At 41.5% G+C, this 288,358-nt stretch overlaps 2 long non-coding RNA genes across 2 annotated transcripts; one reads left to right on the forward strand and one right to left on the reverse strand.

Moving 5' to 3' along the window:
* Positions 1-95,380: 95,380 nt before the first annotated feature.
* On the reverse strand, positions 95,381-230,069 carry LOC143844239 (uncharacterized). The gene is made up of 4 exons (XR_013233883.1): positions 229,957-230,069; positions 134,641-134,726; positions 130,782-130,985; positions 95,381-95,416 (listed from the first exon to the last, which is right to left on the reverse strand). It is a non-coding gene; the product is annotated as an uncharacterized LOC143844239 (long non-coding RNA).
* Positions 166,930-184,444, forward strand: LOC143844238 (uncharacterized). Its single transcript, XR_013233882.1, has 5 exons — positions 166,930-167,131; positions 176,120-176,190; positions 179,043-179,132; positions 183,118-183,190; positions 184,261-184,444. It is a non-coding gene; the product is annotated as an uncharacterized LOC143844238 (long non-coding RNA).
* Positions 230,070-288,358: the final 58,289 nt, after the last annotated feature.

Here is a 288,358-nt window from a genome sequence, read left to right on the forward strand (position 1 = left end):
ATTGCCTTCTTGCTTACATGTAGCCAATGGGTTTCCTGCTACGTGGTGGGCAATCTATGCAATCTAGGAGTGATTTTTTTACAATTTAAATCTTCTATTCACCATTCCCTGCAGCCATTCTGATACCTTTTGAGATCAGAAAATCGTTGTCTTATATTTGTCTTCTTTCTAACCACACAGAAATAGACAAGGAAGACATTGAGTTGGTGACTGTTGTGCACCTCATTGTATTGTGCCTGAAATTGTCCTTGAATGCTTGCTATGCTTATTTAGAGAGCTTTTCAAAAAGAAAAAGGCACTGGTATGCTTTGCATTCTGCTGGGGCTGCAAAATGTGCAGCTGGCCATACTATTGAACTGAGGAGCTCCTGCCTAGCCAGATTGTGGTAGCATAGTCTGATGGGCTTGCATTTTCCCTCATCAGTATTGGGTCTACCCAAGGAACACAGACTGGTGGGGGAACTTCATGGTCAGGACATGAAATAATGAACAGTGGTTGTACAATTTCTTTATGATCTGACAGTTTTTATGGAAATTATTTTTGGTCCTCAGAAGAAAAAAGGAAGGGTAAGAAGAATGCTGATTGCATAACAATAATAAATCACATAAAGACATACAGCAACTCTTGTACAGCAACTCTACCAATGCAGTACCCAAACAGCACAGCATAATCCACAGCATAACCTGCTATCGTCTTCCAGAGATATAATGATTCTACCATTGCATTAAAAAAAATCTTTACCTTTCGGCAATATAATGCTAAAATGTTACATTTAAATGGTTGAGAACAGGGAAGGGGGAGGGAAGATGGTGAAGAGAGAGTGGGTATGCTTTTGTGAAAAATGGTGGTGGCAAAAAAAAGACCAAATTAGGAATTCTACAGAAGCAATAAAGTGGCTCCCAATTAGGCATGGGTGGTTTGGCTTGGTTAAACGTAAAAGTATAATAATCAATGCTAATTCGGGGATTTTTTCAGCTCATCTGAGCTAAGTCATTCACTCACTGCATTAGAATTATGTGAATCAGGGTGATTGAAGATTCATAATTGGGCCATGAGAAATCAGGAAGGAGAGTATGTGCCTGAGAAAGCAGGGAGAAAAGTATGCACCTAACAGCAGATAATAGGAGCCTTGCTCACTCCTTTTAAAACCCTTACCAACTGGGAAGGGATTTAAAGAGAACAGATGGGGCACCTGTCATCACCAGCTGATCAGTTCACTGGCTGCTCCCCTTAAATGGTTGCCCCATCTTCACAGGTAGCTCCCTTCAAGGGAGTAGGCAGGTCCCCTGTCATCATCTTTAAACCGCTCAGGGAGCGGTATAAATAATTGATTAAGGGCTAAATCTCAACATGGATTAACAATTGCTTCTTCAGCAGAATGTTGCAAAAGATAGTCATAATTCTTTTCACTAACACAATGGAAAACTAGATAATTAAGATACATTATATTCAAGATTACAAGAAACCAGATGCATGATGGGTAGAGGAGCAGTACACACTCCTTCCCTTTTTGCAAGGGTGTGTTGCACAGGACATGCATGGCAATGACATAAAACCAACAACAGATTTGAAGCATGAGGAACATCATGATTCTTGTTTATATGCTGTGTACACAGTTGCATTATTTCTTCTATTTACATACCCAAGCTTTCTCAGAGATTATTTAGTATAATAGCTAGAAATAGCACTGAAGTGCACAAAAACATATTTAGCACTTTTAAGCAGAAGTATCTGAGATAAACGACGGGCTTTTCTTGATGGTTATTTATAGGCCAATGGCCTATTGAAGAGAGAATGTGTGGAAGAAAACACAACCAAACATTTTTGTGGAAGAAAAATGTCCACAGCTTTATTGAGAAGAAACCAAGGAGCATTGGCACTGCAGAGGGAAGGGTCCAGCACTGAACAACTGTTGTTCAATGAAACCCATCCCCCCCAGCATACTCGCTTGTGGGGGGGACGACCGAGAAGTGAATATGTTGTGGGGAAATGGGTGCTGGTCACTGAGAGATTACCTTGTCACCAGGTGGTGAAGCTGGAAGACCGCCATCCTTAGCTGGGCAAGCTGCTCATGGTTCCAACTGCAAAACTCATTAAGGGAGTTCCCAAATGGAGGTACTGGGTATACAGGGCCCCCACAGAGGGTGTGACCTGATGCCCAAACTGCTGAAGCTGTGTCATATCTGAGCGCAAACAATAATACAAAACATACCATGACCAGAAGAAGGAGGGAGGTGGATGGGAGAGACGAAGATTCACAAAACAGGAAGAGGTACCCAGCTGCACCAGTTTAAATACCCACAAATAACCCACCCAAACACCCACATCAGCCAGCACCCATCCCTGCAGCATCCCTGCACCATCCCTTCCTTGACTCTCTCCCAGCCCACACCACAAAACTGGCACCCAGTTTAATGCACTTGTGCTTTAACTTTGATGCACATGGTGGAGCTGTTTGCGATAACACATCTATTGTCAAAATGTACTTCAGAGCATGGCTGAGTGAATTCAGAATTGTGTAATAGTCTCCCCTACTCTTGCCCGAGCAGGAGGTATTCTGCACAGAGCCAAATAAAACAGTTTAAAAAACAACCAGTTTAGACCGCTTTATTATATTACAATTGTTGTTCTGCATTGAATATAGTCTGTTGAAAAACTACATTGCAATGCTCTCTGCATGAAACAATTCATAGCCCTGACCCCTGTAGTTTTGCCAACTCCGCTTTGTTCTCTAATGCAGTCACTAATCTGCATAACTAAGGAGCTTCTCTGCATGACTAATAGACCATCTCAGGCAAGCAGGAGAGAAATGAATCGGTGAATATCATCTTTCAGAAACAATGCTTAAAAGAATCTTAAAGCATCAAAGAGGCAGTTCACCATACAGAGCAAAATCAGTTTTGCGGAGTAAATTCAATCTTCTGTGTAGAGATCAGAAAACAACGATGTATTTAGCGATTTTTCATCAGCTTATCCATCATGCAGAAGAGGCCCAGGATGGGAAAAAATAAGCAACAGGTTTCTTTATTTCCACTGCAGCTATTAAACAGAAAGTTTGCTTTGCAGTAGAAGAGTAGAATGATTAAGGGTCAAATTGCTTTTTATCGTTCCCCAAACATGCAACTTTGGTATTTTTTTTCCTAAGCAGGCTTCAGTTTTAAAAGTCATGACAGGAAGTGTTAGCTGGAACGATAAAAAGCTTAGAGTTACTGGCTCCATCTGTTACCCAGGAAGATCTAATGCTAAAGACAGAGTGAGCACACAAGCTTGACAGGCATAACTCAGAATGGTAAATCCCAGAGCTCTTGCAGAACATTTGGGAAGCTGTTTATGAGCTGGGCAAAAGCTGGGTGATTTTGGATCTCTTTTTCCTTCACTGGTGTGCAAGAGGATTGACTATGAACCATTAACCATATTAGTTCTGAGCCCAAGGGGCATTAGCTCACATGAAGGCTCAGCAGCCAAATGCTGCAGGATTGGAAAAAGGATCCTGTTTTTAGAGAAACATGTCAAACAGGCCCTTGCAAATGAATGGTGGGTGTTCTGCTCCAAAATGCTACCATGAAAAGCATATTTTAAACTGGTGGAGTGAAAACCAGCAGGTTGTATGAACATCCATGCCAACAGATTGCATTCAATCAGTTTGCCATTTCCTAAGCCATGAAGCTGGAGAGGGAACTAAAAGGGTGGAAGCTGATAAGGAGAACTGCCTCAGCTCCCCACCTAAAGCTGCCAAAGACAGTATTTGTCTGTACATGTTGCTCTAGAAGGACACACAGACTGTCAGGAAAACGTCAACTCATGCCAGCAAAGGTGGACTGAAATACGATAGCCAAAGCAATAGTCTCTGATGTCTCAGAAGTTGTTTTTAAACGCAAAGGCATTAGATAGATTGATGCTATAAACCAAATTAGTAGCCAGGAAAAATGTTATAGAACTGTTTCACATATTAAGTATTATGCAGAAGTTCTGGAAAGTATGTGTAGGTCTAGGGCAGAAGTTTGCAGACTTACCATTAACAGGAAATCTGTGTTCTGATTGCACTTGTAACTTGTACAGAGTGTTTTTATTTCATTTTCTTTTTCCTCATGCCAATTTCTTTCCATTCAAGGTAGACAACCTGTCCTCACTCTGCTACTGTGGCTCCAGATTGAAGACCTGATCAGATTCAAGGACTTAGTTCTTACTTTCAAAGCCCTGAACAGTATGGGACCTTCATACCTACGGGACTGCCACTAGGTCTCCCAGAGAGCATTAAGATCCAGCCAGCAGAATCTGCTGAGGATCTCTGGCCCCAAAGAGAACAAACTGGCCTCAATCAGAGCCAGGAACTTCTTGGCCCTGGCTCTGGCCTAGTGGAATGCTCTACCAACTGAGATCAGAGCCCTATGGATCTCACACAATTCTACAGGGCTTGTAAGACAGCTATTCTGCCAGGCCAATGGTTGAGACCTAAAATCATCAGATCTATTGGCCTCCCTGTCAAAACCCACTGATTAAGCAGTAGTAGAGCGTCTTTGTAAGTTCCCTTTCTCTTCCATAATAGGAAAGTGGGCAAATGTTATATTATTTTAAATGCTATAATTTAATATATTTGTTATGTTTTCCTTATTATGAGATATATAATAGACTTGCCTTTGCACTTTGATGTTATGTATTATTACACATTTTTTTTTACAAAGGACGTGAGACTGGTCTTTTTGTCCTTGGCCTCAGCCTGCTAGAACTCTGTGGAGAGAGATCAGGGCCCTTTAGGACCTTAACCAGTTCTACAGGGTATACAAGACAGAGCTCTTCCATCAGGCCCATGATTGAGGCAAAGAAGTGCTGGCCTCACACTACTGCAAACAGAGATCTTCCCTCTAAAGATTTGCTCCCCAACCTAATTACTTGGGGGCTGCTGGTACAGAATATTTTATTGAATTTATATGTGATTTAATATTTTTATTGACCATTAATCCATGTTGTCACCCATGCTGAACATGTAGGAAGGACAGGCTATAAAAATGAAGATTTATTTATTTTATTTAGATTGGTAGAGAAAGAAAAAAAAGAGAGAAAATAACAAAAGTTGTTGTTGGTGGAGGGGTTACTTTTAAGGCAGAATCCACCTTATATCCCCTGCCCTTGCTGGAATCAGAACTCATTGGAGCTAGACAAATCACTCCTGCTCCCCCCCCCCCCCCAGTTCATCTATCAGTTGGTTCTGGGGATTCATACTCCCCTTTCCTGCCATGTTACATCCAATATCCAACAGGTAGATTGGTCTGGAGCCTTTAAAAAGTGCTCCCTTCAAGTTGTCACATTATGAAATGACAAAAGTAACTAAAACCAAGAGTGGTATCCTATAAATATAATGAGTGAGTGATTGAAACCCACACAGTATGAACAAGGCTCTTAACAGAGGGATGTTTTAGAGGTCATTCATTCATAGAGTTGCCATGTCAGAAGTGACTTGATTGCATCTGACACACACACACACACATACACAAATCACTTCTGCTGTTCTATCATGTTTTCCTCCCTCTGCTGAGAGCATAATGTGATATGCATGTGTGAAAAAACAATAATACTTAATGAACAAACTACTGAAAAGTATATTAACCAGTATATGCTATAACATTTAAATGAACAGTTGTTACCTTTTCTGTCTTTGAGATTTTATATTGTTGACATTAATTTTATTTATCTTCAAAGAGTAAATAATTCAATCAGACATTTAGAAGTGGATGGATTTCTGACAGACAGCTCTTCTGCTGCTTCACTGTCTGTTTTCATTTTCCCAGGCAGGAAAGGTAGAAAGGAAAAAGAGAATGATTCAGCAGAAGCAGGGAAGTTCAGACAAAACACTTTATGTAAGAATGTGTATACCTTGAACTTCCAGTGGCTCAGGGCAATTTACAATAAATCTAAAACACAGTCTATACAATAAAGAATAAGTATATCTAATTTTCGGCTTGGTCCCTTCTGTGCATACTTGAATTCAGAGATGGTGACCATAGACAGAAAAGACAGATTTTCTATAAAATTGAGAAAAGCACCAGGTTTGCCAAAAATCTGAAATCTTAAAGCAACAACAAAAAATAATGGTTAAAACCTCTATCTCTAAGGGAAAAAATGTTCTGAGAAGCAGTTTCTAGGCAAACTCAGCAGTATTATTAGCCTTAGTTCCTGTCAGGAAAAGACACAGGGAGGTGTTAAGACCCTTCGTAGTATTGCATTGGCCTTTGAGGGAGGATTTACTGGAGTCAGACAGCAGGAGCCACCTGGTATTATCACATGACATCCACAAGTCATCCAGGCCCAGCTGCTTGCTAATTTTCAACAACAGCCACACACATACGCAAGACAGTATGGTGTAGGGGTTAGAGCTTCTGAAAAAAACATGGTTTGAATCATCACTCTGTTGTAGAAACACACAGGGACCTTTTCCACACGAGGAATTTGCCCAGACTCACTGGTGGTGAGGCAAATTCCCAGTTCTGCATGACATCAGTGCCATCTTGGGGCTGTCCCAGGCCAGGCCTGACTCAGGCCCTCATTTGCCCAGTGGATGTGGAATGTGGATAAAGTAACATTATCTTTTTTTGCTCTGGATGCCAATGGGGCCTATGTCAGGCTGTAGCCATCTGGAAGGGAAGAGTCGGGCTGTCCTGTCCTGGCTTCTCCCCGCCCCAGGTGGCTCTCTTGTTTAAGAATGCATACCAATGCAATACCATACTCTTAAACAAAATACCCAGACCAGCCCATAGCATAGTGGAACCTCACACCCTGGGTGCTGTGTGGGAGCACAAATCCAGGGCGGACGAGGTGCAGCGGGCCAAATGCTCCCCCATGCTATGGAAGAGCTGGGGCAACATGCTTCCCTCACAAAGGTTATGTACTTTGCCAAAAACATAATGATTAAACAAACTAAAACCCCTCCCTATCTTCTCCTTAATGATCCAAGGAAAGGAGTGCATACAAAATTATTCCATCTTACGCCATTCCTCAATTGAGAATTCGGTTATCTATAGAATAAGAATATTTTATCTGCCTAAAATTTGAAAGGTAGGATCGCTTGGATGAAGGAAGAATACTATCCCTGAGAAGTTCATCCTATTTGAATGCAGGAAATAGTTATGGCAGGAATGAGTTCCCTATTTAAACTGATTACAATGTAGAATCAATACAGTGAAGAAAACAAGCACTTATCACAAAATAAAGTCAAACAATACAGTTTTTAAAAAATGAAAATGTGATTGTTCTCTTCCCTAATGGTGGATACATTCAGCATTTTACATGAATATATCATGCAATCTACTTGCAACAATGCAGGAAGAAGAAAAGTTGTTTTTTGTATCCTGTTTTTCTCTACCTTAAAAAGGTAAAGGTATCCCTCCTATGCAAGCACTGGGTCATGTCTGACCCTTGGGGTGATGCCCTCTGGTGTTTTCATAGCATGCTCAATACGGGGTGGTTTGCCAGTGCCTTCCCCAGTCATTACTGTTTACCCCCTAGCAAGCTGGGTACTCTTTTAAGGAGTCTCAAATTGGCTTACAATTGCCTTCCCTTCCTCTCCCCACGACAGGCACCATGTGAGCTAGGTGAGGCTGAGAGAGTTCTGACTAGCCCATGATCACCCCAGAGGAGAATCAAACCTGGTTCTCTAGAAAAGTCTGCCACTCTTATACCACTACACCACGGTGTCCCCTCAGCTCATATATCTGGCTACTGAGAAATAAAGCTCCAAGGTAGTAATCAATGTTGAGTGCATGATTAATCTAAATGAGATATTTTAAAGATGATATATGTAAATGGTTTGGCACCACTCGGATACCTCCTCATTTCCATCCAGGTATCATAAAGCGAGGAAATCTTGTCTGGCATGTGTTGTACCTGCACTGAGAATCCAACAGAGTTCTTCAAAGTCTCTAGGGCTGTTGAGCAAGCACCATTCATGACTGTAAAATCTACTCAAACAAATACAAGGATTATTTGATGATGTGGCTATGTGGGACACAGCCTTCCCAGGCCTCTAAATGATTGCCATAAATGCCAGGCAATTGTCAATACACTAAAAAGAAAACTAATGAGATTCTGTGAAGAGGACTAAGGCACTCAACAGGGATTCACCATCTTCACATGCATCAAAATGAAACACAATGTGATAGAAGGTAAAAATGGTCTTATAGCGATTTTCTCCCTTCATCTTCATCACAAAAGGAAGTGTGTGCCTGGAGGAAAAATAAAGATAACAGAATTACAGCTGAGGCTCTATCGAAAGGTAATTTTTAGCTGTGAAAATTGCTTTTCATTTCTTCAACTGAAAAAAAAAAGATGACGACAGTACAAAGAAACAAACTATAGATCATCTGCTTTTAATAAACACTGTAGACTTTTCACGTGTTTTTCCTGAATTGGCACATGTGCAGTTTCTACCAGCTTGATGTAAATTTTTAAGTTGAGCTCTATTTGTGAGAAAGAGAGCAAAGTACTTCTTTTTCTGCTTTCTCTATCCCATGCATATTCTGTAAATCTCTTAATCAATCAATATTTATTTACGGTCATTCAGACCAAAATTCAAATAAAGGTAAAGGTAAAGGTATCCCCTGTGCAAGCACCGAGTCATGTCTGACCCTTGGGGTGACACCCTCTAGCGTTTTCATGGCAGACTCAATACGGGGTGGTTTGCCAGTGCCTTCCCCAGTCATTACCATTTACCCCCCAGCAAGCTGGGTACTCATTTTACCGACCTCGGAAGGATGGAAGGCTGAGTCAACCTTGAGCCGGCTGCTGGGATCGAACTCCCAGCCTCATGGGCAAAGCTTTCAGACGGCTGCCTTACCACTCTGCGCCACAAGAGGCTCATATTCATATTCAAAAATTCAAATACATGCAATTAAAAACTAAGAATTAAAAAGAGAAAAAAACGTAATAATAGTTCTGTAAGCCTCTACCTTATCTCCCCCTCCATCATTATTTCTCTAAACTAAAGAGCTCTAACCTCTTTAATTTTTCTTCATAGGTGTTCCATTCCCTCAAGTCATTTTATTTGCCCCTTTTTGTATCTTTTCCACTGCTATAGTACTTTTTTGATGTGTGGTAACCAGAATGGTACACAATATTCCAAATGAGGTAGCATCATTATGATGCTGGCTGATTTGTTTTCAATCCCCTTCTTAATGACCCTCAGCAAAGCATTTGCCTTTTTAAAAATTGCAACTGTGCATTGAGTTAACATTTTCAGTGAATTATCTACCACAACTCCAAAATCTCTCCTGGGCCTATTATGCATGTATCAGTTTTCACCACAGTCAGTTCAACAACCGTTTTAAATGGTCCTTTTGTAAAATGTTTTTAAAACATTCCCATTTATGCATGTGTTCTGATACTACATTGCTGTGATTATGCGTTTGCAAATGTTCTGAGGGGGAACTTCCTCCATTATATGCTGCAGTGTCACCTGACTGCCACTCTGGTACATGCTGCTGGCAGGACCTCATTGAAATTGTAGTTCATCAATATGGAGACCAAATTAGAAATTTCTGTGGGGATACACATGCTTTTGCCTTTCAGACAGCTGCTGAGCTAGCACAAGGCAGCATAGGGAAGACCCCTCCACTTTGCCAGCATGATAAACTATCAAACAACAACCCACCTGCCATGGTCACTGATGAGAGGTAGACTGCTGTTGCAAGTAGTTACTTGTGTGATAGAGTTCAACAGAGAAGCTAGTTTTATAGTCTTAGGAACATTTGAGGAGGGAATTCAGTTGCTAGTCAATGCCATTCAAATTCCAACTAGTTTTGTTCTTCATTAGTACTTCAATTGCAGCTTTGTCCGGAGCTACAGCCAGTATCCAGAGATCCTGGGTCTGCATAAATCAAGCTATGAAGTACTGATTTCTGGGGAAAATCACTCTAAACTACCTGGCTGCCAGAGAGTTAAGGCAAAGTCTCTTCCTTCCTAAGAAAAAGCTCTGCAAAACATCCAGACAGTCCTTGAGCTATTATGGGCAATGGGAGACTGAATGAAATTGCATGTTCATGTGATTGCTGACACTGAGGAGGCAGATGCCTTAAACTCCTATTGGTAGATGAGGGACTGTGAGCAGAAAAGGGGAGGAGACCAAAAACATGCTAACATTTATACGTAAATAAAGACGATCCTAAGTGCCATCACACAAGAAAAGTTGCCATAAAACTAGTTTCAGAAGCCTTGCTGAAAAAATAATGCCAGAATGGTGGGCAATGATTACAATACAAAAATGAAAATAATATGATGGGTTTCACACTGACAAAATGGTGCCATGTTAAGAATTAAAAAATAAGACGCCGTTTTTGGCAGTCTTTGTGTGAGTTTTCCATGCTGCATAAAACTCCCTGGTTAGTTACCATTAACATATATTTATAGTTAGGATTTTTGTCTCCAATGTGCATTACTTTGCACTTTGCCCATGTTGAATCTCATTTGCCATGTTGAGTCCCACTCGTCCAGCCTCAACATCTGTTGGAGTGTCTCACAGTCCTTCCTGGTTCTATCAGCCCTGAACAACTTAGCCACTCCACTGCTTACTTTCAAATCCAAATAATAATTGAACAAGTTTTAAAATACTGAGCCAATATTGAATCCTGTGGTACTCCACTGCTTATTACCTTCTACTCAGAAAGCTACCCATTTATAATAACTATAATCATATGCCTATTAATTTTATTTTTAATAATGAATTTCACCTATTTACTATGTATTGACATTAGACTGACCAACCTGTAATTCTCCAGTTCTCTTCTACAACTCTCCAGATGTAACCTCCATCTTTTATTGAAGATGGGGGTTACACTGGCTACCCTATAGTCTTTGGGATTTTAGTGATAGATGTTGGGATGGAAATAGCAGGGATGGGAAAGTCAAAATCATTTCTAGTTAAGAAATTGACAGCTGAACTTGTGCTGCCTGTTATGTGCAAGCATGTTGTACCAATACTTGAGGAACATGACTTGTTATTACCAAATTGTTTCCAGACTAAAATCAAGGGCATATTTTTAACTTTAAAGCCCTCTAGGCTCTGGATCTGGAATACCTGAAGAAGTTCTGTCTCCTATGTATTTGTCTTCTGTATTAACATTTTGTTGTAAAACCCACCTCCAGAAATTGTCTTCAAGGGTGAATATGGTGTTCTCTTTTGCCATATCACATTTATGCAATATGTTACCACTTGAGATATCATATTCTACAGCTTCTGTTTAGACATGTTATAAAGACATTGCTTTTTCAGCAAACATTTAACCTGGAAGAGTAATAGAGTCTTGTTTCCTTGATACTATTGTCTCTACTGTTAGATGAAACAACTGATTTGTTATGTTTCTATGGATCCTTTCATATATTGTTTAATTTCTTTAAAAATGTTGTCCCCCACTTGATTTAAATGTGATGAAATAATTCATCCATGCAATCTTGCATTTGTATAGTGTTTCCTTTAAACTCTCGTGCTGTGCATGCACAACAGCTATGTGAGTACAGTATTATATTTATAGAAGATAATAGCCTAATGTAAATTAGATGCTAAATGCATGCAAAATTGCATAGGTAAGACTCACAGGTGTCATGTTTCAATCAGGTCTTATCTGGTTATAATTCTTCCAGCATGTATGCACTAAAACATACACACACATACACACCCCGATACCTGTGGGATTCTTGTATCTTAACGGTTCTTGTATTCAGTTTCATGCACTAGTTGCTGTTCCAGAGTTTATAAAATATAGGGAGCATTGTGTAGTTTCCACAGGGGCTTCTGTGTCTTCTCTTTTGCTGATGCAGCTGTTGATACAGTGCACCAGCTTTCAATTTTAAAAAAGGAACTCTTTCACCTGTTCATATATTTCTTTTAGGCATGTGTGATTCAGCTTGGATAACCCCGAAAACACTCAATGCTGACTTGGGTATTTTTTAGGCAACTCTGAGCAGAATCAAACATCCCATTAGTTTAAATGAACTGTATCAGAGAACCCTGAATTGATTCAGGCTTGATTCAGCAGATTCATGATTCAACTGATTGACAAAGACACCAGCAAACCGTTGATCCTGAGGATCAGCTGTTTGGCAGGGTCCCTAAATGTCTCTCCAACAGACCCCTTTAAAGCTACAGAGAGTGTGTTCTCTGCAGTGTCAAAGGAATCTGCTAGGGAAACATTTAAAGTTTCTTGCAAATAATTGATTCTCAGATCAGACCCAGGTTCAAATACCTCCCCCCCAGCCTGCCTCCCCCACCAGTGCAAAATTTGACAAACAGCTCAGCTGATTGTTGGGGTCTGTGCTGGGGCAGTAGACATTTAAACAGACCTATATCCATTTACCGTCTGAAAGCTTTGCCCATGAGGCTGGGAGTTCGATCCCAGTAGCCGGCTCAAGGTTGACTCAGCCTTCCATCCTTCCGAGGTCTGTAGAATGAGTACCCAGCTTGCTGCTGGGGGGTAAACGGTAATGACTGGGGAAGGCACTGGCAAACCACCCCGTATTGAGTCTGCCATGAAAACGCTGGAGGGCGTCACCCCAAGGGTCAGACATGACTCGGTGCTTGCACAGGGGATACCTTTACCTTTACCTTTATATCCATTTAAGTGCCTTCCCCCTGCCCTCAGCATGTTTCCCCTCTTGCAGTGCAGAACCCAACAAACAGCTAATCTGTGGAGGGAGGCTTATCTCAGCAGATTAGCTATTTCTTGGGTTGTGGAGTGATTTGGGTACACCTGAATCAATTTCATTTGAATACATTTTTTCCCTTGCTGCACCTCTCTAATTCCTTTCCCTCTTACATCTCCTTTATCCACATTTGGCTTCTGCTTTTTATGATGAATTGTCTTTAAAAAAATGAACTTCTGTTCCTCTTTGTTCTTTATCTGACTGTGATATTACTTGTTTAACTGTAAACGGCAAATTTAAATGGAGGACCAAAGTAAGTGCTTCGATATGGAAGTGAACAGAATGTGCATGAACAAAAGTTTCTTGAAAACAAATTCCAATTGTTAATTAAGATAATTCTGAGGCTCAGACTAAATGTGCTACGTGAGATCCATTATCATCATTTTTTTTACTTCAGTTGTAAGAAAGAGTGGCCTTGAATTGGGCCACAGACATGACACACATTTTTTTCTTATATTTCTTCCCAGTCTAATACATTTCTACAGAGTTGCTATCAATGTTAGGGAAAAGATATGACTACATGTTTTCACCATTGAAGCAATTTCAGGGCTTAGCCTTCCCTCCTATTGCCATTTTACCCATAGTGATTCATTTTACCACAGTGATTCTAAAATCACTGCTGTAAGGAAAAGTCAGATGTACTACAAACAGTTTTTTTCTCCTTTGACAAGCAGCTAGGATTACCAATATCGGGCCGGGCCCTAGAGGTCCAAAATTGCAGCCTACAATGATCAGTCCCCCTGGAGGAAATACCAGCTTCGGAAGTCAGACTTTGGCCTGTCTACCCCCAGTGGCCAGAAATTTCCCAAGTTGGAGTTGGCAGACTGATTAGCAGCTCAGATGGAGGATGTTAAGGCAAATGATGTAGGGGTAGAGTTGCAGAGCCATTCAAAACTCTAAACTGTCTGGGACCAGCATATCTATGGGACCACCATTATACTCTCCAATGAGCACTACTGTCAATGGATCAATATCTGTTCAGGGTCCCTGGCCCCAAATACGTGAAATTGGTTTTCATCAGGCCCTGGCCCCAGCCTGGGGAATGTTCTGCCAACCGAGATTATGGTCCTGTGGGACTTTAACAGTTCCGCAGAGCCTGCAAAGAAGAGCTATTCTGCCAGGCCTGTAACAGCTAATTGGCTGCCCTTCCTGGAAAACATCCCTGGAAGAGAAGTCACTAGAACAAAAAGGCAAGTACTCCACCAAAATAAGAATACGCTCCTTAACATTTAATATTTAATTAGTTGAAAGATGAATTAGACTTTGAATTGTTTTTAAGTAAAATGTTATTTAAAAATCATTCTAGTCTATCCCTTAATGGTACCCGTCCTGAGCCTTACAGGAAGGGTGGAATAGAAAAATACATTTATTTATTATTTCCATGATGCCATGGTCCCAATGCAAATTGTTCTACAGAGTTGTTAAATAATCATAGACCTCCCATCTAACATGCAGCTTTTTCCCTTAGCAAATGGTTATTTAGCATCTGACAGTTTTCAAGTCTGCTAAAAGCACCAATTAAAATCAATGCCTAAACTGATTATAGCAGCCTCGTCCTAAAATTTGTTGGTCCTCCATTGTAAGATGGATCACTCAGAAAAAGAGTCCTTTCACTCACTTTCTGTCAAGTTATGGCAGCAAAAATAGGCAAGAGAGGCATCCCCTGTAGTTTTCTCTCCTCTATTCAACCACAAATTGAAATATATCACTATAAATATTCGCAGCATGGCTCACTGGCATCCGCATTTTGATTAACTCACTTGCAATGATTTCTGATTAAATTATGATCTTTGTTGGCTCCTGTTTTCTGAAGTCAGTTTGACAAGATAAAGGGGCTCTTGACTCTAGGGATGGCTCTGCTTTCAATCACTTTCAGGAAAAGCAGATAAGACAAGGGCCAAAGGAAGCCATGTTTATCTACTCTGGAGACTTTAAATACGTCATCCTTGGGTCTTAATATCCATGCTTTAAGGAGACAAAACAAATTGTAGCCCTTCTGACCATTAGTCTCTTGTCAGCTGAAACTGCAATTCTGAAGCCTCACTCATCTGCTGGACTGCTTAGTACTGAGGTGAGAAAAAAATGTAAAACAACCAACCTGAAAACGTTCCTATTCAAATCATTGCCTAAAGGAAGGAAAGGAGACATTCCAGAATTGCCCATGTAATATTGTAGTATACCCTTACCAAGACAGCTTTGTCCCTGGGATTCTATTCTGGCTGGGTATTTTTGTCTATTCAGTGAAAATTGCAAGATATTCTTAAATTTTATTTCTGTTCCCTTTTAGAACCAAGTGACAGACTAAACTTTTTAAAAAACCAGAAGTGCAGCACATACAAAGTAAAGGACTATGATTCACAGAATCACTGTAATCACTGTAAGGATTGTAATTCACAGAAACAGAGAGCCTTGAGTGACAGGCTGCTCCAAGCAATCCAATCGGCTAACATCAGCTGAGCGTAAAAAGTCTTCAGGGTGTTGTACACTGAGGAAAGAGTCAGTCAGATTTTTGCCTTGATTGAACTAAGGTTTCATTTCTAACTGAGAAGAATTGAGTACTGACAGTTTCAGAATTCAGTCCTGACTGAGAGCAGTTTAATACAAGCAGGAGAACTGGGGGAAAGTTGTAAAGGAAGTTTGGGAAGTAGACAAAGAATTCCATTCAGATTAAAGACAGTGGATAGTTCTAGTGGAAGAAGAACATTCCCTACCTAGCCTGACAGGGAGTTAGCTCTGAAGAATGCAGAGATCCATGGACTGGCATGGTCAGAAACTGCCTTTAGAGACCTCAAGAGTCAGTTAAAAGCTCAAGATGAGTACTGGTGTTTCAAGATAAGTGGTTTGGGTACTGAGAAGAGTGTACCAGAATTTTGGAAAACAAAAGACAGAATACTGAAAGAAAGTGTACTAGAGTATTTTGCAAAAACACTATAAACTGTTTTGGGACTTCTTCAAATAGTGAAAAATGGAATATAAAAACAAACAGCTCTTCTTTTTCTTCAGTATCAGCCAATATCATGGATTTCCTGCAAGTTCATTGGCATGCATTGCATTTCCTCTTAACCACATACCCACATTTCACCCCTAAAGCATTGCCTAAACTAATCCCTGGCTGTCGGCAAAAGCACTTTAAAATTCTCACTTTCAGATTGGGATATGAGGGAAAGCTGAGCATAGGGGCGATTATTTCCTCCTCTCAGTTGTGTCTGTCTCTCTCTCTCTCTCTCTAGATTTTAAAGCCAGACCTAAAGATTCATAAATAATTGGGTTCGTTCCTGCCTTTATTCTATCACTATCCTGAGGATTCAAGGAAGTGATTTGCATGATCCTTCAATCTGGCTATCATCCAATAGTCAGAACACCTCTGGCAAGGAGCATAGTTATTGATATATAGGAAGATGCCCTCTTCAAGGTGATGACTATGAGTGCAATTGGGAAAAGCACTTTGCACAGAAATACCAGGGGTGATGCTTTTAATCATGACTGTTGGCTAAGTGTTCTGATTTAATGGTATTCCCATTAGGCATCTGCTGTCTGGTCTCTGCCTCTTTATTATTTATTTTATTTATAATTTCATTTCTTTACCACTTCCTCCCCATAAGTGGGCTCAGAGCAGTTTACAACAAAATGTATCATTTAAAATCAGTTCTCCAGAAAATGTAATAAAATATAGTAAAAGGTCCAAAATTTATACATTTGGTGTTTTCAGGAATTGGAAAGCTATAGACAGCAGGGAGGAATGGAAACTGCAGGTAGAACACAACTGAAGTCATTGTGGCATCACCAGAAAAACAACATGGTCTATTCCATTTGGATGCAAAAGCTGGAAGAAATTTCGTTTGGATTAGATGCTCTTCTAAGGTTAACAGGATGTGCTAGAAGAAGAGTTAGTTTTTATACCCTGCTTTTAACTACTCAAAGGAATCACAAAATGGCTTACCTTTTCTTCTTCTCCCCACAACAGACAACCTAAGTGGTAGGTGAGGCTGAGAGAGCCCTGATATTACTGCTCTGTGAAAACAGCTCTAACAGGGCTGTGTCTAGCCCAAGGTCACCCAATTGGCTTCATGTGGAGGACCGGAGAATCAAACCTGGCTCTCCAGGGCAGAGTCTGCACTTACTTTGTTTATTCCATTGTCAATCCTGTTGAATTCAGATCGATTTGAACTCGAGTCTCCCTCTCCCCCCCCCCATTGAAACAGGAAAGTCTTCTGCACATGGTTAGGGAGGCTCAGAAGGGGGGGGGAGGCAAATGGAGACTCTTTCTTTGTTTTCTTGAAGGGGGGAGAAGATCAAAGAAGTCAGAGGAGGAAGGAAAAAACCTTTCTTTTTTTGAAGGGGGGGGGGGAGGATCGAAGAAGGCACAAAAAAAAATCCCAGACAGACAGAAGTTGAGAGAAATTAGGGGCTTCTCCTTTAAGGCAAGTTTGTCACATGACCACCTGTGGCCAATCATGGGTCCTCTACAATGGAGGAGAGCCCAGATTCAGAACAGCTTTTAAATATTGAGGGTTAAAAGCACTCTAATATCGCACAATAAAGGTAGGGTCACTCCGGATCAATCCTTCTTGCTGCAGAAGGAAAATTTAAATCGGCCAAAATCAAAACGGAAATCGCATTCTGTGTAGAGGGCAGGGACTGAATTGACCTGGGATTGGAATAAAAGCTCCGTGCAGTTTACGCCCAGATTAGAAGCTACCATAGTTAACCAGTACACCAAGCTGGCTCTGAGTCAGCGTTTGAATAGATGTACCATGAAAATGCATATGTAGATTTCAGAATTTCTTCTGTTAGATAACTCATTGGTCTATGCTGTGGTAGCAGGCTCTTGATTTGCCCTGTACACTACATTCAAGAGTCCCAGGGATACTTTCATACCTTTTGTATATTCTGTCCCTGCTCCAAGCTAGTAATTACTCATAGTTGTTACTCATGTGATCATCTTTTTTGAAATTATAGGAATAAACCATAGTGGAAGGGATCTTACGTTACATTTATACTATTTCTTTAAGTGGGTATCAGTGTTCGTTTGAAGCAGCAGAAGTTTGAGTCCAGTGGCACCTTTAAGACAACACAGGTATAAGCTTTCATGTGCATGCACACTTTCTCAGATATTGTATTTCTGTATAATTTCCTCCAAAATGTTATTTCTTCCTTTTGGTTAAAAATGCTACTACTTACCCCAAGCATTAAGCAATGGGGTTATAACTTGCAATCAAATAAATTATGTCAAGGAACCCAGAACTGCGCTTGCAAAGGAAAACTAGTCTCAAGTTCTGCTTTTCCAGACTTCAATTACTATTACAGCACAGGTGACAAGGGATGTTTGAGGGAATGTGGGATCCCCTGAACCATCTGTTTGCACACATTTATAGAAGATGTACTGCACTGTGAAATAATCTTTATATCTTTTGCTCTGCCTCTTAGGAAACATTTCCATCAAATATAGCATATGTTTTTCATCAAAGACATACGCAGCAGCCATGTACTGTGATCACGTTACTTCATGCCTGATTATCCATTTCTGATGGTGAGACTCAGGACTCATTATACCATATAGAATGTCAGATCTTATTGTTCAGATGTGGCTACAGAATGCACTCCTTAATGGGAAAAATTCATAGCAACATTTTGTGCTTGAAGCTGTGCCATGATTTTTTTTAGACACTACCTTGGCCTTTCGTATTTTTAAATGAAGCAACATAAGATGGGTTCTACTTTGCATAATTGGTTTGATGCCAGGAATAGCCTTTTTTGCTTTCAACATTTTCTCTCTTACAGCAATGTACATTTTCTTTCTTACAATAAGGAAAAAGTCACATTCAAATATGTAGAAAGACTTTTGGCTCTGAGGAAGATAAAGGAAAGAAATGGGTGTTATCAGCATACTGATGGCAACCCAGGCCAAATCCCCAACCAGCTGGGTGAAGGGGTGCATAAATATGTTAAAGTGTGTTGAATGCTGCTGTCAGAGCTAATAGAAAAACAGTGTGACTCACCTACTTCCAACTGCTCCTGGATATCATCCATGAGGGCAACCAGAACCATATCTACATCCTAAAATGCTTTCTAAAGTAAACGAAGTCACCATACCAACATATTAGACCAGTTGAATAAAGAAGAATAAAGAAGTGTGAAGACTCAGGACTTGCAAAATCCTGGGAGGAAATACAGGTGGAAGGTGATAAAAGAAAAATGCAGAAAAGTTTAAAATGCAGATGCTGGAATTAGGAAGTGGCAAACCTCAGTAAGAAAGAAAATATCTCACAGATTATTTCTCAAAGAAATGGTAATCCATCTGCTAATGTAATTTGCCTGAGTGTTTAAAATTAAAACTTTTTTAATCATCAAAGATATTTTAGAACATGTATTTTCAAAAGCCGTAATTGGAATGAAGAAAACATTAGATGCAAGGGTATTTTTTTTAAAACAACAACAACATAGGAACTTACTCTTTTATTTTTCTAGATAATTTAAACACAATGCAATTATCAAGGAAAAGAAAGGAGGAAAAATCATTCATCAGGTTAGAGCAACTCTTGAAACCAGTTGCTTGCATTATAGAATACAGCCTTCCAATACAATATGGTTTTCAGTACAATAGTGTAGGCACATATGAAGTCAAGGTTAGTCTGCTTGTTTATAACAATCTCTGTCTCCATCTTGGTCTATGAACAATTAAGTGATATACTTTTGGGTTACCCAATATTTCCAGCAGCTATTTTGGGAGGAAGAGGAAGTGGAGGAACTGAATCTGATGGATAAAAATCTACTCTTTCATTTGTCGACATTACTACTGGCGCCTGTGGAGACAACTCATTTTTTGTACTCAGAAGTTTTTGTCTTAGGTGATCCAGTATATCAATGATCTCAGTTTGTTCAGCAGGTGGGAGGGCTAAGAAGGAGTTGATTAAGTTCTCTTCTATGGAATAATTGGGAATAAAATGTTCACATTTCTTATTAATGGAATCAATAGAGTCAGTCCAGTTTATCAAATCTACATGAACAGTATCCTTCTGATCTTCAAAATGTTTTTTTAATCTATCGTTGAGGATTTAAGTAGCGGAGACTTTGATATCAATGAAGTTAATATTAGGTTATCGAATACTCGGACTGGAAATATTCCTTTTGTACGCAAAAAGGGCTTCTGGTGCAAAAAAGCTGTAGGAACCTTAGGAGTTGCGAACACAAGCATGGTTCTTTGTACCTGATTTAAGTTGTTGAGAGGCTCAACTGAAATCAAATCAATAGGCGATATAGACTTGCCAAGGAGATCTTTTAGGTGTTGAAATACCTGGTGCTTGGTTTTCCAAAGAGGCATTTGGCCTTTGTATCTGCAGATAAAAGGTAAAGGTATCCCCTGTGCAAGCACCGAGTCATGTCTGACCCTTGGGGTGACACCCTCTAGTGTTTTCATGGCAGACTCAATACGGGGTGGTTTGCCAGTGCCTTCCCCAGTCATTACCGTTTACCCCCCAGCAAGCTGGGTACTCATTTTACCGACCTCGGAAGGATGGAAGGCTGAGTCAACCTTGAGCCGGCTGCTGGGATTGAACTCCCAACCTCATGGGCAAAGCTTTCAGGCGACTGCCTTACCACTCTGCGCCACAAGAGGCTCTGTATCTGCAGATAGTCACACAGATTTTGCAAGGCTGTAATTTTAGCTGGTATTTTAGGGTCTTGCCATCTTGTTTTTTTGGCATATTATCTGCTGGTACAGTTTCGTTAAAAATAGAGTGAGTAGCTTCCCTCTTTATATGACATGAGATAAGCTGTGAAAGATGGTCAATTTTAGCATCAGTTTCATTTAGCCTTTCAAAAATAAACTTCACTGTTTTAGCAGTGAGACGTAGAGGGTCACTTGCTGTGTTATCTGGGTCTCTGAGAGATTCTCCTTGCAATGAATTAGCTAAATCATCCTTCTCTTCTTCACAACAATTATCAGTTGTAGGGTTGATCACAGGAGAGAATTTATTGGCAGCTGGCAGAGTGCATAATACATTGTTTGTGGCAAAATAATAATCTATTTTTAACTGCTTGGCTCCTGGAGGTGAGCATGATTCTTCTTGTGGCCTTTTGTTAATGCCCATCATTAAAAGCACAAGCACAAACACAAGCGTCTAAAACAGATTTTTCCAGGCAAAGAATATGAAATAAACACAAAACAGTGTTTTCCCAACCTGCAATCCAACAAACATCAAATTCTCCAGCTGTCCATCACAGCCCCTCCTCAGAATTCAGACAGCCGACTGCCATTAGCTAACTAGAGGATTTACTACTTTCTTTCAATACAGTTCTCCAGTAAAAAATAAAATTCTAATAAAAGTTGAGCCAGGTGTATTTATAATACTACTGCCCTCCAAAATAACTTTTCCTGGCTTGAAGAGAACAAGGTCCTTAGCGTTCTTCAACTCAGCTCAAGTCTGTGGGCATTGAGGCTACTCTTGATAAATTAAGACAAACAAAGATAAAGTCCTACCAGGAGCTGTAATGTTGGCAGGTTGAAAAGTTCTTAAAAACTTCCAAAGCAGTTCACACAGCTCCAAAGGGGGAAATTCTATAAAACAAAGGAGAGTCTGTAGCCAGTGTTGCTCCCTCCACCGCCAGCCGAGCTTCTGCTTGTCACAATGAACCAACTGAATTTGTCATATTAAATGTATGCTAGTGTGTTATATACAGAAGTACATATCATTGATGTCTATATGAGGTTTAATGTATTTAGCTCTGAGATCATCTTTCCCTTACTAACACAGAGATTAATACAGTGTGCTTTGACCACTAAAGGTGCATTGTATACAAGTTTGCAGGAATGTCAACACAGAGTTGTGTCACCATAATGAACACTTGTGTACCCTCGTGTGTGATGCCATTGTCCAATTTGGCAGCGTGTTTCTGAGCTACTTCAAGAGCGCTTTGAATTGCAGGATTCTCAAGTCTGTAGTTAAAAGAGATTTAATGTGTGCTACTGCAAATAAGTCCAGTCCTTTCAACTCCTGCCTTATCCTTTTTCCACATTCAGGTAGATTTACAGGTTGCCTTTTGCCACCCTACCAATTTAGCATTAATTTGGAATATGAAACTCCATCAGAGACTCTCATTCATTTCCTTTCGGAATCTTGGCAATTGTGGCCCATGGCTTTCACTTGCATAGCCATCACTCTCGATTTCCTCCTCCCATGCCATTACTTCTTTCATATCTCACCCTTTTTAACCTTCCTTTTTATTCATTTCAGCTTATCATTTCTGTCATTACTATACTTAGTAGAACTTCCTCACAATGAATAGTCACTTTAGTCTATAGAATTACTGACAATGCTTTTAAATCTCTACCCAATTTTCCTTTTTTCCCTATTCATTCCGTCTCTCCTTCATGGACTATGTCAAAGACACTCTGCTCACCTCTACAAATCACTTGCTTTTATTTTGCCACTCTCTGGAATGCATTTTGCTGTATTACTTTCAAAGGACTCCACAGGTGAAAAAAGCAAATTGCATTGTATCTCCCCAAATGTCTCAAAAGAGTGAATGAGCTATGTTGAAAGAGCTATTTTTCTTTCTTTCAATAGATTGATGATATAATGTACATACACAAAACTGCCACAAATCTGACATTTCAAGTTAAAATGTCTCCTGGATGCAAGTAGTGGTCCAGTCATGGCTCTCCCGACATACCTTTTCCTGCTGAACTAGCAGATGTGACTTATTTGGTACAGACAAAATTGCTTTTTCCGTGGGAAATGTCAGAGTTTCATAAATTGTTGAGATACAAATAATTAATGCCAGAGGGGTGCTCATGTTACTCTGCTATAGTAAAATTGCATACATGTCCAGTAGCATGAGCTTCCATGAATGAATGCCTATGTCCTCCAATGCTTAGGCCTGTGTAAATACTCAGTAAAATGGGTATCACATATAAACTATGTGTTATGGCAGTAAATTGTAATATTTCATGAAGACCAGGCTCAGTCTTCTCTCTGAACTCCCTTATCCTATACATTTTGCATATGCATGGCGCAGAAAGTGATTTTTTACCCCCTAAAGCTACAAGCAACCGGCTCACTTGGTAGGACAAATGGCTCTATTGCAGAATATACTCCTTAAATATACAAATCTTCATTACACCTGTTGTACCCGAATGCCCCTCCATATGAACAATTGAATCTAGCTACCATTTTATTTGTCTTTGTCCCATATCCCTTTCGATAAACTTCAAGCTTTATTTCAAAGTTATCAGCTCCAGTTTGCATTACAGGCAAAAATCACTCACCTCCTCCTTCTGTCAGAAAAATTGAAGATGAAAATGAAATTATTTAAAATCATGTTGCCTCTTCTATGTTATCTTGATAATTCTGTTACTGAAATACAGATATATAGGGGACAATTATAGATCCTGAAAATGCACTGAAGTTGTTTTGACCTCTGTCCTTATTTTCAAGTACACTATTCAGATTCATTCTACTTTGCTTATTCATGAACCATTACAAGTGGTCAATATCCAAAACGGAACAGCTTGTTTACACTTTTGACTGGGTTTTGTTTTCTCCTCTACTCTGCAATTTAAATAAAGTTGCCAGCTACTGGGAACTTTGGGGAAGGGGATAGTACTCTTTCATTTGATACCAGACATCACTTTGGTTGTACAACCTGAAGTGATATTACATGTTGTTGTGATGCTCTAGCAATTCCTCTAAACTATTTATTCATTAAATTTATATACCACCCCCTACTGTGAAGGTACATTATAACATATAACGATATAACAGATATACTGTATACTGTATAACAGTTATATACTGTACTATATAATGATATAACAGTTATATATTATAACATAACAATATAACATAATATAGCATATAACAGATATATAACAGTGAACAATATAACAGTTAAAACAGTGGTAACAACTGAGTAGGATAGATTCAAATGGGTAGCCGTGTTGGTCTGAAGTAGCACAATAAAATCAGAGTCCAGTAGCACCTTTAAGACCGACAAAGATTTATTCAAGGTGTGAGCTTTCGAGTGCAAGCAAGGAAGAATGCTTGCACATGAAAGCTCACGCCTTGAATAAATCTTTGTTGGTCTTAAAGCAGCTACTAGACTCTGATTTAATTGAGTAGGAACAACAAGGGACATTATTGGATGTCCAGAATTGCGTGGTAAGGGACCAGGTTGTAAGCAGCCCCTCGTTTCTGGCCTTTATTTCAAAACCACAGAATTTGGAAGGATTCTTTATACCACAATTTTTCCTACTGCTATACCCAACAGCAATGAACAGTAGTGGTGGGATTGCTGATCCCTCTAAATACCATGTTATACAACTATGTCCTAGGAAACTGGACCTTCTGGATTCTTTTTGCCACAATTCCCACCTGCAAAACCTTCTGGTGTTATAGCTTTACATGTGCACATGTATAGATGCTTACCCAGTGTAACACTTCAGATATCTGGCAAAGTGATCCCTGGCTTATGAAAACTATACCATTCATTAATTACTTCATTCATGAACACATCAAACTGTCTTCTACAGAGTCAGACCATTAGTCCACCAAAGTCAACACTGTCTGCTCAGACTGACAGCGACTCTCCTATTACCAGATCATTTTAACTGGAGCTGTCGGGACTTTCTGCATACAAAGCAGATGCTCTAGCACTGAGCGATGGCTCCAGTCCATTCATCTTTGAAGTGTCACAACACCTTCATATCCTTCATATCATCAGAATAATACACTCCACTGTCCTTCATATCATCAGAATAATACACTCCACTGTGTTCCCTCCCCATCCTGGATATTGAATTCATGCCTACAATACCACATTTTTATAGAACGTGCCAGTAGAGATCGCACAGAATCCTACACAAAGAAGTTCATTGCCATTTTAGGCAAGTCTATATTTTAGTCTACACCAAAGATAAATGGACACAAATCTAATCTCAGGAGGTCCAAAACTGAGAAACCGGTAGGAGAACATTTCAACCTTCCAGGACACTCAGTGGGAGACCTCAAAGGAGATTCAAATTTTGCTCTCTTGCTTCATACCAACATGGCTACCCCTTATGACTCTACATTCATTGTTTTGTCTTCCCAGACCCATTATACATTGTTCTAATCTTGTACTGAATGATTGGAAAAATACAACAACATTTTATTTACAATGAACTTATTTCAAATAACTTTCCATTCAAACTAAAAGCAAAACTTCAGTAGGGCATAGACTGTGCAATTCACAACATTTTGGCACAGTCTTGCACAACTGATGCACCACAAAATAAAATATATGACACCCTCTATTGAGCAGGGATTAATAGTCTGGTATCCTAGGCCACCAAATAGGCACAGTTGAATTTCCCATGTTGACTTCATTTTAATTATTCTCTGTTGTTCTAATGTCAAATTATTCTAAATATTTTTCAAATTCACTTCATTTGGGGAGAAATTAATGATCAGTATGACATTCCTATACATTGTATTTCTGCGAACAGGAATGTATTACTGTAGGTCAGCAAGAAGGACATTCACCATTTTTATGATCACTTGAAATAAATTGGCTAACATTTTCTTGATATACTTAAAATCCATCTGGTTCAATTTACTGTTTCTATAAAACTGTCTTTAAGTTGCTGACTACCTGGAACCAGTTTTTGATGACCTAATGAGGAGTGAACTGATGCAGTTGCTAGATAAACAAAATGATTTACATTAATACTACTTGGAAAGAATTACTATAGTACCAAGTCAAACATGCAGTGGAATTGAAGCATCTTTAGAGGGTATCATTTGATACTAGCAGCAGCATGACTCGGTGATTAAAAAGGCAATTGGGATTTTGGACTATATCAAATGGAGTATCGTGTCCAGATGATGGGAGGTGATGGTACCACTTTACTCTGCTCTGGTTCAGTCTCACTTGGAGAACTGTGTTCAGTTTTGGGCACCCCAGTTGAAGAGGGATGTAGACAAACTGGAACATGTCCAGAGGAGGGCAACAAAGAAGGTGAGGGGTTTAGAGACCAAGATGTATGAGGAAAGGTTGGGGAAGCTTGGTCTGTTTAGCTTGGAGAGGAGACGACTGAGAGAGGATCTGATTTCCATCTTCAAGTATTTAAAATGCTGCCATATAGAGGATGGAGCAGGTTCTCTCTTGCCGCAGAGGGATGGACCAGAACAAATGAGATGAAATTAATTCAAGAGAAATTCCGTCTAAACATCTGGAAAAAGTTCTGACAGGCATTCTTAGGAGGTGGTGGGTTCTCCATCTTTGGAAATTTCTAAACAGATGCTGGATAGCCATCTGACAGATATGCTGATTCTGTGAAGGTTCAAGGGGGTGGCTGGTTACAGTGGATCATCAATAGGGTTGTGAGTGTCCTGCATAGTGCAGGGGGTTGGACTAGATGACCCAGGAAGTACCTTCCAACTCTATTATTCTATTCTATGATTCTATGTAATTTTCTGACAGAATCTTTAATTTATCTTTTAGCACTTTTAAAAATACATAATTATGTCCTTGATAACATAAAATTTTCCAAAAAGACCCAACGATGAATCAGAGATGTGGTACTACTTTAAAGTTTACTTTTGTCTTTCAGTTTTACCTGTTCACAAAAAATCAATCCTGGTGGCAAAATGTTAGGTTAAAGATCCTAACCATCATTACAAGTTGAATCATAAAAAATTGCAAATGTAAAGTTTTTTCGTTTTACAGATATTTAGGAATACAAAATTCAATTAGATTAGTAATAATAATTTACTCCACTAAAAGGCCTGTGATAATGAATATTTTCAGCAGAAAAGAAACTATTATTATTATTATTATTATTATTTTGATTTATTTCCCGCCACTCCCAAATGGCTCGCGGCGGGTTACAATATCTTAAAAAACCCATTAAAACTCCCATTAAAAGACTTTAAAATGTCACAACATGGCAGCACAATAATAAGATCCCCTTCCTACCCCCATTCCTAAAAAGGGGGGGGTGGAGGAGAAGGAGGTCAACGATGTTCAAGAAGCCCGGGGGAGAGCAGTCGATGTACCCCGGCAGCCCCAGCCTCAACCATAGACCTGGCGGAAGAGCTCCGTCTTGCAGGCCCTGCGGAATGTTAAAGGGTCCCGCAGGGCCCGCAGCTCACCCGGGAGCTCATTCCACCAGGTGGGGGCCAGGACCGAAAAGGCCCTGGCCCTGGTCGAGGCTAGGCGTGCTTCCCTAGGGCCGGGAACGACCAGAAGATTCTCACTCGCAGAGCGCAGAGCCCTGCGGGGGGCATAGGGCACTAGGCGGTCCCTCAGGTATGTGGGTCCCAGCCCGCGTAAAGCCTTAAAGGTTAGAACCAGAACCTTGAACCGGATCCGGACAGCAATTGGTAACCAGTGCAGCTGCCTCAGCACAGGCTGGATGTGGGCCCTCCAAGGTGTGCCGGTGAGGACCCTAGCGGCTGCATTTTGTACCAGCTGGAGTTTCCGGATCAGAGACAGGGATAGGCCCGCGTAGAGCGAGTTACAGAAATCTAATCTGGAGGTGACCGTTGCATGGATCACAGTGGCCAGGTGTTCGGGGGACAGGTAGGGCGCTAGTAGCCGGGCATGGCGAAGATGGAAAAATGCCTGGCCGGCTACTTTCCTGACCTGCGCCTCCATAGTCAGGGAGGCATCAATGGTCACACCCAAGTTTCTGGCCTGGGACGCGATGGTAAGATGCGCCCCTGCCAGGGTGGGTAAATGCGCTTCCTGTTCCCGCCCCCTACTTCCCAGCCACAGGACCTCCGTCTTGGAGGGGTTGAGTTTCAGGCGACTCTGCTCAAACCATTCTGTCACTGCTTCCAAACATCTGGCGAATGGTTCCGGGGGGGAGTCTGGGTGGCCGTCCATGAGGAGATAGATCTGGGTGTCATCAGCGTACTGATGGCAGCCCAACCCAAAACTCCGTACCAGCTGGGCCAGAGGGCGCATGAAGATGTTAAATAGTGTGGGGGAGAGAACCGCGCCCTGTGGGACCCCACAAGGGAGTCCATAAGGGCGCGAGAGCTCATCCCCCACTGCAACCCTCTGGGTCCGGTTCTGGAGGAAGGAGCGTATCCAGCGCAAGGCTGTACCCCGTATCCCCGTACCGGCGAGGCGGTGGCCCAATATCTCATGGTCCACTGTGTCGAAAGCAGCCGACAGATCCAGAAGGACCAGCACGGCTGACCCGCCTCTATCCAGCTGGCGACGGAGATCATCCAGCAAAGCGACCAACACCGTCTCCACCCCGTGGCCAGGGCGGAAGCCAGACTGATATGGATCGAGTGCCGAAGTTTCATCCAAGAAAGCTAGGAGCTGGTCCGCCGCAGCCCTTTCCACCACCTTGCCCAGGAACGCTAGGTGCGACACCGGGCGGTAGTTGGCAGGGTCCTGCGGGTCCAGCGTTGATTTTTTCAGGAGAGGGCGAACCACTGCCTCCTTCAGCCGCTCGGAGAATTCCCCAGAACTCAGGGAAAGGTTGATAATATCCCTGAGTTGGCCTCCTATCCCCTCTCCGCTCCCCTTGAGAAGCCAAGAGGGACAGGGATCAAGGGGGCAGGTGGTCGCCCTGACCGACCCCAGCAACTTGTCCACTTCGGAAGAAGAGAGCCGTCTAAACTAATGAAGAATGCTATACAAAATAGGTTACAGATTCTTTCCTCATTGGTACTAGAAGATACTTTTCTATGGCTTCTAAAATGTTACTAAATTCTAAAGTTATAATAAATATATCTAATTCTCAACATGGCCAGATCTGGATATTTAAATCTGGGGTCTGGATCCATGAACAGACAAGACAGATTTCTCTATAAATCTGAAAAATGGCACAGGTCTGCAGAAATATCTAAAATTTTAAAAAGAATTTACTTTGGGGGTTAATCCCACCAAATAATTGATTCAGCATTTGTAGCTTTAATAGATTTGATTACTGGACAATTACACATTATTGCCAGCCTGCAAACCTTGACTTCTGTCAGTAAAAGGCTCTTATGGTCTTTGAGGGTAGACTCATCAGGGTCAGGTCTAAGCAGCAATCACTTGGTGACTTGCTCTCATGTGACTTGCATGAATCAACTAGGTTTGTCAGCTTGCCACTGTTCCACAGCAGCCTTCCTACAAAAGCCCCAGTGATATACATGTTAGAGTTTCAGATTAAGACGTGGGAGACCCATACACAAGTTACCACTCTTCTGGGGACCTTCACTGGGTGACCTTGAGCCAGTTACACATTCTCACAATTACTTTACAGTATTGTTGTGAGGGTAAAATGGAGGAAAGGAAAATGATATGTGCTGCTATTAGCCCCCATTGTGATAGGTATGGGTAAAAGCTGGCTGACAAATTAAAATTTGTTATGAATTTTGTCTAGTTTGTAGTTTGTGAAGCAATAATCTGTGATAGTTTATTGATAAGATCTGGGGTTACAGGCAATATTTCAATACAGGCAATCATTACAGACAATATTTCAATACAACATTTCCATGCAAAATAGCACACAGCTCTTCAATACTAGTACCCAATTCTGATACCCATTCTGTAGTTACCATCATGGAGCATTATGGGTCTCAGAAAATAAGATGAGACAGAACAAGAAGTAAACTGAGAAGTGAAAGAATGGGGGGGGGGTGGATATTACATGGACAGTCTTCTTCAATTGGTCTTCAGACTGGCATACCAGCTATGTCTTGGAGAGAAGTCCTTGGAAAGCTGCCTAGCAAGGTATTATGCAGCAGCAGATCCAGACAATAAATCTGACGAGGAGTGATGCAGGGACTAAATAGCATGCCAGCATGCTAGAACCCTGGGACACACTAGTAGGATGCAAACAGCTGAGCATGCACTTATGCAGAGTGGCATGTAATAGCTGATCATGTGCAGGGCAATGTGTGTGCTGACCATGAGCTGGCAGTGTGCAATTAGATATTTGAAGAGGAGCTTAATTCTATGAAATGAAAAGCATTTGAAGACTTGCAAAAAGGAGGGAGAAAGTCTGGGAAAATTTGAAGTAACCTGATTGGCAGAAGAGCAGAGGGCAAGATGGTGTGGCAGTTTGCTGTTCTTCCAATCAGAAAAGGAGTGGAGGAAGTGGAGGTGTGAAAAGAGCTTGATTGTTCCATTTTAATGAAAGCTAGCTGAGAAGAGTCTGATTGGCCTGTCTGAATAAGAGCAGGTGTGAAGAAATCATTAGGATAAAAGGAACAAAGGCAGCTGTTGCCTAGAGGATATAGCCTTGATTACTTGATTGTGTCAGAATAGACAATATAATAGCCATCCTGCAGCGTTGCTTGTGCTGGGTTGGATCTGCTTCAGATGACCCTTCTAAGGTCCTGCATAACTTAGTTCCTTCCTTGATGAACCACCCATTATTTGAGGGAGGTCAAATCCAATCATATTATTGTTGTTGTTGTTGTTGTTGTTGTTTACTTTTTAGACCGGCTAGTTTAGACCGGCTATATTGAGGGGCTAGTTCTTCCAGCACACATCCAGCTTTACCAAGAGATTCTATAAAATCTAGTAGACCATTCTATGTCTGGCACAAGCAGTCTGGCAAATTACTAACCAAAATGTTATGGAGCGATGCCAACAAAATGGAGGCACACTGATTTTGAAAAGGCAGGATATCTTTGCTCTCTGCATATGTGCTCTAGCAGCAGGGCCTTCTAAAGGGCAGCAAAAACTGCAGTTCCACAGGGGCTTCTAACCCTGTAGGTAGGGCTCTGTGACCCCACCTGAGGGTAGTGGACTTGAAAGCGACTGTTGGATTGTACAACACCACATGTGGTTCATTTGCCATAGACACATGGTCAGAGCCTTATTGCACATCAACACTGCAGTTTGTTGGTGATGAGAAAAAAATACCCACCTAGCTTTCATGCATTAAAACATATACATAATTTCCTACTGTGGTTCATAAAGTTTAGTTGAGGAATTCTAAAAAAAAAATACTTCTAGCCATGGCCTGACACACAGTGCCTTCACTATTGGACAGAGCCAGTTGTGAGAAACTGACTGTATCAACAAGGCATCACTCTCCTGGGACAACATCAAAAGCTACTGCAGTCTCAAAGCAGTCAAACCTAGCCCTGATCTCGAACAATGTCTCACCAAGTTATACCTGTGCAAAATGATCAAGTGGTCATAGGTTAGAGTAGCCTTTTCTCAACCTTGTTTACTATTGAGAAATCCCTGAAACATTCTTCAGACTTCAAGAAACCCCAGAAGTGGCATGTTCATGCAGAATATGGCTAGGCTCCATCAAAATACTGTGGAACGGTATTGAAAAAATGCTAAGCACAAAAATGCCGTCTACCTGGCACCCAATTAAAACAAATTAAATCAGTGCACTAGATGCCTCACATTTCACATTCACAGGCTCTAATTATATCTCCAAGTCCCAAAATATTTTTAAAGTGCCCAGTGCAATCAAAAGCTTGAAGAATATACATGCAAAGTCATTTGGAAAAAGCCCAAAAGGCACTGTCTCTTCATGTTCAATTCTCATAAATGTTTTCAAAAAAATGTAAATAATGTAGATTTTCCTTCTTTATAGCATCATGCTTCACATGCACCCGGTGCATTCTTGTTTCACTGAAACTTCATCCAATGGCCTTATTTCTTATGATATTTCAAATGCCTCAACAGGGGAAGCGAAAAGATATGTGTTTTATAAAGTTTCAACAATGTTCCAAAGAACAAACATACAGTATTTTACAACATACTCACATCCAAGCTGAGAAATTCATCAGAGCCAATTTCTTCTGTGTCTGCTGATACTCTCAGCTGCATACAAAACATGAGTTTCTATGCTCTATTTTCAAAGCCCCCAGAGACATCCAATTAGCAGTGAATTTAAAGGCAGCCATTAGAAATAACTGCTTAGTTCTAACTCAGTATTTAAACCCGGTTCACCTGTTATTTTAAATGTATAGGTAAAGAATGCCTCTAACTTTAACAAACTTTTCTTGATTTGTGAGAATTGAATTGATAAAGTTATATTGTTAGGATATAGCTGGGAAGCACAGCTCTGTACATGTCCCCCTGGGGCTCCTCCCCTTCTCACCCCCTCCAGGCCCATCACTGGCCATTCTGGGAGGGGGGTAGGTCAACTATACCCAATACATGTTTAACAAATTTAAAATATTGGTTAATTTTAAACACTATATTGTTCCCTTATATTTGGGAAACAGCCTCCTGGGGGGAGACTGTCTGGGGCCCTGTCTGTCCAAGTCCACCCTGATTGGTCCTCCCCCTGAAGCTCCCACCCTCCCTCCTTGCCTGCTAGAAACCTGGTGGCTGCAGCCTCCATTGTTGCCCATGAGGAGAGAGGCAGCGACAGGCCTTTGCAGCACGCATGTATGCTCCTGCTGGGAGGGAGCCGGAGGGGGGATTGTAGCCTCTCTATGGGCTGCAAAGCCCTATTCCCACTGCTCGGGGGGTAGCTTCCCACTCCCTTTACCCAGGAAGTGCTCTCGCCATGGCGAGAGTGCTTGCTGGGCCAAAGGGAGCCTCCTTCGGCAGCGCCGCCAGCTGGGGGGGGCTTTCCACGCCCTTTAGCCCGCTTCGCAGGCCAAAGGGATCCACAGCCACCCTCTCACGACCTCCTGCCTGCCGCCCCTTTCAAAGCCCATTTTAAAATGATACTAGTATACATATAAATTAATTTACACCCACTCATTCAGGTAACCCTTCCAGGACCATCAAATAACGCCAGGATTTCACAAAACCCTGATTGAGAAAATCCTGGGTTAGAGATTCCCTTGGTTCCTGAATCCACCCTGTTCTCACTGTGCACAAATGAGAAAATGTGAACTAATGATGTAATCTGAAGTAGAGTGACATTATTCTAAATCCACTGTCATTAGTACAATACTGTAAATCTCAGGAAAGTTTGGGAATGGTTTTGAATGCATAGGACTATAGGCTAAATTCTCAATTGAAAGACATAAGTCTTTTATGATGGTGGTGGTGGTTTAACTTCTTCCAAGTTTCACTTGAGCAGGACTGAAAGAGGCTCAATCTAACTATCATCAAATTAGTTCGGTGTGATATAGAAAAGATAATTAATAGCAAAAACCAATTCTTTAATTTGCAACTTTTTGATTGACATTTCTCACCCAAATGAAAGTTCCCCAGTTTGATCTGAAATGTTTAAAGATGTCTTCACAAGTGCAATAAAAATATTCAAGGTGATGAAAGACCAGAAATATGATGATGTTCTTGTAATTATTGCAGAGCTTGCAGGTACAAACCATCTGGCAGAACTGTTAATTTCCTAGCTGCCTCTTCTCTGTGTGTGTTAACTTTGTGAAAAGCTTTCAAAGTCGGGACCCATTTATATTCCAAGCCACTATTTGCAAAGGTCATTCTCTCAATTCATTACACAAAGGCAAAAGGGACCAAGAGAAACCTGCATGTTTATTCACACGTTGGTTGCATAAGATGAGCAGTTTTAAAATATGCAGGCAAGTAACAAAGCATCTACTCACTGATATTCTAAACTCTCATTCTGATTATTTAAAAAATGAAACACATCTGAATGTCTAATTATGTTTTATCTCAGAACATTACCTTCCTGAATCATTTTGCATCTACTAATCCTTTAGTGGTGGACCTGTAGTTCCAACCAAGTGGAGAATGCACCATGTAAGACAGCATGATCATGTTGCTTTCTGGTGGCATTTGTGTCACTATGATAGCCTCAGACCCCAGGCCCCAATGGATGTGATACATTGTTCTACAGGAGAAAACCTGTTCATACATTACCTCCTCAATTAATTCTTCATACATTACCTCCTGGACTCACTGACTTGTTTTTGTTGGAATATGCAAGATCACTAATATGCATGATTTAACAGCTTATGAAGAACATCCTATAGGGGGCATTGGAAGAGATGTGCAATTAGCATATGTAGGCTGCAAAATATGAGACATTTTGACTGCCAAAAAGAAGGAAAATAGCAGTTTCCTGCAAGATTTGGCATAATTACCTATTGGACAGGCTTACAGAACACAACTACCTAATTTGGAGGGAGAGAATGAAAAGTCACCTGCTAGCAACAAGACTGTAGTGCACCATTAGAGACCCCCCAACCAGGAGATGACCAGCAGGCAAGACAAAAGACATAGGATTCTGATAATGAGAAGGCAAGAGAAGCCTTGATTGAAGGTTTGACTAGCAGGGAGGTTTTCAGGGTCATTCAAATGCAGAGAGGCTTTATGTTAATTCCTCCCCTTCAAGGATCGCTGCCTTGTCATGGCAAATGAGTTTCCATAGCACAGTGAAGCTATGAGCTATGCCGTGCAGGGCCACCCAAGATGGACAGGTTATAGCAGAGAGCTCTGACAAAAGGTGATCCACTGGAGAAGGGAATGGCAAACCACTCCAGCATTTTTACCATGAAAATTCTATGGACAGTTCCAAAAGGCAAAATGATATGACAGGAAGACCTGGAGGATCATTGTCCATGGGGTCACGATGGGTTGGACATGACCCATCGCACCTAACAACATGTTAATTCCTCTGCAAAGCCAGTTGTATTTACAAGAGTTGATTTAGCATTAGAATGCCAGAGGAAGGCAATTTGCATGATCTTCTACATCAGATATCTCATATAACTGAACAGCTCAGAAGTACTGGCAAGGAAATCTCAGAACAGAATTTGTGTTAATTTTAATAAATTTGCTGAAACTTATGAAAATACTATATTACAAATTGAAGCAAAAGGCAAACTGTCTCTCACTGAAGCAAGAGCCCAGATTGATGAGACTTTACATAGCCTATGTGTATGTTTCCAAGGAGAAATAAAGCAAAATGAACATGAAAACTGAACAAGGTATATTTGTAGAATATGATTTAGGATGAGAAGTATATAGGATGCTTAATATGAGAATAGAAATTATAAAGATCTGCAACACAGTCTGCATTGAGGGGAAAAAACCCTACAAACATAGAAAATGTGAACATCAAAGAATTCACATTGATGGAAGAAAACAGAATGCAGCATCCAGAACCAGAGACATTGGATACTTTATACCAGATTATTATATCATTGAATGTTTTGTATAGTGGGTGTGATATCATGAGAAGAAATCCATGGCTTGCTTTATAAACTTTTACTAGATCACGAGCAGCAGGAACTCATACCTACCCAGCTTCAAGTCTGCTCACCAGCATTCTTTGGCATCACTATGCAGAGAAATATTATGTCTACATATTTGCATCTTCTTGATCTCCCACCCCTGAGAAGAGCTTTTCTCCTGGCACGAATGAATGCTTTCCCCTCAAAGGGAAGATTCCACCATATCCCATAGCATGCGAGACTCTGTCCGTGTGGTTCTGGCTGCCATGACTCTGTCTCACACATTTTGCTAGATTGCCCCTTATATGAGCAGTGTCGGGATGACAGCTTTGTTGCTTTGCTGGGAAACAAGCCTTCTGTAAGTAAATCTATGACCTTGCAATTTCTGTTCTCTGACAAAGACCCAGAGGTTACCATTTTAGTTGCCAGAGTTTTAAGTAAGATGATTTTATAATATGCTGCCTACCTTGTATTTTATCTTTTATAGTTTATTTAATCATTTTAAGATCTATTTGGTTATGTAACCCCATGGTCTATTTTATTATTTTGTTGAAATTTTAAACCCTATGTTTATATGTCTTATGCATATTTTATGCCAATAAAAGGTTACTGACTGACTGACTATAAACTTTTAGCAACCACACAACATATAAGAAAGTAACTTTTGGTCTGGATTTATACATGAATTTCTGAACATTTTTGGTGGAAATATTATATTGAGTGCTAAGGAAGGCCTTATAGCTGAAATGAATAAAGTCTTTTTGGCCATTGGATACATTCACCCGTTGTGCTATCATCAATTCTGTGTGTGAAATTGCTACAATTTATGCAAAGCTCAAGTTGATGTTCTGTGAAGTCTGATATTCAGACCTTGTTTTTAATTTTAGCCATTGTGTGCACCATATAATCAATACATTTTCATAATAGTTTAGCTCTGACAACACTGAAGTCAAAGTAATCAGATGAACAGGCTTCAATTGTTTGTGAACAGCTGAACAGCTCAACAACGAAATCCACTCTCTGCTTCCAACAAGCAAGCAGAATTGAAAGCAAAATCTGCCATATAGCTAGGGTGACCTTGAGCTAGTCACATAGGGTACGCCTAACCTGCCACACAGGTTTAGTGTGAGGATAAAATGAAGGAGAGTAGAATTATGCAAGCCACCTTGGCATCCATTGGGGAGTAAGGTGAGATATAAGGAAACAAATGAATGAATAAAATAAGCAAGTGTAATTGTCAGCTTCCTTTACGTATCTATTAAAGGTACAGTTTTAATGAACTGAAATAATTTTTAATAACTGTTTAATCTTTTCTATACCTGATTTGTCCGCTTGACAGTAAGAAATTGAGATTTTATGTGCATTGGTGAATACCAATGTCTATCTTATCAGAGCGATCCAGATGGCAGAGTGATGAACTGCATCTGCATAGAATCTAAGAGCCGGATGATTATATTTGAAGGGCTAAAGTTACAGCTAATTCTCCACTAATATGGGGCAGTCTCACAGAAATCATATACTGTCACCACTGAAAGTAATGCATGGATTTTTCTCATTTTTTATATCAGTGATGGTGTTTTTTTCTCTGGGGATATCAGTCTGTTGTGCTTCACTTATTCCATACTGTAACTGTTCTTTGGAAACAAATCTATCATGCACCCTTCTAATGCAATGATGCTAAAAAAAATCAATAAGACAAAGAAATGCATTTATGTTGAGTTTATCTCCCCCAGTTTTCCTCTATGTTGCACTGCTACACTGACCAAGTTTCAGTGCACTGATAAGGGTTGTTCAACTTAACCAGCACAGTTCAGGGCAGAGGGGCTGATAGACATCTTGTGATTTTTGCAAATAATAGTCTCAAAACTTAAATTCAACCTACTCCCAGTGCTCATTTTTTCTTCAGATCAGTCATTCCATGCCCTGATCATGCTAGAATTGTGACCACCACCGCTATATGTTATATGTAACGTTTGCTGATGTTAATTGGGGTTTTTATGGGGATTTTATTGTGTTTTAACTATTTATGTTGTAAACCACCCTGAGACCTATTTGGAGAAGGGCGGTCTACAAATTAAATAATAATAATAATAAAAAATAATAATATTTCGTTTACAGTTTACAGTGAGCAGTATTTTGAGTATATTCATAATTACACTACAGGCACTACTCTTGAGGCCCCACCTCCAAACCTCAAGGAATATTCCTGACCTAGGATTCACCAACATCTGGACTATAGAGATCAGCTCCCCAGGGGAAATGGCTGTTTTGGAGGGGGAACTCTACAACAATAACTCATCTCCAGGCTCCAGGAGATGAAAGGGCTTGCCTGAGAGGGGGGAACTCTGTTGCAGCAGAGAGGTTGCAGGACGGAAGGGGTTGGGACCTGGGGATTTGCTGGAATTACAGGTCATTTACAGGCTACAGTGATCAATCCCCCTGGAGAGAAGCCCTGGCTTTGGATCCCATGGAGGGAAAGGGATGCCAGGCTCCAGGTGGGAAACAAAGATAAATGCTGGATGGCACTAATTGCTAATAACAATAAATATCAAATAATTCATAAACTTGTCAATTTCTTTCTTTCTTTAATGAAAATATTTACTTGATAGCATAATTTGCCTAAAGAACTGAAAACCTTTCAGCAAGTCTTTCAATTTAGTTCAATATTAGAGTAAATAAAAAATTGTCATATGTTGCAATCAAACATGAAAACATTGGTTGGCAAAGAACATACAGAGGATTTTTCAATTACCGCATCTATGTCAGCTTTACTCAACTTTTGTACCATTGAGAAACCCCAGGAATACTCTTCAGGCTTTGAGAAACCCCAGAAGTAGGATTTCCAGGTCCCAGCTGGAGGCCAGCATCCCTGCCACGAGTCAGGCTTTCAGGTGGAACCTGGAGAACCAACAGAATAAAGGCTCCTCTCCAGACTGCAGAGATCATTTCCCCTGGGGGAAAGAGCTGTTTGGGACTGGGGGGAGAGGGAGGCTGTGCAGCACACGCACAGAATACAGAAGACAAAAGCATTCTTTCCTTGTCAAACAGCAAACATTATTAACCACACATTCACCACTGCATGCAGAAAATATCTCCCTACTTAGATTGCTCTGAGAAGCCATTGGCCAGAAGGTTGAAATGTATAGGAAAAAATCCCCTAACGGTCAGTGAGCAAGTAAAAAAAGACTTAAACCATCCTCCTGCAACAGCTTCATATGCCTGTGCTCTAGCTATATCTGTTGAAGGCAATGGTAATTTGTACAGCTTGGTGTAGTGATTAAAAGTAGTGGCTTCTACTGTACGATCTGGATTTGATTCTCTGCTCCTCCACATGTTGGGTGACCTTGGGCTAGTCACAGTCTTATTATAAACTCACAGAGGATTTTCTCAGAGTTTTTTCAGCCTCACTTACCTCACAGGGTGTCTCTTGTGGGGAGAGGAAGGGAAGGCTATTATAAGCCACTCCGAGACTCCTTTGGGCAGTGAAAAGCAGGGTATAAACACAAACTTTTTTTTCTACTGGGAAGGTGCTACTGGAAAACAGTGTCTCCCCCTTCCACATGCCCCCAAGCTTCATGATACTTCTGTATCCTGTCTATACTTTCCCCATCTTTATTGGGAAAATTTGCTTTGTTGTGATGGTCTTTGAAAGATTGCAACAATACCAAGGTGATATCCATATGGAAAGGGAAAGTCTATATTTTCCCAGTCCCACTTACATTGGCATTACTTTCCCTGCTGCAATTGCCGGTGATGGCTACCCTCAAAGCATTCCTCCCTTTTCAGATTGCAAACCTCACATTACTTACTCACGAGTAAACATTCCCAGGATAGAGGCTTTTCCTGGGCATCCTGGGTCCTAGAGGGTCAAGCAAGGAGCCTCTGGCCTCCTACCTCCAGAAGGCATGCAGAGGCAGCCACAGCTTCCCCCATGTTCTCTGAGTTGAAGGAGGCTACGGCAATTTACTGGCAGCAGGGCACAGTCTGAAGTCAACTTCTCTTCTAGGCAGCAAAACTCAGAAATTGGCAGGAAGTTGATGGAGAGCTGACCCCTTGTTAAGCCTTTGCTTGCTGAGGACTGACTCCAGATTGGGGCTAAACTACCAGGGTCAGCCATTCTTGGATGAGGGCCATCACTTAACCATGAATAAAGATTCCTAGGGCAGAAGCCTTTCCTTGGCATCTGGGATCCCAGCAGGCCTAAAGGGGGCTGTTTCTGGGCCTCCTGCAACCCCCCATCTCCAGAAGGTTCACAGAGCTGGCCGAGCTGGCACCCCATGTCCTCCAATTTGAAAAAGTCCCATTACCTCAGGGCATTTGAGACTAGAAAACCCCCCTAGCTGTCCCTGGTCTCTACTTGGTAATGATACCCCTTTCTCTTAGTCCTGAGAGTTACTCAACTTTTCTTTAGGTAGTAAACACTGCTATCAATAATTCTGAGAGTATTTCTTAGTCCCTGGATTTATACATCTATTATTCTCTCTTAGTTGCCATTTAATGGTGCTGCCTAATTGCTACCTGCTTTTTGCTCAAACTAATTACTGTGGGAATGATCTATTGCATTTTTGAGCTACTGTGCTCAAAGGGTGGTCTTCCACTTTACTGCTCTTTGGAATGCCAAAATGAATGGGCATGTTTTGTTTACAGATATCAGTTTTTGTATATTGCAAATATAAGAAAATTTAAGAAACAAAACTAAAATGAGCATGCATGGTCTGTTCAAGCATCAAGATGAAAAAGGATATAAAGAAAGGCTGACAATCTTTAAAACCTGAACTTTGTAAAAATAGGCTAGTAATTATTGACTTTGACCTGGATAGCCCAGGCTAGCCAGATCTCATCAGGTCTCAGTCACTAAGCATGGCTGGCCCTGACTACTATTTGTATGGGCAACCACTAAATATCATATGTCTTGTAACAGGCCAGGTTCAAAAGCCTTAGGGTAGAAAGGGTGAACTTCTTTGGAGACCAGATTAGTGTATCCTGCTTAATGGACACATTACTGAGGTATCTCCAAGTGCAATCTTATGAAGAGGCACTATTGCCTAAATATATTGATTGTAATGGGTTTGGACGAGAGTAATTCTGAACAGAACCATGCCACTTGTTTATTTTGGGGTTTTTCCCATGAACCTTGCTAAACTTGTGATCCATTCTTGAAATGGCTTTAGAACAGATATTGTGGATTGTTCAAGTACAAAAGATAGGAAATATATCTTCTGTTGGTTTATTTAAAGGGTGTATCTGACTGTGCAGGAACAAAGAGGGAATGTGCTTGACAAGTTAACTGCTATGGCCCAAATAAATATGGGCTTTTTGTTTGTTTGTTTAATCCCCCCAGAGAATCATACCTGAGAAAAAGTGGAACAAGAAATCAGTTGAATCATATTCTTCAATTCAAGAGCCATCAAAAAGTACGTTTACTTACCCCATCCATACCTTGGAAAAGCTGTGGAAAGGAGAACTTGTGCATTTTTGTCCACTGAGAATTTAAAAATAGCTGGCATTCATTACTAATATTGATAGGATTAAGAGCATAAGGAACCAGAACATAATTCCAGAAATAGAGAAATGGATTGTCCAAGTGCATCAAGGCGCATATACCCACAAAGAAGGAAAGTTTTGGGAGCCTTGGAGTACTCTGTGTGAAACAATTATGATGACTTTTAGAACTGCTCATTTGCCCTTAACACTAAGAGAATATACAGATAACCTATTTAAGCTCAACAATTTATATGAAGCATATTGAACCCTGATATTTGACTTTAATTCCATTGCAGTGAACAAATGACAGGAGGTCTAAACTAGGGTTATCTTATCTTGTACAATCAGCTCATTTCTAAAGCCCAGTATTCATAAATGACTTTTTAACCAGAAAACACATATGACCATGCTCTGTAGTAATAAGAAAGTTGAGAAGTACTAAAATGTCTCTCTCAGAGTCATTCGGTGAGTTCTTAAGACATTTTCCCATTATATGAGAGACATTTATCCATGAAGAATTCATGCTTTGCTGAGACAAGATTTAAATAAGTAAATAACCGTTTAAATGACTGTTTAAATAATATAGGTCAGGCTAACAGAACTGTCACCATTGTGAGAAGACAACTCTAAGCATTTTCTTTCCATTACATTATACCAGACTTGAACAGTTTGTGATCCACCATTGGGATTGGGAATCTATGGAATCCACCATTGGGTTTGGGAATCTATGGAACCACTTGACAGCCACTGGCTCTAAAGGCAGTCACATGCCGAAAACACAATCTAGGAGTCCACTGAGTTCCAACTTATTTGAACTAACAGGAACAAATCACTGAGATGAGACTACCGCAACACGCTTCTTTGTAGGACTCCCCTCAGTATCAACTTGAAGACTTCAGTTGGTGGTGATTTATTATTATTATTAAATTTATTCCCCACCACTTCTAGAGCTGGCTCATGGTGGGTTTCAGATGTCCAATAAAACCCCATTAAAAGGACACAAAACCCAAGACATAAAATAACAATAAAAGAGAACATGGCAGAGTATTACCTCACTCAACCCTACCACTAGAGGGGTGGGGAGGAGGGTTAAGATTACTCAAATTGTTGCTTGACACCAGAGGGTATAATGGTATAGATAATTATTACGGGGTCTTTCTGTCTGTGTAGCTCCTGTTGCCTTTACTTTCATGTATGGGGTTCTGCATTCTCCCTTGAGTGGGGGGAAGAGTGACAAATTGAGACAAATTTTCCTCTATAACGTGACTGAGATGAAAAATTCCATTGGAATTCAGGTAGTTGAGATATCCAGTGAAGCTAGAGAGCTCCTGATAAACACCAAACCTGAAAATGAAACTGGACATGACAAACTATCAGATGTGACATTGATAGAGATGAAGTTAAGTTAGATAAGAACAGGGATGAGGTACATGAGGAAATTGTGGAGGTAAGTATAGATAAGGATGTTAAGCTGGGAAAGGCTGTTAGGATACAAAGGGAGATTGAATCAACTGAGGTGGTTGAGATGAAAAAAGAGCAAGGATGTGGAGAAAATTTTATTGAAGAAGAGTTGTGATGATGGATGGAGGCATCTACAGCATGCCCAATATGTAAAGGACATTTTTGCAAACGCAGACCCTATAGCAGTGGTCCCCAACCTGCGGTCCAGGGACCAGTACCAGTCTGTGGATCAGTTGGTACCGGGTCACAGCTCTTCCTCGTCCTCCTCCCCGGCTGCTACCTCGGGGGCTGCCCTGCCACTCTGCCACTTGCTCACCTTTGGTGCTCTCCAGCAGCCACCATGGCTGGGGCTCCTCCTCAGTGTGGCACTGTGCAGCTGCTGCTGGCAGCACCCCCAGCGGGTGGCAGAAAGTCAGGGGCGCCAGCGGGAAAGCAAGTGGAGCAGAGGCTCAGGCGGCAGCAATGTCCCTTGGCAAAAGACTACCCCCCTCCGGGCCTCGGTAAAATTGTCAAGCATTGACAATTCCCTGGTGATAAAAAGGTTGGGGACCACTGCCCTTCAATATCACTATGGATCCATTAATTAACAAACTTGAAAAATTAGAAACTGAATATAAATTGGAATCCACGAGTTTTTAGGTATTAGCTTTAGCTAATGTCCTAGTGTTATTGAGCAAGGATTGGGAATCTATGGAACAAAATATGCTTTCTGGATGTTCACTGGATTAAGGATGCAAGCTGAAAAATGTCATGATTTTATATGAGCTTGAGTAGTAAAAAATTGTGGTTAATGACTGTGAAGAGGAAAACCTTCACATGGTTCATCCAGGAGAGACTGAAAAGTACCTTGGGATTGATTGATCCATGGAAAGGATAATTTAGAGGAAGTGTTATTGATCACGTGGATGACTGGTTGAACAAATTTGAAAGGGCTTCTTTAAAGCCTAGGCAGAAGGTAGAATGTGTGAAGGATTTTGTTATTACTTGTTACTAGAATGCTATATGTCTCAAATCATGTTGAGACTAGTAATCAAGCCTACTGCAGGGGAATGCAGCGGGCGCTAGGTCCTACCTCAGTCGTCGTCGGCGGACTGGTCGGCGGCGGGCTGGTCATCGTCGATGAGCTCGTTTAGTTGGCGGCACGCTGACGCGGCGAGAGGCGCAAAGCGCCTCTCGCCGCGTCAGCGCGCCAGGCAGGGAACCCCCGGCAGCCGCGGTTCGCGCGACTGCCGGGGGCTCCCTGGGTCGGCGCCCTGATGCGGCGAGAGGCGCGAAGCGCCTCTCGCCGCGTCAGGCCAGGAGGAACTGCGAGCCGCGCTGCACGCGGCTCACAGTTCCTGGAGCTGGGAATCGGAGGGGCCAATCGGCAGGCGCTTTGCGCCTGCCGATTGGTCTCTCCGATTGTCTGTCGTGAGGAAGGGTCCAATCCGGACCCTTCCTCATCACGGACTAATCCCACCTCTACCCCCCTTACTGAATTATATAGTCCGTGGCGCCCGTGGCACCACGGGCGGTTTAAAGATTATCAATACAACCTTGATGATAGAATTAGTCTGCTTAAAGAGATGATTTTCTAGAGTCAGCAACCAATTGTTTATTATATTGTCACTTGCAAGATGGAGTCTTGGATTAGCTTGTTTGGAAAAGGTTGTTCCTACGATTAGATTGACTAGACAGCATAGAACAGCTCAAGTGGATGAAGATGTGATGCAGGGCATTTCTAGAATTGGGAAAGTATAGGATAAATATCAGAAGGTATAGATAGAATTAGGAGGAATTCCAAAAGAGGTATCGGATTTATGGAAGAGGACAAAGGTAAGGAGATTGATGAAGATAGTAAGTGGTATAAAGAATGAGTTAAAGAGATATTACCAAGGCCCTGGGATTATAGGGATTTGGAATTTGAAAGGTGGATGTCATTAGTCTGTCAGGGTAGCGGAATGAAGAAGTGCTCTCTCCCTATGAGTGGCACTCCCCCAGGCAGGGCCAATCAGGTAAGGAGTGATTTGTCTGCATGCAAGTTGAATTGATTGGTCTCCTTTGGCAGAGTGCCTCTCTATTGGCAGCACACTCCCAGGGAGGGCTGATCATGTAATAATAGCTTGTATTTCAGCAGTTTCCCTTTCCATTCTGTTCTTGAAGTTCCTTGACTAGACAGTAATAACTAGAAGTAATAAAATGACTAGAAGTAATAAAACTGCTACTTTGATATTATCTATTGAGTGTTTTGGAAGGTTAAAGTGTTCTCCTACAGGTTTATCAGTCTTGTAGTTCCTGATGTCAGATTTGTGTCCATTTATTCTTTGGTGTAGGTTTTGCCCTATTTGTCTTAGGTAGAGGATGGAAGAGCATTGTTTGCATTTAATGGCATATACAATGCCAGAAGACAAGCATGTAAATAAGCTAATCATGTGAATGGTGTAGTTGATGTTGTTGAGTTCAGTGATTGTGTTGTCTGGATGGATGTCATAGGAAAGTTGATATCTGGGTTTGTTGCAAGCTCTGGTACTAGTGTCCATGTTCAAATTAGATATTGATTTATTGTGGGTGAGGAGTTGTTTGAGTTTGGGGGGGGGTTGACAGTTTGCCCCCCAGAAGTTATGAAAGAGAACTGTCATTTTCCACTAGACTCTAGAGGTTTTAAGTAGCTGCCGCTCTCTAGAATTGATTCTGGTTTTAGATGTAAGAGGTTTTATGTTTTTATGATGAATTTTAATATGGTGTCGCATACATTGTTAGCCACCACGAACCAGTTCATGGGAGTGGTAGGATCGAAGCTGAATAATAAATAGATAAATAAATAAATTAAATTAAATGATGTACTGAATAGTTTTGAGTTGAGAGCTGCATGTGACCACCAGTGGTGTTTATTTTCTCCTTGGGACCTGTCTTGTAACAGGTTTTCTCTGGCTATCATTCTGGCTTTGTTAATTTGTTTCTTGACTTCTGAAGAAATTGTGGGTTGTTGTGGGTTATAATCATTAGGAGACACCCTAGGAACTTAAACTGAAGTGCAAGTTGATAAAAAATATTGTTATCAAGTTTTAAAATATTTTTACAGTAAATCAATAATTATTGTAGAATACATAAGTATAAAAATAAAATTTGGAGATTTACCTTTTGGAGTTTTCTCTTTAGGAGAAAACAAGTAATTCTGGAGAAAAGCCCCTTCTAACTAAATGTCCCCCACCTAAGAAAACAGAATGTGTCAGCATCTTCCTCTTTGACTTGAAGCCACCATTAAATTACCTCATGTCAGCAAGAAGCTAGAACATTTATTTTGTTTTGGCTGGCAATAGACAGGCACATTTTGTAACTTGGTGCCAGAACATATAACCACCTACAAGCTGTTTATTTTTTTTATGTCAAAAGCAAGAGGAATGAGAGTGAACAAGAAATTTGCAAAGAATTGTTGAATTATCCATTGTTTTCTCTCATCCAATTTTCTGATTGGCTGGTAATCCCTCCTTCGGTTAATTTAAGAACTTCTTTCTTTATCCATATAAATGGTGAATAAAATATAAATATTTTATTTCCCCCCTAACACTTTCTTGGGAGGGTAACTAGAAACCAGCACTATCAAAACAAAATCTCGTGACCTGCATTACAGCTCATGGGGCAGACTAAGATTTCTGCTTATGTAACATCATATATGACATCCTGTACAGAGGTTTCATGCTGATTCCTGCAACAACCTTTCCATGATGGAAATGTATAATATATGAAGCTGAAAGAAGCAGACAGATTTAAGCAGGGACTGCGTTAATCGGATTGCCCTCTCTCCCAGACAAAGCAATGAAGAAGGCTCAGCAAGAAACTATTTTTTTAAAGCTAGACTGCAGGGCATACTTCTGTCTCAAGTGTCAAACAACCTCATGGGCTCCTTGTTATCTGTAATTTTTATGTTAGGTGCACTTACTCCTATTGTAAGTGCTAGAATCTATCTGTAGCATAGGTTCTTTTTTCATCTCTTTCATGTTTCTGCTTGCCTTCCCTTAAACTCCCTCATGTTCCATTGAAAACATAAAGTCACTATTATATAATCATATTTTTGGTTTGTTTTTCTTGTCTTATCAGTAAAGTAGGAAAAAAGCTGTCTTGGCTGGGCTGCCTTCAGGAATAATGACTTTCTCAGAGGAAAAGCTTCCCAATTCTGACACTACAGAGATCGGTAAAATATTTGGGATTGCAGTTGAAGCATCAAAGATGAAACAGCCTTTCCAAGATGGGAACTACACCTTTCAATTTGGTAAAGTGAGTGAGTACAGTAATAGTGCATTTGGATTTAAAAAGTACACTCAGAAATGCTGGAGTTATCAGCTTTCTGCAGGGCCTGCAAACAGGAGCTCTTCCGCTAGGTGTATGGTTGAGGCTGGGCTGTCCTGGACTTACCATGAGGGGATCCCCTAGAACTAGTGAGATCAGATGGATAAATTAAAGGACTACAATCTGGATTTTCAGATAGTTAGGTGGATAGGGAATTGGTTAGAGAACCACACTCAAAGAGTTGTTGTCAATGGTGTTTCATCAGACTGGAGGGAGGTGAGTAGCGGGGTACCTCAGGGCTCGGTGCTCGGTCCGGTACTTTTTAACATATTTATTAATGATCTATATGAGGGAGTAAAGGGACTACTCATCAAGTTTGCAGATGACACCAAATTGGGAGGACTGGCAGAAGATAGAGACAGAGTTTAACGAGACCTGAACACAATGGAAAAATGGGCAAATGAGAACAAGATGCAATTTAATAAAGATAAGTGTAAAGTTCTGCATCTGGGTCAGAAAAATGAAAAGCATGCCTACTGTATGGGGGATACGCTTCTAGGTAACAGTGTGTGTGAACGAGACCTTGGGGTACTTGTGGATTATAAGCTAAACATGAGCAGGCAGTGTGATGCAGCGGTAAAAAAGGCAAATGCCATTTTGGGCTGTATCAACAGGGGCATCACATCAAAATCACAAGATGTCATAGTCCCATTGTATATGGCACTGGTCAGACCACACCTGGAGTACTGTGTGCAGTTCTGGAGGCCTCACTTCAAGAAGGACGTAGATAAAATTGAAAGGGTACAGAGGAGAGAGACAAGGATGATCTGGGGCCAAGGGACCAAGCCCTATGAAGATAGGTTGAAGGACTTGGGAGTGTTCAGCCTGGAGAAAAGGAGGTTGAGAGGGGTCATGAAAGCCCTCTTTAAGTATTTGAAAGGTTGTCATTTGGAGGAAGGCAGGATGTTGTTCCCATTTTCTGCAGAGGAAAGGACATGCAGTAATGGGTTTAAACTACAAGTACAACAATATAGGCTAGATATCAGGAATTTTTTTTTCACAGAGTAGTTCAGCAGTGGAATAGGCTGCCTAAGGAGGTGGTGAGCTCCCCCTCACTGGCAGTCTTCAAGCAAAGGTTGGATACACACTTTTCTTGGATGCTTTAGGATGCTTTGGCCTGATCCTCCATTGAGCAGGGGGTTGGACTAGATGGCCTGTATGGCCCCTTCCATTTCTATGATTCTATGATTCTAGAGCCTCTTGTGGTGCAGAGTGGTAAGGCAGCCATCTGAAAGCTTTGCCCATAAGGCTGGGAGTTCAATCCCAGCAGCCGGCTCAAGGTTGACTCAGCCTTCCATCCTTCTGAGGTTGGTAAAATGAGTACCCAGCTTGCTGGGGGGTAAACGGTAATGACTGGGGAAGGCACTGGCAAACCACCCCGTATTGAGTCTGCCATGAAAACGCTAGAGGGCGTCACCCCAAGGGTCAGACATGACTCGGTGCTTGCACAGGGGATACCTTTACCTTTACCTTTTATGATTCTAGAACCCTCACTCCTAAGGAAAGAGCTCCTGACCGCAGCTGGATTGGGGGGGGGGGGAGATGGGGAGTTAATTCTAATGAATACCCATATTTAATGTTAGAGGATTTTTGAGGATTATGCTGTTTTTATTCTTTTATTGTAAACCACTGCGAGTCTTTGAGAGCGGTGGTATATAAGTTAAAATATAAATAAATACATACATGAACATGTTTTCTACTCCCTCTGTAATTGAGACATGATTGGTTGCACTTTGCAGATTACTTCATCAAGAATTTGTACATAATCTTTCCTTTATGGGTAGGTACTTCAAAACTTTTCATTTTAAATAAAATTTCATTATCTAAGACTGTTACGTTTATAGTTATTTTGACATTTAAGATTTATTGATACTATTTTCAAAATCCATTTGGGTAAACTTGTTGATTTAGGGAATATCAGGTATGGTAAACCTGGCCTCCATATAAAGGTGGCTCCATATAAATAAAGATGGTTTCTGTAACCTGTAAGCCAAGGCTACTTCTACTATTTTCAGACAGTGATAGACTTGGTATCTGAAACAGGATTCAACATCTACTTCCACTGTTTGGCCTACCACCCACTGAAAACAGCAGAAGTAGTACTGAAGTCAGAGGAAGTAGCCCTGATGTACAGAGTTCAGAAGTCAGGTATACTTCCATTTTCAAGTGACAATACCCTTGGCATTTAAGTCTGGACACATGTCTATTTTCACTGTTTGGTCTAATATTCACTGAAACAGTGGAAGTAGACCTGGCCTCTGGAGTCTGAACACTATATCTGATTCCACTAGACTTATGGCCTAAGCCCTGATGTTACATCTATTTCCATTCTTTTCATTGGTTGGTAGCCCTGGCATCCACACTCAGGTGCCTTGTCTATGACCCACCAAAAACAGTGTCCAAAATAACCCACAAAGAATCCCAAGTTTTGGGGAATCTTAAAGTTTTGTTTCATTTCAGAATTTCACAAAGTAACTGTTGCCGAAAATTTTCCCCTCCCAAGCTTGAAATCTTTAAAAATATTTCATTAAAAAATTGAGCAAACTAATCTAAATACCCCCTAATTTTCAAGTGGACTGAGTGGGAGATTTTACGTTCTTCCAGAGTAGGTACCTCTTGGTGCAAGCAGGTAAATTTGCCTAAACCACACATTCTGTTCCTCCCTAATTGCAAGTGTGTCAGTCTTACAAACTAGCCAGACTGTGGAAGCAAAGAAGTGTTCTCTTGACACTTAGCTTAATTACCCCAGATTGGTTGCAATTCTGGGTGAGTTTCCTAGACCCAAGCTATAATGTCCAAATGTGTCTAAGGATTCCTGAGAAAGGGAGCACACGTAACAGTTCATGAAAGTAACTGTATTGGACCATCATCATGATTTTCCAGTAAAGTAATACAAATCTAGTATTATGAAAACATCTCCTCCTTAAAAAAAATCTGAGGGTTGTGTGAGTGTGGTCAGGTGCTTATTTGATTCTCCTGGTTTCTCAGGCAATGACATTTCTCCCTTTCAATCAGATCCTTGCAGGGGATCAGAAGGTTAGTGCTTCCAATCAGTCCTCTTTGGAGACAAGTTGCAGAGATATTTTTGTAGAAGAGTCTGTGTCAAGCTGTGAATACTCAGGCTACACCATGTGTGACTCAGTATTTATGCAGAGGACTGCCTTCTTCTTTAAAACCATGAAAAAACCCAAAGGGAAGCAAGAACTCTGCCCGGCACCAACACCACTCTTAATCAATAAAATCAGTTTCAGCAGCTTTTAAAGTGACATTCATGGAGCTGACCTGTAACTCTGATCAAAGTGGTAAACATGGAAACTAGTCCTAAACAAATATATCATGCACCTTAGTACTCACATTCTCATGCCCCAGCTATTAACTGATAATGTCTCTTGCATCTCCTCTTGTTCTGGGCCAGCCTGCCAACATTCCCTTGGATGAGAAAGAGAGGAGGAAGCTGCCCCCACTTTTCAGATGTTGCAGAAAGACCCACCAGACAAGGGCCGATTCCACACACATAGGATAATGCACTTTCAATGTGCTTTGGCAGCTGGATTTTCCTGTGCATTATCTATTGTGTGCAGAATAGGCCAAGGTGGAGACTCCATCAGATGCAGATGGGGAGTCTAAGCCTGCAGTCAGCATGCCTTGCCCTCAGTAATGCAGCCCAGGATCTGAACCCAAAGCAGAGGCCCTGAAGTTGCCAGCCTCATCCTTGAGATTGCCAGAGCCCTTGGAACTCTTGACAAAGCAAGCCCAGAGGAAGGAACAGAAGCAGAACCATAGGGTGCACTTGGCATCCCAGCACTGGGCAATCTCTCCCAGTGAGTTGGCATAATTGCAGGTTCATGACCGACAGCCCTGAAGACTGTTCAGCTACTGAGGATCTTCACCTATCCCTGGGTGATTTAGCAGCTTGAATTAGCACCTGGCCTTGACTGACTCATTATAAAAACAGCCAGAAAAAGGAAAATCAGAAAAAGGAAACTTGTTCACAATCCTTGTGTGCTACTCTTTTGTCTTCTGTGTGCTTTGACCTTCTGTGCTATGACCTGGCTTGTACTCTTTGTTTTGTTGTTCTGATATGATGCTTAGACTTTTGACTAGCTGTGTGTGTGTATGTGTGTGTTTTGTTTTTTGTTTTTTTACCCTGGATTGGTTTTGGTCTATTCCTATTGCATTTTGCATCCAGTGTCTGATTGAGTCAAAACTCCTCCTCCAAGAATTTCTAAAATAGCAGAAATAGTAGTACTACCGTCCTGTCAGAAACTAAGGAAGACCTAGAGCAGCTGATTACAAAGTTCAATGAAGTAAGAAAGAAATTTGGCCTTGTCTTAAACACTAAAAAGACAAAAAAAAGACCACTGCAAAAAAAAAAAACCCAGACATGTCACAATAACAATTGATGGTGAAGAGATTGAATGTATTCAAGAATTTACGTTTCTTGGATCACAAATTGATGTGAGTGGCAATTGCAATATGGAAATAAAATATAAAATTGCTGTGGGTCGCTCAGCAGTGACCATCTTGAACCGAAAATGGAAAAGCAATGATATAAGCCTGACTTCCAAATGTAGATTAGTTAGATCTATCATATTTCCAATAGCAACTTATGGCTGTGAAAGCTGGATATGGAAAAATCAGATGAGAAGAATCATTTCATTTGAACTCTGGTGTTGGAGAAGGCTTCTGTGGATTCCATGGACAGCAAAAGTCATAAACAAGGAAATACTACAGTGCATAAAGTCTGATCTATCATTGGTAGGCAAAATCACAAAATTCTGGTTTACTTACTTTGGCCATATCATGTGATCCAACTCAATGGAGAAAGTAATTATGGAGTGGTCAGTGGAGAAAGGAAACCAGGCCGACAAAGAGCACGATGGTTGGACAGGTTTGGAATTGACACTGGCCAGAACATTGCATGGCTGAGGGATGCGGTGTGGGATGGGGGATCATGACGGTGGCTGTGCCATGGGATCACCAAGAGTCAGACACAACTGAATGGTGGACAACAACAGTAGTAGTAGTAGTAGTAGTAGTAGTAGTAGTAGTAGTAGTAGTAGTAGTAGTAGTAGTAGTAGTAATGGATAAAGGTACCTCTACAGTCAATGCCCAGTGTGAAGACATGTTCTCATAGCAATTGGTTGATTGATTATCATATAGAGGATGGAGCAGAGTTGTTCTCTCTTGCCCTGGAGGGATGGACCAGAATCAATGGGATGAAATTAATTCAAAAGAAATTCCATCTAAATTGAAATATGAATAAATATAAAGATCAACTTTTTGCAAATGTACTTTGAAAGTTTTGAAGTAGATCACCTGATTATGAAAGAATCTCCCACAGACACCAACATGTACATGTTCATGAATCCAGAAAAAAATGTTCAGAAATCCAGTACATGGTTTCATTAAAAATGAAGCAGCTCTATCATACAAAACTGATCAGGAGCATCCAACTACATGCATAATACATAAATAAATTTCCATTTATTTCTGTTCCATGTATATACCTAAATGCCTTCTTTGTAGTAGGAAGTGAACAGATTCTATTTTCCAGTTCTCCTTGATTTATTCCTGGCACCAAAATTAAATCTCATTTGCTAACATTTCTGTGGCCTAGATTAGAAGAAAGGGAGAAAAAACTCTTTTCCCATTAGCAGTGCCAATTATGAAAAGCAATCTGATAAAATGAGGCATGAAGCACTACAGGTTATACCTCATGATTATTGATTCATCTGTTGCCAGCCTCCCTAAAGACACACACACAAACACACAGAATGTCTCCTGAATACATGCGGAAAAGCACTGACAGACTGTTTCTTGAGGGATGTCAAAGGTCAGTAGCCAATTCATTTAGTAGTACTCAGTTTCCTGTACTCAGTTTCCTGTATCCATATTTTGGTGTCATCTATACCCACTCCCTATGCATTGAAAATATTGTCTTGCATATGTATTTGGCTTTTATGTAAATCTATTGAAGAACAAAAGAATGTAAGAAGTACATGAAAAGCTGTATATATATCTTAACACAGCCCGCGGCGCCGTAAGGGCTTAGGGGGAGGAGTTAGGGCAGGCTCTGTCCGGGATGAGGAAGGGTGCCGATTGGCCCCTTCCTCTGGACAGACAATCGGCTGGGCCAATCGGCAGGCCCAAAGCGTCTGCCGATTGGCCTTGCCGATTCCCGCCCTGGCGAAAAGGGAGCATAGCGCGGCTCGCAGTTGCTCCCTTGCCGGCGGCCTGATGCGTCAGGAGGCACGAAGTTCCGATGCGTCAGGCTGCCGGCCAGGGAGCCCCCCACAGCCACGCTGCGCGCGACTGCCGGGGGCTCCCTTGCCTAGTGCCCGCAGTATTTTGATTACAGTGGGCTTGATTACTAGTATATATATATATATACATTTGTTATTCAGATGTATAACATAAAAAGTCCAATTTTCACTAGCGTCCAAGTGTCTAATCTTTTAGAATACATTAAGACATTAATGCTAAATCCCAAATCCTTCTGAGAAACTGAAAATATATTTCAATGTGAAGTTGACTGTTATTTTATTAATATGAGTACCTATTAGTAATATTTAGCACCAATTAATGGTTTCTTCTGCAAATCCACAGATTGATTACATTTTTTCCTCTGATGGATGTCCACTTAGCCCTGTGCAAAAAACCAAACCAGCATTAAACCTTGTGAAATTATAATTATAATCCAGACTTGGATGGCATTGTAAGGTAAACACAGTACGATTCATACATTGTTAAAAAATTAAGGTGCTTGAAATCTAACTTGGGTTCTTAAGAGAGAATGAGGAATCCTATTGTTTTGATTTTACTAAGTTTTTTGCTTGTTATGATAAGTACATTTATTCTGCATTATTAGTAACTATCAATGTCATGCTTTGAGCAGAAGACAAATACAGCAGGTGGGTATGGACAGAAACACAAAACAAGTTATTGCCTAGAACTGTTAATCTAGTTATGAATAAATGTAAGTTAAATTAATATATGTGTATTGCTTTTGCTGAAGGTGAACATTGGGCAAAAAAGAAAATAAATTGATCGGTTGCTGATACAAAATGATTTGTCAGATCTGAAATGTTTAAACCTCTTATAATCTGCTAATTGTTTTTATCCAACATCTGTAAACATGACCGATGAAACACTGAGTGATTGCATTGATTATGCCTCAGGACAAAAGCTATTACTTCTCTGGTTTGCAGCTAGATTCCTTGAGCCACAAAATCACTAATCGCTATCACTATCATCACTAAACATAATAAAGCTCAAGCTGACAACTCATTCCCTACCTGATTGCTACTGAGAGAGAGAGTGCGCACTGACAAGGACGGACAATCAGTTCAAATTGAACTCTGCCAAGGAGAGCCAATTAGCTCAAATGGCATGCAGACAACTCACTCCCTACCTGATTGCCCCCCCCCCCAAATATTCCCCCAATAGGAGATAGGAGATAGCCCACAGCCTGGAATGGTCTGCCCTGTTTAGCTCCAATCAGGAGGGATCCCTCAGCCAGTAAGGGCTCATAAGGGGCCAGCTCTCTGCTTCCTCCCAGTCTCAAAAGTATGCTGGGTGGAAGAAAAGGCAACCTCAGAGCATGCCCTGCTACCAGTAAGTGCACCTGGCCTCTTGGCCTCTTTCAACTCAGAGGACATGGGGGAATGAGCTGCTTCCTGGGGTAGCCTGTGCATGCCTTCCTGGGGGGGGGGGAGCTGCAGGAGGCCCAGAAATGGCTCTCTGAGACCCAGGGGGGCCAGGAAAAGCTACTACCCAGGGAATGTTTATTCATCAATAAGTCATGGACCCTATCCTGGGAATGTTCACTCATGAGTAAGTCATGACCCTCAGCCAGGAATGGCATGCCCTGGTAGTTTAGCATGCCCTGATAGTTTAGCCCCAACCAGGAAAGGCTAGTGCCAGTTTCAGAAGTTTGCTGGTTGGGAAAGGAGCTGACCTCAGAGTATCCCCTGCTGCCAGTAAGTCGCCCTGGGCTCTTTCAACTCAGAGGACATGGGGGGGACTTACTCATGAATAAGTCATATGAGGTTTGAAATTTGCATTCTGAGAAGGGAGGAATGCTTGGTGGTGGTGGTGGTAGTGGGGTAATCCACCACAGGCAATTGCAACAGGGAAAATAATGCTGATTTTGGTGAGACCGGGAAGATGTAGCCTTTCCCATTCCATATGGATTCCACCTTGGTCTTGCTGCAGTCTTTCCAAGACTTATCACAAAAAAGCAAATTTGAGTCCAGTGGTATGAAAAATGAGGAAACTGTAGGCAAGATACAGAAGCACCATGAGGCCCTGGGGCCACGTAGGGGGAGATACTGTTTCCCAGTAGCACCTTCCCAGTAGTTCATTTTCATACCCTGCTTTTCACTGTCCAAAGGAGTCCCAGAGTGACTTATAATGCCCTTTCCTTCCTCTCTCCATAACAGACACCCTTTGAGGTAGGTGAAACTGAAAGAGCTCCGAAAAACCCTGCTCTGTGAGAACAGTTTCTAACAGGACTGTGACTAGCCAAAAATCACCCAGCTAGCCCAAAGTCACCCAGCATATGCAGGAACTGGGAAAGAGAGGCAGAAGCAATTGTTGCAGGAGGATGTTTTAAGTTTTTTTTACTTATTGATTGTGATGGGATTCTTTTCCTTTAAATTTGGACCTTCTGGCCAATGGAAACTGTCAACGGGAGGTTGGTGACCACTGGGTCAGGAATGTTCCTTGAGATTTGGAGGTGGGTCTTCAAGAGTACAGGGGTGAGCAGGAGCTTTTGCCATGTAGCCAGCCCTCAGGAAGGCCACAGTGCAGGTGTGCATCCTAGACTCATTGTTTCCTTGGGTGTAACAGGGTTTGCCTCTAGTAATAAATAACAATAAATAAATGCATAGGGCACCCTCACCTGCTCTTATCTAAGAAGCAACAAAGCAGAAAATAGATTTCCATTTATGTATTCCCCAGCTCCATTGAATCCTCCCGGCACAATATTGCTCAAGAAGTTAGTCACTATTATCTAGTTGCTTCAGTCCTCCTTCTGTGGAAAAAAAAGCCTGTTTGGATTCTACAGCCCTACCATCCTTGCTGCATAACTGCTTAACTCAGCAAGCAATTGTTTAAATAGATAATTAGGTCTCTCACAAAGCACATACATCATCTGTACACAGCCCGTGGCGCCACGGGCGCCACGGACTGTATAAAGGAGTAAGGGGTGGTGGGGAGGAGTTAGGGCGGGACCGGTCCGGGATAAAAACTCGGAGGGGTCCAATCAGGAGCCGCGAAGCGGCTCCTGATTGGCCCCTCCAAATGTCCATCCCGGCCCAAGCAGGCAATGGGGAGCCGCGCAAAGCGCGGCTCCCCATTCCCTGCTTCACTGGCAAGGGAGCACCCGCCAGCCGCACATAGCGCGGCTGGCGGGTGCTCCCTGCCTGGCGGACTGACGCGGCTGCCGGGGACTCCCGTCCGTTCTTCTGACGGACCTCTCAAAATGGCCGCCGCCCCCGACAGCCAGCAGCCGCCTCCGCTGCCGCCAGCTGGCCGCCGCCGAAAATGGCCGCCGCAGCCGCAGCTCCAAGCCGGCACGCCCACGAGAGCCAGCAGAAAAAAAAACCCTGTAGGAGCCTTTCGCAGCTCCAAGCCGAGAGCCAGCAGAAAGAAAAACCCTGTAGGAGCCTTTCGCAGCTCCAAGCCGAGATCCAGCAGAAAGAAAAACCCTGTAGGAGCCTTTCGCAGCTCCAAGCCGAGAGGCAGCAGAAAGAAAAACCCTGTAGGAGCCTTTCGCAGCTCCAAGCCGAGAGCCAGCAGAAAGAAAAACCCTGTAGGAGCCTTTCCCAGCTCCAAGCCGGCACGCCCACGAGAGCCATCAGAAAAACATTAACCCTGTAGGAGCCTTTCGCAGCTCCAAGCCGAGAGCCAGCAGAAAAAAAACCCTGTAGGAGCCTTTCGCAGCTCCAAGCCGAGAGCCAGCAGAAAGAAAAACCCTGTAGGAGCCTTTCGCATCTCCAAGCCGAGAGCCAGCAGAAAGAAAAACCCTGTAGGAGCCTTTCGCAGCTCCAAGCCGGCACGCCCACGAGAGCCATCAGAAAAACATTAACCCTGTAGGAGCCTTTCGCAGCTCCAAGCCGAGAGCCAGCAGAAAAAAAACCCTGTAGGAGCCTTTCGCAGCTCCAAGCCGAGAGCCAGCAGAAAGAAAAACCCTGTAGGAGCCTTTCGCAGCTCCAAGCCGAGAGCCAGCAGAAAGAAAAACCCTGTAGGAGCCTTTCGCAGCTCCAAGCCGGCACGCCCACGAGAGCCATCAGAAAAACATTAACCCTGTAGGAGCCTTTCGCAGCTCCAAGCCGAGAGCCAGCAGAAAAAAAACCCTGTAGGAGCCTTTCGCAGCTCCAAGCCGAGAGCCAGCAGAAAGAAAAACCCTGTAGGAGCCTTTCGCAGCTCCAAGCCGAGAGCCAGCAGAAAGAAAAACCCTGTAGGAGCCTTTCGCAGCTCCAAGCCGAGAGCAAGCAGAAAGAAAAACCCTGTAGGAGCCTTTCGCAGCTCCAAGCCGGCAAGCCCACGAGAGCCATCAGAAAAACCTTAACCCTGTAGGAGCCTTTCGCAGCTCCAAGCCGAGAGCCAGCAGAAAGAAAAACCCTGTAGGAGCCTTTCGCAGCTCCAAGCCGAGAGCCAGCAGAAAGAAAAACCCTGTAGGAGCCTTTCGCAGCTCCAAGCCGGCACGCCCACGAGAGCCATCAGAAAAACATTAACCCTGTAGGAGCCTTTCGCAGCTCCAAGCCGAGAGCCAGCAGAAAGAAAAACCCTGTAGGAGCCTTTCGCAGCTCCAAGCCGAGAGCCAGCAGAAAGAAAAACCCTGTAGGAGCCTTTCCCAGCTCCAAGCCGAGAGCCAGCAGAAAAAAAAACCTGTAGGAGCCTTTCGCAGCTCCAAGCCGAGAGCCAGCAGAAAGAAAAACCCTGTAGGAGCCTTTCGCAGCTCCAAGCCGAGAGCCAGCAGAAAAAAAACCCTGTAGGAGCCTTTCGCAGCTCCAAGCCGAGAGCCAGCAGAAAGAAAAACCCTGTAGGAGCCTTTCGCAGCTCCAAGCCGAGAGCCAGCAGAAAAAAAAACCCTGTAGGAGCCTTTCGCAGCTCCAAGCCGAGAGCCAGCAGAAAGAAAAACCCTGTAAGAGCCTTTCGCAGCTCCAAGCCGAGAGCCAGCAGAAAAAAAACCCTGTAGGAGCCTTTCGCAGCTCCAAGCCGAGAGCCAGCAGAAAGAAAAACCCTGTAGGAGCCTTTCGCAGCTCCAAGCCGAGAGCCAGCAGAAAAAAAACCCTGTAGGAGCCTTTCGCAGCTCCAAGCCGAGAGCCAGCAGAAAAAAAACCCTGTAGGAGCCTTTCGCAGCTCCAAGCCGAGAGCCAGCAGAAAAAAAACCCTGTAGGAGCCATTCGCAGCTCCAAGCCGAGAGCCAGCAGAAAGAAAAACCCTGTAGGAGCCTTTCCCAGCTCCAAGCCGAGAGCCAGCAGAAAAAAAACCCCTGTAGGAGCCTTTCGCAGCTCCAAGCCGAGAGCCAGCAGAAAGAAAAACCCTGTAGGAGCCTTTCGCAGCTCCAAGCCGAGAGCCAGCAGAAAAAAAACCCTGTAGGAGCCTTTCGCAGCTCCAAGCCGAGAGCCAGCAGAAAGAAAAACCCTGTAGGAGCCTTTCCCAGCTCCAAGCCGAGAGCCAGCAGAAAAAAAAACCCTGTAGGAGCCTTTCGCAGCTCCAAGCCGAGAGCCAGCAGAAAAAAAACCCTGTAGGAGCCTTTCGCAGCTCCAAGCCGAGAGCCAGCAGAAAGAAAAACCCTGTAGGAGCCTTTCGCAGCTCCAAGCCGAGAGCCAGCAGAAAAAAAACCCTGTAGGAGCCTTTCGCAGCTCCAAGCCGAGAGCCAGCAGAAAAAAAACCCTGTAGGAGCCTTTCGCAGCTCCAAGCCGAGAGCCAGCAGAAAGAAAAACCCTGTAGGAGCCTTTCGCAGCTCCAAGCCGAGAGCCAGCAGGAAAAAAACCCTGTAGGAGCCTTTCGCAGCTCCAAGCCGAGAGCCAGCAGAAAAAAAAACCCTGTAGGAGCCTTTCGCAGCTCCAAGCCGAGAGCCAGCAGAAAGAAAAACCCTGTAGGAGCCTTTCGCAGCTCCAAGCCGGCACGCCCACGAGAGCCATCAGAAAAACATTAACCCTGTAGGAGCCTTTCGCAGCTCCAAGCCGAGAGCCAGCAGAAAAAAAACCCTGTAGGAGCCTTTCGCAGCTCCAAGCCGAGAGCCAGCAGAAAAAAAACCCTGTAGGAGCCTTTCGCAGCTCCAAGCCGAGAGCCAGCAGAAAGAAAAACCCTGTAGGAGCCTTTCGCAGCTCCAACCCGAGAGCCAGCAGGAAAAAAACCCTGTAGGAGCCTTTCGCAGCTCCAAGCCGAGAGCCAGCAGAAAAAAAAACCCTGTAGGAGCCTTTCGCAGCTCCAAGCCGAGAGCCAGCAGAAAGAAAAACCCTGTAGGAGCCTTTCGCAGCTCCAAGCCGGCACGCCCACGAGAGCCATCAGAAAAACATTAACCCTGTAGGAGCCTTTCGCAGCTCCAAGCCGAGAGCCAGCAGAAAAAAAAACCCTGTAGGAGCCTTTCGCAGCTCCAAGCCGAGAGGCAGCAGAAAAAAAAACCCTGTAGGAGTCTTTCGCAGCTCCAAGCCGAGAGGCAGCAGAAAGAAAAACCCTGTAGGAGCCTTTCGCAGCTCCAAGCCGAGAGCCAGCAGAAAAAAAAAACCCCTGGAGGAGCCTTTCGCCGCTTCAAGCCGGCGCCCTGGGAGCCCCGGCAGCCGCCCACAGCGCAGCTGCTGGGTGCTCCCTGCCCTCATGGCCCCAGAACACAATGGAGCCGCCGGGAAAGCCGCAGAAGAACAAAAAAATGCAGAGGAGCCGCCACAGCCCAGCGCACCACACCTGGTGCTCCTCGGCAAAAACTGCGAGCCGCCGAGGAGCCGCCGCCCGCCTCCTCTTTCAGGTAGCCTGTCCCTCGCTCTGTCCCTCGCCTGCCGCTCGCTCTGGTCCCCACCTGCTAGCGCCCATTGTCTTCTTCATACAATGGGCTTTTTTACTAGTCAAATATAAATAAAATCCTACCCTTTGGTATTAGACTAAGTAGTCTTAGTGATGCTCATAGACACCAGATTGAATTAGATGCCTCTTTGTACATGCTCAGTTTTATGAAAATCCAGGGTACCAGATAGGCTGGATTAGCTGTGCAGCATAAAACTAATAGATTGGGTGATTAACTTGCATTCGAGTGACCATCTATGAGCATGCTAGATTTGACTGTTCAACACATTTTTGGCAAAATTCACAGGATTCCTAGCAATCAAATCTACATATTTCCACCTAACACCCAAAGCCCAGCAGAGGCGAGAAGTTCACAGTCATGAATGCTCTGGGCTAGACTGCAAGTTCCCTACCTCTCTGTGTAACTATGTTGCAAACAGCTGACAGACAAAAGGGTGTGGAGCTGAGCATATATTTAGATTTCTGATCCCAAAGAACAGTATGGGAAATCTATTATTGGCAGCCAGCCATGCCTGTTATGCTTTGGAGGGCTTTTATTGGAGTTTCCAAAGCCGAAGAATTGCTCCCACTATTGCCTTAAGGCTTTGTAAACCATTTAATTGAATTGAATAAGTCTGTCTGTAAACATATCCGTTCACAAACTGCCACAAACTTTCCCTAATAGTACTACAGATTGTGGAATGCTCCTGCTGGGTGCCTTTCCACAAACACCACTCTGTGATCCATGAGCCAACCAAAATGTGTGACAAACTTTAATTTGTGCTCATCACTTATGGTTTTCCAAGTCAACTATAATTACACTCCTTACAGAATACCTTTCATATGAGGAAAGCCAATAGAATCTTGACATTTTAGTTGAAAATAAAGATGGGAAAAGGTTGTTTTTTTTTAATTATGCATGAGGCAGAGAAAGTGGATAGAGGGAGATTATCCCCCCCCCTTTCATAATAGTAGCACTATGGGGCATCCAGTGAAATTGATGGGCAATAAGTGTAGGATAGACACTAGGAAACTTTTTCACTCAACAAGTAATTAAATTCTGAACTCCCCTGTGGAGGTAGTGATAGGTGAATTACCACAAATCAGCATGTTACATTTTCTTTGTTGGAAACTGGTATGGAGATATTCAAGACAGAATATGATGGTGTGAAATCATGATCTATATGCTAAAATTTATGATGTACCAAGAAGATAAGATATTGTCATCCAGAGTCAGAGAGAAGACAAATGATCTTTTTATTGCTTTAGATCACCAAACCACTAACATATATAAAAAAAAGACTTGGAGCTGTCCAATGAATCTTACACTTGCCAATATTTTAATATGGATTGGTGTATGGTTGGGGAAAGTTAAGGTATTTTTCCTCTCTTATAAACTAGAATTAAAGTAAAAAATCTCAAAAGGCAAAATCCTGTTAATGTCTATTAATTTATGTCAGTATCCTACAAATAATCTACCACAAAATTTTTATATCCTCTTGCTCGAGTGCATTATCTAATGGATTTTTGTTTCACCAAAATGAAACCTCCTGATGCTTTCCCCCTAGTTTTATCTAACCTTTAGGGGTTTTTTTGCTTTCTGACTTAAAATATGAGTTTTAATTTTCCCTGTTATGAAACTATTTCATGCATTTCAGGCTCTGATAAAACTTGTTTTAAAATCTGTCTTGTCTGAATAGTGACACCATCAATGTTTCAGCTCATTTACTATTTAGATCTGATCTTAAAAATATATTCTCAGAGTACAAAAGTGATTCTTTGATATCAGACTTGGTGACTCATCCCCTTGGTCATTTCATTTCATTAATGATGCTAGAGAACTTTCTTCCTTGAATGCTTTTTGAAAGCAAAACACATTTTTCTCAACTTCATTCCTCAGGGATGTACACATTGGCAGGTCTCACCTACATTTATACAGAAGCTCAAAATGTTTTACTTGTGTGGATTTTAAGGTTTATTTAGTATTATCATGGCTTTATTTTTACTTTTTGATTCTTAAATCAGCTGGTTGTCCTGGGTTTAAAATGTCTAATAATTAGTGTGCTGAATGGAGCAGACTTTGAAACATATCGCAGCTTTAAATGGATATCCTCAACATGGACTCTAGTATCTGTATCCAAACACAGATTGCAATCCAGCACAGAGTTATATTAATTTAAGCCCCATGGATTGCAGGGAGACTGAAGTATGCTCATCTGTGCATGGAAATGTGATCAATAAAAAAATGGGTTAAGGAGTAGTAATAAGGCAAAATAAGGCTATAAACTAAGAGCACAATCTAGAAAAAATTAGTCATTAAAAGCAATTGGATGGCGCTCACAGCCTTAGTCAGAAGCAGAGTGCACTTTATTCAGTGACATTTTCTCCAGCATAGGGGTAGGCACAGGAATGCAACTAACAAACCTAATGTCTTTCGATGGGATTTAACTGCAGTTAGTAATTGAAGAAAACATCTATGCTTAACTCAGAATGGCTTTCATTTTTAGTTTCCCTGTTGAGCACCCAAAAATATTTGGTAGCATTAGCAGCTGTTTGGTGGAATATTTGCAGAATGAGCAATGTAAACACGTGGGAGTACCTGTCTGTATGCTTGCTTTTGTACTTTTGAATTTTTCTTTCTCTGTTTTCCAAGCCACAAACCTTGTTTTTCTGAATGGGAGGGGAGTAACCCATGACAGGAATGGAGCTGAATTGGAAAGCAGATAGCTACAATTTTCACAGATCTCACTTGCCCAGTAAGTTCTAAGCATGTACCACAGCACATGCTACCTGGCTGCTTGTGCAATAGTGAATGATGTCTGGTAGATTTGTTAAATCACTGGTCACCCACTAATTTTTGCTAGAGAGCACAACAGGAGATTCAAAGGGATGTTCAGTCCACAGTAACGATTCAGTGAATTCTGACCATAATATAAGTGCCAGCTTGTCTGCCTTTACATGGTGTTGCCCAGATACCCTGTAGCCACAGTGACTGCATCCCATATATACTGTTGTATATCCCATATTCCATTTATTTTTGTCAGTTTCCTAACTTTTGCTGAAAGGACAGTTTGATGACAAGAACCATGTGATATCACTGCATAGCAGTCAAATAAAAAGCATCAGGAGACAACAGTGAAGGCAGGGGTGGAACAATCAAAGCATGGATGAAGGTATCCTCCATTACCTTCTTCAGGCTGTATTTTTTTACAAAACAGGCAACATTACATTTGCACAATTCTGACTGATCTATCATCTGCATCCATGTTTTTCTTAGCACTGCAGGAACAAGGTGACTCCCAATAGCAAACTACCTGTGCTGCCCTAGCCTGGCAAACGCAGGGTTAGTGCAAGGGCAAACACGGTTACAAAGTCAAGCAAGTTCAAAGTGCGTACCCGAGAGTAGTCAAAAGTCCAGTCCGGGTCTTATCAGGAATTGCTAGTGGAGAACCGAAAGAGTTGTCATTTATCTTTACCAAGGTCAAGCCGGGAATCTGTGGAGCATTCAATCAAAGCGTAGTCTAGTCGGGTGAAGCAGGGTCAAGCCAGGAATCAGTCAAGCAGAGCTTCACCGAAGCGTCAAGGCAACGGGTGGACATATGCACAAAGTTGCAGCCACACTGGGAAGCACCTTGGCTGTGCTTAAGAACAAGCTGAGCTGTCACACCAAGTGGCTGCACCTGGCACTCAGCCTTCCTCTGATGAATGAGCCCCACCTGAGCCCAACCTAGCCTGTTGCTGTAGTCTAAGCCGAACACTTTGCCTGCGTGTTGCCAATGTTATCCTCCTGCATTCCCTCCTGCGCTCTAGAGTTGAGTCTGGGCTGTTCAGGGGTGTTGCTGCAGGCTGAGGTAATGCTGGTGCAGAGGGCATGGTGCTTGTCTGGCTGGGACCTGGTTGTGGCTGCCTATCGGGACTTGCCTCTCTAAGCAGCACCCTGCTGCTTTGCTCCAGCTCCTCCACTTCTTCCTCAGAGGGAGCTGGCAGAATGAGCTCAGGCTGTGGTGCAGAGGCACCCTCTGGAGATGGGGCCATGACACTACCCTTATTAGCACTAGCTGCATTATTGCAACAGTGTAGTCTTAGATAAATGTGAAACATAACAGGGAAGTGTGTATATATATGTGTGAAGGTAGAGGGGTTAAGTGAAATACCTTTCCTTCTTGAGGATTTTATACTTCATACATACAATGGGGTTTTGATGGTAGTTGGCAATTAATAATGTCTCAGAGAAAATGTACTTGATAGAGTTGGTACTTCTGTATATTAAGTGCTTTCAGGCTGAAATGGAATCTCTTGTCATTGAGAAATTCTGCTTTTTCTAGTTTCATTTCAAAAAAATACAAGCAGTTGTCTGATCCCTGGATGGAAGCTGTCTAATATATAACCTTGACAGTAGTAAATGTAGATTATTTTATTAAAATACAGCCATTTATAATCAAGTCTGGTGGAAAAGATTGGATGATTAGTTTTCAAAGCGGAGTGCTAAAATTGAAAAGGGCCCAAAATTTAGCAGCAGAATAACACCCACAATAATGAAAAAGAAAAGAAATCTTTACGCATGCACAAAATGAATAAATGAGCCATGTTGATTAAGTGCCTGATTTAATGGTCATAGGAAATTAAGCGAGATAAACTTCATCATCTACTTGTTATATCATAGATATGTAAATGCACTAAAACGTTTTTCTACACTGATGGCAAAAAAACAGACTCCAAAAAGCATGCAGGCTGAGTATATGGCATACAAAATAAAGCCAAAAATGTACTCTTAATTTTCCATTATGGGAACAAGAGTTCAGCAATCAGAAGTCATTATGAAAATTAAATAACTACAAATGGCATTAATTGACTTTAAATAGTTTATTCTGCCCCTCACTTTTTGTGAACAAACAACATGAAGAAATAGATGGGGTGAAATCAATAGGGGACCAGGGGATCTCTAGTTGTGGTGGCTTCTTTCAGACGGCTTTCTGGTTAGGTGGTTTTGCTGATGTTGTTGTTACCTGGTACTTTTTGTATGTATGTTTTGAATATGGCACAGCATCATAATAAACTCTGATGTGGCAAGGTAGTACTGGATTTGACATGTATTAAAACTGCTGGTGCACTCAAAGACCGTTTATGCACTGGGAATTTCACTGCCTCAGCTCCCATGCAGGGGCACAAATAGGAGGCGGATGAGGTGCACTACACCAAATGCTCCCCCATGTGGGTGGAGGAAGAGGTGGGGCAACCTGCCACAACTAAAACTCCAGCCTGCAGCACAGCATGAAACCTCCAGTGCATAAACGGTCAAAGGTGGCCAGTCACCTGGGTGAGGAAGGGCATTCAGTAGGATCTGACCTTTTTGGAATTAAACCCCATCCTCATGGCAGGAATTCTCTTTTGGCATGCACTTTCAAAACAGCAGCTTGGTATTTTAACCAAGCTGTGGTAAAAACAATGAATAAGAAAACTTCACGATCTAAATGGATTTATGTGGCTGGTCTACAGGCTTTTGTTCTCTTGTGTTTTCTGCTAACATAACAGTTTTAGCTCATCACATGACAGGCACTAATAACAGCATCACGGATGCCTTGTCTCATCTTCAGGAGGAGAGATTTTGTAGAATGGCAGCAACAAGCAACTACTACCCAAACCCATTTCCTGAGGAACTACGGGAACTTGCATAATTCAGGAAGTGTTCCACCCAGTTGCTTCTTCAACTTTGTGGCTCTACAGGCTGGGTCCTCTCCTCATTCATAGGGATAGCTCTCCGCTTCTGTGATATCAATCTGCAGGTATCATGTAATCAGGCATAGCAGCTCTGTGTCTCCCTCCTAGTGGGTTTGGGCTCCATTCCTTTCATATTGGGGTGGCAACCACAGCCCCCAATTTGGGGCTAGGACCACCCAGCATCCAGGCCATAAGGTGATGATGCTCAAGTCTAAGGCATACAGGAGATATATCCAACTGCACTTGGCAGTCAATTTTAACCAGCACTCATTTGGTTTCAGGGATGTAAAGCAAGCTAGTCTGAATCTGTAGTCACAGCCATGTACACTGGATGGGAATCTGTACAGCTTCAGCATGATGGGGCAAGGATCTCAGCCTGGAGGAGGTGCTGTAAATCACCTGGATAGGCAACTGGGGAATGAGATGGGACATGCTACCACCTTTGCTGCCCTCTCCCCTCCCTTGGGTGCTGGGATTGCAAATAAAAGTGATATATTAAATTTCGGGGAAAGGCAATATGAAATTATTGGAGAAGATCCAAACTAAGTTCATTTACACCCTCAACCTCTTTACATTAGAATCCATATTAAAATCTAATTTAGAAGGAGTCCAAATTTAAAAAGCTCACTTAATTCTTTCAATTTGCAGAACAATTCCATTCCATTAGGCAACTAATTTCTACCTGTCAGATATAGAATGAAAGTGGTTCCTCTCAGGAGGGAACTTTTTTACTCATAGTAATTAGATATTGGGGAGCCCTAGATGATGCCAAAGCTTTGATAGTTGGCTACGTCTCAGCCCTCATCAGTCCAGGAGCAAATGCAATTGAAGTGTCAGTTTCAGTGGCTTTCTTCTGCAGAAAGTTCAAAGGAGGTCGTGTGTTTCATAATTAAGTAACAAAATGTCTTTAATTTTTATTAGAGAATCACAAAAGATTACCTGTGTGATACTCAAGAGCATAAATCCTCTTTGTTGATCTATTATTCTAATAAGCTCTTAGAGACAATATGAAGAGGTCTTGATTACATTTCAAAGAGAAGAGCCAGGAGAGTGCAAGTAATGAAGCACATCATGGCCATAATAAACGTGGAGATGGAGAAACGGTACAGCAAAATCAAATTGCTTTTTTTGCAATTCCCCTTAGATTGCGCTTCCATTTATCTATTTACTTCTTCCCTAAGAGCATGTACTGTTCTAGAAGGGGGACACGCCAATATACAATTTGCCAAAGAAAATGAAATGCTACACTTGTCACTTAAAATCACTCTTTCAACTTTCGAAAACACTTTAGAAATGCACTCTAACAATTCATGTGCATTATTAAACATTTCTTTTGAAAAACTTCGCTCTTTGTATCCTTTTCCCTCAGTTAGAGAATCAAAATAACCATTGCTTGACGTGGAAATGAGAATAATGCCTTCCATTATCTTATATATGATCTGCCACAGGGGGCATGGATGGGGGGGTAGTTGCACAGTGCAATCCTAAACAGAGTTCGGCATTCTAAATCAATGGAAGTAAATTGACTTAGAAGTGTGTCACTGTGTTCAGGATCACACTGACATTTTCTGAACTCCTTTTTACATTAAATTAACTGAATTTCTCCATTTCTCTTTAATGCTCTCATTTGATGACACTATTTCTTCTTATACTCTAGAGGTTTCTGAGACTATTGGAGGAAAATTACATTCTTCAGGGAAAGGAAAATATGCATTAGAAAGGCTGATTTTAATTTTGGAGGCATGTATATTAAACATATACAATTGGGGACCTGCAAGAAGCTTTGCAGGAGTGGTCATAAAATAATTCCTCTGCCTTTGATTCCTTCCCATCTTCATCCACACACTCACAAACCTTTTCATTCTGTTTCTAAATGCCTTGTTGCATTCTATCTCTTTTTCTGTACAAGGACCAGCCACGCCCTGTTACCGCCCCTTCCTACCACGCCCCGTGGTGTCCGGCCCAGACTCCCATGAGGGGCACCGGGACCGCCCCCCACGTTCCCAGAGAAGCCGGCAGCCCCCAGATGCCTCGCTTCCTCTTGGCTCTGCATTGACACCTCGATACTCGCCGCTCCAGGTTTTGCCACCGCCGCGCCCCATCCCGTGCATAACCGGTTTGCTTTGCGTCTTCCCCCTCCACGTTTTCCATGTGACCCAAAATCGCCATTTTGGCAGCCATGCGTAATGGGCCTTAGTGGGGAAGTAGAGAGAACTCCAGCACCCCCCCCACCCAGCTCCTTCATGTCTGGCTTAATGGGAGGGGTAAAGACTCTTGCACCTACCTGCATGACACCCTCATTGCCTGAAGCAAGAGAAGTGTTGCTGCAGACAATTATATTTTCTTTGGGTGAATTATGACCTCCCTCTCAATTTTTAAAAAGTTTTCAGATTTTTTTTTTTACAAACCTGGGGGGTGGTCTTCCAAGCTCACAGAAAAATCACTTTTTCTGTCTCAGTAGTCCTAATCTGCAAATGTAGGTATCATGCCACTATTAACTGTTTGAATATGCTATTTATTTCTGGGAAATATTTTCTTTGGGAGAAAGCATGGATTCATTAAAATTCTGAAATTAACTTCATGATCTGGAAGCAGCTCAGATTCTTTGGCCTTTGGCTCCCCACTTGTCTTCCTTAGAGAACAATAAACAGAGACAAGCCTTTCCACAGGCTAGATGTTCAGCCCTGCCCACAGGTGTCCTGGAGGACCTCTATAAGAAAATTCCTCTGTCACAGAGGAATTCCTATGTCCATATGCTAGTAGCCAGACAGAAACAATAGAATATGTTACACTGTCCTATTTATAACACCATCAGAGGCAATTTAATACAGCCAATTCTAGACAGTCCCCAAAGTCTTTCCTCAGTGTACATAGGACAGAAAGTATCTTCTCCGATCTAATTGACTTACTATTTTGCATACGGTGTTTTAAGAATGATTTTTAATTATGTTTAGGTTTTATACTGTTGGTTTCAATATGTTTCTGTAAACACATTTTCCAGCATTTACTCATATTTTAAATGTATATTTACAGCTTGGTCTGAAAGACCGTAAATAAATTTGTTGTTGATTCTTTGGCCAAAAAGGAAGTTTTGAAGGTTGCATGTTGAAAGTCCAGCTCCTTTTTTTCCCTAGGGAAAGCTTTTTCAATAGTGATCTAGCTACAACTGCCTTTGGTGATGCCTCTAACAATGGCATATTAATCATTGCAGATGTTCTTACCTGTTCCTAGCATGATTTCAGGAGCCATAAAGGATATTATTTTATATAGTGGCCTTCATAACCCAAATATCTTGCCCACAGTTGGCATTGTCAGAAGGAATAGGAAGAATGGCATTTACAATGATCTTTGCTCAGTCCTTATCAAAATTGAGAAACAGTGTTGGACCCAAAGGTCCATACTCATATAACAACTTTTCACCAAAGGAATTTTGTGTCCATGGAAGTGGATGCTTCCTCTGTGAATGGAGGAGTACACCACTCTAACCCTAATTGCTTAAGTGTATGCATTTTCAAGACAAATAAGCCATTCAAATAAAAACAGCCAACAATCCTAAACCATTCTAAAGTTTGATTAGCAATATATCTCTGCTTCTCAGAATGTCTCTATGGTAATACTGTACAAGTGGGAAAAGATGAAGCTGGCAGAAGAAATCCACATAGTTGAAATGATAAAATTCTCATTTAAAAGTTGGTTAAAGAGGAGTAATACATCTGGTTCTAAATCTCAATGAAGATGCCTACTTCTCATTGGCTACAATTAATTACAAGAAAATAAAATGTAAGACATTTTAAACATTATGTTGAAGAGGATCATGTATAAGAGCAGAATACATTTGATTATGACAACAGTACATGCAAAGGATCAACGGGGAAAATTAGACAATGTTATGCAAAATCACAACAGCTATCTTTTTGAGGTATTCCTCAGGAAGAAATGAACAATAGTCATAAGTAGAGCCAGATGCGGTAGACTCAAATAATAATCTGATGAGCAGAATTTAAAGTATGTATGCAAGCTTGTTCTCAGATTTTCTATTCAGTAGTAATTTACAGATTTATATGTATTTGATACTGGGGATCTTGATCTATCAGTGTGTTTCTCTATATATGTTGCCCCTTACACCAATGGTTGAGTAGATCATCTAAATTAAGAAAGAATATTTCTATTTTCATGTATTATTAGATATTTATTATATTCCTCCCCCATACCTTTCAATAATTTGATCCTTACCATTCAAGACCCTGGGTAGAATCAATCTATATGCATATGCTAAGGCAAGGCAAATAAATAAATGAAACTCGTATAACAGGAAGGAAATGAAACTCCACCACTGCAGCTACTCCGCCAGGAACCTGGGTGTGATCCTGGATGCTTCCCTTACAATGGAAGCCCAAGTCACAAAGGTAGCGTGGCTGGCATTCTACCACCTCCGCCAAGCCAAGCTACTAGCGCCCTACCTGGACCCAGAACACCTAGCCACAGTGATCCATGCAATGGTCACCTCTAGGCTGGACTTCTGCAACTCACTCTAAACAGGCCTACCCTCATCCTTGATCCGGAAACTACAACTGGTACAGAACGCTGTGGCCAGGATTCTCACTAAAACATCATGGAGATTCCACATCCAGCCGGCACTCCAACAACTTGGCTGGCTCCCAGTTGAATTCCGGATTGAGCTTAAGGTTCTGGTAATCACCTTTAAGGCCATACGCGGTTTGGGCCCAGTGTATCTGAGAGACCGCCTTCCTGCCTATATCCCCAAAAGAGTCTTACACTCCGCCACCTCCAACTGGCTGCGGATCCCTGGCCCCAGAGAAGCGTGTCGGACCTCAACAGGGGCCAGAGCCTTCTCGGTCCTGGCCCCCACCTGGTGGAATGAGCTCCTTGAGGAGATCAGAGCCCTACCCGAACTTCCACAGTTCCGCAGGGCCTGAAAGAGGGAGCTCTTCCACCAGGCATTTGCTTGAGGCCGACCGACTCAGAACACCTGCTGGTCCCCCCAGGCGCCTGCCCATGACTCTCCCAAAGTTACTGTTAATTGTTATATTATAATTGTGGTTTTGTAATCTTTTGATGTTTTTGAAAGTTGTTTTGATGTTATAGTCTGCATAATGTTTCATGTAAGTTATAATGTTCTGTATAAACCACCCAGAGCTGCAAAGAAATGGGCGGTATAGAAATCTAAATAAATAAATAAAAATACTGTGCAGGTGTGAAACTGTCTGACGGTCACTCAGAGTGTTTGAGTGACTGGCAAACTGTTTATAACCAAAAAGAGAAACAAAAATCCAACCTAACAAGACAGATTAGGAACCTAAAGGTTGAAATCCCCAAAAAGTTTTTAATTATAATTAACTACACAATAAAAGTTTTAAAACATTGATAAAACATTGGTTACCTGTGTGTCTTGCCTCATGAAGGGACACTTTGGTCATGGGGACCCCACAGAAAAAGCCTTTTGTACAAGGGAAATACAAACAGAAAAGGGAGAGAACAAACATTGTTGCAACGTATGTGTCTGGTCAGGACCCTTACAGGTACTCTATATCTAAACAAGGACACTGTTTGGGATTGCAACGACACATGTTGCAGACCTCCTTAACAGACCCCACTGCTGCCCACCCTTGGTAAAGGCAACTCTCCACAGGCTTTCTGACTGAGCAGAAGGAATGGAGCATCAATGAGGGAGAACCACTAATGAACTGTTAGTTTTTTTCTCTTTAACTTGCTTGAGGATTGACATTCCCACACAGCAAATTAGCAAAGTATTTTTTAGGGGAAGGAGAAAAGGGGAGGGGGGGGGGAGAGAACATAACATTCATTTTTTAACATAATCTCATGTATTAGAATCTCGTCAAAATGACAGAAGGGGTCATACAATCAAGAATAAAAATGCTGATGGACAACACTGCTTCTTAAAAAGTCACATAAATGCAGCTACTGATCAGTGTTTCTTGCTCTGTATTTTATGTTGAGTTTGTATAATGGAAAATTCTTCACAGAAGTGGAATTCCTAGCATTAAGGCTAGGGATTGCTTTGCCTCAGCTTCTCAAGTTCAAATGCTTAGGGGTTCTAGCCAATAGGGAAAGTGTGACTTGCAAGCCTATATTTCAATCATACCTTCCCCTAACAAGGTCTTTATTGTTGGCTGCTTATCCACCCACCATCATGGAATTAATTGGTCACCACTGGGACCAAGCAAGAATCTGGGGCGGGGGTTAGTTTCAAATGCTTTGTCATAATGGAAGCTGGTTTAAATAAGCTGGTCTTTTTATTATTTAAGCCATAACTGGTTGTGTAGAGATAGGTCAGGCTCTCATGATCTATAGGAATGATGAGCAAGCATCCTGAGGTGTCAGGAGTGATGGAGAGCAGATTAGGAACAGTCAGCACTGGCTGTGTGGTGAGGTGTGACTGGGAGGGAGTATCCTTGGTGCTGAGCAACATCTTTATTAACCTAGTAGTGGCTGCTCCTCACCACACATTGTGTCCAGGCACTGATAAGGCTGGTGGAAGATGCTGGTTGAATTTGGAGTCAGGGTCAGTGTGCCCAATGAAGACAGCCAAACCTAGCTTATTTAATAGTATGACAAATTAGTTTATTTTAATGAACTCATTAACCATGTAGCGTCTTCTTCCACAGGGTGTCCCAGGGCAAATGCTGCCACACTGGAATATGTTTCCATTGCAAGCAACTTCCTTATGAGCAATACCATTTGCCATTCTTGGAATTTGCTCAAAACCCTGTATTTCTAATCCAGTGACACCTTGTTGGCACAGATACTCTGGGGTGCACAAAGTCCTCAATCTACTTGGAACACCTTTTCCAAACATTTCAGTTAAGGAACATTTGTATGTTGATTCCTTTGTGTGTGTGGACCTACTCCCCCTACTGAAATAAACAAGGTAGCCATGACGTATTTTGACTGAATATCTAGATTAGAGCAAGTGTAATAGTGGTAGATAAATAGAATGTGAAACAAACTTGTGAAACAAATACCCAACTGCCTTTCAATAATTCATCTGGTCAGGCTCGTGCTCCCTAACTATGAAAAGCTTGCATACATTTGCCAGCAATGAGTCAATTCAACAACAACAACAAATTTACCATTCCTGTTTTGTGCCTTTGCAAAAAAAGAACAGAATTGAACTCTCAGATCTTGACAAAGTTTGTGAGTCTGGAAGTTATAAAACATTATAAAAATTACATGTAGAGTACATCTGGAAAAAAGAAAATCACTAAGAATCAACAGGCAGGCAAACAATCCAGAGTCTGACTCCTTCACTCAATAACTGCAATTCAAGAGAATCTGAGGACAAAAAAGACGAGCTAGAGAACTTTCTCATTCTTTTTAGCAGTTGATTCCATTACAGTTTTCTTAGTCAATGCCAAAAAATGGCTTAATGGTTGTGTGAATTCATTAGTTTGGATTTGCATATATATATATATGTATATATATGGACGTGGTCAAACAAGAAATGACAAGACTGAACATCGACATTTTAGGAATCAGTGAACTAAAATGGACAGGAATGGGTGAATTTAATTCAGATGACCATCAGGTATACTACTGTGGACAAGAATCTCGCAGAAGAAATGGAGTAGCCTTCATAATCAATAAGAGAGTAGGAAAAGCAGTCTTGGGATACAATCCCCAAAATGACAGAATGATCTCAGTTCGAATCCAAGGCAAACCATTCAACATCACAGTGATCCAGGCCTATGCCCCAACCACTGCTGCGGAAGAGGATGAAGTTGATCAGTTCTATTAAGCCCTACAACACCTTCTAGAAGCAACGCCAAAAAATGATGTGCTTATCATCATGGGGGATTGGAATGCTAAAGTAGGAAGCCAAAAGATAACCGGGATAACAGGCAACTTTGGCCTTGGAGTACAAAATGAAGCAGGGCACAGGCTGGTAGAATTTTGTCAAGAGAATACAATGGTCATAGCAAACACTCTTTTCCAACAACCCAAGAGACGACTCTACACATGGACATCACCAGACGGTCAACACAGAAATCAGATTGACTATGTGCTCTGCAGCCAAAGATGGAAAAGTTCTATCCAGTCAATAAAAACAAGACCAGGAGCTGATTGTGGTTCAGATCATGAGCTTCTTGTTGCAAAATTTAGGCTTAAATTGAAGAAAGTAGGGAAAAGCACTAGGCCACTCAGGTATGAACTAAATCATATCCCCGAAGAATACACAGTAGAGGTGACAAATAGATTTAAGGAATTAGATCTGATAGAGTGCCTGAAGAACTATGGACGGAGGTTCGCAATATTGTACAAGAGGTAGCAACTAAAACCATCCCAAAGAAAAAGAAATGCAAGAAATCAAAATGGCTGTCTGAGGAAGCTTTACAAATAGCTAAGGAGAGAAGGGAAGTGAAAGGCAAGGGAGAAAGAGAAAGATACACCCAATTGAATGCAGAATTCCAGAGAAAAGCTAGAAGAGATAAGAATGCCTTCTTAAATGAACAGTGCAAACAAATAGAAGAAAACAATAGAATGGGGAGGACCAGAGATCTTTTCAAGAAAATTGGAGATATGAAGAGAATGTTTCATGCAAAGTTGGGTATGATAAGGGACCAAAATGGTAGGGACCTCACAGAAGCAGAAGAGATTAAACAAAGGTGGCAAAATTATACAGAACAACTATACAAGAGTGAGCTTAACATCCCTGATAACCACAATGGGGTAGTTACTGACCTGGAGCCAGACATCCTGGAATGTGAAGTCAAATGTGCCTTAGGAAGTCTGAGCAACAATAAAGCTAGTGGTGGTGACAGCATTCCAGTTGAACTATTCAGAATCTTAAAGGACGATGCAGTAAAAGTACTACACTCAATATGCCAGCAAATTTGGAAAACTCAACAATGGCCACATGATTGGAAAAGGTCAGTTTACATTCCAATCCCAAAGAAGGGCAATGCCAAAGAATGTTCAAACTACCGCACCATTGCTCTCATTTCTCATGCTAGCAAAGTTATGCTCAAAATCCTACAAGCTAGGCTCCAGCAATATGTGGACTGAGAACTTCCAGAAGTACAGGCAGGATTTCGAAGAGGCAGAGGAACTAGAGATCAAATTGCCAACATACGCTGGATCATGGAGAAAGCTAGGGAGTACCAGAAGAATGTATACTTCTGCTTCATTGACTATGCTAAAGCCTTTGATTGTGTGGAGCACAACAAATTGTGGCAAGTTCTTAAAGAGATGGGAATACCAGAGCATCTTATTTGTCTCTTGAGAAATTTATATGCAGGTCAAGAAGCAACAGTGAGAACTGAACATGGAATCACTGACTGGTTCAAAATTGAGAAAGGAGTTCGGCAAGGCTGTATACTGTCGCCTTGCCTATTTAACTTGTATGCGGAACACATCATGAGAAATGCGGGATTAGAGGAGTCACAAATTGGGATCAAGATTGCAGGGAGAAATATCAACAACCTCAGATATGCAGATGATACCACTCTAATGGCAGAAAGTGAAGAGGAACTAAAGAGCCTGTTGATGCGGGTGAAGGAGGAGAGTGCAAAAGTTGGCTTGAAACTCAACATCAAGAAAACAAAGATCATGGCATCCGGCCCTCTCAATTCCTGGCAAATAGATGGGGAAGAAATGGAGATAGTGACAGATTTTATTTTCCTGGGCTCCAAGATCACTGCAGATGGGGACTGCAGCAAAGAAATTAAAAGACGCTTGCTCCTGGGGAGGAAAGCTATGGCAAATCTAGACAGCATCCTAAAAAGCAGAGACATCACCTTGCCAACAAAAGTGCGTTTAGTCAAGGCTATGGTATTCCCAGTCGCAATGTATGGCTGCGAAAGTTGGACCATAAGGAAGGCCGAGCGTCAAAGAATTGAGGCTTTTGAACTCTGGTGCTGGAGAAGACTCTTGCGAGTCCCTTGGACTGCAAGGCGAACAAACCGGTCAGTCCTAGAGGAGATCAGCCCTGACTGCTCTTTAGAAGGCCAGATCCTGAAGATGAAACTCAAATACTTTGGCCACCTCATGAGAAGGAAGGACTCCCTGGAGACGAGCCTAATGCTGGGAGCTATTGAGGGCAAAAGAAGAAGGGGACGACAGAGAATGAGGTGGCTGGATGGAGTCACTGAAGCAGTAGGTGCAAGCTTAAATGGACTCCGGGGAATGGTAGAGGACAGGAAGGCCTGGAGGATCATTGTCCATGGGGTCGCGATGGGTCGGACACGACTTCGCACATAACAAAATATATATATATATATATATATATATATATATATATATATATATATATATATATATATATATATATATATATATATATATATATATATATATATATATGCACACTTGATAAGTATTGCTACAAAATCATAGAAACCTGTCCTTCATCTAGTAGACTCTATATACTTTTGAAGGAAGTGTTTCCATCTCTCTAACCCTTCCCTGAAGAATTCTATGCTCTTCCATTTATACCACATGTTCCTTTTAAAAGTTGTTTGAATTTGGGGGACCAAAAGAGGAATGAAAGGGCAAAATTGGGGCTATAGGGTGGATGAGGTAAGATTCCACAGTGAAATTATCATAGCACAGCCCTTGCTACTCCTGAAGAATGAGCAGGTGCATTGTAGTGATGGGAAAAATTCCTCAGCACAACTTCCCTGGTATTTTCTTCCCCAATGCAATTTTCAGATTTTTTAAGACACTGTAATAAGACTAAGACAAGTGTATTACTGAGATAACTAGTGATTACTGAGAACATCTCGTGATTGCAGAGACATATATAAATATAAACATGTGCATGTATGAACTGGAACCCTAGCTGCAATACTTTTTTTACTTACCCTAGTGTGTGTGTATACACCCTGAAAATATTTTTGTAAAAAGCATTGGTGTATTTAAATAGCCTTAAAAAAAAACATGCTTAGAAAGCCAAGGTTTGGGACTCTTTACTGTAAGCATAACAAGGTACCCTTCATTTATTTTGTGTCAATGTCTCTATAGTAAAAACTAAATTCGCATAAAACTTCATGGAGAGAGTTTACAGAGCATGCAAAGGAAATTTCTAAGGCATCTATCTGTGCTAATTGTACATTTATTTTTAAATAAGTGATGATTTGCTTAGATATATTACACCTGTACCATCGAAACATTTTAATAGTGAATGTCTTTTAAACTCTTAAGTAATTCTGATGCATTTTCACCAAGAGCCAGACAATTTTGTTCTCTTATTGGTTTTATTTGCCTAGAATTAGATTATGCAGAATTCTCTCCTCACAAGAGCTGTTTATGATCCATCCTATTGTAATTTTGTCCACAAGAACTCCGTACGTGTACATAAGGGAGTGCACTATATAATAAAATCCTTGTATCATTATGACCAAACCCAGATAATCAGTTAAGTATAGTATGTGCTGATGGAGTAAAGTCACATCGTTTCTACTCATTTATCAGGGACACTGATAATTTTGCAGTGAATATGTTCAGTAGATAAACAAAAATATGTTTTGTTACCCTTCAGACCAGTCTATCTTGCCTTCTCTATATGGCACCCAACTTGAGCACCATCTGGGCTTTGATACAGTCTAGTAGCACCAGTGGTGGAATTTTACTTCCTAATGCTGTATGAAGTGCTGCAGATACAGGCAGATCAGCAGCCATTAATACAGGCTTTCTCAACCAGGTTTCATGAAAGCCTAGGAGGAAGAAGAAGAGTTGGTTCTTATGCCGCTTTTCTCTACCTGAAGGAGGCTCAAAGTGGCTTACAGTCGCCTTCTCTTTCCTCTCTCCACAACAGACACCCTGTGAGGTGGGTGAGGCTGAGAGATCCCTGATATTCCTGCTCGGTCAGAACAGTTTTATCAGTGCCGTGGTGAGCCCAAGGTCACCCAGTTGGCTGCATGTGGGGGAGTGCAGAATCGAACCCAGCATGCCAGATCAGAAGTCCGCACTCCCAACCACTACACCAAACTGGCTCTCTAGGGTTCCTTGATGGCTTTCTATGGGTTTCCTGAATGGGTGGGAGTTAATTCATTGTTAGTAAATGGTGAAAGATCTGAAGAGAAACCAGAGTACAGAGTTAATTCATTTTTAATATATATTTTAATGTGTTAAATATTTATTGGGTGGTATGACCATATATGTTCATGTTGACATCCCCCCCACTCCCAAATTGGCCAATGATGGGCCTGGAGGGCGTGAGAAGAGGAAGGACCACAAGTGGGTATGTACATAGAAATGCTTCTCAACCATATTCTACACAATTGCACTATTTCTTGATTTTCTAGAGGCCTGAAGAATATGTCCAGAGTTTCTCAGCAGTAAAAAACTCAGAAAGGCTTAATATATATAAATAAATAGCAAAGGATAAGGGTTTTTTTTTAAAAAGTATGTTACTGTATGAACAACTGATGTTCTTTCTTGACTTGAGCAATTGGCAGTGGAGCACATTGAGGTGGAAGCAGTGGGCAGTGGGCAGGGGTGAAGGTTTACTCTGTGCAATAGTTTGCATGTGTGAGAGCAACCCAGAGAAAACGTTTTAACTGCCTGCAAGCAACCTGAACTTCCTCCTGCTTTTGACAGACAAGCACGACCTGAGCCAAACCTAAGCTCACTTGAGGACCCTAACTAGCTAGTCATTTAAATGTAGTTAAAGATATATCCTTAAACTCTGAGGGGGAAAAACTATTAACATGGACATAAGTTTCATGGGAATCAGTTGAATAACTGGAAGCCAAGGTTAAATCGAAGTAATTGATGTCAGTCAAAATGAGCTACAACTAGCTAAGAAAAGCTGTCAGGGTGTTCTGGAGGGCAAAAAGAGTCAAATAAGAAAAAAAAGTAATGAGAACTTTTATATGAAATGCTACCACATTTCCTCTATGAATCCATTGTTGTGGAATCAATAAATACAGACTACCAGAAAACAAGCATTTACAGATAGATAACTAAAATAATGAGTGAAAATACAAATAATAGCTTTTCTGTTATTTGTCTGTTCTGTGACTTGCCTTTTTGTATCCAGGTGTATATTTTATTAAGAGATATAAGAGAAATTGCAAACATTGTTTATGAATGGTTTATAACTATCTTAGGAAGCATATCTATGGCACAGGTACAACAGACAACATAGGCAGTATGAACTAGACCAGCGGTCCGCAACCTTCCCGCTGCCGCGGACCACTGTGATGGAGTGTGGGGAGAGGACGGCCTGGGGCCCTGCTCATGCATGGCAGTCCCAGTGCAAACGCGCATGTGCGTTTGTGTCCGGCGGGGGCACAAACGTGCACACGCAAAACTGCCATGTGTGCGAGTTGGCGGTCCCACCAGATGCAAACGCGCATGCACGGCAGTCCGCACATGCGCATTTGTGCTGCCGCAGCTCCCTTCTCCCTGCCCCTCTAGGCCACCAGCAAATCGGCCCGACAAGCTTCTCTCCCCCCCTCCCAAAGCAAGAAGCTTGCCGGGCCGCAAGCTAATCAGCTGCTTCGGCGGCCGATTTGTTCGCGGCCTGGTGAGTTTCTCGTTGTGGGGGAGGGCGGGAAGAGGGAGCCGCGGCCCAGCACCAAGGTCTTTGCGGCCTGGCACCAGGCTGCAGCCCGGGGGTTGGGGACCACTGAACTAGACCACTCCTGAGCATAAACAAGAAAGGCAAGTGAAGATCCCTGTGGCCTTCATTCTTGTGTCTTCTTTACTCTTCCTGCTTCCTGACTATAAGCGGCCTTTCCCCCACCCATGAAGAGGCCTGCCTTGGTACCACCTTCCACCACTCTAACCTCTGGTCATAGTAGTGCAATAAAGAGCGCTTGAAAGAATCTCTTTATTGAGGCAGCTGCTGGGGTGCCCCCTTCAGAGGTGCAGGCAGGGGCAGGTTCTGACACTGCTGATCAGACAGCACCTCTGGTAGCTGTTGTTGCCACAGAGGCACGGTGCCCGCAGGAGGAACTGTCTGATCTGTCCCTTGGAGTGAGCTTTGGGGGGTGTGAGTGACATGTCCCCAAACTATGGTAATATGTTGGGGAATCTTTTTGAACATTTCAGCAGTGCTTCATCAGCTAAACAGCAAATGCTTGGAAATACACTAAGCACCCAATGTGCCAAGATGTCCAATGAATAAAATTTCACCAGCTATATCTCTAATGTCCCACTGATTATGTTCTAGCCCCCAAGCAAACTTAAATTGTGAAATTAAACATCTGAAAAGGAGGATGTATAAACAACAGCATTATTAGCACCTGCACTCTAGTTGTGCACAGGGCTCTGCTAGAAGGCATTTTATGGCTGTTAAATAAAACAGGTTCTGAGGCCTGCCCTAGCACTTTTAACAGAAATCTATTTTGTAGCAGTATTTAAAGCATTCTATAATAAGGCAAACCACTTCCCATCTTTATATTTGTGTTTGTTCTGGAAAATACAAAACTGCATTCTTCTCACAGAGATGAAATCTAATTCAGACCAAAATTCTTTCATAATTATTCTAAAGGCAGCCCAGGCATACACCAAGTGATATGGGAGCCAGGGATTAAGCTGTGCATAAATTCACTTGTATGGGAAAAGGTCACAGGCTGATATTGCTGAAATTTGATTAGACTTAGGAGTTGTATGCTTGAAATCAATGTTTTCTTGGCTTTGGCATTTGTGCTCTGGAGTCAGCCAATCTCTAGGGCCCCGGGTCTAATCGCAGGATGTAGCAATGTTACATCCTTTCTGGAGCACAAAGACAGCAAGAAATTAGAAAGGATTTACAGGTCAAAACAGACAGACTTCTGCAATTCCTACAGTCGAGTAGCTTGCAAAGCTGAAAGGGAAAATCTACAGCTGCAGCTGGAAAGCTGAAGCAACTGTCATGTTGGTCAAAGCCCACAGGAAAGATAAAGCGAAGGCTGGTGATTTTACAACTCTCTGATAGCTTCCAAGAGCAATCTAGTCAAACTAGGACGAGTCCACAAAGGGCTGTGCACAGAAACATGGCTGCAAAGTGACTACAAAAATGGAACTGTTGACAATAATTTAATTCCACCAAATAGAAAGGCTCCCAAAGCAGGATTTAGACATACAGCATTTCCAGAATGTGAAACCCAACAGATAAGGGGAAATAATGAACGTTTCTTAACTCTTACTTGATCCCTCTGTTGGCCTAAGCTTAACTGTTCAGCAGATAACACCTGCTGTAGGATTTGGGCTGGCTTGATGCATTCCCCATATAGGTTAAGTTCACAGCAAAATGTACAATACTGTAAGCATGTTTTTCTTTACCTCAAGAGCGAGACAAAAATGATGTTGTGAAGGAAAGAAAGGAATATAACATCTGCTTTGCTGAAAATAATTTGTCAAATGAAAATGGGCCTAAAATCAGTCTCCTTCGTCCATTTTAAAGTAAATGAAATATGATTAATCACATGTTTTTGATTGATTAATTGAATGGGCTAATCAATCAACATCATAGTCCTCCTAATCTGATCTCCACTCCAAATGTGGAGAGGTAGGGGATTTATTGTCTAACCATTTTTGCTTATTTCATGCAAGTCCCAACTATCTTTTGTCTTCCTGACCCTGCAGGAAAAACTAATTAACTTCCCAAAGCTTTCCCCATGGAAGAGAGAAATCATTTTACATTTCTGGATGAGGTATCTTGTGACCAGCCTTTTCTCCTAGCAACTGAGGGGATTCACACACCCTCCTATGATTTTGGGGGACAAGGCTTCTGTTAAACTGTAAAGTTTCCCCTCAGTTACCAGGTGTTCTTAAGGTAGCAAGTGCATAGGAATGGGATCACTACACCCAAAGCAAATTTTGTGGTACATAAGAAGAATATGGAGATCACTGAGGCAGAGTTTGTAATATAAACAGCAAGAAAAATGTATTTATTTATGGGTTAGTTTCAAAGAACAGATCTCCAACACAACAAAGCAAAAACTTGATTGAGGAACATAACTTGAAGCTAGTTATGGATGAGGAAGTGGTTTGAATTTTCTTTGATGCTTTCAGGTACAAACAGGGTATATTCTCTCTCACACACAGGATACCACCCATACCAGCCTGCACTTTCCCAAGAGTCAGACTAAATGGCACCAGGTCTGCTCCTTACCACAGACAGGCCTAACAACTGTTCTCTTCCAGAGGTAGACCTAAACCACTCTGTCATACTGCCATACAGAGCTACCCTTCAAATGGCCTGTTTTCCCCTTCAGGGGCTGGACAGTCTCCTGACTTGCATAGTTTTTTTATATCAAAATGTTGGACAGTTTTTTTTCTTGCTGGAAATAAAGACTGGGTAATGCCTCTTTGTTCATTGGCAGAAGGAACAACTTTGATTCAGAAGATAAAATTACCACAAAGGAATAAATAAGATTGGCCATAGCTAAAAGGACCTCCCTACAATGAAGGACTTCATTGATGTGAGCAGTTTGCACTTTTCTACAGGAAAGCCACTCTCAAACAAGGAGCTGTGCTGTCCTTCGGTGCTGTCATTCCATGAACTCAAATACCTGTATGGCAATATCAGTACCAAAGATATATCCTGTCAGAAATGAAGAAGCACACAAAGGAGCAGTGCCAGTACTGAATAGGAGACGCCATATAGAGAAGAGCCAAATCACTTTCTGACAGGACAGATTTTACAATTACTGGATAACCACTTGGAAATCTCCTAGGAAAAGTAACAACTTTTCTCTGAGTCAGACTGATCTTGCAGAACTGAACACTGAAATTATGTTGTTAGCACAGGTCTAGAAAATAAGGCAACATCAAGTAGGGCAGCAGTTTGAGAATAATTTTGGTAAAAAACTTGTAAAGATGTGATTCACTTAAGAAGCAGGAAATTGAAAGACTACGGCAGGAACAAAAGAAATCCACTTTTCAACTAGTGTCTGATCCTAATTAGGGCAGGCTACAATGTGACATGATTACATTACCAGAGGCAGTTCCATGATCTGGCATGACTGCCAACTAGGTTGACCTCCAGACAGCAAACAGTGGGCTGGGGCTTCTGCTCCCCACCACTGCTTAAGAGGCTGGCAGGGAAAAAATTAAGAGGGCTCCTCCGCACCACACTAATGGTGAAAAAACAGAAGTGTGACAATGTAAGCTAGCCATGGAATTTTAATGTTCATCCCAGGGGTAGTCAACAGTGTTTGCTGGCAGGGGCTCATGGGAATTGTAGTCCATGAACATCTGGAGGACCACAGGTTGACTACCCCTGAAGTAGTTGGTCCCCTCAATGTAATAATATCACTTTGAGTTTTTTCATGGAACGATATCATCGGTGGAGTAATGTTGAGAAGATTGTCTCAGCTTCCCAACCCTCCCAGTGCTGGCAACCCTACTGCCAATACACTTTCCCCACAGCATCCTGGCTGTATCTCCCTCAGCCAGAAAAACAAGAGATAGAGCTCACATTAGAAATTTGAAAGTGTTTCTATACTATATAATAATTGATAGCAGAGTAAAAAAAAAATTCCAATAAGGATTCTCACCCCTTATATGGAACACATTCCATGTAAAGGGGGATGATGGCTGGTGCAGCCTGGAGCTGAGCAATGCTTGTTGTGCCACTGCCTGTCTTGTGAGGCCACACACATGGAAACACAGGCTGGCTGCTGTGGGGCTCCCTCCTTGGGCACCACCTCCATGGCTTGGCTTTCGTAGCATCAGCCATAGGTGGGACCGCTCTGTTTAGCAGGCCTTCCAAAACTGTTGATGGTACAGATCATGTCCTGAGTTCAGGTAAATGTATAGATTGACCGGAACATTCTTAAGGGCACTGACTGCTACCTAGCAACATAGAATCATAGAATCATAAAGTTGGAAGGGGCCATACAGGCCATCTAGTCCAACCCCCTGCTCAATGCAGGATCAGTCCAAAGCATCCTAAAGCAAGTATCCCAACATAGTATCCCAACAATTAAGAAAGAGAAGAACCTGATGGTTTTTAGGGGGAAATTAATCAGTTTAGTCATTCATGAGTAATTTATATTTTTATAGCAGAAAATGGCCCCTATCCTTAATTGACCTGAAGGTGCCATGGCGCAAACAAGTAAGATCAGCAATACATTCTTTGTGAAGGCTCTCACATTATGAACTGCCTGGATGAGGGTAACAGGAGCCACCCCCCATGCTGCTATAATTTCATAGAATGGGCAAAAAAAGAAATGATCAGCAGGGCATTCTGGTAAAGAGACCAGAATTAAAGCACTGCAATTCAATGCCTTCTACTTTTGTAAACCTGTCTTCCATCTGGTATTCAAACCATATACTGTTTTGTTGCCTTAGATCGTTTTTCTTTTACTGCATCGACAGTTCATTCATTTCAAGCCTGAGTGGAGTCAACCAGACAGCACATAGGCCAAACAGATAACTTACTAATTATTTATTTGCAGTAATACATAATCAAATCAAATAATTTTCTTACAAGTCATTCATGTAAGAACCTCCTCCTTTTAAAATATGCCAATGCCTCACTGAAAGTAACGCCTGGCCAGGACTCACCGGATACACCAGTTGACGCCACAGAGAGTGGGGCTGGAGGAGACACAATGAGTCCTGGCATGGTGTAAGTACACCAGTGTGCATTGGCATCAGTGGCAGGGAGGTGGGCCAGGCCACATGCTAGCAGCCTGCCCCTCTGTCCTAATGGCCACATTAACAGCGGCCCTCCCACCCACTCTGTATCTAAAACATGTTTGGTTATTATGTATGTGGTTATAAAGTTTTTTGAAGTTAGGTGTTTGCAAAGTTATGGTCTAATGTCACAGTGGCGGTTTAGGGCACAAGGGAGAGCCTGTTGGCAGGAGCCTGGGGGCCTCATTAAAGAGGCTTGCAAAGAACAAGTGAAGCTGACCCAGCTGGGAAGCCGTGGGCTTGTCCGCCATGAGTCTGGGGGGATAGCCAAATGAGGTGAGCGCCCATTGGCTTCCTCTCCCTCAGGCTGCTTGCTGGAAGAAAGGATTCACATGAGGCAAGGGACTCCCTCTCCCGGCTGGGAATGTTGCAGGGCCCAGGGTGCCCCAGGGAACCGGGTTTGAGCAGCCGGACGGCTGAGGATCAGGTTTATCCCTTGTGCCAGGCCAACCCTTCAGTGGCAGGTGGTTCTGAAAATAAAGCTGTAACAAAGTTTTAATGCCATTTGTGGAATCACGTCGGGCCCTGAATGTTATCCTGCCCGTCCACTGGCTAAGCCTCTTGAAGGACAGAACTTGAAACTGCCCTGTTAAACTTAGGTGATTCCATATATTCTGCTCAAAGAAGGTGTGCAGAAAGCAGAGCACATTCAGTGCAGTGCTTTTTAACAAATGTGGCTAAATCCTGGTGATGTCAAAGCGTTATCACTGCCTTAGACCTATGGTTTTTGAGCACAGATAAGAATGTTAAATGGAAATAAAATCTTGAATTTAATTTTTTCCCTAACAGTGTTTTAATATTGGAACAACTATTATTCAATAGAAACTTATCCCTAGGAGAAAGCAGTTAACATTCCTTGTAAAGTTTACCGTATGAGCTTTTTTGAAGCCATTTGTTGTGACTTGGTATCAGCAGAGTTCATAATGTTGCATAAATCCACAACCAAAACCAGAGGGAGGAACTCTGCCAATCTCCTTTGTATATTTCTACACACACATATACCCACATACTCTCCCTCACACATTCCTTTTGGCCTCACAAAAGCATTTTGAAAGATAAAATTTTCTTGAGCAAAGTGAATTTATTTCTCAGTAGCAATAGGTTTAACATCTCAGAAAAACAGCCTAAGCTTGGCTGTTTCAGGCTTAGATGCATTTTCTACATGGTTTTATTATTCAGAACAGGTATTAGAAAACTCCAGGAATGACGTTCTAATTTTTTAAATTAGTGATTCCCCCCTCCCAAGTGCCACAGACAAAAACTTTTAGTTCATGCCTCACAAGCACTCAGTGCTTTCTTGATCTGTCCTAATTGCTTTTTGGCTACTCTCAAATTTTCTAAACAATACATTAAAAGAAATCTTGCCTTAATGAACTGCAAAGGCCATACTAACTTGGTATTATAATGCCATTTGTACAGACCCGGCATGTGCAACACAGAGAAAATGGAAGAAGACAGATTAGTGCTAATAAAGAAAACTGCTGCTTAACAGAAACAATGTTCTACAGGGTTAATTAGAAATAATAGGAGCCAGGTAATAGATATTGCTATTAAAAGATTAGAAAAATCTTCCAATAACTATTCTAACCATTTGTGGTTCTAATATTTCAAAAAAGCCATCCTGGGCGGAACGCGCTTGCACAGACCAAGTTGGGCACCCCCAGATTGGGCCAGCCCCTGGAGTGGCCACCTCCAGAAGTTGGCAATGAGGCACTCAGACAGCCTCATGGCCAGACACTGCGTGGCTGACAAGGAGGGCACTCCCGTGGTAACATGCCTTCGCCGCCGATTGGCCTGCCCACCAACAGCCATGGCGGGCCAACTGGCAGCGTGGCCGTTGCACCACCCACCACCGTGGCTACCGCCTCGGCTACCTCATGTCAGAGGTACTTCTCCTCATTGATCTAGCCAGCAAACTGACATGGTTATCTGAGCTTTGTGATAGCGCACTAACAGATTCATAGTTTGGAGTGACAGAGAAAGTCATGGAAATTAAAAGAAGAAGCAGAAGAGTTGGTTCTTATATGCCACTTTTCTCTACTGAGTCACAAAGCAGCTTACAACTGCCTTTCCTTTCCTCTCCCCACAACAGACACACTGTCAGGTAGGTGAGGCTGAGAGAGCCCTGATATTACTGCTCGGTCAGAACAGCTTTATCAGTGCTGTGGCGAGCCCAAGGTCACCCAGCATGTGGGGGAGCAGGGAATCAAACCCGGCTCGCCAGATTAGAAACTGATGCTCCTAATCACTACTCCAAGTTTTAATCACATACCTGGTAGATTTCCTTTCAGTGCTGGCACCCTTATTTTTATTTTAGTTTTGGAACATGTCTCTAAGCAATGTATTGCATTTAATGGAAACGTGTGCAGGGAAAAGCAGAGTATGAATAGCTCCCTTAAGTTGGAGCACCACTGAAAGGCCTGGCTTCTCTTCATTCTAGCAAGTATGGCTGCTGCTTCCACTACATGACTGTCTTCAGCATACAAAATCTGGATTATCCCCTTCTTCCTTAGTAGCTCAGATCAGTGGAGCTCTGTGATATAGATATGCAGCAATTTATACTTATAGATCATGATTGCAGGTCCTCCATGGGGATCTCTGATAAAGATCAGAACATATCATTCCTACCCAGCTGTAAAGAAGAGTGTGGGAATACTTCTGATAAAATATAGACATCATAACTTAGAGTCCACAGCTAAAAGACTGTTCTGCATTGTGAATATACTTCCTTATCAAAAGTGCTGTGTATTTCCAAAACAAGCTACATTCAAAGAGTTAATTTTCTTTTAACAATATATTAGCCGGTTTCCAAGCATAGGACAGGAGGGAACATTTTCCAAATTACCATTTTCTTTACCATTACACTGAAACAGAAAGTTCAAAATTTTGTCACAGCAAGCTTCCTGCAGCCAGCTAGGTTGCCAAATTCCAGGTGAGGGCCTGGAAACTTTCAGGAAGATGAGAGAAACACTGGATAAAAAAGAGAAAGAGACAAAGAAAGAGAGGGAGGGAAGAAAGGCATCAATTCTCCTGAAGAAGATAGCTGATTTGAAGGGGCACCAGCCCTCCTACCCATACAATAGTGCCTATGTAGGTCACCACTGTCCCCAACTTCCCATCCAATTCCACATCTTCCAAAAACCAGCTGGGCAGGCCATGGAGTGGTCAGCTGCCCCCCACCCCCCAAATCTTCCAAAGGCTGGGTCAGAAAGGCTGGGGGGGGTTTGCTGCCTTCCTCCCCTTCCCAAAGGCTGGCCAGGCAAAGAAGGCTGCAGGGGGGATGCCTCCTACCTGCCCCTTCCTCCACATCACTTGGAAGACCATAGGGGATGGGCTGCCTCCTTCCCACCCAGATAAGCCCCACTATTGACCCTCATTGGCAGAGTGTTCTCTTCCTATTGGTTGCATTCTCCCAGGGAGGGCTAATCAGGTAGGGATTGTGTCATCTGCATGCAATTTGAACTGATTGGCCATCACTGGCAGATTGCAATTTGAACTGATTGTTCCTCATTGACAGAGTGCAATTTACACTGCCTGGCCCTGACTGGCAGAGTGCAATTTGAACTGATTAGCCCTCACCTGCAAAGTGGTATCTCTGTATCGGCAGCAGACACCCAGGACCAAATCAGGTAGGAAGTGAGATGGCTGCATGCAACTTCAACTTTATAAGGTTTAGTGATAGTGATGTCAGCCTTTCTAAAATTTTCAACAATGAGAAAGCCCTGAAACATTCTTCAGGCTTCAAGAAACCCGAGAAGTGGGATCTCCAACTGATTTCTCAACTGATTTCCCAGACTCCTTCCACTTTTCTTACTTCAGCTGCTTTCAGTATCCTGTGTCTCTGAGAAAGCAAAGGATATATTTGGTCCTCACCAGGGGCTGGTGTTGCATTGGGAGGAAGAGAATTAACTGTGAACTGGAGTGGCTACAAACTTATTTCAACCATTAGCTCCCTAGGTGGCCTTGGCCAAGCCACTCTCCTACACTCCCTTATCTGTAATATAGATTCAGTGGGTGGCCTATTTGGTCTGAAGCAGCAGAACAAAGTTTGAGTCCAGTGGTGCTTATAAGACCAATGAAGATTTATTCACGGTACAAGCTTTCTTGCAACTTAGTTGGTCTTAAAGATGCCACTGGACTCAAGCTTTGTTATCTATAACATGTGCATAGTAATTACAGAAATCTTGTACCAATCACTGTGATAATAAATAAAGAGCTCTGAAAAAAATATACAAATGCTGAGTCATCAGTACATTATTTTTCTTTAAAATTAAGGGGAAAACATTGTTTCTGCTGATATGGAGAAGCCTCGGAGAATGCTTGTTTACACCAGAGAACAGTTGGAAAAGAGTTTTTTAATCAGTAAATTTTATAAAACCCAAACTGATGAGTTGCTAAATACCTGATTGGCCCTTATCCAGGAATGGCCCACCGAGGTAGTTTAGACCCAGTCAGGAGGCAGCCCTCAGCCAGGAAGGGCTTAATAAGGAATCACCTCTCCACCTCCAATTTCCTACCGGTTTCAGAAGTTTGCTGGGTGGAAGAGGAGCCAGCCTCAGAACATACCTTGCTGCCAATAAGTTGCCCTTTCCTCCTGGTCTCTTTCAACTCAGAGGACATGGGTGGGAGAGCTCCGTGAGCCTTCTGGAGGTAGAGGGCTGCTGAAGGCCCAGAAACAGCTCCTTGCCATCCCTCTGAGATCTAGGGTGCCAAGGAAATGCCTCTGCCTTGGGACTGTCTACTCATATGTAAGTGATGGCCTGTATCTAGGGCAGAATCTGCACTGACTTTGTTTATTCCATTGTCAATCCTGTTGAATTCAGATCGATTTGAACTTGAGTCTTCCTCTCCCCCCCTCCCCAATGAAACAGGAAAGTGTTCTGCATGTGGTTCGGGAGGCTCAGAAGAGGGGGGGGAAGCAAATGGAGACTCTTTTTTGTTTTCTTGAAGTGGCGGAGAGGATCCAAGAAGTCAGAGGAGGGAGGAAAAATCATTTCTTTTCTTGAAGGGGGGGGGGGAGGATTGAAGAAGGCAGAAAAAAATCCAAGGCCGACATAAATTGAGAGAAATTAGGGGCTTCTCCTTTAAGGCAAGTTTGTCACATGACTACCTGTGGCCAATCATGGGTTCTCTACCACGGAAGAGAGCCCAGATTCAAAACAATGAAAATTTAAAATATATTGAGCATTAGAAGCACTCTAACATATCGCATAATAAAGGTAGGGTCACTCTGGATCAATCCTTCTTGCTGCAGAAGGAAAATTTAAATCGCCCCAAATCAAAATGGAAATCTCATTCTGTGTAGACGGCAGGGACTGAATCGACCTGGGGTTGGAATAAAAGCTCCGTGCAGTTTACACCTAGGAATGGCCCATCCCTGAAGGTTTAACACCAATCAGGAGTCAGCCAGGAAGGGCTTAACAATGGGTGACCTGTTCACCTCCAACTTCCTGCAAGTCAGAAAAGACTTATACCATCCTGTAACAGCTTCTTTTGCCTGTTGTCTAGCTACATATTTTTCAGGCAATGACAATTTGTATAGCTAGTGGTTAAGAGCAGCAGCTTCTAATGTGTTGAGCTGGATTTGATTCCCTGCTCATCCACATGCTGGGTGACCTTGTGCTACTCACAGTCCTATTATAAACTGTTCTCACAGAGCATTTTCTCTCAGAGCACTCTCAGTCTCACATACCTCACAGGTTGTCTGTTGTGAAGAGAAGAAAGGAAGGTGATTATAAGCCAATCTGGGACTCCTTTGGGCAGTGAAAAGCAGGGTGTATAAACCAACTATTTTACTGGAAAGGCGCCCTGGGAAAAAATTGTCTCACCACCTCCACATGTCCCCATGGCCTCACGGTGCTTCTGTGCCCTGTCTACACATTCCCCATCTTCCATGTCATTGATCTCAATTTAGCTTTATTGTGATGATCTTGGAAAGTGGTATCCATATGGAAAGGAGAAGTATATATCTTCCCAGTCCCACCCACATCAGCATTATTTTCGCTGATGCAATAGCTTGGGATAGCTTCCAACAAAGCATTCATCCCTTTTCAGATGGCAATTGCAAACCCCACATGATTTACTCATAAGTAAATATTCCCATGGCAGAGGCTTTTCCTGGACACCCTGGGTCCCAGGGGGCCAAAAGGAGGCTGTCTCTGGGGCTACTGCAGCCTCCCAACCTCCATAAAGTATGCAGAGGCTGCCCCAGCTCCCCCCCCCCATGTTCTCTGAGTTGGAAGAGAGCATGGCAACTTACTGGCAGCTGGACATGCTCTGAGCCCGGCTCCTCTTCCAGCCAGCAACCTTCTGAAATTGGGAAGGAAGTTGGAGATGGAGAGCCCTTCCTGGCTGAAGGCTGCCTCCTGATTGGGGCTAAAGTTCAGTTTTGGGCACCACAGTTGAAGAGCGAAGTTGACAAAATGCAACAAAGATGATGAGAAGTTTGGAGACCAAGACATATGAGGAAAGGTTGGGGGAGCTTGTTTAGCCTGGAGAGGAGACAACTGAGACGGGATCTGCTAACCATCTTCAAGTCTTTAAAAGGCTGCCATGTAGAGGATGCAGCAGAGTTGTTATCTCTTGCCCCAGTGGGACAGCCCAGAACCAATGGAATGAAATTAATTCAAAAGAAATTCGGCTTAAACATTCAGAAGAAGTTCCTGACAGAGTTGTTTCTCAATGGAACAGGCTTCCTCGGGAGGTGGCAGGTTCTCCATCTTTCGACATTTTTAAGCAGAGGCTGGATAGCCATCTGACAGAGAGGCTGATTCTGTGAAGGTTGAAGGGGGTGGCAGGTTATAGTGGATGAGCAATAGGGTTGTGAGTGTCCTGCATAGTGCAGGGGGTTGGACTAGAGGACCCAAAATGTCCCTTCCAACTCTATGATTCTGATTCATCAGTTTGGGTTTTATAAGGTTTACTGATTCTTCAAATTAGCTTTGTTGTTGTTGTTAGGTGCAAAGTCGTGTCCGACCCATCGTGTCCCCATGGACAATGATCCTCCAGGCCTTTCCTGTCCTCTACCCTTCCCCGGAGTCCATTTAAATTTGCACCAACTGCTTCAGTGACTCCATCCAGCCACCTCATTCCCTGTCGTCCCCTTCTTCTTTTGCCCTCAATCGCTCCCAGCATTAGGCTCTTCTCCAGGTGGCCCAAGTATTTGAGTTTCTTCTCATGAGGTGGCCCAAGTATTTGAGTTTCATCTTCAGGATCTGGCCTTCTAAGGAGAATCAGGGCTGATCTCCTCTAGGACTGACCGGTTTCTTCGCCTTGCAGTCCAAGGGACTCGCAAGAGTCTTCTCCAGCACCAGAGTTCAAAAGCCTCAATTCTTTGACACTCGACCTTCCTTATGGTTCAACTTTCACAGCCATACATTGCAACTGGGAAGACCATAGCCTGGACTAAACACACTTTTGTTGGCAGGGTGATGTCTCTGCTTTTTAGGATGCTGTCTAGATTTGCCATAGCTTTCCTCCCCAGGAGCAAGCGTCTTCTAATTTCTTTGCTGCAGTCCTCATCTGCAGTGATCTTGGAGCTCAGGAAAATAAAATCTGTCACTACATTTCTTCCCCATCTATTTGCCAGGAATTGAGAGGGCCGGATGCCATGATCTTCCTTTTCTTGATGTTGAGTTTCAAGCCAACTTTTGCACTCTCCTCCTTCACCCGCATCAAAAGGCTCTTTAGTTCCTCTTGGCTGTCTGCCATTAGAGTGGTATCATCTGCATACCTGAGGTTGTTGATATTTCTCCCTGCAATCTTGGTCCCAATTTGTGACTCATCTAACCCCACCTTTCTCTCCACATACAAGTTAAATAGGCAAGGTGACAGTATACAGCCTTGCTGAACACCTTTCTCGATTTTGAACCAATCAGTAATTCCATGTTCAGTTCTCACTGTTGCTTCTTGACCTGCATATAAGTTTCTCAAGAGACAGATAAGATGCTCTGGTATTCCCATCTCTTTAAGAACGTGCCACAATTTGTTGTGTTCCACACAATCAAAGGCTGTAGCATAGTTAATGAAGCAGAAGTAGATGTTTTTTCTGGAACTCCCTAGCTTTCTCCATGATCCAGCATATGTTGGCAATTTGATCTCTAGTTCCTCTGCCTCTTCGAAATCCTGCCTGTACTTCTGGAAGTTCTCGGTCCACATATTGCTGGAGCCTAGCGTGTAGGATTTTGAGCATAACTTTGCTAGCATGAGAAATGAGTGCAATGGTGCGGTAGTTTGAACATTCTTTGGCATTGCCCTTCTTTGGGATAGGAATGTAAACTGACCTTTTCCAATCCTGTGGCCACTGTTGAGTTTTCCCCTTCAAGGATCGCTGCCTTGTCATGGCAAAGGGATTTGCGTAGCTCAGTGAAGCTATGAGCCATGCAAGGCCATCCAACATGGATAGGTCATAGCAGAGAGCTCTGACAAAAGGTGATCCACTGGAGAAGGAAATGGCAAACCACTCCAGTATCTTTGCCATGACAACCCAATGGACAGTACCAACTTAGCTTAGGCCATGTAAATGATTCTTTTTCTATTTCATTTTCACAAATAACCTTTGAGGTGGGCAGCAGTGACTGGCCATCCAGAAAAAAATCATGGATGAACTGGATTCAGAACCATGCTTCATTGTAATTCCAAACTCTCACCATTATATAACCATGTCAGTGTGAGTCATTCATTAATACATTTAAGAATTCCATATGTACCAGGGAAAACAACAGTTTTTTTATTACAAAAGACAGAAGCAAAGGTCAGCCATAATAATGAATTCTGTGGACTCAAGAGAGCTTCTAAAATACTAATTAAGGTGTTATAATTAGCAATAACATTAGGAATATTGAATTAATTTATAGTTGCTGCACTTTTTGCCTTTCTTTCTTTCTCGTTCCTGAATATGAATTTTATAACAATAACAGTTTAAAGCTAGTGTAATGGCTTTAATGTCTTATTATGGGGTACTTTCTCTTAACCTTTTGCCCTTTTCCCTTTTGTCCCCTGTGCACCATCACTTTAGCTCAATCCAGAGGGAGTACAAGAAAGAACAATGGTTTCCAGGAACACCAAGTCCTCATATATGCATGAAATGAGGGCAGTGTCATCTCTGAATGATGATGAATAAAAAACAGGAAAGATTGTTTTCTTTTTCAGGTAAATTCTATATAAAATATCAGTATTTCAAAGCACGTTCACACTTTGGCAGAATAGTTTCAGAAAAGTTGGATATAAATTTAGCAAATAAATAAATATTAGTTCCTACATTGGCTAGAAACCATTTTGATGCTCCCACTTTGAAAAGGAAAGGCATCTGTCTACCTAACCGGTGGAGGGGGGGGGGGGGAGGGCATTTGCATCTGGCTATTTAAAGCCAACATTCTGCCACTTTCCTGACCTCTTGTGGCAAAGACTGTCCTTTTCCTGAGTACTTCACAATATACAATGATGAGGAGCATTAAATACATTTGGTCAGAGTAGATTGGTAAGACGCTAACTAAGGTGGTTGGTTTAGTATAGGATTATGGGCCTAGTCATTAGATTTGCAAGTAGCCTGTTGTTATTTCAGGAAAGGGAGAAGTAACCAAACTGGGCACATTGAGTTGCCCAGTCCAAGTACCTGGAGAGGGGACTCTTTCAGTACGGCTGGTTAACACCTGTGGAGCAAAAGGGGAATATCCTTGATAGGAAGCATCTCTTTGTATAGTTTTGATGTATAGGCAAGCTATGTAGAGTTCTGGGCTTGGAGCTAGGGTGGGATGGCCCAAATATTGGGTAGCTTTTTAGGATCCCCACATTAATAACTAGTTCACTCACTGCAGTTCAGCTTTTTACATAATTAGTAAATGCACACAATTTTTATGCACTCTTGTTCCATTTTATTTGGGGTGGGGGAAGGTAGTCCTCTCCATCACCAAAAATGACAGCTGTCTTTGAATGTGTTCAGGAAACCTATTCTCTCAGTAGGTGGCAATGAGGCCTCCTGCCAAAAACACCAATAATAGTTTTCATATTGGATGCTTGCACATTTCACCACCTGTAGAGATATTAATGTTCCATTTCAAATATGATGGAGAGCTTCTTATTTCCCTAGCATCTTCTTCATTATGCTTTCATGACTTCTCTAAATAGGTCAGAGTCTTGCTCATTTGGGCATATGGATCATGTCATTATTTGACCAATTGATGTTATCCCTGCTCCCTTCATGGATTCATATTGACACCCCATCAACTCCGTATTTCAGCATAACAAAAAACCCTTGAAATAGGATGCCAGGAAAAACTAGTTTGTTTAGTAAGGTTGTTATTTATTGTTGTGCTTGTCTAAAGCCAATATGATAAATGACCTTGATTCTGAACTCTTTGCTTAAAAGATAAATCTTATTGATTTAAAGTGAGCACATGTCTAACTCATGTGTTCATTGTTTGGTTTTTTTAAACTGAAAAGTAGGTTAAAATACCAATCTGAATGCAATAAGGGCTATGATCTTTGAGTAATGTAAGCTAGGAAATCTACCTGCAAAACAATGCATTTGCACATTTATAAAACCAGTTCATAGTTAACTATGCATCAATTATTTAAAGATATTCAGCATTTCTATGGTAACTGCATACGTTATCATGATGTATTATTCCCTAATGAAACACTACAGGATTAAGAAGAGGCTTTGCTGGGTGATATGAATTAACTAATCCTGTGACTACTTAAGTGTGTCACTAGTCTTAAAATACAAAATTCATATTATTAACATATGGAATTGTTCTCAGCTGCTACCACACTGGTTGTGGCAGAGCTGAGTCTCTAAATACAGGTCTGGTTCCATAACATCCAATGTAGGACTTGTGGGTCAACTGGGTATGTTTTTGGAAAGATGCTGAATCCTTTGTCCATCAACTCCCCACCCTATTGCCCTCATGTGCACTTTTCTGTTTGGGGATTGTTAGAAACTGGTTTCCAATCTTTATGCGGTGTCTTAGGAATTTGCAAATGAAAATGCATTATCTTTCCAGGATTAAAATATTAATCATGACTATTCAATTAGCAGTTGATGTTTATATTCCACAGTTAAAATATTTATGCAAATATGCCAATTGTTATGTAGATAAAGGGATTGTTGCAAAACTGTTTTAAATTGATAGAATTTATTTATTGAAGCAAATGACACTAGAAGGATTGCACCAAATATTTTGTATGGTTCACACCACATAAAGAGATGGCTAAATTACATATGGACAGGACAAAGAGACATGCTCCTAACTGAAGTGTATGTGCACAACTGTGAACCATTTTATTCCTGCCCCATTCATACTTAGAGTTCATACTGTTAAGCCACTCACTGTGACTTCATCTATACTTTGTTGGATATTGCATTACCATTTGTCTTAGCAATAGGGTTGACAGTCCCCAGGTGGCACCTGGGAATACCCCAGTTTTACAGCTAATCTCCAGGTTACAGGAGAAAATGGCTGCTTTGGATGGTGGACTCCATAGCATTACAGTCCACTGAGGTCCCTCCCCATTCCAAATCTTACCCACTTCTGGCTCCACCAGAGATAGAATTTTAGTAAATATTCCATAATCATTCAGCCTTTCATATTTAAGAGTGTTCTCCAGAGATAGGTGCTAAATTGCTTGTGTAATTTACAAACAGATTGCAGGAAATACACTATAAGGAAAATAGTGCTAAAAGAAACATGTAAAAAGATTGCTCCAGACCTCTTCCTGTACACATTGAATGTGGAATCCAGCATTTTCTCAACTCCCTGGCACAGAACTTTAAGGTCAAAATAGCTTATGAACCTCTAATTTTGACTTCCACTGATAGCAGTTGAGATAATAATGATTTAACGTTGGTGTGGTTTTGAGAACAACAAACCATCCCAAGAAACACCAGGAGAAATTTCATTACTTCTAGACTTCTCTGGAAGGATTCAAGATTGTTATCAACAATACTCACTTATCTTCAGGTGGTGATTTGAAACATTCTTGTTCAGACACCTATGTCCGTAACTCTGTTCATAGCTCAGCCTTCTGGAACTCTAGGAAAAGATGATCAGAAACAAGGCTCAGCAGCTATAAATAGTCTATGTCGAAGAAAGACTTCTACTTCAGCCCTGAAGTTTGAAGCACAACAAAGACTACAATCTAGCTTTGTATATGTGTTATGTGTAAGAAAATCTTTTAAAGAAATTAAGAAAAGCCAAGCAGGTGATTGTCAAGTCTCCAGGTGCACAGGAAGAGATGTGCAGTCAGTTAGATAATTTAGGGGACTGACAAAGATGTGGTTGCAAAACAGAAGTCGAGGTCAATAGCCAGAAATCAGCCACTCATACATCAAGTCCAATAAGACCAAGAAGGAAGTCTGTAATCAAGATCAGGATCTGGAGGTACAGTTCCAGAAGGAACAACGTTGCCAGCACAAATGGACTTTTGAACTCACCACTTTTCAACATGACATGCAGCTAATCATCCAAAGCTGACTCTGGGAGGCCAGATCTTCTTTGAACAATTACCCGTGTGCTCCACTGTCTTGACTACAAAGTGAAGCATTGCTTTTTAGGTTCAGGAGACAAGGGGGGGGAACCAGCTGCTGCCACAGCCTCAGCAACTGAGTTGGTGTCTGAAGGCTGGAGATACTGGGTGTTTGGAGTTGGCTATGCTTCTGGCTCTGGGCTGGATTTCAAAGGCACCTCTGGTGCTTCTGAGCCTGTGGGGAGTGGCTGAAGCTCAGGGGATGATATTGCCAAGTCTTGTAGATCTACCTCTTCTTCAGAATCAGATAGGGTCGCAGCTGGCAGACTCCTGACAGTGATCTGCAAGGACGTGCGGAGGCATCTCACTTTTCCCTCTCCCATTATTTCTTATTTCACTTTCCTAAAAGCCCCTATAGCTTCTTTCCTTTGCTACTTCCTTCTATGCTTCCCATCCACCAGTCAACCTATACGTATCTGCCCAGTCTTCAGCTTCTCCTTCCCTATGTCTGGCAACCTCTATTGTCCATTTGTGAGGTACTAGCTCCTGGGTTTAGCCCTCCCAACAGGAGGAGGAAAAACAAACTCTGATTAATATTTAGGCCTTAATGGAATTGATTTGGTTGCAGAACTAACCATGTGATAGTAGTCTTGTTATTCATAGATTGTGTGCATGAATCACTCACCTGGCAAGATGGCCAGGCCTGCTGTGGCTATGCATTCAACAGAAAATTCAGTGTGCCCAACATACATTCAACATTGTTATTGTTGTTATGTGCGTAGTCATGTCTGACCCATCACGACCCCATGGACAATGATCCTCCAGGCCTTCCTGTCTTCTACCATTCCCTGAAGTCCATTTAAGTTTGAACCAACTGCTTCAGTGACTCCATCCAGCCACCTCATTCTCTGTCATCCCCTTCTTCTTTTGCCCTTAATCGCTCCCAGCATTAGGCTCTTCTCCAGGGAGTCCTTTCTTCTCATGATGTGGCCAAAGTATTTGAGTTTCATCTTCAGGATCTGGCCTTCTAAAGAGCAGGCAGGGCTGATCTCCTCTAGGACTGACCGGTTTGTTTGCCTTGCAGTCCAAGGGGCTCACAAGAGTCTTCTCCAGCACCAGAGTTCAAAAGCCTCAATTCTTTGACGCTCAGTCTTCCTTATGGTCCAACTTTCACAGCCATACATCCAACATTACTTTCTGACTATGGGGTATTAGTTAGAATGGTGGTTGATGGCTCACCTTAGGAATCACTGTCAAATTAGCTAGAAATCTATTATGGACTTAGACACCCAGATTGGAACAGAAGATAAGGCACATTTTTGCTGCAACAGACTAACGCAAATTAGTCTACCTTGTCATGAAATCAAGTATATTGAAAGTAGCATGTATAATCTGAGCAGCTATCCTGCTAAAGTCTTCTTGCAAATGGGAATATAGTCTATTGATCCTCTTTCTTGTTCTTGAGGTATATTAGGATGAATGAAATAAAGGTAAATTACTCCAAAGAATTTAGGTCATTTATAACTGTGTGCATTAAGATAATGATCTCTTGAGATTTGGGCAAGAAGGAAATATGAAGAAATACAGGTAAAAATGAAATAGTGAGTAGGACATTTCTCTTTTGCAATGCAACATGACTTTCAAATGGTATTTACAGTATAGAATGGAGATAAATATGTGGCACTACCTCCATTTTAAGAAGGTCATTTAGTAATAAGGTTGTTATTCAATGGTACTTTTATTTAAATCATTTACAAAAACAGTAGTTTTGACCAAGCCCCGTTTAAAGATTTACAGGGCTTGTAGCACCAGTGCTAGGGCGGGGCTCTTGATAGATGTTGTTGTTGGGTTCTATCGAGTCATTTCTGATATATGGCAAGTTTATGAATGAAGGCCTGCGATCCAGCTCTGTCTGCAGTCATTTTTTGAAGTTTTTGTAAGGTCAATCCACTTATGTCTAAGACCAACAAACCTACCCTTACTACCTTGGCTGTAGGAATCACTGAATCTACAGGACAATATGTTTAGGATCATACTGCATCCTTCAACACAGATATTCTAATTGTCTTTTTGACTACTATTCAAAGCCTTGTGTTGAATTTGCATTTAAAATGGAATAGCGGCTCGGTTTAAGCCGAGGCCGCTATTGACGTGGCGGGTGGGGCGGGCGGGAGAAATGCGGGGGGGGGGAGAAGCTGAGAGCATTGCGCTGCTTGCAGTGGTGCGGCATTCTGTGATTGGTCAAAGAGGGGAGCGCAGGCGCAGGAGAGCGCCTCATTTTGGGGCTCTCCCTCTTTGGCTCGGACACAATGGGATCCCCTCCCACCCCCCTTTTCTTCGTGGCTCCAATTGGGTTGGCCTGTGATTTGGTCAGGCTTTTTGGAATGTTGGCTTGGGGTCACATTGTTTCACAGTTTGGAGGTTACTTTTGTCACAACTGTGAGTTGGCAGAGGACAGAGCCAGTTTTTTGGGGGGAGTACACCCTGCGTGGCCTACTCCCCAGGAATGGGACCTCTTTAAAGAGGTGGCAGATTGTGAGTGAGTGCTACGCCCAGCTGGGCTTGGCACGGGATTTCACAGAGCCAGGTGGCCCTGGACGGGTTCAGAAGAGGTTTGCGCCTCCTCTGGCATCCAAGGCGGGACACTCTCTGGATAGTTAAGAGCAATGGCTGGGGAACCTGCATTCCCAGATGGAAATTAAGTGGGAGGGGTTCAAGTCATTGCCAGGAAAATAAGGCAGTCGTCTGACTGCTCCTGCTCCCAATCCCCTGCCATGCCAACCCTCACTGGGGTTGCAGTTAATAAAGTTGTGGCCTTTTCATGCCAACAAGTTTGAGTGTATTTATTCAGCCTGGAACTCCCACCCTGCAAGGCAATTAGAAAGAACAGAACATTGAAGGGTCATCTGACTTCCAGGTTGTCGGTATTTTTATTTTCATGTTAAGAAGAGAAAATAGGACATTCTATTCTCACTAAAATGTTTCTAGTTCTGTTCTCTTTCAGAAACTATCTGTTTTAATCAGAGCTGTGGGGAAATTCCAGTGGACTGAATATTTCTCATAGGATTGATATGGGGAGTATTGATATGAGTGGGCTGGTTTATTTTAATAATGGTTGGATAGGATATTTACATACAAGAAGCATATTATATCGAAGGCAGTAAATAATGGCTTGTGCTTACCTTTGCAACCAGATTTTTAAACCAGAATTAAACCTGAGTTTGGAATCTTGGATGGCATGAAGACTGCAAGCTATAATTTGCCAGTGAAGACATAATGCAAACTGCTTTGTTGTGAACCAAGACATTTTTATTTCCACTCTACTTCTCTCCCCATTAGGATTACATGATAGTTGTCTGCTCCTCCATTTTATTTTCACAACAACAGCCCTGTGAGCTAGTTAAGGAAGGTAGGTAGGGGGAAGGGCAGGGGGAGAGAGGGAATGAATGAATGGCTCAAGGTCACCTAGCAAGCTACCATGACAGAGTGGAGGTTTCAACCGGGGTCTTCCACATCCTAGTCTGACACTCCAACCACTATACCATGCTAGGTAATAGCTAATAGTTTGATTGCACATAGGAAGACAAAGGGAACTAAAATATGATAATCTGAGAATCCCGCAGGCTTGTCTAGTTTGCTATTAGGTTTGAATTAAGCCTCTAATATTTATAAAAGTTCAAACCAAGCCTCTGTCATGGAAGCTTATCCTCAGGGTAGTTGTGCTTTATGGAGAATTAATGTGAAACTATTGGAAGTATTTGGAAGGATTGGTTGTATTATATAATTTTTTTAATTTATTTTTTTTTAATTTTAAAACTCTCTCCATTATGTTTTCCAATGCGATGTTTTTGTTGACTTCTCTGGCAGTTGTTAAAAGGTATACTGTTTTTAGAGTATGACTAGTGTACCTCAAGTGACTTCTGCATGCAGAGAATCTATTTTCAAAATATAGATTTGCTTTCTTTGAGAAGGAATATGGATGTTATCTTGAACACTGTCCTTTGCACTTAACATTTGGCAGATGCTTGGTACAACATATTTTAATTTGCTGAAGTGCATTAATAAAGACTGACACCAGCTTTACCATGTAAATATTGATTTTAATGTTTGCTATGATATATGGGTTATAGCCTGTACTGCAAACTTCAGAGCTTTTTTATTGCTTACCCAGTGCTATTGCAAGTAAATATAGTACCAACAACTCAGCATTCTTTTCATTATTTTGTAAAAACACACTGTGTTCAGAACACAGTCTGGGTATTATAATAACTTCATTAGAAAGCTTCTCCTATATTGTATTTGCTGGAGAAATTCCACAAAGGAAAGTCCTATTCAGTCGAAAGTAATTTAACCACTAAGAAGTATGTTGAGGGTCTTAGTATAAGGTCTTATACTGTAATGATCAATGTTGAACTGAAGTTTTCAATAGCAACAGGTGACCTGCATAGGTTCTGCCAGAAACTCTGTTTGCTCAGGTTACATACAACCACAGAAGATAAACACAAATGGAATGGGTAAAATACAAGCATGTATGAATAGTGATTGAAGTGAAATCTCAACAGCCATTAATAGTAGCTGTGTCATTATTGGCCAGGTTGTTCTGTTCCTTGTGTTTTCCCAACCTGTTTTTTTTTTAAATCCTATTCTATTGAAAGCAAAAGTTTTTTTTGGGTAGAAGTTAATAAATTTCCATGTGAATTTCAGATTCAGATTTCAAACATTAATGACATAATAACATTAACAATCATCCATGTACATAATAGTCAAATATTTCCAAGTTATTTAAAATAAAACAGATATTTGGAATGAAAATAAAGGGACCTAGACATAAAACATTAAGTCTAACAAATTAAAATTTGGGTATAAATTAAGTAAACATTTAAAACAATTAATTACTAGTAAGAGATCATAATACAAAAAGTCACCTTGAGGAAGTATAAGAGATATGTTATTCCTTACAGTTATGTGTTTTGATTTGAAGAACTATGGCCAGAAATTCAACGACCTTCCCTGTTACAGTAGGAAGCTTATCTGCTAATAAAAATGGGATAGCCCTTCTGGAGACATGAATGGAGCCAACCAGAATCAGGCCAGTCAGTTGGTAACAGAGCTGAAAGAGAAACAGGCAGTGCAGTAAAATGTAAGATATAGAATCAGGCTCAGATCAATAGAGTCTGCACGATCTGTCCTCTAAGGCAGTGAATCCCAACCCCCAGGCTGTGGCCTGATATCGGGCCATCGAGGTCTCGGTAGCGGGTCACGGCAGGGGAGGGAGGCGCCAGTGTCAGCTCACCAGTGTGCGTGCATCTCTCTCCCCATGGCGTGGCACTTGCTGCGCCAGCACCGATTGGCCGCTTAGGTGGCCATATCACTCAAGCCCATTGGTGGCCATATCACTCAAGGGTGCAAACGAGCAGGTGTGGCAGCTCTGTGCCTGCGCGCTTGCACCTGCCAGCGAGCACCACACTGCGGGGGGAATTGTGGCCGCAAACGCGCAGGCGCAGCAGCTCTGCACCTGTGCCCGCCACTCTCCCTCCCCTTCGGTCCCTGGACTGAAAAAGGTTGGGGACCACCGCTCTAAGGGAACACCTTTATATCTCTCTAATAAAGCCTTTGATGGAAACATGTTTAGTCTGGCAAGCATAAATGCCTGTAGAAGGGATTGGGTTAGTATGGCTTGAGAAATAGTGGGCCTGATAACATGAGGTAGGTGATAAACTGAGATGTATTTGCAAAGATTATATAGTTGGCAATTAACAGGTCATGGAGAAGATGCCTAGTTTGGGAATGAAAGTGGAGTTTTAACCAATACCTAATAGTCAAGGTCTCAGCTCTGGTTGTCAGCAAATGAAGACTGAGTTCATTGCAAACTTGTGAATTTCATGTAGTGGCTGCATTTCCATGACAGTGTAAAAAGAGGGAGAGAAAGAGAATGTAGGTAGTTATATACTGGAATGGTACAAAATATTGCAAGTTCCAAGTCCCAGGATTAATACAGTTGGCTTGAACTGGAGTTATCATGACTGACTCAAGCTAATTAAAGAAAAATAAGAAGGTGATCCAGGTTATACCATCTTTAACCGCTCCTGTGGAGTGGAATAAATAAAAGAGTAAGCTCTAAGGGGGAGGAGAAAGGGCGGGCTCTGTCCAGGATAAAAACTCAGAGGGCCCAATCAGGAGCCGTGAAGCAGCTCCTAATTGGGCCCTCCGTGTGTCACTCCAGGGCCAAGTGGTCAATGGGGAGCCGCGCAAAGCCCAGTTCGCCATTGGCCGCTTGGCCCAGCCTCGCCTTGCCTGGCCGGGGACTCACCGCACACAAAGAGAAGCAGTCTTCCCCGATGGTGAGTCCCCCCTCCACTGGCTTCCCCTCGCCCAGACACACACACACACACACACACACAACCCCCCCTGGCTGCCCCCCCATCATGCCGCGCCACTTCCTCGCCTGCACAGGCACACACGCACGCACGCACACACACGCAGCCACTAACCGCGCTCTCCCACCCCTTCCCCCACCCCACACATCCACACACACATTCCTCTCTACCCCCTCTTTCCTCGCCACCTCCCCCTCCCGATTCCCCCCCCCCGTGATTCCCCCCACCCTTCACACACACCCTGTCGCTTCCCATTTCACCTACCTCTCTGCCTGCCTGCCTTTCTTCCTTCTTACTTCCTGACTTCCTCTATTTCTCCTTCTCCTTCCTGTCTCTCTGTCTCTCCCTCTCACTTGCTTCCTGTCTTTCTCCTTTACTTCCTTTCTTTCTCCCTTCTACCCATCCCTTCAACCACCCCTTGCCCTTCTTTCTCCCTCCCATACCTCCTTTCCTCTTCTTCCTTCTTTGCCTACACTCTGCCTCCCCATTCTCTAGCGCCCGCTGTCTTCCTTCTACAGCGGGCTTAATTTCTAGTCTTTCATAATACAACAAGAAAACTGATTCAGCCCAACCACCCATTCCGTCTAATTTGGCTTTCTGTGGAATTGACGATTTAGCTTGGAGCTTCTTTTATTGGAATATCTTCAAAGACGGAGGTCCTGTGGCTGGGTCTGAAGGGGCCATACGAGGAAGCGCGCCTGCCCACCCTGGATGGCGTAGAGCTCACTACAGCTCACTCCGCCAGGAACCTGGGTGTGATTCTGGATCCTTTTCTCACAATGGAAGCCCAGGTCACAAAGGTAGCACAGCTGGCCAAGCTACTAGTCTCCGCCAAGCTACTAGTGTCCTACCTGGCTCTGGAACACCTTGCCACAGTGATACATGCAACGGTCACCTCTAGACTGGACTTTTGTAACTTGTTCTACGCAGGCCTGCCTTTAGTCTTGACTCGGAAACTACAGCTGGTCCAAAATGCAGCAGCCAGGATCCTCACAGCAAAACTGTGGAGGTCCCACATCCGGCCCATTCTCCACCAACTGCAGTGGTTGCCAGTTGAATTCCGTATCAGACTAAAGGTTCTGGTAATTACCTTCAAGGCCATAAGCAGTCAGGGCCTAGTGTATCTGAGGGACCGCCTCCCTGCCTATGCCCCCAAAAGAGCCCTACTCTCCACCATCACCAACTGGCTAATGGTCCCTGGCCCGAAAGAAGTCCGCCTGGCCTCGACCAGGGCCAGAACATTCTCTGTTGTGGCCCCCACCTGGTGGAATGAGCTCCCTGAGGAGATCAGGGACCTGACGGAGCTTAAACAGTTCCACGGGGCCTGCAAAAGGGAGCTCTTCCGCCAGGCATTTGGTTGAGACCAGGCACAACCAACAGCGAACGAAGGGCCCCTGCTCCCCTCCCTCTTAGAACTCCACCAGTGTGCTCTGGACTTGTTTGTACCATTTACTGTATCATTGTTTACACTGTTTATTGTTACAACTAGCTGTTATTAATATTATTGTATGGTTATTCATGTATTATTGCTAGTTTTATGTATCATTCATATGTTCCATGTAAACCATCCTGAGCCTCCGGGGATGTAAATTAATTTAAAAAAATAAATAAATGTTAAGATGTGGGGCAAAAATAAGGAAAACCAAACCTACAAGAGGGACAGCAGAAACTCATCACATTGTGTGTAACTGGAATTATGTTCTTATATATATTGGTATAATTAAAATACCATTTAAAATTTGTCCCCAGTTTTATATAAAGCAACATCACTGAAAAATATAGCTCACAAAGAGTGTGGAGGAGAGGATGAAAAAACAATTCAAATCTGCCTTTGTGGAAGAAGAAATCTCTAATGCTTGCTTGTCCCCATGGCTACCATCAGGAGTCCTGTCATACACAAACAGAGCCTGATGGCATCTTTAGCTCTTGGGAACTGATTATCTGGCAGGAAATCCAACAAAATATACTAATACACATTGATTCAGGAACTTTTTCACAGCCAGCACTCACTGAATTAACTGGGCTTTTGTGAATTTCATATAGCAAAGGAAGGAAAATTTAGGATATAACATCACAACGAAGTGGCAACAGTTTATATCTATGGGTGCACATCCTTGAGCACATCCTTGAGCTTTTGATGTCTTCCCAAAAGAATATCCAAAAATAGTAGATTGCAGGTGCTGGGGGCATCTTCTCTGATTTATGGGTTTCTTAAAGTACAATTTGTTCATCAGCCATTTCACTACGGGGCTCCTACATTTCTTTCTCAGAAGGTGCTAAAGGGCATTTTAATAACGTGTTTATCTATGGCTAACAACCATAATTAGCTTAAGTTATGGAATGCCCCAATCAAATGAAGAGCAGTTTAGAGTTGTTTTGTGGAACATTTTGTACCACTGCTGTTTTGTTAAATATTTGCAGAAAACATGATTTGCATCATTTGCTAGTTACATAAACCTTTAGTAATTATGGCCCAAGGTATTATCCCTAAGTAATTTAAGTAATTCCCCAAGTGTGCTTCTTGGTGTACCATGCATTAATCATCTGTTGTGTCTATTATGAATGCAAAAGCAATTAAGCAGATCTGTCGTGAGAATAGGTTATTGCTAGGCTTGCGGAAAAGCATTTTTCCACTGGTATTATTACCAATGAAGGACATTCTTAACTATGCTTGGTAATTTATTGGAGAATAAAAAAACATTGCAGTATGACACAATTTGTTGGGCCTTTTGTGTGTGTTAAATGAACACATGACAAAATAATATAGCTAAGTTAAACAATAAACACCAGCAAATATTTTATGAACATTTATCATCTTCAGCATAAAGCACTGTGCATTACTCTCGTTTACAGTGGTAGAAACAGAGATTTATTTCCAGTTTGCAAGAGGTGCAAGAGGTTAGACTGATGGCATAGACAGGATTGCAGCATGTCAGCTATTCCCAGTAAGACAAGTTTCATTATTACAGTGATTCCTAAATTTAATATCAATGAATAAATCAACAGGCTTTTCTCCCTTATTTAAATCTGATCTGGAAGCCTTTCCAATTTATTTAAAATTGCTTAATTATCTCAATGGGAGCTAAAAGCAGCTTACATCCTCAATTTTATCCCCACAACAGTCCTGTGTGGTAGGTTATGCTGACAGTGTGTAACTGGCCCCAAATCACAGTTGTGGAGTGGAGGGTGAAACCTGGGTCAAAGGCAGAGTGATCTGCACCAGGTGCAACTTATTAGAAGGTTTGGCTCTAGGAACGCCTGGAGCCAGTGAAGGCAGTGTGCCCTGCCCATGCTCAGGAGTGCTCCTATTGCAGAGTTTCCCCTGGTGCCTATAGTGCACCCAAGCCTCCTTCCATCCCTCCCTGGTAGAATCCATCCCCATGGCCTCAGGACACCCACCACATACTGCCAGTGGGCTGCCAGCAGGAGCTACAGCACCTGGTTGATGGTGCACCCAGCAGCTGCTAAGAACTGGTTGTTAGCCAGCTGCTGCTTCAGTTCCTCACCCACTGTCCCTGAGTCCCTGGCCACACCATAGCCCCACTAACACATTGTCCACCTTGGCCAGTCAGCACATTGGGAACTGTAGTCCTTCTTCTATGCCTTTGCCAGAAACCAATGTGCAGATTGTATCCTGGGGGAGCTGCATGGATAACTTGGCTTGTTTGTGGCTGGGGGAGGAAATCAGAGCCCTGGCATACATGTAAGCACCCCCACCTGCAGAGCCCACCCCCACCCCCACATCAGCAAGCCCCACCGCACCCACCCCCACCCCCTGTAACCAAGCCTTGTTCACCCACTTCCCCAGGCACAAAACACTCTAGGTACACCATTAGAGTTGCAAACAAATAGATTGCAGCATGATGTTTAGGCATTTATGGGCACTATGGCTTTAAACTTATTCCCATGCCACCTACTGATTTCTTCAGATCAGGCTGGTGATTGGTATGTATGAATGCAGTTAGCTAGTTAGTTTTTAAACTGCCCTCCCAATAGGTCAGCTCAGGGTGGGGCACAACATCAATAAAACAATAATTAAAATAATGCATATCAAAACCTTTTAAAACCATTCTGAACTGCAGCAACAACAATTACAGCTAGTATGTATAGTGCCATCTCTTTGAACAGGTCTGTTACCAAGTTGAAATGTTGACATGAGAGTGTTTTTTAAAGGCAAGCCAGTGAGATTTTAAACCTCTTTGAATCTGCTTAGGGTAGAGAAAAGCAGGGTATGAAAATGCAGCTCTTCTCCTCTTCTATGTAGGTGCACTGTAGGGTTACCTGGTCCATTGGATCAGATGGCAAGAGATATGGATAAATTTACTGGGAGTAGGGAAGAAGGTGGAAATAAATAAAGCACGCCTACATCACCTGGAAATGATGTAGGCATGTTGGAGATATCAGGGGTGACACTCTGGTTTGTGAGCAAACCCTTTAATGGTAGAATTAGCTCATCCCCTAGAGCTCATCCCACAAGCCAGAGTGTTGCCCTGCCTATGCCACTGACATGCCTGCATCACTTTCAGGTGATGTACACATGTCACATTTATTTCTAGCTTCTTTCCAATTTTAGAAGGGTAATTTGGGTCGAGAGGAGCACCCAGCCACCCTGAGCCCCAAGGGAGGGCAGTATATAAATGTAAAATAAATAAATAAAATAAAACAAAACTGGGAGCTTGCAACCATTATGGCAACAGGTATCAAAATGACACCAAATCCATCAAGATACCAACTACAGAGAATCTTCTATCCTGGAATCTTTATTTATGGCATACCCTGCCCTAGGGTTGACAGCTACAAGTTGGGGAATTCCTGGTGATATGTGGATGGAGTCTTGGGAAGGCAGGATATAACACCACTCTCTAAAGCAGCCATGTTCTCCAGGGGAACTGATCTCTGTAGTCTGGAGATCAGTTGTGATTCTGGGAGATCTTTAGGCCCAACTTGAAAGCAGCAATGTTAAGTAATACATGGTCTGTGGCTTATCTGGGATCATGCAAGTCTCCTCTATGTAGGCAGTATCTTTGGTTCCACTGATCCCTTTGGAGACGGCATCACTAATCTGTGCCTCTGCTTTCAAAGGACCAGGGTGACTGCAACACAATATATATGACCACTGGATTTAAGAAGGCTTCAGTCCCTGTAGCCCTGGGTGTTCTTGTAAGTGAACACGTAAGAGCCATCTCAAGTGTTACTCCACTAAAGTTTAGCACACTGTATGTTTTGTGTCTCCAGAGCTAGCCAGAATTCAGGGTATTCTATATGCTTCTGTGTTACTGCATTACACCCATAGAAGGCAAGCTAAGACTAGGAAAACTCCACAGTCATCTTGAAGATGATGCATTGGAGGATTTTTTAAAATATAAGAATAAATCCTGTAGGACATCAAATTCTCACCTTGAACTTTTAAACAATTTTATCTTGATTTTTAAAAATTTTCCTGTTTATCAGAGCACTGTCTCATAAATTATTCTTGTCCTTTTTTGCTTACAGGAAAATCTGCTGTTTAAAAAGTAAAGTTTTTTTTTTTTAAGTAGACGCGAAAGATGTCTGAAGCTTTTAATGGAAAACAACATGGCATTAATGAGTTTAAATGCAGGGATCACAGAACAAGAGCTCAAGCTTGTATCTTGGAACAGGAGGTCTGACGAGTTTGCGGCAAGGGCTTCAGCAGAAACAGACTGGTATATTCTTTGTCTGTTTAGCTTCAGGGCCTATATTTCTGAATTTAGGGTTGCCATATTTAAGTTCCTTAAATCCTGGCATACCATTTTACATATTATGCAAATCATTTGGTAATTATATATGGGACCCTTTACTCAGGCCCACTTTTTGCTCAGAATCTCTTCTGAACCAACAGCCAAGCTTGTCTGGGAAAGAGAAAGATGGACTATGGGTCTGTGTCCTCAGGTTTCTGGTTTTGTGGCTTTAGGAGCTTGCGGCGCTGGTCAGTTAACGTGCAAATGTGCAGACAGAAGTTCCCATGTTTTTCTCCCAGGTCTTGAAACCTCAACAGTTAAATACTAAATATACACATGTATTTCAAACAAAATTATGCCTGATTTTAAAAGATAAATAATATTGTAACAGTTTAGGTTTTATGCATAAATCTTTGTCATGCTACATAGTAATTCTCCCAGCAAGATAAACCAGGGCAGAGTCTGCACTTACTTTGTTTATTTCATTGTCAATTATGTTGAATTTAGATCGCTTTGAACTCGGATCTTCCTCTCCCCCTCCCCCCCCCTCCCCATTGAAACAGGAAAGTGTTCTGCACGTGGTTAGGGTAGTTCAGATGGGGGGGGGGAGAGCCAAGCCTCTTTCTTTCTTTTCTTGAAAGGTGGGGGGAGAGGAGCCAAGCAGGGGAGCCTCTTTCTTTTCTTGGAGGGGAGGGGGAGAAGATCGAAAAAGGCAAAGGGAGAAAAAATCCAGGACCGACAGAAGTTGAGAAAAATTAGGGGCTTCTCCTTTAAGGCAAATTTGTCACATGACCACCTGTGGCCAATCATGGGTCCTTTAGCATGGAGGGGAGCCCCAATTCAAAACAATGCGTTTTTATAATATATTCAGGATTAAAAGCACTCTAAGATATCGCACAATAAAGGTAGGGTCCCTCCGGATCAATCCTTCTTGCTGCAGAAGGAAATTTTAAATCGCCCCAAATCCAAACGGAAATCGCATTCTGTGTAGAGAGCAGGGACTGAATCGATCTGGGGTTGGAATAAAAGCTCCGTGCAGTTTACACCTTGGAGTCCTGGTTAGAAACTCAGTAGGTAATTAAAGAGACTAAAAATGGCTGCATGGGATACTTTGTTGTGGATGGTAGAGACATACAAAAGATTGGAACAGATATATAGCCAGCCCCCCACCTGTGCCCTTTGTGCCCACAGCCCATCTTATATGATGCACCACCTTATCGTCAAAGGTATGCAGTTTTCAGCTTGGCACCTAGAGGCAGAAAAGGGCAGCCAAATCATTTAGAGTAAGACAGGAGGCCAGATAGCCCTAAAAGTCTGAGAAATGGGGAGGAAGGACATGAAGGAAGAACCTCTCTGACTGCCCCAAGAGGATTCAGAGACTCTGGTCAGGGCAAACCATGGCATCAGTCAGAGGTGAACATGGCAGTCTTTCATTGCATGGCACGATCAAATCATTATTTTTCTTCTGTATAAAATTGTATAGTACTATTTTTTCTTGTTACAGGACTTGCTATTGTTGTTTTGTAAGTGGCTTTTGATGTTGCTTTTGAGACTACTACACAGAGAACGTGGGGTATAAATATCTCAACCAAATAAATCATATAAACACTGAACAGTCTACAGCAGATTGTATTGTAATAAACATTAGTCTTGCTTGGTTTTATATCAGTGAAACACATTTCTTTTCCTTTTAGAGAGATCCCAGCAGTTCTCTGCTGTTCTTGTTGGGATTCAGACAGGTACCAAAACAATATTTATGAGCACACGCTGGTGCCCTTATGCTGCCAACAGCTGGAATGTCAAAGGAGGTCAGCAGTATCTGAACTAAAGGAGGTTTCATCTATTTCTCTATTCAGTTTCATAATGATTTTTTTTAGAAAATGAAAATATCTTTGAACACAGGTTATTTTCTTTGTCCAGTTAAACTGACCATATCTGCACAGAGGTGTAAAACGCACACCGCCTCCTGCTTGCAAACATACAATAGGAAACATGTTTGCAGGCATCTTGACGGGAGACCCCACCCGTGTTAGCCTGCTGCCTTGTCGCAGCTTTTCCCTTCTCAATGAGGTGGTGGAGAAGCCTAAAGCATGGACAACCCGCACTTCTCCCCCCCAACTCTTCAGGTTGTCAATCAATGCAAGTCACCAATCCCTTCATAGTGGTTGTTTTGGGGACTCAAACAATAAAACATTTCCTTAGATCCCTTTTCTTTATGTTTATGTAGATTTTTGATAGGCTGGCCATGGTAACTGGACCCCAAAGATTGTGTGTTCACAATAAAGACTTAAAACACAGAGCACGGAGGTGGGACACCTCCCTGGTTAGGAAACCCAGTGGCTAGGAGACCTGTGTTCCTGATTGGAACCAGCACAGGCTCCGTGAGGCCACTGGAGATGGGTGTAGACATAGTTGGCTTACCACCACTGGCTCCTATTCCCTGCCATGCCAAAACTGTTAAGATTTGTTGAAATAAAGCTGTGGCCTTAAATTGCCAACTAGAGTTTGTGTGTGCATTGTATATAACCCAGACTGCCCACCTGTGAGTCAAATTAGATCAAGCAGATATTTTGGAATGTTTCTAAGGTCTTTAATTTAACCTCCCCCAGCCCTTTGAGCTAATGTGGTGGACACTATAAATACATAACAAAATCCTAATTAGATCTCCTTTCAGTCTTTTACATATTCAAATACCTCCTGATTAGAATGGAACAAAAGCACAGTTCTTAAGAATGCTTTAATTGGCTTGAAGACCTGTAAGATAAACAACCAATGACACAATGGTGAGCCATGGAGTTCACATACCAGCCAAAGGAACATAACCGAATTCCTGTCTGCTTTCTCAAAGTTGTGATCAAGGTGCTGACACCAGAATGAATGGCTGGTGCCTCAAGGACAGTAACATAACATTCCAATCTACTCAAGGTGCCCCCAGAATAATGAAAAGACCTGCCTGGTAAACCATTTAAGCAGTTTCTATTAGACAAGAAACCTTGTTCACACAACTGGGAGAAATTGCAATTGCTCTATTTACCGTATATACCCGCATATAAGCCGAGGAGGACTTTTTCAATGTGAATACTGTGCTGAAAAACTCGGCTTATACATGAGTATATACGGTAGTCATTTTTTTGTCCAACAATAAACAAACAAGACTCTCTTCTACCACTAGAACTCTGAGGTGTAGACTCTCATATTCATTGTAATGCTTGTCCTGCAAGAGTGGGCAATCTTTCTTTCTTTCATTTTCGAATTCTCCTGCTGGCTGTTTGATCTCTATTCTCTCCTCCCCATGGGTAGACACCTGTGTATATAGATGGAGAGTTTTAAAACTAGAGTCAAGAAAGTGAACATGGAGAGATACCCACAGCTATAGAACCAGCCCAGGGTGGTTACAAGGAAAAATAAGAAACATGAGTTATGCTTATGCACTTGGCCAATGCGAAACTGACTTTGCATGCCAAGACTTTCTCATCCTTTCCATAATTGCCCTGCCATCTCTTTCACATTTGTTTTTTATTTCTTCTTATAAACCATTACTTAGTCCTTGCTGATGTGCTTCTTCAGCTCACTGCAGGACTATATGCATAAATTGTAAAAACCAAGGTACAGAAATTAGACATGCTGAACAAAAGATATTGCATGCCACTCATATAAACAATATAGTTAAGCCCTTGCTAGACTGTGTCTGGGTTGGTGACAGTAGTTTTCCTCCATCCACATCAGATGTCAGAGATACATTTCAACAAGCTGAGCTTTCAGCCTTGGCAACAGATTGCTAGGGCTAGAAGCCCAACTTATATCTGAAACGTCTGACATGGAAGGAGGAGAACTTCTGTCACCACCCCAGACACAGTCAAATAAGGACTTAACTATTTGTTACAAAGTCCTCATGCCTCAACTTCCCACGGTCTACCCAGTGCTGTCAACCAGATGTGCTCTAGGAGCTCTGTGCTCAGTCTTAAGTATAAGAAAAAGAACAGGGAACCTTGTGGCAAATTCAACAAGAAATAAATAAACTCACCACAAGGAAATGTCAAATATCAAAATAATTATACAAATAGTACAGATAATCTTATAATAAGAAAAGGTATACAAAAGGTGCACAATTAACAATCTTCTATATTCTTTATACAAACTCAATGATAATGTGTAATACAAACGAACAGTAACTCCCACTTTGTGGATACTCCCAACAGGACCCAGGAGCTCAGCCTGTTTCGCAATAGCTTCTGCCGGGGAGCAAACAGCTGACTAAAGTTTTTCTTTTAATAGGAAGTGGATTATAATTTGTGTAGAAGAAGGAACTTGAGAGACATGATGTCTTATTTGGTAGCCCATGTAGAAACCTTTTTTGGCTGGAGAGTAAAGCCTTCTCATGACCTGTTTTTGGCTCTGACAACCAGCAAAGGACTTGTGTTCCTTCTTCTACACAAATAGCAGTATTTTGGTTTCTCTTTGTAAAGTACACTGAATTCTAGGGGCTTGATTGGCTGTTTTGACAAAGGATTATCATTTGGCTGTATTTGGTTGTGACACAGTCTACTGTTGTAACAGAATTGATTTTTGCTATATATTCCCTGTCATGTAAGAAGATCACAGTCTGACGAAGAGTGCTTGCACTTGAAAGCTCACGCCTTGAATAAATCTTTGTTGGTCTTAAAGGTGCTACTGGACTCTGATTTTATTGTGCTACTTCAGACCAACATGGCTACCTATTCTATTTGTATGCTATTTGAACCTGTTCTATTTGTATAATTATTTTGATATTTGACATTTCCTTGTGGTGAGTTTATTTATTTCTGTGCTCAGTCTTGGCTGTTATTTGCCACTATATTGTTCTTCTAAAAACCAAATAGGCTCCATGGTAAATTTTAACAGCTGTTTAAAGATCATAACAAGAAGTCTTCAGAAAAATAGTTAAATAGTTTTTATTGCCTTTTTTGCTGATTTCTTCATGATCACCTCAAAGTTAGATTAATATGAAAAATCATCCAAATTATTTTATACTTTAGTTTTATTGTGTATAGTTATTATTTATGTATTTATGTATTAATGTTTGACAATAATCTGGATTCAACTTTTATTTAATTATTTTGAAATTCTAGCATTTTCAGCTTTGTGTAGGGACTAAAAGGAGCACTCCCTCCAGGAACCCTAAATTTACATATCCGTTTCACATGATTTGCAGTTGGAAGACCCTCCCCCACCTCCACAATTATTTTGACAGATATCTTTGAATGAAAACATAAAATTGAAGGATAAATATATGGTCACCCATGAACCAGTTAATGCTTGTAACTCTCCTATAGCAATATTCCTGGAAGCAGATGGACATTCTATTTGGGATAAAAAGGTAACAATAGCTAATTGCAGTATGAGCTCTGGAAAAATGAAGCTTCCTGTAAAGGACAAGACCCTAATTACACTTTATACATTCCCCCGGTCTGTCCACAGATCAGGTTGTCATATGAAGTTTGGAAGGTGAAATATAAATGACATTGTACCCATTTTCCATTCCAAATCTTGCTCTGGTTTCTTCAATCACTTGATGGCACAATTACAAAACCATGCCAGGAAACATGGGAATGCTAGCACATGTGATTGCAGCAGTGTGTGTTCTGCAGAGGGGGGAAGAAGCATGTGGAATCCCTAGTATTCAATCAGTTTCATGTTCAATGTCACTCATAGTTTTGCTCTGGGAGTTTTGTGCTTGGAACTCAACTCCCAGGCACATGGAGACCCAATTTGGATTGGGATTGCATCTGCACCATAATACCAACCTGACATGACTTTGGGGAAGCTGAACATGTATTGATGGGCCGCATATCATTTCTCTGGAACTATGTCTCTTAGAGGAGCTAAGGAAATAAATGCAGAGAGTTTTACTGCAACAACAGATTTCAGGAAATATAAACTAACTACAGGCCTTCTAACAGCAAAGAGAGATTCAGGGTATATCTAGCAGGCAGTAGTGAATCACAGCTATGGGCAGGGAAAACAGCAGAAGCAGTCAGAAACAGTAGACAGTAGAAAACATGCATTACAGCTCTCCCTAATAGCACATGGAGAAAACATAACTTATGTCAATATTTATATCGATCAGATTGGCCATATGCCATCATTTCTCCAACAATGTCATGTCAAAAAAAAATGGTTTTGGAGATAGGCTACCTAGCTTCACCACAAAATGGTCCCAATCCAAATCACACTGAAAACTCAGTTCCTAGCACAGAACTCATCTTTCAACTGGACCTTGGGACAGACTTGGGGAAAATATAGTAAGAATGTGATTAGGCCCTCTTAGATGGGGTGAGGGGAAGATTTTTAATTGCCAACAACACCATCTAGAACACAACACAATCTCTACACAATAAGGTAAGTCTCTGAAAAGGCAAAACCACTGCCATTCTATCAGAGGTCATATTCTCCTTTCTGACTTCTCATTCCCAGCTCTGGTTTTGTTTGGGTTTTTTGGTTCTTATTTCAGTGATCTCCAAACTGGTTGAACTTTTACTTCTGTCAATGACTAAATCTCAAGAGGAAAGTAAAGTAAACAAAACAATTCCAATATTACTTAGAGAAGTATGGAATTGTTTCTTTGTTTCTTTGTTTGGAAAGTTGGTGATTGACTGGAAAATTCAAGTTCCAGTGGGCTTAATAAATCATCTTGTGATCACTTTGATACTTGTCAGAAATGGAGCTGTAACCCCTCCCTTTAATAAAATAAATTAAATAAAATAATGCTGTATTGAAGATCTAGAGTATAAATTTGTCACAGTTGTGTACATTTCCATCTGAATTCCTCTAAATCCAAGATGTTAGAAAAGGAAGTGTTATTTACACAACATATCTAAGCATAAATGTACATAGCAAACTGTCAAATGTACAGCTAGGCCATTATGTGTTCAACAGCTTTAATTACTGAGTACTTCAAATGTTTCTTATATTATGCCATCTGGTACCAAGGAGCTTTAATGAATTTATAAACTTAATGGAATATGTCCTGCACATTCTGATTGCCTGAAAATTGGTTTTTATTCACCTGGAGATGGCAGATTTATCAATACAAAAACAACAACAGTACACTATCTTTTGCTTTGGGCTATTAAAGAGTCAACCACTAGTTTTTTTTTGTAATTATTGTCTAAATAATTGTATATTGGAAAGTAATAAAGTTTATAAATACAATACAACTTTTCCATGCCGTTTCAAGTAGTAGAGATTAGTTCTCATACAAGGTTTAATTGTTCTAACAAATCCATTTGAAGGGAAAAATCTGTTGCATTTCTTTTCTTTTGTCAGTCTGGAGAGGCTACATTTTTAAAAGATCATGTTTGACAGTAATTAAACTCACCAGATCGGTGCAATGTTTAGCAGTTGATAGAAGTTAACATGAAATGTTGCTAAAAATGGAAAACTTCTGCAGTTAAAAGAAAAATAAGCAAACTGTGCCTGTGAGATAAGGCATGTATCTTTCAAGTGTTTCTTACTTAAATGTAGAAGAAGCGTTGGTTCTTATATGCCGCTTTTCTCTACCCGAAGGAGGCTCAAAGTGGCTTACAGTCACCTTCCCTTTCCTCTCCCCACAACAGACACCCTGTGAGGTGGGTGAGGCTGAGAGAGCCCTGATATTCCTGCTCGGTCAGAACAGTTTTATCAGTGCCGTGGTGAGCCCAAGGTCACCCAGCTGCATGCAGGGGAGTGCAGAATCAAACCCAGCATGCCAGATTAGAAGTCCGCACTCCTAAACACTACACCAAGCTGGCTCTGTATTGGAGGACCAAGTAGTTTACAACATTAAAATTATAAAAAATAAAGCATTAAAGTATTAATTAAAATCCAGCATTAAAAACTGACTTAAATGAGACAGCTCTTCGCTCTGCGGGTATGAATCTACTGCTTGTCCCGGGCCTCCAGGAAATTTGCCTGGCCTCAACGCAGGCCAGGGCCTTTTTGGCCCTGGCCCTAACCTGGTGGAACAAGTTCCCAGAAGAGCTGAGGGCCCTGCAGGATTTGTCAGCTTTCTGCAGGGCCTGTAAGACAGAACTCTTCTGCCAAGCGTATGGTTGAGGCCAGGACAGAGTCCCAGCACTTCGATCAAGGATCCCCCCAAAGCTTACTAAGTCTGCTCCCACTCTCACAGAAAGACAACTTACCCACTAGGCTGAACAAGATGGGATGGGACAAGATGTATAACCACTGCTGCCTTGTTTTATTTTTGTTCTGTTTCTGATAAATTGGGAAGGTTTTTATTGGGGTTATATGTTTTTACTGTTTTATGATGTAAACCACCATGAGCCCTTTTGGAGAGCGGTGGTCTATAAATCGAAGAATAAATTAAAAAATAAATAAAACATGAGATTTAATTCTTCATTTAATTCTTCATTTCTTCACACAGGAAAGCACTTGCCCGCTGACTCAAGCACACTATAACTAAAACCTGTACATAGACTGACGCCACCCTGAGGAATGCTGGTGGGTAAAAAAAATGTATTGAGGTTGCTATGACCCTATGTTCATGCTAACTTTTCTTCTGAAAGATTCATCCTAACTTGAACTGATTCATCATTATGACATCTTTAAGCATGACAAGATATCATTATGTGGTGTTCCAGTTCACCTAATCAAGATTATTAATTTAATTGTTTTGTTCTATCATTTCTCCCACTAATATTCTCATCCATGTAAAGCTGTATTATGTAGGTTACAGATATATGAAAAGAAATGGAAGCTGTGGCTAAAATTTCATTCAGTTATTGCTCAGTGCATTTAGCTATATTTCTGCAACCTCACAAAATCTTTTCCCCTGCATGGAATATCTATCTTCACTTGAAGGAAGGAACACAGTACCAAAAAGAAGACAACAATTGTAGCTGGGATAAGGATGACTCCATCTTTTGATGCCCTGCCCTCAATACAAGTTGCTTGTCAATAATATATAATAATAATCTCTGATTCAAGTGGATAGCCATGTTGGCATGGAGTAGCATAACAAATGTTGAGTTCAATGGCACCATTCAGACCAACAAATATTTATTCAAGATGCTTTTGTATGCATGCACACTTCTTCAGACAATGGAACAGGGATCATAGGGAGTACAGATAAGAGGAGGAAACATATTAGTAGCAAATATTCAACAAGGATATTGGTTTCTTATCTCACTATGTATGCTAACCTCATTCAACTCTTATAGCCACATTCCTTATAATCCCCTTTTATTTTATTTGGGACAATGAGATGTAAGTAAGTATGTAATGCTATTTGGAATCTAACTCTCTCCCCTCAGAATAACAAACTCAGCAGGGCTTGTGGGTTTGCCTCCAGGTTTGGGTGAAGAAGAAGAAGAAGAAGAGTTGGTTCTTATATGCTGCTTTTCTCTACCCGAAGGAGGCTCAAAGTGGCTTACAGTCGCCTTCCCTTTCCTCTCCCCACAACAGACACCCTGTGAGGTGGGTGAGGCTGAGAGAGCCCTGATATCACTGCTCGGTTAGAACAGTTTTATCAATGCCATGGCAAGCCCAAGATCACCCAGTTGGCTGCATGTGGGGGAATGCAGAATCGAACCCGGCATGCCAGATTAGAAGTCCGCACTCCTAACCACAACACCAAACTGGGTGGAGATGGATGGGGCTAAGAACAAGTCACTTTTAAATTACTTCATTTCACAACTGGGAAAGTATCTGCCATTAATCACTAATTTTGGATTTTTATTGCCCCAATGTTTTTGTGAATGACAATTGAACCTAAAGGACTGCTTTTCTAGCAAAGAATTATTATATTACATATTTGGACTTATGATGCTATTTACTAATTTGCTACTAATATACTTTCTGCTTACATCTTTACTCTTATGATCCCTGTTCCATTGTCTGAGGAAGTGTGCATGCACATGAAAGCTCACACTTTGAATAAATCTTTGTCAGTGCCATTGGATGCAAATTTTGTAATAATTTGTGTGATATACCTTTCTTATTTATTTATTTTAAACATGGTATGTTGCCTTTTTTACACAGCTTAGAGCACAAGGCGTCTGTCAAGACCCAAGGCTACTCTCTCATAGGAGACAAGACAACTGAGACATTCTTCATAGAAAGGAGTTCAGAGTTGTTTGTTATATCCAAGAGGAAACATCTGGAAGTATCATGATACTATTGCTAAGAATGACTGGCTTGACTAGTCTTAGGATACATATAGACACTCCTCTGCCCCCACCAATGCATCACCATTTGCTGTTCCCATGGATGAAAAGCTTTCATTTTCAAAGGACAATCAGAACAAAGCAAACTCTACATTTTTACATCTAGTGTCCAAAAGGTGGCCAGAACTATTTGCTATAGTCATAACACGCAAAATAAGAGAAGGCATTGTGGAGGACACTCTCTACTCCCTGGCAACAGACTATGGAGTGTGAGACCAATTTTTTGGATAGGGATGGTTTAGAAACATCAAAATAAACTAACAAAATAGATAAAATGTGTGCTGAGAACCATATGAGGAGAAGGGGGAGGGAAAACAAGAGTTGAGCCCAATAACTCCTAGTACTTTGGTTCACTTCTTCCTTGGATTCATGGCATATAGTAGTGGAGAACATGACAGCTATGAGCCTTAAGCAGTTACATTAAAACAAGGTTCCAAAACTGCATAGTATAAAACAATTAGAAGCAACTGTCAAACAAAACACAAACAATTAAATAAAATAATTTATTTATAGAAAATAGTTTCTAGAAAATATTTATTTATGTAGAAAAAGTTTATGCCACCTCTCCAGGAACCTGTCTCAGGCAGTTTACAACATAAAAATTATAAAAATAAAGCATTAAAATATTAATTAAAACCCAGCATGAAAAACATAGCCCAAAATAAATATTTTCTTCTTATTTGAAGCTCTATGGCTATCCCACTCTGCCACATTACACTTTGATGCTGGCTCAATCATGGGACTTGAGGAAAGAGCAAGATCAGATCACTTCCTTAAATTATACTACTGAACAAAAGAACCTTTTGAGGGTTCAAAAATAAACAAAATATTTCATTAAACATTGAAGGGAAAAGGTAAGGTAGAATCAGCATATAATGTTTATGATTAATCAAGAATATTAAGCCAAAGACTCCTTAGCTGAGTACGCACATCCATTACATCCTACTTGCTGTTATAAGGGTACTTTGGGGAGTCCTCATCAAGGGATACCTGGTCTGCTGTCTTTTACAAATTGAACTGTATTTTCCTGGTTTTTGCCTATCTTTATGCAAAATTTAGACATATGTTCTCTTTTGGTTAATGGGTTTGTACTACAAATATGTGAGAGGGGCTGATGGGATGGAAGCAGTTTTGATCAATGAGTATCACAAGACAAGTTTAGTTTTGTAGGATTTTGCATATAGATGGATGTATATGATCTAAGCTTGGGGTAGTGAAGCAGTTGCTTTGTACATTTGATGTTGTTGATATAGGAATTGTGCTGATGTGTGAATGGCACAGAATGAGCATGAGGGCATAGTGAGCTGGAAATGTAGGATACATTTGCACATTTCTTCAAACAGCATTGATTTCCTTATGGAAATAATGTGATTCAATCTGTATGAGAGAGAAATCCCTTTGATATCCAGGGTAATGAAGTCAGCACACTATATATGATCTCTCCCATTATAAGCACCAAATTATGGCAACAATTTCCTTGGCAACTAATAGACTGGTAAATAAACATTGATGTTGTGATGAATGGTTGACATATTATTCATCCTGGACAAATGACCTCTTTTTTAAAAATGAGATGCTCTAAAGCTAGCACATTACAAAAAGCTTTTATGCGCAATTACCTGAGATGTGGCTGGTAATGCTTTAAAATAATTAATTTGACTCTCTGTGTAGTGTCCACTCTTCACCTAATAATATTAGCTAACCCATTTTTGTACAGTGTTATCTTTGCTCTCTCACATGCATTATGTTTGTATCTAAAGAAATGAATACAAGAAGCCAGTTTTGGGCAAAAATAATTCAGCCAGCAAGAATAAAAAAAGATTTTCAGTGCAGCTTCACATTTCTTTTTTTGATCCAACTACCTAACCAGATATCTAAATTATATTGACCTACTGTAGTAACAAAAGGAACAGAGCCTGGGTTTCGATAATTTCTAGTACAACCACTTGTTTTATATGCAGTACAAACTATTCCTGACATGACAATGAATTAAGACCAGCTTGATTTCCAGAGCCTGCTTTCAGTTTTGTACATGTAGAATTTAGACACAATAGACTTCTTTGTATGATGGGGGAGGTATTATTTAGCAACATTAAAGACATCTGTTTGTTTACATTTATAGACATTTTAACCATTTTGCTGTTCTCTTTTCTCAATTACAGAGGTTACAGAATCTGGGGTATTTTTTGTTTGATTTGTTTTTTCTCTCCTTTTTCTTTGGTTTACTGACTAATACAGAGTTTTGTAACTTAGTAATAATATGAGAAATGAATTAACATAACAATGAAATGCTCTGTTGTAACCTTAACTAAGAAGTCTAGAAAACACATATTTGTTTAAATGGGATTTTGGGTGGAGGGAATCCAAAAGTTAATTTGTTTCTGTCACAGCAATCAATGAGGATATAGTTTCTTATTCCTTTGATCACAGAACACACGAGGGTCTATCCAGGGTCAGCAAACTCTAGCAAGAAGGTATTTTCCCAATTACTTCAAAGTTAATTACAATTCTCTGTAATTTCCTCTGTATGATCTTGAATGCATTTTAAGTATGTTTAGTGATTTCAAGAGACTTAGTATTTTTGGTGTATTGTTTGTTCAAAAGAGTTTATAAAACCAGCATTTTTGATACTTTCTGCCTTCCATACTCATTTATCTGCTGATCAAGGGCATTGAGAACTATAAGAAGACTCTGGTCAATGATCTCCTCCTACCCCATCTGAACAGTATTTGAAGGTGGCTTGTTTGTGATTATTGTTGAGTGGGCTGAGCTTCCTCAGTGAAAGAATCCCGTGTATCTTAGACCACAGCTTGAAAAACACTGTTATAAACTACAGATATGTTTCTTTTTGGATTACTTCTGACATGCTGGTAAAATATCATCCTATCTTCCTGTTTTGGTTGTGTGAATCCTTTCTTGAGATCATAGTGAACCATGTTTCTATGCTTTTATCTTATAGAATCTTGCAAAGAGAGTCATGAAAAGAAAAGATTGGGAAAACTGCATGCATTGCTGGGAAGTCTTTGCAACAGCATGTCTGGTAGCTGATGAGATTGCCACATTTCAAACTGATCTGCAATTTGATATGTCCATTGTGGGGGTTTGGGTGTCAAAGCTTGAGTGATGTTTGCACAGAAGTTCTAGGGCTTCATGTTGATATTTTTGTTTCAGGTATATTCTTCAATATTATATATTTACAAGGGGGGGCATGAGAAACTCCTTGGCAGAATGGGGATGCCTGCCAACAGTGGTGACCTGCTGATACCCCATTTGTTCAGCCCCCCTTCCTACTGCTGCCACCACCACTGCTCTGCCCTCCTGACTCATCTCATTTGCTCCTCCTCCCTAGCCCATCTTTCTCTATTACTGCCACCAGGGGAGTAAGGGGCAGTGATAGCTTTTGCTTCTCCCCAGTTCTCCTCCCCTGCCTTCTTGCAGAATCACTTGCCTTGTCAGTGGGAGGAAGTGTCTGCTTCCTCAACCTCTTTTTCTGCCCACCTTTAGTGTTATAGCTTTGGTGGTGGAGGGAGTAAGCCCCCCCACCCTTAGATGCCTGTTATGATGGTGGTTTGCACTTGCAAAGACAACTATTGTAAATGTGGGGGTTTTGTAATCCCCTCACCTTTTAAAAAAGTATAATATTTTCATGCAAACTTGGATTTCCCCTCTAGGTTTGTTGAAACATTTCCCTCCCTTGTAAATGGCCATATCCACATGCTGAGAATTAGATATATTGATTTATTAAAACATTTAAATCTCATATTTCCTCATGGTTTAAGGCAGGCTACAAACCACAATTTAAAACATACAGAATGCAGTTTAAAAAATCCAAATACTTCCCTCCCCAATAAAGATCCTTGCAGAGGGAAGAGCCCATGTGAAACATTTCTAGAGATGGGAGCCCTCAGGGAGGCCATTCCACAGACAGAAATGGCATGGGCTCTTGTGGATGCCAGATATACTGCCTTAAGCCACAGAACAGCTAATTGGGGACAGCTTGAGGTTCATAGATTGTGAATGGGAACATATGAGAAGAGATAGTCCTGTGTCATGAAGGGCCTTAAAGTTCATAACTGGAACACTGAACTGAACTTACAAACAAACCAGCAGCCAATGCAGCTGTTTTAAACTTAGTGAGATACTGGTTAGCCTCTGACCATAACCTGGCTGTTATATTATGAACCAATAGTAGTTATCTTCAAGGGCATCCCAATATAGATTCAAACACAAAGGGCAAGCTATGAGCATATTGTAATCCATATGTGAAATTACAAAACCGTGGGGTAGAATGACCAAATTGGTTGAGTCTTAGAAAGGAGATTGTTGGTGTACCAAGTACAGGTGATAGAAGGCTCTCCTGCTTTTAAACAACAAGGCTGGATTCATTAATATCCCTGATGCTCCTCTGTCACTACAGGCTCTGTCACTTTCCTTAGAAAAGGTAGTTTGGAAACTAGCCTATAATTGGCCAGCTCATTCATATCCAATGAGGGTTCTAGGAGGAGCCCCCTCAGCCCGCAAGATGTTAAGAATTTTAACCAGAGGTTCTAATATCTTTTCCTGGCATGATTTTAAAAAGCTTAATAGGCATTAATAAAAAAAAATGTGGTAGCTCAGACATTCCCAGGGATTCTGTCGACATCCATCTGTAAGATCATTCTGATTAGCTTTTAACTGTTAGCTGTTAACTGTTCCCATTGATCTAAGTAGGCTACACATTTCTGATGATAACTTTTTCCCTACTCAACTGGAATGAAATTCTCAGAGACTGTATCCATCACCTAGGGGATTCTCTTGCCTGCCAAATTCCAGGCAGATAAGAGAAAGCAACCACATTTTATAAACAATTAAAATTCTCACTTGTAGATGAGGCACTAAGAAGCATAAATCGATGTGTGAATTAGTTTCCAGGCATCCTTAAGTAGGGAAAATAAATGCCTTTCGTGGGGGGTCTATTTCTAAACAGAGCCAGAATATGTGGATAAGGCAGCCAAAACCATCCCATCTCCTTATTTCACTGTGATTGGTTGATTTCAGCATTTTTATTCTAGCCCAGCTGACTTCCAATTTTGAAGTCTCTATAGGAGTAAAATACTTTAAGCATGAGAGGAGGCCAAGATTTATCTCCCTTCACCCATCATATCCATTATTTGCTTAAACCTGGACAGCCCACTTTGTTGACATGTAAATAGAAGGTTATCTGTCTTTTTTTCCTCTACTATGGCAAATAGCATCTGGAGCAGGGTATTTCTATCAGGACAGAGCAGGTATGGCTATTTTTATGTAAAACTGTAGACATTGATCCTGAACCGGTAGTTCTCTCTCAGGCAGAGACTTACTTTTTTACTCATGACTGATCACTCATTTCTAATCTGATTTGGTGTGTTTCTACTGATTTATTGGAAGGGTAAACTTGCATTTCTATCTTCCCAATCTGTATAACCCTGCCAGCCAGAAAGCAATGTTTCTGTGCCCTTTATAATAGGTGGAAGTAGAACTTCACATAGCAAAGTCACTCACACAAATAGGAGAGAATCAGAAAGCAATCCTTAAGTAAATACACTAACTGGTGATAAATGCAAATGTTATGCACAGAAATATCAGTTGAGATGGTCTTTTAAAGACTGGACAATGAGTTGGAAGAAGGCCTAGGTTTAAACCCCGTTCATGCATGAAGCTTACTGAGTGAGCTACTCTTGCAGCTGCTTAACCCATCTCATAGACTTCTTGTCAGAATGAAGTAGATACTTCCTTAAACCTTTTAGAGGATAGACGGGATAAAAATGGGATAGATGAATATCTGCCGAGTCACTCTCTGCTTGCCTTGCTTCTTCTGTTGTGCAGAAGAATTAAAATTAGTGAGATGCCAAAACAATGGTTGGAACATTTCCTGTTGTTAAGAATGCTGGATATTATTGCAGCACAGTCAGATTATATTAATTATGATAAAGAATAGGCATGATATCAATCCAATGTTAATTAGTTATTTTGTGAACATAGATCCCCACTATATATGTGCCTTTATTTTTGCTCAGAAAAAAGGCTTATTTGGATACCAGCCAACATCTTTGTCCTAACCTATCAGAGACCAAACATAGCTATTGCATTCCCACTCATATGTCAGTCTCCATGTTCTTTCTTTAATTTTGTTTTTTCTTCATACTTTTCTTCAGTCCTAGTTTACTACCTTCACATGTGGATCTACTTGTATCTGCATGAAATCATGACCCTCCCACACTTTACACTTATGAAACAACAAATGTGACAGTGCTGTGTTGCATAGTACCCAGGAGTGGTTTAAAGATTTGTGGGGCCTGTGGCACCAGAAACAGTTTAACAATCCATAGGATCCTAGCAGAGCACAATTGTGGTAGGGGCAACCAGATTGGGGTGGAGGAAACCCCCACAGTGGAAAGAGATATCACTCCAAGTGTCCTTACAGCAGGAAAGGGAGGGGGGAGGAGAAGTGGCATGGCCCTGATCCATAGATGGATGGAAGGCTCTGTGCAGGGCCCCTGGAAGCATGGGGCCTATAACATGCGCTACATGGATAAACTGGCTCTGTTTAATACCCACGTCCACAGGTCATTGTGAGGACTAGGCTTTTCTTCATTATTTGAAGAAATGAAAGGCTTTTCTTCATTATTTAATGAACTGGAGTGCTATGAATGTGCCCTTCGTTAATATTTAATGAATTAACAAAGGTCCTTCAGAATGTATAAAATGTGGAACTCAATCCTTATTTATTAAACAACCACTCTCCACTACTGTAGTGTCATCCAAAAAGAGGTACTTTTCCAAGCAAATGAAAACAAAGCAATGGGTTTAGACAGGTATAATTCTGTTTAGCTTGACACTATTAAGAGCCACCTAGATGGTATATGTGATCGGGGCATGAAGCCTATTTACCTTGCTGTACAGCACCACATGCTGCTGTTAGTAGTCCCAAAGTGGAGTAAAAATGCCATTTTGTTTCAGGAAAACAGTATGGGAAGGAAGTCTAAAGTCCCTTCTCCTCCCATGCCATGAAACAATGAGACATAAGAACTTGTAGGAGCAATGCATCATACTTTAGTAATACTAATTAGAAACTCCTGTTGTCCATATCATTTTCCTGTTGTACTTTCTGTTGCAGTCCCAACCTGCCTGAAATGAGAGAAAAATACACTCTAAAGCTGCTATGTTAAGCAACTGGTGGCACATACATCTCTTCATACTGTCTTTCTAAAGCATATATTGTTTATTAACTATGAGAAAATATCTGTAAGATAACACCCTTGAAAAATGCAACTTATATAGAGCTGGTATAACAAAACGGTGGGTTGGAGAAAATTTAATAGCTTTTTCACTTAAAATGGGGGGCATCAAAAATATTAACTCGCAGCGTTATCTATTACTGTACCTATTTTTTGCTTGGTCAGTTTTGGCAAAATTCACTTTTTCTCTGCAATTCTGCTCTGAGTGAATTCTCATAAACCAATTCCAGGGACACACATTGCTTGTTTATGCTGCTACATTCAGGGCATGTCAATGGAAGAGTAACTTGAAGGGGGACTGATTCTTCCCATTCTGCATGCTAGAGTATTTGAACACCTAGTAAAAACTGATATGGTATACTAGAATTAGTGTAGTCTTTTTGAACATCAGAATAACATACCACAGGTGAACCTGAAACACATTATTGATCCATGCACCAGATAATGGCTTATGTACACTGAGATATGCAATGATGTGCACTGCTCAGTGTAAGTTTCTTTCTTACAGCAGCTTACACGTTTGGTTGAATGTCATTCTCTTGCAGCTGAGGATATTTTATTGCTAAGCAGAGCAATCTTATGCCAGATTTTTAAACAGATAGAACTAGCTGGAATTCTATCTTTCCTGAGCAGCAACGTCAAAGTCACAACAAAAATCACGGATAATTATAGATCACAGCAAAACCAACAACCACCTCAATAGCATCTTTAACCATTCCATTACCACGCACAAATTACATGGCTTTTCACCCCACATCATCAATGAATGAAATGCCCACAATGACATCAGGTATACTGTGATGATGCCACAGAAACCATTCAACACTGAATGTACAAATACTCAGCCAGGCAGAGCTCACAGAATCCCCACCAACACCTTCTCCAACCAATTGCTTACAGTGTAGCACAAAACAGCAACAAGAAACTGGACGCCTTCATATAGGTTCAAATCCCCTGACAAGTAGCAAGCAAACCTATTGATAGGGAAAATGGCAATACCTCGGCTCAGGTAGCCAAGACAGATCTACTAGCTTATGAAACAGATCTACTAGCTTAATATGAGGTGTGAATCTTATATGTTACAACATGTTGAAGGAATGAAATCAGCCCTGAAATGGCTTTTTGCTATTTTTACAGTAAATGTAGATAAATGATGTTATTAAGAACTTGTTAATTTCCTATAGATACAACAAACTGATTTGCAAAACAACAACAACAACAATAACAACAACAACAAAAACCCAGTAATGTTAGAAAGACTATGGTGAATTTAAATCACCCATGTTTTGTGTTAATGATTATGCTTGCATACCAAAAAAAGAAAAGAAAAATAAAATTGTTGTTAAAAAATTGCAACAGACAAATTAGTATATAATGCCACCTACACTATATATTTGTAAACATAAATATGTCCATAGATCTGCCTGGTTTTGATGCAGAAATATACAATTACATACAACACATGTGTTGCTACCCAAATTAGAATGATTCCTGAATTTAGATGGTGGAATTATTGAATTCGAGAAGACTTGGCAAGAGGGATCTCCACCTATGTATACCAAGGTTATTCCCCAGAAATCTCCCAGAGACCAGTATGAAATAACAGAAAATTACTTTTATTGGAAAACAAATCAAAATAAACTAGCACACTTGCACACAAATTAAGCTAATCATACACACGAGAGAAAAAACAAAACTGAGATGGAATGATAGATGAGTATAAGGGGAAAGAAAGCTATAGATACCTGCATGACACGCAAAAGTCCAAGGTAAAGTGGCCAGCATTTCTAGATGAAAATCCTACAAGCATGCAGGGATTTGTTTACTGGATTCAAGAATACACACATAGTTGAAGGAAAAGCAGGCCAAATGGAAGTTGAGCCTTCACTAAGATATTGTGTTTGCCCATCCTATAAGCTAGAAAATTAGAGAGGAATATAGATAATGTAGATAACCTCCAGTGGCTTATGATAAAATGTTACTTTGTTGACTGGCAGGTGGCGACTATCCCAGCAACGACACAACTCCAGCTTTTTGGCAAATAACTTGGCCACAGCCATTTATTAACAAACAACCCCAATGTAGGGTTGGCCCTATGCAGGTATGGGAGCCTGACCCCATCAGACGTCCAACTGCCTCCTATGAACCGTAGTGCTCTGGCTCCACGCTTCACTCCCAGCCGGGAGGATGGGACGCCTTCCACCGCGGAATCCAGGGAAGCGGCTGCAAGGGACCCAATGGGTGTTCGCCTCCATTGGTGTCCCCCTGCCACTTGGCCCCTGGGCCCCTGGCCTCCCAGCCGGGTAGGCCGCACCCGGGTAACTGCCGGTCTCCTTACTGAGACCCCCACCTCAGGGAGTCCCAGACAGGCTCCCTGCCAACAGGCTCCCTACCTAGCATCTGCAGTTGTGACAATGAAGTTCCCATAACCAAAAACAGGGAGGGTGGGAGGTTGTCTGTTCCAGGCAGCGGCTGGCACGAAGAGGGTGGGTGCGCATGCACCCGACCTATTTAAGGCCAGGCGCCCCGCCCCTCTTCAGCCGCATATCAGTGCAGCCTGATGACACCACTGGGAGCCGTGTCACTGCTGGGTGCCCCCGCGGCGTCAACAGCGGCCGCACCGAGCCGTGGTCGCTATTTATGATTAGTGCTTCTGTGGCATACTAATAAAGTGCAGATGCAGAATTCATTAGGATTCATGTAGGTTTCATGCATGTTTGACCTCTTGGCATTATTTTTAGGGGAATGATGACAAGAACATAAATCATAGTCATAGAATATTCCCACCCAGACTAGAAATAGGCATAGCCAATAGTCTGAACAAGTGATGTCACTTTGTTCCACTGAACGCTCCAAATATGGATTGAACCACTCCTTGTTCTTGATGAAGACTTAACAGAAGATGCTGAATGGGTCACTGGAAGAATATCATTCCTTGATTTATATCATAGTAGACATCTATGAGGATTTATTTTACATTGTTCTACACCAGCCTTTTTCAACCTTTTGATCATGGAGGAGCCCCTGAGATAATTTTTCAGACTTCAAGGAGCCCTGGAAGTGATGTCATCTGGCCTTGCCCACTGCTACACGCCCAGAAGTGACATGACTAACTGTACCCTTAGACCTCCTTTTGCTCACTCCCCCCACCTTTACCTTATGTAGGTCAGAAAGAAGAGTAGGAGCTGAGAAGACAGTCCAGACCCCACCATACCATGCTACTTCAGAACTGCTACACACCCCTTTCAGAGCTCCCAAGGACCCCCAGGGGTCCATGGACCCCTGGTTGGGAATCCCTGTTCTACACTAATGCACTAATAGTATGGTATCATTTTTTCTTGTCCTCAGGGAGCACTGGTGACTGAGAGTTATCTAGGCATAACTTAGAGGTAAAACTATGCAGAAGGGAGGAATAAATGTACAAGTAAGAACAGCAAATGAGCCTAGGCATGCATTGTGGTCCTGCTCAAGAAGAAAGAACCTTCCTTTCCCATGCACTTTAGAAAGAGAGAGAGAGAGAGAGAGAGAGAGAGAGAGAGAGAGAGAGAGCACTAGGCTATGGTTTATGAGTCACATGGAGCTTCTAGGCAATTCAAATATGGCAACAAGCAGCAAAAGAAAATTAAAATTCTAAAGCAATTGTTACTGAACATTTACTGCACATAAGATAATAATAATCATTATTTGTTCTGATTTAGATTATAATGTAATCCAGTCATTGACATTATCTTGATTGACTAGCAGGAGGGCAGTCTTTTGGCTGGAAGATGTAACACTCATGGCCACAACTTTTACTAACCTTAACAATGGATGGTTGGTACAGCATGAGAAATGGAGCCTAACCTAACTGTCCACCAATTGTAAAAAACCCATGAACTCTAGAGGCACCCTGAGAGTCTACTGCAGTTCCCTGGGGAAGCTACCTGTGGAGGGACCAAAGGGAGCAAACCTCCTTGGCTGACCCCTCAGGTCACTTGGCCAAAATGAGCACATGTGCCTTGCCCACCGGGTTGGCTTTGCTCATTATTTGCCACCTCTTAGGGAGGCCCCGCATCTCCAGGAGTCCAGTCACACATCAAGCTCTCTGCTAACAGGCTCCTTCTCATGTGAAAACCCGCTGCTGTAATGAACTTCAACATGCAATATAACTAAGCAATTAACACTCAATATCATAACCAACTTTTAATATAGGGTGGATGCGAAGGAAGCTGTTCCCACGGCAAGTCAGGTGAAGAGGCTGGGTCCCACACACGTGGTGCCTTATATAGGCACCATACGACCCACCTCCATCCCCTACCGATGCATGTGCTATGGACTTGCAGTGTGCCCAGTCTGAAGGGGCTGCTGGGTTGTTCATGTCCCATTCCCAGCTGACCCTTCATCTCATCAACAGGCAACTGCTTGTTAAATGGCTGCACATTGAAAATGTACAGAAATTTAAAAACGAACTGGAGTAAAAGAATGCTTTTATGGCACAGAAGGAAGGCCTGGAGGATCATTGTTCATGAGGTCGCGATGGGTTGGACATGACTTTGCACCTAACAACAACATACTAATGCCACTGGGAAAGTTGCCAACAATGCTTAGGTTTATAAGAATACACGTTTAATCCTTTGGATTATAAATGTCATCAATATGAACTAATGTGAACTAATATTTACTAATAGCCTCAAGCCAATGTTTCTTTGTTTTGATCTTTCCTCCATCAATGCTTGTGCTTGTGGCCCTCTAGAAGAATCAAAATAGTTTCAAAAATAAACTTGAAGAATGAGTTAAATATTTCAAAAGATTATTCTCCTTCAATGATGTTCATTTTATAAGTAAGTGAAAGTGCTAAATCCCTATTGACTGTCTCTGCAACAGGTCCTCAATTGCAAAAACAATGATTTAGTAAGTGACCCCATGTGAAATTGTCTTTACCTAAATATCATTTAGGTAAAACACCTTTTTTTGGAAAGCAAGACTGATTTCAGATCTCAGAAAATTGGAAGAAATGTATGGGAACTTAAGTCACCCTATTCCTGATCTGGCAATTTGTATCTACTACCCACACACACAAAAGACTTTTCTTATTAAGAAAATATGGAAGAAAGAGTTTCTGCAGAAAATCTGTAACCATGAAGCCTATTGAAAAGTAAAAAGATTATTACATGCTTCCATCTCAAGGGAGGGACTATCTGGCAGAAGCATAGATTAGGTATTTTTTGAATGACTTTAAAATGATGTAGGTTCCAGTACAATGATTTTAGCTGTAATATAGAGAAATTTAGATAAATTATATTTAAATCAGAGAGAGACAAGTGTTTACTTTTGCAAAATATACGGGTTCTTAACTTTTTCTACATTGTGGTTGGTCATTATTGAAGAGCAACTACTCATTACTGAAGAAAAAGTCTACCTGGAATGAAGGAAGAGGAAGCAAACTCTTGTCTGTGTTTACTGAGATGGGAAAGCTGCACAAAAGTGTGTGATAATAAGGTATGCCGACACATTTGTGTCACCATAGAAACATATGACCATTCACAACTGCCCTCGTCTCTGACAGAAATGGTGTATGCTCATCCTTCTTCAGTGATAGGCAAAGGTGTGTGTCCATGGAAACCTGAAAAAGAAAACATGAAATGACAAAGTGACTAAAATTCCTCTTAGCAACACTAGCAGCAAACAGACACATTTCTTATCAACTTCTTTCTCTGTGTGTGAATAGCCCAGCATTGTGTCAAGAAATTCAATATATAAAATTTCTGCTTTTCCTGACATACTTTTTCTTTGTGACAAGCTCCTCAGTAGGAAGGGATTCCAAAAATATATTTCTGATCTGGTAACTTTTGACATTATTTCTTTGAATCTGTTGATAAATGTAGTGTCTCATCATTCTAGAGGGCAAGACACCAAACATCCAATAATCAATTGCTTAAATTTGAAGGCAATAGTAGGTTCATGTCTACTAATACCATGCTCTAGACACAAATGCATGGAGTGACTCATTGGTGAGGGAGAAGATAGAAAAACTCTGCATTAGCATATTTCCCAAAATGTATTTGCTTAACCATGACACTAAAAATTGAGGTTCTATGCATCACATTCCCACAAGGATAATTCCTGTTAAAAATAACTCTTTGTGTGATGCATCCTGTGACAGGAACTATCTTTACCATAGAGTTAGTGAGATAGATAGGAACACTGACCACTCACCTTTCTTATCTCATTGACCTGTCCCTACAGTGTTAAGTTCCTGTTTCCTGCTTCTTCTTTCTCTTCTTCTCCATCCTTCAGACCTGCACCATGTTGGGTACAGAGATGCCTCCTGAATTTCTCCCCATCCAGATGTTTAGACTAGAATAGGAATCTACTGTTTACCTTTTTATGTGTAGTATTAAGTATACTAATAAATAGTCCTTATATTTGTTAAGTACAACCTTGGAGAACATGTTTTATTTGTTTGTTTGTTGTTTTCTGACCATATGCACACAGTTGCAGGCTGTGCTTATCAGCCAAGCCAGACATTCTGCTAACTTTCAGGATATTAAGACTTTACCACAAAATCTACCTATTAATATCCTTCAATTTCACTCATATTCCTAGAATATATTCTTTAAACCAGCTGAAATACAATCTGATTCAGTAAATATATTATCCGTCCATGTTTTACTCTCTCTCTGTCATAAACCCCGATTCATGCCTGTTTAGTTTCATTTCCTGAAGCCTGGCAAGGCCACGGGTTGTAAAACGGTAAATCTGTCCTTAGGCTCCAAGACTCCCTTACTTTCTCAGCGGGATGTCTCCTTCCTTTCGCTTTATCACTCCCTTCCCGCGACCTTGCATAGACAGGATAGACTCAACAGAAATATAGCTGTAGAGATTAGACTCTGGCCATCTGGCAGCTTGTGAACCTATGCACCTTTAGTGCCCTTAGCTCTCCCACCTAATTGTACCCCTCCCTTATTGAGAGAACCCTATATCTGTTCTGAAGGGTCTATTGTTCCTTGTTACTGTCACGATCTTTGCTTAGGAGATCTTGGCTTGCTTTAGCTATTATGTAGACTCTGTTCAATAAAGAATGAGGTGGCTGGATGGAGTCACTGAAGCAATAGGTGCAAACTTAAATGGACTCCGGGGAATGGTAGAGGACAGAAAGGCCTGGAGGATCATTGTCCATGGGGTCGCGATGGGCCGGACACGACTTCGCACCTAATGACAACAACAATTCACTCTCTGGGGCTCCACCCATCTCCTTAGACCTCCACTTTTCATGGTCTCCTGTTCTATCTACCAGTTAGAACAGAATCTTTGTTCTATCTCTCCAGAATCTGTAGCCTTGTCAAAGAGAGAATATGAATCACATTTAGCTCTTTCCTGCCATCCAGGGATGAACTGATACATGTCAGTATGATTACATTATATTATATTCTGCATTTTTTTAAAGTATGTATTATTGAAGAAGGCCCTTGAGGCCAAAATGTGTATTGTCTTGTGTTGGTAATTTGACATGTTCATCAGCTTTGTATAGGAAGTTTTTATAGCTTATGTAAAGCTTGTTACCTTTCAAGAGCCTTTTGTGGCGCAGGGTGGTAAGTCAGCCAACATGCTGTCTGAAGCTCTGGCCATGAGGCTGGGAGTTTGATCCCAGCATCCGGCTCAAGGTTGACTCAGCCTTCCATCCTTCCAAGGTCAGTAAAATGAGTACCTAGCTTGCTGGGGGTAAATGGTAATGACTGGGGAAGGGAATGGCAAACCACCCCGTATTGAGTCTGCCATGAAAACGCTAGAGGACATCACCTCAAGGGTCAGACATGACTCGGTCATACCTTTACCTTTATCTTTATCTCATCCCAATAAATATGTCCCCAGAAGACCCTTGCACTCAGCCAGAATGAACAAGCTAGTGGTCTTTAGTCCCAAAGAAATTAGGCTGTCTTTGGCTAGACTTTTCAGCCCTGGCTTCTGCCTGGTAGAAGGAGCTCCCAGGAAATGTCAGGGCCCTGTTGGAGCTCACTAAGTTCCACAGTGCCTATAAAATGGAGCTCTTCCCCCAGGCCTATGGTTGAGGCCAGTAAAATAGCTAACATCTAATTTGACCTCCCTCCTATATCGCACCCTGTCCAGGGTTCTAAGATTCTGGCTTCAGACTTCAGGTTTAAGATTTTATAATTTTTAGCATGATTTTAATGTAATGGATCTGTATTTCTATGTATATGTTGGTTGAGGCTGGGCTAGTTAAGATCTGGGCTCCCCCACCCTTGAGCAAATAAGATTGGTGTGGCTTCCTTAACCCTCCATATGGTGTCATCTGTCTGTTGAGCTTGGGGGGGGGGAGGGGTTGGCCACTGCTGTCTGGAATTGGTTGTTTTAGATGTTATGGTTTTATTAAGGGTTTAAATGTGAGGTTTTTACACTGTTAGCTGCCACAAGCCAGGTCCTAGGAGTGGCGGGATAGAAGTTGAATCATCAAATAAATAAATAAATCTGTCTTCTACATCATTTATAAACCATATTTGCTTACCAGTGTTTCACAAATGCTGGGTAACTTTACCAAGCCGCTCATACATAAAGTGCAGCTTTTATGCAATAAAAAACAAACAAACAAATGAGTGAATAAACAAAAAAAATGAACAAATGAATGAATGAATATGTTGTCTGTTGCCCTGAGTCTGCCTTTAGTGGAGAAGGTAGGTCATAAGTTCAAAGAAATAATTTTTTTAATGGATCAGCTGTTTGGTGGCTTTTTAAATGCCTCTTGTCTTCACAGGAATGCCTCCAGAGCTGCCAGAAAGCTGATCCTCATAGATCAGTTGTCTGGTATTTCATCCAAATCAGTGCAAGATTCCTGAACTGACCAAACTTGATTAACTATAATGAATTAGTGATTTGGTTGACTCGAGTTGTACCAAATCAGAAACCCCCAAATCTGAAAGTACCAATTTCTCCCCTCCACAACCCTAGTGTTACCAATCTGTTCTACTTATCATGAGCAATGTTCTGTTTTCCTTCAATCCATAATTCTAGCCTAACTAGGTTAAGGATTAGCCTTTCTTATAGTGTAATAACACAAAGTCAAAAAAAGAAAAAGAAATAGTCCACTACATTGTCAATAATGGATGACCCAAAGTGACAAGCTAATCCCATATTGCCTTTAGAGAGTCAATTTACTTCAAATAGCCACAGGAAAGGCAGGAAGATTTTTTAAAAAGGCTTGCCCATACCCATTCTTCCACAGGCTGGGCAATTGATAACCTCAAACCAATCAGTTTCTGTACCTTATATGAATTTGAAGAAGAGACTTGGGCACTAGCATCTCTTGCTCCAATGGCCACAAGTGAATTTAAAGTAAAACTGGATGACCCTGAAACAAACAAACAAAAAAAAAAATCAGGCCTCAGGGAAACAGTGACTTCAAGAGATACAAATATATAACAAACTGGAAGATTTTAATGGATCACTTAAATATATCAAAATGACAATTTTTTCATCTGATTTTTTAAAAAATTGTAATGTTATATGCACATTATACATAGACCATCACAGAAGTCCTGATGCCACAGCCTCTCTGCTTGATGTATACAAAGAGAGACAAGAAAAGGTCAGCTTACATGTCAAGCTCAAGCAAACCTTCCTACCACTTGTCAGCCCAGGTGTGAGAAGACTGACATGTTCATCTTTACCACATTAACATCCATTGCAGCCTTCCTCAAGACAATCCAAGAAGCTTTGTGAGTGTATGTGACAACTTAGAAAATATTTATCAACTTCAGTTGTCATCCTGAACATGATATATATTTTATAGACGAAAAGTGATGTACTCCAGTAACTGGCACAGCAAACCATGCAGACAGCAGGGGGGGGGGGGCACTTCCTCCATACAAGAACTGGGACTCTAGCTTATCAATCAAATGTATCATTTTAGTTGCTTCCATGTCTACAAAGCCTTTGTACCCAAAGGGTTTGGAAGGTAACTCCTGAAGTTAAAAAAAGTCATCATTTCTGATCTTCCAAGTTACTTACTAATCTCACTCCCCTGCCCCCACAACTTTGAGCTGTTTTCTTTTAAAGTAAGCTTTTCTGGGGATATGATTCATGTTTTTTCTGCTCTTTAGATAAAGTGCATGTATTCAATAACACGCAGAGATAACATAAACTTTCAAAATGAGAGAAATGGAAGAAAAGTCAATTTTACAGGAATAGATACAGTGAAGACTTGGTTCTAAAAACCTTGCCCTGAAGGTCAGATGTTCTCTGTCAAAAGGGATTAAAAGAGAATGACAAAAAAGAAATAATGAGAGCACTGCTTTAGACTGAACTGGACCCATAAACATTGGTTTACTGAAGTAATGTTCAAATCATTTTATTTCATCACACATTTATTATCTCCTATACCCAACTGTACACAACTGGGTTAAAATCATGTCCAGAGATTGCCACACAAATGTAAACTACAGCTGGGCTGTCTGCAAACAAAAGGAGAACATGTATATCTTTTTATATGCTTTAAGATCATTTGTGATAATGATGCATAACAAGAAGACTTACTTTCTTCATAGCCAGCAGCCCTTAATCTTGTGATGGGATGAGAATTTCACACCCTGCAACATTTTTAAAAATGGCATGCTATCTGTTTTTCAGAGAATCAAAGTGACAGATAAAACTGTTCTCAGTGTGCATTTAGGACTCCCACACTGTACTCCTCAGATGCAATTTACCATTGACTTAAACATGAGATGTGATTTATCTTACCAGCCAAATATTTCATGCTAGTCAGTAGGGTGACTGTTTGTTCTACTTAGCTTTTAAAAATGTCATTATAACGATGCCAGGACAGGCATGTGTACTGTGCTTAAGAGGTTTGCTCCTTGGCTTTGATATATGCCTGTAATTCTTAATAATTACAAAATCAAATTCAATGCAGAAGCAAGCTTGCAGTAGTCAGTGAAGTCACCTGGTTAACAACACTACAATGTTGGTTTTGAGTGCAAATATTAGCAGTAAAGAGCTTTGCAAAGCTACACCTGTCATACAAGATCATATAAACTCGCCCTAAACTTTCCTATAGACAGAAGGAATGACTACTGAAGCTTATCTAAATACAACAAACTAGGACACACTTTTAGCCAAGTGGTTCAGACTTGTTTTGGCCCTAAAGATCAAACCCTACATTCCCATGGTACACTCCATTCAAACTTTTATTATCACCACACATCATCTAAAATAGATACAATCGTGAGAGGAAAAGAGCTCATAAAACAGAACTTGGCCATTTTTCTGCCAATGTAGCATGCTGAGTCCCTCCCCAGTGTAATCCACCAGTGTTTAGGCTACCAAGAACAAGCACTGACTCCGATTTACCAATGGCTTTTTTTGCAACCCAGGCCAGAATGGCACCCAAGTAGATGGCTGTTGCTGTTCCATCCACATGGCAATTCAGCTTGTTCATCCCAGAAACTTCTAGCAGGTGCTCCTGGGCTGACTAGTCACATCATCCAGAGCCAGCCCTGGGGGAAAGAGGCAGCACAGGGCAGGCTTGGGATGCAGGAACCATGCCCACCCATCCTATGGCTATTTAATGTGCCACCATAGTGTAATCTTCCTCACCGTTTTCTCTTTAGCTCTGGGGGCTGAATTTTTTCCTCTTTGTTTCCATGTGGGATTTATGGGAGTTACATGGAGAATAAGCATTGGGAAGTTGTGGAGGTTTTGCTAACGCACAGCAGCCCCTTGTCATGAGGCTCCATCTCCAGCCACATGATCCCACCAGCAGCTGATTAGACACAGAACAGCTGATCAGCAGAGACTTTTCTGCAGCAGTACCGGTCTCCATTTTATCTCAGAGCTGAAGGATTACAGAGGTTGCTTGGTGCTGGCTAGTACATCCATCCCATATCAGCTTGAGAGGCATGGAATCCAGACGTAAGAGGCAGATGGTACCGGACAGCAACACCATTTTTTCTGTGGAGTGTGTGGGTCTTTAGTCTTGTATATTTGGTATGCTTGTGTGGTTCGGTCAGCATCAGCAGCCAACATTGGCCCTCATGAACCCTCATGTCTAGGGTTTGGTGGAATTTGTGTACATTTGCCACTCCCATTCCATTGGCAGCAGCCTGACAAGCAGACATCAGACAGATAGTCCCTTTCACCAAACCACTAAAATGGTACCTGTATAAGTCATTTAATGGTGAGACTCATAGGACTTGTTTATACCATACAGCAGAATAAGATGGGAAAGAGGGTAAAATTCTGAAGAAACCAGAGTCCCTAACCATTCTGAACTAGCAGGCACCTCTGAAATTCTCACACAAGGTAATGGATGCAACCACAAAGTGGCTGCCACAGAAGACAGAATCAATAACAAAATATTAGGGAATCAAGTCATGCAAAATTCTAAAAATAACTCTTTAACATTTCAGGCAAAAACTGTTTAAGAGGGTACCTGTTAAAATGAATATATTCTTTAATAATATTTTCTTGTACACACAGAACTTATTTATTTATATAATTTATATACTGCCGCTCCCAGCAAGCTGGCTTACCTTGAATCACAATAAAAATCACTGTGCTTTGGTGACACCTACTACCAAAACCATTCTTCAAATATATGCACAGCAAATCGGATCTCCAATGACAAGTCAGATGCCTTGCTGTGCAATGTTTCATCTGGCCCTTACCACTTTCTAAAGCCCAGGAAAGGAGACTGACTGTAATAGTTTAGACCATCTTTTCTCAATTTTTTTACTGTTGAGAAAACCCTGGAACATTCTTCAGCCTTTGAGAATCTCCAGAAGTGGTGCAATCATGCTGAATATGGTTGGGAAGCATAGCTGTGTACATGCCCACCTGGGGCCCCTCCCCTTCCCACCCCCTCCAGGCCCATCCTTAGCCAGTTTAGAGGGGAGGATCAACACAACCATATATGGTCATATGACCCAATAAATATTTAACAAACTTAAATAATATATTCAAAATTAATTAACTACCACCCATTCAGGAAACCCTTCTAGGACCATTAAGAAACCCCAGGGTTTCAAGAAATCCTGGTTGAGAAAGCCTGGTTTAGATTGTAGGGAGGGGCTCATATATTTAGTGTCCTCCTGCTTAAAAGATTTAGTGCTAGTACAAAACCAGCGTAGCATGGATAAAGTTGGCCCAGGGCTTTTCTCCTTGAAGCTTATTTTGTTTATTTGTAGGCAGCTTTATTTTAAAAAGAACTTGAAGTTGTCCGACCTACCCTTCTACCATGGAATTATAATACCTGATTATGTAGGAAAATGAGGGGCTAAAAATGTGGTGGAATGTTGAGGGAATGGAATGAGTTGGACCAATTTAGAGTGCAGTTGAGAAATCATGATCTCATTTTGGAATGCTTCCCTGAGTTAAAAACTCCAAGAAAACATATTAAGCAAATACTAGAGGATAATGCTTAATTTCTGAATTATTAGTATTCTACTTACATGCATGTCTTGTATGCAAAGGAACAGTTAGAGCTGGAATTCATTACCTGAAATCTGAAAATTCAGTGTCCTGTTTTACTGTTCTTTGTCCTCATTCTTTAGCATGTATAGATCAGGCCTAAAGCCCTGTTTCAGCATGTCACTGGCACAGAAAAGGAATATTTATACAATATTGTCTACTGAAGTATTTGAGCTTTTTTTACAAGCACCAGGAGCTCTCTCTAATTTTCCATCTTACTTTTACAAAGTCGTCTAAATTATCCTCAAGTAATGGCTCAGTCTACACTGTAACACAGCCTTCACCCTCTTATGTCTTTTTTGATCTCTCATGCGCAGTGACAATTTACATTATTCAGTTAAGGCAATAAATTGAATAGATTGCTTTAATAAATGTTTCAGTTTTGACCATGACTTCAGCACACTTGTGACATTCAAAAAAGATCAAAAGGTTCCACAGCAGCCTAGTTCTAGTCATTTGTTTAATCATTACTGCTGCCCTATCTCCCTTTATTGTCTGTTATGGTTTACTTTCCAAAAATTTTCTCTGGTGTCTAGGAAAAGGATGAAAAACAATGCTCAGATAGTCATGGATTTCCTGATGACCTGAACAACATAAGCAGTTTGTAATACCAGTGTTAGAGAAATAAAGGGCCCAATTTACCAGGGCCACAAGTTGATGGGCAGCAGGGCGGGCAGCAAGAGGACACACCTTGATGACATGTAAAGGGTGGCATGTGCAGGGCAACATGATGCGGGGGCAGTGTGCTACAAAGGGGATGGAGTGGCCGGGCCTATATAAAGCACCAGGTGCTATGACTGGACAGCTTCCCTCCCACTCACCCTTTGACAGGATCATGGTTCTCTGTGTTTTGTTTGTTCTGTTGATTTATTGATACAGCTGGTTGGTTGGCATAGGGAGGAGCCTGCCTTTGGGGGAAGCACAGCCTGGGGCCCAGGCTCCCCAGGTCAGGGGCCTCTGTAAAAGGCAGCAGGGTGCAAGCGGGGCTGACCTCAAGGGGAAGGCACCAGGGGCTCCCACTACCAGGTGGCCTGAAGAGAAAAGGAGTTGTGTGCCCCCTGTGGTATTTCAGGTGGCACTTCCCTTGCTCGAGATCCTTGCACCAAGGGAACCCCAATTTCTGGTAGGGAAATTGATGGGATTCCTTAAGGGCTGTCAGGAGAATAAGGGGTGTGTGGTTGGCTGACCATGGCAGTCGGTTTCCTCACATGCCATGTCAACACTCAAAGTTATGTGTGTTAATAAATGCTGTGGCCATATTAAGCCAAACCAAGTGTCCATGTCCTTCTTGGTGCTGGGGATGCCCTCCTGCCAGTCGACAAGTTTCTAAGATATTTTAAAACAGCTATATGAAACTTATGATACAAAACTGTGTATACTTATGAAATGTGATTGTACCCTAAAAACTAGTAGGCTTACATAACATCTGATTTAAGTATAATGGAGACATATCTGAGATTTTGACTTAGATTTACTTGAAAGTAAGGTAAAGTTCCTATTTATAAGCCAGGATCTTTTGTTTTCCCTTCTTGTGTCCCTCCTTCATACCCTAGATATGGTATCACATACAGAAATATAATATTGGAAAAGAGACAAGGAAGTCATCTTCAGACATAGATGGACACAAAATAAAGGTTAGCTAAGCAGGAGGAATAAAGGGGCTTGGCAGGGTTTTGATTACTTTGTGGGCAAATGGGAATTCAACAAGCTAGATTCAAATAACTGGAGATGATGTTAGTAGAACTACAAAAAGAAAGCAACATGAGTAGGAGCTGAGTTGGGGCAAGGCTTTGGTGCCTTTCAGGAAAATACTACCAAACAACTTCACCATAAAGGAAGCAAGGGTTGCTAGAGGTCATCGAAAGTTTTTCCTGCACTTGACAAAAAGTGATTTCAATGAAACAAAAATGGTAGTGGACCAAATTAACACATACTTTTGATCCTCTGTCCAATATCTGCTGTGGTTTTGGCTGCTAACCAGAGACATTCTGAGACTTATTTTGTGAGCACAAAGAACTTGCCTTCTCCCACACATTGGCCAGCTGAGATAAGCAGATGGAAATGGAATTTATACTAAGTATAAGTACGGGTCAGAGTTAAAGGAGGACAAAAAAAAACCAGGAGTCATATCTGAGCTGGTATATTATTCAAAACTGTATTTCCAACTATACAAGAACATATAAACAGAAAGTAAAGGACAATCAAAATTAATGAAACATATAAAAGGTTGATTCAAAATTTTTTGACATTGGTTATTTTCTTACTATTTATTTAATTCATTTCTAGTCTACCTTTCTCCTCTATGTGGACCCGGAGTATTCTCTTCTCCATTTTATCCCTTATATCACCTCTGCAAGGTAGGTTAGGCTGAGATAGTAGGGCTGGTCCAAGCTCACCATCTTAAAGCAGAGTTGGGATTTGGACATGGATCTTCCAGATCTTAGTCTCATATTTTAACCAAAACAAAACAATCACCTGTGTTTTAGAAAGACCAATAAAACTAAAAATATAAACATTCCAAATGTTGATATTAGTTTCAGAGACTAAATCTATACTTTACAGAGGCGTTTTTAATCTCCTGTTTTTAAATAAACATGACTAAAATATGACTAAAAACTGTACACTATAACTTCAAATGTTTTTCTGAGCAGACAGCAGCTGCACAGTAGTTCAACATTTCTGCTCTTTCTTATTTCCCTCTTTAACAGATCATAACAAGGACTATTAAAACACATACTGATCACCCAAGCTTGACAGGGTTGTCAGAATATCTTCCTCGCCTTGCCAAGTACCTTGATACGAAAAGAACACACCTAATTTAAGCCTGCAGACACATTAAAAAGATTTAAGCTACACACAGCTCATTTGTTCTTTTGTATTGGTAGGATTCATGCTTGAGTGAGCATAGGTTGAGGTGTCTCCCTCAGTTCCATTAAATGCTAAATGAAAGCCAAAGATCAGGCAAAGTTGAACTAAATCTTCCTTGTGTAGAAAAGACTGCATTCTATACTTCAAAAGAAAGGAATTAACTAGGGATGCTCCAGAATTCTTCATGTCTGAAATTCTCCCTGAATTTTTAAAAATGACTATATTCTGTGCTAAGTTATGTGCATGCATGGCTTGATGCCATTTTAAGATCCTTCACCATTTGTTTCTTTTCCATTTCTCTGTATTACAAATGCCCTTGTGTGCATTGCAGGGCAGCTAAAATGATTAAGAGGCTGGAGCACCTTTCCAATGAAGAAAAGTTAAAGAGTTAGGACTTTTTAGCTTGGAGAAATCAAGTGATAGGATAGGGGTTTACAAAAATGAAATGCTTTTCTCCCTTTCTCACAATACAACAACTCATGAGCAATCAATGAAATTAATGAGTAGTAGGCTTAGAACAGATAAAAGGGAGAACTTCTTCACCCAAAGAGTAATTAGTACTTCGAATTAATTGCTGAAGGGGTTGATAGACAGCTTCAAGAGGGGATTGGATAAACATATGGAGCAGAAATCCATCAGTGGCTATTAGTCACAACTTATTGATGGAACAGTATGTCTGGGGCAGGGAAGCTCTGTATTCGTTGTGCTCGGGGGGGGGACATTGGCCCTGCTAATGGATTTCCTGATGGCACCTGGGTTTTGGCCCCTGTGTGACAGAGTGTAGAAGAAGTATTAGGAGTATTAGGAGAAAAAAGCCTGATTCTAAAATAGACCAAAGTGAGATGAATCATGGAGGATGACCCTGTGGAGCTGATTGTAACAGAAGCCATCCTCCAGGCTCCTTGCAGGCATCCTTGACCCCGTCTCCCCAGACAGACATGTCCTGGCAAGCCAAGGCACACCCACAATGGTCCTGACATGAAGTTGCAAGTTACTCATAGCAAAGAACACCAGAAAAAAAGATGTTCAGAAAAATGGGAACATAATGAGTCTCCCAGCAGCCTCATGAGAGCTGATATTGGCCCCCCTCAACCACATATGGTATATACTAGGTCTTTGGAGAACAAATATTTGTTGCTACTGGTGTTTTTAAAAAACAGTTTTTAAAGGGAAAGGGGCTTTTCAGAAGCATGAACACAACAGTTCATTGGCTGTTCTGTTTGATTGACGGCCAGGGGCGGGAAGAAGCACAGAAAAATATTGCTTCCTTTGTTGCAATTCTGGTGAGACCTGAAACCTGTGTGGAATGAGTACACCACTACTGGGACTTCAATATTCCACTAGAATTGATAGTGTGCGAAATGATGGAATTCCACTATTAAATATAGCGTTTCTGCATACTGAAAACTTTTAGCAACATTGGTAATTGTGCGGAATGGCCCCAAGTTTTGAATAGAAATGCATAAGAAAGTTGATTTTGAACAAAAATATCTTTTATAATGAGATACAATAGACTTCCTTTAAGCTTTGTTGTATTAAAAGCTAAAGTCAGTAAGCAGAAATAACAAAACATGAAATTAATGGTGAAATTACTAATACAGTTTCAAAAGTGAATGGTTATGAAATTTAAAATGTTTGAAGTAAACATTATTGTATTTTATAGAAAATATCTTAAATGATATAATAGATGGCTTGATGGAGACCAGTATTTTCTATAATGATATATGTAATTTGTTATATAATCCCTCTTCCTTTTTTATCCTTTTTATATTATTATCTTGGTTTCCAAAAAAAAAAAAAGTATGTTGGGGTGATTTTAATGATTTCATGATGTAATCTCATCATGAATGTTTTAAATTATTAACCTCCTTGATGGCTCTTGTAATGGCAGAAAGGAAAGATAACATATTTTGTAAATACATAAGCAAATATATTGTTCTACGTGCCCAGGAGTCTTCCAAGTAAGTAGAGACTTAGCTGTGTCTGTGGAGATGTTGTTGTGTTTCATCATCTATACAGGAACCAGTTTATTACTCTATACAATTATAGTTATATTGAATGAATTGTGAAAAAAGAGGGAAAACATAGCAACACTTAATATAGTCTCCCAAAGTTTAGATATGTTTGGCCATTTTCAATGGTGCAACATTCCCTTTGCTAATTTTGAATATTTGAAATTGACTGCTGTAAGGTACGCACTATAGGATGTATTTTAGAGTATGTTTTTGTTTTTCACTTAATAAAGACATATAAGTATACAAGCTCTTGAGTTTTGCTCTCCGTGGGTAAAAATGTTAATGAGTTTTTTCATTAATCTAATATTAAAGTGATAATTTTTAATGAGAGCCATTCCTTCTATATGACTGTTCCATGTTGATAACATTGTTTTATGTAAACAGGATGCATTTGTTGACTTGGGTACAATGCAATTACATATCCCTGTAGTCTTATTCAAGATTTATTTCTAGCACAATTCTGTGTTGCACTGTGTAATAGATTTTTTTGGATCAATTTAAGGGTTCAATGGTAGTGACAGTTAACGTTAATTCATGCACTACATGTTGCCGATTAGTTAAATTATTGACTCTTCAATTAAAAGGAAACAATTAACTGGGAAACCCTAAATCAGGTAAATGGTTCTTTTCTTCATCATTTTATTATATGCCAAAATATCTGACACAATTTCCCTGATTTCTGAACTGAATATAGATCCAGGCAGCAGAAGGCAGAGTACTTACACAGGAAAACAATAAACATTGGCATTTCTTAAACATTTATAAATTTGATTGGTAATGAAGGATAACTATCCTAATTTGAGAAAGGATACCTAGAAAAACACAGACTGAAAAAGCCACTGAGCTGTAGTAAATAGAATATTCACTTGAACCCGGGTTCAAAATACCAGAGACCTGTCAAACTATATAACAACTGTTGAACAAAAATTTCCTATAGCACTTATAATAATTGGTGGAGATTTCAATGCAAGAATGGGTGCAAATGATGTGGAACTATGTAACTATATTGATTTAAACCCATATGAAGTCTGCTCAGATACCCTCTCTTTCACCTGGGCTTCCAAAAACAAAGAGCTAAATAGAGCAGCACATCATCTGATTGATCTTTGTCTCCCCGCAAACAAAATTCTATTAAATGGACTCAGTATAGGAGACATGCCGGGTGAGTTCACGTTCAAGTCAAGATGTGGAGCAAGTGTCATTGATTATATTATCATCCCGTCTATCCTGAAATGAAACATCATCAACTTCCAAGTTGGTGTACGCTCGGAGAGTACACTAACTTCCACTAACCCTAACCTTAACAAGCCCAAACAGCCCTGAACCTCTGTCCACTTGTGACACAGCCGAACAAATTATCTCTCACATACGGTCTACCAAATCTGTGGTGTGAGCCCATGACTTTTTTTTGACAAAAATGGCTCACTTGCACTCTGCCACTGCGCGGTAGTGGCTAGTACCATCAACTATGCCCTTCAAAACTATTCGATCCTTGCTACCCAATCAGCTGAACTGTGCCTGAACAGGTCTCCCTGCCAAAAAGCACATCCCTCTGACTCTGTACACTGCTGGTTTGATAAACACTGTAGGGCAAGTCATAAATTGTTTATTTATAGTAAACATATAAACACATCTCAAGGGTTCAAAGAATATTTTGAAGCCAGAAATAAATTCTAAAGCCTGACTAAGTCCAAAAAACAACTAGCCTTTTATGACAGGAAAGTCCATGCTCGATCATGCCCTGACCCTCTACCATCTAGCGGCTAAATACACCTGTGCCAAAATCTATGCCGCCTTTCTTGATCTGCAAGCTGACTTCGATTCCATCCCAAGAACTTAACTTTGGAAAAAACTATCAGACATGGGAATGGATTCCAGACTTCTGTACCTCATTCGTAACCTCCACACAAATACTGGCTGCCGAATCCGCAGTGCCAGGGATGGGAAACTTTCCGACAGAATCCCTGCCAACAAAGGTGTTAAACAGGGCTGTGTTTTAACCCCATATCTATTCAACCTTTATGTATCCAATCTGGCTGAAAATTTTACGGGAATCCGTTGCCACACCCCAACGCTGGGAAGCTCTCCGGTCCCTCTCCTTTTGTATGTTGACGATGCAGTCCTCCTCTCTTGTACTAATGTTGGCCTAAAAACCCTTCTTCAAGCTTTCTCAGGCTATTGTAATCAAAATCAACTCCGGATCAATTTCACCAAATCTAAAATAGTTATATTTTCTAAATCCAAAAAGCTCACCAAGTGGAAAATAAATGAACATTTCATCGAGCAAGTGCACCATTTTAAATAGGAGTCTATTTCCACCACTCTTTGAAATGGACCCTACATTGGAACTAAACATCAACCTGCACAAATCTCAAGGCAAATGCAATATTAAGATTTTACTTCTCTAAAAGGGTAAAGGTATCCCCTGTGCAAGCATCGAGTCATGTCTGACCCTTGGGGTGATGCCCTCCAGCGTTTTCATGGCAGACTCAATACGGGGCGGTTTGCCAGTGCCTTCCCCAGTCATTACCGTTTACCCCCCAGCAAGCTGGGTACTCATTTTACCGACCTCGGAAGGATGGACGGCTGAGTCAACCTTGAGCCGGCTGCTGGGATTGAACTCCCAGGCTCATGGGCAGAGCTTCAGACTGCATGTCTGCTGCATTACCACTCTGCGCCACAACTCCCAGGCTCATGGGCAGAGCTTCAGACTGCATGTCTGCTGCCTTACCACTCTGCGCCACAAGAGGCTCTTTACTTCTCTAAGGGAAGCCAAAACCTCCCTGCCACTATTAAAATTTTTCAAATCATGCTGATCCCAAAACTTTTCTATGGCATACAAGTATGGGGTATAGACCTCCCTGTAGGAGGCAAGAGGCTGCAATCTTCCTTTCTTTATTGATTATTGGGTCTATTGAACTTTTGGAAAACCTTGAAGAGAACCAAGCTTACAACACCATCAGGCAACGAATCTTGGATATTGACTATCAGAACACTATTGCCAGAGCATGCAGAGCATGCTTTCCTATCTTTTTTGATATCTATCCCTCAGCAAGAAGGATCCTAGAGTACTTTACATCTTTAAAATCATCTTCCCTGAAGCGATTTTTAATGCTAGCAAGGCTAAACCTTCTACCAATGGCAGTGATGAGAGGTCAATATGCTAAAATCCGATATGCTAACAGACTCTGCTCATGTCCCACCAAGAAATTTGAGTCAGTGGAGCATGTTCTCCTCCTCTGTGAGCAACACAACCCTCTTAGAGAACGTTACATATATCCTCTCATGTGGGTGAGCAAGATCCATGGTCCCTCAATAGTAGTGCATTCTCTTTTACTGGATCACAATCCTCAAGTAACCGAAGGCATTGCAAAATTCCTCCATGGGATTTTCTGCAAGTGATCTGGGATCTGAATTGCTTTGTCTTTTATATACATGTTCTGTTATGTTATTATGCCAATAAAGGTATTTGACGTTGACTTTGAAAATACTAGAGGCACTGGGGCAAGTCATTATTTTTCATGGTGGCAGTTATGCCGTTCTTGACCATCCCATGTGATCTAAAGAGATCTGATATTAGCTGCTGAGATATTGCTTGGCATTGGAATGGCCTTTGGCTAGAAACAATGAGGTGTATTCATTCATTATTTTTCAACCTGTTTCTGAAGCTTCTTTTTAGCTCTTTATGTGTGTCATAGCACATAGTCCTAGTGGGAAGAGCTTCTGCTGATTTAACAGAAGTGCCTACAGAGGAAGTTATATGTGGGAGTTTAGTGGGGGAGTTTGAGGGAGAACAAGACACATCCTGTCAGTTTTGCCCTTGGAGTTAATGTTAAAGCTTCTCTGCCACCATTTTGATATGTTTATTTTTTATAGACTGCCCCTTTCTGCAAATGGGCTTGGGGGGAGGTTAAATCAATAAACATCTATAAATAGATTAAAAACATCCTAAACATTAAAAACTCCCAAACAAATACCCTCACTCCCCTCCATCAACCCCAGCTAACTTCAGTCTGGCCTGCATAAATTTGCTGTAGGTCAGGTGTAAATGCCCAGCCCAAAAGAAGGGGCAGCAACCTAATTTCCTTTTGGCTCAAAGTTAGTTATGACTATGAAGTGAGTTAGCTGTCTAACTTAAATCCAATTGCTTTCAGTGAGTTACACTCATGGAATGGAACCATCTACATTCCACCAGGAAAATTGACATGTGCATCTGCGAGGGGAGGGGTATGCACCAATGCCCTTGTATGAATTAAAGGTGATTTAGGATTTAACCTAATAATTGAATAGAGAAGGTTTATGTGAATTGTACAATTGTAGGTACTGATTAAAGGCCAGGTTTCTTCAGGGCATGAGTTGCATTGACCTGTAGAAATAGATGCATTTTAATTAAATAAAATATGACACAGTTTTTTTGCACAAAGGTGGGTTGGGTTATAGCTGATTTTGAGTAGCTATTTATGTAGGCATGAGTGCATGATTTCATCATTAAGGTACCTGCTAGTCTTCAGTCTTGATTTCAGCTCTTAGTAATGTATGTATTTCAAGTGGTTTAAACAATAACTTACATGATATCTTCATCTTCCTTCCCTCACATGCAGAATCGTCATTCTGTTTTGACTTCCTTTCTGACTGAGCAGCTTCTTTTATCTATTTTCTTCTTATCTGAAGGTTTATGATTGTCCTACCCTGTACCATTATTATATTTTGATTCTGACTCAGCCCAAGAACTTGAGGAAGAAACAAAACCACCTCTGAAAATGGCACACAAGAGTCTTTTGAAAGTTCAAAATTAATGAAAATATTTTATTTGACATGGGGGGGGGGGAACTTCAGGTGAAATCAGGAGTAAAATGTCTGAAGTGAAACAAGAATAACTTTGAGGTAAATTAATACACAAACTCCAGTTCATATGTTTCCAGTAAGCGAGAGCTTTAAAGCTTTTCACAAAGAGGGTAGATTATTTGAGATGAAAGGCTTTAGATACTGCAGTACTATTGAGTTCAACTATCCCTTCAAGTTTCAGGATATACTACCAAGAATCCAAATTCCTTCTCTAAATAAACAAGGGATCACTCCACTCTTTGGAGCTATCTCCCTTTTCAATTGGGCATCTCTAAACTAGAAGCTCTGTTCCTTTTTCTGGTCTGAATGGGGTCTTCAGTGATTCTCCCACTCCTCCATGCCAATCTTCCCAGTTTTCAGTCAGCGTTAAACTGAATTACCTTCAATACTCAGTTCCCAACTCCTTATTCTCAGCTGATGCTATCCAATGAAATTTGTGAGCAGCCTGTCACTCAGAGGCTCTCTGGCTTTATGAAGCATTAACCATTCATAGTCCATCACATGTTTGTACAACATTTATGAGCTTTTAAAGCACAGTCTATTACATATTTATGCAGTGCTTATGAGTTTTTAAAGCACAGTCCATCACACTGAGTAAAAAATCAGGGGAAAATATCAAAAACAACTTGAGAGTTCAAATACTTATGCCTATTTAAATATATCTTTGATTATTGTATGAGTTTATATCAATTAATCAATTTATTATATCTGCAAATCTTTCAAAAAAATCTTCCTTTAAATCAAGGAGGAGCACAGGAGTACCATCTTTTGAAAGTCTAGCCCTTCTCTATGAGACCAGTAGGAGGAGTGTCTTTTTTTAAATGGTACCCGCTGTTTTTATAAGTTCCAGGAATTAAATATTTTTTTAAAAAGAAAACTGTTATTTTATTAACCAAGCCCTCTTAAAATCAATCTTTTAAAAATCTAATTGTGAATGGCTAAACATTGCAACCCCATATGAGTGCAATACATTTTATAAGAGACAGGTGTCAGAACCTATACTACGGAATAATTCATTCAGTGTATTCTAATTTCAATGGCACTAGGCCAGAATAAAGGTTCCAAGTGATTGTACTGAGATGAGATATTGCAGTGACCGCCTCTTAGCACAACTATTTGACATAAAAGTGAATTTCCAATTGGTACCATTTACTGTATTCATTATAATTTGTCATCAGTCTGAGGTATAATTTTTTTCTGCCTCATCTGTTCTGTGAAAGGTAAAATAAATGGTACTGCTTTGACCTTTTTTAGTATTCTGTAATTTGATTTGCTTGCCATTCCCATCCTCCCCTGTTTACAGTCTCCACAACTTGTGACTAGAATGGACAGTCAGTCAAAACAGAATACTGAAAAGGTCAGTGCAGTACTATTCACTGAATATTCTTCTTAGAACTCATAGAGTATTTAAGCTTTGATTTTGGTGACAGAGTGCCATGAGATCAGAAAAACAGACATGATAATTTCCTTTTGAAGCAACAGTTGTGGTAGGAAAATAAACAGTATAACTTCTAAAATCCTGGCAGGAATGGTATATGCTGCTCTTGGTTCTCCTTTTATCTTTGAAGACCTAGTTTGAGCCCTAGTGAAACATTATGGGCCAGAATGGGCCACAACCAGAATGAAGAACAAAGCACAGCATGAATTTTACTCCCTTGAACTTCTGCAGTAGCAGGGATGCCAGCCTCCAGCTGGGACCAGGAGATCACACTTCTGGTGCTTCTTGAAATATTGAGAAAAGCTGACATAGAGGCAGAAATAGAGAAACCCTCTAAATCAGCGGTCCGCAACCTTTTTTGGGTTGCGAACCGGTGGGGGGGAGGGCCATCCAGGGCCCCACGCATGCACGGCAGCCCCCATGCAAATGTGCGTACGTGGACCTGCCGCACATGCGTGTTTGTGCCCAGGGTGCGCAGTTGCGCTCCTGGTGGGCCCGCAAACGCGCACGTGTGGCAGTTTTGCTGCCGCTCAGGTGCGTTATCGGCCCTATCAGGAGTGCAAATGCACGTGCAAAACTGCCGTGCATATATGTTTGCGGCCCCACTGGGCGCACACGTGCATGCACGGTCCTGCCGCATATGCGTGTTTGCACTGCCGGTGTGCCGGCAGCTGCGCCTCCCTCTCACCCCCTCCTGCAGAAAGAAGCTTGCTGGGCCACAAGCTAATCGGGTGCTTTGGCGGTCGTTTTGCTCGCGGCCTGGTGAATTTCTCCTTTTGTGGTCTGGCACCGGGCTGCAGTCCTGTGGTTGGGGACCACTGTTCTATATGTTCTTTGCCTACAAATGTTTTCATGGTTTATTGTAATGTATAGCTGTTCTTGATTTACTTTGATATTCAACAGAATTGAAGAATGTACAGATTGAAAGGTTTTCAGTTCTTCAAGAAAATTTTGCTATAAATTAAATATTTTCATTGAAGGAAGAAACACTAACACGTTTATGGGTTATTTGATATTTATTGCTATTAGCAATTACTGCCACACTGCATTTCTCTTTGTTTCCCACCTGGAGTCTGGAATCCCTGCGCCTCCATGGGATCCAAAGCCAGAGAGTTCCCCCCTCCCAAGTAGCCCTTTTCTCCAGGTTGACTGAACTCTGCCTGGCTTGCCCTTTGGGAGATGGGGATGGGTGGAAAGGAGGCAACCAACTACCCCATGGCCTTCCCTGCCTGCCCTTTGGGAAATGGGGGTGAGTGGGAAAATTGAATACCAGAGGGATTTTTTTCCAGTTGTTTGTCAGGTTTTTAGAGGATAAATATAATAAATGTTTTTTATAACCTGCCCTCATAGATGCTCAGGGTGAGTGACAACATGAAATAAACAACTGGTTTAAAACAGAATGTCATAGCTGCTCTTAATATTTGAGCAGTGGCCTCCTGGGCAGAGCCAGTCTGGCCTCCGTCCACGGCCAATGGCAGGACGGTTGTTGGGGGGGAGAGATTGGAGTTCCCAGCAGCTCTCCCCCCTATCCAGAAAATGCCTGCTGTGGCCTCTCCAAGTCTTGCTGGGCCTTTTGGGGGCCGGGGGGAGTTCTGATGGAAACTCCATGACTCCCCCCCACCCCGAAAAGGCCTGGTGAGGCTGTGGCAGGCCTTTTTGAGGGCAGGGCTGGAGGAAGGGCTGCCAGTTAGTGGGAGGAATGGGGTTCCCACCAGCACTCCCCCATGCCCCGAAAAGGCCTGCCACAGCCTGTCCAAGCCTCAGTGAACCTTTTCAGGGTTGGAGGGAGTCCTGGAGGAAACCCCATGCTCAGGGTGGCTTACAACATTTCATATGATAAAATGAGTCTACATCAGGATTTAACTTTGATTTCTCAGAAGTAAACCCCATTGTTTCAATCCAACTTATATTTAAATAAAAATACATCTAGCAATAAGTGCTATGCCTTTGAAATGCCTTACTTTAGAGATTCACAATGTTTGCTTGCAAGTTCTATGAAGCAAGAAGCTAAAACTGTCTTTTTCAGGGTGTATGTTAGTTTATATTGTCATTCATCATGGGAGTGATATGTGGAAATAGGGCCATATTTCATGTTATTGTATCAGTGCAGTTGTAATGGGAACATCTTTGACTCAATTCCCCACTTTAATGGAATTGTAGTTACCCTCTATCTTGAGGTTTCAAAACTCACAATAACTCTCAGACTTGATGATGCTAGCTACTTTTTATTACGCTATTCAGTATAAAATATTACCACAAAAGCTATGCTATTAATATTGCACATATCACCTACAGCCTAGGTAATGTGAGCATCAAATCCCTTTGTCATCTTTATACATTTCCAGTGCTCAAGTGCTGAAACACCAAAGAAAATTTGGTTTTGAAACTAAATAGCTATATAAAGCCTACTGATTGCACACAAGTATTTTTGCAGTACATTAAGGGGTAGGGGAGTCTAACCTCACAAAAAATAATAAGTTTGAAAATTCTGTACAAACAGGTATTTTAGGTGACTTAAGACCAGCTGCTTCCTGCTTGTATTATATGCTTAACAGTTCAGAATAACCTCCTGCAAAACTTCTAACTAAATTCAGAAACAGATAAGATTCAGGAAAAAAAACCTACTGTGACAGTCTCTATGGTTTAGCCTCAGAAATGCAGCTTGTCGTGTTGGGCTGACACAACTGACTTCTTATCTTTATAGCTATACTGGAATAAGAATCCTATCATCATCCCTCCCCTCAATGAAAATGCTGATAAGTACAATTATTAATACCACCTTGACTGCAGATTACCATATTCAATGGGCTACCCAAGGCCTGGCAGCATTATAAGCAATATCAACTTGGCTCAAATCTCTGCCTGGCAATTTTGCTGCACTTTTCTTTTCATTGCCAGTGCACCAAATTGTGTGCCAAAAAGAGCTGAGCTCCTTTCCCTATTCTTGGCAGGATTAGATTTCCACTGAGCCCTAGCATTGAAGGGGCGCCTTCTTTGAATGTAAGCTTTCCCTTTCTCCTTCTATCCAGCCATCCTTGCTATGTATATATTTTTCTCCAGTTCATACCTCTGGTTTCTGCTAAGGGGGATGAAAACATGTATTGTGATGAGATTGAACTAAACAGAGAAGGAACACATTTCACCATTGGCATTTGGAACAGATGATCCTTACTTTCTTATACAGATCTTCAAAAACATAAACAGACTTTAAACTAGTCTTTCCTTTAGATTGAGTAGGGAAACAACTTTACAGGCACCTAATGTGTTTGAATGCAATACAATATTTTAAAACAGTACGTTTAAAAAAAAAAAAACCTTGATGCTGACAGTGAAATGGGAAACAACAAAATTAAACCCTATAATATCTAAAACTGCTTTTTTATCCTTCAGGATAGCAGAGGATGACTCACTTGTGGCCTGTGACTAATCTTGACAGTGTGACTTTCTCTCAAGGCTCCTCTCTACTCAGACTTGAGCTTCATTTTCCAGAACTGTTGGCTGTTTCATTGCTCCCCCCCACCATTTTAAATGAGTAAAACCTAAGACAATACATGAACTCTAATTAGCACTTCACTAGTTTATTGGTTTTTTATTATTTTGTTAGTTCATTTGTTCAATTACATGATTTACTAATATACTGCAGTTATAATTTGCTTGAAGTGATAATTTCCTTGATAACTCAACAGCACAGCAAAATGCAAGAAGACAATTCAGACTCATGGTCCTAAGGGGCATTGTTGGGAATTTTGCATTCAAATTGATCTTTCATTCAGTTCAGTATGCAGAGAGAGAGAGAGAGAGAGAGAGAGAGAGAGAGAGAGAGAGAGAGAGATTTGTAGGCACTGTTTTGTATCTAGAAATCACACTTGATTCATTGGAATATATGTATGCCAAATTATGTGTATGATTTTGGCCAAATATACTTACCTAGTAGGGGTACTAAATTCTTGCTGGGGTAGAAAATTCCTGCTGGGGCAGAAAATGGCATAATTTCAAAGGAGGCTCCAAAAAGGAAGTCAGTCTTCTCTAGGAATTGCTGAGAACTATAATTTTATCAAGGAGTTTGGGGTGATTCCCATAAAGGCATGATGGCATTAATTCTGGGTTTTCCCCTGGAACTGAAATCACAGCAGAGACACCCCCTTTTTCAGCTGGGAGGCCAGTATCTTGATGTTTATAGGTGGCCTCAACCATAGCCCTAGGGGATTAGCTCAGTCTTGCAGGTCCTGTGGAACTGTGTTGCTACCACTCCTGAATCTCTACTTGTGCAAGCAGAATGTATGATATATATTTTCCTTTCTTCTCACACATCTCTGGATCCAAACCTTGGGATTTAGGTTAGAAGAAAACAAGGGTTTGTGGCCAGATCCTGATTTACCATTTACATACTTTATATTCCATGCAGCGTCTTGATGCATAGCAATCATTCTGCTTCTATAAACAAACACTAGGCTACACTGGAATAAAAACTTCTGAGGTAGGTTTTGCTATTATTAATGGTTGAGGCTGAGATCATAGAGACAATATTTAAGGGAGGTATTTATTAAAACATTTATGTCATCTCTCTTCAGGGCTTAGGGTAGCTTACTTACTAAACAATGAAAACACAAGTTAAAATCATAATAAAATGCCAAACCATAAATACCTGCTGTTCCTAGCCCATCAATATTCCTGACAAACAAAATAAGACTTTCAGTGCTTCCTAAATATCTCCAACAAGAGGATTCTGCTTACCTCCTGTTTAAGCTCATTCTATAGAGCCACAATAGAAAAGGCCTAGTCTCTGGTTGATGTGGGAGAATAGCCATCAAGTGTCAATCTGAACACTGTAGCTGATACACAGGAATATATGGGTAGAAATAGACTTCGGATATGTGGGCACTCTATGAATGGCTTTAAACGTACTAACCAGAACCTTGAATTGGACTAAAAAACAAACTGACAGCCAATACACCTGTTTTAGAATCATAGAATCATAGAGCTGGAAGGGACCTCCAGGATCATCTAGTCCAGTGATCCCCAACCTTTTTTTGGCTGGGGACCGGCAGGGCGACGGCCACGTCCGCGCAATGCGCACGCGCGGCCGGGCCGCACGTGCGCGCTGCACGGCCGAAATAGCGCGTGTGCAGCACTTACACGCGGAGGGGAAGAAGAGAAGCAAACCACTTATACATGAAACGGGACGCAATGGCGGCAAAACCCAGAGTAACCGATTATGCACACGGAGACCCCAGCGCCGCTTCTGCTTGCACCCCGGTCATCCGGAAGCTGCGCTTTCTTCCGCGTTTCGCTAACGCGGCTTTTTCAGCGGCATGCACCAAATCTGCAGCCGGTTGTAGCCGGCACCATGCGTTATCGGTGATTTTAGTCTCCGCCATTCCACCCTGAATGTGCGCTATTCCCCCCGTGCATAATGGGCCTCAGTCATCTTCTCTCCAAGCTAAAACATGTTTCCCTTACAATAATTGGGCTGCCACATTCTGGATCAGCAGCAGTTTCCAGGTTGTATTCAACCTTAGCCTAATATAGAGCACTAGTGAATAAGCCCGCTGCAGTCTTAATGCAGCGAGCGCTAGCGGGTCCTCAGAGGCGACGGGGCTGGCATGGGCGTGGGGCGGGGCAGCTCTTCCGGGGCACGGGAGTCTGCGAGGGCAATGGGGCCGTGGCTCGGCGTGGGTTGGACGGGCCGCATGGAGTTGGGGAGTGGCCGAGTCGGGGGAGCGGCAAGTGTGTTTGGCCGTGGCGCGGTGCGTTGCGGCTTGGCAGGCCCCCGCGGCCTGCAAGGTTACAGAAGTATGGATTAGAATGGTCAGATTGATAGAATGTACTCTTGGAGGTGGAGCAGACAGAAGGTGCTCCTGGCTACTGTGACAATCTGCTTTTCTTACAGTAAAGCTGGGGCTATGTGTACCTCCAAAAATTAACCTGCTCTGTAAAAGCCAGCTCACTCCACCTAGGATAAGTGGTTCTAGCCTCCTAGGGCATCAGCCATTGCAAGTAGCAATGCAAGCAGCCTTTGTCAACTTCATCTGTTTCTGCCTTAGAATGAAAATTTTGTGAAATAACTTGTCATATGCATAGCAGGTAATGAGGATGAAGCATTTAAGCTTGGTGACAGAATTTCTTTTAGTCAGAATTATTGAGAAGCAAACTTGAAATGTTGAACCTGATATAACATTAAATGTTTAGGTGATTTGTTCACTTGTGTCCTTCTTTCAAGGGCTCTGATGTACTGGATTTGATTGTATCCTTGCACATGTCTGGAAAAGTAGGTGAGGTGATGTGCCTTGTGGCAAAGCTAGATTACACTATGTGTACTGCCTATATACAGAGGACTTGTGCTGAAAACCAGATGTCTGAGTAGAAGTCAGAGTGGGACCAGAGAGTGCAATAAAGAATCCAGTTTGTGAGTTCATTTACCAGAGACAGATAATTTGCTCCTGACATCAACATTAGATGGATTGTGCATGGAGTTTGGAAATTAGTCACTTCTGCTTTCTATAGCATATCATCAACATTCACAAGCAACAGATTCCAAACCTTAAAACACTTTTATTGGCATGAGTGAACATAATAAAAATAAATAAATAAGAAAATCAATCTTTTACCCATTTTAATTCTCATATTCCAAAGTAATATAGAGATAGACATATTAATGAATATACTACTGTCCATCAATGAACAGATTTACTATTTTCAAAGACAAATGAATGACAGGCTCAACAGCAACAAAAAAGTGGAAAAGTCTGCTTTGTTTAAACTTATTCTTCTTTTTAAATAGCATAGTGTTGCTGCCCCTTTATCCATCAATCCATCAGGGACATTAAGAATGGAGAGAGTCCTGTGTGCTAGTACTATGCCTACAATTAATCAAAGTTTGGCACTTGTGATTTTACTTAATCCTGTTTTGCTACATTATTGATTTTCTTCCCCAGGCTTGGGAGCATGTGGTTCTCAAAACATGTATTTTATGTCAGCAGTCGTCTTTTTAATTGGTCAAGTGAAGCGAGACCATGCATTGAGCTCAGTGATAGCCCTGTTTGTAATTCAATAACTTGTAAAAACTCATCCAGCCAATCATAATGGCTCAAGAAATGCCCTGGGTTGCCAGGAGTTAAAAACTATTATTCACATTTTTGAAAGGGAAAAAAATGCCAACATACTTCTCTAAACATAAGAGTTCGCCAGAAGAAGAAAAATCCTGTGTTAAGACACGTCACATAATTTTTCAAAAAAAGTGCCTGATATTCCCTGACTGTCTGACCCAGCTTTGTAGATGAGCTTTGCGGGGATGAATAGCCCAGTTACACCCTTCTAAGTGCACTGAAGGATCTGAGTCTGCTTAGGAGTGCATAGAAAAGTCCATCCTCTCTTTTCAATAGTACAGTAGATCTTGCTGGTATCAAAACTGAGTCTCCATGTCCACAAAATGTTCCTGGCTTCCCAGAGCTTTGCCCATTTCATTTTAGAAATCATTTCCCCTCTCTCTGTTTGCTGATTCCCACTGCCCAAGTGATGTGAAGTCATACCCCAGGGTGCTTTATTTTAAGGAAGAAATGACATTTGTACACAGCTTGTGTTCAGTCTTGTCTTTCATTCCACAAAAATAGAATGAATAACTTTCCCCTTAGGGCTCTTTTGCTCAGCAGCTTTCATGCCATCAGTTTAGATTGTGATGTTGTGAAGAAATGCTTTTTGGGGGTGGGTGGGAGTCGAAAGCTGACCTGAGTAAAACCTTTATCAGGAAGTGTTTAAAAGTTTTTTCCCCTCTCTGGGCAGAGGACAGGTAGGGAGAAGGAAATCAGTCAATAGCTTTTCAGGCTCACCTCAGCTACCTCTTAAGAAATGTGAATAGATAGCTAGAGATAGAAGAATGATCCAGTTTCCTCCCCTCCTGTGAGGAACAGAGAGTTGGAGGTGTTAAAATATCAGAGACACTTCAGAAAAGAATTCCTGGAAATCTCCAGGAAAAGCCACTTTGACCTGGCCTGACCTGATCACTGGGAGGGGAAAGAGAGGTGATAAAATGCAGGGGAGCAAGGAGGAAGAGGTCCATCAGAGTAGACAGAACTCTTAACTGAGGTCTGGAGGATGCAGCCATTAACCATTTGGTGGCTAGAACAGTTCTAGGAAGCTTCAAGGTAATGGAAATTCTGTAGAACTTCTTAAGCTAAATCACCTGTTCTATATTTTAACATCTGATAGGATATGCATAGAAAGAGACAGAGGAATTAAGTTTTACCCATGGCTTTAAAATCCATCTTCCATCTAGTGCTGTGCTAAAAATATGCTTGTGAAAGTTTTGATATTGTATTATTTTTATGCTGGTAATGGTTCTCTCTACCAAAGTCCTAGACATAGTATTTTAAAAGGAGTGTCGGGGGGAAGACATGGCATTTGGCAAGCAGCATTTACTCCAGGGTTGCACAAAGCAGTCAACTGTCTCCATGGTGGACAGGCACAAGGCATCAAGAGACACAGAGTCAAGGCCTCAGATATGAGAAGGAAAGCTGGGAGTCTTGATCCTCCCAGTAGGCAGTTCCTTACAAAATCAGGTGATGGCAGGAAGTTACCCAATAAAATAAGAATATCCCATTAAGGTGTTTGTAAGAAAAACCTGTCCAGGCCTTTTTGGCCCTGGCTCCCACTGGTAGAATGAGCTTCTGGGAGAGATCAGGGCACTGACAGAGCTTCCCAAGTCCTGCAGGGCATCTTGCCACACATTGTAAAAATAGCATTACGCCAGCTGAATGGCACAGCCATTCCTCAACGTCTTGCCATCTTGCTATAGTCTGCTGCCTTTTCACACTTACACTCTGCAAGCACTGCTGGAAATGGCAGAAGAGAGCAACATGGTTTATACGCGACTCTCTTTCGCCTGTCAATCAAGTCAGGCAGCCAATCCCCTTTTTCCGTTTTTTAAAGGTCCCACTATGTCTGCTGATTTTTTAAAATTAATAGTTCTCTGTTGAAATGCATATGCATCTAGTCATGGATGCATAGTGCTTTATATAACTCCACTCCTTATGGAATCATGTGTGTTGAATCATTTAAAAATTAAACTTGTTTCTGATTTTTTGGGAGGTAGAACTGTGGAGAGGCATGCTTTGTGTAACAACTTTGGGGGAAAATTATTTTTGGCTTTGCCTGCATGCTTGTATGCCTATTTGTCACTCCAGGCCATTTGCTTAAAAAGAACACCTGTCTCCAGGAGAAGGGAGAGGGAGGTGGGTGTGAGGGCAGGACATTGGAGGCAGCGATAGCATTTCTTTGCCTCCATACATTTCTTTAGCATGTAGTGGGCTGGTTGTCTACTGGGGGAAAGCACTTTTAGTTTGGGGAATCCACTTTATGCAAATCTCAACTAGTGCTTTAAAATGGTGGATGTAGTGAGATGTTGGCCAGATGCAGAAGGTTGGTGACACTATGTGGAGCAGCCAGAACCTAGCATCTTCACAAGGTAAGTATTTCACTATATTTATTGTGTGCAGAAAAAGACTTAAAGAAAAGTAACTTAAATTTCATGGTCTGCCACTATCCAGTTCACCTGAATTCTGTGGGTTGGCATAATGTCCTCAAGAGAAAATAGGTACTTGTTGGGTCCTTGGGCATTTCCACAGAAGTCACAGCTCAGACTGTCCCTTTTAGCCTCTCACACAATTTGCTCAGATGCCTTGATGTCTCACCCCCCCCCACTCTCTCTCACTCTCACTCACTCTCACTCTCTCTCTCTCTCTCTCTCTGCATTCTAGCAACAGCAGTCTGGTCGGCTATCAAGACCTCTACTCTTATCCTCCTCCCCCCTTCCTGCTCTGCCTCCCCACCCCAGGGCTTAAAGGTTGTAATCAGCTTTCTTCCCTCTTCTGGCTGGATAGGGCATGATGCTCACTCAGAATCTCAGGCTGGACTGGTCCTCTCCAAATGACTTGGTTTTTTCTCTTCCTCAGCTTTAGCTTGGTTTTCTACCTCCCTCCCCCTTAGTGCATACTGTTGCCATGTTTTCACTCTCTACCCATGGAGGGGGCTTGGGGATGGGTTGCTCTGTGTCTAAGGACTCTGCATGTCAGAGGAAGGGAACCCTGACAGCAATCTTTTATCTGTCCATTGACATGCCAACTGTGTTTGACACAGGAAAACACCAATAAACAAAGGGAAAGGGATAACAAACTCAACCTGAAATATACTCAAAATGCTACAAGTGTCAAGCTATAGCAAATACAATAATATCAAAATAAATATTAATTATATGATGTACACAATAGTAAAATTAAATACATGAAGTAAACTTGTATAATATGTAAAATTATGCCTGCTATCCTCCAATGGGAAGTGCTGATCCTTTGGTTTCCCCCCCCCTTCTCTTTCCCCTCCCCCTCCTGCCCTTTCCCTCCTTCCTTTGGGAGCAAAATTACATGCCATGTAGGAGATATTGCATCATCCTTTCATTCTATTATATAGTTGACCTTAATGTGACAAATGCAACATTTGATTTCAATTGCTGGTTGATGACACACACATCCAGAAATAATGGAAACTTTGTTTGCAAGTTTAAATGTTTATTTGTATATTTATAAAACTTAACACATAGATAATTTTCACTTTATAGAATAGCAATGTGTGTTTGAGAGAGAAAGAATTTTTCAAAAGTAATTTAATACAGCATTAAAATGCTAATTTCTATTATAAGAATTTTTCTTTTCTCTTTCCTTTTGTATTTCCAGTCAGGATTCATGTATATTATATTCTGCATTTTTTAAAAAAAGTATATATTATGACCATTGAAAAAGGCCCTTGAGGCCAAAGTCGTGTTGGTAATTTTACATGTTCATCAGCTTTGTATAGGAAGTTTTTATAGCTTATGTAAAGCTTGTTATCTTTCAAGAGCCTTTTGTGATGCAGGGTAGTAAGGCAGCCAACATGCTGTCTGAAGACCATGAGGCTGGGAGTTTGATCCCAGCAGCCGGCTCAAGGTTGACTCAGCTTTCCATCCTTCTGAGGTCAGTAAAATGAGCACCCAGCTTGCTGGGGGGTAAAACGGGAATGACTGGGGAAGGGAATGGCAAAACCACCCTGTATTGAGTCTGCCAAGAAAGCACTAGAGGGCATCACCCCAAGAGTCAGACATGACTCGGTGCTTGCACAGGGGATACCTTTACCTTTTTAAAGCTTGTTATAACTCTCAATGCAGCCTGATATTCAGGTCCTATGTTTTCAATTTTACTATTATGCATACCATATAATATTTATTTTGATATTTTATGTACTTAGGTTGGCCCTTGTAGAATTTACAGGGAAAAAAATCTAACACCCAATGGCTCCTTAATGCTGGTATTATGAGTAAATAAGTCAACATCAAGCAAAAGCAACCTTCATGACTCTGCTCTATTACTAATATTAATTCATTTATTTCTTCAGGACCTTTTAAGGTCTAAGTTGTATAGGTAGTGGACCTTTACCTGAAAGAGCATTCCATGCATGCTCTTCGACATTCAGTGCAGTTGATGCATGAACTGGCCCATTTGTGTGCAGATTTGGCATGCCTTCCCTGGCTCTTGATCATGAGTACTCAAATGATCTAGGGCAAGTGATCAATGCATCTACATGGGATGCGAGTGGGCTTATATAAATAAGCACTTTACCAGTAGCTTAGAAATTAGGTTTCTCCAGCACACCCCTTCTATACAGAATCACAATCCTTAAATATGTTAGGTTTGATAATTTATTTATTTGCATCATTTGCTAGTAATATCATATTTGCTAACTTCCTGCTTTCAATTTTTTCATATGCTGCTTCTATGAAGAAGTAGGAATACAAGCCCATGATCTGCACACAATGGACAGCAACACCTATTGCCCAAATATATTATAATTTTATGAATGTACATGTGGCAATAATAATGAAGAGAATGTGCAAGTGGCCAAAGGAAGATCATAATGAAATAATTACTCTCAAAAGAAATTAAATACGTATTTTCACTATATCTGTCAATATTAGGCTATTAGAGGCTGATTTTTTATAAAATGGTATATGCCAATGGTATTGTATACTGAACTATGAGAACAGACCTATAAAAGAAAAATCTGCAATATTTCTGTGAAAGAAGATGACCCTGAATATAAAATAACCTCCTTAAAAATGTTAGACATGCACAGATGGGTGGGGCACTTGCTGGGTGGAAGAAATGAGAATTATATTTGAATAAATACTGCATTTTTAACTGTTAATTATAGATTTTACAACAAAAATATCTTTAAAGAGAGATGCATATTTATTCTAAGCTAGCTTGTTATTAACAAATCTCAGAGGTTGAGCAGGTTTGGCCCTAGGTTTACTACGCAGAGTAGCTAACCATCTCTTAAAATATCTTACCTTGGAAATCCTATGTGTTATAAGTCTGCTGTGACTTGATGTCATTTTCCACCACCACCATGTATTTATTCACATCTTGTTGGGGCCTCATTCATCCAAAGTCCTGGTTTAAGTATTGAGGCTCTATATCATTTTTGTATAATCATATTGGACTTGTAGCCCCTCCCCAATTAATTGCCTGCCCATCTATTCATGAGCCTGGTCTAGAACTGATTTCATATTTAGATGCAAAAGTTCTGCCAAGCACAAGGCAATGAGATAACACCACCACATCTAATGTCCAGCTGCAAAACTGCTCAGCAGTTGCTCAGGTTGGACAATATTGGGATGAGGCATTCCAAACCTCAGTTTACAAGTGACTGCTGCTTTTGAAAACTGCATTATTTTGTAGCACCTCTGCTTTCATGCAGAAAACTAATCTTTCAGAGAGCCAAGTCTTTTCATGTCATATTATTTTTCTGTCTTCTGGGAATGGAGCCACCACTGAGCCATGTTAACTCCTCATCTACAGCCAGAAGTAGTGCAGTCTAAGAAAAGTATTAGTGTATCTGTTCCTGGCAGAAATTGATTTACACATACAGAAGAGAATAAGTCAATGAATGTTTTAAAAAGTAGAATGGACTACATACAGAGAATCATATGGGATGCTATTTTGGAATAGTCCTCATGTAAAAAAAACCTGGCTAATTTAAAAAAAAACAACAGCACAGCACATCAAGAATTGAGATAAAAATGTCTTGCTATTGTGGTATTTTTCTGCTTATATGTAGGGATGGGTATGATCTGGAAAAATGCCATTTGTGTCCATTCATGGCTGAACCATGAACTGAACCATGAGCCAAACAGAAGTGGGGAGTTCATTCATTAACTGAACTGGTTTGTGGCCATAGAAAATATCAGAGCAGTGGGGAACAGGGAGTACACAAAAAAGCCTGAAACACCTGAGTGGCAAGTAGCCTGCTCCTCTTTGCTCAGCTGTTTTTGCACTTTTGCAAGCAACAGAAAGCAGAAGTTTTAAGGGACTTGGAGTCCTTTTAAATTCATAATATATGTTCTATCAACAAACTGCCATGAACTTTGGTTTGTGAGCCACTAACATGACAACATTTGTGATTTTCTGTGGTTCAGTTTGTGCCCATCTTTACTTTTAAAAAATATTAAGAAAGAAGATGGTACTTTAGTGAGATATACTACCGAACGCCTGTAGCGTTGGAAAGAATTCTTTAACCAGCTTTACAACCATGATGCACCTCAGGGACCACCACCAGAACCACCACTTATTGACTTGCCAGAAAATATATTCATCAGCAGTGAGCCAACTATCAGTGAACTAAAAAGTGCAATACAATCACTGAAGAATGGAAAGGCACCTGAAGCAGACCAAGTTATTGCTGAAATGATTAAAGCTGAGGGAGACATTCAAAACATCAGCTCCACACCCTCTTAACACTCATATAGTGCTCAAAATGCATTCCATCTAGTACTAATCCTGAAGAAATGTGACAACCAAGAATGTAAGAATTACCTCAGCCTCTTATCAGTTATTAGCAAATTATTTATGATCATACAATCAAGGCTATGGGAACATAGCAAACAAACTGCTTGAGAAAAGCAAGCAGGTTTTAGGTCACAGTGGGGCTGTATTGTCCACTATCTATCAACTAGCAGAGGAATGAGGTGCAGAATGAGAATTGTAATTGTCTTTATTGACTTCAAATCCGCTTTTGACTGTGTCCACTGGGCTTCTCTATGGTGCTAGAAACTGAAAATGTGCCCCCCCAAAATAATCACACTTCTCCAAACAGCATATGGTGGTTCAACAAGCCAAGTCCGAATTTGGAATGAGCTGTCAGATGAATTCACCATCCAGACTGTAGTTTTCCAAGGAGATGTGGCCTCTCCCCTAATTTATAACATTGTTGTTGATGCCATTATGAGAAAAGCATTCAAAAACAGACATGGAGTTCAAAATGGCCAAAACAACTTCCTGAGATATCTAATGTTTGCAGATGATAGTGCCATATTTGCCGATACAGAAGCTACTAACATTCTCTATGACATTGCCATCATAGCCCAATCTTATGGCTTAAACATAAATGTGGACAAAACCAAAGTCATAACTGCAGATGGATCACCAACAAATGTATTTTCAATGGAACCCAAATTGAGCAAGTCATAGAATTTAAATACTTAGGCTCATTGGTGCAAAAATTATGAGAGAAGAACAATGTGCAAGACTGGATGCCCCCACTAGCCAGCCATCAGTGTGGGCAAGGGGTCAGTGCTCAGGGCTCCCCCTGTGACCAGTTTTAAAGTTTTAGTTAGCACCATGGGATTGATTTGTCACTGCCATAGGGATTTTGTAATGGGTGTTTTAATGGGTTAATACTGTATTTTATTGGGATTTTAGTTGACCCACCATGAGCCAGTTTATTGAGAGTGATGGGATATAATTCACAACATAAATAAATGAATAAATTAAAGGAAGTGTCATCTACCACTGAAACCCATAATAGGATTGGCCAAGCAACATCAGCATTTGCCATACTCAAATAATGCCTCTGGAAGAAGACAAACATCTCTCTCAAGACCAAAGTTCATCTCTTCCAGACACTAATCCTGTCAATCCACCTATATGGATGAGAAACATGGACTTTACTAAAACCTGACATAAACTCGAGACCTTCCAAATGGGATGCCTACAGCAGATTCTGGGTGTCTCTCGATGTGATCATAATAGAAATGAGACAATTCATACAAAATGTGACAACCAGCCACAAATTAAAGAACAAATCCAAAAGCGCAGACTGCAATGGTTTGGCCATGTCTGTAGAATGAACACCAGCAGACTGCCTCATAAACTCCTCTGGCAAGAATGACAAACTGAATGGAAGATCCAATGACTGGTGCCAAAGAAAACATGGCTTAAGCAGATAGAGGAAGATCTTAGAAACCAGCAATTGACTATCCATGTGGTCCAAACTACTGCCACCAAGAGTGGAAACACTTGAGAGGACAACATGCTCCACCAATCACCAGCTAAAGGATACAAATAAGAAAAATAAATAATCTATAAAATATAAAACAGTTAAAAATCTATCCCACTGAAATCCATCTACCATCAAGCAGGGTTAGGGAGAGTTCCCTTCTGCTGCCCTCTTTTTTTGTGCTTTTAGAGAACAGTGAAGTTTCCAACAGTTCTGGAATGAAACTAGAGGCCCAGGGATCCACATGTAGCATTCACACTCCAATAGAATATCATGATCCCACAGGAATTTCTGGTGCTATCAGCAGCAATGTTTGTAGGGTTTATGTAGTCATTGCTGGATTGAATATTTAGCTAACTGATAATTTACTGCATTTCTCCTTTCCTCCAAAGTGCTGCAGAAACTGGAGCCTTGCATCTAACTTAAATAAATTTAATCTTACATGCAGCCTTTCCTGGGTTCACCCAATCATTCAAGAGCAATTTTTTCATCTTGAACCACATATTTTTGTTCTCTCAAGTTGTTCTCCATAGGCAAATGATGTAACTCAATTTTTCTATATCTATCAATGCATGGGCAGTTCAGATTTTATTTATGTACTATCAATCAATGGATAACCGTGTCTAGCCGCATTGTGTCTACCATCAATCAATGGATAGCTGTGTCTTCCTGCTAGTGCAGGGAGCTGGACTAGATCAAGGGTAGTCAACGTGTGGTCATCCAGATGTCCATGGACTACAATTCCCATGAGCCCCTGCAAGTGTTTGCTGGCAGGGGCTCATGGGAATTGTAGTCCATAAACATCTGGAGGACCACAGGTTGACTACCCCTGGACTAGATGACCTTGGAAGTTCATTCCAACTCTATGATTCTATAAAAATATGGACACATAATATTCTTAGAAAGTATTTGGTTTAATGATTGAGCTGTAGCATGGGTTAAACATTATATTTACTTTTGTGCAAAGTTTACTTTTCTGGGGAAATATAACAGGTTTTTTGAACATTTTTACAAATGGACAATCTGTAGCAAGCCATTCATTGTGATGACAGACTGAACTTCACAGCTATACAGTATGTTGGTCCTCCACAACAGCTGGTCATGTTCTTGAAATAATTTCACAACATATTCATTCTGATGCACATTCAGAACCCAATGCAGGATGCCTATTTGGGCAGAAGGAGAGGATTTGGATTTGCTCCTTCCATTAAAATAACCAGAGAATGTGTCATGGGCCAGAGAACAGAATGCTAATTCATGACAATTTTACTCATAATGACCCAGCTGCCCACCAAGATACACCTAAGCAATTATTTACTCTTGGCTAGGACGATTAGAACTGAAACACATCACTTGCTTTGCTTCTATACTTTGATTTGTGAAGATAAAGGTTGCTTGTAGGTCCTTCACAATGTCTTGGAACCTTACTAGGTTAGAGTCTCAAATGGAACCTTAAGTCATTTGGACAAAAGAGAACAGCCACTGGTCGATGTGGTTGTCATGGCAAAGAGAACCTGGGATTTGTTAAGGATTCCTATTTTACAGTTTCAGAGAAATGGTGTTGTATTCAAGAACAGCATTGCCACAATTTAGCAGCACTTACTGAAGTCTTTGAACAAGAGCATTCAGAGGATGTGGCAGCATGAACACTGTACAGATCACTTTGGCACATATCCTACTTTATAGAAAGTAAACGTTGGGAAAGGAGTGCTTATCTACAAACAGTTGTCTCCAGCTCACAAGAGAGAAAACAACTGCTGTTGAGAGGTAGTTTCAGGGAGGGAAAGATGGGAGTGGATTAAGCACCCTCTGTCCATATTGTTCCATGTGTTTGCATGTTATTTTAAAATTACATTTGGAAACATACAAGGACATGCCATCCCATTTCCCCCTTTCCCACTGACAGCCTAGCCCTGTAGGCCTCTAACAGGGTCCTTTGTCTGGCATGACCACACTCCTAGACACACCAGACTAGAAAACCATTTTATGTTTTTATTTTAGCTGCAGCAAAAATAAGACAGTCACAGGGGACTCATGACCACAAAAACCTGTGGAAAGAGCAAAGAGTTACACAGAATTTTAAATGTCTACCTGATAGAACTAGCTTAGAGGCCTGGAGCAATGCAATAATGCCAAGAATGCAATAATGTCCTCTGCAGGTTCATTTTAATCCTTCCCCAAAGTCTCTAGGCTAGCCCAGGAGTCCTGATCTCATCCTTCTGATGTGGCAGGATCACCAGGTCAACTCTTGTCCTCCAAGCTTATACTAAACAGAGCATATTACTAAACAACCCTCTACCTCTGTCATCAGCCTATGCTAAGCTATTAGAAATAAGCCAATGACCCTTAATGTTAGTCAAAATGTAACTTCTTTATCACTAACCCATCACCAGTATTTCCTCTTTCCTTTTCCTTTTTCATCATAGCCTTTCCCCCTTTTCTGCTTCCTTCTCTCCTTTTAGGGTTGCAAACCTCCAGGTGGAGCCTGACGATATCCTGGAATCACAACAATTCCCAACAACTGAAGTCAGTTTTCTCTTAGGATTGCTAGCTCCAGGTTGGGAAATTCCAAGAGATTTAGGTGTGGAACCTTGGGTGGGCAAGGTTTGGGGAAGGAAACAACTCCAGCAAGATATAATGCCATAGACCTTCCATTATCACTCGTGCACTAAGTAAAGAAAATTAGGAAAAGTATAATTTAATAACCCCTCTTCTTGCCCCTCCCCACTACCAGTGTATTCAGCCTTAAACACAGCACCTTGGATGGTCTTCTAGCAACCCTCTCAGTCTCTGCTGCATTTGTGCCTACCTTTTTCTGTCTCTGTCTTTCTCACATACAGCTCAGCATCTCCTTTCTCTTGCTTTCTACAACAGCCAAACATACACACAACCACCCCCCTTGGTTGGGGCACCCTAAGAAGGGAACCAGAAGAGATAGGGACACTACTGTAAAATAAAAGAATAATCACACTAGGACTGTAATTGTCAGCATTGCATGTATGAACTGGCATTGATTAAATCTTCATTTACCTTCTTTGACCCCCAATATATTTTTTTAATCAGTAAAATTTACTATTGCTTATTCGAGGTAGAGATGTAAAAAAATGGGTCAAGGTCAAACCTGATTCTTCATAACCCAAGTCACCTGAATCTCCATTTTGGTAATGGGATAAGGAGTTCAGTTTGATTCAGGAATCACTGCCATCAGCTGATCTGCAGAGTGATTTCTATCTAGGCATAGTAATGGGTATGGAAGTTTAGGAGCTTTGGTGAGAAGGGAGCATGGAACTCTCCCACTCTTTGGTAGTTTGGGCTTTGGGATGGATCCTAAGGGACAAGGCCATGCCTGTGAACCTGCCTCTCTCATGCGGTGGGGGCGCTAATAAGAGGGATGGAGCCACTCAGCTGCATGCCTAGGTGAGAACTGCCAGCTGGCTTCCTCTGCCACATGGCAAAGGGATCATGGGGAGGCTAGTGCCCATATGTATTCTGGGGTCTTGTCAGTCCATAACTTAGCCCAGATGGGCTGTGGGGGAGATTCATTGGGTGGCAGGTGAGGCATCTAATGCTTTGACCCATTCAGAATCATAGAATTGGAAGGGGCCATAGAGGCCATCTAGTCCAACCCCCTGCTCAACGCAGGATCAGCCCAAAGCATCCTAAAGCATCCAAGAAAAGTGTGTTTCCAACCTTTGCTTTAAGACTGCCAGTGAGGGGGAGCTCACCACCTCCTTAGGCAGCCTATTCCACTGCTGAACTACTCTGACTGTGAAAATTGTTTTCCTGATATCTAGCCTATATCGTTGTACTTGTAGTTTAAACCCATTACTGGGCGTCCTTTCGGTAACGCAGCCAACGGTAACAGCATCCTGACCTCCTCCAAGTGACAACCTTTCAAATACTTAAAGAGGGCTATCATGTCCCCTCTCAACCTCCTTTTCTCCAGGCTGAACATTCCCAAGTCCCTCAACCTATCTACATAGGGCTTGGTCCCTTGGCCCCAGATCATCCTCCTTGCTCTCCTCTGTACCCTTTTAATTTTATCTACGTCCTTCTTGAAGTGAGGCCTCCAGAACTGCACACAGTACTCCAGGTGTGGTCTGACCAGTGCCATATACAATGGGACTATGACATCTTGTGATGTGATGATGTGATGCCCCTGTTGATACAGCCCAAAATGGCATTTGCCTTTTTTACTGCTGCATCTCACTGCCTGCTCATGTTTAGTTTACAATCCACAAGTACCCCAAGGTCTCGTTCGCACACAGTGTTACCTAGAAGTGTATCCCCCATCCAGTAGGCATGCTTTTCATTTTTCTAACCCAGATGTAGAACTCTACAACTTATCTTTATTAAATTGCATCTTGTTCTCATTTGCTCATTTTTCCATTGTGTTCAGATCTCGTTGAACTCTGTCTCTATCTTCGGGAGTATTTCCCAGTCCTTCCAATTTGGTGTCATCTGCAAACTTGATGAGTAGTCCCTCCACCCCCTCATCTAGATCATTAATACATATGTTAAAAAGTACCGGACCGAACCCTGTGGTACCCCATGCTGTACCAGTACTCTCTGGGTCTGTACTTAATACGATAAAATAAGCTGTGACCATGATTTTACCACCAATGGTTTTTGTGTGTTTATTCCATTGGCTCAACCTTTATCCCTCCTTGAAACCTGCAATTATTGTGATAGAAAGGTTATTTGGTTGGGATATATTTTCATTCTTGTTTGAGCTTCCTCAATTACCTGCATGCAAAGTTCCTGACAAAATACAATAACATTTACTGGCAAAGTTCAGGGGAGGGCAGTATATAAATATAATATCTGGTGTCATTTCTCTTTAGTTCATTAAACTGAATGACTTGTATAGAGCATGGTAAACTTTTCTGTACATTCCTTCCTTTGCACCCATATACCGAGAGTGTCCTTTATAGCAGGGGTAGTCAACCTGTGGTCCTCCAGATGCTCATGGACTACAGTTCCCATGAGCCCCTGCCAGCAAATGCTGGCAAATGCTGGCAGGGGCTCATGGGAATTGTAGTCCATGAACATCTGGAGGACCACAGGTTGACTACCCCTGCTTTATAGAATACATGGCCTAGTTTTCGTGCCTGTGTGACACTCCATAAGTTGTATCTGCAGTGAAATGTTTATTCAACCCCAGGTATCGGTGTAAAAAAGAAATTACTAGTAGCAAGGTAAAGAAATTACTACTTATACTCTGCTAATGCTTTGACGTTAAGATATACCACTTTTACAATTAGGCAAATGGCTGAAAATTAAGAAGAAGAAGAGTTGGTTCTTATATGCCGCTTTTCTCTACCCGAAGGAAGCTCAAAGCGGCTTACAGTCGCCTTCCCATTCCTCTCCTCACAACAGACACCCTGTGGGGTGGGTGAGGCTGAGAGAGCCCTGATATCACTGCCCGGTCAGAACAGCTTTATCAGTGCTGTGGCGAGCCCAAGGTCACCCAGCTGGTTGCATGTGGGGGAGCGCAGAATCGAACCTGGCATGCCAGGTTAGAAGTCTGCACTCCTAACCACTAGACCAAACTGGCCAAACTTAGTGTTTTGTACCTAAATTTGAGTCTATATTTGAATTACACTAATAAGATAGAATTTCAAATCTTTCCCTACATTCCTATTAATTTGAGAAGGTGTCTAACTCTTAATGCAGATAAGAAACTTTATTAATATTAAGAAAAAAATACAGGGACTAGATCCAAATGATTACACAAACATATTGGCCATTCTACATCTGCTGGTGACAATGAAAAGGAATTGAATTGGTGATGGAGATGGTGAAATAAAACTGCAAAAGTGAACGCACTGGAGTCTAGTGGCAAGAGGACTTGAGCTGGCCGAACAAATTCCACAGCACATGGTACAATGTCAGGCCTCAGTAGAGCTCTTTGCACCGCAGCAACTATTTGAGCTGTGTCCACAACAACTGAATGAAAAATGTCCTGGGTTCATGAAAAGCCTCTGCAGGCACATTGGCCTAGTGCCCTTTTAAGCAGAGTTATGTTTTTCTAAGCCCATTGGCTTATTTTATTATACAATGATTAATTTATTATATAAATATTATAAATTGTCAGTCTCATTTCAAGGCAAAAGCTGATTTTTTTTATTATTTGTCTTTTAAAATCGGAGGCAAGAACAATAAGAAACTGAGGGGAGGGCATGTGATGGCCAGAAAGTCATCTAATTTTGTGAGAGAACAGTGTGATTATGCAAATTGGATGCATCTGAATTTGCTCAGAGGGAGTGAGTGGCCCCCTGCTCGTGACCAGAGAGAACTCTGTGAAGTCCAAGCAATGACTGAAAATAACAAATACTTTTAGAAAGCGAACAATAAAAAGAACACATCACGCCCTCAGAAAAACTAAGCCACTCAAGGCTGGTGTTCTTATTTCCATTTGAGAAACTGCTAGAGGGAATTGGAAGAAAGATTTCCTAGATCTAGTCCTGAATACAAAGAATTATGCACTGGACTGATGTTTTCCCAACTGCAATCTTCCGTGTGCCTAGTCAACGCACTCTGGTTACAGAGGAGCTTCTTAAATTGAAACAGCACCCCCAAATAAGGACTTGAGACACTGACATATAGGTTATTAAGGGTTGACTGTCAATTAAACATCTCCCAGTGACAGTGAATTGCTGCTAACAAGCAACCTAATGCAGCTGCCAGTGTTTGGGACAAGCCTACTATGACCAGATTTACCTGTGACTTCATTTATCCTCATCTGTCCATAAAACCACACTATATCAAGCCTCATCCTCATCCTCCATATTAAGCCTTATCTTAGTAACCACTAGCCTGAAATGCCACTAGACTCTAATGAGTGCATATCTGCAACTCTACTTTGGGTAATACTGCTCAGCTCACCAGGTCTTTGAAGCTGATGATGGAGACAGAAATGCTAAAATTTTACTTATGGCAAGAAACCTGGGAGTTTAGTTTGAATGACCCATTCATTTCCATTCCACGTTGGACCATCTTGCCAGAGTTAATCTCTTTTGAACAAAGGACAATCTGGTTTGAGTCAGACCACCCATTTGTCATGGAAATTCAGAGACATTATCAGATGCTTGACGGGGGTGGGACTATATTTTATAATCCTCCAAATAGTAACAGAAGCCTCTGACATCAGTCATGAAAATATGCATGAGGCAGGAGAAAGCAGTTTATTCCTCTTTGAGAAGAGGCTGACTTAAGTTCAGTTCCATTGACCATAAACATCTGGAGATTTGGGAGTTGCCCTTGTATTTTGTTTTCAGTGGAAACTGGGTCTTCAGAAGGTAGGATAGGGATTGAGGACTTCTCTGGTATTTTGTTACTGCAAGGAACCCTCAACACACTCTGAGAAACATGCTACAGCCCAGGTAATGTGTTTGGCTGAGATAGTATAACTGGAAAGCTGTTTGTTTGAACATCTCTGTGCTGTGTTGTTGTGTGCCTTCTCTGTATTTCTTTTTTGTTTGGCCCCTTTTCTAATCCTTAAAAAACAAACTCAGCCACCCTTTCCCTTTTTAAAACTCTTTTAAGCCTTTTTATAAAATAAGCCTTTTTATAAAGACAGTTTTTGGCTTCCCTTAGTATAATTTATTCTTCCGAGATATTTTTCTGAATCTCCTCCCTATGAGCTACCTAACTGGCTATAGGGTATGTTGTAGGGCAGGTTTTCTCAACCAAGGTTTCTTTATGGCCCTGGAAGGGTTTCCAGGATGGAAGGGAGTTAATTAATTTAAAATATATATATATTTTAAAATGTTAAACATTTATCATGTGATAAAACCATATATGGTCATATAGACCTCTCTATAGCCAATAATGGGCTTGGAGAAGGTGGGAAGAAGGGGGCAGATATGGGTGTACACAGCTATGCTTCCCGACCATATTCTGCATGATCACGCAACTTCTGGGATTTCTCAAAACCTGAAGACTGTTTCAGGGGTTTCTCAACAGTAAAAACATTGATAAAGGCTGTTCTACGGCTTCTATCCTGTCTCTTTATTATTGTTCTAGTCCTGTACTAGAGAATATTTTCTCAATGGGTCAGTCTGGATGTCCTCAGGAGATCCTGAGTGGTGGTGTCTGGTTACCAGGCTGTTTTTCAAGGAACTCTTGGTCTAAGGGACTTTCCCAGCAAGGAAAGTGACAATTCCCTCCTTCTTCTATAACAAAGTTAGTTTATCGTGCCAAAGTAGTTATGACCTAACCTGTCAACTGACCAGGCCTAATGAGAGAATACCATTACTCTCAGGAACATGGTCAAAAAGGTCCCTTCGTACCTTTTGAATGAGGTCCAAAGCATGCTTGGTTTGTTCCTCAAAGACCAACAAGCTATTCTTATAAAATCTCCAGGGAGGATGACCAGGCCAGCTCACAACTTGCTGCAGAGTTAAGGGCAGGACAGAATAACTTCTCCAGCACCCTTCCAATTAATTGCCCTACGCAAAGCCATTGAACGGATCATCAAGAACAAATTGTGTTCTAATCTAAAATTGGGCTGACCCAATGCAATTGCACAGCCCTATATACTGAGAATCAAATAGTTTGTAGTATGAAATTGTGATTCAAAGAAAACATCAAAAATCATCATGGGATATGTGGAAACCGTAAGTGCTTCCAAAAAGCTTTTTGAATCCCAGCTGGATTTGAACTAATTCATTGTAATGTCTGTCACCGTACACCCAAGCTTTGACCTGCTTTCCTCATCACTTTTCTCTTCTTCGATGGCATTCAAGGTTGTGTGATATCCTTAGATTCTAGAATACATAACTATAGAAATAATTTATTCATTTGCAGCTGCTCACATTTTCTTTTGAGCATCTGTACAATATCATGCTGTCAGAGTCCTTCAAACTACAATGAGAAAATTGGCTTTAAAGCAGGTTAAAATTTGTTCAGGTTGAATCTTGAAAGATGAACGAACAGTGTATTGTTTCCCATTTCATTTCATTTTTTAAAATTCACATATGCAAAAAAGAGTTTGATAATCTGCTCTTTTTGTATCAGTCATGCTGAGAAACTAAATAATACAATATGGAAGCTAGAAACACAATACTAAAGGTACTAGAATATAACAGAGGGTTAATTTGTATTATATTGTTCCTCAAAGACCAACCAGCTATTCCTATTTTGTTGCTTTATTTGAATATGGGGCAAATCCTCATAGGCAGAAACAATTACCCAAATTGTTCTTGATGTTGAATCAAATGTATCATTTTAGGGTTTAGCAATATATTTTGACCCGAGAATGGTGAAGCTTTTGCAGATGCTGTTTGCTGTATTTGATTTTCCTCTACATCTAGAGATATTACCGTGGTGTTAGCGTTTTGAAAAGGAAACACTATTTCTAAGACACTCCATACTGGCTCATGCTTACATTTGCAACTCTCCCCTAGTGATGGAACTTCCTGAAGATAGACTTTTATTATATACATCCAATTGCAATAGATTTTTGTTGTTATTTGCCCAGTATTCTCCAATGCAATTAGAACTATTAGAATTGAAATGAAAGATAGAGGGGGACAGAGAGAGATCATTTTAAATAAGCACAACATGAATTTCAAGTATGGTACATATCTAGCTCTCTCTCTAGAGACGATTGAATAAAATTCTTATATACTATTTCCCATGTCTGTGTATTACTGTAAAATATAGTTGAAAGGTGAGATAATGAGAAAAAAAACATTCAGGGAATGGAGAAGTCAGAAAGAAAAATACCAAAGATTTGATTCACTGCTTATTTGATTCACTGCCTTCTATTTCAGTAGAGCATTCAATGATGCTTCCAGAGTAAACTGAGAGAGAATTAAGGGGAGTTGACCTTCAGGTATAATCAGAGTTCATAACTGAAACTTGACTATCAAGAGTATTGGAGAAGAATTGATGTTTGTAAAAGAACTAGGAAGTGAACCACAGGAATAGATTTCAGGCCTGTTAACCATATATGACAAATGTCAAGACTACATGATGCTATCAGGTCATCAAATAGATTTCACAGTAATGAGCCCAGAAAAGCCACTGCTCCAGTTAACATTTCTCATTGTAACATCAACATTCCACCTCTGTTAATAGGGAAAGTCCATAGATCACTGGCAGAGACTGCAGAAACCCCCAGATCCATTCTCTAAGCATTGTCACTGGGAAGGACCTCATCATGGGGCCTTCAAAAGCTGCCAGAAGTCAGAGTAGATAATACGGAGCTAGAGTGGCCAATAATAAGTTTCTCAAGAGCACTGCTCAAAATAAACAATATCTTGGTCTAATAAAGTGCTTTAAGCTCTGATCAGAGTATGTTATTAGTTTTTGCTTAATGGATACCAGGTTGACACTAAGACTGTTTCTGCACTAGCAATATAATTTGCACCTGCATTTTTAAAGGGCTAAGTTTTCTGTCTGTTCCCGCATTTAAATATGCCTTTCCACATGCAGTCCCAAATTGTCCTCTGATTTATTGTTCATTTTGGAAATCCCCTATTACAGTGATTTCATCTTTCAAGGCAGAATCTCATCCTCAGCTGCCAAGTTGGAAAAGGCAAGCATTCAGGTTTTATCACACACTTGTGATTTTGAGTCATTGCACACCTCTTTCCTTTTCGCCATCCTCCCTTCTCCCTCCTCTCCAAAAAGTCTGCCTTTATTAAAATAAAGGGATGATCACATTACAATGTTGTTTCTAAGTATATATTTAAAAGTACCATAACAAAGGAATGGTCAGATACTAACTGAATACATGTTTTATAGCTCCCAGAATCCTCCAGGATGGCTTGGCCTTTCTAGAGAAGCTGCTTCAAAGTGGACATACCTATCATCAAGTAATATTTTAGTTAGAGAATTTTGTCTCCTACCAGATTCTGTTTTGCTGTTTTTTCTGACCAAACTCATGTGGTAAAAAAATATATCAAAACACACAGTTCATATTTCATAAAACTGGACTGCTGTGTAAATGTCAGTAGCCAGGGAGGAATGAGTCATACTTTTAATACATTATGCCAGCTGAATGGTCAAACACTTCAGAAGGATGCTGAAGCTTTAGGGATGATAATTGCACAGTTGCAGAGCTATCAACTGCACTACCACTTTATTATTTCTCTATTTAAATTCGTGCAAAAATGTTGTTCTCAAACACCTAGGAATGTTACATTAAGGTTGCTTTTTTCTTTATGGCCAGTGCACACAATTTTCCCCACATAATGTTTCTCAAGTATTGACCCAAATATGTGCTACTACAATTTTAAAATTATTTATTGTATCAGTTTGTGGTAGTGGTAATTTATGTAGAACCAGTGGCATGCCTAATCTATTTGGTGCTCAGGGTGGATAATTTTTTAACATCCCTTCCTCTATTTTCCCCTCTTTTTTCCCATTAAGGCACAGGTGACTCATGGTAACTTTGTAGGGTTTTCAAGGCAAGGGGTGGTTGTGGCTTGGGCATTGTAGTATCTCAGGATCCTTGTCCTGGGGAACTCAAATGCCCACATGGACGAACTTGCCCCCAGTCAGAACCATGTCATCCATTAGCAGTTTCATAATTTGTTACAAGCCCCCCACATAAAGTAGGACATACACTTGGATTTGATCTTTTGTTCAGGGGTGGATATGGATCTGTACCCCGGTCATACCATTGTGCCCTGAAGGCCCAGCTTGGTACCCCACCCCCTCCCTATTGTTAGATCTTACCGTGATAGTAGATCATGAGCCGTTAGCTCATCAGCTTACCAATGCAGGGGTACAGATGTCAGTGGGAATACAGAAGTCAGCCTGGTCTCCAAGACTGCAGACAGAGGATCACTATTGGGGAGAATTTGTTGCATCGCTAAAAACTCCACTGCAGGGTTCCACAATTCTTTCCCCTATCCTATTTAACATCTTCATGTGCCCTCTAGGCCAGCTAGTCTGGAGGTATGGGCAGGGTTGTCATCAATACACAGATGACACTCAGCTCTATCTGTTAATGAGTGGCTGGCTGAATACCCCTCCCCCCAAAAAAATCTTTGGGTGAATGCTTTGAAGCTATGGTGGAGTGACTCCAGCAAAGCCATCTCAATCTCAGCCCCCTGAAGATGGAGGTCCTGTGGCTGGTAAGAAAGGTTCCAAAGGAGGAAAATTACCTTCCCTGCCTTGACAGGGTACAACTTCAGGCTACACAGACCATCAAGAATTTGGGGATGACTTTTGACATCGCTCTTATTATGGAGGTGCAGGTCACTAAAGTAGCATGCCAGGCATTTTTCCATCTATTCCAGTTGAAGCTACTAGCGTGCAGGACTCCAGAACACCTAGCCACCGTGATCCACATGATGATCACCTCTAGGCTAGATTACTACAACTCACTCTATGTGGTCCTCCCTTTATCCCTGATTCCAAAATTACAGCTGGTCCAGAATGTGGCTGCCTAGGTCCTTACAAGGACCCCATAGAGAGTGCATATATAACCAATTCTCCTGCAGTTTCTTTGGCTGCCAGTTGAGTTCCAGATCAAGTTTAAGGTTGTTTGCCATTGTCTGCCTCCACATTGGCCCTGCTTAGCTTCTGAGATCAGACTAGATGGGGGCTATCCACATCAAGGCCCCTCCTCAATACAATAAAATTATTTTCAGTAATAATCATGGATTAAAATAAACAATAATAATGGCCAGAAAATAGATTCAAGTGGGTATATGTGTTGGTCTGAACTTAGCAACAGAGCAGAGTTCCAACACACTATTCTATCATAAAAACAGCATGCTATAATGGTTAAAGTATTTGACCACAATCTGGGAAATCCAAGTTCAATTCCTCACTTGTGCCATGGAAACTTGCTGGGTGACCGTGAGCCAATCACTTTACTCTCACATTCCAGGGTAGCCCAATGTTATCAGTTCTCAGAAGCTAAACAGGGCGACATGCAAGCAGGCAATGACAAACCTCCCAACATCTCTTGCCTTGAGAACTCTACAGGGTTATCATGAATCTGCTGTGACTTGATGGCAAAAAAATTTCATCACCCCACTTGAGTTGTGAGCAGAAACTTGGGAGGAGTTCTGTTCTCCATTTTGAATCCCACGACCTAACTATCAGCCATAACATTCTTCCCTGTCCTCCCTTTCACTCTCCCCCTCTCTTTTAGTGCCCCTGTTTTGGTGCTGATACTGCTTGCTTCCTTAAAGATGGCTCTGGTTTACATTTCTAGAGCAGATTCTTCAAGGCAGTATTTTTTTCAAAGATAGTAAAACTTTGGAATTAATACATAGTCTGTAAAAACAAAAGATAGAGTCCAGAAAATCAGTGCTTATGATCTGTGTTAAGAAGGGAGAAACTGAAGTGCCATGAAGCAGCTGGTATACAACTGAAAAGATATTTGGCATTTTTTATTTGATCTAGCAAACTTCCATCAAAATTATGGATTATTTTATTAAAATATATTGTTACAATGATTTTCATTGAAATAATAGTAATTTTTCACTGGTTTGGGTTTATTTTTGCATTAAAATCAGGATGGATTTCAAAATTATTCTGCATATTCCATTGTATAAACAATTACTAAAATGTATTCAAAGCTTTTTCATATACAAAATATCAAACAGATAATTTAGGTCTTTACAACAAACTTCTCCCCTTTTTGCTTTGTGCTTTTATAAATCAAGGCTGAATGAGAGGATTATCTTTACTTTGTGTCTATTTTTAGATCAAATGCAGCTCTGAAGCAGACACTAAGAAGGCTGGCTGTAGACATCTGGAACGTATTTCCTCCCAAATAATGGCTACAATGAGACAGGTGGGAAGGGGATATTGATGGGTCTGAAAAGCAAGTCTGAAAAGCTACCACAATCTAGCCAAACTCCATTGTTTGCTAACAAATCTCTCAAGCTTCTACCAGCATAAATGTGCTAAGTACAGGTTCTATAACATGCCAGGGTTCTTGTTGGCAATGAGTCTCCAGCACCTTACATCTATACATCACAGATTTTAAGGATGGGAGCTTTGTCCCATCACTTTCTTTTTAATCTGAACCTGACTATTCATAAGAGAATACCCAGGTTGCTGGCCTATATGCCTAGTACTAGCTGATGTTTTGGTAATGGGCCTTGCCTGTCTTAGATCATGTATATCCCAAATATGCTCTGATTTGGACACTGACTATAATCCAGCTGAGACCCTAGAAACCCCCAATGTAGCATCTGTCCCCTTTACGTATCACTTTGATCTGGTTACTGTAATGTATTCCACTAGGATCTTGAGATCAGTGAAAGCCAACACTTTTCTGTTAGACCTTTGCTTGCCTTGGATACTTAATGCATGTAAAGATCACTAGGGATGTATATTACGAAATTCTTAAACTGAAGATATATACGGAAATCACTGGATCAAGTTGTGATTTCTTGTAATAGGAATAAAAATCAAGGATACTTGGGAATTACAACCCTCTCCTCGGTCAAACAATCCATATCCCCCACCCCTAGTTTGCATTATTACCAGCAATAGTATTTCTTCAAGTAGGTAATTGCAAAGGAGAAACACAGAGCTCACCCAGCTTTTGGAAACAAGCTGCAGAGAGCTGCCATTCTCCTTTGCTCCCTCCTTTGTATGGGCAGAGTCCTTTTAATCTTTACAAGTATAATGGCTGGAGGTATCTTGTTCAGGGGCTCATAGAATTGTCTCCCATAGCCCAATTCACTTGCAATTTGTCTCCCATAGCCCCATTCACTTGCAACTTGGAGGTTCTTTAGTGGACAGGCAGAAATATTTCCCCAGCAATTTTGGTGACATTCTGTTATAAAGCCACTCCAGTCTCTCCAAAGAATTCCTAGATAGATAATAGTGGCAAAGCTAGGGTTCTTGCTCACTTCTTTGTTCCCACATTCATATAGATGGATCCCTTTCCTGTTCTCCAAGTAGGGCCTATTATGGACAAGAGTTTTCCCTCACTTTTACCATGCATATCCATCAGTGTTTTTGTTGTTGTTGATGTTGTTTTGCATAGATATCCCTCCATTCAGCACTCAGTTTGCTTTCTGGTTGCTGTTCACCAGGTTTTCTGAGAGTGATTTTGTGGCAGTTTTCCCCCTGTTTCTCTTTTAAACCAAAGGTAATTCAAAGTCATACAGATTCCCTCAGATTTCTCTGTTGACCTTTTCCCACTCCTCAGAGTTCACCCCACTGCCCACTTTGAAGCACTTTGCACTTTCTGCCATCCTCCCTTCCTCATTGATATAAAAGCTCCACTACTGCTTTTTCCATCATGTAAATGTTTGTCTTTTTTACATGTAGGATGATTCCAGTAATATGAGTATATCACTAAACTTAGACCACTGGGAGGAAATTTATTGACAGGTCAGTCTGAGGTTCACATGGATGTCTTTTTGAAATTAAAGAGAACATGGTTCAGATGTAGTGGGTTGTATGTGTGCACGCTCACATGAAGAAAAGTCTAGCAAGCACTGTCCCACAAAATGTGGCAATATTCTACGCACCTATCAGCAACCTCATGAAAAAAAAATCACTGTGAAACTGACAAAACAAGTTTCAAGTCTGATGACAAGTGCCATCTTCATAAAGAGTAGAATCTTTACTTACGGAAGTTTGCTCTCTTCAAAATGAAAAAGAAAAAGAAATAGAACTTGAACTGGCCATTCTTGTGGAGGAAGTTGAACAGGCCTTAAGTCAATTGCCAAACAAGGCCCTTGGGCATTGACATCATACCTGTGGAACTGCTGAGAAGTGTACCAATCAAAATCACTACAACTTTGTGCCAGATAATCTGAGAAACTAATAACCAGTCAGAGGTGTAGAAATGATGTGTTTATTCCCCTACCAAAAAAGGGTGACTTGAAAAACTGTTCCAATTACTGTACAATAGCCCTCATTTCTCATGATAGTAAGATCCTGCTTAAAATCTTACAACAAAGAATAGCAACAGTGATTGAAGTGTAATTGCCAGATGTTCAAACTGACTTTCGACAGGGGCATGGTACTCATGATCACATAGCAATTCTGCACTGGATTTTGGAAAAGTCACAGGAATATCAGAAGGTTGTCTACATCTGCTTTATTGACTTTAAGAAATCTTTTGATTGTATGGATCACAACAAATTGTGGGAAGCCCTGCCAAATTTCGGTGTGCCAGTGCATTTGATCAAACTGATGCAGTTGCTCTATGCAAACCAAGAAGCCATTGTACAGACTCCATTTGGTGACACTGACTGGTTCAAAATAGAGAAAGGAGTGCACCAAGTTTGTATTCTTCCCCCTTCCTGTTTAACTTGTTTACTGAGATCGTTATGAGACAAATTGAACTCAAAAATCAAATACTGGAATTAAGATTGGAGGAAGGAATATAAATAATCTGATGACACTACCCTCCTATCAGAAACTAAGGAAGGCCTAGAACAGCTTATTACAAAGGTCAATGAAGTAAGTTTTAGACAAAAGACAAAAATAATGACCACTGCAAAAAAAACCCCAGACATGTCACAATAACAATTGATTGTGAAGATACATTCAAATACGTTCAAGAATTCACTTTTCTTGGATCACAAATTGATGTGAGTGGCGATTGCAGTATGGAAATAAAACAACAAATTACTTTGGGTTACTCCGTAATGATGAGCTTGAAGCGAACATGGAAAAGCAAGGACTTAAGCCTGACTACCAAATGTAGATTAGTTCAATTTCTCCTATTTCCAATAGCCACATGGCTGTGAAAGTCAGGCAAAAAATCAGACAAGGTGGGAATCAATTGTTTGAACTCTGGTGTTGGAGAAAGCTTCTGTGGGTTCCACAGATGGCAAAAGTCACAAACAAGGAAATACTACAGCACAAAAAGCCTGATCTATCACTGGTTGGTGAAATCACGAAACGTGGGCTTACTTACTTTGGCCATATCATATGATCCAACTCAATGGGGTAAGGATTATGCTAGGATTGGTCAGTGAGAAAAGGAAACCAGGCTGACAAAGAGCATTATGGTTAGACACGATCAAAATGGACACTGACCAGAACATTATATAACTAAAAAAAAGCCATGCAAGATTGGAAATCATGGCAACAGTTGAGCCATAGGATCGCCAAGAATCAGACTCAACTGAATGGCTAACATCATCATCACATCACATCTACCTTCACAACATGTAGACATCCAGAAGAAACAACACAAGCAACCAGCACTCCAGGTGTATGTGGGATACCCAGGAGGCACACACACCTGAAGAAAAGCAGACCTACATGTAGTGGGGCTGTGAGAAGAATCCCAGAGAACACACATGCAGAAAGGTTCTGGCATGTGCCTTAAATAACCAGATTTGTGTCTGGCGGCTAAGGTTGGGCTCTGCAGAGTCTAAAACAATGGACGTGGTGAGATTCCCAGCATAACATACAGAAATCTGGGAAGCAAGTGATATTCTTGTTTGGGGTGAACAAAGCATGGGGTGAAGTCCCAGACATTTCACAGGACAGAGATAATGCCTGAGTTTGCTCTGGGTGAACTCTTGATGAGTTTCCCAGGCAAAAGGCCAAAAACTTAGTTACGTTGACTGAATTAGGCAAATAATGCCTTGATAAATCTGGGATTAGAGGATGGGAAAAGGGTTTAGGTATGGTAGGTATGTTAATCATAGTTAATGGAGTTCCATAGATGAGACAGGGAAAGGATGAGCACTTAAATGGTGATAAGATTAGTACATCTTTAGCTGCACCATTGATGTGAAAATAGGTGTAGTTTTCAGGTGAAGAGTGAAAAGCTAGTGGCTGATTTTCCCCTGTAGGCTGATGATGATGTCACCTGAGGAATTCTGGCAGTTCCTGGAAAGCATGATATCCGGCTGAAGAGTACCCTGTGTGAGTGCAGATATTACTGATCAGTTTGGTAAAATTGACATACATTTGTTCATTTTCAGCACTGGGATGCAATGGTAGAGCAAGATAATAGCAGAATTAAAGCAATGTTGATGAAGGATTTCTTTGAGCAAACTTCCCCTCAAAGAGAGGAGGGATCTCATTGCTAACAAGGTGGCTCCCACACTATGAAGTAGCCTGCCTCAGGCTGTTAGTATTGGCAGAGTTTAAATATGAATAGAGGTGTTCAGCACCAGCTTTATTATGTTCTACTATGAATCATTGCTGTTAGACTCAAATGTTGTTATATTTGGTAATCAGCTTGCCGATTGACTGTTCTGTACTACTTGTAATCTGCCTTGAGTCCCAGTGAGAAAGGCAGACTATAAATGAAAGCAAATAAATATATAAATAACTTGCCTCTGGCTTTCACTAAGCTGATAGTGTGCTCAATCAAAACATTAGGGACACAAATCCTGTTAGAATTCAGGACAGTCACACCCAGTGAATCATAGGCAGATGTTTGAACGAGCTATTGTTTGACAAGCCTAAAAGCCTTTGTATTAACATAATATTTGAAAACTGAAAAAGGAATATTGATTAATTTCAAATGCGTGCAAGATTTAATTCCAGTTGATCAACGATCTTGGCGAGCAGTATTCCTGTGACTAATGCCCAGTGCCAACAATGTAACACTGAAGTACTCCAGAAGGGCGGTACTAGCTAGCATATCAAAGATGTACCCAATATGTCACTCACTAAGATGTGAAAAATTTGAAATAACTAAAAATGGCAGAGTCTTGCATTTATCCTGATATATGCTAGATGGATTTTGCAAAGTAATCACTATACACCGTAGATGTCACAATTCCACCCTGCTAACTAACATTTGAAATGTAATTACTCTGAATCCATTATAATGGGCACATGAAAGAGTTATTCTTCATTCTCTTGTTTTCTTGTTAAAGTAGTAAATTATCAGTGCCTCAGCTGCTACTAGTGAATAAAACAATAAGACTGTGAATGTACATCAGCTAAAGATATGACCCCATCATTGCATATGCTTCTTGCAGATGCATGGCAGCAAATTCACACATCTGAAAATCAGCTGTAATTTTCAAGCATACATGATATGAAAATTTGCTAAGAAGAACTTTTCAAACTGGAATTCTTTGGTAGTTATATGAAACTGCTTAACACAGCACTATCGGATAATATATTGCATGCTTAGACATAAAACAATGGAAATGCTTTGCTTGTGTCTAGCCTAATGATGAGCAAACTCCCCTGGGTTCAATTTAGAGCTCTTCTTTGTAAACCAAGCTATTTTCATGAAATAAAACTGGAAAGTCCCTTGTCTACTCTGAGCCCTGTGCTGGACTGAAGACTCCCATGTCACTCCCAATGACATCATCAGGGTTAACAGAGAACTTCTGCCATCTGTTCCTTCCTCACACCCCTGTCACAATTCCAAATACACTTAACTGGCAGTGGGTGCACTCTCTATCTTTGTGGGAGTCAAGAACCTTAGAACCAACATGGGATTCCTGACAGGTGGGCAACTATCAGAGAGCTGGACAGAGTGACACAGAAATATACCCATAGCACACCATCCCACCTTCATTGCTCCACTACTGTAGTGACTACCAAAGCAGTAAAAGCAACAGGTATGTAAGTGGCTGGTGTGATAAAGGAAGGAGTTATTTTCTGATTCACATGACTGTTTGAACCAATCTCGGGCCATAATCTTCACTTCATATTGGAGACAAGATTATGACCTGCCAAAATTGTACTCTAAGCCATGTATTAATTCCAGTGGCACTGCTAGTTTTACTCATGAAACATTATTAAAGCTGGCTCAACAGACATTATTTCAAAGATTAAGCCACTGGATTATACCTTTTGATACAGGCAATCAATGTACAAATGGCAGTGGTTGCCAATTCTGGTTTGGGAGATTTGAGCATGGTGCCTGTGGAGGGTGTGGGGTGGGGAGGGAAGATGTGTGTGTGGGGGGGGGAGAATCTCAGCAAGCCGTGATGGCATCTATATTATTCAGCTTCCAAAACAGCCATTTACTCCAGGAGAACCAATCTTAGTTTGGAGATCATTAGGAATTCTGGGAGATTTACAGGTCTAATCCGGAGGTTGGCAACCCTTAACAGGGCACACACAAAGGGCAAAATGTCCAGCAAAGACTGCAGAATGCCACAGATGCAAGAAGATTTTACAGCAGTCTGTTGCACCTGAGGGGTGAGAGAGGTGATAAAATAAGATATTGCAAATGACCAGTTCTACCTAGGACCAATTAGATGTTCTGACAATTCTCTGACCCCTGGGAGATCTCACTACAGATTAATGGCCTCCCAGTAAGTTTCAAAATTGACATTGAGGCTGACATAAAAGTAATCCCAGAGTCTGGCTATAGATGTTTCAATAACTCATCTTGCCTTTAGCAGACAACCACAATTCTCACTAGCCACTGAAGGTGCATTTTAAATGCACAGGGTGTGTGTGTGTGTGTGTGTGGGGGGGGGGGGTTAGGCTCAAATGCAATACCAAGGAAAATGTCACCATTTTAGACTTTTTATCCAGACTAATAGCTTTCTGAGCTGTGATACCATCATTGTGATAGGTTTGGTGCAACGCCTAGATGATACTTTCTTACATAACTTAAGAAGAAAAGAGCTTTTTTTTGTATGCCACTTTTCACTACCTGAAGAAGTATCAAAGTGGTTTACAATCACCTCCCTTCCTCTCCTCACAACAGACACCCTTACCCTCATGGCTGAGAGGGCTCTGAGAGAACTGTGTTTGGCTCAAGAGCACTCTGCTGGCTGCACATGGAGGACTGGGGGATCAAGCTCAGTTCTCCAGATAGAGGTTGTGGCTCTTAACTACTATACAAAATTCTTAACCATTATATCAAGCATACTTTAACAACTGTTTTAGCCCATATGAACCTACTCTGGTTATCTTCTGCCCAAATAGTGTACCTTAGCCTCAAACTTTTTAAATTCTGTGGTGGATCATGGGGGATCAATTTTTGAGATGGCCTCAACCATTGCCCTAACTTGGCAGAAATATTGCATCCATTGAATAGACAGTTAAAATCATTACTTGGTCAACTGCAAGGACTTTGTCTGGGTACCAGTAAGGTGTTAAAACCCTTCACTTGATGCAATATAACCATCAAGCAGAGTATAAACCAGGTAAAAGGCTTGGTGTTCCAGACATTGACAAGGTATCTCTTAAATCAGTACATTAATTTTTTTTTTATAATTCTGTGTAACTCCTTGCCCCACTTCCCTCACCCTACCCCTCGGTTTCCATAGGGCAACCAGAGACCTTTGCTTCTAGTCCTGCCTCTGGCCCTAACCTTAGGCTGGCAAAACTCCCCCATCTCTGTGTTCAGCAGCTGATTTGTGGAGGTAGATCCTCCTGAAAATGGCTCACCAATTACTTCTCCTGGAGCCATTGTGCTGCCGCTACAATCCTGGGAAATGCCCTACCTTGTCCTGGAGTAGCTGCTGCCTTCAGTCCAGTAGCTTGGACCGCCTTTGATCACTACAGTCACCTTTGTGCCACACATAAACATTCATGCTATTATTCAAATCATTCCACAAATTCTGAACAAATTTCATATTTCACATTTGTTTCTTGTCTAGTAAAGGCAAGTCTTTTTTTTTTGACTGCAACGTATAATGGTCCATGTGTTTAAAAGTCACTTTGTATTCCAAATGTATAATGTGAACACATTCTTTAGCTATAGATTTCAGATGTGTTGGTACTCTCCTCTGCATGGACACAATGTATATGAACTTCACCTTTCCATCTCTTTATGTAGCTCCAGTATGACCACATAATAGACTCAGAAAGAATCTATAGAGAGAAAAGGGAAGAGAGGGATTTCTTTGATCACACTCTATGTCCTTTGCATTTGACCTAACTATTGTCAAACTCTCCGTGTCATAGCATACTCTTTGATTATGCTCATATATCTTTTTTCCTCCCTTTCAAACAAAAGAAGAAACTCCTGATGATGAAGCTGTGTTTGATCATGTGCACTCATGGAACTGTTCAACTCTAAAATGCAGCAGCAACACTAAAGTTAGGCTAAGGCTCTGACAAATCCACAAAAGTAAAAGGATTGACAGTTGAGACTGAAATTCTAGGCTGACACCTTGTCCTTCACTCTGATGAACAAAGGCACAGAGGAGAGAAAGGGATGGAAAGAGTCAGCATGGATCCCATTGCCTTATGGATGAACTTTGACTTCCAGTTGTCAATGCCAGGCATGTCTTCAGAAGCTGGGATTTTGCTGCAAAATTTAAGCTCTTAATAGTATCCAGATAGTCTACCCATCCAGGGCTTGAGCGTCTAATCCATGCTATTTTAAAATTATGGTATTAATTATTTTAATAATGGAAGTTATGAATGTGATAAGGGCTACAGATCAAACATGTGTCTCTGCCAGCCCCTGAAATGGGGCGATTTCAGGCAAACAAAAGCAGCAGGTAGGCAAGTACCAAATACTTATATCCTTGGTTCTTCTCTCCTGTGGTTTCTTCCCTTCTATTTTCTAAGACTGAAAAAAAAACCTTGGCCAAAATAAAGCAGTTTTGATATGTTTCTAACATCCTTTCTTCTACTTCCCCCTCCCCCGGACATTTAAAGGAAGGACCTCAAATTGCCTCTGAATCTCCAGTTGTTCTGGTGCTCTGTTGCTTATTTATTTATCTATTTATTTATTGGTTGTATTTATTAAAATGTGTTCATGCAGAAGTGTGATTTTTTATGAGGAAGGGGAAAAGAAAATGGAAATTTTAAATGTATGAACTTTTAAATGCTATCTTTTGAAAAGCTAGTGGTCTCCCTCTCTCAGACTTTGTTGAACTTAATGAGGCCCACAGGTTTGACAGATTCTCTCCTGGCTCATATAGCAGGTAGAAAATGCAATTGTTACTGGAACCCGCCTATCCTTACTTTCCATCTCAAACTCCACAGCTCTGCCAGCCCATCTAATAATGTTTTTAAAATGTTGAATTATTCCTGTTTTCCTCTTGAAAACAAGATACTGATTTCTGGGAGGGTTACCTAAAAGCCCAGTGGCTTTTACAGTGTGAAAGCTATTTGCTCATCCTGTGCAAATCCCAGGTCAAATCATACTCTTTATTAAACTTGGTACAGAAAAGAAAAATGCCTCTTCAGCAAAGGCTCGCAAGCTTTCCTTTTTTTATTAAAACTACAAAGTTAAATCCTCCAAGCTCATTGGCCACTTTACTGAGAGTAAAACCAATGTAAATGAGAATCAGCTGTGATGGTGGAAAATGCCATCAAGTCACAACTGATTTATGGTGACCCCATAGGGCTTCTAGGCAAGAGACTTTCAGAGGTGGCTTGCCATTGCCTTCCTCTGTGTCTTGACCCTGGTATTCCTTGGAGGTCTCCCACCCAAATACTAGCAAGCTAAGCTTTTGAGATCTGATGAGATTGGGCTATCCTGTGCAGAATCAACATTAGCATTTTAAATTTAGTTGGATAGTCTGTTAAAGAATTTTCTGGGAGAGCATAAAAAATGGACCAAAATGCAAAAGAAGATCCTAATAGCAGTCAGTGGGTTTAGCAGGATATAACTCTGCTTAGGACTCTACTTAGAGGGTCTTCTGTGCATGTGTGAAGCAGAATGATGTGGTTGTTTGAAAGATAAAAGCATGGTCACTGGGAACAGTGGTTTTAATTATTTCCCAGTGCCTTTTCCATGGTTTCAATAGTCCGTCTGAAGTTGAAGCCAGTTGTGTAGATGGGAAAATACCTAGTTCAGACCCCTGTAACTGCCTTTTTCACAAGTTCATTTTTACATAAATTGTATGTACATAATTACGTGCATGTACTTAAATTTTCATACATTGAACACAGCTTAACATCTATATAACTGTCTAGCCTGATTTGAGAATGGCACCTACATTGACTATGACATCAGAAGTATATCTGAGATACCTTCATCTCACAAACCATGACACATTGTTTTTTTTAAACATTTATTGCTTACATTATACTTGATAAATTACTCTGTAAACAATTTTGAAAGTAAATTTTCTTAACAGCGTGGTACTTCCATCTGGGTTTTAAAGATTGGGATGTTATCTATTTCCTTCTCTATCCCAACAACAGGCATAGTATTCACAGAAGAAACATAATATTTATGTTCCATAGCAGCAAAAGATCAACATGGTGAGCCCCATATCTGCAGAGAATTATGGAATTCTTAAAGGTTAAGCTTCTCCAAAGTATGTGTTGTGATGTGTGTGGTCACTGGTACCTTATATCACACCAGGGACCTATGGGTAAGACATAACACAACCTGGGAATATCATCAGGCTGATTAAGATGTTGCCTCAAATGCCAAAAGTCTTTAAGAAACCAGAGAGGATTGATGTTATTGTCAGTGGAAACCCCAGTGTACATAAGGCCTAGTGTGGCCTAAAGATGTCACATGCCCCCTGTTATGCATGCAGTTGTTACCACATTTATCATTAAGGATCACACATTGTTGTCATTTGCTTAAAGACTGACCACTGGTACTAACTTCTAAAGCAGTAATACAATAACAAGAAAAGGGACATGGAGGCTTAATGTTGAAAAATAAACACTGTATAGCAGTTGAAGCTTTATTTCTTAGCAAAACTGGGGGAGATTTGCATGGTTTTGACTTACCCAGACGCAACTCTTCAATTCTAAGCCTTTGGGACAGAGCTTAGGGTTGCAATGCGATTTTATCATTTCAGCATGGGCAACATAGTCTCTGATGGCATGGTGATCATTGTCCCCTAACTTTAACAGTACTTTTTCAATGGGACAGCAAGCTTTCAAACAGCAATTGTTGACATATTGTAATAAATCTTCAATCAAGCTTCCAGATCTTATCAGATCTCAGTCTCAACAAAACCTTTCTTGATCAATCTGTATTTGCCTTGCAGGGGGATATTGACCGCCTAATGAGGACACTGACAACCATAATTTTGGCATAAAATATTTGGCCACAGCCTTTATTCAACATTGAGCGTGGCAAGCATGGGAAGAGAATCATGCCATCTTGTGGTTACCCTACCACAAGGAAGCCCACCACAGCCTGCCCCTCAACGGGTTGCCTTGGCTATCCAGCCCCAAAACCCGGACATAATGGCAGGCTGAAACAGGGGGAGAGGTACTATGGAGTGACCCCTCTGGGCACCAGCCTCTGTTGGGTTCTCCTGCCCCCCGGAAATGCTAGCCTTCAATCAGGCTCTGCATCCACACAGCCCTTTAAAGGGCCCCCCAAATCTAGGGGAGGACAGCGCGCAAGCTTGGCCTCCCCAAAATTGATTCTTCCCATGCTCCACTTCCGCCACTGAGCCCGAATAGGTACATACCTCTTCGAGCTCCCGCCACCGCTCAATTTTGCAGCCAATTCAAAATAACATGTTGGATCCCATGGAGCCAGATGTCCATGCCCCACCCCAACAAGTGCACCCCAAGTGCACCCCATCACTCTTATAAAGGGCCCAGAACTGCAAATGCCATACCATGGGGCCCCCAATGAGTAATACACATCCCAATACAGCTAGATACCCAGGCTTTAGCTCCACCTGAGATCACATAACTCTGGGCAACAGGTGAAAGGGTCACTCGCCACCAGGGACCATTCCTTGGTGATTGTCCACTGTGCCCAGTGGGGCTTCTTGTGAGACATAACTTTTAGCAACATGGCATCCTAGCCACTCAGCCCAGACCATAACTGTCCAGGTTACCGGGGCCCAACACCATTGCCCCTGCCAATGCTGGCAAAGTGCCATATGGCAATTACTGCAACAATGTTTCCTGGTGCTCAGCTCAACGTTCACAACTATAGCTAAGCCAACGTCCCATGATGGTCAGCCAATGCTTTGAGGAATACAGACTCCCACTGTCACGCTTGAACAGGAAGTCATCGCAGCAATGTCCAGGAAGGCACAATGGCCCCCTTAGATAAGTCTTGTGGGCTTTTTGCCTTGCAGGGGGATATTGACCACCTAATGAGGACACTGACAACCATAATTTTGGCATAAAATATTTGGCCACAGCCTTTATTCAACATTGAGCGTGGCAAGCATGGGAAGAGAATCATGCCATCTTGTGGTTACCCTACCACAAGGAAGCCCACCACAGCCTGCCCCTCAACGGGTTGCCTTGGCTATCCAGCCCCAAAACCCGGACATAATGACAGGGAAAGAGGCCAAAGAATATCAGGCCATCCGTTTAACTGACGCCCAGTTCAGCCACACCCCCTGTTGCCATGCCAACACACATACTGCTCAGAGAATGCCAGGGCTGGGCAATCTCTCCAACCAGCCAGGTCCCTGTCGGCGTTCCTCCCCCGCAGCAGCAATGGCCCCCTTAGATAAGTCTTGGGGGCTTTTTCTTAACAGTTGATACAGAAGAAGACTAACAAAGTATAGCACAGGTCTTTTCTGTCAATTTTCACTAGCCTACCCAATGTCTTTTCATGTTAAATTGTACTTTGTGGGATATAACTTGACATGACTTTACACAATTCAAGAGAATGTGACATTAAATGATGTGACATGGTGGAAATTTGCAAATGATAACCAGAAAATTCACTTTGCCTGGAGGACACAGGTAATCTTATTTTGTTTTGGTTTTTTTTCTGAACCATTTACTATATCTTTATCTCTCAGAACCAGTGATGCATTTTCTGAATGTCAGTTGACATGTTATATGTTGACCTTCAGACAACCATCATGCAAAGTGAACAGATAGTTCATCACTTGCCCTCTACTTCTCTATAAATAAAAAATAGAGCTAGTGAATATGGTTATGTGTATGAAATATTTGAAGAGAACAAAAAATGTGGTTTGTATAACACATTTGTATAACATGTATACTAATACATGTTAAGGAAAGTCATGAGATACCTAAATTAAACCTCTCCCCTGTGGAAAATATTCACTTATAATGATTCAAACTCCACTTCTTTTGCAAAGCATTGGTTGGCCAGATAATCAATGTCATCTTTCCTTTCCAGTCTCTATAATCTGTCACCCCCTAGGCACTCTCTTCTTCCCCAAAATGTACCTGAGAGAAGTAAAATTCCACCCCTCCTTCTTTTATCTTCTAAATGATGCAACAAGACTGTGCTAGGTACAAGAAGTCTCTCAGAAATTACCTGAACCAAATGACTCAAAGGGAGTCATTGGGGGCTGTTCTCATCTACTTATCACCTAAGGAAACGGATGAAAGGTGAGCACATTATTGATGTTTTTGAAGGCTAGTGAGATTATGGAGAGAGAGTCTATTCTTGTTTTTTATTAGGATGCTAAGCAGCTGCCAGAATTGGGGCCCTCTCCAGTTGTTCCTGGATGACCATCACCATGTATGCTATATGCAATGGACAAATTATTTCAGATTCTATTAGTGTCTTTTTTCCTGATTATTTCCTGTCCTTTCTTCTCTTTATTGTTCTCTTTCTCCACTTAGCAGTGAAAACAAGTCCCAATTCTCCCCCTGCCAACTATTCACCTTAATGGCAAGTAAGAAACACCTAAAGCCCCTAAGAACGGCAGTGCTCACCATATGCAGAATGCTTCAAAGGGATGGACTAGGAATGGGCATAAACCAGGAAAATATGGTTCCATTTGTGATTTATGTCATGCCCAGTTTACAAACTGCAAACCATCACAAACTTTTAAAAGACAAATGAACCAGTTCAGTTCATGAGGTCTGTGGTTTGGTAGAATGGTTCTCTGGTGTGCTAGAGACGGCAAACAGGATCTGAGTTATAGGGGCTGGAGTTATTGTCCCCCAAAGAAGTTTCCAATGGAGGGAGAAAAAAAACTGTAAAAACTCCCAAGGGCACTAGAAGCCCAGCAGAACAGAACAGAATCACAGTCCCAGAGAATCTCTGCAGTAGAAACTGAAGGAGTGGGAAGTTCCACTCTGGCAGTGCTAACCCAAGAGAAATAAGTTCAAGCAAGGGAATCTCTTGCAGTAAAAGCTAAAGGTGGGGGCATTTTTATAAACACAGCATAACCAGTGCAATATACTAGTGGCCATCAGAACCCAGTGCCAATGTGACAATGCCTGCTCAATCACAATCCAAGCTAGAAGAGCATTTTTGCAAGCCCAGTAGAACCACTACAATGTACAGAGTGTCTAGCAGTACTATTGGAACCAGTTGGAGAACAAGAAAAATGCAAATTGAACTGGTTTCGCTTTATGTAACAATGAAGATCTAATTGAAGAGCATTTGATGCAAAATGTGCATCAATGCAGAACTGTACATGTCAGACAAATTACTTTTGCTACATTCTGCATTCTGGTTATAAAAGACGGGTTATCTGTTCAACTATTAACCATTGTTTTATATGTTTTGTGTTACACATTAAGAAAGGTAAGAACAGCAGCTCATGGCCAAGTGACCTCGGGGTGCCAAAGTGAGGTGGACGCCTGTTGGGCCCCATGATGGCCACTTCCCTCGTGAGGGTTTCCTGATGCAGAGGACCTGCTCTCTTGGCTAGGATGAAGCAGGTCTCACGGCATCCTAGGAACCTTGGGTTAAGCAGCTGAAACAGCTGAGGGGCAGGTTTCCTATCATGCTGGCACAACCCCTGTCGATGGTGGTGCAAATAAATGGCTGCTGCCCTATTAATGCAAATAACGAGTCACATCATCATTGGCATAAACTGCCACACTGCTAATCAAGTGCTGTCCTTCAAGGACACATGAAATTTTTTTGGGGGAGTGGTTTCTTAGATTACTGTGAGAAGGGTTTTTATTATTATTCCCCTTCTTTATATTTAGTATATCATTAATAAATAAGTTTGTTCCTTGGGGTTGGTGAGAGAGAAAAGCAAAAAGCATAACCTCTCTGTTATTAGACTACTCAACAACATTGTGCTCTTTTGTTTTTCCTTCTGTGATACAAATATACAATCCACTCAGACTCTTCAATCAAGAACAATTTTTTCTTTTCTCCAAGAATTAGTATGTTGAAAGTGTATATAGATATGAGAATATTAAATATTCCAACAGAAGAGGAAGCACCACTTGGCAACATGTCTATTGAAAGACACTAGGTGGAAATGTTTTGACAGTATTCCTGTACAAAAAAAATCACACTCCCAATTAAAATTAATGGGGAGGAGAACGGTATAAAAATGAAAATGACATTGAAGAGAGACAGGCAGGAAGGAAATAGATTAATCATTGCATACCTGATGAGTTCCTACTGTGCCTTTGGTAAACTCTACAAGTGCAATCCGTGTTATCCTGGCAGACCAAGCAAGCTGGGTAGGTATTACCTTAGTCCTCATGAATCTACAGAACTGTTAGAAGCTTAAACAATACCAACAACAACAATCTTGATAATACTTGTTCTAACCTCAACAGTAGCTACTATTGCGCTACCTTTCCACCAACCAAAATTTTATCTAAGAGATCAACAGTATTACTGCAAGGATAAAGTGCAGGGATTTAAGTCTGTTTGTGACCTATTTAAAAGAAAGGGTAGATTGTCATTGATTCAGACTCCAGAAGAATGATAATATTTGTGGGTGTGCAAAAAAAAAAAAGAAATGAAAAGAAAAGAAAAAGAAAAAAAAAGAAAAAAAGAAGAGCTTCTTCTGAAGTCGAATAGCTAAACAGGGAAGTGACTTGAAAATGATATGGTTATTTAAATAATGGAATAATTAAATTTAAGTATGAAGTCTGCTTTAAAAAAAAAACTATCAGAAATTATGCATTTTATATTTGCACTCAGTCTTTCTCACATCACAGAAACAGGAGCCAGGAAAGGCAACTTTTGATAGGTCCTTGTAAGGTAAAAATGAAGGACAATAAATGAATGACCCAATCAAAATGTGATGCTACAGTTGCAAACTCTTCTTTGGTCCCAATGGCCAAATTACATGTGGAGATTTGTTACTTTTTCTTTGCTTGGTTTTGTAGTATTTTAATCCTATTATTGAACCTAACAGGGGGGAAAGACAAGTACAACAGGGCCTTCTACCTACATAACTACCCGGTCAAACAGTAGTTTGGTAGGAAGGCAGTTTGTTTCAAGAAAATAACACAAGAGATAAAAATTCAAGCCATCCTTCCCAGCACTGTACTTGCAATTCAAACTCATCCTGCAACAATGATTTTTTTAAAACCTTAAATTATACATTGGGAGAGCTAATCCAGGATGCTCACACCACGTATAATTCAGCCTGCTGCTGAATGATAAGTCTGGAAAGCATGTTAGAAAATTTTGGCCCCTCAGATCATAGAAATATGGGACTTGAAGATCCAGATTGAAATGCTGAATGAACACTAATGAAGTTCAGTGGGTGGCCTTTAGTTTGACACTCTCACAGCCCAGCTTGCCTACTGTTGTGTTTGTGGTTCTGTCAGTGATTCTGCCAAGGACCAAACTTGAGGTTTGAGGCAGGATTGAAGTGAGCAATGCAATTGACCAATACACTGCTGTATCCTATCTGTAGAATCCAGTCAGTTTAAATTGAAACTGGCCAATAGTGTGTGCGCTGGTGGTAAGATCCATAGTTTGCAACTATACATATGTTGGGGTTTTCAGAGGTTTCTCAGTTCGGTTTTACCACTTGTACCACCATGCTGAGATTCTAATAAAGAGCGGATTGAACTCCTAGTGGTCCTGGTTTCCTCCAAACACATGGATTTAAACTATGGTTTTTGTAGAGATAAAATATGTGTGTCAAATATTATCATGTTTCTTTTGACTCTTGGTGATACTATGGGGCTTTTTGCACGCCTTCAAAATAGCACAATGGTTGCCAATTGAAAACGCTACTGATTTGCTGTTATGCACAACGTCGTCGACAATCTGCCACACACCTGAAACCAATCTGCAAAAAGCGCTTCCTTGTAGCGCTTTCAGGGAAATCCCCAAAAGTGGATTCACCCTCCGGAAAGCGATACACTCCTGCAACCAATCTGCAACACTAGCGAAAAAGACCTGTGCGTTAACATTGTTGCGGTTTCTACAAAGTCCCTCCCCCTGGCTCTCTTCTCTGATCTTCCGGCGAAGCGATCGCCATTTTTTTTTTCTCCGAGCGAGCGGGGATAAACGCACCAGCGAGCCTCTTTCAGTTTAGAGGCTTCCCTGGCTTCAGTCCCTCCCCTTCAGTCACTAAGCACAAAGAACAGAGAAGCCCGTTTGCTGATGTATTGTCCCTTTATTTTTTACACATTCATTCAGCCGAAAATCGGGCCCGTGAGAGGGGGGGGAGGGGAGGATTTTTTTTTTTCACTTGGAGGGAGCGTGGCAACGATCAAACGACAGCTCAAACACACCAGGCAGCTGGATGGGTCTCTCCGTTGCAACGAATTAACACAGATTCGTTGCAATGGGTCTGTTTTTTTTAAAAAAAACCTTTCTTAAAGGGAAAGGGGCTGTTTGGGAGCATGCTAACGGCTGCCCATTGGCTGCTTGATGGCCAGGGGCGGGACGAGCTCGGCAATAGCGCTTCCTTTCTAGCGATTTCTGCCGATACCGGAAGCCTGTGGGAAACGCTACAAAACGCAACTGGATTCCACTACAAAGGCAGGTATGCATAACGACGAATTCCACTATTTTAAATGGCGATTTTTCATTCAGTGACCAATTTGCTACAAAGATCCCGGTGCGTAAAGCCCCTATGAATTAATGACTTCCAAAAAGTCCCCTCATTGGCAGTCTTTATCAAGTTTTGCAAACTGAGCTATGTGGCTTCATTGACTGAGTCAATCTTTTTCACATTGGGTCTTCCTGTTTTGCTGCTACCTTAACTTTTCCTAGTATTGTCTTTTCCACATAATCTTGTCTTCTTATAATGTGATCAAAGTATGATAGCCTCAGTTTGGTCTTTTTAGCTTCTAAGGTGTGTGCAATCTAGATTTGATCGGTAGCCCGCTTATTGGTCTTTTGCATGGTCTTATTGGTCTTTTGCATAAAACTCTTCCCCAGCACTATATTGCAAATGAATCAGCTTTGTTCCTGTCAGATTTCCCCATTGTCTAGCTTCCACAACCATAAATAGTAATGATGAATGCTATGAAATTAATTACCTTGATTATGGTCACCAGTGGCACATCTTTATACTAAAGAATCTTTTGTAGTTTCTTCAAATATAAGTACATATATGATGCAAACAATTAATTCTATTATTCTCAAAAATCTTCTGAATAAATATGTCTGTCTTCAAAGAAATCACCAAAACATATTTGGCATTTTAATTTAGAGATTCAATTGAAAATAGAAAGAATATTGTGTCTCTTAAGCAAAGGAAATAGGCAGATTACTTTTGATCTTTGGAGTATGTAATTGTGAGTTCCACAGGGAAAGAAATGCTAAATTACTTTTTTTCAACTGGTGAGTAATCACTTTATTTTTTGAATCAATATCTGGTGACAGCTGTAAGTACCATGTGCCAAAAAGTTTGTATTCAGTGCTTTAGATATAAATGGGATTTTTGACTTCAGAGGTTGGTTTAGAACCAAACTGGAAAACCTTATCCATCTATAAATATATATGGAATGTGGTTATTTTGTAACAAGAAATGGTAGCATCATAAAGAGACTTTCACATTTAGTTGTCACTGCACTAACTTTTCATCCAATTTTCTGGCAGGCCTCTTATACCTTCAAAAACAGTGCAACAGCCAAAATTTATCATGTGTGGAATTCACCATCACTGCATTGCTAGTGTAAAAAAAAAAGACACTTCTAAAATGTCTTCCTTCCATATTATTATTAAAGGCATTTTAAAATAATCAAAAAGAAAAGAAAAGCTATGCAAGTGGATTTGAGTTGTACAATTATATTGAAGAATTAGAGAAACTATTTGCATGAGATAAATTAGTATTAAAGCAATGACAGATAAAACTGCACTCAATCTGCATCAGCTAGAGTGTTGATTGCCACAAGATGGAGTTCACAGCATATGGATTGTTGGGGTTCTGGGATGCAATCTGAATACTCCCACCATCATTCATGACACTTGGTGTATTCTCTTCTATTCCCATGTGTACTGTTTCTGCTCTAGGCTAAATGTTGTCATGCATACAGATCTTTAGCCTTTTTGATTGAAGAAGAAGAAGAGTTGGTTCTTATATGCTGCTTTTTTCTACCTGAAGGACGCTCAAAGCATTTTACATTTGCCTTTCCTTTCCTCTCCCCACAACAGACACCCTGTGAGGTGGGTGAGGCTGAAAGAGCCCTGATATTACTGCTCGGTCAGAACAGCTTTACCAGTGCTGTGGCAAGCCCAGGGTCACCCAGCTGGTTGCATGTGGGGGAGTGTGGAATCAAGCCTGGCTTGCCACATTAGAAGTCTGTATTCCTAACAACTACATCAAGCTGCACTGTTATCTTAACAGAAATGATCTGCAAGGGATTACTTAGACCTGTGCAAGAGTCTGTAACAGATACTCCTAGATGACTGAATGGTTCACTTAGTTGGTCCCACTCATGTAGTTCATCCATTCAATTAATACAATTAATATAATTAATTAATATAATTCAATGGCAGCTAATTCCCATACTCTTAGGATTGAATCTGAGATCTTTTAAACTGAGATGCCAGAGATTAAATCTGAAACAATTCTCTAATATTGGTCATAAAGGTAAGACATTAAAATCAGATATTAATTCCAGTTGGTTTCAACTAGAGACAGTTTTGAGTCTAACCTGTCATGTGAGTGATGCTTCACTGGGAATTTAGTGGCTGATGAAAGGGACTGTAGATGATAAAAAGATAGATAAAACTGGCACAGCTGTAATCTCTGCCTATATACCTTCCATCTGCCCCATCTGTCTGCTGGCAGATATGGGTAAAACATTTGCCACTTGTGTCTAGCTCACACAAAGCTCCAGATATTAAAACAGCTCAGAAAACCATGACTTGTGGTTAACAAAATCAGAAATCTCAGGATCATAATGCAAGGTTTGACCAAAAGTTGAAATGCTGAGCAGAGATAATACAATCTGGACTATTTTGCTTGGTAAGGTATCTTGCCACACATATATCTGCTGATGCTAAATAACTGATCCTTTGAAACCCCAGCAAAAAGAGCTTAAGTCTGGCCAAGCACACTGCTAAAGCCAATAGAAGTGTTTCTAAAGAACTTGTGTAGATTCTCAAGGATAACTATATACTACCAGCATAAACACTACTGATGTCCACGTCTTCTTTCAGATACGCTATATAAAATGAAGGGCTTTTGCCTTATTAATAGCATGTGCAGAGTTTAGATCAATCCTTTTAAATACTGAAAAACTTTATGGTTAAATGAAATCTGGGCATCAAATTTCCATTTTCAGATTTCAGGATCATTACCATAAAGTGTTATGGAAATGAAAAAGTACAAAGTAAATTCTTTTTTAGAAAATTCTAAAAGCATGAACATTTTGTATTCCCTTAGTCTCAATAAAATAAATGAAGCATACTAGTCCTCCTAATAAAATGATAGTAACTTCAACATGGACATGATTGCCCAGCAAACCTGCCTTGCTTGGACTGTTTCGATAAAAGCCAAGGTAAAATCCTAGCCAGGTGGGTCATCATGTTCCCAGACAAAATTCAACTTGAGTATAGTTCTGTGACAGCTTTGTATCTCTATGGTAGCTACTTGTGCTACAGAGCTAGGTAGTTTCAGTTTGTAGTTACTTTTGATAATTCAAAGAGTAAAGTTATCTCACTTCTAGTGGTCATGATCAGAGCTTTAAAATAATGGACTTGTACTGCAACACACAGATAGCTTGCAGTTTATAGAGTCACATGCATTCTTCAAATTATGTGATGCATTATTTGCTTTTTGTACTTATGCAATCAGTATATTTTATTCAAGAAGTAATTTCAGTAACTGATAGCAAGATCACCAGGGTTTGTGAGCAGACACCAAAACACATACTCAACTAAGTAGTAAGTCTCAACTAAACATCATAACATTTTTTGTGAGCCTTTTTAAAGGAGTCGCCGGGGCCAGACAGCTGGTGGACAGAAGGATGACTGATGTAAGAATGCAGTCTAATTGTGTGAGAAAGGAAATCTAGATTTTCTCAAATGAATCCAAACAGCTAATTGAATAACTGGCCCCTGGTTTGTGACTTGGACAAGCAGAATTTTTGCTGAATCCTTTGGTGATGAAGCATGACTAATAGCCATAGACAGAAGCAGCAAAACTGCATCTCGGGTACTAACCAGAAAAGCATAGTAAATATTTGTTCTATTTTCCTTTAAGACTTAAAAAAGCAGACTATTTCCCATTCCATGTGTTTGAATGTAAAATGAAAGCCTTTTCAGCAAGTCACTAGTATCTCAATGGCAATGGCACCAAAAGAGTTCAAGTAGTTTCTCTCATATACCATAAAGAAAGATGCCAGACAACAATTATGGGCTTTTGCAGGAAATAAGGCATTGGATAAAGTCTCAGTGAAACACGAATGCACCAGGTTCTGGTCAGCCTGTGGAACACAATGTTATGAAGAAGGAACAGCTACATGATTTACATCATTTTGAAAACATAAGAGTTGAAGTAGAAGAGATAGTACCTTTTCATTTTCATCCTAATGACTCTGCAGATTTTTCAAGCTATTAGGTGCATTGTGCACTGTGCACTGTGCAAAAATACAATTAGAGAGCCCATTAATGTGAAATATGAGGTATTCGGTACACTGATAAGTTTATATTGTGAATTTGTGCCAAATAGAGCCACTTTGATATTTGATGGTGCTTGTTTGTTTTTTGGTGCTCGGACACCAATTATGGGCTAAGCCAGGGCCATTCCACACAAGGACCAATGTTGCCAATTGCTTTCACAAAGAGGAAATGCTATTTTAAATAGTGGAATCTCGGTGTTCTGCATACCTTCATTTGTAGTGGAATCCAGTAGCGTTTCATTAGTTCCCCACAGGTTTCCGGTCTTGCAGGAATCACTAGAAAGGAAGCAATTTTTTTCTGTGCTTGTTCCTGCCCCTGGCCATCAATCAAATGGAACAGCCAATGGGTGGTTGTTATCATGCTTCCAAAAAGGCCCTTTCCCTTTAAGCACAGGTTTAAAAAAACACACACACACACGTTGCAACGAATATGCATTGATTCGTTGCAACGGAGAGACCCATCTAGCTGGCATGTGAGCTGGCGATTCATCATTACCACGCTTCCCTGAGTGGAAACCCCCCCCTGCACGGGTGCGATTTTTGGCCGAAATTAAAGGGAACTGGCAAACAGGGGGCTGTGTTGTGCTTGGGGACTTAGGGGAGCTTTAAAGCAATTCTGTGGAGGGACTGTAGCTGGAGAAGCCTCGCTGGGTGAATGTAGCCTTGCTGGTTTGTTGCTTTCCCCACTCTGAGGGAAAAAAATGGCGATCGCTTTGCCGGAGGTTTGGAGGAAAGAGCCAGGGGGAGGGACTTTGTTGCAACCGCTACACTGAGAACGCACATGTCTTTTTCGCAAGTATTGCAGGCTGTTGGCAAGAGTGTAATGATTTTATGAGGGTGAATCCACTTTTCCCGATTCCCCAGAAATTGCTACAACGAAGCGATTTTGGCACTAGTGTTGCAGGAGTGTTGCAGATTGCTCACAACATCATGCGGAACGTAATTTTAGTGGCGAAAACAAAATGTAAGACTAGTGCTATATTACAGTCGTGCGGAATGTCCCCCAGAGTTTATTAAATGTTTTAAACTTCAATTAATTAATTAATTTGTCCCCTCCCCCTTAGAGTGGGTTTCCTAAGAGGTTACCAAAACGGTTCACCAGCATTTAGGTAGCCTCACCTTGGCTTCAAGTTCCAAGCTGTAAATTGGTCACATCACTCTTATTAAAGTCTGTAAAGCAAAATGAATTGAGAGGTACTGACCATCAGCACATGCCTTGAAGCCCACAGATTCTGTGGATAGTTCTTGGTGCTTGCAAATCTCATCAGCAAATCACCAAGCCCACAGTCATCCTGCTAACTAGTCTCCCCCCTGGACCAGGTCTATTTAATTACCTACCATACATCTACAATGTGAAGCACATTTAAAAATAGTTCTTTTCCTGGCCAATTTGAGAAAGGTTAGGGGAAAAAAGGGAAAGAAAAACCCTGCCCTTGTCTAGAATAACCAGCTAATACCTGCACTATCACATGGGATGACCACTGGGTGAGAATGCTTTCCCAGCAAAAGGGTGAGCTGAACAAATAAGAAGGTTAAAGCCCTCTTTTCAACCCTCCCTATTGTCCAGGATGCTAGACTAATGGCTAAAAGTTGGGAGTCACTCAGGGCCTTTTCGCACGGGGATCTTTGTTGCAAATTGTTTGCGGAATGAAAAATCGCCATTTAAAATAGTGGAATTCGTCGTTATGCATACCTGCCTTTGTAGTGGAATCAGTTGCGTTTTTTAGCGTTTCCCACAGGCTTCCGGGCTCGGCAGAAATCGCTAGAAAGGAAGCGCTATTGCCAAGCTCGTCCCGCCCCTGGCCGTCAAGCAGCCAATGGGCAGCCGTTAGCATGCTCCCAAACAGCCCCTTTCCCTTTAAGAAAGGTTTTTAAAAAAAAAAAAACAGACCCATAGCAACGAATCTAGGTAGATTCGTTGCAACGGAGAGACCCATCCAGCTGCCTAATGTGAGCTGTCGTTTGATTGTATGATCGTTGGCACGCTGCCTCGAGTGATAAAAAAAAAATCCCCCCCCCTCTCACGGGCCCGATTTTCGGCTGAATTAATGTGTAAAAAATAAAGGGATTTTATTTCAGCAAACGGGCTTTTATGTGGTTTGTGCTTAGTGACTAAAGGTGAAGGACTGAAGCCAGGGAAGCCTCTAAACAGAAAGAGGCTCGCTGGTGCGTTTATCCCCGCTCGCTCGGAGAAAAAAAAATGGCGATCGCTTCGCCGGAAGTTTGGAGGACAGGCTCAGGAGGAGGGACTTTGAAGAACCCGCAACAATGGTAACGCACAGGTCTTTAGCGCTAGTGTTGCAGATTGGTTGCAGGAGTGTATCGCTATCTGGAGGGTGAATCCACTTTTCTGGATTCCCCTGAAAGCGCTACAACGAAGCGCTTTTTGCTGATTGGTTTCAGGAGTGTCGCAGATTGTCTGCGATGTCGTGCGTTAAGGCAAATTAGTAGCGTTTTCAATTAGCAACCATTGTGCTATTTTGAAGCCGTGCGAAATGGCCCTCATATTTGAATGGTTGTACATGTGTAATCAAGAGCCTCTTGTGGCGCAGAGTGGTAAGGCAGCGATATGCTGTCTGAATCTGTCTGCCCATGAGGTTGGGAGTTCAATCCCAGCAGCCGGCTCAAGGTTGACTCAGCCTTCCATCCTTCCGAGGTCGGTAAAATGAGTACCCAGCTTGCTGGGGGGTAAACGGTGATGACTGGGGAAGGCACTGGCAAACCACCCCGTATTGAGTCTGCCAAGAAAACGCTAGAGGGCGTCACCCCAAGGGTCAGACATGACTCGGTGCTTGCACAGGGGATACCTTTACCTTTACCTTTACATGTGCCTAGTAACCAAATACAGTGGTAAAAAAGGCAAATGCCATTTTGGGCTGTATCAACAGGGGCATCACATCAAAATCACAAGATGTCATAGTCCCATTGTATACGGCACTGGTCAGACCACACCTGGAGTACTGTGTGCAGTTCTGGAGACCTCACTTCAAGAAGGACGTAGATAAAATTGAACGGTACAGAGGAGAGCGACAAGGATGATCTGGGGCCAAGGGACCAAGTCCTAGGAAGATAGGTTGAGGGACTTGGGAATGTTCAGCTTGGAGAAAAGGAGGTTGAGAGGGCACATGATAGCCCTCTTTAAGTATTTGAAAGGTTATCACTTGGAGGAGGGCAGGATGCTGTTTCCATTGGCTGCAGAGGAAAGGATGCGCAGTAATGGGTTTGGACTAGATGGCCTGTATGGCCCTTCCAACTCTATGATTCTATGATTCTAAAAACAATTTGACTTGATTAAGTAGCTGTATGAATATAAAGTAATGATATCTATGACAGCTCTTTTCTATCTTTGGAATATGTGAAGTCAAATGTACTTCATCTTAACCCTTCATCATGAATTCATACTAAGCCTGAGTAGTGTTTCTACAATTGCTTAAATTAATTCCTTGTTATCCTTGTATCATTCTTTTCTTCCTGTGGTTCCCTCACCCCTTTGTTATCCGCCCTCCCTGCCAATATTTAGATTGTAAGCTCCTTAGGACATGGATTTGTCTTTTGGGTTTAGTTTTTTGCACACAAAAAGGCTGCTTGTTCCGGATGAATCAACTATGGAAGGGAAGAAATATTTTCCTCTTGATGAAACTCATGCTGGAATCAGAAGTGAAATGGTATCCAATTATCATACTCTTTTATCAAATGCAGGAAATGATCATTGTAGCTGTAACTTGTTAAAGAGTTTTTTTGATGTGCTGTATCACAGCATTAGTTACGTGGCCAAAAATAGCAGAGTGAGATGCCAAGCTGACAAGAGGTGATTGTGTATGGTTGCCTAAGTAACACTTCATGCATGTGCTTTGATTTTCCATCTGTTTAGTTGGGTGGGAATTTAGATTCTTGCTGTCAATAAACTCTAGATCCCCAAATCAATTTTAAAAATAAGAAGAGAAAACAATTTGAATGTTAAAATGACAACATTCTTAATGGATTTATTTTGGTTGGATGGCAGAAAAGAGCAAATTAACAGCACAGAGACACAATCTTTCACCATGGAATGTATTGCAATGGCAAACAGCAACAACAACAACATGGTACTGGAAATGAATTCAGTCACAAAGCAGTTTAAATTTTGAAGGGCCAGAACTATATATTTTCACATTCTTCTACAATAAATGGAATACTCTTCATACATAGACAGTTGTTCAGATGTCTTTCTTTGCTTCCATGACACATAACATATAGCAATAATATTTAGCTCTATCCCTACAGCATGCTACTCTTTTAATCACCTCCAGTCCACTAGCTAAAAGCTTAGTTTTCTATTTTTTGAAACAATCTATCTAAAATTTGGTTCAGGGATTTACTTTAGCAGAACTAAGAAAAAGGCATAGAATAGTGAGATCCCAAACTTGTTCTATGCTACAACTGCTGTATCTTTTATCTTGATCAAAGAATGTAACACACAACCAAGGAATGGGGATATACGTACAGATTAATTCTCCCCCCCCCCTGCATTTTTGTTTATTTCTTTTTCAGAGGATAATATGCCTCTGTGTTTACTGTGTTTCTATAAGCATATCCCCTAAGTAAGACCATATCATTCCATGGTCTGGCTCATCCCTCCCTGCAAGGTATGGGCCCAGCAAGACCAGAGCCCTCCACCTGCACTGGGCTCTCTGGCCCCCACAGCTGCAATGAAGCGGTGAGGTCATGGCGAGGCTGTCTTTCTTGGTGCGGGAAGGCCCCAATTATTAATATGAATGTCTTAAGGAAAGTGAATGGTCATAATTGTGATCTTAATCACACCATAACATAACCTGTGAGTCACAGGTTCTATAGTGGCTGTTGGAACGCATTGCATTGCCAAGAAATTACAAACACCTAACTTCTAGGACTTCATAAAAAAAAAAAAACACTGACAAAGTGACAAAAAAAAGCACATGGCTGGCAAAGTGTCTTGGGAAGGAAATATAATAATGCTTAACTAAAATGCAGCCAACCACTGTTGTGTGAGACTTGGAGACTTGGTTGGCTGATTGCCCTGGACTAGGCTGAGTTCTTGCAAGCCACTTCAGCTAGTGAATGCCACACCACCATTTTTATTGGTAGAATTCTTCAACATTTTCAGGAAAGGAATATGTACATGTTCAAGTTGTCATCAGTACGATTAAGATCAGGACTGCTCATGAATAGAATTTAAAACTTTCATTCCAGAGAACCCATAAGGATGTTTAGACTATTAAACCATTCCCTCCAGCTTATACTTGATGTGTTTCATTTTGATACTGGAAAGAACATGATAATGATGTAAATGAGCAAGCACAACAGATGATACTCCATTATCCACATTTGCCAAATATCCAAATTAGTCTAAATACAGTACAGCTCCAATATGATACTTCCTTAATGATCTGTGTTACATTCCTAATTTTCACTCTGTTAGATTCTTAATTACCAATTGCTCCAGTTAACTTTGTGATAGCAGTAAAATAATTAGGAAAGAATGACAAAAAGACAACAATTCTGGGTGGCTCATGAAAAATATTGAAATATAACTAAGTTCCTTCTGCTTGTGTATTATTGTACAGTTGGGAAAGTAATGAACCTCAAGATATCTCTGCTCTTTGAACAATACCTTACTATAAAATGGTAATTTTGTATACTTGCTCCCTCCCTCTTTAAAATTTCACTTCTCATCTGATTATAACTGAATTATAATTGAACAAGTAGCTTAATCTCAGAAATTGGCAAGAATCCTTTGTGTGGGAAAATCACAATGAATGGCCACCAATTTCTAGGCACTTATTAAATATTTAGGATAGATTAGAGCTGTAGAATTTCTGGAAATTTTGAGACCTTGGGGGGGGGAATGAAAATATATGGCATACTTACTTACCTATCCAAACTACTTCTACTATTATCAAATGCATTATATAAATTGCTGCCAAAATTATTTAAAATTAAATAAAGATTATTGAAAATATGATGGTTTTTAAAACTAACAGTCCCTCAAATTTCCCAGTTTTTCCACTGAAAAAGGCCTCGGACTTGTTATATTCTTTGTTGCCTTTCATTTTAAATATGGTTATTGAAAACCATATTTTATGCTTAGAGGTCTGTCAGTTTGGGGGTGCAGTAATTAAGGACTGACTATATTGAGTAGATACATATCAAATGAAAAACAAACAAACCAGACAGACGTCAATACAGTGAGATAACTGCCATTATCATGAGTGTTGTCCTGAGGGAGAAGTTGCTTATAATACAACAATATGATCAATGACCAGGCAGTAGCATCCACAGGAGAATGTGTTTACTTTGCTGAGATGTTGAAGTACATTATAAAATTCAGGTTCTGCAACTTTACAGTTTGCGAAACTGAAGGAATCATAATTAGGAATGTGCACAAAGATTTTATTAGGACTTGGACATGGGCCATTTTATAAAATATATTTGGATTCTTTAAAAACTTGTAGCAATATTTGGGTTAATTAGCTTTATATATGCCCCAGTGTTATCACAGGCGGAGCATGCACCTGTTCAAATCAACGACATTGTAGGTGATAGTTTTGCACCTGCATAATCATCCGTAGGTGGCATTCATTATATCGGTGCACGGTCAATATTTATTGAAACCAACTAAGAGGTAGAGCAGAAAAATAGGATTCTTAATTTAAAAGTTACAGGCATTCCCAAAGGTTCCCAATACCTTGAAGTCTTTGTTCAAGACTATTGCCCTCCACATGGCAATGACTGCCTTCAGGTGAAAGCTCCATCTATCTGTCTGTAATCCAGCAAAAAAAGAACCTATTTTCTTTTGGCCCCTAAACTGAGCACCAAAGAAGTCTCCAGGAAGTTACTTTCTAGCACTTAGGTTGGATGAGGCTGGAGAGGAACTGAATACCTCCTCCTTCCAGTTCACTGCCCAGAAAGAGGGTAGGTTTTGTACAGTCCAAACCTTCAATGAAAAAGAAATTTCTCAACATATACAGTATCCAAATGAGGCCTTTATATCTTTTCACAAAGAAGCCAGGCAGAATTCATTAAACCAGCCCTTTGTCTCACACTCTGCCTCCAGACATGTCATCCAATGGAAAAACAAATCACAACAGGCAGACAAGGAAGGAGGGTTGATCAAGGAAAAAAATCAGTTAAAATAAATGAGGTATAATAAGATGTTTCTTGCATAAAATGTACGTGAAAACATCTTATGCAGCAGCCCCAGATTGCCTGGCAGTCTCTAGGGAAGGGCACTTACTGCACTCCTTCCTGGGATGCTGTGATAAGAAAAGATGGCATAGATTTTCATACAGATATCTACAAGAAAGCTACTGATGTTAACTCCTTCTTGGCTGCAGATAGTTTTCACTCTAACCGTCTTAAAAAGAAACCTGCCATTTTTGCAACTTCTTAGGATCAGAAGGAATTGTAGCTTGAAATCTGACTTTCACAGACAGGCATAAATAGTACTGAAACAGCTGTCAGGTACAAGTTATTCAGCCAGAGTTATTCAGCCAAAAGTTACAAGCTATTCAGCCAAAAACAGGCTTTTTATAGGGTTGAGAAAATGGCCAGAACATCTCTTTTGACTCCAAAAAGAACTTTGTGGCTGTGCCCTTACTACTCGGTCACAAATTGCTGAAACAGATGGGTGGGGTCGGCAGGGAGGAAGTGCAGGAGGCCAGGTGGCTCATGTGCTGGGTGATCCCATGCGTTCCGCCCGTGCGTCTCGCCTATTTATAGGTGGCCCCTAACGTTAACCAGCCGTGTCCGGCCAGCGAGAAACATTGGCTTCTCCTCCTGTCGGATATCCTCAAATGCAGGACTTCCCTCTTTTTGCCTATAAATGCTCTAAAAATCTCCAGGATATGTTGGTTAGGAGCAAAGTATGTGAGCGGACAGAGGATATCAAAGTAGATCACAGAGGGAACCCTCATAGTGGGTATGTTGGACTCATACCTGCTCTGGGGCTTCTTAGCCCGGGCCCCTTCTCTCCCTTGCAAACACACCTACACCTACACACATACAAAGATTACCTTCCCTTTCCTATGGGTTGGTTTGTGATGAACAGCCTGAATTACTAAAAAAAATAGCACAGAGGAAGGATCTTGGGAGAATGGTACATGGATCCAGGAGTCTTTGCTTGAGGTCCTCATCTTTAGATGAGCCAGTTCCAGCATGACCACAGAGCTTTTGTGCCCCCTATTGTTGAGCAATGGGATGTTTTCCTACTGTGTAGCAGCATCATAGTCCAAATGTAAAAGATACATTGCCACACGGCCAACAAAAGCACTTAGTGGCAGGACTAATGCAATGAATCCATGTTCCTTGTATCCTTTGAGCACTTCATTTATCTTTATATTGTTACATTTCAGCAAATAACATCCCCTGGCCACTACACTGATATTTTCTTCCTTTTCAATAGCAATTTTAATGAATTTATCCTTTCTGACATTTGCATTTGTTTTTAAATGCCACCAGATAACAGGGTTTTAATCATTCTAAATTGCTTTTTAATTATAGACCTAATTACTTTTGCAGAAGGTTAAGCTGCACAAACAAGAATAAAACTGTTTGCTTGAGCTGTGTGTTAAGAATGATGTAGTAGTTTCACATTAGGTATTCTGTAAATTTCCATGGTCAGTTTTATGTGACATTTCAAAAAATCCCTCTGCACATCAGAAGGAAAGAATTAGATGTCAGGACAGTTTTAACATTCAGTTGTGTATAATACCTGTTCATCTTTTAATTAGTTATGAAATCAAAGGCAACCTTTCCTTTCAGTTGAAGTCATGGGTTGGGTGAATGTACATGCACATGAAGAAATGTTTTCTTTTAAAACATTTTTTCCTTCCACTTGTTTAACACTCTATATTAATGGGAATATTGATGAAATTGTAATAGAATTACTGGATTCTCTGTCTAATCATGTGAAATACACTGTTAATTTATTCTGTTTTATAATATACTGTATGTGGCCGGTTTGAGAGCAGAATAGGCCCATGTGGGTTGGTTCATTCCTTCCTGTTGAAAAACATGCCAGGTAAATTTATATTTTATAGTGGTATTATTACCCTGGAACAGATGTCTAACAGCATGGCTTACTCATATTCATCTTTACAAATAGTGTTTTCTAAAAAATACATTACTAATTTTAGTTCAAAATTGACTAAAATTCAGATAATTGACAGCAGCCCACATCCAAATATGCCTGTCAAAATAGTAAAATTAAATATATTTTAAGCTTATAAATGAAGATGTGCCAAGGTAGAGGGAATATTTCAGCATTTTCTCCTCTGACAAAGAAGGTATCCAATTATTCCTTGTTGTTGTCTCCATTTTTACAAAAAATTATCGAGGGTGTATTCTGCATATTTACATGTAATGCATGCAGAACAAAATTCAAGTCCAGGACTTGACCTGGACCTGGTGTTGGCCATAGCAACACTGGGTTCTCACAATTTGTTGTCGGTTCCACCCATCAGGCTGGCCATAACCTCGATTTCATCTTCAGTACAGGGGTACAGCTGGATCTGATGGCATCAATACACGGTCAGATGACTAATGTCATCCCATGGTACTACTACTAAGCCCTGAAGAAACAGTTTCGGGTGCCACCACTGCCATGTTTGGACAGTGGGTATATTTTTGCCCAGCCACAGGGACTTATAGATCCTGAAAGATTCTGGAATGCTTTGCAGGATTCAATTACTTGTTGACAATCTTGCCATCAACAAGATCACTATTACTAGGAAATATTATTCAATAAATGGATATGAAAGGGTTTTAAAAAATCTTTAAAATCATTTTAGCATTCAAGATTTTTTAAATATTGTGGAAAATAATCATAACATTATAGTTACTGTAGATGCTTTTTCTTCTCCATTTAGTTATATATGATTTTTGTGCAAAGACAAATTGAGGATTAGTAATGAGCTACAGTTTTGTGGCTCAGTGAATGGATGAAAGAGTCAATGCTCCATTTAAACAGTGTTTTTCATCTTGTGTTCCCCACGTAATCTACAAAAAGTGTTTATTGCTTTCCTTTTCTCTAGGCAGATAACAGTATTTTACCTGGCTCCAATTTCAGTTTCTTGAAACTTTGAATTATTCAAACAGACATAAGCACTATAAGAAAAGAAAGCATAGAGGGCTTGATGACTGTGCTTTATTTTGTATATGTAAATGATGGAAATTCATTATATAATACAGCCAGATTTCATTCACTTGAGCAGGATTTAGATGACTAGTAGTATAATCTGATAAATTATATTTTTATAGGAAAGAGTAGTAACGAAGCATTGTGGTTCAGAAGCAGAACTAGGGATGCAGAAATGCCAACTGTGCTGTCTCTTGGTCCCCATAACCGTTTCCTGGTCCCTGGGTCATTAATCCTGCAGTATTTGGCACACATGAATGAAAATGAGCACACTTCCAAAACTATGAACATTGATTTGTCTGCATTCTCATCTTATAGTAAGGCACTGAAGTTAGTTAACCTTGCCACTCCTTTTTAGGCTGCCGGGCAATCACGGAAGGTGACGATACCAGGCTTTGCCCCCAAATTGCATCATCACTGCTCTTGGTTGTATATAATAAACAAGCTGTGACCACCTTGTGACCACAAAATGGTTTTATGTGTGCTTATTCCTCATTGCCTCTCCCTCTATCCCTCTTTGGTGCCACAAATGTCCATGCTTTTCTCATGGGAGTATTCCCATGAGGGGTATTCACATTTGGACACAGGACAGATGTTCGACTCTGAATTTCAAATATTACATAGGAAAGAAAGACAAGAAAGCATACATCACTTTGGATTTCATCCATAATGGGAGTGATGAAAAGCCAAATGATTAACACTTTCTGCACCCCAACACTGTTTTTTAAAAGGCTATTTATCTGCTGCTAAATTGGTTTGTTTGATTTATATATTTTTTGTGTCTGATTGGTATAAACTATGCCCTCTAGCAAGAAAGAATGGCAGGTGGCTTTAGACTGTACATTCTGAGGGCCAAAATATTCAATGTCCCTGATCCATCTAAATTAAAAAAAGAAAATAAATTAGTGACAGCCCAAGGTATTCTCACAAGGTTTGTGGAACACATACTTTGGTCCCTCCTCCCTCCCCTTGTCTCTCTCACACACACACTCCTTCTCCCCATTCTGCCCTGGCCCCACACCCCTTGCCACTCACTTCCCTGACCAATTCCCTGGTCCCTCTCCCCTCCCTCAGAAACATACCCTGACTCTCTCCCCTCCCCCTTTCCTTACCTCTTCCGGCAGTGCTGGCTGGGCCTGCTGCCACACCTCCCCACCCACAGAGACTTCATGGCTGCTGCCTCTGCCCACAGAGGCTTCACAGCTGCTACTTTGGCTGCTGCCTTGGCCTCCTCCTCCAGCCACCCCCTGCCTTTTCTAGCGCAATCCCTGGAGCAGGGTTATGAATGTCACATATGATGTCACATCCATTTCAGGGGGCATGCTAGAAGACATGTTCCATATCAACAAGTACCCCACAGACTTGAACTGAAGTAGCAGGGATCTTATTAATGCTACAGCTTTGCCATGAACTCCAACTCCTTTTGGTTATAGTACTATACAGAAACACAAGATTATATTTCTGTATGTCGCAAAAGGCTTTGAGTCAAGATCAATTCTAGATCTGTTTACTAGTGATGGATAAGGAAGAATCATAGAATCATAGAGATGGAAGGGGCCACACAGGCCATCTAGTCCAACCCCCCTGCTCAACGCAGGTTCAACCCAAAGCATCCTAAAGCATCCAAGAAAACTGTGTATCCAACCTTTGCTTGAAGACTGCCAGTGAGGGGGAGCTCACCACCTCCTTAAGCAGCCTATTCCACTGCTGAACTACTCTGACTAAAATATTTTTTCCTGATATCTAGTCTATATTGTTGTACTTGTAGTTTAAATACATGGGTGTATTATTTTTTTTAAATCACCAAGAGAGCAGGATGCTTTTTGTTATTTCTACATTTGCTATAACATTTCTTCTGAAACAACATTAGAACTAGAAGTAAGTGGATTATTTTGGCAAAATATCTAAGACATTTTGAAATAAAGTAATACTTCTTGAGGTAGACTGAGGAGGAATTACCGGAACTATTTCACTGTGATGGGAGATCAGGGAGAGCTGCTGTAGACTTAAATTTACTTGAACAAACTATAAAGGAATGCTGACATTTTAGGGAGAAGAAAAAATCCCATCAGACTTCATTAAAGACATAGCATAAATGATTATATGAATACATGGCATGGTCTGTGTGGTGCCATAACATATGAAGTTATTTGTAGAGGATCACTTGACCTTGTGGAGGATCACGTGTGGCTTCTTGCCATCATGCTCTGAGTTTCTTTCCTGCTTCTGTCAGAAGTTGCCATTAAAATGGGGTGGGTGAGAACTCATAATATGAAGAAGAGTTGGTTATTATATGCCGCTTTTCTCTACCTGAAGTAGGCTCAAAGCGGCTTACAGTCGCATTCCCTTTCCTCTCCTCACAACAGACACCCTGTGAGGTGGGTGAGGCTGATAGAGCCCTGATATTCCTGCTCGACCAGAACAGTTTTATCAGTGCTGTGGCGAGCCCAAGGTCACCCAGCTGCATGCAGGGGAGTGCAGAATCAAACCCAGCATGCCAGATTAGAAGTCCGCACTCCTAAACACTACACCAAACTGTTCATCTGACATCCATGTGAGTAACTAGCCTTAACTCACTGAAAATCAAATGTGCTTAGAAATAGCTGATTTGATATGCTTTGTTCCTACTCCTTGGATTGCTGAAATGCTATGTGTTCTCAGAATCTGAATGGTTGCTTGAATAAACAGATTCTGAACAGTAACATATGGCATGTTTTACCTTGCTAAACTTTTTTAGTAGCTCTTTCCCCATTACTTGGGATGGGCTCTGATAGTATTTTTGCAGTTTGGTTCATGGGCAAAACACAAATCAAACCATGAATAAATATGAACTGGAAGGTTGGTTTGTGATTTAAGTTTATGACCAGTGCTTCCTGCTCCCTGCTGCTTTTCAAGGGAAGCAGAAAGCAGGGATTTCCCATGAAAGGCACTGGTGAGAGAGAAAGTAGGGGTTTAAATGGCTCTGCGTTTAACCTCCTGCTTTTTATTTCCCAGTGCTTTTTGTGAAGAGCAGAAAGGGGTTTAAATGTTTTAGAGGCATTTAAACCCCTGCTTTCTGCTCTGTGCTGCTCAGCTGTTTTTCATGAAGAGCAGAAAGTGGAGGATTAAATGGCTCATGAGCCATCATGAACTGCCTTACATCACTTTGCAATCTATGAACTGGCCAAATTCTAAAACAAACTTTTGGTTTATGAGCCAGTTTTTGCCAATCTCTACTCATCACTACTTCTTTATTATTCATGACAATATTTCTGATTAGTAATAGAACCAACACCAGTCCTCTCAAGCACTCAAAAATGTTCAGAAGCTTTATGCATGTGTGCTGCTTTCTCAGTGTTTTAACTGCCCTGTTTGACCTATCAGCCATCTAACAAACCCACCCAACAGATATTACTAACAAAAGAAGTCTTTTCCTTGATTGATTAAAGCTGAGTGGAATAGTAATAATAATGGTGGTGGAGAACCCGTGGGACTTGTCTCTCTCACAGTCCACTCTTGCCCACTTTTCCTGTCTCAGTTTCATTGTCATGCATATTTATATGACTTGACCATTCCAATTTGAATTGCAAATACTTTGTACTTCTTGAAGTGTTGCATGGGAATAACAATGCAGTTTGTAAAGCCTACATATGCACAAATATGAACAATGTTGCTCACTGATTAATGCTGTGCAAAGCACAGGCACTAAAGCAGAATATACAATCAAGATATATCTAAGTGTGTTCAGGAAACCCAGGTTAAGCTTGTACCATCAGTGTGTGGTTTTGACAGAACTCATTGTTTATTGGATAGCTCAGGCCAGGTATGACCACTATTAAGCCTATTTACTATTTAAAGAACCATTCCTCATGGTTAATTCTTCTTTCTTGAATACAAAACCATATGGTTTTGTTCTTAAGGGGGGAGGTGGAGAACTGGTTTGTAGAAATGGGCATCAGGTTGGTACATTTGTGAGCATGTGCACGTGTGTGCATTTTATGTATTTCCTCCTGAAGATTCACAATGCAAATTCTCTTTTTGAGTTTTTGACCAGATAAAATGCAGATAATTAGGACTAAGCAGAGGATATTCCTCTACCATTACTCCACAGTTAATGAAAGCCTTAACACCACAAATCTGCTCCAGATGATTAATGCTTCTCAACCATGTAATGAGCCTATGTCTTTCACAATAACAGAAAAAAGGGGAAATGGATATTAACTCCTCCAGAAAAGTTAAAACTTAGATCTGAAGACAAAAATGTAAGAACAATGTTGCAAAGAAAACATAACCAGTTATTTTGGTTTGGATATGGATGATTTTAAAAAAGAGATATCAGGAAATACAGTTCCATATATAAGACCAGTGTTCATTGTGATCAGAGAAGGATTTTAAATGCAGCTCTTTTTCTAATAAGGCCACAGCTGACTTTTGTGACAAAGTGCTTTGTACTCTCCCTAGCTGTAACTGAGTGGATTGAGAACTTCAATATTAGTATTTAGTGGATTGTCCAATCTGCCTGCATAACCATTGTTCCTACTTGGCTTAATATTTTATATTTTTATATGCTGCTTGTGTGTAACTTTGCCATATGATAAACAAGCCACGACATCAATAATAACAACTTATGGTGACTCCATGGGGTTTTCAAGATAAGACATATTCAGAGGTGGTTTGCCATTGCCTGCTTCCATCTCCCTTCCAAATACTAGCCAAGGCAACTCTGCTTAGCTTTCAAGATCTAACAAGATTGGGATAGCCTGGGCTATCCAGGTCCAAGCAACTTTACTTTTAGAATAACATAACAAAATGGTGCTGGGAAGTGTATGCATCTGGCTTGCTTTAAAGAACGTAGAAGGCAAATCTCCTATTTGAGGCACCATTTTGATTCCATATAGGCTAGAGGATCACCAGCTTAGTAAATCATGTCAATGCTTCTTTTGTCTCAAAGGCCTATTATGCATGGCCGCTGAAACGGTGGCATGGAGAACGAGGAGGAGGAAGAAGCGAAGCAAACCGATTATGCACGGGATGGAACACAACGGCGGCAAAACCCAGAGTATCCGATTATGCACGCAGATACTCCAGAGCCGCTTCTGGTTGCGCCCTGGTCCCAGGAAGCTCCACTTTCTTCCGCATCTCGCTAATGAGGCTTTTTCGGCGGCATAAGTTGACTCTGCACCCGGTTGCCGCCTGCAGCGTGCATAATTGGTGATTTTAGCCGCCGCCATTCCACCCCGAATGCAGACTTTCCACTCCGTGCATAATGGGCCAAAGAGATCAGCATAACAGAAGCCATGGCTGCCATGGCTGCTGTCATGGCTATTAAAAGGCTTCCAACTTACCCAGTACCGGGTTGGATAGGCTATATCTGAGCAAGTCAAAGCCCTCCTGGAACAAGTCCTGGATGTTTTAACATTGTTAATTAATTATCAGAAATTTAATGCAGCCTGTCCATAATCTCCTTTTTTAAATGTTTCTTCCCATTCCCCAAGAAACAGCATTTCTCCCGGCTAATCTTAGCCCTGGAACTAATCAGAAGAGTTTCCTTGAATAATCACAAAGTCTTTCTTGAGGGGAAAGGAAACTTTAAACTGCAGTTATTATGCTGGCCATTTTGTGCTGTATGTGTAGCTTGCTGCTTTTTGATAGTGGAAGAGACACCATGTTTGCATTGACTTGCAGGAGGGCATTATGTGCTGGAATAAGACGTGACACCAATGCTGGGATGAACAAGGCCACAGCTTTATTACCTCCCCACGGGAGGGTTGGCACAGCATGGGAGAGGGAGCCTGACCTAGCAGTCAGCAGACTGCACCAACAACCCACGGAGTCCAGAGGCGCTCTGGGGACCTGCACCATTCCCAGCCGGGAGAGCAGGTCCCCTTGCCTACTGAAGTCCGCCACTAAGGGAAGCGACCTCTGCGGGGGAGCCACCAGGCGTCAACCTGCTTTGACTGCCCCCAGGCCACCTGGCAAACGAGCCCCTGGCCTCCCAGCTGGGTAAGCTGCGCTCGTATACGCGCCGCCTCAGGAGAGGCCCCAAACCCCAGGGAGTCCGATCGCACACCGGACTCCCTGCCAACAGGCTCCATCCCATGCAAACCCACAGCTGTGACAATTATTGACAAAACATCCACCTCAAAACTATGAACAATTTTGTATACAACATAGGGTGGGTGGGAGGGAAGCAGCTCCCGCGGCGTTCCCTGGCAAAGAGGGCGAGACCCGCGCACGTGGCGCCTTAAATAGCTGCCACGGGTCCTGCCCTGCCTTTTGACACTGTGCATGCTGCGTTCTGGCAGCACGCACACTAGAGGGCCTCTGGGTGGTCGCCTCTTCCTCTCAGCAAGCCCTCCGCTGCGTCAATGTTTGGCCGAGGTAAGTCTTGGCCGGGTTTTTATGCTAGACTCTGGCCTGTGGATGGTGCTACTTGACACTTTGGTTTGATTTGTCCCAGCCCTTTGTCCCAACAAAGAGTTAATAAGAGTGAATATGGTTTCTAGGGGGAGTTTTGGAGAGGTATTTATGTTGATGTTTTGGGTTCTCCATAGTTTAGTATTTGGATTGTTTTGTCTTCCTTCCTTCCTTCCTTCCTTCCTTCCTTCAACTGATTCCACATGGAGGTGTAAAGCTCGCGCCACTTCCTGCTTGCAGATGTGTGGTTGGAAGCTGTGTGTTTGCAAGATTCCTAATGGGAGACCGCTCCTGTGTTTTCCGACCACCTTGTTATGGCTTTTTGCCTCCTAACAAGGCAGCAAGCAAGAACAACTTGAATTTCTCCCCACCCCCACCCTGCTCCCTGGCTTGTCAATCACCACAAGCCACCAATCCCTGCACATCAGTTGTTTCGGGGACTCAAACTTCCATCCCCCCAAGCTCTGAAATTATTATTATTATTTTAAAAACTTAACTTCTGTGCTTCTATGGGGAAATGCCACAACACCAGAACAATTTTTTAAAAAAATCTTACACTTCCGTGTTGTTACGGGATCATGCCACAACAGTGGAAGAAGAAGAAGAGTTCTTATTTCTCCACCAGGAGTCTCAAAGTGGCTTACATTCACCTTCCCTTTCCTCTCCCCACAACAGACACCCTGTGAGGTAGGTGGGGCTGAGAGAGCCCTGGTATTACTGCTCAGTCAGAACAGCTTTGGCAGGCAGGAGGCCAGTTAGGTGGAAAGATGATGTGACTCAAGTTTGTGGCTTTTAATTGGCCACAGCTTTAATAATCAACCCCCCATGGAGGCTTGGCACAACACAGGAATGATCCTGACCTTGGCAGTCTGCTGAATGCTGCACCTGCATGAAAACCCACAAGGAGTCAATCATTATTCACTGCTGGGAATATGGATCTCCTATTTGGATTTGCCTAAGAATGGGAGACAACCCTGATGGAGGCCAAAGGGTGCATACCACCGTGGCTACCTCCAGAGCCATCTGGTCATGAATAAGCTGCCGGGTCAGCTAGCTGCTTGCTACCACCACCCCCTTAAGGAGGCCCCAATCCCCGCAAAGAGGCCAACCACACACCGGCTCCCCTCAAAACAGGCTCATTCTCATGAGCAAAATATGCTGTGACAAAATACAACAATTAACTGCAAACAATGATACAAAACAAGGTGGGTGGGTGGGTTCGCTTGCCTGCACTCCCGCGAAGAGCAGGAAGGAGCCAAACAGCATCCTAAGAGTATGCTCCTAGCCCTGCCTCTCATACTGTGTGCACTGCCACTGCAGCGCACAGCCTCAACACTTTGCATGGCTGCCTGAGCCACCACTCTTCCTGCTCGTCCACCACCCGCCAAACAGCATCACAGGTAAGTTCACATAGCCCATTATCAGTGCTGTGGTGAGCCCAAGGTCACCCAGCTGGCTGCATGTGGAGGAGTACAGAATCAAACCCATCTTGCCAGATCAGAAGTCCATGCTCTTAACCACTACACTAAACATTCCCTCCTTAGATCTCTTTTTGAAATTCTTGGTGTAATGTTCTCTCTTTATATTCAGGTAGATTTGTGAAAGGCTGGCCATGGTAACTCCCTGACTTCCCACTGGAATCTTTAGTCAGATGCTTGGAAGCAGTGACAAAATGCATCAAGCTGAGTTATCTGAAGCTCAACCCTGAAAAAGACGGAGCCCTGTGATTGGGTAGGAAGGGACCATGGGAGGAAGTGTCCCTGCCCACTCTGGATGTTGTGCAGCTCCTAGCAACTCACTCTGCCAGGAACCTTGGCATGATCCTAGATGCTTCCTTTACAATGGAAGCCCAGGTCACAAAGATGGCATTTTACCACCTCTGCCAAGCCAAACTACTAGCGCTCTATCTGGACCCAGAGCACCTAGCCACAGTGATCTATTCAATGGTCACCTCTAGACTGGACTTCTGCTACTCGCTCTACACAGGCCTACCCTTATCCTTGATCTGGAAACTACAACTGGTACAGAACGCCGCAACCAGGATTCTCACTAAGACAACATGGAGATCTCACATCCGGCTGGTACTCCAAGAATTTGGCTGGCTGGCTCCTATTTTAAAGTTAATTTCCCATTCTTTTAGTCAAGTTTGGGTAACAGCATAAGAAGGATGACACTTATAGGCAAGAAGATGGGTTTCTAAGGTAATTGTTTTCTAACTACTACAGCAGCAGTTCACATTCCCTAAAAATTTGCACCAATTATTTGCTGGTAACAGAATTCTGAAGCACCTTGTGATCCAGAAGCAATGTGTAGCCTAATGAATATAAAGTTTTTAGAACATTAATATAATTTGATATATTTCTCATGCGGAAGAATAGAAGTGACATATTTTATGTTAAGAGGTAAAGCTATTCAATGCTGATGTCACAAGGAGAGGAGAGCAATCTATGCTTCATTAAATATTCTTGCAATTAATGACACTTAAGGCTATATTCCTGAGAAGCAATTTATAAATTCAGTAGGCAAAACCAGATTTAGAAGGCTTCTCTTGAGAACCATTACATGAGAAAGCACAGATAACTAAGCTTTTTGGTAAAGACCAATATGGTAGAGATGTGACTGTGGACTGTGAGGACACACAGATCAGGGCCCTTAACATCCAATTTAAAATCATCTAGCCAATTTTTTTTTTCTGTTTTATTACTAGCTTCTAATATTGTTGCAACAGAGGTTTATACTATTCATGTAATAGATCCAACCAAAAGCCTTTATCCAAACAGATGGAACCATGTCAGTGTGAACTAGTGAAGTACAGCAACTTTCTTGTAAGGGGCCAGGAGAGGCTTAGAAACATCTACCTTGGTATACCCAGCCTGCAGGCCCTATTTTACTCTGCCCTCCAAGATTTCCCAAACCTAGAGAGGCTTCTTTTTCTCTCTTGGATTAGCTGCTGCTACATGAACTTTGTATGGAATTACTCACGAAGAGTGATTACTCCTCCCCAGCACGTTCTTTGCTCAGATAGGAGGGGAAAACATTTAAGACTCAGAGTAAAGATTTTGCTCATTTCAAACCTCCAAAGGGGGGGGGGCACATGAATTTCTTCATATACCCTAAATTATAAATCATAGTATAATATCAAGGAAAAAATGGAATGAGTAGCTATTGATTTAAAGAATGCACCTGTTTTTATTTTGCATTTATTTTCTTTATACCAAAAAGTATGGATAGCCTGTGTGGTTCAGTGAACATGATCTTAGACCTAGGACGGCTAGATTCAAATAATAATTTAGTTATGAATCTATTCAGGTGGCCTTTGAAATTAGTCTTTGGAGGAGAAGATGTGGCTATAACTTACACCATCACCACCTTTGTGGGTCCAGGACAAGATGGAACATTGGGTAGGCTGCCACCAACTGGTTATATGGTTGGGAACTGGGAGGGAACCTGCAGTGTCAGGATGGTCAGTTCTCCCACGTCAGGGACTGTATCAGGTCGGGGCTGAGCTGGAGGTGGTCCCTGGGACTTCACCTGCCTACTCCTCCTTTGTTTAAGTTCACTGCTCCTGGGACCTTGCCCTAGTTTTTGTTCACATGTTGAGCTTTTTACATTGGCTAAAGCTATAAACTGGTAGGAAAGCAATATAATTTGAATGCTCATGGCATCCGTGCTTTAGTTGATAGTTTCTTCTCATTAAGTATTTACCTTGGAAATGAGAGAGAAAGAAAACTGTTTAGGAATGGTAGCGGAATAGAGGCAGCCTAGAGGGAACAGCTGTGCTCACTGAATTTTTCCCTTATACTATCTGCTACCTTATAATGTCACTTTCCATTTCATCATCCCCAGGTAAGAGTTGTCATAAAAGCTTTATGTAACCTCAAATCTCAGTACAATCTCACTTTCTGCACATCCTCTCTTTGTATTCATTCTCAATGGCAAAGATGCTGATGAATTTCCTAGTTTCGTAGCCTCTATTTGTATCTTTTGATCCAGCTGGTTTAAACATTCAACAAGGCATGTGGTACATCTTGGATCTGTTCAGATATTCAGCCTTCATAGAACTGAGCTATGGGATCTTTATGGAACTGAAGATTCTTGAATACAGTTACATATTGTATGATGGAAAGAAACTGCATATCAAAATCTTTTTGCATGTGCAAAATAAACACACCATTAGAAAAGCTTCTAATGCTGCATTCTTGTTGATGTGTGAGCTTTCCTCATGCGGTGGGATTGTAACATGGGCACCAAATGAAATGTGATTCTCTTTGCATATTTTTTTCCAAACTGTAAAGTCCTGTGAGGACTATTGTATGTTAATCCTGCCACTAGATTATCAAACAAATAAACAATAATGCATCAGCTTCCATGGCTCTGTTGGCAAAAAAAGTTTACAATCTTTGGATACTTGTGTGGTCCAGCTTTGCAAAGAAATAGATGTCAACTCAGTTCTGTAGTCTAGAGCAGATTATATTCAAGTGTGTTTAATGGTTGGTTTATGGCAGGGGTATCAGAACAAAGGGTATGGAAGAGGAAGCTAGAATAAAGAAATATGCAAACCAAAATGCTAATGAAATTCAGACAAACTCTGAACCTTCCCCCCCCCCCCCCCCCCGCCACATGCCATAGAATTCTTTTGAAGCTAGAAAAAAGATAGCTTGGCTTAAAATGCATAACACATTCTCTGAGCTCCAAAACTAAAGAAAGGCCTGGACTTACCCAGGACAGCCACTGACACAGCAAGGGAGTGGGTGGGGAAGGTGAGCAGAATGGGCAGCCAGGATGCAGGTACAAAGCTGCATGTGTCTGGCCATTCAGGAGGGGGCAGAGCAGTTGGCATCCTTTTAAGGAGTCACATACTCAGCCTCTTTTGCAGAGTGATGCCACCTGCAAAGAACCCACCCTCCTAACCATTAGGCCAGGGTTGGCAGATATAAAGAGTTTGTGCTAATTGTTTGTTCATGCTTGAATTATCATAGCTTGTAGGTTGGCGGGTTGGCAGGGGATGTAGAGGATTTGGAGGGGACTCTGTCTTGTGTGGCCGACTCCCCAGGAAAGGGGCCTCTATAAGGAGGTGGTAACCTGCGAGATAATGCCGACCCAGCTGGGAAGGCAAGGGGACATTCAGGCTCGGGTGTCCTGGGGATGGGTTGAGGGGTAGTTTGCAACACTTTTGGCAATCCAAGGGACACTTCCCTAGTTAGGGGTTACAGTGGCAGGGGGAACCTGTGTTCCCAGCTGGGAACCAGTGCAGGATCCATGGGAGCCACTGTAGTAGGGAAGAACAGTAGCCAGATGGCTACTTAGAACTTATATGTCCTCTGCCACACCAACACTATTTATGTTTGGTTAATAAAGCTGTGGCCTGTTATATGCCAACAAAGAATTTGTGTGCATGCCAGAAAACGTCCCCTTATGCCGTTTCTTGGAGCCAGAAAATGGCCCCTTATGCAAGTCAACAGCTTTTGACAGTGACATCATGAGTAAAATGCTTCCCTCTGGCCAGAATTTTTTAAACATGATTTCAAATACTATGTTTCTTATGTGACATGTTTTTAGATAATGCCAACCAAACAACAAGATAACATCACAAGGATGGGACAGCTATAAAACTGAATGGTACTCATTCTGAATGGTACTATAAAACTGAATGGTATTTGGTTAGGCCAGGCCTTGGATGGTAGCGATGTCATACATAATCAGTTATTTTCCCCAAAGCCTTCTCACTGACATCATGGGCTTTCCAGCCCGTGCATGATTGGTCAAAGAGCTGTTTTGGAATGGTCAATTTACTTGATTTCTATGAAATTAGAAATATATATTTAAAAATCTCTACTTTGTTTCCTGTGTTCATGAATGTTTAAAGATAGTACACCTGTCCCAGATTTAGAACGTATAATTATAGCATAGACATGCTATAGCTATAAATACAGCATTGAAATAGGTTTACCATTTGTATGTTCTGAATTATTAGGTTTACTGATTCCACATTGGGAAATTCCTGGAGATTTGGGAATGGAGCCTGGGAAGGGAGGGGCTTGGGCAGAGGAGGGATCTCACCGAGTTATAATGCCATAGAGTCCACCCTCCACATGAGACGTTTTCTCCAGGGGAATTGGTCTCTGTAGTCTGGAGACTAGTTGCAATTCTGTGAGATCTCCAGGCCCCACTTGTAAGTTGTCAATCATATTAACCATCATTATTTGCTTGTTTGTTACTACATTCAGCTGAGGAGAACTCCAGAAAAAACTTATATTGTGTATTGGCTGGGGTACAGAGATGCATTGCTTCCAGAAGCACACCATGTTGCTTGTTTTCGGTTAAACCTGCAGCCACTCACTTCGCTCTTGAAGAAAGGCCACAAAAAAAGGGTCCCTCTGATTTTTTTTCAGGGAGCACAGAGAATAACCCTGGGAAAGGCACTGGGAAAAATAGTGCTTCATTGTAGATTCCATAGCCATTTAGATTTCAGTCTGAATTTCCCCTTTTACCTTCTTGAAGAGTATTCCCCCCCCCCACTACGTTCATTCTCTGTGTAGCTGTTGTGGCAAAGAAAAACTGGGCCCTACTGAGCAATACAATATTGTTTGAAGAAAGTAAAAATAAAATGACCAAATGCAGGGTCATTTCATCTGAGGAAAGCCATGAAGATTATTATTTTATATGCCCATCTGAGACCTCAGGCTTGTATCTTGCCATTTATGGTTAACTGAAGTTCATGGATGGGAGACAATTCTTTTGCAATTCCAGATCAGAAAAGGAGATAGATCTATTTGAGGAAATGTTTTATTTTCTTCGCATCCTCATGACAACACCAGACCCGCTTCCCTTATTACTGAATAATTTGCAACACCATAGAAAAATAACTTGGTATCTCTCTACTGCCAGAATATTTATTTTGCTTTTCCTTCAGTGCTGAATAATGCCTGAAGTTTTCAATAACAACTAATAAATCTTGTATTTATATCAGCATGAAAGGTCAGGCTGGTTGATTTGTTTCCTATAACTGCTCTTGAATAAATAAAATAATAAACAGTGACACTGTATAGAGCTTTATAATGCAATTTGTACATGTTTTCAATTCTCTTGCTCATCCTTGTTTTACAGATGAAATTACTGGAATAAGCTGGCCATTCTCCAGCTATTAATAAAATCCCTCCAGACACTTCATTTTATAAACCTTGAAAATCGCATCTGTAGCAAGCTGTAAAATATTAATCCAGTGCTTCGGAACAAAAGAAACTGAAGACGTTTTGAAAACCAAGAAACCAAGAGCCATAAAGAACAAATAGAATCATACAATATCACACACAAAAAATCCTAAAAGCAAAAACCCTCACACTGTTGTTCCGCCTTACACAAACACACACTATCTTCCCTCAGAAAATTTGGGTCACTAACTTTATACAGCACAAACTCATTAATCCAAACAGGTCAGAATTTCTTAGTGTAAGGGATCTTGCCACATTGATCCATGTTTACAAGCTTAACAACTGTAACACATTTTACATGGGACTGCTTGTGATGACTGCTTGGAGATACTGTTGTGTATGGATGAACTTGAAAGATTTCAACTTTTTTTTGTGAATAAATTCTCCTCCACTCCCCTTTTCCTGTAATTGAACACTATACATTGTGAGCTCAAAATCTGTTTGGAAGTCAACCAAGTATGGGTTCAACTAGTTTATCAATTTAAATATCATTGAAATTAATTAAATGGCTGCCTTTCTAATGGCCATGATGGCATTGTGTCTGGCTTTTCCTGTGGTCACTGGTGGAAGACCTCCAGACAGGTGGAATTCCATCCAGACCACCAACACTTCAGGGCACTCATCCTTAAGCATCTTTAAGTCCCTGATAACTCTTTTTGCTAGTGATATACCCTTGGTCTTCACCAACTTGTTCTTTCCTAAGTATAGACTTGGGCCTATTCTGCACACAATAGATAATGCACTTTCAATGCACTTTAGAAGTTATTTTCCTGTTCTGCACAGGAAAATCCTGCTACCAAAGCACATTGAAAGTGAATTAACTTATGTGTGTGGAATGGGCCTAGGACCTCAGAATGACTGCTCCCCTGTAAGACTTTCAAAGATCTTTTCCCCTATCACACCAAAAATTCGTTTTTTGAACGCATAGGACTGAAACTGGGGACAGACATCATATCAGTTGGGAAATAATGCCCCATAATTGTAACTGAAGGAATAAACCAAGAGAACTCCATGCTGCCTAGTTCCTCAGTTATTTGTGGTGAGGAATGACTTCTCTCAATGCCCTGCATTCTATTCCTGGTCAAAGAAATGAGTGGGAGTTGCATTTTTCTCCTAAGGGAAGGAAGGATGGAAATCTACATTTAAAGGAATAGGTGATTTCACTGTACAGTTGTATATATTAACCAGTCACAGCATGATTCAAGTTACAAATCTCTAAGGAAAAATCAAAGATGTTTAATCACCAGCCTAGGTCTATTTACCATTTCGGATTAGCACAGTTTAACATTTGACAAACTGCTCAACTGAATCCAGACTGAATGTGTTTGGTCCTGGCCTCCTGTTCATTGTCACAACTATTTCCAGCTGCCTGACATTTTTTTAAATGCACACTATGTTAGTGTTTCACAGCTAGTGACTTACAATTGTAAGATGCCACCCTGTATCTCTTTTTGCTATCTGGGTCAGTCATCATCAGTGGCCAAAGCAGATGAACCATCCAGATCTTGCACATTTTCACATGGCTTCATAGGAATGGTAGTTATGCTTTTTTTTAATGAGAAGACCTATGCAATTACATGTCTGTCATCCTGAATCATGATAGAGAACTGTTCTGATCAGTTGCCCTCATGTGACCATGATTCTGAAGCATCTAAACCAACATATCCAGGAAATTCTTGAAAGCCAGCTTGGTGTAGTAGTTAAGACTGACAGCCTCTAATCTGGAGAACAGGACTTGTTTCCCCACTCTTCCACCTGCAGCCAGCTGGGTGACCTTGGGCCACTCACAATTGTCTCCGAAGTCTCTCAGCTTCAACTATCTCACAGGATGTTTGTTATGGAGAGAAGAAGGGAAGGGTTTAGTAAGCTGCTTTAAGACTCCTTCTGGAAGGAAAAAGCGGGGTACAAAAATCAGCTCTACTGCTTTTGAAGTGACTCTGCTACACAATTGCAATGCACTTGGAATGGTGTTTGACATAAACTTCAAACCAAACCATCAAGACCAATTAGACTGAGGGGTCAACTTACATGTAAGTGAACAGTTTGTTCATATTAAGATTAAAATATCTATATTTGTGTCAAAATTCTCTGCAGTTGCTTGCAAGTATCCTTCCTTGAGAGCACTACATTTTAAGTACTGAAGGAAAAAATACTTGATCTTTTCCATCAAAATGGTAGAGTTGCTCACTTCCCACTGTTATCTTTCCTAAATTGTTACATGCTTACACTGACAAAGGAGAATGAAGAGGAAAAGGAAATAGACAGGCAAGCAGGTAGGCTGGGGACATCAGTTGGAACTCTTGTTTACTCTGCCCACTTATTTGGTGCCTTGCATCTGACTGCAAAGACTGCACTTTAATTGGCCATTTCCTACTGACATTAGATGTACTTAATTGGCCTAGGAATACTTTTCTAGGACTAAGACTGGGGGGCGGGGGGGGGGGGGGAAGCCAGCATCCTCTGGGAAGATAGCTTGCCTATTTTTTCCCCACTCTTTTTTCTCCATAATGGGACTGCAAAATAGCATTTTTGATCCTGACACACATGTTTGATGTCTGCTTCAATAGCGAACAAAGGCTGTTTCTCGGCAGAGCTAGTTTTCAGAAGCTATCTTTACTAGCCAGGGGAGGGGATAGAAAAAGAGAAATATTTCGATTTTGGACTTCAGAGAATGTGATTATTGTCAGGGCCCGATGAACTGTGTCATTTCCAGTGAGCTGACGAAGAGGTTTTCTCAGTGAAGAGTTGCTGAACAAAAGTTTGCGTAGGCAACTGTCAGCTGTTGGTTTTATAGTGTTTTGTTTGAACATGTGCATGTGACACTTTGACAATGCAGCGTAACATTACACTTGGCATGGTAAACCAACTCAGAGCTTTGTATGGTTTTTTCCCCCTCATGCGCATCGTTCACAAAAGGATTAGAAGCTGAAATATTTATGCTTCCACAGCACATTGATTATGGGCAATCTGTAAATACAGACCACTGCAGTGTTGAATGTCCCAAAAGCCATGTGCCAGGATTTCAAAGAGAAAGTTCTAGTAGAAATCTCATTCTTTATTTGATTCTAGACTAAAGTGGTTTGAGCATGGTTTATTGGAGAAAGAAAAAATGTCAGTAATCTGGATTATGAAGAGCCAAACGGTTTTGTCAAAGCACCATTTGAAGTATCAGTTTTTGCGTGCATGTCAAAGGACCATGGCAGTGTGGGAGGGAATTTCATTCAGCAGTTTTCATCTTGCCTTTCTTTCTGAGCAGAAGCCAGTCCCATGAGCTGCTATTATTTTTAAAAAGGTAACTTTTTCTCTATGTGGGGTACAGCAGAAATCCTCCCACACTCAACTTTTGGGGAAAAAGATGCAGGGTACTGTACTTCAAGTCACATGTCAAGATGGAAGCTGGGCCAGAGTCCTGCCTCCTAGATTGCAAGTCTCTATAGGCTCTACCTTTTACTGACTTTTTCAAAAGACCTACTGCTTGTGTACATTTGTAGAGAACAACATGCCTTTCCTAGGGATGGGAATGAACCAGGAAAATGTGGTTCAATTCAGTTTGTGGTTCCTGGCATTTATGAGCCATGAACCATCATGTACTATCAGAGGTGCCAAACAAACTGGTTCAGTTCACGATGTCCCTGGCATGCTAGACACCAGGCATGTGTGATTCAGTTTGGATACTCTGAATCAATGTTTATTTGGACAATTTTTGGACTAATCCAGTCTGAATCAACTTCCCCCTGTGATTAAATAGCTTGGACCAGCCTTGGCCAAACTGCCAAACACCAATTTGGGCATGATTCAGTTGTGTCGAGATCAAACAGTTAAAAATGAACAATTTTTCCTTTCCCATCTATTACATGGTTGGGGTAGGTGAGTGTTGAGATAAAGGCACCAAATTTGCAGCGTGGCTGCAGGAGCTTCTCTTCAAAAGTATCACCAAATTAAAAAAAAAATAGACAAAGGAGTCCAATTCTGCAGGCACCCAAACAGGATGCCACCATCTGACCTTTTTTGTTTCCAATGGTGAGGGGGAAAAGATTCTTATTAGCTAAGCCTCATTCTGCTTGGCATCAGCAGAGAGATAGGTGGCTCAGAGCCCTGAGTCCACCTAATGCCCCTGACTCATCAGGGGAGAGGTGGTCACAATCATGAATAAATTAATATGCTCTGCTTTTAACACATTCCCTGCCTCTCAGTCTTAACTGCCAACATCCAACAGAAGAGAAGGTATGGAGTGCCACCGACTCTCCACTCCTCCCGAGCGGCCATCCTCCATGCTGCGCCCTCCAGAAGGTGAGTTGCCTGAGAACGGGGATGGCCGCCAGGGACGAGGGTCGCCCCACGCTGATGCAGCCAGGGAAACCTGCTTTCCCTGGCCACAATGACAGCCCTTGCCGCCCCAGGGACCTGCCGCTTCCCCCCCATGTGAGACTCTCCCACGGCCACTCTCCGCACCCTTCCCACCACGAACACCGCCCTGCCCGTCCCTTACCAGCCCACCAACCCTTCTCCCCACCCCAACTTACCGTTGCGCACTTCAGCTGTGTCCCTGCCCTTTCCCTCCGGCTGAGCACATGGCCACATCGATGCCGACACACCCGGCCCTCCGCCGCTCCAATGAGAGACGTGTCCACGCATGCGAGCGCCTTCATGTCTCCCTCCGTGCGGCCTCCGTGACGCCTACAACGAGCCCTGCAGCCGCCATGGACCGCACCCACAAGACGCCATGGCCAGACACCCCTGCTGCCACCAGATCCTTGCTGCACCCACCCCGCCAGGCCTGCACTCCCTCTGCCACAGGCAGCCGCTGCCGCTCCAACGGGAGATGCATCTGCGCATGTGCATGCCTTCGCATCTCCCTCCGTGCGGCCTCCACGATGCCTAAAATGAGCCCTGCAGCCACCGCAGCCTGCGCACCCAAGACGCCACAGCCAGCCACCCCTGCCGCCGCCAGCTTCTTGCTGCGCCCACCCCACCAGGCCACGCTCCTGCCACCACTGCAGAAAGGTAGGGCGCCCCATAACCCTGATCACGGGCCCACCGCCGCCCATGGCTCCGGCGACGGGCCTTGGGAGGCCGCGGAGCCCCCACCCCCAACTTGCCAGCCCCGCTAGCGCCCACTGTATTTAGACTACAGCGGGCTTATTTTCTAGTGTGTATATACATACATACATACATACATACATACATACATACATATATTTGTAAACATTTTGATTGAGCAGAGACAATCTGTCTGGAAATATATCCATTAATGAACTCCACAATCCACCACAAACTGCTGGAAGTTCACGGAAAGTTTATGCCAGTTGACCTACCATGAAGTTCATGAACAGGCCAAAATTCATCATGAGCTTTAGTTCATGTGCCGATTCATGCCCAATCCTAATAATTCCTTCCCTCAGTCAGAAGCCCCTCTTTGCACTTAAGATGTCAGCTTCTCAACTGCTAAACTCTAGCTGTTAACTGCTAACCTGTCTTTTCACCTCTAAATTGTGTTTTCAAATCTCCTCAACATTCTGTCAGCAATCATTGTTTGTTCTTGAAGAGAGGTGGAACCTAGCCTGTCCATCACAACCAGTCTAAGCTCATTGATTTCACTGAGCTTCAACTGGAGGCTAGTACCGTTAGTGAGCATAATTAAATCCTGTTGAAAGGATTGGGGCATTTTGGGAATAAACACAGCTGAGACACATCTTCTGTTCCTGGGACATTGCAGTATCTAAGTAGGAGCAGGGACAGCTGCCATCTGGATGTCCTTTCAGCATTTTTGCTCTGTATGCATTTAGCTCATTTTCTTTTATCCACTTTAAAAAGGAGAAAGTCAGTGGAATCTGAAAGCTAAATATAATTCTATCAATTAAGACTTGGACATTGTGTGAGGTTCAAATCCCTGCTACATGATAAAATCACACTGTTATTTTTTTCTTCCACACACATATCTTGAAAAATCATACAACAATCTTCATGTCAGTCTTTCAGACTCTATGCCCTAGTTCTAAATAAAAATAATGCATACATCATATTGTTATGAAGAGGATGCCTCGGAAAATCAAACATTTTTAGATTCTCCCACCTTGATTCTTCAGATACTTTAAAGCAAGAATGGCCAAACTGTGGTTCTCCAGATGTCTGTGGGCAACAATTCCTGTGGATATCTGGAGAGCCAGTTGGGCCACCACTGTTATATAGGTATATTAGTCATTGCAGTTACATACCTTGGCAGCCCAACCCTGCAATGTTACTGTGGTGCAGGATGCTTTCATTTGGAAAAGTGAAGGACAATATGGAAATTGTATAAACATATAACCTTGGGTTTAGAACCCAAATAGTATTTTTTCTGTTATTATTGATGTCTGTGACTGAAGTAACCTTCTTGATTACTCTGAATCTTTTCTTGTACTCTGTAAGGAAACAATATTTAGGAATATGCATATGGTGAACATAACTTTAGATAACAGCATGGACACTGTGAAACTGGAGATTCATGGTTAATATTTCTTTTAACAGTGAAAAACAGGTTTGGATAGGTTTCTCTCTTCTCACTCTCATTTTTTACCAAAATTTGACCTACCTGAGCAGTAAGTACTTTTTGGAGTAGACAAGTACAATACAGGTGGCTCCCCCCATCTACTGCTTGAGGGGTAATGTCTTCCAAAAAAAGAACATGGGATGGTGGAATTGACCCCCTTATCATGTCTCTAATGTGTGTGATTATATAATTAATAGACATTCTATGTTACTTGATCCATAGTCTCTACTAAGGACTGTGTGTATATAAGGAATTTTCATCTGTTCAGTAACTGACAGTGCAGGCCTTTTTTAATCAATTGAAGCAAATCAGAATAAGGCTGCTTTGGAAGGCACTGAAAGAGGCATACATACATACATACATACATACATACATACATACATACATACATACATACATACATACATCATGTAATATGTAATCTACAGTTTAACTCAATTATAATCAAGAGTTTATAAACTTTTCTCAATTTGATTAATAACTTAACTGAAGACCAAAAAAAGATCATATGAAAAAGAAAATAGACCTTTCTGTATTACAGGAAGCTTCATAATCACAAATTTATGTAAACTTCTCTAGCCATTCTTATAAGCCTTGTTTCTGGACTGTTTTGAAAGAAAGCCCCACAAAGTACATTACAGCAATCTAACCTAGGTGCAATTTTCAAAGCTTGGATCACTGTGGCCAGATAAAATATGAACATAGCTTTTGGAACAGGTATGTATATTTGGGTAATAACTAAGGAAATTCATTTTCTTTTATATGATTATTTTACCAAAATGAATGACACAATAACACCAATTAATATTCAGATCCCTTGGTTAGCACTGGGTGATCTGAGTACAGAGATAAGGTGATTACAGGGATATGAAGGAAAAGAATGGGAAGAAGTGGTCGTCTAATATGCATAGAAGCATTCCCATGCCCCCACTTACTGGACTGTTGCCAATGCCTGGGCTGCCACCATAGCTGGAGGCTAGATAAGATCAAGCAGCAGGCAATTCAAGCAAATGTACAGAAAATCACTGCAATCTTCACCTACCCAGTACTGAAAATGCTCTATTCGATGTGCTACACTTCAGCATACTTTGTGATATTTACCTCGGAAAGCATGATATTAATAATATTTTATTAATATCTGACAGCCTGGGGCTACATTTTCAAGGGTGTATTAAGCTTGGTATGTTGGATACATCAGAAAAATATCCAGAGTAGAAGAGGAGATGGGTCAGGGAGATACCCCGTCCTTTGCCTTGCCTCACCAACAGCCTTGCTGAGCCATGCTAGCAGCACTGGTGGATGCCAGTACTCCCAAGCTGTCCATGAAATAATAAGCTATTCAGTTGTCACCTAAAACCCATCTATGAGGCAGGCAATTTTAAATAAGGTGAAGGAATATTTTTGGCTCCTGGGGAACCACTGGCTGCCTCATGGGTTATCAGAAGGAAACTAGGATCCACCTTGCTTTCTGTAATAAACTTTTCCTGAAAATAAGCCTATTTCATATACTTACATTATTTGTAGTATGCCTTTGACGCAGGGACTCAAGGCAGATTATAAATAGTCCAATCAACAAAGGGGGACATTCAATAACCAATACGTGAGGATTTTTAGACATTTTGAATCACCGAAAGGAACTTAAGCATAGTGTAAGTATGACACATTCAGCACTACATAAATTACTTGATAGGATCCTGCTTAAGCTATATGCAGCAGTATAGACCGCAATCTCAATCAATTATCCAAGTAAGTTTGTGAAACCATTTTTTACAGTGTAACCCTATTACCTGTGCAGAAAAGCCATCTTGAATAGTTCAGTTTTGCATAGTTTGTAGAAAGCCAGGAGAGTGGTTCCTTTCCTGACCTCCTTGGGCAAGCCATTCTACAAGGTGAAAGCATGAGTACAGGCTGTTTTGATTTTGCCCATGTTCAGGTTAGCACCTGTGGCATATAGGGAGAGAGGCAGTCCCACAAATATAAGGTGCCAAGGCCAGGAAGGGATTTATTTGTGATAGCCAATACCTTAATTTGAGCTCAGTAACAAATGGGCAGCCAATGCAGGATCTACAGAATGGAAGTGATACGCAAGGTCTATCTAGTTGAACCATGACATTCTGGACCAGCTAGAGTTTCCGAGTTGATTTTGAAGGGAGATTAATATACAGTGCTTTACAGTAGTTTCAGTGTTACTGTGGCATGGATCAAGGTGACTAGGTTGGGTGTATTAAGGTATAGGGCCATCTTATGGTCTAGGTTGAATTGGTAGAACCACTTTTATTTGCAACCCCATTAACTTGGGACATTTCTGAACCCTTTAAATGTAGTGAAATGCTTACCTTACATAGTCGATATATTTGGCCCCTCCATATGACGTTGTCAACATCCAGCATCTGGGCAGTTACCGGCTGGCTACATCTTCCATTTTAAAGTACTAGTTGGGGAATCACATAAAGTGGATTCCCCAACCTATTTAGCACAAGTACAGGAGAACAACCATCAGATGGAATTTATGGAGGCTAAAACATGTTAATGGTACCTGCCTTGTCCCACTCTCCCTCTCCCTTCTTCCCGGGGATGGGAATTTCTTTTTAAAATGGTCTAACATCCTGGAGCAATGAAAGGCAGACAAACGTGCAGGTGATGCGAGAAATAATCCCCCCCCCCAAGTTGTAACACAAAGCATGCCTCTATAAAGTTTACCCTCCCCCCAAATCAGGAACAAGATTAATTTTTAAATGGAGAATTTGATTTTTTTAAAAAGTGCGGAACCTTTAAAAAATGGAGAAAGGGAATTGGCTGCCTGGATTGCTCTCCTCCAACATTTCCAGAAGCACCTGTGGAGGGTGAGAGGCATGAAAAGGCGGCAGATGAAAGCGAGATAGCAAAAAGGTGAGGAGGGGCTTGGAGGTGCAATAACATTTAGCGCTGTGCTATTCAGCTGGTGTAACATTATTTTTTCTGATGTGCAGAAATGCCCTTGCTTCTCAGTTAACCCAATTAACTTGCTTCTCAGTTAATAAACCTGAATCCATCATGATCCTAAGGCTTTTAACTGAGTTAAAGCTGAACTTTGTCAACTACCCACTCTCCCAGTGTATAATGTGAGCAGCATCAAGCAAGTTTTTTGTTGTTGGAGCAGCACAGGTAATGTTGGCCACTGGCAATCAGCACCCAACAGAAAACTGGATGGGTGGTATAGGAGGCATTAATATGCCAGTGACATGGCATTACTTCTGGGCTGAATCTAGAAGTGAAGCCATTACATGAGTGTCATGCTGCAAGATTCCCCAGAAACTTGATGGGTTTTTACTATAGAGTTTTCAGTGTAAAATATAACATTGCACTAAAGGATCACTTCTAGGTTCACCCCAGAAGTAATGTTGTGCCATCATAATTTTTGCTTCATTCTTCCTATTTCTGCTGTACTGAGGAGGCAGGATTCTGCTATGAGGTCTCCTACACTGTTTTATTTATTTATCAGTTAAAACATTTATACCACACCGTATTCATGGCTAAAAGTGTCTTACAATAATAGTTGAAACATTTTTCCATGTAAAACCAGAAAAGAACAACAAGCACCATATATAAGTGGGGATAAGGAAACCAGCAGTAACATTGACTAAGTTGGGAGCTAGAATGGACTTGCCCCCCCCCCCCATATCAGTAGCTGAATTAGGCTGCTTGTTACCACCAACCCATGTTAATTCATGTTAATGCCCATGTTAATTGAAGATTAGTCATGAATATGCTGGTAGATACACCAGTATCTCATGTCCCTATACAAGGGTCAATTGTACAAAGCAAAATACCACCTATCAAGCTGAAAACGACTATACCAATAAATAATAGACTGGAGTTCAAATCAATCAAAAGAAAGCAAGCCAATAATATCTCAATGAATAGATACGTTCTATGTTGTAGAGATCTGTTGGACTGATGGAAATCATTGTCTAAGGGTAGACACAACCCCCTTTTTCATTTTATTGAGTCCATGTGAGTGTAACAGCTCGCTACAGGAATATTCTCAAAGATATTAGTATTCCTCTTTAAAAATTACATTTTAATAGTGACAAGAAGCTGACAGAAGAAATTGCTTTCTGTATCTATTGTCAAATTTCCAGTGGCTTTTTCATAGGTCTGAGGTGTGTCACAATAATGTGTCAATTGAGCTTGACATTGTTTTTAAAGAGAATGAAAATGGACGTCAATATTTGAGAGTCTGACAAAAATGCAAACTCCAAAGATAATAGAAAAATGAAAACAGGAAAATAGGCCAACATAGAGAGTCTGGGGAATTAGTCTGTCACAAATAGGAACATTACAATTTATATTCAGATGCAATAAAGTTCCTTGATGTCTTAATCTTTCCTCCTGCAAGCGTAACAAACAGAATAAAGAACTGAAATTATATAGGGTTGGATTCAAAGGTGCCCTTGAGCTAGTGGAAGGCATTTAAGCTTAAACAGGACAAGAGAGAGGTCCTACCAGTATCTGGAAGCACCTGTTGGTACATAATGATGCAGCATGGATGCTGTCTGAAGTGAGTCATAGAGACAATATCACTCAGCAGTTTCCAGTCTGCTTTTGGACTCAATTCAAAATGCTGGTATGTATCTTTAAAAGCACCATATGACTAGTGTTTTGTGTACAAACTTACCCGATAAGGTTGTCAATTCCAGGGTAAGAAATTCATGGAGATTTGAGGGAAGGGGTGGAACCTGGGGCAAACAGTAATATTAAAATGGGTAAATAGTCCCAGGAGCCTTAAAATGCTGGCTTCCAATATTCCCAGTTATTTCTGAATATTTCTGGGATATTTGGGGGGACCCATTTTGTAGTATCTCAGAATCTCATGTATATATGGGCACCTAGATATATCCAGAAAAATACCAATAAAGTATTTTTAAAATATATATGAAGAAGATCTATGTTACTATACATACTATACTATGCATAGTGCAGGGGGTTGGACTAGATGACCCAGGAGATCCCTTCCAGCTCTATTATCCTATGATTCTATGATTTTATGATTCTAAGTCATACAAGTTTCACTTTGGCATTCCATTCTGAAGGATGGTCCCTGTCCCTGAAGAAGAAGAAGAAGAAGAAGAAGAAGAAGAAGAAGAAGAAGAAGAAGAAGAAGAAGAAGAAGAAGAAGAAGAAGAAGAAGAAGAAGAAGAAGAAGAAGAAGAAGAGTTGGTTCTTATATGCCACTTTTCTCTATCCGAAGGAGGCTCAAAAGCAGCTTACAATCTCCTTCCCTTTCCTCTCCCCACAACAGACACCCTGTGAGGTGGGTGAGGCTGAGAGAGCCCTGATATCATTGCTTGGAGCTAACAGTTTTATCAGTGCCGTGGCAAGCCCAAGGTCACCCAGCTGGCTGCATGTGGGGGAGTGCAGAATTGAACACGGCATGCCAGATTAAAAGTCCGCACTCCTAACCACCACATCAAACTGAAGAATGGACACAAGCAAAGCTGGAACTTTGAAATGGAGACTGATTGAGGCTATCTTCATTCCATTTCTTTCAATTCCCCAATCCCTAGTTTTCATGCTTCCAAAGATTGTGCTAATCTTTTTTACCCTTTCAGGTGGGGATGTTCTCTGTGACCTATCTGGAATTGGGGAGCCAGATTTCTCTGGCTCTTGCTATAGGCCAATCATAAAATGGTGTATGTCCCTGGCATTTTTTATCCTGCTTTTTTACCTCTATTACGCCCATTCCTTTCCATAGTGAGAAACCATCTCCTCTTTGCCGATTTGAGGAGTTTATGACTTCGTCTCCAGAAAAAAGGTGATCTGTGTGTGTGTGTGGGGGGGGGGGGGTCAGTGCTCATTTATGTTAATCAAATGTTAATAAAGATACCCTGCATTCTTCCATCACAACAGGGAAATCTGCTAATCTCTACCACCATCTTATATTCCACCCAAAGCAGTTCACTAATGCGTTAAATTCTTCCATCACCATCCACCCTGTATAAATGGTGAAATCTCAACAGCAACCTCAAAACTGAGGATCTTCTAGCAATTTTCATCCCCTCATTATCTATTAAACATTCTGATATGGGAAGGGTCCTGCATGCATGCTAATTATCTGAGAAGTATAAAAAGCCCAAATGTATCATTGCATGTAAAGGTAAAGGTAAAGGTACCCCTGTGCAAGCACCAAGTCATGTCTGACCCTTGGGGTGACGCCATCTAGCGTTTTCATGGAAGACTCAATACGGGCTGGTTTGCCAGTGCCTTCCCCAGTCATTACCGTTTACCCCCCAGCAAGCAAGCTGGGTGCTCATTTTACCAACCTCAGAAGGATGGAAGGCTGAGTCAATCTTGAGCCGGCTGCTGGGATTGAACTCCCAGCCTCATGGGCAAAGCTTTCAGATGGCTGCCTTACCACTCTGCACCACAAGAGGCTCTTATCATTACATGTACCATATAGTAAAAAGCCAACAGGTAGAGATATCCAGAATGGACATAGAAAAGGTAAGAAAATAAACAGTTTTAAAACCCATAAATAAAGCAAAGCACACAAAAAAAGGGTTTCAGAAAAGACAAAGCTCTATTGTGCATTTTTTAAAACTTTGGTGTGGTGTCTTCCTGACACATCTTGGAACCTGAAGGGAAGACAATTAAAATGATATATTATCCCTGCATACACTACTCAAGCAACTATGTTCCTAAAGAAATAAAACAATCATTTAATTAAAATGAAATAAAGGAGCTCTTGATTCTGGAGGCACTTGTTAAATAGCAAAAGGGGGTTCGGAAAATTAAAAAAACAGGCAAAGTAGAAAGTAGGCTTCCAGCTCCCAAATTATGAAACAACAAAGATGAGTACGTGAGAGACAAGAGTGACAAACCAACTAACAAAAAAGATGAAAGATGCTTCATGGCACCAAAATAGCTAACTGGACTTTTGCATATAAGAAGCACTTTGGTCCTTGAGCAGGTAGGTCAAATGAAAGTTCCTGTCACCTGATTATAAAGTTCCCTATGACTGATTATGCACACAGCCAGGCATGCTGGACCTAGTCCTAGAGGCATACCCCACCGCTTCACTTGCACGCACAGGGCAAAAGCCCCTAGTACACACGGTCCACCATGGAATTGTGTGTGCACAAGCATAACTCTGGAGCAGGAAGGGTACACTGTGCCTCATGGCAGCAACAGAAGACCAGGGGGCATGGGGGTCCCACTGCACGACAGTGAGATAGTGGCATGCTGCTATCCCACCATTGTGGGAGGTGTACAAATCCCCGGTCTGGCTCCCCAGCCCCATGAAGTTAAATAGGGCATTTTTGTCCCTGCAAGGACACTGTAGGTGAGGGGGGGGGAGTTGAGCCTTTTCATTCTGGAGGCCCTCAAGGCCCATCTGGTCCAGTCCCTCCCCCACCTTCCTGAAAAAGTATGGGGGTGGTATTTAATGGGTCTGCCTTATAGCTGATGATATCAGCTGCTTGGTGTGCACTTTCTCTCCACTTCCTTCTTGGGCACTATCTGAGAAAGCAGGGGGAAGCATTTAAACTGGCCAAATTGCAATTTGGCCATTGTTGATTTGGCTCATTTAAAGAGCAATGTGGGAGCAGGAACAGGGATTTGGGATGTGGAAGGAAATGATGCTTTCCCTCCCTACCCTTTGAATCACTGCTATCAAAGCTGTCTCAGGGTATTACTGAAAATCTACTGCCTCTGTGAAGAGGCCCAGGAACAGAACAGGAGAAGGAGGCATTTAGATCCCTGGAGAAGCTGTACTAGAGCTGCCCTCCACTGGCCGGCAGGATGGATCTGGTGCCTGGAGTCCTCCCCCCCCCCCCTTTGCACCACCCTCATTCTGATGGCACACAGAGGGGTTCACACTCAGGAGGATTATGATTAATTTATCTGCATTGTGTTTTATGATTATATATTTATATTGTTTCCTGGTTTTTTTACCATGTGCAATCTGGTCTGAATGGCTATAACAATAAATTTATCTATCATATCACTCAGGAGGGCTGGTGGATTTAAATGTGAAAGACCATTTTGGTCTGTAATCTGCTCTCAATGTGGAGATATTGTAGAGGTGCAGGCTGCAGAATGAGGTTCCCTGTGTGTCATGTGTGTGTAACTTGATAGGGTCCCTTGATAGGGTCCCTTCTGATAGGGTCCCTACGCCTGACATTTCCTCAAAAGCACTTTCCTGAGGGAACTTTCTCCGGGGGGGGGCATAACTTGGATCCCCAAGTCCAATCTACCCATAACTTGGAGGACATAGAGGGAAGTATCCCAGGGAGGTCTGTAGTGAGTTCAATGTCTCCAGTTTGTATAGGGTCCATTCTATACACTCTTGAAACTGATCCTGACATTTCCCCAAAAGCACTTGTCTGGGGCCACCTTGTTTGGGGCTTTAAATTTGATCCCTCCAAGTCCAATTTGCACGTAACTTGGCGTGAATGCAGGGAAACATCTGGGGTTATTTGCTGTGAGCTTTATTACTCCAGCTTTCAAGGGGTTCATTCTATACACTCCTGAAATTGCATCTGATGTTTCCCCAAAAGCACCTTCCTGCGGGTACTTTCTCAGGGGTGAGGGGCATAACTCAGACCCACAAAGTCCAATAATCACCAAACTTGATGGGCGAGAAGAGGAGAGACAGAGGTAGTTTACATGTGAGATTGGTGTCTCTATCACACCAAGGAGGCATTCTGCCACATCAGGAACTTCATGAACTGGTTTAGTTTGTACAAGGCCATTTTATTTCAGTTTAGTTTGTAGTTCCATTCATGCTTCAGTTCAAGTATCTGCCACATACCATGAATTGAACTAAACTGCATTTTCCTGGTTCGTGCCCATCCCTAATTCCTATCCTTTTAATTCCTTTTTTCAATTTTCATTGAAATACAGATTTCCACAACTTTACAGCTGACTAAATCAATATTTTTTCAGAGATACAGCCCTCCGGTTCAGGCTAAGTAGCTACTTACTTGAAATCATTTTGATTGTTTTTGAATGACTGTACCTGCTGCTGGTATATTGCTTCTGAGGTTAACAGCCCACTTCAGTCTTCAGAGAACTTGGCACTTTTCATGAAAATTGGATTTGTTGCCAAGGAAGAAAATGCTTAAAAATACTGATGTACCAGTCACTCTGGACATCTCAAATTAATGGCTGTACCTAAGATATATGTTGGACAGACCCCTCCCCTCTTCAAAGAGGCTGTTGTTTAGAAGCCCTATCAAAAATAGTAATTATTTATCAAATGTATTAATTTCAACAGGTTTATTAAGGCAGGCTGGTATGATATAATCACTAGATTAATTCAGTTTATCAGTTTCACATGATTAATAATTTTTTGTGAATACCCTCCCCCCCCAGCTTTGATGACAGCATTCCATTTACTATGTGTTATGCTTTCACTGTTTTCCAGTGAGCTGGCAAGTATCAGCTGTCTTTGGTTCAACCAATAAAGAGAAAAAGTTATTACTAAATAATTTTACAATACACTAAGAGTGTGATACATTTTTAAAAACAACAACAACAAACCCTGAAGTTCTTTTCAAAATGTATTTCCTCTAAAAGATTGCTTAACCTGCAGTACTTCCTGCTCATCTCCTCCACTTGTAATCTTGTTTTTATGATCAGTAATCATCACGGATTGGAGGGGTCTAATTTTTCTGTGCAAAATAAATCATACTGAGAAACAGGAAATGCAGAATCAGGTTACTTTCTGATTTTATATAAACGCAATCACCACCAGACATGTTGCATTTTCAAAGTCCAATTTACTTTACAGCCACAACCACCTGCATAAGTGCAAATATTCATATGCTTGATACTTTCAAAGGTAATCCAAAAATGGTTACTGCCAAGAGTAAGCATAAATGCACCCTATCTGCACCCTATCTCTGTTGATCTGGGTCTTACATTTCTTGGACCGTTTATGCACTGGGAACTTCACTGTCCCAGCACCCATGCAGGAGCACAAATCAGGGGCGGATGAGGTGCTCCCCTGTGTGGATGCAGGAGCTCCCCAAAAGCTCCCCTGTGTGGATGCAGGAAGAGGTGGGCCAACCTGCCATGACTAAAGCTCCAGCCTGCAGCCCGGCATGAAACCTCCAGTGCATAAACGGTCTTGATGAGTTTACCCAGCATGTAAACAACCACTTGATTCTGTCCTCCTCACCAGTCTCACAGCAGGGAGCTTTCCAGAGCCACTGCACTAAGGAAGACAAGTTTGCTAGTAGAGCCATTCAAATCAAACAGATGAGTGGCAGGGAACTCCCCCCTCAGCTTGGAGTCATTTAAACCTCTGCTTTATGCTCCCTGTGAAGAGCCAGGGGATTATATTTTAAATGGCTCATGAACCGGTATGAAATGAGTTGGTTCACAAACTAACCTCCCCATTCATATGGGTTCATGGTTCAGCCAGGAACCATGAAACAAACCACAAAAATGCAGTTTGTGCCCGTCCCTACAATCAATCAAGAAAGCTCAGAGCATCTCCGTCCTATAAATAACACAGTTTATGTTCTTATTAGAAAAATACTGGCTGCCTTGGAAAAGTGAAACTGGTAGAGTCAGCTGTCAAACTTGTGTAACTCAGGAGTTGGGGCACCTGTTCAATAGTGTTCCCCATTTTGCCCACCCATATCATTACATGCCATGGGCCCTTTTCTTTTCTTTCATACATACAAATAGAATGCTGTCCCTTCAACGTGCAACTGTATTCTTTCCCCTATATTTGAAACCTGGCTGTTGACCCCTGCTCACCCAGGGAGTAGATCTGTCAGTCCTTGCTTTCAGCTGCCTGGTCCCCAGAGTCTCTCTGTTCCTCTAAAACTGTCTCTGCTTCTCCTTTGTGTGAGCTGCCTGCATGTAAGCTCCTTCATGTCTTTCCCCTGGCATCCTCCTTCCCTTGAAATCCTTCCTCCCCTCTTTCAACTGGGCCTTTTTATCTCTGGCAGACAGTGGAGAAGAGGGAGTTGTCCTGTGTACTGCAGTCCTGTCCCACCTCACCACAGCTGTACTAAAATTTAGCCAGGCCAGTATCAGCACAGGACATGTGTTACTCTCTTTCATATCAGTTAAGAGCAAGATAAAATAAAGATAACAAAATGAATGAAAACCAAATGTTTTTTCACTACGGTTTGTTTAGATGCTTGTTTTCATATTGACTTGCAGGAGGCCGTATATGAGCATGGCTTACCCAGCTGGGAGGCCATGGGCTCGTTTGCCAGGTGGCCTGGGGGCATTCAAATTAGGTTGGTGTCTATTGGTTCCCTTGCACAGGTCCCTTCCTTTAGTGGTGGACTTCGGTAGGCAAGGGGATCGGCTCCCCTGGCTGGGAATGGTGCGGGTTCCCAGGGCGCCTCTGGATTCCATGGGTTGTTGGTGGAGTCTGCTGACTGCTAGGTCAGGCTCTCTCTCCCATGCTGTGCCAACCCTCCCATGCATCACTGTCTGCCAGAGTCCTCTAGGGACCTCAGGATACCATTCACATGTTTGACAGCATCTCCTATTGTCCACATGCAAATTATTTGAGGGGTGTTAGGTTGAGAAATTGACTTAAGGTTACACAGTGAGCTTCATGGCTGATTGAGGATTTGAAGGTGGGCTTACTGTTCCACTCCACATTACAACCACTAGGGTTGATATCTCTAGGTTCGGGAATCCCAGAGAGAACTCAGTGGGATATAATACCACAGCATCCTCTCTCTAAGCAGCCACTTTCTCCAAGGAGAATGATCTCTATGGTTGGGAGATTAGGTGTAATTCCAGGAAATCTCCAGGCGCACCTGGAGGCTGGCAACCCTACCAACCATTTACTGTATTGGCTATGATATACTTTTTTGCAATATGTATAATCAAGCCATGTTTGAGAATGTGCATTTTAAATTTATTGACCGGGTAACATATACCATAGCTCTAGGAACCAATGTAAGTAAGACTGTGCCCCCCCCCCCCAAATCAGAGTGTGCTCCAGTCAGAGACTATCACAACTCATTCCTGTTGCTTCTAAATGGAAATATCTTGTTTCCACCACTTATTAAAACGGGTTGCCTCCTCCTGTATAAGCCAAACCATTCTAGTGTGTTTCATATTTGACACTTTCCTTTTCTTTATACCTTTCCTTTGAAACTTTTAGATTTCCTCTTTCCATATTCATTTTTCTGCTTATTTTCTGATCTACTTTCCCCACACTAAAAAATATGCTTGTGTGGACTATTTTAGTATTTCTGATCCAGTCTTTCTGACTGAACTGAGAAAACTGAAGTAAGAGAACAAGTTTATCTGCAGCTGTTAAATGAAGAGCAAACTGGCACAAGCCCTTAAGGATTACCCCAGTTCCATTTCTCCTCCTTCATCTCTAAAAATAATTCCCAGTAACCCACAAATAAGAACAAAAGCCAGCCCTTCTTATGAATTTTTATTCCCAACAGAGACTTATGGAGCTATAAACCAACCATGCTATCAGGGAGATAGTATCATCTCCCTCTCTTATTAATAAGACCAGGAGGCAGAACTTGCTCATCTTGTGCTGATAGTGATAGAACATTTATTGGTGTAGGTAAGTATTGTTCACTCCAGGTCATTCCAGTGGAGACTTTGATTATCTCAGTTATCACAAAATAATGATATTCATTACTCTTCACAATCTTTGTCCGAGTGACAATAACAAAGTGTAAAATATACAGTGCTACCAGTGTAAACAGAGCGCAAGCAATTTCAATACCATATTCAAGGACTGCACAGCAATACTCCAGAGAGTCAACAAAATAGGAAGCTGAACTTGTAAAACTAAGCCCTTAATCTTTTGAATTAGAGCAAGCAAAGGTGAACAAAGCAGATAGGTGGTGGTGGTAGTGGTGGTAGGGAAAGGGCAAATGAATGCATATTTGATCTCAACATAACCAATACCGTTTTATTTTTTTAGGATTAAAAGGGGAAGCATAAATGTTTATAGACAGTCTTTGGGAAATGTTTAGCTCATGGCCTCACAGTGTGATAGGCAGGATATAATGCCAGGATTCAGAATAACACCTATATTGCATGAAAAAAAATATTCATATTGTTTAGTTTTCATACAAAATCTGAAAGCTATTTAACTTGATAGGAGATTTATCCCTCTGCTGATTTCTTTCAGTAAAGAAGGGACTACTCTAAGCTATGAGATACAGCTTCCATTTTGCTTTGCTTTTTTCTTTCTAAATAAGCTTCTTTTATTTTTTAAAAATTTTGATTGGGAATAAATACATTTTCAAACATAAGGATATTGCTAAGAAATTCAGCTGTTAAACACCAGCAAAATGTCTTTTTTGTTGTTCAAAAATTAGCACTGCTGGTTCCTTGAAAATGATGACAGAGGATTCTGTGGTGAGTGACAAGACATCTGCATCAACAAGATGGATGACAACAATTGAAAAAGTAAGAAAGAGATACCCCCAAGACCTTAACTGTATCAGTGACATAATAATTCTACTCAATGACATGAATGACTTTCAGGTAGCCTTGGCTATATCCCCATGACAACCTGTGCTTCAGAAGTCAATGCTACATTATCCAGTTATTGTGTTTGTTCTCCAAGACAGGCAACCACCCCCATGACAAGAAAGGCAAATTAATCCCACCTGGTATTATTTATATCTTGATAGACATACCATAAATCTTCTAGAAAATATGTTCATTTGATCATAAAGGCTCTGTAAATTGAAAGGAACACCAACAGATTTTTATCTTATTGTTCAGTGTGCCCTGAAGTAGTCTTTGACTCCTAAAATGGAATTTAATAAAAAAAGTGAATCTGAAAAGTGCAATCTAGCAAGAAATGGGATGCAATCAACCAGTTATACTACAGGCCGATGCAAAGTTACTTCCTTCTAAACCCATTCACTTCTGTTTAAAACTGCACTGTCATTAATTTACAAATTAGAGTTGTAATGTTTAATTAGTTGATTTATTAAATTAAATTGGTTAAAACGTTTTAGAATATATCACTGATTAGATATGGTGCTATGCTGTTTTTTCACATGTAATCCCACTGGAATTAAGGTAAGGTAAGGGTATCCCCTGTGCAAGCACCAAGTCATGTCTGACCCTTGGGGTGATGCCCTCCAGCATTTTCATGGCAGACTCAATACAGGGTGGCCTTGCCAGTGCCTTCCCCAGTCATTACCGTTTACCCCCCAGCAAGCTGGGTACTCATTTTACCGACCTCGGAAGGATGGAAGGCTGAGTCAACCTTGAGCCGGCTGCTGGGATTGAACTCCCAACCTCATGGACAAACAGCTTCAGACAGCATCTCTGCCGCTTACCACTCTGCGCCACAAGAGGCTCTCCCCCTGGAATTACGGCTCAAATGGTAAACGTTTATTATTCCTGTTTGGTCCTCAAATCTGTTAAGTATTTTCATTATACTGTTCGCAGTCTTACTGCTCACCCTCTATATGTATGGGCTGGTAATTCCCATTTCATTGTGTCTGAGAGACCCACAACAATTTTTACTTTAAATATATTTAATGCTGGTCAATGGCCATAAACAATTAATCTATCTACCTTAAATAAAACTTTGTTGGCCTTAGTGCCACTGAACTCAAACTATGTTTTGCTGCTTCAGACCAACACTGCTCCCCATTTGAATTTCTAAATACAGGCACAGATTGAGAATACAGGAGGAAAAAAGAAGATACAGACTAGCTTCTAGCAGATTGTTAAACATGCCAGAAATCACCAAGCCATTAAATGTAGATTGAAACTTCTAACTAAGCTTTCAAGGTAAGCAGTAGTGTGTGTGTGTGTGTGTGGGGGGGTGATTATTTTATTTTTCTACTACAGGACTTTCCTTCCTTTCACTTTCCTTCCTCCCTAACAGCATCACTCAAGGATCTTCTCATAGCTTCAAAGTAGAAAGTTACTCTCTCTTGTCTGTTCTATGAGTGCAGAGTAGAAGAAGAAGAAGAAGAAGAAGAAGAAGAAGAAGAAGAAGAAGAAGAAGAAGAAGAAGAAGAAGAAGAAGAAGAAGAAGAGTTGGTTCTTATATGCCATTTTTCTCTACCCGAAGGAGGCTCAAAGTGGTTTACAGTCGCCTTCCCTTTCCTCTCCCCACAACAGACACCCTGTGAGGTGGGTGAGGCTGAGAGAGCCCTGATATCACTGCTCGGTCAGAACAGTTTTATCAGTGCCGTTGCAAGCCCAAGGTCACCCAGCTGGCTGCATGTGGGGGATTGCAGAATCAAATCCAGCATGCTAGATTCTGCACTCCTAACCACTACAGCAAACTGAGTAAGCAATAAGTTCCTCATGAATAGGCTTGGAGGAATCTGTTCCAGAATGGGGTTGGGTTGGAGGAGGTATAACATCCTATCAGACCACACCTGGAGTACTGTGTGCAGTGGTCAGACCACACCTGGAGTACTGTGTGCAGGTCAGACCACACCTGGAGTACTGTGTGCAGTTCTGGAGGCCTCACTTCAAGAAGGACGTAGATAAAATTGAAAGGGTACAGAGGAGAGTGACGAGGATGATTTGGGGCCAAGGGACCAAGCCCTATGAAGGGACTTGGGAATGTTCAGCTTGGAGAAAAGGAGGTTGAGAGGGGACATGATAGCCCTCTTTAAGTATTTGAAAGGTTGTCATTTGGAGGAGGGCAGGATGCTGTTCCCATTGGCTGCAGAGGAAAGGACACGCAGTAATGGGTTTAAACTACAAGTACAATGATACAGGCTAGATATCAGGAAAAACTTTTTCACAGTCAGAGTAGTTCAGCAGTGGAATAGGCTGCCTAAGGAGGTGGTGAGCTCCCCCTCACTGGCAGTCTTCAAGCAAAGGTTGGATATACACTTTTCTTGGATGCTTTAGGATGCATTGGGCTGATCCTGCGTTGAGCAGGGGGTTGGACTAGATGGCCTGTATGACCCCTTCCAACTCTATGATTCTATGATTCTATCAAAGATTACTGTATTTTGTGTATAATAATTAATCATCATATGATCCTGGAGCTCAAGAAAATAACCCAGAAGAGTTTAAATTATTGGATTTAAGTGACACCCTCTTCAAGCTGCAAAAATATTATTTTCAAGTCCAAATGGGTCTAAACACACTGAACATTAATCTTGTGTGTGTGTGTGTGTCTATGTCTCTCTCTGTATTGCCTTTATCATAAGCAGAAATGGTGCAGGTGTTAGTGAAGTGTTCTATAACGAAACTTATACAACCATCAATAGTTCTGAGTTGAGTTGACCTAAAAGACAAGTGACCAACCAGCAGTGAAGGCTGTATAGCAATTAGTAGAAACTGCCAGATGTTACCTGAGTACAAAAACAGCACTGAAAATGAAAAGAGTAGGCAGCAGAGCTTACATTGATGACAGATTTATTGCCTGCAAAAGACTTGAATGCTCCTGCGATGTTTTCCCTGGTGTTCCAACAGGAAACAAAGGAAGTTCATATTAAAAACTTCTTATCCACTGGAATCTGAATAAATGATTCTGCTGAAATTACAATCTTATTTTACAAAATATGTCAGATTCTTTAGCTTCATTACCTACATTTCTTCAGAAGAGCTGAAGTGCTATGGAAGGCTCAGTTCTACAGAACATTATAGAGGGAAATAGTTGAGTGGACTATAATGATGGAGGAAAAAAAGAACACTCATTGCCCTGTTGCAGCTATCTGGACCTGTAACAGTGGGACGTTCTTCCATCACCTTCCCTATAATAGAACTTTGATGATGGAATTTGAAGTCATTGGGGAAGGAAGCATGAGAATTAGCAGCTGAGACTTACTGCGGCCGCCTTCTATGGCGCTGGTGGCTGCCAGGAAGCCTGCAACAAGTGAGTGGAGCCTGCAACAAGTGGAGATGCATGCATAAGAGGTGGTGCATGACTGCCTATAAAAGACGCCGTGTGCACCACCTTGCCCTCTCTCACGCCATGCATCTGAACAGCTTTCCACCCTCCCATCCTGTGTTTTGTGTTTGTGTTTGTTACTGGTTCAAGTTTGAATATGGTTTATCTGTCACAGCTGTAGGCACAGTAGGAGTATGTTGGCAGGGAGTCCAGTTTGCGTACTGGACTCCCTGAGGGTTGGGGGTCTCTTCAACTAGACTGGCAGACATATGAGCATGGCCTACCTGGCTGGGAAACCAGGGGCTCATAGCCAAGTGACCTAAAGGGTACCAAAGTGATGTGGATGCCTGGTGGGCCCCAATATGGTCGCTTCCCTGTTGAGGGATTCCAGATGCAGAGTATGGGATGAAGCGGGTCTCATGGCATCCAAGGACTCTCAGGTTAAGCAGCCAAATGGCTGAGGGATCAGATTCCTTACTATGCCGGGCCAACCCTTTGGAGGGTAGCATAATAATAAATAGCTGTTGCCATATTAATGCCAGAATCTAGTTGTGTCTTCATTGGCAGAACTGCCACCCTGCTAATCAAAGAGCTGGTATTTACTCTCCAGCTTTGGACAGGTCTCATGTGGTCTGAACCTTGGAACCCTGAAGAGTCAGCTGCAAGGGGGGGGGGGGACTAAAGATGCATTGCCCATAGGAAGGAAGATAGAGATAGCAATTAGAAATTATAAAGATACTTTAATAATTAAAAAATTCAGGAACTATTGAAGAATTGGAAGAAGTAATGGAGGATTTAGGCAATAAAAACAGGAAGTTGTACATTAAAACTGGGAATTTATGAGAGAATGCAAAGGTGACAACACAATGCTTTACTTAGAAGTGCTCTCTACTGGAATTTAAGGTTATGATTATGATTTTACTAGGCCTGTCAAAATAGAGAGATCCTTCAGAGAGATTATCCAGAAACAAAAATTCTGCAGATATATAATTGTGACTTTTTGATAAAGGATTAGAAAAGTATTGATTAAAAATTTAGAATGGATTCCCTGAAAATTGATAATGACATTAGGAGTGCGGACTTCTAATATGGCTGGCCGGGTTTGAATCTGCGTTCCCCCACATGCAGCCAGCTGGGTGGCCTTGGGCTTGTCACTGTACTGAGAAAACTGCTCTGACCGGGCAGGAATATCAGGGCTCTCTCAGCCTCACCTACCCCACAGGGTGTCTGTTGTGGGGAGAGGAAAGGGAAGGCAACTGTAAGCCGTTTTGAGCCTCCTGCGGGTAGACAAAAGTGGCATATAAGAACCAACTCTTTTCTTCTTGTGCACTTTGGCATCCGAGGCAGCTGTTCCAGGCCAAAGCACCCAGCACTGTGGCATGAGGGGGAGGAGTGGCACCAGCGCCAGCACGCCAGTCAGTGCACAAATGCAGGCAATGAGGTCTGCACCTGCATGCAGGCACTGGGTTGCGTGCCACCACCAGTGTCTGCCCCTCCCCCATTGGCTGCTTCCGCCTAGAATGGACACTTCGGACAATGAAGTGCATAAACCTAATACTGAGTCTTCCTGTTCTGTTGCTCCTAACTTTATATAAATGTAGAAATTTATTTTTTTTTACATTGAGAAGTTATATTATCAAGGAATAGTTTATTGATGGGGTTCCACAGTGTTAGTTATAAAATGAAAACCATAAAAGAATTTCTGGAAATACAGGCTACACTCTTTTATTCTAAGCCTACATCCTTTAGTTTGATAATACAATTGAAAATGTCTAAAAAAGATACGTTTAATAGATTATTACGGAATGCAAACAAACTAAATTATTTACACAAAACAAAAAAGATTTTTAGATCCATTATTTAAAAAAAACAAGCTGAAAGAAGAAAAATGCTGGGTATTTGTACTCTGCTTTTTTACTACCTGAAGGAGTCTCAAAGAGGCTAATGATTACCTACTCTTCCTCTCCTCACAATGGACACATATGACATCCACAAGAACATTTATTTGAATGTTCTACTGGGGAAGGCACTGGCAAACCACCCCATATTGAGTCTGCCATGAAAACACTAGAGGGCATCACCCCAAGGGTCAGACATGACCCAGTGCTTGCATAGGAGGGATACCTTTACCTTTATATTGGAACAATTATTTGTGGCTTCTGCTGCATCGAATTCTTTGGTAATGGCCTGTTGAAACTCACTGTGATATTTTTTTTCAGCTCTTGTATTCATGGTTTAGAGTTGCTATGGATTTAGAGAAACAAAACAAAACAAAAAGACAAGCCAGTAGATTTTAATTTTGAAGTTACAGTCAGGGAATTTATATCGATCAGATCCAAATGAGCAATTCTAAAGAATGGGGAGAAAAAAAACCCCAATGTCTTCAGTTTATAATTAGCCTGATACCACCATACAACTTTGCTGTTATATGACATGGCATGCAACTTCCAGTATATATTTTATTTATTATTATCTTTATACCACCCTCTCAGTGAGCCGGCTCAGGTTGGGGTTGTTTTAAAGTTTAATTTGTAATAAAATACAACATCTGTCCTGAAATATTAATTAACTGAAATTTATTTAATAAAGAAGCCGATAGAGAAAGTTTTGATTAAGCAATGTTAACTTATTATCCCACCGATGTTTACTTAGTAGGGTTACAATCCTCCACTATTGCATTTTAAGTCTGAATCAGCTGACAAAATTTAGTTCTGTAACTGCATGTGGTTTCACATTAGAATATTCAAAACTCCGTATGTCTGATTAGAATTCTCCACATTATGCCCATTCTCAAGTGGAGTTCTACTGAAGTACTAATCAGACATGGTCTCATGCTGTTGGTCATGCAGAATTCAACACAAATGGTACTGAGAGAATGACCACATTCTGGAATCTCTCTCTAAGTGTCCCAGGAATTCATGCTGTGATTATTCTAAAGTCAGAAATGCTAAAACTTTTTACAGGAATGTTAATATTTTGTTCAATATGCTGATTGTACAGAAAACTACTGTTTCACTACTTTCATCTGTTTAAAAGGCACAAGAAACTTCCCTTTCCCCCCTTTTAAAATGGCTGAATATTTTCATTAAATATTTTAAATCATTTAAATTAATGTATGAAATAGACAAGTTTTTTAGTACGGGCCATTTCGTAAAATATGTTTGTCAGGTTATGAAATGAAGAAATTCAACTAAAAAGAAGGAACAGACTGGATCTGAAAGATCACCCCCCCCCCCCATATACAAGGATGCCAAAAGATGAGGACTAGAAGGTGGGGAGGAATTGTCTATTCCCTTAGTAACCTACCCTACCACTATGACCGTCTTCAGAGACTCTACTTTAGGTGCTCTCACCTTCTGAGATTAAGTGTGTAGCAACCCAGAAGAGAACCTTCTCAGATGTGAAAGCAAGAAACTCTCTCCCTGGGGAGATTAATCCATCTCCTTCTGTCACTTTTGATGTTTTGCTATGCTAGCAGAGTGAAGATGTATTTGTTTTATCTGCTGTTCTTTCAACAATGCCTCGTTCCTTCCCTATTTTAATGGTTGTTACATATGCATATTTGTAACTTTTGGACACATTTAGTTAAAAGTTCTCAATTTCTGGCCAATACACTGATTCTCATTTAGACATGGATGACTGCAATGCTGATGATAAAAATCCCTCCATTTGAAGGGGCTTCCTTGTGTTTTTTTGTTGGTACACTGCAGTAGTTATTAGGCAGTGTATATACAAAAAAAAAACAAATAAACAACAGTAGCTAATATATTCCAATATGATCATTAATATGCCCCAGTGTGGACCTTTGAAATTTTCTATGCTACAAAGGCCTCTAAATTGTTCCTGGAACCTCAGTACCCCAGAGCTATAGCATGCGACTAAATCTGGGTCAGATCAGATCTGAAAATTAAGACTTATTGATTTAAGATAATGCTGGAAAGATAACAGCTTGTTTACAGGTCTGTACTCTGAATCCTCACAGATGGTTCTTTTGAAGGAGGATAAATGGTCATGATAAAGAAACACAATTGGATTTGCAGCTGTTAAACTTGGAACCATGCTTTCGTTATTTTTATCCCTTTCAAAGATCACATTTGGTAGGCGAAGTACTCACGTGGCTTGCAAGCGTCCATGCAGCTTCAGAAACATCGAATGACAATAAAACACACTGTGAGAAGAATTATTGTGAAGCACCTTATAACCTTTTCAGGATGAATTATGATTTATCTCAGCAACTAATGAAGTATACAAACAACTTGTAGTTTTCCCCAAGATTAGTAGCTATGCATACACACTTGACAGCATGTTAAAATACTGCCTGATGCATTTGTTTAGCTTTTCTTGTTTCATTAGAGTTTTGAAATATCCCGTCCTCCATCCTTGTACAGAGAAGCATTCAGCAGTTCCAATAAGTACAATTCTCAGGCTTCATTCAGGGATGAATAACAGCTTGTTGAAAACAGACAGGCAGGTTAGGAAACAGGCCATCGAAAAGAGGGTTCAAAAAACATTGATAGCCAGAACAAAGCAAGGAATAAAGCAATATATGCCATTTAGTTAATCTTTTGAGGTTAGCCTTGTGGCGGCTGTGATTAGGAGCATGCAACAACAACAAAAAATGGCAACTTTTGGAGCTACTAGTTCACCCCAAAGGCATTTAAAGAGATTATGATCCTTTTAAGTGCTCTTTAAGGGTGATTATGCACGGCAGCAGCCATGCCGGGCCACTGCCAAAGCACTGTGGAGAAGCAGCATGCTCTGTTGTTTACAGGGGATGCACGAGGGATGCAGTAAAGTGGCACAAGCTGGCACGCTGCTTTCTGTCTCCCTGTGGGGAACACATTTTGGTAACAGACCAGTTCCGCACAGAAATACATATCCTTGGGGAACATCGCCTCAGTGGAACAGTTCTACTGTGTGTGTGTGCGGGGGGAGGGGACATTTTTTCAGGAAGGTGGGATTGTGGGAGACTGCAAAAGAGAGCTCCAATTGTTTAGTGGGTGTGCAGAGCAGCTAACAGCCAATCAGGGCCCATGGAATTCTGAAGGAGCCAGATGGGAAAGAAAATGGAGACGAAGTACAATAAAACCATTTGTTTGAGTTATATAGGGAGTGAGACTAGAGGAGTCATCTCTGAGGAGACTTTATAGGAAAAGCAGGCTAATACATTGGATGCTTAAGGAAACAGGGACCGTTTCTATATTAATGCAATCCACTGCATGTGTCTCTTTAAATCTTGAAAAATTGTGCTCAGTTCTGCACAAAATTTTCTCTTTTGATTCATAGATTTGCATTTCATGCTAACTTACCCTGCAGCTTCAAGCTCCTCACTTGCTATAATTTTATTTTTATGTTGGGTTCTAATTTGGGTTTTACTGGTGAAGTCCTTGTATTTGAATTGTTTTCCCTACCATTCTGCCATTTTGAGTTTTTGCCCAAGCCCCCTCCCCGCCACCTTGTCCATCTCATCCCCTTCTCCCTCTTGTTCTCATGCTCTAAATTTCAATCATTTTATTATCACATTACAATGCTGATTGTAATCAGCTGTCGGGAACTTCTATCCCTGACTTGACAACTAACTCCCACTCCTGCAGCGGCAGCAAACTTACATCGAGGGAAAATGACAGAAACAATGTAGACCAGCCAGGGGAGAGAGAGGCAGACTTAGAGAGAGAGGCAGACCATGGCTCTGAGCAGAGCGTGTCCATGGGAGCAGAGCCCAAGGCTGGAAACGACCATGGGAACCACTCTGGGGATGTGCGATACTTATAGCCTCGGGACGTTGGTCTGACCTGGGAGGGAAGAGTACTTAATCGGTGACCGCAGAGACAAGGAGGAGCCAGGACTCGGTAGTAGTGGTCAGACTAGTGCGAGCCTGGGGGGGGGGGGGAGAGAGAGAGAGAGTTCCCATTCTGAAACCTACTAAGGTCATTAGAAGTACGTTTTTCTGCCTGGCAGACTGAAATGAGGCAAGGTGGCTGGGAGAGGCGCGGGGTGGGACCAGGTGGACCCTGACATCAGCCTATTTTCTTTAGTTGAGATGTATTTACTCTTTTCCATGCTCACTGCTATAGCACCTCTTCAAGGGGTGGCATTTACCCAGAAGCAATCCCCTAGATTCATTGCTGTTTGGTCAAGCATTTTTAATAGTGAACACGAAGGCTTATAGCATGTTTTGCAAGGAAAGAACAGAAACAGTTACCATAATCAATATGAAAGTTTACTTGGCTTGTCAATCAGAACTATAAGTTATCTTAAAAAATACTTTATCCTTCTCTTAAAAGTACTGCTTGGTTTAGCAAAGACAGGATCAATGAGGTCTCTAAGGTTGCTTAAAAAAAACATTATAACACAATAACATAACTGCAGGCACTTTGCCTCCCCCCCAAGTATTTTGTCTGCACACCATATTTGGAGTTTTCTTTTAAAAGGATTAGTAAAGATACAGGAAACTCATTTTGAAAGATGATGGACATAAAGACAGTAGTTTATTTAGAAGTTCATCACAACATTCTCAGGAAACAGTAGTTTATGTCCACCCCAAAACCAACTGTCATTTTATTGAAAGCTATACTGTGACCCTTTTTGGCATGTTTTCAGAATGTGAAATAGCTATTTGATTAATGAATTTAATAAATAACAGTGGACTTATCAGCATTATTATTTTAATAAAACTTGGCATGATGTTGATTTTTGCTTTATAACATTCTGGGAAAACCATAGAGGTTTTTGGGGGGTTTTTTTTAGACTGAAAGAAAATAGGGAGGGGAATTTTTTGGTGGTCAATTTGCAATTGTGCGAAGAGGACGAGGAAGAGGAAGAGGTTCTTATATGCTGCTGTTCTCTACCTGAAGGAGTCTCAAAGCGACTTACATTTGCCTTCCCTTTTCTCTCCCCACAACAGACACCCTGTGAGGTGGGTGAGGCTGAGAAAGCCCTGATATTACAGCTTGGTCAGAGCAGCTTTCTCATTGCTGTGGCGAGCCCAAGGTCACCCAGCTGGTTGCATGTGGGGGAGTGCAGAATCGAACCTGGGTCACCAGATTAGAAGTCTGCACTCCTAACCACTACACCAAGCTGCGTGCAATTATTAAGTAAAAAGATGAAGATGAAGATGAAGATGAAGATGAAGATGAAGATGAAGATGAAGATGAAGATGAAGATGAAGATGAAGATAAAGATAAAGGAGAGGGCCTGCAATGGAAACTTAGTGGGGAGGTGAGTGAGTTATGGAGTGCTTTGGATAGGTGTGAGAGAGTGCCAAACCAAATTGCCTTTTTCAGGTTCATACCCATGTCTAATAAAGATACAATGGAAAAGAAGAGAATTGTGTTGTGATGTTCAGGACTAAGAAAACAACAGCTACAGGTAGTGAGGGGTTAAAAAGTCTCACTAAGCAGAAAGAGCCAAGGAAACAAGCCCTGGGTGTGATTAGCTAGCCACAGCTAAATGGAAAATGTAATAGTGGCTGTGGTTGGGAAGACAGCTCAGTCAGAGCTGAGTTTAAGACTGGTCAGAGAGAGGTCTGGTTCAAAACCTCAGCTGATAAACTCATCTGAAAAGAAACTCTAGTGAGAGTACTGAGCTTTTGATTTCCAGGGCTAATCCACATCGTTTTTGGTCAACTAAGGTAGTGATTTGATAGAGATTGGTTAGACAAGTGTTTGCTCCCAAATTAAGTGTGAGGAAAAACCTCTGAGTGGGGAGGATCTCTAGGAGTTTTCAGGTGAGGTAGAGCTTCAGCTCAGAAAGGGAGAAAGTAGTGGTTCGTCCAGGAAAGTAGAAAGTTGTGCCCACTTTCTAGGAACCAGGGAGACTTCAGAAGACAAAGATCAAAGTAAACCAAGTTGTTTTGGAAATAAACACACAAAAAAACTTAACATGTTAAAAGAAACCTTAACATCTAAATGAAAAGCCTGAACTCAAGAATTAGAAACTAAACAATTAATGATTTGTAAAAAAAAAAAGTATAGTGATTCCTGCATTCCATCTTCCCCACTTAGTAAATAAAATATTTTACTGGTTCACTTATAAAAACACATTGGTGCCATTCTGACTAAACAGTTTTAGTGGAAAGATGGCTCTACTCCTTCCTAGACTCTCCTAGGGCTGAACAAAGCCACCTAGATTGGAGAGTGACTGTGTGAGACAGTGTGTTTTGATTTAGAGGGATTTTTTTTCATCATTGTGGGAAAGGGTATCGAGTGTGATCCACCACATATGTTATGACAGATACCTCTATGCTGCCCTGCTGAGCCACACCTACTCGGCCAGGTGGTTGGGCTGCAGCAGAGGGCTAGCCAGAGTCCAGTCCAGGAGGTCAAGAGCCAAGGGAGATAGAGCTCATGGTGAGTGGGGAGGGGAGGAGAGTCAAACCGAGCCAGGATTGAAAACCACAGAGCAGGTCAAAATTCAGGATTCAGGAGCAGAATCATGCACCATGCTGAGATTTGAGAGCTGAGATGGGATGGAAGCTAAGCCAAGGGTCAAGAGCAGAATGGAATTGAAAGCCAAGCCGAGGATTGAGAGCTGGAACAGAGTCAAAAACCAAGCTGAGAGTCTGGAACCGGGAACATCATCAAAGTTGAGCCAAGGGTCTGGAATCGGGAGCCACAGGAACAGAGTTTTGCTGTAGCAAACTAGAAAGGAGTCATCTGGGAAGATGGGCAGGATAGCACACGCATTGTCCCCATAAAGGACCTAGCCTCAAGGCTCTGCTAAAATAAAGCCAAACCAGGTGAGGCAGCCCTCAGCTTGAAGCTGGCTCTAATTATTGTCAGAGGAAGCCAGTACACCTGGGCCCCATCTACCCTGACAGCAGGTTGCCAGGCAATCTGATCTTCCAACAGATGTCAGGTAGATTGTCTTCTCTGACATTGCCATTCAGGACTTGTTGGGGCCTTGGTCCATGGCTTTTCAGATAGTCTGAATTATTTTAAACTGAGTGGCTTCTTTATTGTGTTCATTCCATGCAAGTTGACATAAAACACATTGGAGTTTCACAAATATTAAAGATTATTTCCTTACTAGCTTGCAGCCATTTCAGCCTTACAGTAAATCGGCATGCTTACCCTGGATTTAGACTGGAATGGCTGCAAGCCATTTCAGTGGTCCATTGTTCTTCCCACCATTTCAAGGGAAGGAGTAAAACAGAGGCATTTAAATCTAAAAACTGATAGATCAATTGGACTGTTCAACTGCTAGCTTTAAATGGCCTGAATCCCAAACCCAACTGTGCAAAAGATTCAGTTCACTAAGTATGAACCAGCCAAATTCATTAGGAATTCAATGTTGTGAACCAATTTATGCCCATCCCTTGTTATAAGTCATTATATCTGAGCATAAGCGTCATGTCTTTAAAACAGGGAATAATAATGTATTATAACTTTATCAGGGAGATAAATGTTAGGAATTATATTAAAATGCTAACAAAATGATAAAATAATATATCAATGTCAGTTATTAATCTGAACATCATCCTTTCTTTGTCCAATTAGTTTTTGTTGGTTTTCTTAAAAAGAACATCTTACTCTTATAGATGTTTTAAGAAAATGCGATGGATTCATATTACACAACTAGGGCACTGCATTTTACTTAATTAACAGTGCAACATTTTGCAGAATTACACCCTTCTAAGTTCACTGATGTCAATGGTATTTGAAGAATATGATCCTGCCTAGGAGTACTTTGTGAGTGTGTTTAGAAAGGACTGAAAATAAATGCAGCAACCCCTATCAATATGACAAATAAAATTGCACAAAAAACCAACAGACATCAGCCTTCTACTCTCTTTCAGAACCAATCAGGACCACATTTCCAGTTGAAATGAGACTGATTCAATTCTAAAACTCAAACTAAAGTTAATTATTCTTTTGTTCTTCAAGAGCATAAGGAATTGCTAGAGAAATATGCAAGTATTGCTTTAAAACATCCCTTTTTATTGTTTGTAAAAGGTGGGGTAGAGAAAAAAAATCTAGATTATATTTTGACACTTGTTATCATAATCAACATCAGAAAATGCAAAAAAAGGTTATAGAGACATTAATACATTATTAATGGGGCAACCATCTTTTGTTCGTGATACCCTGAGGGAGGATAACACTTCTGTATTTGCCAGTTCATCTTAGAAAATCATCTGATATTTATTAAAATCCACAGTGGAGTTCTAAATATTTTATAGGTTGTCATTTTTCAGGGTTTTTTTTTATAATAATATTGAAACAGAGTCTTGAAATTGAATACATGTCCTACTTTCCCTGAGAATCACATTACTCTATCATACTGTTTCCCAATATCTGGCCTCTGAGTGATGAGAAGTTCAGCAAAGTCCTTTACACAAGTCACCTTGAAGGCTCTTTCAACTTAGAAGTATCATGCTACTCAGTGGTACTTACTCCTAGGATAGTGTTTCAAAGATTGTAGCCTTGTGCATACTTTCCTGAGAGGAGGAGGATTGTTTCCAAATAAATATGACCATTGAACTGTCCTAGTGTCCAAAAATGGTTATTTACAGTTAGTGGCACCTACTTGGATATCACAGTGTGTATAGACATTAACAGTCCCCAAGCAACAACAGCACCCCAACAACCTCCAAGCTGCATACCTGACCCCAACCAAAAGCATTCATGCTAAAATGATGCTGCCTTCAGTTATTCTTACAGCAACCCCCCCCCCTTCAAATTCGAATGAAAACTGATTCCAGTTCTCATCATCTCAGGCATTTGGGACTTGGTACATTCCTAAGTAGCTTAGATAGCTTAGGTGATGTTTAAACAAAGAATAATGCAGTGATCCTTTAGAACAGCGATCCACAACCTTCCAGCTGCTACAGACCGCTGCACCAGAGTGGGGGGAGAGTGCGGCCTGGGGACCCACGCACACGAGGCAGCCCCAGTGCAAATGCGCATGCATGGACTTGCCGTGCGTGTGCGTTTGCGCCCTTTAAACCCCTGCTTTCTTCTCCATCCTTGAACTGCCGTGAACCACCATAAACTGCTTTAAAAGTTAGTGGAAGGTCATGATGGTAGGCCCATTTGCAAACCACAAACAGGGCAAAATTGATGATGAATTTTGCTTTGTGGTTTGGTTTGCACCCGTCCCTATGGTTGATTCTTTTTAGTGAAACAGCTTTAAGGACATTTCTTATTTATCTCACATATTTATTGATAGAAATGTTTGATAATAATAAAAATGAACATTTTTTATTAAAATAATAATGAGCTTGGCATCAAAATACATTGGTCTTCTTTGAGCAGCTCTGTTGTCCAATGTAAATGTGATGCTTATAAAACAACAAATGCCTGGACATCTTTTTTCTTGTCTTCTATTTTCAACTGTCTGGCGTCCATAATTGATCTGGGACAGAGATCCCGACCTGTCCATCTACCAAAAACTTGGAATATGCCATTTTAGAGACATCTACTTTGATTCTGTAGATTACAAAGAAGCAGAGGATAAAATTCACAGCTTGCCCAGAAGTGCCTGAACAAGCTAAAATGTTTAACCATGTCAAGGATCACTGTCATTGGATAAAAACAGATTCATTGTACTATCCAAGTTGCTTAGGGCCAATTTTTCACAAGGGCACAGAACAAGCCATTTCCTATTTAGAAACCAAAATGGAATGGGTACCTTTCCAAAACTTTTAACATCAAGCAGTTCTCATTACTGTGAAGATAAGCTGTTGGGACCAGAACACTCTGAAAACATGGCCAGTAATTTTGTTTATCCCAAAGGCAGACACTTTTTTGTTGCTGAAAAATAAGTCCTCCCCAACTAAAACCCAATCTAATGCAGCAGCAAATCAGCTTATAACCCAGTAACCTCCCAAGCCTCTTTTCAGGTACAATTACTATAGCTGAAATCTGAAAAAGTCAGATTACTGACATTCTCTCAAATAGGGATATCTATTAACTTTGTGTTATCAGATCCTCCCTAAGTATATAATTATATAGGCCGAATTAGTCACAAAGGACCCTGAACAATTGACTGGAATTATATTTCCTGATATCATCAGTTATTCCTTCAGCATTTTGCCACAAAATGAAGACAAACAAATAAAGAGTGTTCACATTTAACATTTCTGTATCTCAGTCATATGGTGATAACCTTTCCTTGAAAACATTTTATTGGAAAACTGAGTATGGTCAATTTTTTCAGATGAAAAACAAAGGACTCTTGTTAAAATGGTTGTGTTTTCAGTACAACACTATATAAAAATCTTTACTATGTATTACTGATAATCAGATTTATTTCTTTTTTTTTTTGCATCCAAGAACCATAAAATTATAATGCAGTAAAAAGGCAAGGGAACATTCTGTACTTACTAGGGGACGGTGGTGTGTGCATGTGCTGTGGTGGTGCTAGTCTAAGGTGACCAGATTGTGCCACTTTTGGAGGGACATCTGGGGGCACCTGGCAAATTGCACTTATGTTGCAAGTAAAAATATATATATTACAATACTATTTTTGCATTCTATACATTCTATGAAACTTTTTATTGCTCCATATAGACCAAATCTTTAATCAAGAACCTGCCCGGTCAATGGTGTCCCACTTTACCAATGTTAAAATCTGGTCACCTTATGCTAGTCCCAAGAGGTAATATGTGACAGGTTGCTGCACTGAAGCTGAAAAGGGGATAAGGGCCATTGCCAGTAAGTGCTCCCCATTCCCATTGAAAGGGAAAACTTGATTGGGAAGGAGAAACTAATACAAGACACAGAAGAACTTTGAAGGAGACAAATTCTAGTTGTATATTGCATGAATTTCCAAGCAATGCAAGCCTCAGTCATCAGAATGACTCAACCATATAATATAGAGGTAAATACAAAATTAGGATTTTGGCAATGAAACATCAAGCAATTTCCCCATTGATAGTAATGTATCTTTATCCTCCTTACTGGGAGGATCTTAGAAGGGAGCATATATTACCACTGGATGATCACTAACCAGAAAAAATCAGCCAATAATGAAGTAAAGAAAATACTCTTAGCAAAGATTTTAAGATAATTAAGCACATGTAGCTCAGAGACAAAGCCGAGAAGGGGTTAACAATCAGGAAGTAGAAGGAAAAGAAGAGTTGGTTCTTATATGCTGCTTTTCTCTACCTGAAGGAGTATCAGAGTGGTTTACAGTCGCCTTTCTTTCCTCTCCCCTGCTCGTCAGAACTGCTTTATCAGTGCTGTGGTGAACCCAAGGTCACCCACCTGGCTGCATGTGTGAGAGCATGGAATCAAGCCCGACTCACCAGATTAGAAGTCCACACTCCTAACCCCTACACCAAAATGGCTCTCAAGTAGAGAGAAAGAATGAGTTATTTTCACAAGGAAATAATAATAATAATTGAGCTTTGAAGCATTTGTGTTACTGATTTCTTTTGCACAAATTGTCAGGTGAAACAATGAGACAAGTGCAGATAATAAATCCTCATGGAAAAAAATTAGTCTGATGACCAGATATCCCCATTTACACAGAACCTTTCCTAACTGATTATTACCGTTCCTTTCTGTCATCTGTGAACATGTCCAGCACCTGCAATTTCAGTCCTGAGGTTAAATACTGCCCCTCAAAACACCCATTATCAAGCCAAGCTTAACTAATATACCAATGCATTTTTTCTGGATTCCTACTCTAGAAACTGGTTTCACTGTTGTTCTACCAGTTATCATAGCCATGCCAAGAGGTACAAAGACTGTAGGGTGTAGCCATACATTTTATTCCAGAACCATGGCATTTGCCGGAGGGGGTGGTGGTTATATGGGTTAGTGATGACCGAAAAGACCAGATATGAGTGCACTGATCAAACAGGAACAGCCAAGCCCTAATTGTCCCTTCTCCATGTTATGTTAGCCTCTACTCTCTGTATTCCTAATGAGAGGCCATGGAAGAGGATTCGAGACCTATCCACATTTTCTCACAGGACAGAACTCCAGGTTTATTCCTCTTTTGATTCTGTGAGCAGTTGGCTGAAACCCCTTGATGTCATGTTCATTGATCTGGAGAGGAAACCATTCATTTCTCCTAGGTTACTGTTGCTAGCCTTTCTTCTTTCCAATTGTACTCTCCTTTTAGGTGTAATTTTGTTACATTGGCTGCTTCCTCACTCTTGCAGTGAAGCTCATCAGCTTCATTTTTCACTGTTTAGTCAGGCCACATCCTGATAGCAATATTAGGTACTATAATTTATAAGTACCATTAACTGACATTTCCAGATTACAAAGTAGAGGTTGGCCAGGACAGAAAGTATGCATGCATAAGGTTTCACTTAGGATACAGCTTCCAATCTCAACTATATTTTGATATGGATGATTTTTTTATTTTATTTTTATATTCCTTCTTGGAATCTATGCACAGTTTTTTGTTTGTTTGTTGCCATAAATGAAATGAGATCCTCTTGCACATCTTTGGATTGGGGTCATAGCATTAGATAAAAAAGTTCAATTTAGGCAAATGTATTTTCTTGTTTTTTTATGTGTAATATAGGAAGAATATTTTTCCCATTGTAAAAGCATAGGCATTTATCCATTTTGCAGCTATGACAACATATTGCATATTTCCATGGTGCTTACTGTTGTGAACTCAAAAATAAATGTACACTTGCCAAATAATCATATCTATATAAGAGCAGTACATTCTCATTACACAAACACTTATTTCTCTGATGCAAATATGTAACATTGTCTTTTGCAGGTATCTTTGAAACCTGTATTATGACAGATAAAGAATAATTTGCAAAGCTTGCAAAGTTTGCTGCAGCATCTTCCTCTTACAAAAAAAGTACACCTAGTTTTTCTAACACTCCCGCTAGCTACAAGAATCACAGGTAAACAAAGCGTGTGCCAAGTAACAGACTGTGTGTGCCTTGCAAATATTCACAGAGTGGTCTATGTTTTCTGCTGACTCCAGTAGTAAGGCATAAATATTGATTTTACTTTATTGTTTTTTTTTAAAATTGTACTTATATTATGGGCTTTTCTGCCTGGGTTTTTTGCTGTCAGTTCTGTCCCCATATTACTTTAGTTTTTCCTCTAATTTCTATGGGCATTTTTATGCCTTTAACTTTCACTTCTTTTTTTGTCCCCCCCACCCCATTTCTTCTGAGACCAGTTTTACCTCAATGATTTTCTGGAAGCTGATTTTGAATTGGTTTCTTTCTAGTGTGTAATGTTTCTAGCAGTTTTCTTTATCCCACCCACTCCCATTCATCTGCAACCCACTTTTCATTGATTAGGCTGTTGTCATTGTTACATTACTCCTTATCCTCTCCAAGACAGTGACTTCAATTTTTCAGTACAACACTACAGTTGTCCTGATAATTTCATCAGGTTCTCTGAATGTTCAACTTTCATTTTGAAAAAAGTAAGTCACTGCCTTTGCAGAGATAGACTTATTTTTTCTTTTAAAAATGAAAGCTGGGAATAGGGATGTGCGGTTCGGATTGGGAAAAGGCCGGATCGTCTGAATTGGGGCCAATTCGGACGTTTCCTAATCAAAAAAGGTCCGAATCGGACCGTTGCTACTTTTAAAATGGCTGAATAGAAAAGATTCAGCTGAATCGTGACCAAATCAAATTGATTTGGCCGAACCACCAAGCCGCTGGGCAGCCTTGTGGCTGCTGCAGGTTACTGGCTGCTTCTGTTTTTTTCATTTATTTTTCACATTTCCTGGGGGCTGGGGGGGAGGGGGGTGTATGTTGCACCCATAAAACCTCTTGGGGAGCTCAGAGAGGGTCTTTCCTGACTCCCCTGCAAAGTTTCAAGAAGATTGGAGCAAGGGCACAGAATGGTGTAATTAAGGTGCACAATGAAAAGAAAGGAACCATTTTTGTCTGTTAGATGGTAAAACCCTAATGTGATTCTTTTGAGTTTTAGTCCCAACATAAAACCCTATGAACATCAGCTAGTTTATACTGAGTGTGTGTTTGTGTTTGTGAGCTGTTTTTGTTAATGCATAGTCATTCATTTTGCTGATGCATGATCAAAAATAAAAGTAGGTAGACATATGGAGGAAGGCTGGCAATGTAAAGAGTTGAGCAATGCAGCTTTCCAGCACTGCAAGTCAAGACTAAGACGACCAGGGAAAACACTCCCTTTTGCATGAAATGGATGAAAGAAGGGGAAAGATCAGCCAAACCTAAGCAATGTAAGAACATCTGGGCACAATTATTTTCCATACATCTCCAAACAACCTTCAAATAGTAATGATTTTCATTACTTCTAGCATAGAGCAATTCTACTTTTAATTAGGTTGTACTGTAGATTGAGGCTATACTGTAGATTGATCTGAATGAATGAATCTTGGGTTGAATGCTTAATTCAGGTTTAATCTGTGCACTGTCAGTTCAAACAATGAAAGAATATTAATCTTTTTTGAGGATCAAACAAAAAGGACATTTTTACTAACTACAAAACCATTTTGCCAAGCTCAGAAAAATAACTGTTCTCAGTATTGAAGTTTTGGATGACCTATTTATAGAAATAATTACAGATATTATATTGGCTAATGCTTATTCCTCAGTTCATTTGCCAGCATATGATAAAACAGAAATAGAAGAAAAAGTTTAAATGCAAAAAGTAATACACTTAGGGGGGTGGAGGCTACTATACATTGAAAAGAGCCTCTTGTGGTGCAGGGTGGTAAGGCAGCCAACATGCTGTCTGAAGCTCTTACCATGAAGCTGGGAGTTCGGTCCCAGTAGCTGGCTCAAGGTTGACTCAGCCTTCCATCCTTCCGAGGTTGGTAAAATGAGTACGCAGCTTCTTGGGGAGCTCGGTGGGGGGGAGGTAAATGGTAATGACTGGGGAAAGGAATGGCAAACCATCCTGTATTGAGTCTGCCAAGAAAATGCTAGAGGGCGTCACCCCAAGGGTCAGACAAGACTCGGTGCTTGCACAGGGGATACCTTTATCTTTACCTTTTATACACTGAAAACAAATACAGGGAACCACAATATATATAAACTAGATTTAAAGCCCATTTTATCTCTAAATAAAATGAGTGCTAGTTGGCAGTGGCCTCCCCCCCCTGCTGCCTGGCGAAGGCTTCCCCCTAGGGCTTGATGGCATGGTGTGGGTCAGGGAGGCTGGGGCAGTGTCCATGCGGTGGGAGAAGGGGAGCGCGGGAGGTCTTACCGTGGCTGTCGGTGGATCCCGGGGAATCGGCGCAGCGTTCGGCAGTGGGGGTGGCTTCTGAGGGTCGGCGAGGTTTTGCGGGCATTGGTGAGTCGGGCAGTGGTGAGCCATGCCTGTGGGGGGGGGCGAAGGTGGCGGGAAGCGTGGAGGCGGTGTAGGTGCCGGCGCGGTGCTTCAGGAGGTAGCGGCGCCATTTGCAATCCCTGTCTTCTCTCTGGGTGGGGGCGGCAAAGGCGGTAGGGAGCGTGGAGGCAGCGTGGTTGGCGGCGCAGAGGTCTGGGAGGTAGTGACGCCATTTGGGCTCGTCGTCTTCTGTGTTCCCGGGGGCAGTGAAGGCCGCGCAGGCGTGTGTATGGAATGGTTCGGGCGGCGGCGGCAGTGCGGAATTCGGGAGAAAGGGGGCGAAGCGTGGATCGGCAAGTGGTGGGGTGGGTGTGGGAAGGGCGTGGGGAGCGGGTGGTGGGCATGATGCTAGTCGAGAGGGGTGGGCAGGGCGGGGGCTTTGGCGGGTGGGAACGGATGGTCAGTGTGAGGATGGGAAGGGCTCGGGTGGCATCCGCAGGCACGCAGGCAGGGCAGGGCAGGCGCTGTGCCAAGGGGAAGTGTGTTCCCTGGAGGGCAGCGCTGTGGGGCAAGGCTCCTGGCTGGCTGCCATCCATCAAGGATGGCGGTTGGGAGGAGTGTGGAGTTCGCAGGCGGCTGTTCTCGGGACGGGCCAAGTAGCCAATAGGGAGGCACGCTTCGCGCACCTCCCAATTGGCCACTTGGCCCTGGATTGCCACTCAGAGGAGCAAATCAGGAGCCGCTTTGCCTCTGAGTTTTTATCCCGGACAGAGTCCGCCCTAACTCCTCCCCACCAGCCCTTACTCTTTTATTTAGTCTTACTTTAAACCGCGGGTGGTTTAAAGATGGTCCCTAAAAACCCATATTTTATTTTATTTATTTATATTTTTCAATTTGTAGTCTGCCACTCCCACACAGTTTCAAGCACAAAGTAAGTGACATGAATCTATGGAAAATGACTCTTAGTGGTCACAGTGGATACCACTAAGAACAAAATTCTTGCAGTACGTTTATTACAACAAGATATTAAAAATCTGAATTTGTATGCCTTAAGGGAGCAACCCAAGACGAGGAAGGTGGACATGCCCATACAGATGTGACAATTAAACATACCCAACAAAACCCTTCACAAGGAATGGTAGTTAGGTATCCACAAAAACCACACTGCTGGCATCCCCCAGCTAGTGCTGTTTAAATGACCCTTTGCAAGCTCTATGTCATTGTAGCTCAGAACCTATTCCCAACCCTTCCTGCACTCAATTGGGCCAGCCCTTCGATGATGCAGGCATGACAAGCATGGTCCTAGCAGTGCCTGCCTTTTCATGCCATGTTTTTAGGGCGAGAAAGTGTCCATTAGACCTTCTCCAAGGCCATGCCTGCCAAAATATTGATATATCAATATGCAGCTGTAACTCTGTGAAAAGCTTGGGATATGGCTTGATGCCTCACTTTTCTTGGACAAACAAGTGTCTATAATAGTGAGGTTAGCCCCTCAGCTGGCCTTTTATTGTCTAAGTCGAATCTGGCCATAGGGATTCCTGCCACAATCACCACCGGTCTAGACTATTTTAATTTACACTACTCAGAGTTGCCTTTGAAGACACTCCAGAAGTTTTACATTATGCAGCTGCTAGGGTTTTGACCCATGTATTATTGTCTACATACTGATGCAATACTGTGGCTTGCTTGGTTGTAAGCCAGTCTCAATTGTTGAGGGAGTAGTGGAGTATAAATTTGACAATTAAAATGAACAGAGTGGCTAAAGAAGGTGGATGATTTAGGACTCTTGTTTCATCTTTCATATACTATAGAGCAGTGGTCCCCAACCTTTTCATCACTGGGGACCGGTCAACACTTGACAATTTTACTGAGGCCTGGGAGAGGGTAGTCTTTTGCCAAGGGACGTCACTGCCGCTGCCTGAGCCCCTGCTCCACTTGCTTTCCCGCTGGCACCCCTGACTTCCTGCTGCCCGCTGGGAGGAACTGCCAGCAGTAGCTGCGCAGTGCCACGCCGAGGGGGAGCCCCAGCCATGGTGGCCACTGGAGAGCACCAAAGGTGAGCCAGCGGCAGAGTAGCAGGGCAGCCCCTGAGGCAGCAGCCAGGGAGGAGGACAAGGAGGAGCCGCAGCCCGGTGCCAATTGATCCACAGAACGGCACCGGTCCCTGGACCAGGGGTTGTGGACCACTGCATATAGAGACTAGCAGAAATTGCTTGATCAAAACCCATAAATGCACAGAGGTGCATCCCTGTGGTAACAGAGCTCAATGGCAGAAGGCACCACTTCCCCAGATGGGCAGGGCTGGCATGACAGCAATATTTGTGTCCACAGTTTCCTTTCTTGAGTTTCTAGTGGCTTGCGTCAGCCTACTATGCAAATAAATAAAAATCATCTACACTGGGATGAAATTTCTGAAGTTTGACATAGAGGATTCCTCTAGTGAGAGATACATTATCTGAGAATTTCACCCCAATCTAGGGAATATTAGTTTCCTGTTTAAATCAATGGAAACTAAGACTATAATACAGAAAAATAACACATGTACAAAAAATAAAAATAAAATTTCAGGCTAAAAAACCCTTCCCTTTTGTGTGGAGATCCCAAATATAATGCAGGTTACAGCCTTCTTTAGTCTGACATTAGGGATGACAGAGAGTCAGATTCAAGACATTTTAATAATATAAGCTTTTAGTGCTGATGAGATTATATAGTATAAACATGAAAGGAATTGATCTTTTTGTTCACACTTGCCAATCGCATTTGACCTTCAGTGATTATCTATCCAAGCAAAATACTGCATAAAAAGCCACTCTGGAAGCAAAACTTATTACTAATGTGATAATTAGAAGTAGGACAGGTGAGTAGCCACCAAAGTCACACCAACACCACTTCTGTTTTTCAATACAGAGTTAATACATAGAACAATTATACTATTATCCTGAAGGCACAAAGCCAGTTTATTGGTAATGGTGAAGCAGGCATTTGTATAGCAACAAGAGCAGTTAATGAGAAGGTTAAAAAAAAATCAAGCATTATTCATTCTATTTTAATATGATGACGATAATGATGGCAATTATGGAAATAAAATAAATCATAGCAACCCAAACCACATCCGATATTCATACATCTTGCGACATGCTTCTCTTTTTATTATTTTACTCAAAGTGCCACTTATCAGTTAAACAAAATATTGTAGGTATGTTGAGGATGTGGACCTGATAGATTGATGGGATGATGATGATGATGATGATGATGATGTTAGCCATTCAGTCAAGTCTGACTCTTAGCGATCCCATGGCACAACTGCCACTACAATTTCTGATCTTGCGCTGCTTCTTTTAGGTGTGTGATGTTCTGGCCGGTGTCCATTTTGATCATGTCTAACCCCTGTGTTCTTTGTCGGCCTGGTTTCCTTTTTCCACTAATCAATCCTAGCATTGCTTTCTCTAGTCAGTTGGATCGCATGATATGGCCAAAGTAAGTGAGCCGGAGTTTCATGATTTTGCTTACCAGTTATATATCAGGCTTTACGCACTGTAGTATTTCTTTGTTTGTGACTTTTGCTGCCCATGGATCCAGCAGATGCCTTTTCCAACACCAGATTTCAAATGAATCAATCCTTCTCTTGTGTAATAGAGTAATACTTAAGAGTAATGCAGTGGTGCAGGTCCCCCAGGGGGCCTCTGGACACTGTGGGTTATGGTACAGGCTGCTAATTGCTAGGTTAGGCTTCCTCCTCCATGCTGAGCCAACCCTCCCGTGGGGAGGTAATAAAAGCTGTGGCCTTGTTTATCCCAACATTGGCATGTTACTTCTTATTCCAGCCCCAAATGCCCTCCTGTAAGTCAATATTCAGACTGTGCCTTTACAGTTTTACAGTTCTTGGTGTAGTGGTTAGGAGTGCGGACTTATAAACTGGTGAGCTGGGTTTGATTTTGTGCAACCAGCTGGGTGACCTTGGGCTTGCCACAACATTAATCAAACTATTCTGACTGAACAGTAAAATCAGGGTTCTCTCAGTCTCACCCACCTCACAAGGTTTCTGTTGTGGGGAGAGCAAAGGGAAGGCAAATGTAAACCGCTTTGAGACTCCTTCAGGTAGAGAAAAGTGGCACATAAGAACCAACTCTTCTTCTTTCTTCTTCATCTTTCTGATACCTCCATCTAATTAGCTTTCTTAAACAGTGTTTACAAAATCGGTACTAATGTTGAGAGCTAGGAATTTGCCCTAGGGAATCCCATGAATGAAAGAGACTGTAAATAGGTTATGAGAATAGTATCATAAAAATAAGCTATCACATTAACAGTGTAATTCTAAACCAAGTTATTCCAGTCTAAATGCATTGGTTTCAATAGGTTTCAACTGGAATAACTCTGCATGTGATTATAATGTAAAATCTGTTATTAATCTCTTTGATTTGAGTGTGCTACAAAATAATTCTTTTCTTAAATAATCCAGTACAATTCCCCAGCATACCTCTGGATGCACAGTGGTGCATTTATCAAGCATCTACCAGATGACCAAGCTTTTAAGAGTCAAAGCTGTTTATCAGCTTTCGAGAGTAAATCTAAACATGGAGAAGGAAGTCTTGCCATTTTCTCTTCAGGAATTAAACAACTAGCGTTATCCTGAGGCAAGAGGCCCAGGAACTGCAAATGGAGTCTGCTGGTGGGTATTGTGATGAATAAGCTGATGGATGTATGCTGCAGACCAGTTATCTATCTCACCAGGGCTGGGTAGTTTTGGCCTGAGGAGTGTTTATTTTGTGTTCCCTACAGGAATGATAATTTTATGGATTAAAGATATCTGTATTACTTAGGTACAAAATAAATCCACCCTCCCGAGGACATGTAGGACTCTGGATGTTGCTGATCTCACATCTTCTGGTGAGGATGTTCTCTAGAGATGGAATATATCTGAGGGTGACTGACTACTAGCAGCATGAAAACATCTTTTCTTTCTGTTTCCACAGATATTAGTTCAAAAGAAATTCTTCTGTGCACAAAAATATTTGCATGTTTGAGTCTCAGGAACTACTAAGGTCTGCTGGGTATTTGTACATGTGCCTCTGCCAACTTGACTAGCATTTGAAAATCTCCCAAGGCGATTACACTGAGCCAGGACAAGGTTCTCAGTTCTTAATTTGAAATTTATATTCTTTATCCAAGGCCACAATACCTGTTGGATACAGTTGGAATTATAAGAAACTGATCTACATTGGCAGCACAATTTACAGTTCAAGTAATTATGTACAAGTAATCCTGACCAGACTCACAAAAACTGGTAGGCTTTTTCTTTTCTTTATCTTTTTTTGTTTGAGTATACATACTGCCAAAACAGCATAATTTTTTCAAAAGTGCAATGACAAGTGAATGCATCAATGTTTGACTAGCAGGGGGCGACTAACCCAGTAACGACACAGACCCCTTTTGTGGCAACAAATTGGCCGCAGCCTTTTATTAACCCATGACCCTCCAACAGGGAGGGTTGGCCTGCATGCAGGTAGGGGAGCCCCTTCCTGGTCAGCCGGCCGGCTGACCCCCATCACCGCGGCGCTCCGGCTTCACACCTCACTCCCAGCCGGGAGGATGGGATACCTTCCACCGCGGCTTCCCTGGGAAGTGACCTTTTTGAGGGCCCCACGGGCGTCCGCCTCCATAGGGCCCTCCCCATCTCGCTTGGCCCCGGGCCCCTGGCCTCCCAGCCGGGTAGGCCGCGCCCGGTTCTGGCCGGTCTCTTTAGCGAGACCCCCTACTCCGGGGAGTCCCGTGCGCAGCCGGGCTCCCCGCCAACAGGCTCCCCACCTTGCATGACACGCCCCAGACTGCGACGAACAAGAATAACCGGGAGGGAGGGAGGGTAGCTGTTCAGGCGCGAGGTCCTGGGGAAAGAGGCCGGGGTCCGCCTCCACGCGGCCTTTTAAGGCCGACGGCCCCACCCTTCCCCTGCGCGCCGCGGCGCGGCCCACTGACGCAGGTGGGTCAGCGCTGCTCCTGGGCGCCCCGCCGCGTCAACGGCGGCCGCGGTCAATCGCGGCCGCTATATATCACAAAAATACTTTGAATAAATTGAAATTGAGATTATTTAAATCATTAACAAATATGCCATATCAAATAGATTAAAGAATAAAAATTAGACGACTGAACACTAAATATTTGTAATCAAGGCCAGTGTGAGCCAACACTGTGGCTTCCACATACAAAAGATATCCAAACTAGCCTATTTCACAGTGTTGCAGTGAGGATACAATGGAGGAGAATCATGCATACTATCTTGATCTCCATGGAAAGAAATCAGAAAAAAAATACACAATAGATCCAGGATTCATTTGAAAGTCTCAGCTACAGCGCAAAGTAGGGCTGTGGCTAGAATGAAACATTTGCCAACAATAATTATACTGAAAGTTAATCAGCTACATTATTGTCAAAGGGCAAATATATTTTTAAATAATTGAGAAATGCTTTGCAAAACTGAGCTGTTAATTAAGAGGGGGTAAGATAAAATGATTAAGTCAGTAAAAGGGCTGTTCAGTTTCATGGTACTAAATAGATTCAAGGTGAATATCAGCCAATTCACTTCCCTTGTGGTCCTAAGTGATCTGAAATGATGCAAAATCATTTCCAGGATAGAATTTAATGACATGGACATCCTTTAAAATGTAAATTAACTTACCCCATAAATAAGAAGTCACATCTATCTTATGCCTGTGAATTACATTTATCTCACCTCCTTCCTTTATTTATTTTCCTGCTTTCCTTGGTCAGAACTTCAGACCCCAATAAGGGGATCTACATGAGCCAAAATATAGCTGAAAAATATGTCATCCATATTTTGGCATATATTTCGGCTTTCTGAATATATCCAAGTTTTCTTGGAAAAACGGACAAAAGTTCTGAGAAAATCCTGGATATATTTGGGAATTATTGGTAAATTTGCTAACAGCAGAATCTGAATCTTAGCTGTTTGTTGGGCTTCTTCTACTGCAGTCCCATTAAATCATAGAATCATGGAGTTGGAAGGGACCTCCAGAGTCACCTAGTCCAACCCCTAGCACAATGCAGGAACTGACAACTATTTGCCCACTCACGGTGACCCCAATTTCATGCCCAAGTGACCCCACTCCACATACACACAAAATCTTCAGAATCCAGCTTGGCCTGGAAGAAATTCATATACTATTCCACAGCGGCAATTAGCATTCCCTGAGTATGCCAGAAAGGCCACAAGAGACAAACATTGACACATCCCTTCCTGCACACCCAATCAAAATCAGCCTAAGTTCATAAAGTTTAAAGAGACTGCAGAAGACAGCCCGAGGATCAGTTGTGCAGGAGGGGAAACAGCCTGTTCCCACCAGTTCAACTTAAAGTTGGATTCTTGTACAGCCTGATTTAAATCAGAGTGCAGGAAAAGAAGGCAGACCCAGAAGTTGCTGTGACACAGAGAACAAAGCCAAAGCACAGCAGATCTTGGGGCCAGCTTCTCCTGTGATTTGGTTCAAACTGTACTACAGGCCACCTCAGCCAGGTTTGCTCATAGTGGGAAGAGACCTCCACACTGCAAGCAGAGTCTGAGGCCAGCTTCTCATGAAGTGTGATTTAAACAGAGCTTGGTAGCATATCCAAGGGATGGTGATTCATGACATGCCCTAGGAACCACTTGGGCGGTGGGTGCAGAAGGACTCTTGCAAGTAGGCCAGCGGGCTGGTGCCCCTCCCTTTGGCCTCTCAGTGAAGGGCAGGCTGGCAAGCAGCGGAAATAAATGGGGATGGCAGACAGGCAGAGGAGGCATGTGAGGCAATTGGGCTTGGGGGACAGTGCCTGTTGGTGCCTAACAAGCTCTCTCCCTGTCTCCCACCAGATGATGGACCCCAACAGGACAAAAGACTGTGAAGTGGAATCCAGAGCTGGTATGGGGGGGGATTATTTTTGACATGGTGGTGGTGCCTGCCTTTAGCTGTTGTGGCTCTGGGATGCAGTGCAGCTCTTCTTCCCCAAATTAGTAGTGGGCAGAGGCAGGTGGTAGTAGGCACAGCCCATGGGCACTGGCTTTATCGCAGGGTGAGGCCATTCTGGGCATTGTAGCAGCATGAAAGGGCAGCTGTAGCTGGCATAAACTCATGCCAGTGTGTGTGCTCCACCAGTTACAGATCTTGTTGTTCAGGGATGGCAGGAATTAGGGATGTACAGCATTTCTTATAGCATGCTTTGTTGGTCATGTGTGGGTTGGTCATTGGGGTGGATCTATTCTGCAGAGACCGAAACTGCATGCTCACCTCCTCCAGTTGGAGACTCCCTTAAGTGGGGTGGCACCATCAGGAGGCATACTCAGCTGAGGGGTTGATACCTGGGTCTCACTACCAGGTGGCAAAGGGAACCACTTAGCAGCTGATGTCCATATGGCCCCATCGGGCACTCCTTGGTGCCCACCAACAGATGGGCTGGGTGGATGGGCTTATCAGGCAACATGCAGGTTGTCCAGTGATGGATATATTCTTAACTGTGCCAGTGCTCCTTGATTTGATTCTAATAATGCTGTGGCTATTTCTCTTCCAAAATGAGGCTGGGGACTTACCTCGGCCCCAGAGCCTCTCTTGACGAGGCGGCGGGCGGGGGCGGCAGGGGACGCTCAGCGTCCTGGGAGCGGGGAGGCGAGGCAAGGCGAGGCACAGGGCGTGCACGGGCACGCCAGCGCCGGCGCTCCCATCGTGCCTATTTAAGGTGCGGCGGGCGGCGGCACACCCTCTTTCCCCGCCCGGAGCCAAGGCAGCGAGCAGTCGGTACCCACCCACCCACCCTTTTTGTTGTTGGATTGTAGTGTTGCTGTTGCTACTTAATTGTTATCTTTGTCGCAGCTTTTATGGGGGCGGAAATGGCACGGTGAAGGAGCCTCTTAGAAGGGTTCGATGAAGGCATCGGACTGGGTAAGTGGGGCCTCAGGCCTGAGGCGGCTTGAAGCGAGCTAGGCTAACCCGCAAGGGAAGGCTGGATGCTCGCTGAGCCAGGTGGCCTATGTGTCAGAGGAGGTCTGCGCCTCTCTCTGGCACATCAGGTTGGAACACCTCCCTGTGAGGGGCTCAGCGCTCCAGGGTGACCTGCCTCCCAGGGAAGGGGGCAAAGGGGGCACCCATGAGCGTTGAGCCAGAAGGTAGCGGTTATACCGCTGGGTTAGGCTCCTTCAACCATGACCATTGTGTTGCCAACTTGCCTAGTGTTAAACAAATAAAAGCTGTGGCCATGTTTGAAGCCATCTATGTGTCAGCGTCATTCTTCCGCCCCTTTCAGCGCGCCTGCAAGTCAATATGTTTTGTGGTGTTTTCCTTCTGCACACTTTTTCCCTGATAGGCCATGAATCACAAACAGGTTTTGTTTTTTGCCAGATAAAACTTCCAGGAACACTGTGAATCATGTTCAGATTAAGCATGCCATCATGTGCAGGATGGATGTAGAAGAAGGAACAGTACTGCCAGCAGTACCATCCAGACTGTGCTGGTGTTTGTCCATCCTGTTTCCTGCAGGTATAAAGATTTAGGGTATTTCAGAGACACAAGTGATTGAGCAGAAACCCTGGCTCTAAGGCCTTAGCTCTTGATCTGGGGCTTGTGCCTCAGTGGACTTGGAAAGGCCTGCACAATAAAATCAGGGCAGCTCAATTTCCAGGTTGTTACTGTAGTTTATTTGTATACTTAAAATATTTTATTTGATTGTACTTGGTATTTTCAAGCTGTTTTGTGTCTCTTTGGGGGGAGGAGGGAAGTGGCCATTAACTACATTCTCAGGAAATCTGACTGCTTTGTACATTCAGCTCAGGGGGAAAAATCATGTGGAAGTAAACTTACAAATGTTAATACTGAGAGAAATAATACTACTTAATGCAATAGAGTGACACCATGATTTTGTGTCTTGCATAGCTAGCTAGCCCTGAGATGATACAATTATTGATCAGCAATCCTAGCAAGGGTAAAAAAGTAAACCATGCAGTAAAACAAGCTCATTCATTGTTGGAACTGTTTTATGGGGGAGAGGGAAATATATTCTCCAAGTAAATCATGATGGCATCACTAATGAACAAGTGGTCCTTGACATATCTCACAGAAGGTTAGAAAGTGCTTCTCACTTGCCTTCACTTCTCACGTGCATTATGGATGGTATTTAATTATTCTTGGAAAAAAATTTTCTAGTACTGGCACAGTGAAAATGAGGTAGGCACATGTGATGGATAAGATCCAAGTTGAATTTTTTTTGTAAAGAAATTTACTGATGATAAAATCAGATTGGAGCGCTCATTCTGGATTCCATATGTTGTATTTTTGTCATTATATATGGGGAATATATTCTCCGCACATTAATGTGATTTTATGCCCATTTTGTATTTGTACATCACTCCAATGATCCCCGCTGAAATGATCTTCTGTGTTTCATGGGTCCCATTAGCTAGATGCAGCATCATCTGCTTCCAATTCTGTATGGATGGATAGCTCATCAAAGCACATCACAATTCACTTGTTGGGAGCGAATGCCTCATTTTCACAACAACATTCCCTTTCATGTCCTTTTAGAAATACCATGGTCTCCCATTATCTGACATAATAAAAAGAATATGCTTCGTCATTAAGCCGGCATTTAGCTTTTAAAGAAGAAATAATTTTTTGAAGAAAATAAGAAGTGCACGTTCAGAGCTGTGAGATTCAAATTCTGGCAACTTTAGCAGGCCTTGCTTCTTTACATGGATAAAAGTAACATGAAAGGAATTTTCCTTCAACTGACCTAAGAACACAGCTTGTTAAAAAGATTCTTGAAAAGTTGTAAGAAAAGAGGTCAAAAGAGCTCAAACTTCAGTGAAATGAAATATTAAATGGATTTCTACACAATATTAGGTCATATTTTAAGGCCTCTGAAAGTCTATGTTTTCCAGTGTCTTGCAACTTAGAAATATGCACAAAGTCCTTCTATTCAAGTATAGTAGGTACGAGAAAAGAGACCCTTGGGATAAAATCTATATTTTGGGGGAATCAGACCAAAATATTTTAACAACTATTTGGGCACTTCAGAAATATTGCTCTCTGCTAGGTGTGACCAAACTTTAACAAGACTTTGAAGATGCTAATTAATTTCTAAATGTGAGTGTGATCAGCATGACAAATATTTTTTTTTATTTATTTATTATTTTTTTTTATTTATACTTCACCTTTCCCTAGAGGCTTAGGTGGCCTGGCATGTCTGGCTATATCCTAAATTTTCCTTTTTCTATTGTAGTGACCCAAGGTGTAATCATAAGGTCATCCTGGAACTGCTTAATATAACTAGTTCCTTAACCCAGTTATTAACTGGCAGTAATTGCTAATAACAATAAACATCATAAACCTGTCATAGTTTCTTCCTTGAATGGAAATATTGAACTGATAGCAAAATTTGCTTCAATAACTGAAAACCTTTCAGTCAGTACATTCTTCAGTACTGTTATCAAGGAAAACAAAAAACAATTGTATGTTACATATGAAAACATTGGTTGGCAAAGAATGTACAGAAGGTTTCTCAATTACTGCCTCTATCTCAGGGGAAGGGAGTAAAGCATGATGGGCTGCCTTTGTTGGATTCACTGTGGAAAGCATGTTGTGAATTGCAGCCTGGGAAATAAGGGGAGGAAAACACAAATGCAGAAATGCAAGAGTCGACTCACAGTAGCCAAAGAAATCCAAAGTGAGGCTAAGGTGTGTCTTGTAATGCAGAAATGGTCCATCTAAAGGGCAGTTGGGACTTACCCCGGGAGTGTTTGCTGCGGCAGGGAAGCTCCCATGCCTCATGGGGTCCCAGGATGTTGCCATCTCCTGGATAGCCAGCAGGTCATTGGGGGCACGGGAAACTGGAAGCCAGCTGGGCCTGGGCATGCTTGCTGGATGGTAAAATTGGTAGTCTTCTGACCATGTGGTCACAAGGTGGCGGGATTTTTTCCCCATGCCAGCCAATGCTTCAAAATAAAATTGTGGCCTGTTTTATGCCAAAATTTGGATCGTGTCTGTCCTTTATGCGGTGGAGAGTGTTCCCCTGCAAGGCAAGGACAGTCAGGACTTACCCCGGCAGTGTCTGCCGCGGCGGGGAAGCTCCCATGCCCATGGAGGCTCCGTGCTGCTTTGGGACTACAAGCCCCAGGGAGCTTTGTGGCTTGGGAGGCTTTGGCGTGCCTGCCGCTGGGGGGGTGGTGGGGAATGGCATTGGCCATTGCTCCACCCCGCACGGCTATACAGGGGGTGAAACAAGAGGCTCATGCCTCTTTCCCTCTCCCTCGCTGATGGGAAAATACCCTCCCCACCGTCCCATAGATGTTGAAAAGTGTTAATTTATTAACTGTTTGTTAAAATGTGTGGTTATGTAACATAGTTGAGGAATGTAATACAGGTTATCTGCGGAATTGTTGTGTTTTTTCATTGTTTTTGTTATTGCTATTATCACAACTTGCGGGTATGTGGCATGGGGAAGATCCCTTTGTGAGCAGGACAAGCCTGCATGCTGACCCACTCTTTGAGGAGGCCTCCTTAAGATGCTGTTGGTAGGTGGGCGCTGGGTGGCTTCCCCCTCATGGAGTGGGGAGCTTAGATGGCAGAGCCACTTACCAGATGGCAGGGGGCCTGGCAGAGGTTCACGCCTCATGGGGTCCCAGGATGGAAAACTCAGCTGGAAGCCAGCTGGACCCAGGTATGCCTGCTGGAGGTAAAATTGGTTGTCTTGTGACCATGTAGTCACAAGGTGGCGGGATTTTCCCCCATGCCGGCCAACGCTTCAAAATAAAGTTGTGGCCTGTTTTATGCCAAAATTTGGGTTGTGTCAGTCCTTTATGGGGTGGAGAGTGTTCCCCTGCAAGGCAAGGATTTACTTTGTTATTTTGCAAATAACAAACTGAAAAAAACTAGCAAATAAGTCCTGATTATCTCTGTTGTTAATACACAGAAGCATTTACAATACTTATTCATCCTTATTCTGTGGTGGTGTTAGATAGAAGACTCTTCTTTTTCCTCTATTTTCTATTGGGAATGGGAATTTCTCTATAATGAAAGTCTCAACAACAAAACATCCTGATCCTATAGCTACATTTAACTTACAGCTGGCTGCAAATTGGCTGGCTTCTCTGTTGCTATACATTAAGTGTTTCCAGATTTATTCCTGGACAGTTTTAATCACCTTTGGAAAATATCATTTCTGGTTAATAGACATATAGGGATTTAAAAGAGTACTTGACTCTGGCGACCCAAATGTCAGTTATGAACCATATGATATATGAAGTGTATGGCTCAGATAGAGTTTCCCAACAGCCTTCAATCCCAACACCTCATCCTCTACTATATAAAAGGTGAGTCATGTTGCTGATGACTTACCTTCTCCCAGTTGAGTGGTGTCTGCTTTGGACGGCAGCTGGACCAGTTTGTGACCACCTCGGGTCTTCAGTAGAAGCATTTAAAGTCTCTGCCAAGCAGTTGAGCCTCTGGTTCAGCTGCTTGGTGAGGACTTTCTCCCCATACATTCTCCTGAGGCTGCAGAGAGGGCTCTGCCCGCAGCCTCAGAAGGTTGTGTGTGGGAGAAAGATTCTGGGTTGAGGTGGGGGAGAGGCAGGAGGCCTCTTGAGTGGGAAGGGAGCCAGCAGAGAAGGGGAGAGGTTAGAGACTGCTCAGGGAGAGCAGCCAGTGGGCCTCCTCCTCCCTTTACTACAGCTTATCTTGCCCGCTTGCTCCCCTTTTCTAGAACACTGTATTTTTTCCTACAACTGATTTTATTACTAGTATTTTATAAATCAAGCATAGACTGGTTACTCGCTGTCTGCTCCCTGCCCAGGACTCCAAGTTATTTGGCTGATGGCTTGTTTCGGAAAGGGGACGTTTTGCACCCATTTGTTATTTGTTAAAATAACCCATTTGTTGCACCCATTTGTCATTTGTTAAAATATTGCAAGTGTGGTACTGAAATCCTGCACCAAGGACCTTCTGATGAGTCAGGGTCCATAGATGTCAGCCTTACAATGTGGCTACAATAGCACCACTGCTTACAGCTTTTGGTGGTAGTCGCTGTTGCTGGCACAGCAATATTGACTCATGCTCATGTCAAAGCCATTCTAAAGCTATGCTACAAATTAAGAGATTGCAGTCACTGTAATCCAGATAAGGTATTTCTTGATTATTGGTCACTGGAAAAAGGCACATAGTGGCTATATAGCTAGAGACAGACTCTCTCTCTAAGTCTGTTTGCATGTAACACATACATCAGAGACACTGCATTCATTTTATAAATGAAGCCAGGGATCAATACCTAGACAAATACTTGGTTTCAGTCATTTGTTCAGCTTTATATGGGTTGAATGTGACATGATAATTACTCAGTACGTGTAAAAAGAAGAAATAAGTGTATTCAGTACATGGATTCTATGTGCATTCACAGTAAGTTGTGAACAGGGCTAATGCCATTCCTGATTAATGATCTAACAGCAGCTACTTGCAAAAGGTAAGTTGATTACTACCAGTTAGAATAATAATGGTACCATACCATTAATTCATGGTAGTAAGAGCTATTCCTTTCCAATAAGAAATGGCTTGGTTCGGATATAATGCAGATAATGCAGATATAATGCAAAGTCATTGCTTATTATAATTGTGGATAGTTTATGAATCCAGTATTCAGCTTGTAGAGAATATATAAATCCTGGTATGTCTTTAATAATCCTGGTTGCAGTGCTGCCAAATTTACCCCTACATCAGCTAAAGGGCAAAGTGTCACCATATCACCCAATTTCATTATTGGTTGATAGCATTAGAGGGTGTGGAAATTCTGCCAAGAAAACAGCCACTGGCTTACTTAGCTGCCTAGCTGTTGGAATTAACTCTTTCATCACGCCAGATCATAAGAACACAGATGTACCCATTTAGTCAACCAAATAACCCAGACATTACACCCTCATAATAAGCAGACTTCAGCTCCTTGTTTTGCATTCCAGTGGCAGAAAGACTATTCTTGGGACAATATACTTCCCAGACTCTGACAGCTTTGGCCTGGGTTAGGAGAGTGTTCATGTAGTTCCCATACCTTCCTACACTGCCAAACTGCTTGGGGTCATGTTTCCTTGGATTGAATTATGCATGGATGGAAATGCTGCAGTGCTTCTGTATCTTTAAAGGGGAGAAGGGAATAACATTGACATGGGGAATAGAGAAAAGGCACAGTTTCAGTTTTAATCACTTTCAGCCAGACATCTCTGTAGCTCAATGACATAAAATGACATGCAAGGAGGGTAGTAAGGTGAACATGACAGAGCCCAATCTTGTCAGATCCTGAAGCTAAGCAGGGTCAGTACTCAGAAGGAAGACCACCAACTGCAGGGGAAGGCAATGGCAAACCATCTCTACTTCTCACATACCTTGAAAGCCCATTTGCTAGTGTCCTCATCAGTGAGGTTTTTTGTACCTCAATGGGCAAGCCCATTTGCTGGGGTCATCAAAAGTGTGCTTTTTGGATGTCACTTCGTACTACCTGCAGGAGTCTCAAAGTTACATACAATTGTCTTCCCTTCCTCCCCCACAACAAACATCACGTGATGTAGATGGGGCTGAGATAGTTCTGAGAGAACAATGACTGGCCCAAGTTCACTGGGCTGGTTGCATAAGTTAGCAGCAACTTGACAGCATTTTACATACACACGATAGGTTAGGATCCAGTCAACTATTCTGATGTTGATAAAGGAAAAATCTCTCTGATCACAAAAAAAGCCAGGCAGTTCAGGCCTTCTGGCCACCTGCCACATGTCTGTGCAGTCATTGGGGGATGGGATGGACATGGGATCTTGAGGTCTGTTTGCTGGTGGGGCTGACTGTCTTCTGGGGGGTCTCTTGCTCCTCTTTCCCATATAGTCCTATCTTGTGGAAGCTTCCTTTCCCATCCCAGATCTCCCAGTTCTTTCACCAGTGAGGACTGCCAGCATGTGTCTTCAATGCCTGACTCTGATGATGATGATGAAGAGTTGGTTCTTATATGCCGCTTTTCTCTACCTGAAGGAAGTGGCTTACAGTCTGTGAGGTAGGTAAGGCTGAGCCTTGATATTATTGCTCAGTCAGAACAGCTGTATCAATGCTGTGGCGGAACCAAGGTCACTCGCCTGGTTGCGTGTGGGGGAGCAAGTAATCAAACCCGTCTCACCAGCTTAGAGGTCAGCACTCCTAACCACTATATGTAGCTGGCTCTAAAATAATAATAATGTGTGGAGAAGGAGGCGATTGGAGAAGTAAAGATCATAAGAGAGAGAAAACAAAAGAAAGATAAGATGGAAGAAAGTGAGGAGGAGGAGCATAACATTGGAGAGTGGATGAGGGAAGTGGTGAGAGAAGAATGGCTGAGAAGGGGGCAGCGTAACTGGAGGGCCAGGATAGCTAATGAAAGGGGACAAACGGGCCAACAGAGGGGTGCTGTAACCATAGAGGGATCCCAAGGTTTTCACATATACTTTAGTGAAAAAGTTAAAACACAATACAAAATCATAAAATTTCAGTTATACTGTCAATCAATAAAGGTATAAACATTGAGAAATATTTGTGAGAAGCAAATGCACAAACCCTTCAGTTTTGATAAGTATAGAATAAGTCCTGCTGTTTTCAGCAGACCTTGTTTAAGCAGAGTATGATAATGAGGACTGCACCCTAAATAGATGTAATATTTTTCCTTGTAGGATCTTTTACTTGTTATGACTACTACAGATCAAAGATCCAGGCATGACAAAATGAACCTTTTGAATATTTATTTTTAAGGTAAATGTAGAATAATTTCCATCAGATGATTCCAACAGTCTCTATTATCAAAACAACATGACTCCATCTCTTTGTGAAACCAGGATTGCTTTTGTGTGAAGTTAGCCATAATTGTAAAAAAAAAAAGCAACAATTTTATAGGGTAACATTTTTTTCCTTCCAGTTATGTTGAAGAAACTCCAATCTTTACTGTATCTTATTCCAGAGCATATAACATATGTCCAAAAAGATAACCCAGGAAGAAGAAATGTATTTTCCCAGAATTTACTCAGTCCAATTTTCATAAAGGTTGTTCAAAAAGAAATAAACAAAAATCCAGATTTGGCTATATTGGATCACAATAATTTTCTGGTTCTATTAAACCAGATAGGGCCATTATAGTAAATGGGGAATCTATCTGGGGCTATCAACGGGCCTGAGATGGCTGATTTTTTTTCAACATAGCTTCTGGTGCCTCTCCTCAAAAGACTCTTCAGGTTTTTTTAAAAAGGTTTCTGAGGCTCCCATTGCAAAGGGAAGAGGAAAAAGAAGTAATGTCTCTCCTTTTTGGTACAAGCAGATATCTTGGAGAGGAAAGGATAAAAGGGAGGGAAAAACAACTGTGCTACTCCCCCCTCCCAATTTGCTATATCTCAGCATGTTTGGGAGGCCACAAAATTCCTTGGGGGGTGATGAGAAGAAACTGACTTCCAGCTGATCATTGCATCCCCCCCTCCCTATTGTTGGGTATAGAGGAACATTTCCTCAGCAAGAGATAAGAAGCAGACTCCTAGATGATTTTGTATCTGTTGGGAATCAGCTCAATGGCTTCTAGTAACCTGTTTCTGTGAGTATACACAAATAGATTTCAGTAAGTTTTGTTGACTTTGTTCAGATTTCTTCAAATTTTTGCCATTTTTGACTTGACTTTCATAGAATTGCAGTTACCAGCCAGTGTTGGTGAAAGGTATTTAAAACTACCTGAGCATCCACAAGTAACAGTGCAGTCTCCAGCAGAGTTGCACCTTTGCACATCCAAGGTAATCTTTAACTTTTTTTTTGTGCTCCATTTGTTTTCCACCATCTTTTCTTTAAAACCTTTTAATTTTTAAAAATAAGAGAAACACTGGTATCCTTTAAAGTATAGAACTATTCAGTGGTACTGACATAATCTGCTGATAATTATTTTTCACTTTCGATACAATACACTAAAACAGATGAAATTTTTCATTGCCAAAAGAACTGTGCTGTAGAAAGTTCATTTTAGGACATCTTCATAAGAATTCACTTATTGCAGTTCAGCATTGCAATCTGATGTGTTGATACATGTTCTGTCTCCTTCCCTCCCTTCCCCTCTCCTTTTAATCTTGAAACCCCAGTGTGAACAGCAAGACAGCATTCAGAAAGCAAGGGCAGGTCTATAGCTGTGACTTCAACCCATCCATCATGCGCAGTCTTCATCAACGAGGAGTGTTAATGCAACATCGGCCCCATGTGATGAGCTGAAACGAACTAAAAGGTGATAGAGCAGCCTGTGTACAGAAGAGCCCTGGAGACATTCTGAAGATGCTCTAAGGACAGTTCACATCAAATGCTTGTCTAGAATAACTCAGAATGTTCTCAACAGAAAAAATAAAACTTCTCTTGTTTTGTAGAAGGTATTTGATATATTTGCCTTATTAAGATGCTACTTCGACAGTGAATTTTGAGAAGTCATTTCAGATTTTTGGAATAAGGAAATACATTTAAGACCACAGTCCTAAGCCTCAACAAATAAAATGGGACTTACTTCTGAGTCGAGATATTGGGATTGTTCTCTAAATGGAGGAAGACCAGCCATGTCACACTCAGGTACATTAAGATCAGTTTAGATTGGTCCAACAATAATTTAATACTACACCTCCAAATCCAATGTAATTTATAACCAAGGAGGGGAACCATGGCATAAGCTGAACCTTACCACTTTAGTGAGAAGAATGCATGCAGGGTGTGGATACTAAGAAGGAAGGGCATGGTATATTGGTTCCTATTCAAGGGGTGGTATCAGCATGGGGCCATATCAATTTTAGTGAAACTGGGCTATGTGCCCATTTTCCCTGGGTATGGGGATCCCTTTAAGGGATCTTGAGATTAGGGTTTTTAAGGGGCATGTCCAGCTCGAGGGCTGCCAATGGATTATCCTCAGATGGCAGAGGAGACTAGGATTGGGTGCTTCGGCAGGCACAGACCCAAAGCGCCCAAATCTAGAGGAGACCACTTAGTGGTGATTATCCTTGTAGACTACAACATCCTGACATACCATGGGTCTCCCCCACCACAGCAGGTGGGTTGGGGTAGATGGGGGATACATTGACTGGCAGTTGGATCAGATGATGCTAGGATCCAGTTGTCCCATTTTTCTTCAAAAGGAATGAGCGTTATTGTACTTACTGGGGGGAGGGGGGTTTGCCATGGGATTATCCTTGCCTTTTCTGCTCTCTCCTCTCCCTTGGGTGCTGGGGCTATAAAGCTATTGACCACTTTGAAGCAAGGCTTTATGGTAGTTCTCCATTATCAAAACTATAATATCTGGCTACATAATCAGAAAGGTAACTACATGGGCCTCATGAGTGTTGAAATCAAGAATTTGGTAATGAAGGATTTCAATAACTTCCTTCATCTTTAAAATTCAGCTTCAATAAGTTCAGAACGATGAATGATTAAATTATAATTGAACATTCCAGTACTCAAAGCTTTTGTACGAAGATCCCAGCATTGATGATTAAACTCAATTACAAAAGGAGTTTTCTTGCAGTTCTGATGCTGGAGAATTTCCTTCTTTGCCCATATTTTTTCTTACAAAATGCATCTGTTTGTTGGTCTTTAGCAGAAGATGGTTTGCATTTTTAAAATTAATCCATTAAAACCAAATATGAAGCGTTAAGAAAACAGACCTCAAAATGGGAACAAATTTTTCAGAAGATGATCTCTCCAGCTGGAAGCTTTTCCTTGCAGCAGTCTTGGCAGGATTCCCAAAGCCTTTAGTTAATAAAGAATTTGGCTCATTAAAATACAAGTTGTTGAGCTAATTAGGCAACCCTCCAAATACGAGGCTCTGAGTTTGAATTTCAAACATATCAAATTTTATGAAACTATTGACTAATAAACAACAATGTCGCTACCCAGTCAGCATTGTGCTACTGGCTTGGCAGCTTCTTTTCCACCAGACCCATGCTGTTAGAAATGCCCAAATATTAGAGATCACTTCAGTAGCTCGATGGCATGTATACATAGAAAAAGTGGCTTCTATGCCTCTGCAACAGCAGGGACTATATCTGTGCTGCCCAGGGTATGCTGTGCAATGGGTCCAGATTCAGATATTTTCCATGACTGCCCCCATACCTGTACAACAACCCCCCAGGGCCCATTATGCACGGCCGCCGAAACGGCGATTTCGGGTCACATGGAAAACGCGGAGGGGGAAGACGCGACGCATACTGGTTATACACGGGGCGGGGCGCGACGGCGGCAAAACCCAGAGTAACCGATTATGCACGCGCCGATCCGGGCGCCGCTTCTGGTTGCGCCCCGCTCACCCGGAAGCTGCGCTTTCTTCCGCGTTTCACTGACGCGGCTTTTTCGGCGGCATGCACCGAAGCTGCAGCCGGTTGCAGCCGGCTCCGTGCGTTATCCGTGATTTTAGTCGCCGCCATTCCACCCCGAATGTGCGCTAAAACCCCCGTGCATAATGGGTCCAGGAGAGTTCTGAAGTAGTCTCCTATCATCCCAGCTTCCAAGTGAAGCTTTAACAGCAGTCAGTACATTACAAAGAGAATATTTTTCCTGCTGTACACAGGGTGTTTTTTTTTTTTTTAGAAAAATAATTACACTGTGATTTTAATATATTCTATTTATTGTTTTAATGTTTTCAACATTCTGGGGGTTTTGTATGTTATGTTACTGTTGTTATACAGTTTGAGTCCTGAACTGGTCAACAGTAGGTAGGCAGATAAATATTTTAAATGTTAAAGGTATAAAAGACACCAGAGTGCACCATATAGACCACTGTAGGTTATTGTATCCCTTTGTTAACTTTAAAAAGAGACAACTCTTCCTGACTGAAATGAAGATTTTGATGATACATTTTTCAACAAAAAGAGTTGTCAAAATCACAGCTAGATAGTATTACTGAACTTTAACTCTTCACATAGAATTCCATGGCTAATACTATAGTCTAATCTTCATCGGATGTTTCTATTCACAGCTGCAATTAATGAGACCCCCCCCCCCATTTCTATTTGATGAATTTAGATAATTGTTAGGATTATAAGAGGGACTTGTCACAGGATTTACAATGGAAAGAAGTATGTTGACTCAAGGAAGGTTTTCCTTAATATAGTTCCTTTCTCTTTCTTTGGAAGGTTTTAAGCAGATGCTAGATAGTCCTCTCACAGAAATGCTGATCTTATGAACTTAGGCAGATTGTGAGTGGGTGGGCAGGAAGGGATGTGCCACTGTTTGTCTCTTGTGGCTCTTCCCTGCATACCCAGGGAAGTGCTAATTGCCACTGTGGGATGATAGGCAAATTCCCTCCAGGCCAGGATGGATTCTGGAGATTTTTGGTGGAGGGACCACTTGGGCATGAAATTGGAGTAACTGTGGGTGGGCAGGTAGTTCATAGAATCATAGAATTATAGAAGGTGCATCCAGTGTCATCTATTCCAAGCCCCTGCACCTTGCAGGAACTCACAACTACAGAGTACTTGTATAGGTCATTGGTAACTGAACTTATCTATTCAGAGGTCAGCTTTCAAGATAGGCGCGGTTAGGATGACTGCTTTATTTACATACTCTTTCAATATCTTCATCCAGCACATTTGTGAAGCACTTATGTGACACTCATTTCCACTGCCTGTCTAGATATTACCAACTTCCTTAATCAACATTTCTTAACCATTTTGTCATTGGTACTAAAATAATGGTTCTTGAAAAAAAAATCAACCCATTATTGTTCTCTCTACACAGTGCCTGAACTTCACACAAGTAGCATCCCTCGGTGAATCTTAATGTGTGGTATAATCGATCTTTAATGGAGAGACATAAATGGCATTCCACATGCCTAGGAGTTAGTACCTGAAAGATGGTGCAGTTGTTATAATATGGGGTGGAAAGTCCCCATAAAGAAAGAGTTCTCTACATGGATCAGTCCTGATGTCTTGGCATAGAAATCTTGGAACACCTCAGGCCATATCAGAACACACAGTAAAAGTAACTAATCCAAGCCATTAATGATAGAGTAGATAGCTGCATATTCTGTTTCGAATAAAAATGAATGTGCAGCTTTCAGTGGAGTTGGGAAGCATGAGTCAAGACACCTAGAGACTGTACTTTAGTGCTGCAGGCTCTAAAGAATATAAGTCTGTAAGAATAAAAAAATGTATCAGTCAAGATGAATTATCTGAGTTTGATATGCATGTGTTCAGAGTGCACAGATTTGTCAGGAAAAATGTTAGCCTTGTTGAAATATCTGATTTGGCCATATCATTGCTTCAGGTCATTCTCGTCTACACAGCAGAATGCATGGTCTGTTACTTGGCTACCATTAATAAGATTCCTGCATTGTGCAAAATAATGTGCTGATCTATATAGAGTAGTCTCAAATTACCACATTGGGTAAAATATTAAGTCTCCATCCAGGTTTAAGAAGCAAGTGGTATTGCAACTGTCACCAGTCACTTATGATTCAAGACAGGAAATGCTGAAGACACAACTTCTCACAATAGTACAATGAAAGCCATGATGAAGGTTGACAACTAGCAGGTGCCCTTTCAGAAATAGTAAATATTTCTGACTTCTGAGTCCTGAAGATGAGAGTAATTGTATCTCTTGTCCTGAATACACCTACACTTTCAATAGAGACTGGAAGAGCTTACAAAAGATGGAATGATGCTGGATCTCTACTATAAGATAACATGATATGACTGCTTATCTTGCTACTAGTAAGATTTCTTGTGCTTAATTTGGTACAGTGCTGCAGAAATCCTCAGAACAGTGGCTTCCTAGAGCTCCTGGGTTCTTTAGAAAGGACCTAGAAACCTTGGGAATAAATGGGAAATATATTTCTAAGTGTCTTGAGATTGATGCCGATGCTACCTGGTGAAACTGGCAACCCATGTTTGCTTTTGCTCCCAAAACAAAACAGAAAATCTATGGCATTTTAAAACTAATATAATTTAGTCTTGCATAAGCTTTTGTCAGTCAGATCCATGAAGTGATAATCTATTGAGCAAACACATTTATATTCAAAAAAGGGATGGGCACAAACCAGTTCATGGATTAAAGTCTGTGTGTAATTTTGACCAGTTCATGCTTTGCAAAGTCAAGTTTGTAGCAGGTAAACCAGGTTGAACTTTCCATGAACTTAGAATCTGTTCA

The sequence above is a fragment of the Paroedura picta genome, chromosome 9 (genome assembly GCF_049243985.1).
Source record: "Paroedura picta isolate Pp20150507F chromosome 9, Ppicta_v3.0, whole genome shotgun sequence".
In the NCBI taxonomy this organism is placed as follows: domain Eukaryota; kingdom Metazoa; phylum Chordata; class Lepidosauria; order Squamata; family Gekkonidae; genus Paroedura; species Paroedura picta.